The 276,502-nt window shown below is 46.7% G+C and overlaps 5 protein-coding genes and 1 long non-coding RNA gene across 9 annotated transcripts; 2 read left to right on the top strand and 4 right to left on the bottom strand.

The window, feature by feature from the left end:
- Nucleotides 1–59,055: 59,055 nt before the first annotated feature.
- LOC119957329 (inactive carboxypeptidase-like protein X2) lies at nt 59,056–142,762 on the top strand. Its single transcript, XM_038785220.1, has 20 exons — nt 59,056–59,897; nt 61,880–62,380; nt 71,896–71,955; nt 74,070–74,168; nt 76,981–77,055; nt 81,384–81,497; nt 83,153–83,233; nt 93,783–93,854; nt 99,105–99,214; nt 111,389–111,537; nt 119,333–119,417; nt 120,884–121,028; nt 122,263–122,345; nt 123,166–123,289; nt 131,362–131,558; nt 132,100–132,279; nt 133,695–134,052; nt 135,520–135,659; nt 136,245–136,344; nt 140,543–142,762. Exons 1-20 carry the CDS (start codon nt 59,654–59,656, stop codon nt 140,842–140,844), a joined length of 3,219 nt encoding a protein of 1,072 aa, XP_038641148.1. The 5' UTR covers nt 59,056–59,653; the 3' UTR covers nt 140,845–142,762.
- Nucleotides 142,763–154,152: 11,390 nt separating this feature from the next.
- pold2 (polymerase (DNA directed), delta 2, regulatory subunit) lies at nt 154,153–169,919 on the bottom strand. Of its 2 annotated transcripts, XM_038785279.1 has the most exons (11): nt 169,542–169,919; nt 168,314–168,435; nt 166,930–167,053; nt 165,070–165,184; nt 164,061–164,259; nt 162,570–162,650; nt 162,227–162,384; nt 161,896–162,023; nt 161,533–161,634; nt 155,278–155,312; nt 154,957–155,095 (listed from the first exon to the last, which is right to left on the bottom strand). In XM_038785279.1, the coding sequence occupies exons 1-11, from the start codon at nt 169,765–169,767 to the stop codon at nt 155,090–155,092; spliced, it is 1,296 nt and encodes a 431-aa protein (XP_038641207.1). In that variant the 5' UTR covers nt 169,768–169,919; the 3' UTR covers nt 154,957–155,089. The 2 variants fall into 2 exon arrangements, with proteins under 2 accessions (XP_038641206.1, XP_038641207.1); XM_038785278.1 differs by lacking the exon at nt 155,278–155,312 and having other exon boundaries at nt 154,153–155,095; nt 169,542–169,767.
- A 5,904-nt stretch (nt 169,920–175,823) lies between these two features.
- LOC119957419 lies at nt 175,824–178,983 on the top strand. The gene is made up of 3 exons (XR_005458800.1): nt 175,824–175,941; nt 177,496–177,568; nt 178,420–178,983. It is a non-coding gene; the product is annotated as an uncharacterized LOC119957419 (long non-coding RNA).
- On the bottom strand, nt 176,384–193,373 carry myl7 (myosin, light chain 7, regulatory). Of its 2 annotated transcripts, none has more exons than XM_038785470.1 (7): nt 192,702–193,373; nt 186,238–186,345; nt 180,354–180,429; nt 179,961–180,065; nt 179,401–179,479; nt 177,860–177,908; nt 176,384–176,618 (listed from the first exon to the last, which is right to left on the bottom strand). In XM_038785470.1, the coding sequence occupies exons 1-7, from the start codon at nt 192,702–192,704 to the stop codon at nt 176,514–176,516; spliced, it is 525 nt and encodes a 174-aa protein (XP_038641398.1). In that variant the 5' UTR covers nt 192,705–193,373; the 3' UTR covers nt 176,384–176,513. The 2 variants fall into 2 exon arrangements, with proteins under 2 accessions (XP_038641398.1, XP_038641399.1); XM_038785471.1 differs by lacking the exon at nt 192,702–193,373 and adding an exon at nt 190,732–190,745.
- Nucleotides 193,374–193,889: 516 nt separating this feature from the next.
- On the bottom strand, nt 193,890–237,648 carry gck (glucokinase (hexokinase 4)). The gene is made up of 10 exons (XM_038785469.1): nt 237,356–237,648; nt 223,286–223,448; nt 219,296–219,450; nt 211,168–211,287; nt 209,792–209,887; nt 208,982–209,081; nt 205,312–205,495; nt 200,563–200,718; nt 197,943–198,176; nt 193,890–195,002 (listed from the first exon to the last, which is right to left on the bottom strand). The coding sequence occupies exons 1-10, from the start codon at nt 237,362–237,364 to the stop codon at nt 194,870–194,872; spliced, it is 1,350 nt and encodes a 449-aa protein (XP_038641397.1). The 5' UTR covers nt 237,365–237,648; the 3' UTR covers nt 193,890–194,869.
- An 8,601-nt stretch (nt 237,649–246,249) lies between these two features.
- On the bottom strand, nt 246,250–273,530 carry LOC119957324 (V-type proton ATPase subunit B, brain isoform-like). 2 transcript variants are annotated; one of them, XM_038785210.1, is made up of 14 exons: nt 273,374–273,530; nt 270,451–270,506; nt 263,849–263,947; nt 262,706–262,799; nt 258,479–258,556; nt 256,812–256,951; nt 255,988–256,089; nt 254,103–254,200; nt 253,412–253,535; nt 252,120–252,270; nt 250,836–250,918; nt 250,139–250,243; nt 248,491–248,624; nt 246,250–248,060 (listed from the first exon to the last, which is right to left on the bottom strand). In XM_038785210.1, exons 1-14 carry the CDS (start codon nt 273,489–273,491, stop codon nt 247,895–247,897), a joined length of 1,548 nt encoding a protein of 515 aa, XP_038641138.1. In that variant the 5' UTR covers nt 273,492–273,530; the 3' UTR covers nt 246,250–247,894. The 2 variants fall into 2 exon arrangements, with proteins under 2 accessions (XP_038641138.1, XP_038641137.1); XM_038785209.1 differs by having other exon boundaries at nt 246,250–248,037; nt 248,496–248,624.
- Between the last annotated feature and the right edge of the window lie 2,972 nt (nt 273,531–276,502).

The following is a 276,502-nucleotide window of genomic DNA, read 5'->3' as shown; positions in this document are numbered from 1 at the left end:
TCTGTTTTAATAACCTTTGCTCTAGAGTCGCCAGGTATCTTTCTGATACCACCACGAGGTCCAAAGCCAAGTGCTGATCAATAACTCAATACACCAGTCAGTAAGTTTCAAATCAAAACACATTTATAATACACACAGTCAATCACTACTCATACATAAACTCTACTTACTAAACTATCACTGCAACTAAAGACCTATACTTAGCTTTCGAATGGCCCACCAGGTCAGAGGAACAATGGCCTTTGTCCGGTTCTGAATCTGCTGGCTTCAAGCTGGTATGGAATAGTAGCGAGGGGCGTCTATCTCGTAGCGTGTGTTGACTGGAGACTTACTTGGTTGATGCAGCTGCTAGGCAGGTCTCTCCTTGCTGAGAGTCACGGTCAAGAGTTCTTTGAGAGCTGCCAAGAGAGCGATCTGAACTTGGGGACTCTACTTTATAGTCCCCAGGGGTTTCGCGCCCTTTTGGGCGGGCCCGGACTTGGTCCCAATTAATTGGACCATGTCCCAATCGGTTTTATCGATTTCTCCAATACTGGAGTCGTTCCCTGATCGTTGGGCCCTATGTGTCCGTTGGCCTGCCTTTGTCCTAGCTCCCGCTAGTGCCGGGGAGTCTGGTTTGGTCTCGATTGATTCAATGTTTCTGATTGTTTCTGGGGATCTGGGGATCTGTCAGGTCCTACAATCTCATGGTATGTAGATGGCTATTGATTTCGGTTCTGTCTGGGTTCTGCAAATCTTAATACACAGGAAACCTTGCACCTGCTTGTTTTCCCTGTGGCTTGCCAATTTTCCCTGCATTCTTTGCAGGCATCCATTTTGGAATCGGGACGTGGCCACCCCAGGCGGCTACAATATCACAGCCAAAGCATTATTCGAAGTGTGATGACCCTTGTAATGCAGCAGCCAATTTGCATTCAGCAAACTCCCATGAACGCACAACGTTTTAATGACCAGATAATTTGTTTTTTGTGATGCTGATTGATGGGTAAATATTGGTCAGGACAGCAGGAGTAATCCTCTGTGTTTCTTACAGTGGCAAGAAATCATTTACAATTTCACGCACCCGAGCAGACAGATGGTTAAATGTCTCATCCAAGACAGCACCTCCAACACCTCCCTCGGTGCAATGTTAGCCTTGATTTCTGGACTTAAATACTGGGGTGAACATGGAACCCTGTGAGATAAAGGGCAAATATATCACAAACAAAAACACATTCAGCGCTGCAAGTCCACGTTCAAAATCATTGTGATTCTTCTCTGAACCCCTTACCCTCCCATTGTCATTTCGGAGGTAAAGTGTGTACAATGTTCAAAATAGGAGAATGATTTTATTAATATCATATAGTGTTGCTCAAGTTAAGTCAGTTTACATTTAACAAGGACCAGACAATTCACAATACATTCTTCTACTTTAGGCACGCTACTTGAAGCTTGCAGCCCCATTCAGATCATAAAATGCACAGAGCCTAAAGTAATTCAGAATTGTACTTGGTGAAGGAACTTTGCAGCTTAGATTGTGCTTGTCAGGCTACAATTCTGAAGCATTCATCATTTTAAAACTGTTTTACATCTGGAATAAAATAGCACATGTGGGATTTAATATTTACGTGTGCACCAGTCATAATGTTTTTAATATATTCTATAGGCAGTCCCTTGGGATCAACGATGAGTTGCTTCCACTCTGGCTCAGTGCAATATGCTGACTTTGCCACATGTGGGCCGATGGTGCTTGAAGAGTTAGGTAAATGAAGATACATACACTCTCTCCAATGCCTCGATTTTGCCTCTTCATGGGCGGGATTCTCTCAGCCCGGGATCGGGCTGGAGATCCCCATGACCGGCGCGAATCGCGCCATGCCGCCCCGACGCCGGCACGCGGTTCTCCGCCGAGCAGAGAATTGGTGCCGGCGTGTGTCATAATATACATCTATGTATATAATGGAGTGCAGACAGGCAGTGATTGACACACAGGATGACCAGTGAGCACACAGAACACAGCAGCCAATCACCAGACAGGACATGACCACTACAAAGCCAGAGGGCACCAGTTTTCCCGCTCTCTCGGGACCCAGCCTCTGAGACAGTCAGAGCTCGTGAGCATTAGCCAGTGCAAACACCATGTGGTAGCTAGTAAGTCAACCCAACACATCATGGTACCAGGTAGTGATGCTGAAAATTGACGGACCAACCTTGAGTGAATCAGCGTTGACCAGCAAACAGCCATCCGGTGACATAGAAAACACCGCCCTCCTCTGCAGCTCCGCATCGCCGGCAACCTCAGTGCAAATTGCAAACAGAAGTTCCAACTCTATCTCGAAGCCACCGACCTCGAGGCCGCATCGGACGCCAGGAAGATCGCACTATTCCTCTCCACAGCCGGGGACCACGCCGTCCACATCTACAACTCCCTTACATTCGTTGAAGGCGAAAACAAAACAAAATTTAAAACAGTCCTGCTGAAGTTCGACAGCCACTGCGACATTGAGGTGAACGAGAGCTTTGAACGGTACGTTTTCCAGCAGAGGCTTCAGGGTAAGGATGAACCTTTTCAATCCTTTTTGACCCATCTCCGTATCCTCGCGCAGTCATGTAACTATGATTCGACAACTGATTCCATGATCCGGGATCAGATCATTTTCGGGATCCACTGCGATTCCCTTCGGCAGCAGTTCCTGAAAGTCAAGCAGCTCACCCTCACCATCGCCATCGAAACGTGCGTTCTCCACGAACATGTTAACAATCGGTACTCCTACATCAGGGCGACAGAAACGGCAAAGCTAACCTCACACGAGGCAGAACGGGTGCAGGCCATCGCACAAATGCAGGGCCTAAGTATCGATGAGAGTGGCCATTTTGCGCGCTTTTCCCGGGTCCCTGCACATACGCGCCACGACCGAGGGGACGGCGAGGCAGACGACCAGCCTGCACAGGTGCGTACGTCATTCGACCGCACTGCACATGCGCATTGGCGCACGGAACATGCTGACGTTGGCGTCATGACGTGTCCGAATTGTGGCTCCGTCCATTTTAAGCGGCAATGTCCGGCAAAATCATGACGGTATCTGCAGTGTGGCAAGCTTGGCCACTATGCAGCCCTTTGCAGATCTGCTCCACTGCCCAGCATCCAGCGATCCCAGCCATGGCGTAGAAGCGTCCGTTCAATACAGCAGGCCATGCCAGACTCCGACTCCGACAGCCCAACAAATCCTGATGCTGAGTGCCTCAAATCCCCATACCGGGTGGGCATCATTACGAAGCATGCGCTGCCTCTCTCCAAGATAGTGAAGCACCTCCCAATCCTCAGCGTGGATCCCGACGAGTGGTGTGCTGTCCTCACAGTCAACAAGGCTCGCATCCGGTTCAAACTGGACACCAGCGCATCGGCGAACCTCACCTCGAAATCCGATCTCGACACCATCCGCGTCAAACCAAGCATTCTTCCACCGGCCTGATACCACCACAGGGTTTAAAACCATGTACTGATCAATAACTCAATACACCAGTTAGTAATTTCAAAATCAATACACATTTATTATACACACAGTCAATTACTACTCATGCATAAACTCTATTTACTAAACTACAACTGCTACTAAAAGCCTATACTTAGCTTCGAGTGGCCCACCAGATCAGAGGAACAATGGCCTTTGTCCAGTTCTGATACTGCTGGCTTCGAACTGGTACGGAATAATATCTAGGAGCGTCTATCTCATAGCGTGCGTTGACCTTAGACTTACTTGGTTGATGCAGCTGTTAGGCAGGTCTCTCCTCGCTGAGAGCCAAGGCCAAGAGAGCCAACTGAACTTGGAGACGCTATCTTATCGCCCCCAAGAGTTTCGCGCCCTTTTGGGCGGTCCCCGGACTTGGTCCCAATTAATTGGACCATGTCTCAATCGTTCCTATCGATTTTCTCCAATACCGGAGTTGTTCCCTGATCGTTGGGCGGGCCCTAGGTGGTCGTTGGCCTGCCTTTGTTTTAGCTCCCACTGGCGCCGAGGAGTCTGTCTTGGTCCCGATTGTTTCAATGTCTCTTTTTGTCCCTGGAGATAGCTCATTAATATGTTAATGGCTATTGGTTTCAGTTCTGTCTGGGTTCTGAAAATCTTAATACACAGGAAACCTTGCACCTGCTTGTTTTCTCTGGTTTTGTCCGTTTTTCCCTGCACTCCTTGCGAGTGTCCATTTTGAAATCGGGACGTGGCCACCCCAGGTGTCTACAACGCAACACGCCATTTTGGGGGGGGTGGGAGAATCGCGGGGGGTGCTAGGGCGGCGTGGCGTGATTCGCCCGGCCCTCCCGCGATTCTCTCTCCCCCCCCCCCCCCCCCCCCGGCGTGGGGAGCGGAGAATCGCAGCCATGACACTTAATTCAGAAAAGCTTCTTAAATTGATTTTGGGGAGGACTGGTTGTTGAATTGCAAGAAAATAAAATCTCTCTGAGTAACATGTGATAAAGATAAGTTTCAGAGTGAAAATGAACATTCCTGGAGATCATGATATCATTATAGTAATATTGAATGGATTCAATAGAGGGATATGAATCCCGGAAGTACAGAAGATGTCAGTTTAGACAGGCAACGTGATCGGATCAGGCTTGGAGGGCCGATCTGTTCCTGTGCTGTACTGTTCTTTGTTGACATGTAATGGCAAGCTGGTTAAGCTGGTCTGTAACTGAACTACATAGAAAGGAAGGTGCTGTGTTAAATGCTCATCTTTGTGTGTCCCAACTGGATGGAAAGTGGGACTGGTTTCGGGAGTAGAGAATCTCCCAGTGTTCCCATTCTTTGGGCGAAATTCTCTGCGGACCGTCGTAACGCCGATTTCCGGCGAGCAAAATTGGTGTAGATGACTCTGGCGTCGGGGCCTTCTTTTAGGCGGCTATTCTCAGTTCCCGGAGGGGCCAGCAGCGGACTGAAGCGATACGCGTCAGTTTCACCAGCTGCGGAAGTGGTGAGACCCGGCGTTTGGGGGGGGGGGGGGGGGAGGAGGAGAGAGACAGCCCGGCGTTTGGGGGGGGGGGGGAGGAGGAGGAGAGAGACAGACCGGCATTTTGGGGGGGGGGGAGGAGGAGGAGAGAGACAGCCCGGCGTTTGGGGGGGGGGAGGAGGGGAGGAGGAGAGAGACAGACCGGCATTTTGGGGGGGGGGGGGAGGAGGAGAGAGACAGACCGGCATTTTTGGGGGGGGGGGGGGGGGAGAGAGACAGACCCGGCATTTGAGGGGGGAGGAGAGAGACAGACCGGCGTTTGGGGGGGGGGGGGGGGGAGGAGAGAGACAGACCGGCATTTTGGGGGGGGGGGAGGAGGAGAGAGACAGCCCGGCGTTTGGGGGGGGGGGGGGGAGGAGAGGAGGGGAGGAGGAGAGAGACAGACCGGCATTTGGGGGGGGGGGGGGAGGAGAGAGACATACCGGCATTTTGGGGGGGGGGGGAGGAGGAGAGAGACAGACCCGGCATTTGGGGGGGGGGAGGAGAGAGACAGACCCGGCATTGGGGGGGGGGGGGGGGGAGGAGGAGGAGAGAGACAGACTAGGATTTGGGGGGGGGGAGGAGGAGAGAGACAGACCCGGCGTTGGGGGGTTTGCGGCGTTGAGTTGAGAGGAGAGGGGGGGGGTTTGCGGCGTTGAGTTGAGGGGGGGGGTTTGCGGCATTGAGTTGAGAGGGGGGGGTTGCGGTGTTGAGTTGAGAGAGGGGGGCGGTGTTGGAGGGGGGGGCGGCGTTGGAGGGGGGTAGGGGTGGTGAAGGGGGTAGGGGTGGTGAGGGGAGGGTTGGGGTAGGGGCAGCGGCGTGCAGAGGAGGGGGGCGACGGATGCCCGGGGCCAACGCACCGTCGCCCCCCCTCTGCACGCCGCTGCCCCTACCCCAACCCCCTCCCCTCACCACCCCTACCCCCTTCACCACCCCTACCCCACTCCAATGCCGCACCCCCCCCACTAACGCCGCACCCCCCCCCCACTAACGGAGGAAGGAAGGGGGGAGGAGGAAGGAAGGGGGGAGGAGGAAGGAGGGGGGGGAGGAAGGAAGGGGGGGAGGAGGAGAGAGGGGGGGGTGTGGGTACCGGCCTTCAGAGGGAGGGGGACGGGGTGTGGGTACCGGCGTTGAGGAGGGGGGGGGGGGGACCCGGCGTTGAGAGGGGGGGGACCCGGCGTTGAGAGGGGGGGACCCGGCGTTGAGAGGGGGGGGGGACCCGACGTTGAGAGGGGGGGGTTGCGGCGATGAGGGGGGGTTGCGGCGTTGAGGGTGGGCGGTTGTGGCGTTGCGAGAGATGGGGGGGCGGCGTTGGAGGGGGGTAGGGGTGGTGGGGAGCGGGGTAGGGGTGGTGGGAGGGGGGTAGGGGCGTTGGAGGGAGGTAGGGGTGGTGAGGGGGGGGTGGTTGGGGTAGGGGGCAGCGGCGTACAGAGGGGGGGGGGGCGACGGTGCGTTGGCCCCGGGCATCCATCGCCCCCTCTCTCTGCACGCCGCTGCCCCCAAACCCCCCCCCGGATGCCGCAACCCCCACCGATGCCGCAACCCCCCCCCGATGCCGCACCTCCCCCCCCGATGCCGCAACCCCCCCCCGATTGCCGCAACCCCCCCGATGCCTCAACCCCCCCCGATGCCGCAACCCCCCCCGATGCCGGCAACCCCCCCCGATGCCGCAACCCACCCCCCCGATGCCGCAACCCCCCCCGATGCTGCAACCCCCCCGATGCCGCAACCCCCCCCGATGCCGCAACCCCCCCCCCCCCGATGCCGCAACCCACCCCCCCCGATTGCCGCAACCCACCCCCCCCCCCCCCCCCGACACTGAACGGCGCCAACCATCATCAATGGTTGACGCCGTTTTAAAGCAACTGTGATTTTCGCCGACGTGACCCGTGGCCACGTCGGCGGGACTTCGGCCCATCCGGGCCGGAGATTTGTGGAAACAAAAATATAATGAAATCCCGCCGGCGCCAGCTGTTTTCAGAGGCTGCCGGCGGGATTTGCACAGCGCCGGTTTTTGGCCGGTCAGAGAATTAAAAACCCTGCGGGAGCGGGATTAACGCCGCTGCCGGCCGATTCTCCGACCCTGCGTGGGGTCGGAGAATTTCGCCCTTTATGTCAGGTTACTGAACCAGACCCCAACATTTGCTAGGATACCAGATGGGAACCCCAAACACTATTTAAAAACTTGTAAAACTGTGAGGAAAGGACACTTCACTTCAGGAGTGATGACCATTACCAATGCGTACCTTTTATGTTAAAACAAACTTTAACTTAAAGACAGAATTAACCACAACATCAAAGAAATAACTTTACAATTATCAGTTAAACAGTTCCAAAACAAAAGGAAAAACATGAACTTACTTACAGCACCTGCCACAAATTCCAATTAAATAACCCAATACAGTTCAATTGCCACATATAAATAAAGTTAACGTAACAGGTTTACTTGCTTAGCAGACCTTTGGAAAAAAATCCTTTCTAGTGTACATCAGTACACTTCTGCTCAATCTAACAGCATTTGGCAAAACTGCTGTTTAATTTAAAATTTGATAGCAAACCACAAAACAACACAGACCTGATTCCTCCCATAGATTACATCATCTGTACCCACTAGGTTCCATGACCTTCTGAGCAACAACTAAACACCACTCATCCCCATAAATTATCCACACTCCAGGGAATCTACAGCAATCAAAACATGATTCAATTAACCCTTTATCTGTAACTAAGTAAGTGATTGGAATCAATTATGACCTTACCTTTTATGACACCTTAATTGCAGTTTTAGTAGACATACTATCTGTATGTATTTTAAACTAGAGTTTTTTAAGTGCTGCCACAAATATTAAATATAATATATATTAATTTCTACATTCATCACAACGGTGTATTCCCAAAGAACACAAGAAATAGCAGCAGGAATAGACCGTGTGGCCTCTTGAGTTGCTCCATCATTTAATAAGATCATCAACTCCACTTTCCTGCTCTATCCCAATATCCTTTGGTTTCCTTAAAGTCCAAAACATTATTGATCTCAGCCTTGAATATACTGAACTTTGGGTGCTGCAGCCCTTTGAAATTCAGAATTCCAAAGATACAAAATGCTGGGAAGCAGTGACCAACTCCTCATCCTGAGAAAGGGAAGCATTTATCCCATCAAGTCCTCTTAGAATCTTGTGTTTTAATCAAGTCACCTCTTATTCTTTGAAACTCCAGTGAACAGGGGCCCATTCTACTCAGTTAACCCTTGTTGGAAAGTATATGAGCGTTGCCAGTTGAGGACAATTTGAGATTCATCTGTGGTGGTCTCCATGATCAGATAGTCTGCAAGCAATCACTGAATATATCCATGTAAATGATGGGCAACATGGACAAATTACAATCAAGTGTTATGTGCTGGTGGAACTTTATCCCAGGAAGATATCTTGCTGTTGCACCTGTGAGTCAGTTGCTCCTGAGGAGGAGGTTTGTACAGAAGGTAGCATTGGTTAAAGTCACTGAATTATGTTGCAGAGGGCTGAATAGAGTATGGGGCACTGAATCCTCTGCAAGATTCTCAAGGTTAACAGATTTTTTAAACCAAGCAATTCCAATCATGAAATGCCCAGTTAGTAACAGTGGGAACAGAACAGCCTTGAATTTTCTCGTAAAATTTGAAATGTATTGCTGCATTTAACTTACAGGAATTATGACAACATTGGACAATGCCCCTTCAAATTTTCCTAGCTCTGTTCTTAACTAGAATCAAATCCAGTTGTTTTTATTCATTTGAAAGAAAACACAAGTTACAAATTAAAAACTTTTGATGCAGTGCTTTGCTTGACCTTGATTTCTGCTGCAGCCAAAACTGTACAAAATGTCGGCAAGTTCCAGAAGACATATGTTTCCAGATACAGTATGAGCTAACATACAGGAAGGCAAAACAATTACAAAAGAGTTTCATGTGGTTTTCAGTCAAGTACAAAACTATGTTAATTGAAAACAGAAAATGTTGCAATTTGAAACAAGACATTAACTTTTCTTAAGATCGGCAGTAAATCAGCATTAAGAGAATGAGGGAAATGGTATTTTCACAGATCGCTGAGAAATACGTTAAATAATTCTTGTTCATATCACTCACTGTCAGTAAAACCTTTAGACCTGTGTTCCAAAATAAAAACCCCAGTTGTTAAATGGTCACACACTCTGCCATGTTTCTGGCCTGAGCTAAATTGAACCTGTGTTTTTGAAAGGCACTGACCTGACCTGACCTGATAACATACATTTTTTTTTCCAATTAAGGAGCAATTTATCGTGGCCAATCCACCTACTCTGCACATTTTTGGGTTGTGGGGGCGAAACCCACGCAGACACGGGGAGAATGTGCAAACTCCACACAGACAGTGACCCAGAGCCGGGATCGAACCTGGGACCTCAGCGCCGTGAGGCAGTTGTGCTAACCACTAGGCCACTGTGCTGCCCCCTAATAACATACATAACCTTCCATTTACACCTGCATTTTGGGGAGCTGGATGATCAAATGTGACTGAGTTCCTATGACAGCATGGATCATTAAGGCAATCATGAGCTGAGTCAAAGTAGATAATCTCTTGTTCAGTTCCTGGTTTCTGCTGGTCAACTTGAAGTTGGTGTCTGTCACTGGGCGAAAGAAAGGAAATTCAAGCAGGGTTCCTGCTTCTGACTGACATCCAGTGATTCCTGCTGGAAAGAATGCAGGTGTGGGTATCAACCTGAAGGTAAGTTTGGACTCCATTGTGCTGCACATACTGCTCTTGCATCACTATCACACCTGTACTGTCACACATGAAGAATGCAATTCATGGTTCTTGAGGCGACCCCCACTACCATAGCTAAATGCAGCAGAAAGAGTCAGTGCCTTCAGCAAATAATGATGGGAAAACTGGTGGACAAAAATTGAGTCCGAAATTATAAATGCAACCCATTGTTGTTCACCCTTCAAGGCGAAGATGATCATGTGTTCATCGCCTGGGTTGTTTGCAAGGGTTCTGCTGGGTATGTAGGTGACTGCTCAGGCCGATCTGTGCCCAGAATGTTTGACTGCAATTGGATCATGATATCACAGACAATTGAATTTTGAAGGAACTGTTGGCTTGGGATTTCCTCTCAACCTCTGAAAGGCACGCTTTCGAAGGGGACTGCACACTTTGTATTTGGTTATGCCAGGTGCAGTGACCATGGATGAGCTCCCAAGACTCCCTGTTGATATTAAAGCTCCCAAGCAAAGCCTTCAGAGTCTCCTTGTAACCTTTGACCACGATGAGGGTGTATTCCAAACTCGCTTTGGTAGGTGAGTGTCCAGTATTCTCGCTACATTAGCCCAACTCAGTTGTGATCGTCTCAGTCTAATGTGGATGTTTGGCCCTTCAGCTCACGTGAGCACTCAATGTCTGGTATTTTGTCCTGCCAACTGATTGAAAAGATCTTCCAAAGGCAGCTTACCAGAAAGTTTCTTGGCATGATGTTGGTAAAGTAGAGTGGGCAGGACTATTTCTTGATGGACTTATATTTGATAGGCAGACGTACTTCTCTTCGTTCCCACATTGACGTTCAAACTTTGCTGAAGGCTAAACTTGCTTTGGCAATTCTTGCATGTGCTGTGTCATCGTTTTAGACAGATCATCAGAGTGTGCTGTCGAGATAAGTGAACCTTTCTGCTGCAGACAGGTTCTGATATGAACTAAAACTTTGGGTTCAATACAGAGATCCCATGGAGCAGGCTAGTGCATTACTTCACTTTTCTTCATGCTGATCATCAGGCCAAAGTTGCAGCATGCACTTGTAGCCACCTGAGGTGGCCACTTCCCGATTCCAAAATGGAGGCCTGCAAAGAATGCAGGGAAAATCGGCCAGCCACAGGAAAACAAGCAGGTGCAAGGTTTCCTGTGTATTAACATTTGCAAAACCCAGACAGAACCGAAACCAATAGCCATCTACATACTAATGAGCAACCCCCAGAAACAATTAGAAACATTGAAGCAATCGGGACCAAACCAGGCTCCCCGGCGCCAGCGGAGCCAGGACAAAGGCAGGCCAACGGACACATAGGGCCCAACGATCATGGAACAGCTCCAGCATTGGAGAAATCGATAGAACCAATTGGGACATGGTCCAATTAATTGGGACAAGGTCCAGGGTCCGCCCAAAGGGCGCGAAACCCCTGGGGACTATAAAGTAGAGTCCCCAAGTTCAGTTCGCTCTCTTGGCCTTGGTTCTCAGTGAGGAGAGACCTGCCTAACCACTATTGGCAGCTCTCAAAGAACTCTTGACCATGACTCTCAACAAGGAGAGACCTGCCGAGCAGCTGCACCAACCAAGTAAGTCTCCAGTCAACGCACGCTACGAGATAGGCACTCCTAGCTACTATTCCATACCAGCTTGAAACCTGCAGACAGTTCCTCTGACCTGGTGGGCCATTTGAAAGCTAAGTATAGGCCTTTAGTTATAGTGATAGTCTAGTAAGTAGAGTTTATGCATGAGTAGTGATTGACTGTGTATAATAAATGTGTTTTGATTTGAAACTTACTAACTGGTGTATTGAGTTATTGATCAGCACTTGGCTTTGAACCTCGTGGTGGTATCAGAAAGATACCTGGCGACTCTAGAGCAAAGGTTATTAAACAGAACAATTAAGTAAAAGCATAACGAGCAACACACTAGGGAACAAGTCCATGTTCCAGCTCTGACCCAGCAGCTGGTGCACAGTTAACAGCAAACAGGAAATTGTGAAGTATGTCCTTTGGAGGCTGGAGATCAATGATCAAGAATTCTTTCAATCTATTTGGAAGCAAGGAACCATCTGTGAAAATATGAAGATGACTCCTTTGTTCACTTGTATAGGAAATTGCCAATCTTGTGACAATCACAGAGGAATCTCACTCGTCTCTATTGCCAGCAAGATCTTCACCAGAATCATTTTGAACCACTCAGTGCAACATCTTGCTCAAGATCTGCTGCCAGAAACTCAGGGCAGTTTCAGAAAAGGTCAAAGAACTACTGATACGTTTGCAATCAGGCAGTTCCAGGGGAAATGCCAAGAACAGAACAGGGCCCTCTGGACCATATTTGCTGATCTGACCAGATCCTTTGACACAGTCAGCTGTGTTGGCCTTCAGGTAATGGATATTTTTAGCCACCCAGAGAAATTCATCACAATGGTTCAATAGTTCCTTGCAGCATGCTCACAGGCGTCTCAGATGATGGTGAGTCTCCTTGGATTGGATTTGTTTATTGTCACGTGTCCCGAGGTACAGTGAAAAGTATTTTTCTGTGAGCAGCTCAACAGATCATTAAGTACATGAAAGGAAAATAAAAGAAAATACATAATAGGGCAACACAAGGGACAGAATGTAAATACATAGACACTGGCATTTGGTGAAGCATACAAGGATTTCGTGGTAATGAGGTCAGTCCATAAGAGGGTCGTTTAGAAGTCTGGTAAAAGCGGGTAAGAAGCTGTTTTTGAGTCTGTTCGTGCGTGTTCTCAGACTTCTATATCTCTTGCCCAATGGAAGAAGTTGGAAGAGTGAGTAAGCCGGGTGGGAGGGGTTTTTGATTAGGCTGCCCGCTTTTCCCAGGCAGCAGGGGGGTGTAGATGGAGTCAATAGGACGGGAGGCAGATTCGTGTGGTGGACTGGGCTGTGTTCACAACTCTCTGAATTTCTTGCAGGCTTGGGCCGAGCAGTTGCCATACCAGGCTGTGATGCAGCCAGTTAGGATGTTTTCTATGGTGCATCTGTAAAAGTTGGTAAGAGTTAATATGGACATGGCTCCTGACCAATTCCCATTCCCTAGCAAAGCTGCTTGCTAATGCTAACCTATTTCAGCATGTTTTTCTCTGCCATGCTCTCCAATGTCTTTCACGATGTTTATCCTGGCATTGAAATTAGATATCACATGGATGGGAAACTGCTCAATTTGAGACAGCTCCAGGCAAAGACCAAGGTCTCCGAGGACGTACTTTGCCACCCACTGATCGCACTCTGATCATCCTTATGTTTGCTCTAATCGCGATTGCCAGCTCATGTTTTTCTGATTTAAGACAGTAGTGCGTTGTTTTCCATTTTCAGTGCAGTTATTTCAGCACTTTGAGCATCATTTTTCTTTAAATGCATCACACTCTCAAGTCAGTTTGGAAATGAGGATTAGACAAGTTGCAGATTTCTTGGCAACGCTTTCTGTAAAGAATAAAAATTCTAGAGAACCAAAGAAATGAGATGGTTGAAGAAAAAGAGTTACATTTCCAGGGCACTTAATGCAGCAGGGACAATGAAGAAAACTGATCCAGCAGCTTGAAGCCTCATCTTATTCTGTTTTCATAACGTTCTAAGCCCTGTGATACAAGTCCTCAAAGAAAAAATAATTTAAGTTCAATGAATTTAAGTTCAAAGAATTTAAGTTCAATGAATAAACCTTGAACTGAATGATGACCATGAAATTATCATTGATTGTTGTAAAACCCCCATCTAGTTCACTAATGTCCTTTAAAGAAGGAAATCTGCTATCCTTACCCAGTCAGGCCGAGATATGACTGATGAACCACAGCAATGTGGTTGACTGTAAACTACCCTCTGAAACTTCCGAGCAAGACACTTGGCTCAAGTGTAATTCGGGATGGACAAGAAATGATGTCCTGGACTCCAAGGTGTCAAGGGGTATGGGGAGAGAGCGGGACTTTGGTGTTGATATTAAGGATCAGCTATGATCATATTGAATGGTGGAGCAGGTTTGAAGGGTGGAATGGCCTACCCCTGCTCCTATTTTCACTGTTTCCTCCTTCAAGATGCTCCTTTACACCTACTTCCTTGATCAAATCTTTGGTCACCTGTCCCAAGATCACTTTCTGCATCTGGTGTCAAACTTTCTTCAAAAACCTCCTGCGAAGTACCCATATGGGACATTTTACGACACTACATGTATGGAAGTTCTTCTTGAGACTTTTCTTTTCTGGGGAGATTTGGACAAGAAAACCCAACATTAAAATTAGAGCCAAGCCATTCGACAGAGATTAGATTAAACCTTTTCATACAAATGGTGGGGGAAGGCAGCACGGTAGCATGGTGGTTAGCATAAATGCTTCACAGCTCCAGGGTCCCAGGTTCGATTCCCGGCTGGGTCACTGTCTGTGCGGAGTCTGCACGTCCTCCCCGTGTGTGCGTGGGTTTCCTCCGGGTGCTCCGGTTTCCTCCCACAGTCCAAAGATGTGCAGGTTAGGTGGATTGGCCATGCTAAATTGCCCGTAGTGTCCTTAAAAGTAAGGTTGGGGGGGAATGTTGGGTTACGGGTATAGGGTGGATACATGGGTTTGAGTAGGGTGATCATTGCTCGGCACAACATCGAGGGCCGAAGGGCCTGTTCTGTGCTGTACTGGTCTATGTTCTATGTTCTAAGTGTGGTGTCGAAAATCAGTTGATGTGAACTCACTTAATAATTTTAACTCTCAGATTTTTTTTACAAAAGCATAAAAGGATATGGAGCCAGCACAGGTGAATTGAAAGAGTTACAGAGCAGCCCTGATCACACTGAAATTGGTCAGAATGGCTTCATCCTGTTCACTTTTTTAATCATTCAAGACTTGTGGGCATCGCAGGCAAGACCAGAATTTATTACACATCCCTAATTGACCTTAACTGGCTGGTTTACATGGGTAAGTCAGAGAACAGTTAAGTGTCAACCACTGTTACGGGTCTGGAGTCAACCCTAGGCCAAACCAGATGGGGTAGCAGATTTCTTTCTCTGAAGAATTTTAGTGAACAGATGGGTTTTTCAATGGCCACCAAGACTAGATTTTCTTCCAGATTATTTTCTTAATTTAATTTAATTTCCTCAATTCACATAGTGGGATTTGAACTGGTAAAATGTCCAGGCCTCCAGTAATAAAACCGCAGCACCATCATTTCTCATTGTATTGGCTTGGCTGGCTTCCGGGTTTCAAGAATCAGAAAATAAACAGCTACATGTCAATGAAACAAAAGTTTACTAAAAATCACAAAATTCAACAAAAATTACTGGTAATATACTGGAAGCCAGCTCGCAAAACAGCAGACTTCATCTTGCAACGTGTTTAACATCTGAGTTTTACAGAAGCCAGACATTGAACATTATACCTCCTGCAGCAATGCCATGATTTCACCCTAACCTACCCCAAATTAGACTGTGAGAACAGTCAAATCCACAAAAGCCTTGGCTGAAAAACTTTAAAAGGAGCGTTCTATAGACGGGTCAATATACTGATCTCTGCACTGTTATTCATTGTTGCACAGTGAGTTATTCAACTCAAGAGACAGTAACCTGGAAAAATGCTGTAATATCCCACACGGGACTTTGAGAGCTGGATTCCCCAGTCTTCCTTTGATCACAAATCTGGGATTATTGTTGAAAACAGTGAACGTTGCAGGATTTCCTCCCACAAAACTGAGGTATGCATCCTTTCTCAAGAAGATACTTAAATATCTCCTCAGCACCTGCAAATCCTAAGGTTTCTTTCGGACTTAGAGGGAGTAAAACGATATTAACTCCAGTCAATACAGTTTGGGTTCTCAGGTTTATGAGAATAGGGTTCTTTTCAATTTCCAGCCCTGCCTCATCAAATCACCCAGAATGGCAGCTACGTGTGGCACAGGACTCATAAGATTAATATACTTTGCAAGAAACTCTTTCATCTTTACAGTCACCTTTACAGTCTCCCAAACTGAGATATATTTCATGGTAAATAGCAAAATACTGCAGATAATGGAAATGTGACCTGAAAACAGACAATGTTGGAAATTCATAGCAGGTCGGACAGCATTTCTGGAGGTAGGAAGGCAGTTTAATGCTTCAAGGGTCGAATCAAATTATCAGGTGCTGCCAGATATGCTGAATATCTTGAGTGTTTTACGTTTTTGATTCATTTTACTTTTTTTTAAATTTAGAGTACGCAATTCATTTTTTCCAATTAAGGGGCAAATCTGCAATTTGTATAATCCTCATTTCCAAAATGACTTGACAGTGTGGCCAATTCACCTAACCTGCACATCTTTGGGTTGTGGGAGTGAAACCTACGCAGACATAGGGAGAATGTGCAAACTCCCACGGACAGTGACCCAGGTCCGGGATCGAATCTGGGACCTCAGCGCCGTGAGGCAGCAAGGCTAACCCACTGCACCACCATGCTGCCCTTTGATTCATTTGATGGTGCAAAGACAGACAATTTACAACCAGCACAAGGGGCCATAAATATAAAAGAGTCACAAAAAAAACCCAATGCAAATTTCAGACGAAATTGCTTTATTCAGAGAGTGATTAAAATGTTGAACTCACTGCCTGGTGGTACTGTTACTTCTAGGTGTGTCCCAAGGATGCACATCAGAGGTGGAGGCAACCAGCTGCATACCTCGCTATGTGGCCTTCGAAACTCCTGGCGGGCGCCTTCTGGGCCCGGCTCGCTTGTCGGCGGCACAGGAATAGTCATGCCACCCTGTCCAGTGTGCTGGCTGTGAGATGCAGCATCATCAGAAGGGTGGAAGAACTCTGGGGAGCTGATGGCCACTGTCACCACTCCGTGGGACGGGTCCAGGTTGGCATCTGGTGCCCCCCTCCCCCCCTCCCCTCCCGCTCGGTCCCATTGGACCCTGAGATTCACTTTGGGATGGAGTGGCAGCTGGTTCGAGCCCTGGCTGCCCCTGCATCATCTGGCATGCCAGCCCATGATGTTGACACCCTCGGCAATGCTCCTCAGTGATTGGGCCATGCTCTGTAGCACCTCGGCAATGCCCACCTGATGCTGAGCCTCTGGAAGAACATAGAACATAAGAGGTCATCCCGTAGCTGGTGGAGACATTAGGGTGCGGTTGGGACATACAGAGGGAAATGTGGGCAATGCCAACCTGCGACTGGGACAAGTTCCACAGTGCCTCGGCCATTCCTCCGAGAGTGGGACATGTCCCACAGAACCACATCAAGGTCAGCCTGGCACTGGGTGACTTCCCCCAGCGAGTCGGACATTCTGCTGAGACCCTCAACAATGGCTGTCACTAACTGCGCGACACCTCAGACACCTGGACTAATGGTGCTGACATCATGCACCAGGTCACCACCCTAGCTGGCAACATCTCCCGTGCCCGCAGCCTCTGGGATTCCTCCAAGTGGCTATGGACCTCCTGGAGTGTCGCTGACACCTCCCTCTGAATGTCCCAACCGCACCCTAATGTCTCCACCAGCTCCGGAGTGATCTCTTCCAGAGGCTCAGCATCAGGTTAGTGTTGACCTGTTTCAGTCCCAACAGCATCGCCAATACTGTGGATATTTCTATTTATCTTAGTGAACCACACGCCTTCCCTTATATCGATCAAATGACCACACAACCAGTTAGTTAGTTCAAAAGATGGTTTATTTACATACACAAGCGATATCTCAACATGCAAACAAAATATCTACTACGAGTTAAACTACACCTATCAGCTACAATAACCTATACTTAACTTCAGGGCAACCGGCACTGTGCAAATGGATACGGCCTTTATCTGGATTTCACTTGGCTGGTTCGAAGAAAGTGGCTCTGTCTCTGCTGGGCTCATCCGTCAGGTAGCGATCGTTGGTCTTGAACTTAGCTGGCTGTTCTTGCTGCAATTGGGTTGGCACAGGCCGGATCCAAAAGAGGCAGAGCACATGGCTGTGCTCTCTTTTACCCCAATGGGATTTTGCGCTCTTTGGGGCGGTCCTTAACCTTGGACCCAATATTTCGACAGGGCTCTGATCGCTCTCTTCGATTTTGGCCAATAAAGGGGCGGGTGCCTTGGTAGCTGGGCGGATCCTTAGTGGTCATTGACCTTGGCAGTTGTGCTTTCTGAGGAAGGGGGATGGCGCCGATCAGTCTGCGGCTGTACCGGTTGCTTGTTTGGAGTTCTATTGTCCTGGGAAAATGGGCCATTAAAATGCAAACGAGCGGGGATTTCGATCAACTCTTGTTACCGGTGTTTTAGATACACATCGGCTGTCTGAGTGCTGGGTTGGCCATATTTCCCATGGTCCTTTGCACGTGGCCATCTTAGATGGCTACACCAGGACCCACCTGGGCCCTGGGATACAGCAGAACTCCGACTGCCATCTCGCCTGATAGTTCCTGCCTCCACCTGATGTACATCAGCAACTGTGAGGTACTCACCAGAATGCACCCCAGAAGCCTGACCATGAATATTTCCCACCAAGGTGCTTGTACCTGCCCTGTTGGAGGGTGGGATGACAGCTCTGCCGCAACTATTATGGTGGCATCCTTTGAACTTTGCTCCGAGGAGGTTCTCCTGGGAGGCAGGAGAAAGGGCCACCCAGAATGCGCAGGTGCCTTCGGAAGGAGGACCTGCGGGACAGTGGACATGTGGTCAGTGGCAGGGATGGGTCACTCAGGAAGACAATAACAACTTGCATTTGACAGGTCCTCCGGGTAGAGCCCGAAGGTTCCTCACCTCTGCGGCGTCCACCAGCCTCCGCGTTAATGACCATTCTGTCCTCGCCCACCGATCACATCCAGGGCCTGATCCTCGAAGGAGATAAGGATTCTTATGTCCGGCACACCTCCGCCAGACTTGACCCTCTCCAGACAATTGTGGGAGAGCTATTCCTGCGGCAATCTCCCAGGCGGTCTTGATCCATTGCAGTTCGCCGATCGCCACAACTGGTCCACAGCAGATGCTGTCTCTGTGGCCCTACAATCAACACTCGAACACCTCGACAACAAGGAAATCTACATCAGACTGCTGTTCATAGACTACAGGCTGGATTTTCCGATTTACAGATTAAGTGCTGACGCAGGCTTCGGAACAGCGGTGTTTTATGCCAGAAAAAAAACGGCGCAAAAGCTGCACCAATCCTCCATCCTGTGGGGGGCTAGCAGGCGCGCAGTGTAAATCCCCCAGCTTTATTTGCGGATACAGCCGGAGAATGGCCAGGTCCGTGGCCGCGCATGTGCAATGTGCAAATCTGCCTCCCTGTCTCCCCTCCAGTCTCACCAGCCCCCACCCATGGCCAGCGGCATGGCTCCCCCCCCCCCCCCCCCCCCCCCCCCCGCCCCCGACTGACACAGTCACTGTGACACAGTCCGTAGCCGAACACAGGGTCCACGAAAAAAAAAACCATAAGTGTTCCACGCAGTTGGGAATTTGGCCCACCGGGGGAGGGCCTCAGGTGACGTCCTGAGGCCGTCCTGATGGCATGCAGTGTACTCTTTGAGTATGCCATTTTTGAGGGGGCGGAGCATCGCAAAAGCGGTGCCGCCCTCGATTTCGGTGTAAACGGGGATTCTTCGGCCAATCGGCGAACATGATTTCGGTGTCGGCGACCGGAGAATCCCGCCCTGCAGCTCCGTCTTCAACACCATTATCCCGACAAGACTAATAACCAAACTCTGCAATATTGGAATTGACCCCTTCCTGTGCAGCTGGATCCTTGGCTTCCTCACCAATAGACCGCAATCTGTCAGATTACGCAACAGCACCTCCTCCAGAATAGTCCTCAACACTGGGGACCCACAAGGATGTGTGCTCAGTCTTCTACTGTACTCCCAAAACACACATGACTGTGTGCTAACATTTTACTCCAATTCGATCTCTAAGTTTACGGATGATATGACTGTGGTGGGTCATACCTCAAACAATGACGAAACAGACTACACACGGTTGCATGATGTACCGAAAACAACCTCCTCCAAATGTCGTCAAAACCAAGGAACTGATCATCGACTCCAGGAAGTATAGCACAACACAACCCCCGCCTACATCAATGGCACCGTAGTGGAGATGGTCGATAGCTTTAAATTACACCAGGCAATCTACCTGGCTGCAGCTGCTGTTAGGGACACAAGGAGACTGGAGGCACAGGGCTTGATCAGGGAGGACCCTGTGCAAGAGGAACTAGGGTAGCACGGTAGCAGAGTAGTTAGCCCTGTGGCTTCACAGTGCCAGGGTCAAAGGTTCGATTCCCGGCTGGGTCACTGTCTGTGTGGAGTCTGAACATTCTCCCGTGTCTCCGTGGGTTTCCTCCAGATGCTCTGGTTTCCTCCCACTAGTCCCGAAAGACGTGCTGTTAGGTATTTTCGACATTCTGAATTCTCCCTCTGTGTACCCGAACAGGCGCCGGAGTGTGGCGACTAGGGGATTTTCACAGTAACTTCACTGCAATGAAAGCCTACTTGTGACAATAAAGATTATTAAAAAAACAAGAGCAGGGGCCAGCCAGTGAGGCTTGACTGCCGGCCGTCCAACAGGCCAAGGAGGAGGTGCGAAGGAGAGCATGTGTATGCCGTCAGCATCTATTCTTCAAGGAGCTGTGGAGTGTGCCTGCCACTGAAAACGTTGGCTAACCAGGGAGAAGTGCACCACCTGTGCCAAATGGTAGTGCACCTGGCACCGCAGGGGTTTCAAGGAGGGCACCCACTTCCAATGGCCAACAAGGTAACTGTCACCCTGAACGTTTATGCCTCTGGGTCTTTCCAGAGGCTGAATGGGGACCTGTCTTGGATCTCTCAGACATCTGCACCTAGGTGCATCCGCACTGTGATGAATGTCCATGCGTCCGGACCTCAGACTATATAAACTTCAGTCTGGACCAGACACCAGGAAACCGGGCAGCGGAATTTGCCACCATTCCTGGAATGCCTCAGGTCCAGGGAATGATCGATGGAATGCGTGGCACCAGCTGAACACCAGTACCCAGGCAGAATGAACGGCATATACATCCTGACGCACTCTGAGTTCCTGGCACCTTCGAGGCGCTCCCTCAGGTGAGGGGTTGGCTCTTGGTCGACAAGGATTACCTGCTGAAGTTTTCGCTGATGATGCCTCTTCTGAGGCCCCAGACTGACGCGGAGACCCATTATAACGACAAGAGCATCACTGAGTGGTGCATTGGCATCCTCAAGATACGCATCCTGTGCCTGGACCGCTCTGATGGGGCTCTCCAATATAGCCCCAGGAGGATCTCTAACATTGTGATGGCCAGCTGCATCCTGCACATCATTGCGCAGCAGAGGGGATACATGTTGGACGAGGAGGAAGAGCGCCAGGCCTCATTTGAAGACGAGGATGAGGAGGATGTCCAGGAAGAACAGGGTGGGGAGCCCAGGCTTGCAGGGCAGGCCCTCCAATGTGTGTCCCAGGGCTGCCACACACGGGACAACATCATCACCTCCCAATTTGCCAACTAAGAGGCCTAGCCGCCAGCAGCCCCCTTGCTCGAGTCCACCTCCCCAAACCTCCCCTCCACCGTTCCAAGTGGTGCCTACTTCCCCACGGACTCTCACAACCTTCCCTGTTCCTCTGCCTTCACCATACGTTCCTGTCTCACTGTATTTCTCGGGGTGTGCCTTGAGGGCCTTCCAGTCCACTGCAAAAACATAATGGGCTGAATTCTGCACCTCTCGACACCAACAGCTAGATTTGCAATCGGACAGAGAATCGTGCAGAACAGAAAAGGCGTGATTTGCCCCTGGCGCCGATTCTGATGCCATGATCGCCCTACTGGCGGCATTAGTGAGGTTCATGTCCATGCCAGTAAGCCCATGGATTTAACTCTCATTGGTGGGTCGCACACTAATTCCTTGATGCTCCACCCCTCTCAGGCGGAGACATGTCGTGCAAGTGGGGTCTGGGCACGTGGCTGTTGCGGTGGGGAGTAAAAGAAACTCTCAGAAACTCTCAAAACATGTTGGGTTTGCTGGGAGGTGACTGTCTGCGCCGGGGGAGTAGCGGTGAATGCCTTGGTGCCAAGCCTGTACACCCAAGGTGCCCCTCGTGATTGGGGTGGCCTGGCTCGGGCTGCCACTGCTGCAGTATGTGATTTAAATGCAGCGCTCTGGTGCAATTTCCAAGCTCCTGGTTGTTCACACTTCGTTTTTTCTTTTTTTTAAATAAATTTAGAGTACCCAATTAATTTTTTCCAATTAAGGGGCAATTTATCGAGGCCAATCCACCTACCCTGCACATTTTTGGGTTGTGGGGAACAGTGACCCAGATCCGGAATCGAACCTGGGACCTCAGCGCCGTGAGGCAGCAGTGCTAACCACTGTGCCACCGTGCTGCCCTGCTGTTCACACTTTTGACTGGTCACTGTGTCCCATAAATACTCAGAGAGCCTCTGGTTCTGTGTGAAGCTACCCAGGGCACCCTTCTGGAAACCCCTTGTACTCCAGCAGTATCATCAAAGAGATGGGCATGGCTAAGCTAAATCAGTGGCCCAACAGGAGTTGGCACTTCTCAGAAGCACAGCCCCACTGCAGAGGATGCAGGGGATCAGTAGAGCTCACCACAAACAAAGGACACCTGCACCGTGGCCTTTGGAACTCTCCCCAGCACACTCTCCCACTTAGAGTAGAGGCCTCACATGTGACACCCATTCTTCAGGAACACGGGCTGTAACAATGCTGAGGACCCGGGTTCGATCCCAGCCCTGGGTCACTGTCCGTGAGGCGTTTGCACGTTCTCCTCATGTTTGCATAGGTCTCACCCCTCAAACCAAACAAATGTGCAGAATAGGTGAATTCGCCACGCTAAATTGCTAAATTACCCCTTAATTGGAAAAAAAGAATGGGATACTCTAAATTTATTTGTAAAAAAGGATCACAAGCTGTCTCCTCCTGTTGAGGCTGGCAGCTCTGACTACCTCTACCTCCTCCCAGACGCTGCTCAGGAGGGCAGGGTTGAGTCTCCAGCCCACCTTGGGAAGAAGGTGTCCCTCCTCTCCTCCATTGCGCAGTGGGTCCACTTCAGACACCCAAAATCGGGAGGCAGCTCTCCTCTGAGCCATCTTCGTGGCTAGAATGGGTATGTGGTGAGTGGGGGGTTTGGAAGCAGCTCCAGCTTGTCAGGCTCTTTAGCACGGATTCCAGCCTTAGCGGTTCTGCCATCAGCGGGGATGGGAATTGCTTCCAATGCATGCTGGCACAGGTTGGCATTGCCAGGGTGACTGGGTGGCACCAGCAGGGCCAGAGTATCACCCTTCCCAAAGGACATACACCTGGGGCCTCCGATCCCCTGGGAGACCCCAAGTGCCGTTCTGTCTGGTGTGTGTTCGTGGGGTTTCCTCGGGAAACTGCATATTCGAGTGAAATTAGCTGTCTCGCAGATTTGCCAAAAAGTGATCCAGCCCACAATGGGTGGGATTTACATCGCAATATCTCATGAGATCACGTTTGATCTCGTGCAGTGTTACGAGCCGGGTCGATCCCTGCCACGTTGAGCTGCTTTTCGGGCACAGCGTGGCCGTTCGATCACACCCTTGGTCTCCCTTACGTAGAATCCGGCCCGACATCTCTCCTGTTTTCCATCCTTGGTGACATCACAAAACCTGGAAGCCTTTTCTCTTGTATATTGCTTCATTTGCTGTGCTTTCCCTTCCAGCTAAACTTTCCACAGACAGTTTTGGCAGCTCCTGTTGACTGAGCAGCTCCTCAGGAATTTCGGCTGGTTTTAGATGTTCAGGCTATGTCAATGTTGCACTAACCACGTATGTAGCTGGGCCACCTGTTGAGTGGACATCCAGTCATCTGTATGATCTACAGTGGACTACTTGTTGAAATGATCTACATTAGAAACGTTTGTGTGCTGCCTGCCTCAATGGGACTGGGCACTGGGTAATCGTACCGAATGATTGGAGCCTTGAAAAATAGACTGTTTCAAATTCATTCTTCCATCAGGGACATTAGAAGTCAGCGGTCAGAGAAGGATCACCTGTCAAATGACAGACATTGACATATATTCCGCATAGAACTGAGAGGGCCATTGAAAAGAATCCCCAGATACAGGAACTGGATGATAGAGTGTCATGAGACACATGTAACAGTTTGGAACACAAGAAGGAACTAAGTATAGAAAACTTTATGTTATCAGGCACTCTCCCAACCACAATTCCTTACTCTGAATTTTTGATGTTATCCTAATACGAATCATTAATTAACAAACCAGAAGCAACAACACGAACCGGCCTGTACACTATTATTTTATATTTAATTTATCTTTTAATTGTCCTGTTGTAAATTAGAAGTAAAAAAATGCTGTTCTTTACTTGCAGAGTACTTGCATATGAGTTCATCCTGCATGTATTTCACTGTATTCTATTGATAAATGGAACTACTCGTTCCCCAGCAATTTTGATTAAATGGCACCTGCACATGCCGAATAATAAATATTTTACTGCATCTTCATCAATCGAGAAGGGATGGGAGTTCGATTTAATCAGCATCTAGTGAGACCAAGAATATAAATAAAGGAAGAGAGTAGAACATTTAGAGTCTGATGTGCATGTCGAAGAAGGGTGACGTTCAATTTTGTAAGACAAGATAAATTTACACTTCAAAGTGGAAAGAGACAAGATATTATGACTGCATCAAATGATATGGAGCAGATGAAAATGGAAGGAGCCATCTACCGACTGTGTCCTGGCAGAACCAGGGCCAGACGGGCCGGTAGATCCCAGGAGAGGCCTCCCCCAGGATTCCTGACGACTGCTATGCCTCGCGAGACATTGCGATCTGGAACCTGCCCACAATGAGCGAGACCCAATCTTGCACAGTTAGGTAAGTTTAAGAACCCAATTAGCTGTGTTGCTGCCGGATCGATTGGCCACCCGGCATCTACTGGCCTCGCCGGGGAGACCCAACCAAGCACCATTCAGTACAAACGGATACCAGGTGGAACAGTACCTTTCTCCCAGGCGATCAGAGGCCCCGGGGTAGTCAGCCTCTGGGCAGGGGGGCACCCTGGCACTGCTGGTGTCACCTTGGCCCGACCTCTGGTGTAGGCAAAATGCCAGCTTCGCACCCTGGCACTGCCACCCTGGTGTCAGCCTGGCATTGCCAGAGTGCCCAGGTAGCACAGCCAGGCTAGAAGGGGCCCTACCCCATGTGAGGTGGGGTGCTCGGGGCCCAGAGAACCCCCTTATAGGTGTGTTGGGGCACGGGGTGGGGGGGGGGGGGGGGGGGGGTCCAGGGGTCATGTCAGGGGGTCGGACCTCCATTGCTGCACTGAGAAATGAGTGTACCCACTGGGACACTAAAAAGACAGAGTATGTTAAATAACGGGGTCATTCTCGCCGTTACCAGCAGTGGAAAAACCCCGCTAATCCCACCCAGAATTGACTCTAATTTTTTGAGTTAGATCACGCCCGTAGTCAATTACATCTCTGTGCAAGTCTCTGAAGAAAGATTTATTTGAAACAATTTGCATTTGATGAAATTAAGTTATAAATTGAGTCCAAAAGAGCAGTTTAAACACAGCTTTCAAGCTCTTTGGTCTTTTGAAAACTTGGTCTTGCAGCCTGATTATTATTATTAACTCCCTCTGGCTGTCTGAACGCCTTCAGTTTTACTAAGCACTCATAGATTCCTGGCTCCTGGATGGAATTCACATCAGCCACAAATGGGACTTTACTGTAGAATCAAAAGGAACCCCTCGCAGGGGCTGGTTGATTGAAGGCAGGCATTGCACTAACATTCCTGCCACAAAGGTAAAATTAGGGAAATTTGTTTGGTGTTTTAAATTGGTTCAGAACTGTCATTTTATTCTGAAAGTTTGTGAGATTAAACACAATAATGTGAGGTGGGATTTTGTGGAAAAATATAAATCCTCTTTAGCCCACAGATTGTAAAGATTGTTCATGCTAATTCTATTCACCAAAATGCACCAACCACATTCTATTTACTGCAGTCAACAGCATTTAAATCACAGGCAAGACAGGAGCATCTTTCGTTCTTTCACTCAAAATTTGGAAAAGCTCAGAAATGTAATATAATTCTAAGTGCACACTCACATATTACAACTGTGGTACAGAGGAATAATCAAGAGCAAATTCTCATCTATTTTTTGATAACATAATTGATCCCTCCAGCAAGGGGAAAAATTTCTTCCTGTCCACTCTATCTATGCCCCTCATAATTTTAGACATCTCAATCATCGCCCTCCTCAGTCTCCTCGGCTCCAAGGAAGAAAAAAACAGTCTATCCAATCTCTCTTCAGAACTAACCCTCCAGCCCAGGCAATGTCCTGGCAAATCGCCTCTACACCCTTTCCAGTGCAATCACATTCCGCCTATCATGTGGATTCCGAAACTGCACACAATGGGCGGGATTCTCCCGCAACTGGCCGGATGGCCCGATGGCGGCGCGCCAAGAGCGGCGCGAACCACTCCAGCATCGAGCCTCCCGGAAGTTGCAGAATGCTCTACAGTTCCGGGAGTTAGGCCGTTGCCAGAGGGGTTGGAGCTGTGCCAACCGGCCAAAGGGCCGGTGCGAGTTGGCACATGTGCAGAGCTGCCGGAGTCTTCTGGCACATGGCCCGCCCGCAGATCGGTGGGCCCCAATCGCGGTCCAGGCCACCGTGGGGGACCCCTCCCCCCGGGTCCAGAACTCCCCCCCCCCGAGAACTCCGGTAGATGGCCTTCTCGCCTGGTCCCGCCATGATGGACCATATCCATTTCACGTCGGCGCCAGCCCCTGTAGGACGCCGCCATGGCCGTCGATGAGAAGAGAACCCCCCCCGCGCATGCACCAAAATACGCCGGCCAGTCTGCGCATGTGCGGAACCACACCGGCGGTTCCGCGCATGCGTGAGATCACGCTGGCCCTTCTGCTCATGCGCAAACATGCGCCATCCCTTTGGCGCAGGTTGGAGTGCCGCCAACACCTCCGCCGTCCACCTAGTACTGAGAATTCCGGACTTTCGGAGGCTGTTGACGCCGGAGCGGTTGGCGCCGCTCTCATCGACTCGGGTTAGGACCTGACTGAGGACAGAGCACAATGGGCAGCCAGAGATGACAGTCCAAAACCTAAATCATCATCTAAGTTAATTGTATAACCATACCACATTGAAAGACTGGCTGGCTGCTATTTCACAAACTCACTTATTCATCATTACAGAAGGGAAAAGGATCAGCCGAAATTCCAACAGACATTTCAGAATCTATACCGATTCAGCTCATTCCATACTCATAAATTCCTTCCCAAATGGTTAGCATCGAGTAAGCGGAAATCAGAAATGCCACAATATACTCCCACACAGCACATGGTGCATTCATCCACCTTAGGTAATGTCACATCAGCCCATCGACATTGAGCAATATAGGAACAAATTTGCAACAGTCAGTACAACATGGAAGTTGGGCAGCACGGTGGCGCAGTGGTTAGCACTGCTGTCTCACGGCGCCGCGGTCTCAGGTTCAATTCCAGCTCTGGGACACTGTCTGTGTGGAGTTTTGCACATTCTCCCCGTGAATGTTCGCCCCCACAACCCAAAGATGTGCAGGATAGGTGGATTGGCCATGCTAAATTGCCCCTTAATTGGAAAAAATGAATTGGGTACTCTAAATTTATTTTTGAAAAAAGGAACAGGGAAGTAAACTCTTATCTATTCATTGTGGAGTTCCAGACTATTCTTATAGGCTACATGTTGGAAAATTTAGAACAAAAGCAGTCAGGCTATGAGGATATTAGAACAACTATAATGACATCCTTAGTGTCAAGACAGAGAGGGGGTGAGGAATTCCAAGATGCTTGTGACACTCGTGCACAAGTTAGCAATGAATAACTGAACAGCTTGTTTGCAGATTTGTGATTTGCTACTTTACTGTTTGCTTCCCTTTTACTTCCCTCTCTCTCTTTCTATTTGTCTTTCTCTGCTATGTTTGTCACCATTCCATCTTGTCCAAACACCACCACCCCCAGCCCCCACACTCAATGCCTCAGATGTTCGCTGTCTGGGCATGTTGTGCAGAAAGTTTCATTTAACAAATCCTAACACTACTTTTTTAGCTGCTGAAACAGCCTTTCCACACATGTGGCCCTGTGGTCCAGACATGTACTGAGTTGTGTTTTAAAAGTAATGCGGTGGTTCAGACATACACTATTTAACTTATCAGCACTGAAATATGCAGTTGACTTGCTGCTGTGCCTGTGTTGAGCAACACATACTGAAATACAGAGAAATGTCTATCCTTTCCAATATCTCCAAGAGGCAATCTAAACTGGCTCAACCAAATGGAATCTCTGCTGCAATAGATTTAATAGAACTGATAGAATTCATCTTCGAATAGATCTTTCTCAAGCCGATATAATCCCAATCCTATCGGATCTGTCTTGTCTGAGAGAATGAGCATCTTCTTCCTTGGGTTCATTAACATCCAGGCTTCATCAGCTACATCGACTCGATTCATGATTGCTTCTAAAATAGTCTCCAAAATCACAGCAGAATTTGGGGGTAAATTACAGAATCAAATATGTTCTGAAGGACAAGAGTTTGGAAGCTGTGTTCATATGCTTGAGGATTAGTGATATTTGGTCATTTGCATCAGAGCAGGATCACCAAAAATCCTTCTGCAAATTCCAGGGCGGGGCCGAAGAATTGCCCCGGGCCAGCGTAAATCCTGCCCCCGCCATGGCCGGAATTTTCCGCCACCCGGGAATCGGCGGGGGCGGGAATCGCGCCCCGCCAGTCGGCGGGCCCCCCTGCGCCGGTTGGCAGGCCCCCCGCGGCGATTCTCCGGCCCACGATGGGTCAAAGTCCTGCCGCTGTCGGGCCTCTCCCACCGACGTGGTTTAAACCACCTCTGGTGCCGGCGGGAGCAGGCGGCGTGAGCGGGCCCCGTGGTTCTGGGGGGAATGCAGGGCGATCTGACCCCGGGGGGTGCCCCCAAGGTGGCCTGGCCCACCAATCGGCGGACGGGCCTGTGCCGTGGGGGCACACTTTTTCTTCCGCCGCCGCCACGGCCACCACCATGGCGGAGGCGGAAGAGACCCCCTCCCACGCACATGCGCCGGGGTGACAGCAGCAGCCACTGACGCTCCGGCGAATGCACGGACTCACGCCGACCGGCAAAGGCCTTTCGGCCAGCCGTGGCGCTGGTCGGTGGGGCGCCAAAGGCCGTTCACGTTGGTCGGTGGGGCGCCAAAGACCATTCGCGTCTGTCGGCATGGCGCCAACCACTCCGGCACGGGCCGGGGAGGCCCTACGCCGGAGTGGTTCTTGCCACTTCAGTACGCCGGGACCCCCCGCCCAGCCGGGTAGGGGAGAATCCCGGCCCAGGAGTCAATTTGTGATTGCAGAGGATTTGTCTTTCAGAAGCCAACTGTGAACATTCTGTGCAAAGCTTCATATGAGCTCTGACTCCACCAGTGAACCATCGGGAGCTTCAGCAAGATAAGGAACTGCTTCAAAAACAATTTTAAATAATTTTTGTTGGAATTTGGAGTTTGAAAACAGAGTTTTGCATATAAATGTCAACACAACGATAACAAAGATAGAAACAACAAGACATGAGCCCCTCACTGTCACCATAACCATGACTGAGGCTCCAATTTCAATTTACATTTTTACAGTAGCCTTAATTGTAACAGTATTGTGAAGGGTTCCTACTGGGCCTCATAACGCTTGGCGGTCGGAGTTGCACCCAGCTTTACCCACATACGTACAGATATTGTTGGGATCCGTCCCCTCGCTCGCTTGCTGTCTCCGTTTCATTGGTGGGGTTCCGTTTCCCCCCTTGAATTTGGGTTTTCGAGGGAGGGTGGGTCAATTTGTTTCCCTGGTTTCTCCTCGTTTGGGAGGGATTTGGATTCCCTCCTGTGGGTGGCCCTCCTGTCTGTTCTTACTTTGTTCCTCGCGAGCTTCCCTCCCTCTAGATTAACTTGTCAACCCTAGTGAAGAAGAACTTGGGGATGAAGATCAGGAGTGATCGGAATACAAAGAGGAACCAAGGCAGCCAATTCATTTTGACCAGCGAAACCGGGAGCGAATCCTATCTTTGCAGGTCCCTCTTCACCTCCTCCACCAGGCTGGAGAGATTACATTCGTGGAGCCTCTTCCAGGTGTGGGCTACCTGGATCCCCAAGCACCTGAACTTGGTCTTGGTTATTTTAAACAGCAGTCCTTCCAGCTCCGCTCCACCCTCCCCGGGATTTACTAGGAAGATTTTACGCTTTCCCACGTTGAGTTTGTAACCTGAGAAGGCGTCGAACTCGAAGGAGTCCAATTATCTTTCCCATCCTGGCTAGGGGGTTCGAACACATAGAGCAGCACGTCATCCACACAGAGTGAAACTCTCTGCTCTCTGCTCCCGCTCCGAATGTCCGTCCACCAATCCGCCGATCTAAGGGCTCGATTGCCAGCGTAAATCGGGGATAGCGGGCACCCCTGCCTTGTTCCCCTATGCAGCCGGAAGTATTTGGAACTGGTTGTGTTTGTCTGTACGCTAGCCATAGAAGCGCTGTACAGGAATTTCACCCATGTGGTGAACCCCGCTCCGAACCCAAACTATTCAAGCACATCCATGAGGTAGCCCGATGGGATCATTATTACAGTCAGCAGCAGTCTGATGTTTGCTGTTAACAATCTGTCCATAACAAACCCGGTCTGATTTTCTGCAATCACTTCTGGCAGGCAACTCTCCAATTGGTTCACCAGTGCTTCCGTTCAGACTTTTGCGTTAGTATTTAAGAGAGAGAGACGGGTCTGTATGATACACACTCAGTTTGGTCTTTTTCCTTTTTGAAGATCAATGAGATCGAGGTCTAGGCCCCCTTCGACAGTGAGTTATTGAACATTTCCCATGGATGCGGGGCCAGCGCTGCTGAGAATTATTTGTAAATGTGTACCAGGAACCCATCTGGCCCGGCACTTTCCCTGAATGCATGGAGTTTTATCCAGCTCTAGCGGTGCTCCCAGTACTTGTTTCCTGTCCTCCCCCACCCTGGTATATCCAGCCTTTTGAGGAATTGTCCCAGCCCCGAGGCATCCTCCTGGGGCTTGTAGGTGTATAGCCCTTGGTAAACGTTCGCAAAGATTTTATTGACCTCATTTAGGTCCGCTACCATCCTACTGTTACTGTCCCTAACTTGAGGTATCTCTTTTACGGACGTCTGTTTTCTCAACTGGTGTGCCAGCATTCAACTGGCTTTGTCTCCGTGTTCGTAAAAGTCCCCCTATGCCCTGGTGGATGCCTTCCGTGTGGAGAGCAGGTCAAATTTCATCTACAGATGTTTCCTTTCCGCCAGGAGTTCCACAGTTGGTGCAGTGACATATCGCCGATCCATGGAGTCAATCAGCCGGTGCTATGCTGTCCTCGCCTTCCTGTCCCTCAGGGCCCTGGATAATAGGGTAATAGGCTATAATTTCACCCCTGATCACCACCTTCAAAGCCCCCAGAACGTGGAGGGAGAGACCTCAGTCATAATTTTCCTGACAAACTCTGCATCATCCCATTTTGGGGTGTATATAATTACCAAGACTACCGGGACCCCTTTGAGGGAATGCTGACCATTACATAAACCCCCCTGGGTCCGTCACTGTGCCCTTCAACGTAAATGAGATTGTTCTGTTAATTAATATGGCCACCCCACTTGACCTAGTGTTGAAACATGAGCGATACATTTGTCCTTGGCAGCCCTTCCATACCTGCTGTCGGTCCCTCTCTCTCCGGTGAACACTTCAACGACATGGGAAATGTTCTTGTAAAGTATTTCCTGTCGGAAGTCTGCGTCCATCCTCAGACCTTTGAGATGGGCGAGGACTCGATCTCTTCACCAGCCCGTTGAGGCCCCTCACATTCTATGTAACAATCTGGATTGGTGGTGGTGGGGGGGGGGGGCTTCCCCACTCCTGTGGGGTTACCCGGCCCTGTCCGATCAGGCCTACCCTTCCTCTCGGGCAGTTCTAAATGGCCACCATTTGCTTCCTCTTTTTTGCTATCTCCACATGTGGTCTGTCGCAACCATCACTTGATCCTCCCCCTCCCCTTCTTCCCCTCTGTTTTTCTCCCCCTGTATCCTCTTGCCCTTGTGCTTCCCCCCCACCCCCCCAGACCCCACCTCCTCCCTTAGCTTTACTCCCCACCCCACCCTTTTCTCGCTCTTTGTTTCCTCTGAGTTTATTTGCCCTCCCTTCTGCTGGGTTCTCCCTCCCTCCTGGCACATCACATCTGCCTCTGCCTCCCCGCCCTGCCCCCGCTATCTCTGCACCTTTGCCTTTGTTCATCCCTGCCGCTCTCAACTTTTGCATCCCGCGTTCTAGCCCTTGTTTACTATCATTATTTACCCAGACCATTCTTTTGGACAAACTTATTGGCTTCCCCTGGGGCATCAAAATAGTACTCGTTCCCCTAGTACGTGACCCATAGCTTGGCAGGGTAAAGCATGCCAAACCGCACCTTACGTCTGTTTAGGGCAGATTTGGCACTGTTAAATTCAGCCCCGGTGCTTGGCCAGATCTGCTCCAATGTCTCGGTACATGCAGATGGAATATCCTTCCCACTTGCACCCTCTCGCGCCTTTCACCCACCTTAGGATCCGTTCTTTGTCCAGGTACTTGTGAAGCCACAAAATTGTCGCCTGCAGTGCTTCCCCAGCTTTGGGTCGCTGACAAGTGCCCTGTGGGCGCAGTCAACCTCCGGGGACTCCGTGAAGCCCTCCTCGCCGACCAGTTTCCCAAGCATCGCCACTATATACTCCTTGGCGTTCCTCCACTCCATTCCTTCTGGCAGTCCCATAATTTTTAAGTTTTGGCATCGCGGCCTGATCTCCTGGTCGTCAATTATTTCTTTTAGCCCCTTCTGGGTCTTAATCAAGCTTGCCACCTTGGCTTCAAGTACCGCGATCCGGTCCCCTTGCTCCGTGGCGGCCTTCTCGAAGATGCTTCACTCATGGGGGCCATCACAACCTCCACTGCTGTCTCGACGGCTGCCAGGAGGTCTTCCTTCGACTCCTTCCTATGTCTTTGGAGCTCGGAGGTGATACAGCCCACAAGCTTGTCCATCAGATCCTGGGTCTGCAATGAGAACTCTACGGGATCAGCTCTTCCCCTTCTATGCTATCTCTTGTGGCTGTCAGCTCCAAGGCGGACATTTCCCTCCCCTCGTCCTTGCTGGCCTTTCGACTGGGGGGCTGACTTTTCCCATTTTTTTTCTCTTTTCCTTGTCGATGTGGTTTGCGGGGGTTAGGCTGGAGGGGGTTGTAAATCTTTTTGGTGCCCGTTTGCTGGAGTTGAAAAGTCGTAATTGAGGATTTCATGCGAGAGCCACCTTTCGTGTGACCACTCAGCTCATGGGCACCACTGGAAGTCCGACTGCTTCAAAATGAACTCAAAGTAAGGAATCGTTGTCATGCTTTGAGCTCCAAAGATGCCAGTATGCAGCTCAAACACAGATGTTTTAAATGATCTACATTCTATGAGTTAACATTATTAACAATCTTACTTTTGTTTTCTTCAGATGAGTAGCAATTGGGCAATTCTGGATGTTGCGCCAGCATCAACACTGATCAGTTGAAGCCCCATCAAGACAGTGGAACAGGGCTGCCAATATTATTTCAAACTCCAAATGCTGGCACACGTCCGTGTAAACTATTTCACTGAAGATGCCAGCAGTGATATTTTTCAGTTTTAAACTCTCTTTGAAGGCCCTATGGCAACAAAGAAAGAACTCGCAGAGAATAATTCAGAAATAACAGGACACTCTTACTCTCATGCATATATTTCCAGAGATTCTTTCATGTCCTCAGGTCGTCCGAAATTGTTTGCAGCAATTTATCTTTGAAATGCAGACACTCTTGTTATGCAGTTTGAAAGCAGCATTATTCCATTAGCAAAAAAGAGATAAATAACCAGTTAATCTGTTTTGGTGAACATGCCGAAGAGATGAATATTGGCCATGACACAGAAAATATTCTCCTGCTCTTCCTCAATGGATATTTTACATCCAACTGAACAGAGCTGCTGTTGAACATCTCATGCATAAGACTTGCTGGCACTAACTAGGTCTGGCAGCATCAATGTAGATGGCACAACAGAAACTGAACATCCTTCTGCTGCTACAATGCTAAACCTGCAGCAGGCCCCATGTTGAGGAGGACACTGGTGTAGCAGTGCCCAGCATACTACTGAACTGGTGTAATCATTACAGTCCTACACCTGATTTGATGCTCTATTTTCAAAGCAGAACAATGAACGACCATTCAATTAATTCACTGTCATTCGCCAAAGAATATATTGAGTTGAAAGGAGGGCGCTCAGTACTCACATTACCGAAAGGACCAAGCATCTAACTTTCAGCAAGGTTATTTTGAAGAGCGTCTGCGATTGCAAAGTCTCTGAAGGTATTGGGGAGTTTTTTTTTAGTTATTGTGGTGAGCTCCTTCGTTCTCCTATATGCAGTCCCATCAAGGTTCACATCGGAGTACTCTGCAGCAGAACTCATCTGCAAGCTCATCCTCCGAGGAGTTGGCACACAAACAACCGTTCCCCCAGCATTGCTGCAGTTCGCTCAAACAGATCCTAAATATATACTGCCCCAAAGTGAGCACCAGTAACTACACTGCTGGTTGTGAGTGTCAGATCAAGCTGGAGTATCTTCATCAGTGCTGTTGTCCTCTCTCCCCTCCTACTGAGGTTGATGTGGCTGGGCAGACAGCTGAAGCAGGAGGCTGGGGTGAGGGGAGAGGGGGTGGTGTAGAAACCAAGAGGTCCATGGTGTTCCCATCTGCAGTTAGCTCAAGACAATTAGCAGAATGAGAGTAAACTGTTATTAGGAACAGACAAAAAGCAGGAACAAACCATTATCTTCAATCCGCTCATCAATTCCAGATAATATGGGCTCTGTTGCAGCCAACCTCATGCTGCAGATTGCTCTCTCTCTCCTGATATATAATGATGTGGAGATGCCGGCGTTGGACTGGGGTGAGCACAGTAAGAAGTCTTACAACACCAGGTTAAAGTCCAACAGGTTTGTTTCAAACACGAGCTTTCGGAGCACGGCTCCTTCTTCAGGTGAATGGCTATTCACCTGAAGAAGGAGCCGTGCTCCGAAAGCTCGTGTTTGAAACAAACCTGTTGGACTTTAACCTGGTGTTGTAAGACTTCTTACTGATATATAATGGCATGAAATATACCAGCCATTCAGTGTCCCCAAACCCACTTGCCATATATTTATCAGTAAACTACTCTGAAGTTTTCACAATTCTCCAGGTATTCTTTTCCCTCTCTTCTCTCAGTCATGTTGTCCATTTTCCTGTTGGAGGAAATTGAAGTAGCCTTTAGCAAAGGTATTTCTCCAATTTGTTCCTATTCTTATAGCCATGTAATGAATTCCACATAAACAGGTTAGATAGACTCACTACCGTGCAGAACAAGGCCATTCGGCCCATTTCCCCCCGCCCTATCTCCATAACTCCAACTAACCTTTGGAAACTAAGGGACAATTGATCATGGCCAATCCACCTAACCTGCACATCTGTGGGAGGAAATCAGACAACTCGGAAGAAACCCACAAAGACACGGAAGAACGTGCAAGCTCCACACAGTCATCCAAGGTCAGAATCAATGATCAAACTTTGATGATGAATGATCAAACTTTGCTTACTTGATGAAGTAATTTTAATCCAATTAATAATCTATTAATTGACACTACAAAAATACGATGCTGTAATGTTTGCACCCAGAAGCATTTACTCAATGCTTGAGGAGTTCCTCTGCTGCATTCAGCACTTGCTCTCCCCGGGCATCACGGAGTATAGGGATGCTCTTCTTTCCCTCTGTGTTTCGTGGGCTTCTTTTTTCATTTTGGGGTGGAGGTGGGTCAATTTTCACAGTTTGTACGTTTAAGTCAAACCATTCTGCCCTGCAGTGTTTTAACAGAGGAATATTTGAAGGGAGCTGCACATGTCCTGAGTGCCTAGAACAGTTCTCACATCAGATTTCGTGATTTGTCTGCCCCAAGAGGTGCTGCAGCATTACAGGGGCTGACAAATTTCCATTTCCTGAACAGTAGGCTATATGCTGTGAGGCATCCGATTAAGCCCCAGTTTATGTGAGTGTTCTTGTTCAAGTTTAACTTGGCTTGGTTATTATCGTCTCTCCCAGATGGTTACAGTTATCTCATCATAGCTAATGACGCAAAAGAATTTATTAAAATCTAAGATTAACTGAACACGACTACATGAAGGTGCGTTAAACAGTGTTTCAACCAAGTGTTTTTTGCATAGTAAATTAGGTAAAGGGTTGGAGGAACTCATTGAGAATTCACCACTGATGCCTTTAGGGCCCACATAGCTCTATCCAGTACAGTTTTTTTCCTTTGGAATGGAACCATGTACAATATCCAATGTTACTCTGAGAGTACGATCTCAGCTGTATTGCATCCAATGTTATTGTATCACATCCAATGTTACTTTGGGAATACAAATTCCTCTTGCACTTTATCCTGTATTATTCTGGGTGCTCCGGTTTCCTCCTACAATTCCCTCTGTGTACCTGAACAGGTGCCGGAGTGTGGCGACTAGGGGCTTTTCAGGGTAACTTCATTGCAGTGTTAATGTAACCATACTTGTGACAATAAAGATTATTATTATGTTACGATGCAACATAATCTTCCCAAAACAACTTTGAAATTACTCTACAAATGTACCCTCTTTCCCCATAAATCTGCCAATATCCAGTATTTTATTTGTCCAATCATATACACATGTGCACAAATTAAACAGCTTGGAACATCAGACAGTGGGCTGGATTCTCCCGTGCCCCAGCCCCATGTTGCTCGGCGGCATGCCATTCGCTGGCAGTGGGATTTCCCATTGAAGCCACCGCATGCTGTAGCCACCTGGGGTGGCCACATCCCGATTACAAAATGGACACTTGCAGAGAATGAAGGGAAAAATGGACAATGCTGAGAAAGCAAGCAGGTGCAAGGTTTGTCTGTTGATTGGAGTTTGCAGCTCCCAGACAAGACCAATACTGCCAAACCATTAGCATACTAATGAGCCACCTCCGGGGACAAAAGAGAAACATTTAGGTAAACGATACCAAAGCAGACAGAGGAGACAACAACAAAGCAGGCCAACGGCCACCTAGGGCCCACCCAGCAATCAGGGCAGCCACTCCTTTATTGGAGGAAATCGATACCAATGATCAGGATATGGTCCAATTAATTGGGACCAAGTTCAAGGCCCGCCCAAAAGCGCGCGAAGCCCCCTTTGGGTATAAGAAGAAGGCCCCAAGAGAGAATCACTTTTCTTGGCCTTGGCTCTCAGCAATGAGAGGCCTGCCTAGCAGCTGCACCAGAACAAGTCAGTCCAAAGTCAACGCACGCTACGAGTTAGATGCTCCTAGCTACTATTCCGGACCAGCTCTACCCCAGCAGCCTCAGAACCGGACAACGGCCATTGTTCCTCTGACTGAGTGGGCGCCCGAAGCTAAGTATAGGCTTTAGGAGTAGTGATAGTTTAGTTGGTAGAGTTTGTGCATGAGTATAATTGACTGTGTGTGTAAATAAATGAGCATTGATTTTGAACTTACTAACTGGTGTATCGAGTCTTTGATCAGTATTCGGTTTTGAACCTTGTGGCGATATCGAAAGATATCTGACGACTCTTGAACAAACGTAATTAGAATTAAGGAAGGCGACTATATTAACCGCTATAAACAGAGCCAATTAAGGAGAGAACACAACGAGCAACAATGCTACTGGGAAACCCCCAGGCGAGGATGCGCTACTGGCAGGAAAAGGGAATTGCATCGGCTGGAGAATTCCGCCACTGTCTTTTCTGAATAACGGGTTACACAGAAAAACTCTGATGAAAAGTTATACCATAAAAAAGTCCACCATCGGAGTAAAGGTGACCATGAAACCATTATTGTTTGCTGCTAAAACCCATCTGGTTCACTGATGTCCTCCAGGAAAATAAATGTCATCCTTTCCTGACTTGATCTACAGGTGACTTCACACCAACAGCAAAAAGTTGATTCTTAATTGCCCTATGCAATGGCTTAGCAAGTCACTAAGTTCAATGTAATTATTTTTTTTAAATGTTTTTATTCTCCATTTTCACATTTTCCTCCAAAATTTACACCCCACCTTCAAACAGTAAATGGTAACAAATATAAAATAAATCCCCTTAACAATAACAACGATCCCATTCTCCCACCACCCCAAACAACGGCCCACCTGTCAATATATGCATCCAATAAAACAAACCCTCCCACGGTGGAAACAAAAAGCAAAGGAGAAAAATAAAAAAGGAGTCCGGGACCGCCCATGGTCACCAGAGAGTACAACCCCCCCCCCCCCCCCCCCCCCCCCCCCCCCCCCCACCCCCCCCCCCCCCCCCCCCCCCCCCCCCCCCCCACCCCCTCACACACACACACAACGCCGTCCAACTTCTGAAAGAATGCCGTATATGATACCCAAGAGTTGTAAACCCCCCACCCCAACTCCTCCCGTCCACTGCCTCTTGTAAAACTCCTTCCCCCAACCTCGGTTCCTTTCCCCCAACTTTCCACCCTGGCTAGACCACTCGGACCCTGTTCTGCCAGGCTCCGATGGCCGCAGCCCTCCCCCCACCTCACTCCCACTTAGACCGGCCAGCGTGGAGGCCCCCGCCCGGGTCCCTTTCCCCCTTGCCCGACCCTAAAATAAGCCCAAAAATCCCCTTTTAGCACACAAACCCTGCACATCCACCTACACCCCAAAGAGCCCTCACTTTGAGTGAAAGTCCCATCACTTCCCTTGTCCAAATATATACAACACCGGCTCCTTTAGCCCATACACCTGCACACAGTGAAACCAGCAAACAAAAAAAAATTAATACAGTCCTGAGGTTACATCGGCACATGGCCATTTTTCAATTTCTCAATTCTGCCACAGTCCTTCTGCCTTCGCAAACTCCTCCGCTGCTTCCGCTGTTCCAAAATAAAAGTCCTTGAGCTTGTAAGTCACCCTCAGCTTCGCTGGATATACAATGCCACGCTGCACCTTGCTAATGTACAGTGCCCTCTTCACCCGGTTGAAAGCAGCCCGCCTCCTCGCCAGCTCCACCGTAAAGGCCTGGTACACACGTATACCAGCTCCAGCCCACTGCACCACCCACTTCTGCTTGGCCCAGCACAGGACCTTCTCCTTCACACTGTACCTACGGAAGCACAGAGTCACTACCCTTGGCGGCTCATCCGCCTTTGGTACAGGCCTCCACGACCGATGAGCCCGATCCAGTTCATATCGGGAGGGATCCTCCCCCTCCCCCAATAGTTTCGCCAGCATCGCAGCAAAATACTCAGTCGGTCTAGGCCCTTCAACTCCTCGGGCAGCCCCACAATCCTCAAATTCTGTCGCCTGGATCTGTTTTCCATTTTTCCTCGCAGATCCTTATTAATCTCCATAAACCTCCGCATCTCCTTCTCCATCGACGTACGTTGATCACCATGGTGCAATAATGTCTCCTCCACTTCCTTCAGCGCCTCCCCTTGCTCCCGCACCTCTGCCACTGCACTCGCCACCGCCGTCGTCACCGGGGAAATCGCCTCCTCCACCAGCTCAGTCAAAACCTCCCTCATCTCCTTCCTCATTGTCTCCATATATTATGTAAACTGCCTTTCGAATTCCGCATCCATTACCTTAGTTATTTCTTCAGCCGTAAGCAATGCGGCCTCCCCTGGTGTTCCAGCCTCCATTTTCCATGGTGACCCCGCGGTGACCTTTCTACTCCCCAACGAACTTTCAGCTGTTTTCACAGCCGTTTTCTTACTGGACCTCGACATATCCCTTCCCTGTACTTTCTCCTGGCCTTCACCGCCTTCGCTGCCCCTAGGACCGGGCGTCAATCCCCGACAATGCCGTTCCCGAACGGGAGCCCTCCAACGCGCGGCTGCCTCCCGCCCGCCGTCACCGGAAGTCAGCCGTCACCGCTTCCTCAATGGCCTTGGTGAGATCTTTTCACAGTTGTCCCTCTGCTGCTAGAATTCAGCTTTCACAAAGGCCCTCAAGTCAGCTTGAGGCCTTTAAGCTCGCCCTTCCCCCCGCCTGCATGCTGGTAGAGGCCTTTGTCTCTGCTGCAGCTTCAGCCAAATCTTTCACTGTTTCTGCCGGGTCTGGTAACCAAGAAACATACCATTCCTGGGGGAAATTACTCCTCCAACATTCACCTACGCCTTTTCATCAAAATTCCACCCCGTATTGCTTCAAAAAGAGCTCTTTTCTGTAACCTTGGGCAGGAGCTGCCTTGTGTGTGACCGTTTACTCCATGGTGCACACCGGAAACACACGTTCAATGTAATTAAGGATGGGTAACAAACGCATGCATTGAGTGTGACTCCCAAATCCAATGAATGAAAACTGCAAGAATGAATGGCCAGGTAATGTTTTTAAATAACATTGTTTAAGAAGTAACTATTGACCAGCAAATCAGGATAACTGCCCTGCTATTCCACAAAAAACATGATGGGATGGATACATGATATTCAATTGAGAGAGCAGAGGAGGCATTCCTTTATAGATCATAGAATTAACAATGCAGAAGAAAGCCATTCGACCCATCAAGTCTGCACCGGCCCTTGGAAAGAGCCCTTCCTAAGCCCATGCCTCCATACTAGTCACCCCAACTAATCTTTTGGACAATCTTTTGGAGGGGCAATTTAGCCTATCCACCTAACCTGCACATCTTTGAACTGTAGGAGGAAACTTGAGCACCAGGAGGAAACCCACACAGACACATGATTGAAAATATGGAAAGATATGTCATTTGAAACATGGAAGTCTGGTAATACCTGATCTAAGAGTTCATGAGAGAATGTAGGGAAAAATCCCACGAAGGGTTAACAGCAGCTGCAGGAGAGGGCTGTGAAATGCAGATAGCCTTGGTCAAACAGGCTCAGCAAACAAAAGTTAGGTCTTTCAAGTCACAACCGAGTGAATTTTAGTATACAGCTAAAAGCAATGTTTCGCATCTTCTTGAAGTTAGCTATCTAAGTGAGCAGCTGGAAAAGAATGGATGGGGTTTACAGTTGAATTAGGTGCCGAATGTATAGGTGTGAAGTTCTGCTGACATCAGGTAATTTAAAGAAAGCTGGAGACAACGTGTCTACGGGAACACACGTTAGACCCAAATCAAAGTCAAAATGATGAGCTGGGAACACAATTTGATAATAATAAAACTATGGAAATGACAGGAATCAAAAGTCACTTTGAAATCAAAGCATTTTTGAACATAACAAAGGATACAATGTAATCAAAGATCTATGAGATGAGGTCATGCTCAAAATGAATACTTAGTTGTGTTAGAAAAAATTAGATTAAAGATATCTTTTACAATCCAAGTGAAATAAAAGTTACTTTATAATCAAGTCATAAAAACTTAATAACTGTTCGAAAGATATATAAACTCGAAGAAAAGGAATAGCCAGCAGAGCTAGCTCAGAGTCAGCTCTCATAGCTCGGTCATGGGAAACAGACAGAGAATAGCAGCCAAGCAGAACAGTGAATCCATCTGAAAAAGACCTCCAAAAGCTAAAAAGAGGAGGCAGAGTCAGCTCAGAGTCAGAGGGCAGAGTCAGCTCGCTACATGGGAAAGATACAGCATAGCAACCGAGCAGAACAGCAAATACATCTGAGGAAGACCAAAAGCTAAAGAAAAGTGATTGTCAAGGTGGACCTGAAGGTCCCTTCAACCAACCAGAAGGATCCAGAAGCAAGATTTTTTTACTTTTCTGTAAAGATAGTGATTGCATCTTTTAAAAGAAAATATATAATAATAAAATAACTTAAAAGTTTTAACCTCAAACAGTGGTTATTACAAAGTCTACTTTACTTACTTAACAACGCGGGACCCAGGATCGATGCTACTAAGTGGTAAGTAGATTAAATCTTCTGTGAAGGTATTGGTTATACCGGGAGATAACTTGAAAATATAGTTTGACCTGAATAGCACCCACCTAAGCCTGCATAGGAGTCAGGGAGTGAGAATCCCTGTTCACCATTTAGAATGTCGATCCTTTTTGGTTTAGGGGGAATTCTAAGAATAGTGGTGAGTTTTTAACTTCAGGGGAGAATGGGCAATCTGCACACAGACAGTCACCCAAGGCGGGAATTGAACCCAGGGCCCTGGAGCTGTGAGGCAGCAGTGCCACTGTGCCTCCCGATTAATGTTGTACCTGAAAGAAGGAATCTCCAACAGTGCACACTCCCTGCGCACTGCACTGATCAGCTAGGTTATGTTCTAGGAGTAGAAACTGAAGCCACGACCTCCTGACTCAAAGGCAAGAGTCATATTACTCCTCGCTATTGATTATTTTGTATTTTACTCTTGTAAAACACCCCGGAACATTTTTCGACACTAAAGTGTCACAGAAATGCCAGGAGTTGTTGACATGGCTTTGTTATTTCGTTTCCAATCAAGTGATGGTTTCAACTCCATGGTTTACTATTGCTCTAGTCCTCGTGTCATCTGTTAGGATGAGATGTATCAATTTATTTACAGGGAAGGTTAAGTAGCAGCAGGTAAGATTCTCTCAGCTCTGCTGCTGGATAACACTGGTTACAGGGTACAATGGGTACCAGAAAGCAAGAACTTCTCAATCTTGGCAGTTTATAAGCTGCGGGTTCTCAGAATGCTCAAGTTCGTATTCCATCAGTGCTCCTGGCGTTTGTATTCACAATCCCATCCTACTGGACCTGCTGGAGTTTTACTCATCAATCAAACTGGAATTTGATTTCAGGACTGGAATTCTCTGGACGTTGCGGTTTACTTTTCCCGCCAGCAGCACATCCCCGCACGCAGGTTTTTCAAGCGATGAGGGGTGGATTGAAAAGCAGCAGGAGTAGAGAATTCCAATACCAGTGAACAGTGCACTGTCGAGAAACACGTGTCTGGGCGACTAGAGAATCCAGCCACAGATTTCTATTTGTCCTGTAGTGAGAGTTATTGAGTAGGGGGTTTAGAAACTATGAAGTGACATAAATCTGAGTCTTGTTGTTAAATGTTCATTGGGGTGAGTAGTTGGAGAGAACTCCCAGGGTTATCTATCATCTGTTTTGTGCCTAGAAGGATTATTTTTTTAAAATTACATTCAATTTCGAACTCTACCCCAATGTAAAGTCAATTTTAAGAAGTAATTTGCCAAATACTGAAGAAACTAAAGTCTGTTGGACAAACTTGTGCTTTTTTAATGATACTGAACTGCAGCCAAGGAAGGCTGTCACTTTCAACATAACAAGAGACAGATGGATGGGGGCCATCTGCAAGCCACTTCACTCCTATGCTATCATTAGGCAGGATTTTAAGGGACTCCAGGGAGTCCTTGTAGGAAGTTTTCTTAAACAATATCACCTACAAAATTATTACTGTTCATGTCATATAATATGGGCAATTATCTTACTGTCAACCAGAAGAATGTAGAACAGCTTTCAAAACTCACACAGCATTTGAAACAATAATTCCATGAATGCAGCGGAAGTGAAGAATGTACAGTCTAGAACTCTCGAAAAATGCAAACTCATGGTCACTAACCTCCCTGTCTTCAGATTCTTTTGTTTTCCCATCCATCTCACACACTGAAAAATGCCAAATGGACATCACCAGTGTTGGGGAAACAAATCAGGATTCAAGTCTGATTTGTGTGCTTTAATACCACACCTCATTGTGTAATCGCCCACTGATTCCCCGCCACGACTATTGCCATTACAGCCAAATGTCAGAGTGCTATTCAAGACGGCAGTACCTGTAAATCCAGTTATTCTCACAAAGATAATTAGGGTTGAACAAGTCATTTCAGAAAGCCTTCAAAACATACTCAATTTGATGATGGCAACAGGCTAAATTATCAGTGGGGTTGGTTTAGCTCAGTGGGATAGACAGTTGGTTTGTGATGCACAGTGAGGCCAGCAGAGCGGGTTCAATTTCTAAACCAGCTGGGGTTTATTCATATGGGCTACATGGTAGCGCAGTGGTTAGCACAGTTGCCTCACAGCACCACCGATCCAGGTTCAATTCCCGGCTTAGAACATGGAACATACAGTGCCGAAGGCCATTCGGCCCATCGAGTCTGCACCGACCCATTTAAGCCCTCACTTCCACCCTATCCCCGTAACCCAATAACTCCTTCTCACTTTTTTTTGGTGCACAGACAGTGACCCAGCGGGGAATCGAACCTGGGATACTGGCGCTGTGAAGCCACAGTGCTAGCCACATGTGCTACCGTGCGCCCACATCGGCGTGGGTGATTGTCCTTGAGGAGTCTGTATGTTCTCCCCGTGTCTGCGTGGGTTTCCTCCGGTTGCTCCGGTTTCCTCCCACATGTCCAAAGATGTGCAGGTTAGGTGGATTGGCCATGCTAAATTACCCTTAGTGTCCAAAAAAAGGGGAGGTGGGGCTACTGGTAACGGGGATAGGGTGAGGTGTGGGCTCAAATAGGGTACTCTTTCCAAGGCTGGTGCAGACTCAATGGGCCAAATGGCCTCCTTCTGCACTGTAAATTCACTGATTCTATGATCATCTCCAATCTTAATTCAATTATTCTTCCCTCTCTGAAGAATGATCCTTTCTTGTGGTGTATACTTATTTATCCTCTGTAACAGAAATTCATGTTGTTGCACTTTTAACAAAAATCTGTTCAGTTTAGTTAACGTGCGTGGCCTGTCTCCCAACAGCCTCCTGTGGACAACTGTTTGACTTGTCACTCAGTTCCATCCCACTACAAGTAACTGATGGCTAGTCCCTCAAATATCCACATTGTACAAAAGCCTGTCCTATCCCTCAGTACCCACCGTGGAAACTGTTGCCCTGTCCCTTCATTGTTAACTAATTCAGATGGTGAATCATGAAAGCAGATGCCAATCTATTTACTTAACACTAAATTTATTTGCAGAATGCAGCATTACATGTCTCCTCTCTAAACAACACCTCGTGTCCCAGAAGTATATCTTCATAGATTTTCATTGAATTAAATTTCACCATCTGCGATGGTAGCATTCGAACCTGGCTCCCCAGGGCATTACCCTGATTGTGTAGATTACTAGTCCAAAAACCATATCATGACAATGCCACCATCCCTTGACATGGGGGAAGTCTCTCTTTGTCTGTGTTCAAGATACTTAATCAATCAATACACTCCACCTATATTTCCTTAACCGTAACAATACGATTAGCATACCATTAACATCAGTACCAGCCATGGATAAGAGGTGACCCTGTCCCTCAGTGTTCCTACCGATAACTGCCTGGCCTGCAGAAAGAAATCCACATATTAGAATATAGAACATAGAACAGTACAGCACAGAACAGGCCCTTCGGCCCTCGATGTTGTGCCGAGCAATGATCACCCCACTTAAACCCACGTAACCCGTATACCCGTAACCCAACAATCCCCCCCATTAACCTTACACTACGGGCAATTTAGCATGGCCAATCCACCTAACCCGCACATCTTTGGACTGTGGGAGGAAACCGGAGCACCCGGAGGAAACCCACGCACACACAGGGAGGACATGCAGACTCCACACAGACAGTGACCCAGCCGGGAATCGAACCTGGGACCCTGGAGCTGTGAAGCATTGATGCTAACCACCATGCTACCGTGATGATTCCTTCATACACACCCCAGTTTAAAGTCTCCATAACCTATTCTTGAGATAGTGTCATGTACATTTCCCTTTTTGGGTTCTTCCTCAGAACTTTATCAACTTAATTTAACATCTAAAAACACTTTTTTTCCCGATGACACACAGCAGTCCCTCAGGTTAGGCTATGAACCCGATGAGACTTTGTTACCTATTCAATGTCTTAATACAAAGGCTCCCCTTGAGCCAGCAGAGATGGGGCATGATTTAACCAGATCTATGAGAGAACTTCATGCCTTTTCTTTACTCATCCTTTGAAGACTAAAAATAGATGTACATGTGGTTTGTGTATCCGAAGCCTGCCCCAAAGATCATTATCTTTCCTTTGGCACAATATTACTGTGATAACATGCCTGCTTAACATTGTCTGGGGACTAATGACAATCCCACAATCCTGTGGGAGTATGAGCTTCCCCAATGAGGGGGGCGGAGAAATCATTAGCAGACTCCCTGCATAAATAAAGCTGGCCAGTTTGGAACCAGAGAGAGAGAGAGAGAGGCGTTAGCTGCAAGGGAAGTTGCTGCTGTTGTATGTTATTTTAAATAAATGTTATTTCTTTATCCTGAAGACTCGTGCTGGATTCTTCGTGGCCCTCACAAAAATTACAAAGTCCAAACCTGAGAAACATGCGGAAGTCACAGCAGATTTTTTATCAACAACACTGTATGAATTACAGAGAAAAGCATTGCTTTTTCTATGATCTATGCTCAAATATTGAAAAATGTTCCCATATTTTCAAAGAAGTCACCTTACATGCTTGAATTTTTCAGGGTACAATCATGAGCCTTTTATCAAGGATAGATATGTGAATAACAGTTTTTGGAATATTCTGGTTGGTTTGGGTAATTGAAGAAGCGTTAAATATTTACCCAGGCAAAAAGGCCCCTTCAGTGCTGAAACATGAGCAACTATCAGGTCTTCCATGGGGATTGTGTACTCAGCAGAAGAACCACATCAGAAGAGGAGGAGAGAGCCAGAAGAGAGAGAAGGCCGGTTGTCTGAAGGCACGATCCCAGGGTCCATTTTAATCACATGCAGTCTTTAAGGCCACAGGAAGATGCACCAATTAAGCTCAGGATTTCACACCAGTGAGACGCACATAAGCACAACTCTCCACAGTAAAATATGGAATCAGTACTCATCCTGGTAGTGCGCAGGTCATTGAACCTTATCCTGCGTTATATACAGATCCTTCGAACCACACCATGCCTGCTGACCAGAGTTGCCACCTCAGTCCATGCTTTCTTTGTCAAGTCCTGTGGCCTCTTCTCGCTGTGTTGTGGCTGCAGTATCTCCTGTGGCTGCAGTATCTCCTGTGGCTGCAGTATCTCCTGTGGCTGCAGTATCTCCTGTCGTATACTGACAGCCTCCAGTACAACCTGCAGGCACTCACCTTAAAAGCAGAGGTTCAACTGGCTCCAGCCATTTCCATCCGACCTGGCATAGGCTCTGGGGCCAAAAGGCATTCCAGCCACACTTTCCGGCACAGAATCTCTGTGGTGAATCACAGTAGCGTAATTCACACTGTATTACACATGTTGTACTATGTCTCTGTAAGCTCGGCACACGAGCAGTTGCGCTGCTCTGCCACTAGAGGGAAATGCACTGGGAGTGTACGGGAGTTTGTACTGGGCTCCACCCTTGGCTCCACCCATGGCTCCTCCCCCTAACCGGAAGTATAAAGGTTGATGCTGAGAGCCTGCCTGCCAGTTCATCTGGAGTTCATCTTGTCAAAGGCAGGCTCTGTTGTAAGACGATTAAAACCACTGTTCACTTCTAACCGCCTGTCGCGTGAATTGATGGTCTCATTAATCTCAAAATATTATTCTGACCATTGGAAAATTTCAGCAGTTCCCTGAAGCAGCTCCACAATGATTGTCAGCCATCATGGAGCTCTTTTTAAATCTATGACTGACACCCTCATTCATTCCGGTGCGCTAAGCCTGTCTCAGCACGCATTAATTGGCCAGCCAGTGTGAAGTTGAAGTATCGGAAGCTGATGAAGACCAGGAATGGATTTCACATCCGTTTCCAGTCCCACCAATCATGCTCACCCGACGAGCCTAAAATTCAAGTCCAGCACTTGAGCACAGAAATCAAGTCTGACACTCCAGTGGATCACTGAGAAAATTCTACACCGTGTAGCCACCTGGGTTGGCCACTTCCCGACTTTAAAATGGAGATTTGCTAAGAACGCAGGGAAAAATGGACAGGTACAGGGAAGCAAGCAGAATGCAAAGCTTCCTGTATATTAAGACTCGCAGAAAGCAGACAGCACTGAAACTGACGACCATCTGCATATTGATGAGCGATCCCCGGGAACAATAGCAACAATCGAGGCAAAGCCAGACTCCTCGGCGCCAGCAGGAGCCAAAACAAAAGAAGCCAACGGACACTTAAGAACCGCCCAGCGATCAGGGAACAGCCCCAGTATTGGGGAAATCAAACCAATTGATTGGGAGCATGGTCCAATCAATTGGAACCAGGTATGGGGTGTGCCCAAAAGGGCGCAAAGCCCCTGGGGACTATAAATTAGAGTCCCCAAATTTAATTCGGTCTTCTTGGCAGGGTCTCCCAGCAGCTCGAAACAACCCTTGACAGAGACCTGCCTAGCAGCTGCACCAACAAGTAAGTGTCCAGTCAACGCACGCTACGAGATAGGGGCTCCTAACCCTTAGTCCATACCAGCTGGAAGCCTGCAGACTCAGGATCAAACGAGAGGCCAATTGTTCCCCTGACCTACTGGGTCCATTTTCCAAAGCTAAGTATTGGCCTGTTAGTGGTAGAAATAGTCTAGTTCTGTAGTATTTTATGCATGAGTAGCGATTGACTGTGTATATAATAAATGTGTTTTGATTTGAACCTTACTAACTGGTGTATTGAGTTATTGATCAGCACTTGAACTTGAACTTCGTGGTCGTATCATAAAGATACCTGGCAACTCTAGAGCAAGGTTATAAAACAGTCCAATTAAGTGTAAAGCACACTTAGTAAAACAAGCAACAACTGCTGGAGGTGCTGTCTTTCAGATAGGACTTTAAGCCAAGGCTTCATCTGCCCTCTCAAGTGGCCATAAAAGATCCCATGGCATTATTTCAAAGAGAAATTCTCTTATCACATAAGTCGACCTTTGAAACATTGAAGAGTATAAAAATCAACCGCCGATACTGGCTTGGTCACAGAAAGCAGAGGATAGCAGTAGAAGGGTGTGTTTTTCTGAATGGAAGATTGTGACTAGTGGTGTTCCACAGAGATCTGTGCTGGGGCCTCTGTTGTTTCTAGTATACTTAAATGATTTGGAGGAAAATATAGCTGGTCTGATTAGTATGTTCGCTGATGACACCAAGGTTGGTGGAGTGGCAGATAGTGTTGAGGACTGTCACAGGATACAGCAGGACATGGATGGGTTGGAGACTTGTGCAGAGAAATGGCAAATGGAGTTTAATCCGGACAAATGTGAGGTAATGCATTTTGGTAGGTCTAACATAGAGGGGAAATATACAGTAAATGGCAAAACTCTTAGGAATATAGGAAGTCAGAGAGATCTGGGGTGCAGGTCCACAGATCTTTGAAAGTGGCAACACACGTGGACAAGGTAGTCAAGAAAACATATGGAATGTTTGCCTTCATTGGAAGGGGCATTGAATATAAAAACTGGCAAGACATGCTGCAGTTCTTTAGAACCCTGATAAGGCCGTACTTGGAATATTGTGAATTCTGGTCACCACACTACCAGAAGGATGTGGAGGCTTTGAAGATGGTGTAGAGGTTTAACAGGATGTTGCATGGTCTGGAAAGTGTTAGCTATGCAGAGAGGCTGAACAGACCTGGACTGTTTTCATTAGAACAACGGAGGTTGAGGGGTGAACTGATAGAGGTCTACAAGATTATGAGGGACATGGATAGAATGGGTGGGCAGGCACTCTTTCCCAGGATGGAGAGGACAGTCACTAGGAGGCATAGGTTTACGGTCCTTGGGGCAAAGTTTAGAGGAGATGAGTGAGGCAGGTTTTTTTACACAGAGGGTGGTGAGTGCCTGGAACGCTGCCAGGGGAGGTTGTGAAAGCAGATAGATTAACAGCGTTCAAAAGACATCTCGAAAAATCCATGGATAGGATGGGTATAAAGGGATATGGCACTAGGAAGTGCTGATGGTTTTGGCAAGGGTGGTATCATGATGATACAGGCTTGGAGGGCCAAAGGGCCTGTTCCTGTGCTACATTTTCTTTGTTCTTTGATCAGGGTGTGGGTTGTCGCCATTGGCACCCAACATAAAGAGTGGGCATATCTTAAACTCCCACACATGTTCAGAGTATCCAATATTGTCCACTTGATCCCTTGCAACCACTTATAAGGTTTTGGTTAGTAATTTGAGAGTTGAAAAAATTTAGGCTGATTATTAATGTCACAGCAGAAAAGGGGAGTCGATTTAGACACTTAGCATTTGCAAAATCATTTTTAGAGCTGGAAAACTGAGATCGTTTTCTCTGCTGGGTTGATTTATATTCCCTGATTTACGATACCCCTTAATGAACATGACAAAAACAGATTACCTGATCACTAACATAATCTGTGGGACCTCGCTGTGCACATTTTGGCTGCTTTGGGTTTTTTTTTAGTTTAGTGTACTCAATTCATTTTTTCCAATTAAGGGGCAATTTAGAGTGGCCAATTCACCTACCCTGCACATCTTTGGGTTGTGGGGGCGAACCGGGATCGAACCTGGGAGCTCAGCGCCGTGAGGCAACAGGGCTAACCCACTGAGCCACCGTGCTGCCTTATTGGCTGCTTTGTTGACCTCGAGGACAACAGTGATAACAACTCTCAGTGAATCACTTTGGAACATTCTGAGGACATGAAAAAGGCAAAATAGTTGTCAGTTTTTCTTTCCATCACACAAATCAGGAAGCAACTCAATATCACTCGCCTTGAATACGAGAGTTTCCTAAGGGGATCGCACTATCTTCCTGCCATTTTGAACAGACAGCCCGATAGCGAGGTCCTGCAGCAATTCCCCACCACCCCCCCCCTCCCCCCCATCGCATATCAGCCCACTACCCACCCACCCGCATCACCGTAGCCCCCATACCATCCCCTCCATCGCAAATCAGCCCCCCACCCCGGATTTTCTGGGGCACCTTCCCAAGTATGGGGGTGGCCTGACCTGACCAGCCTACCCTCCTAGAGACCCCCTAAAAATACCCCAGAGAACCAAGACCAGAGAATCGCAAGGGCCCAGAAGTTCTGGTGCCGGGCCCGCTAAGTGGATGCAAATGGGTTATTAGGACCTAGGACCCATTTGCATCCATTAGCATCCTCCCGCTGGTGCACGGGCACAAACCCCGATCCCGCTGTCAGTGGGGGGCTGGAGCATAGCGGTCGGTTTGGTGCACAATGCCGGACCCCAATTCGCCACCCAATCACGATCCGCGTTGACGGCACCGTGGGACAGAGAATCCAGCCCAATGTAAACTGATTAGAACCCATGTGAATCTTCACAAGTTCTGCATTATGTTTTGCAAACTTCATTGAACAGAGATGACAAAAATATGACAGAAATTTGGGTCTCACCAAATTTAATGGAATACGTGTGTAGATCTGCACGTTGCACAACAATGTTATTTCAGAACCTGTGACTGCCCATGACTAACACATAATTTAAGCGCATTATTAACCACAAAAACAACTCATACCAGAGCTTTGTGAGATCTGGCCCACCAAAACTACGTCACTTCTATTTCTCAAAATTCCTCAGACACCAGAAGATGTTTCAAAGTTCTGTTCATGTTTTAAAACATGAGCAGAACTAAATAGTGGGTGCCAAGACGAAGCAAAATGGGAAGGATTCAATTGGCAGGACAAAGGAACTTCAGGAAAGAGATTTGCTGAACTGAGAAAAAAAAGAACGAGAGCTAGGAGCTGGAATAGACCAAATGGCTGATTAAGCCTGCTCCACCATTCAATACAATCAGAATTGCTTTTGGGCTTCACTTTGCAATCCGCTTCCCATATACCTTGACTCTACAAGACACATAAATCTGTCTATCCCAGCTTTAAATGTAGTCAATAATGGAAGATTCACAACCCTCTGGGGTAGAGAGTTCCAGAAATTGACAATATTTTGAATGAAGAAGTTCTGCTCATATCAGTCCTAAATGATCGACCCATTCTCCTGAGACAGTGCCCCGCCCCGCCCCCCCTTGTGTAAGGGCACAAAGAGTCCAAACCAAGTTTGGTCGAAAAGAAAAACTTACTTTTTTTTACACTGTACTATTATGTACAGCTCGAGGAGTTCCCTACTGGGTCTTCTCTAGTTGGTGCCTTACTGTCCGATTATTTACACAAGCCAACATTGTTAGGGCCTCTGCCCTCTTATCGGAGGAGCTCATACTCTGCAAGATCCATCAGGTAGTTACTCATCCCTGCTCCTTAAGACCTGTGCAGGTGGTAATATCCCTCCACCCCCAAAGTCCAAAGAATCCTCCGAAGACAGTGGTGAAGGAGGGCAACTGGCATCTGGCTTGGTGTTGAGCACCCAAGGTGCTGGGTCAGGCAGTCCGTATCCTGAAATCGAACACCACTTCTGACACAAACGTCGCGGTGGCTGCCATTCCCGAGGCTGTGGATCCAAGGGTTCCCTGTTGAGAGACCTCCTGTGTTCCCATCTTCAAGTCCGAGTCAATGGCCTCAGTCATCTCGGCATCCTGACCCCTTTGGGGTCCCGCTGAGGCCCGCACAGGCAGCTGATGTGGTTCTAGAAGAGGTTTCCAAAGACAAGATTCTGCCATGGCTTGATTAGGCAATAGATGTGGTTTAAGAAGAAGTTTCCAAGGATGAGGAACTTTCTGGAGAAGCGGTCGCCTGGACCTAATGTGGTCACAGTACTTGTGCTTGCACTAGGTAAGAAACTGGCCCTGTCTCCCGGAGAATACGCCTGAGATCCACTGGGCTCCGTCAGCGAAGTTTCAATCAAACACCGAGTCACCTGGTACAAAGTGCCTGGAATGTCAACATCGTGGGGCAATGCGCTTACTGCTCCTGGTTGGTGCCTCACTGGCTGGCTCTATTTATACAAACCAACATTGTTAAGGATCCCCCACCCCCTTATTGGGGGAGCACATACTCTATAAGATCCACGGGGTAGTTAATCTTTCCTATCCTGTAAGACCCATGAGGGTTATAACCACCCCCCCACCTCATGTTCTAAATTCCCCAGCCAATGGGAAGATTTCTTAGTATTCACCCTGTCAAACCCGTTCAGAATATTATATGTTTCAATGCAATAACCTCTCATTCTTCTAAGCTCAATATAACATGGGCCAAATTTGATCTGCCTCTCAAAAGGCAACAGTCTCATTCCAGGGACCAAACTAGTGAACCTTTACTGTACAGCTTCCAATGCAAGCATTTCCTTCCTTCAATATGGAGACCAAACTACACACTGTACTCTAGGTGCTTTTTATATCTGTACTGCAACTTCTCTAATTTTGTGAGACACACAAAAACATTATATGGATAGAATATTAAAAATAGAATAAACAGAACTGCACAATAAGAACAATGGAAAGCAGTCCTTTCCAATAGGAAATAGCAAGAAGGAACAGAATTTTGTGTCCAGCACACTCAAACCAACATTTAATCATCAGGAGGATGCATCAACAAACCCCAAAGACCCATCAACACATATCCCGAAATCTTCTTTCCCTCACAAATGGGAAGGAACTCCTGCTATTCCCCACACCATTACAGTGGGTCTTCCGGTTTAATATTCTCCGGGATGGTGTTTTCTCATTGATTTTAGGAGGACAATTCACTGACTCCAAACATGTTGCGACAAAGAGGGGAATAAAACCAGCCTGTAAAATTGGGCCTTGAAGGGTCTAACAAGCATAAGTCTAAGTTACTCATAACCATTTATGAAATATTTAAATTATGGACCACAGGCATAGTCTCTGGATCCTGCAGAATACCTGTAGAAATTGCTGCCCTTTATTCCATATCTTCAGCTAAGTCAGTAATGTCATCATGGTGGCACAGTGGTTAGCACTGCTGCCCCACAGCGCCAGGGACCTGGGTTTGATTCCAGCCTTGAGTGATTACCTGTGTGGGGTTTGCACGTTCTCCCATGTCTGTGTAGGTTTCCTTCAGGTGCTCTGGTTTCCTTCCACTGTCCAAAAATGTGCGGGTTAGGTGGATTGGCCATGTTAAATTGGCCCTTAGTGTCCAAACATGTGCAGGTTAAATGGGGTTACGGGATTCCAGGGATAGGGCGGGGGAGTGGGCTAGAGGAGGGTGCTCTTTCGGAGGGGCAGTGCAGACTCAATGAGTCAAATGGATTTTCTATGGATCTTCAAGTCTGGACTATAGTCCTTATTTAACATAGAACATACAATGCAGAAGGAGGCCATTCCGTCCATCGAGTCTGCACCGACCCACTTAAGCCCTCACTTCCACCCTACTCCCGTACCCCAATAACCCCTCCTAACCTTTTTGGACACGAAGAGCAATTTAGAATGTCCAATCCACCTAACCTGCACGTCTTTGGACTGTGGAAGGAAACCGGAGCACCCGGAGGAAACCCACGCAGACACGGAGAGAACGTGCAGACTTCGCACAGTCTGTGGGGACCGGAAAAAATGCTTGATAAATTAAGATTAAACCATAACTCTTCTCCTTATATTTAAACCTAACCTAGACCTCATCCCTACTTAACTCTGCAGCCCAATCCACACCTATAGTCTTATAATGTTTCAGTTCCCCTCTGGTGTCTCATGCATATTCAATTCAATTTACTTTAGCTATTTGGATTCAACTCTCTTGGTTTTCCTCCAGAACCTTTCTGCTTCTCCATGTCGTTCTCCTCCTTTAGAATTCTGCTTAAAATCCACCTCATTGACCAAGCCTCTTGTTTGCCTCTCCCAACCAATTCTTGTTCAGTTTGGCAACCAACGTTTTGTTGCAGAATTAAGAAGCAGTTGAGGATATGTTTCCAGTGTAAGGGTTGCTGCATTATTGTGTCACCTTTTAGATAAGAGATTAAATCAAGGCCTCAGCTACCGGATGAGATAGATGTAAAAGATTGCTTGGCACTGTTCAAGGAATAGCAGGGAGTTCGAAACTGTGCTGGCCAACATTCCTCCCTCAGCAAACATCACCAAAAAGATTCAGATTACTTAATTATTAATTTATGCACTATTTTGGGTCTTGCTGTGTGCAAACTGGCTGCTCTATTTCACCACATAACCACGATGGTTGAACTTCAAATAATAACCCAGTCATTGTGCCGCAATTTGGGATTTCTAAGGATGTAGACAGCAGAAAGAAGAAGAAAGCAGTAGGTCCTAGACCGAATGGTGCCTGTACTTTTCACTGTTGAGATGGCTGGAAAGATGGCTGGCTAGGTCAGAAATTTGAATGATGCCAGACAAAAATTCTTCTGGCTCCCTGTCACGAAGGAATAAAACCAAACTGCTGTTGGTGTTATTTTCTTGACAGCACGTACTCTGGACACTGTGGAAAGATGTCAGTGGCTCTTGCTTAAACAGCATTGCTGCATTTGTCAAGATCAAGAGAAAAAACGTGAGGAAATTAATAGAATTTACAGTGCAGAAGGAGGCCATTCGGCCCATCGAGTCTGCACCGGCTCTTGGAGAGAGCACCCTATCCAAACCCACACCTCCACCCTAGCCCCATAACCCAATAACCCCACCCAACACTAAGGGCAATTTTGGACACTAAGGGCAATTTAGCATGACCAATCCACCTAACCTGCACATCTTTGGACTGAAATATGAAATATGAAAATCATATTTCTGCAGCAATGTTTGGGTGCACATCATTGTTCCACAGTGATGGGGTGTTGGTGTAAAAAGAGCATGTTCATCCAAACTCTATATGCTCCTTTTGTAGCATTTGCAATGTGGATGTCTTTGAATTTTTTATGTTACAGGATTAGTTCCTCTGATTAGGGGGTAGAATCTACATTCCCTAAAACTGCTGCAAATTGTTAAGGAATCATTCACAGAAACATTGAAGATTTTGCGTGCATTGTAACCCAAACCTAAATCTTTTCTTGTCAGTTGTGTGTCATAGATGATGGGCCCCATTCACCACTACTACAAATTAGTCAGCAAACAGCATCTTTCAATATTTTTGTATCTGAAGGGGCACAGCTTAAGCAAAATCTGCAGTAAATATTTTCATTACTGGTTGCTTTTAACTTTTAATGAACCATAGTCAATGTTATGGACCCCAAAATGATCCCTGCAATAATGCTGAATGTCCATGATTCAGAACTAGCCGCGTTTCCGGCCAAGATTTTCCAGAACAGCTACAAAATTGGCATTGGCCAGGTAATGTGGAAAATTGTCACATGTGCAGGAGAAATCTGCTCATCAGCCAACTTGCAATCAACAGAATTGCAAGGGAAGGAGTCATCGTAAGTGCTATAAACCTGCTCACTGATGCTCAGTTTGAGTTTAGCTGGGATCATGGCTCCAGGCTTCATTACAACCTTGATCCAAACTTGAGCAGGAAAGTTGAATTCCAGAAGTGAGAATGATTGACCTTCACATCATGGCAGCATTTGAGCAAGTATGGCACCGAGGATGCCAACCAAACTGAAGCCAATAGCAATTCAGAAGTAAATTTTCCAGTGGGTAGAATCATTCTGAGCACAGAGAAGGTTTGTTGTCGTTGTTAGAGGCCAATCATCTCATTCTCACAATATTGCTGCAGAGGTTCCTCAGGGTAGTTCCCTCTGTCAATGTCTTATTAATTACATTGATGAGATCCAGTGGCAATCACTTTCTTCTATGGTAGTTACATTAATAAACAGGTGATCGGTATTGGTACACCGATAAATGGAAATATTGGGATCTTCCGGTCCTCACGCCAAACAACAGCCGCCAGCCAATGGCAGGCAGCCTCCGCCGTCAAAAAACATGCTGTGGGGCATGTGGAAAATCCTGTCCAACTATCTCCCCATAGCATTCTCATTGCTAACCCCCTAGAACTACATCTTGGGATTACCAATGACCAGAAACCAGCCACACAAGTGCTGAGGCTGCTGGAGCAGCTGAGAGACTTGAAATTCTGTGGTAGGTGGCTCACCTCCTGATTCGCAAAGCCCATCCTCCACCTTCAAGTCAGGATTATCATGGAATACTCTCCAGTTGCCTCAATGGGGGACGCATGTACAACATCCAGCAACTGGCTACCGTCCAGAATAAAACAATTCACTGATATAGCAACTATCCATTGGATGAAATATCCACTCCCTCTACCATGAGCACACTGTAGCTGAAGTGTCTACAATCAACAAAATGCACTGCAGTCACCCAATTTCCTTGGCAGCATCTCCCAAAGTCATACGGTGGAATTCTCTGTTCCTGAGGCTAACTGTTGACGGCGGGGCAGGATTTGTGGACTTCTCCGACAGCAAAACTGGCATCGCACTTGGGCCAAATCAGCAACAGTTGAGGGGCTAGCACCAGCGCCACCATCGATTCCAATGAGAAATGGTGGGGGATTTTCCAGATCCGTGATTGACACTCAGGAGACTGACAAGCTGCAGCCGCATGTACACACTTCACTCTCACACAAACTCATCCCAGCCAACAAGATGGCACAGGTTGTGCTGGAGCGCGCCCATCCCACTGATGGGTTTGCTGGGGTGAGAGAGCACCTAGGTGTGTGTCCTGAGGGGACACCCATACGACCTGGGGTCCTACGGTCATAGTGGGCAGTCAGCAACATGCGCAGCTGCATGGCTGCCTTGCAGGCTATGGCAATGGTGTTCCATGCCTGTCCACCCCAACCCCACAGCGCACTTCCTGGCCATCACCCCACTACTCTGCCCGGCCCTGGCTGAAGCCTCCAACCAGGTGAACAACTGTCAGCAAACTATGGTGATGTTGGACACTTTTCGTATCCTCTCTCGCTCTCCCTCAGTATCCACGGCGCCTGTTTCAGCATTTTTAAAAGCACAAGTGAATCTCACCGTTGAAAATTCACCCCATTGGAGGTGGAGCATTGCGGAGGCCCCGCAGAACACCGGGTCAGGCCTGCTAATGATATGCCAATGGCGTTTACTGTACACGAGGAATAGAACGCATTGACGCTGCTGTTGAGGCACCGGAGAATTGTGATTTGGCGTGAAACCGGCGACCACCACGATTTTGGCGTCAAAACCAATTCTCCGTCCAATCGCGTTTCCCGATTCCAGCGACGGCGACAGAGAATCCCGCCCACAGCCTTCACCACATTGAAGGACAAGAGCAACAGTTGCATAGAAACACCATTGCCTCGAAGTTCCCCTTCAAAACACATACCATTCTCACTTGGACATATAATACCATTCCTTCATTGTTACTGAAACAAAATCCTGGAACTCCCTACCTAACAGTCTTGTGGGAGTACCTTTAACAGAGCAGTTCAGGAAATAGCCTTTACAGGGTATTGAAGGATAACAAATAAAATGCTGGCCTGCCAGTGACGCCCATATCTCATGAATGAATAATACATTCAAAAATTGCAGTTTATGGTTGAATCTGCAAGGTCTGGGACAGCAATTTCTTCTTCCACATTCGGAAGATGAGAAGAACATGCTAGTAAATGGATCAATTTCATTTTCGAATTACAGCCAGTAGGGTTTCTGTAAAACCCCTGGGAACATGGCATCATTGTGTGTATAAAATTGCACTGATTCAGTGGGGGTGAAGACTTTCTTTGAGAAGTCGTCATTGGCAGTGGGAAGCCTGAGAAATGGGGCGATAGATTAATTCTTACGATCCCAATGTTCAGTCAACATTTCAGCAATACATTCCTGGAACTTCAGACTCTTGTTATCATGGAATAAGTGAAGGATGGTAGGAATTTGGACCTCTTTCCACAAATGGCAAATAATCATAGATCGATAGTCACATTTGAACTGAAATTTATATATTTTGTTAATCAAAGGAAATAGGGGGGAAGTGGACATAAGGAGTTAGGTTGGAGATCAGCTGCGACCTCACTGAATGGAAGAATAGGCCTGAGGGGCTAAATGGCCTGCTACTGTTTACGATATTCCAGAAAACAAGGAGTGTCTAACTGTTGCATTCCCCCTGTCACAGCGTTAGGAGATGTAATTAAGTCTGGAGGAACAGAAGATGAATAATGCCTGGAGAGAAATATCTTTAAAATGTCAAGAGGATGAGCACTGCTGCCTCACGGAGGCGAGGATCCGGGTTTGATCCCGGCCCTGGGTCACTATCCATGTGGAGATTGCACATTCTCCCCATGTCTGCATGGGTCCCACTCCCACAACCCAAAGATGTGCAAGATAGGTGAATGGGCCACGCTAAATTGCCCCTTAATTGGGAAAAAAAGAATTGGGTACTCTAAATTTATTTTTTTAAATGTCGGGAGGAAAATGCCTTAAAACGGTACTTTTGTTATTCACACAAGTATAAAATGCACCACTTTCCAACCGCTGGAGAGCTTTAGACAGACAGCACTGGTGTTTATACACCTGATCATTGCCCCTTTGTGTATTGATGGGAGAAATCACAGAAGGCTGTATCATCTCTTTAATGATTAACTCTCAACAATGCGTTCTGGTGCCTGGGGTATCTGCAAATGACTCACTTGCTGCTTTGCAAATTTAATCTCCTTTCTGATTTATGTTGGCTGTTGAATTGGGAGGATTTGTGCCAAGCATTTTCCCTCCCTTTTCGTAATTCAGGCTCTGAGTATGGATTGACCGGGTGGGGGTTTTTAATTTCCTTCCTTGTTTATGACAAAAAAGTACAGCTGCCAAACCCAGTCAGCCAGCAGAGGAGAGCGGCAGACAGACGAGGAGTGAAGGGGACATTTCAAAGCAGCCACAGTTCAGCATCAAAGAGGGAAGTCCAGTCATTGCCCGGGAACTCTGATCTGCAGGCTCCATCCAAGCTCAATTGAAAAATCTCTCAGCACCATTCAAAGGAGTTTTATTACCGCCGATCAATCGTGTTCACCGGGGCCGGAAATTCACCCTGCAGTAACTTTTTTGCACATATGAACGATTTTCAACGTGGCAAGTGTTTGATAAAATTTTGATTTTCAAAACATATCGGGTTGTGTCTGAATTGTGGCTCAAGTGTCCGGGTCAATCTGTTTCGGGAGTAGCGGTGCCGGTTTCGTTTCTGCTCATGCTGCATTGAACAACTGCTTGGCCCGGCAGCCGCTGTCTCGCCGCTGCACCCGGTGGGATTTCCTTCACTCTTTGTAGCTTTGCCCGAGTCTTTCCCGCACCCAGCCGAGATGACAAAGTGCGGTGCCTACCCCCTGACAGTCCTGACCCTCCTCCTGGCTCTGAGCAAGGCTGGTTTCGTTCAGTCTCATCTTCTCCTGCAAGACTCTCATAACCAAGTCAGACCCACCCAGGGGAATGAAGAGAAAGCAGCGGGACTGTCTCCTGATTCTCGCCCTTCCTCCGGAACAGAGAATGCAGCAGGACCCTTAAGGATATTGACACCTGAGAGTGATTCCAATGAAACTTATCCTGGTAAGTGTCAGTCAAATGTGACGAATAGGTATACCGAGAACGTCCAACACACAGGCACGAAACACGAATAAATAAACTAACGTATCCTGGGGCGATACTTGAATTGTCTACGTTCCAGATTGCCTTGAGTGCAGCAGTCATCTTATCTCAGTGCAGTGGTTTCTTCATGTTTCCGCAATATAGACAGCATCATACTTCCCTAGTGGAGGTCGTGTGCACAGTGGGTCGCGTCCCTGCCTTGGGGCCAGTGAACCCCAGGTTCAAGTCCCACGCCAGAACTTGATGGTCAAGGAAGTTGCGTTCACAATATGGCCAATAGGTTGAGGACCAACCTGCAAATCCTTCCAACAGATGGTAGTGACAGTCAGTAAGAGGGGCACGGTGGCACAGTGGTTAGCACTGCTTCCTCACAGTGCCAAAGGCCCAGGTACAATTCCGGCCTTGGGTGACTGTTCGGAGTTTGCACGTTCTCCCCGTGCCTGCGTGGGTTTCCTCCGTGTGCTCCAGTTTCCTCCCACTGTCCAAATATGCGTGGGTTAGGTGGATTGATCATGCCAAAATTGCCCCTTAGTGTCCTTGATATGCAGGTTACATGGGGTTACAGGGATAAGGAGGAGGAGTGGGATTGGATTTGGATTTGTTTTATTGTCATGTGTACCGAGGTACAGTGAAAAGTTCTGCGTACAGTCCAGACAGATCGTTCCACAATGGAAAAAAAACATACGACATACATAAATATACAATGGCAACAGATGAGCATACAGAGTGCAGTACTACTCAGTAGAGAGGGTGTGTGAAGAGGTCAGTTCAGTCCAGAAGAGGGTCATTCAGGAGTCTGGTAGCAGCGGGGAAGAAGCTGTTTTTGAACCTGGGTACAGTGTTCTTTCAGAGGGTCAGTGCAGACTCGATGGGCTGAACGGTCTCCTTCTGCACTGTACGAATTCTATTGTCAGACATGCTTGATGCAGTGTGCCAACCCTCAAACTATAAGCCTCTGACAGGCGAGCAACCTGTTTCAGGAAAAATACATCGGTGCACCACTAAGTGTGTGAATACTTGTCTTGTGTCTTGCACATAGAATGCACATTCAGGCTTTAAGCTGGTCTTTTTAGAAATAACATTCCATTTTTCTGAGAAGAGGAATTCAGGTCTTTTCCGTTGCCTTGATGAGGTATGAGGCTGGGATTTAGAAATAATGCATTAGAATCTAAAGTCATATTGTTGTTGAATAACAGATGGCAACCTGCATCTGAAATAAGATCTGTATGAGAAAGAACTTTGGGTTGATTGAAGAAACACCTGTGCTGGAAGAAGATGGAATTGGTGTCCTGGAAAGATGAAATGAAGTCCAAATGCCATTCAAATTTGTCAGATTCAATGGGGTGAGAACCTGATATGGATGGGGGCAGATGAAGTGCCGTCACTCAAAAGGTCATGGCACTTGCCATGTCCAAAATCTGACACAACATAGTATCTACATGTTGGCAAAAAATATCAACAAATATAAAAGTGTTCTCGTTTGATGGGGATGAACAGTGGAGAAGGAAATTCTCTGCATACTTTAGCAACTTCTGGGAATTTAGGTTAAAATCTACATCTGAATTTTCCGTTTGATTGCAAAACTATTGTTTCCCCTCTGAAGTCTCTCTGCATTCCAGGGACAATGGCAACAGACACAATACGTTTCGCAATTTACAATTTTTCAATGCTGCTCTCCAATCTACGGTTGTGTCCCCATTGTCTCCTCCTGTCCCTTTTCAGTCACATGCTCTGTGCCATAATTTTTTAGAGTAAACCAAACTACTTATTCAGTGTCTCAATCATAATACAGGGAATACTCTTCCCTGTATTGTTCTTAATTATACTTTTACAGTTCTTTGGTTTAGAAACTAACAGACTAATTTAGGTTATGTACCAATCTTCTTCATCTCTGCTGTTGGCTTTTTCTTTCCTCATTACTTCATATTCTTCTCTTTCAACAGAAAGATCCAGGAAGTCCACAGGAAAGATAAAAGACACAGAAAAAACTCTTCCACAAGTAAGAAAGAGGCGTGCAGAATCAGATGTTGTGTCTGTAGTCACAGCTGACAAAATGACAACCCCAACAGGGACACCCAAAAAGGCCAAGAAAGAGAAAAAGCCCAAAGAGAAGTCTCCAAAGCCCAAGAAAGAGAAAAAACCCAAAGTGAAGTCTCCAAAGCCCAAGAAAGAGAAAAAACCCAAAGATAAAAACTTAAAACCAAAAAAGGAGAAAAAGCCGAAAGAAAAGCAGCCAAAACCTAAGAAAGAGAAGAAACCCAAGAAAACAGTTGAAAAACTTGACGAAACCGAGGGTGCTTTGCAGGAAGAGGAAGAGAAGCCTCATCAACCTTTGGAGGAAGAGGAAGAGAAGCCTCATCAACCTTTGGAGGAAGAAGAAGAGAAGCCTCATCAACCTTTAGAGGAAGAGGAAGAAAAGGTCCAGCTAGTGGAAGAATACAAGGGTATGTAAAAAATAGTCTGTTTACAACTGATCAGGGCATTGCGTGAGCATTTCCTTTGATAGGTTTACAGCAAAGAATGTGAGAACCCTGTAATTTCTCAACTGCTTTACTGCAGCTATCTACACTTCAATGACCCCTATCTCATTGACAGTGGATGACAGTTCATTCACCAGGGCTTATCTGTGTAATATAAATTGTACGTTTCATTCTTGCCCAGTTACTTTGCTGACATCAAAACTTGCACAAATATCTGCAGTTCCAAGAAATCTAATTTGCTCAACTGAAAATGAACCAATTTCTTTCAAAAATTAATCATATAATCCAGCTCTGAATTTCCCCCTAATCACCAGTTTCCACATTACTGAAGAAGAACCCGGCAGTGAAAATTGGGAACTTTGGGACAGACCAAATTATTTGTTGTTTTCTTCTTGTTTTCAAACATTTCTCTGGCCAATTAATATGAAAAGACAAAATCTGTATTTTGAAATCCCTTTTTCTTTTTATTTCTCATGAAGAATAAACCTAAACTACCCTGTCAACAGAAAAACTTGGAAACTCTGATGAGATAATTGAAGAAGCATCTCACAGTTCTTGGTTCTTTAAATTCATTAAATCAGATACAGTCATTAAAATTAACCATGTGAAGCTAGAATCTAAGAAAGACTTGGATTTATATAGTCTGTTTTATGATCACAGACATCCTAATCAGCTAGTGAGGCACTTTTGTAGTGCAGCCACTGTTGTATTATGAGAGACACCACCGCCAATTTGCACGAAGCACAGACTCATAAACAGTAATGTGATAATAGCCAAATAATCTGCGGGGTAAAGTTGGTTGAGGGCTAAATATTGACTAGGTTACAGATATGAAGCCATTTCACAGACAATTTATGAAATCTCAGTCCTGCTTCCAACAAAGGTCGAGAGCCAACCTATCCAAAGTGGCTTCAGTGCAATTAAACAAGCTTATAGCAGAGCCTGTTAAGGCTGCTGAAAGATAAAAGCTTTAATGCAGCTGGCTTACGGGGTTCATGTAATATGATACTTGATCTGGCACAGTTTCAACTTTCTGAAGTTTTCCTCTGTTTCATGAAACAAATTATCTCCAACCTTCAGTTACTGTATTACATCACGAGGAAGACCTTAAATATGTCAGGAGTATGTAAAGTTTAAGGGAACTACTTCTTTATTTAATTGTAATATTTCCAAAATATGCTGTTTTTTAAAAAATTGCTTTTTAAGCTATCTTGCAATTTTGGGTCTTATCAGGGCAGCACGGTGTCGGAGTGGGTTAGCCCTGTTGCCTCACGGCGCCGAGGTCCCAGGTTCGATCCCAGCTCTGGATTACTGTCCGTGTGGAGTTTGCACATTCTCACCGTGTTTGCGTGGGTTTCGCCCCCACAACCCAAAGATGTGCAGGGTAGGTGGATTGACCACACTAAATTGCCCCTCAATTCGAAAAAATGAATTGGGTACTCTAAATTTTTTTTTTATTCAAAAATTTAAAAAAATGTGGGTCTTATGTTTGCTGCTTCGTCACTGTCAGACATCACTGACATCTGAAGCAGCTCATTTGATTGCAATGGGATTCCTGACTGGCTCAATTTGTGAACACATCTGGATTTATAGGGTCCAATGAAGCATGGAACAAGTTAGTACTCTGTATATTCCCCACCTGCTTGTTCGTTTCTCCTATGTTTGGATGACTGTTCTTCGGACAGTCAAAAGTGTGAATTCTGTTGCAAAAAATGTAACTGCTCTCAAAGCTTGCCCTTCAGTGTTGCCCAGAGTGCCTCAGCAGGAAGGTGATGTCTGACTTGGAGAGGCAAAAGCAAATTACTGCAGGTGCTGGAAATCTGGAATAAAAACAGAAAATGCTGTAAATACAGGTCAGGCAGAATCTGTGGAGGGAAAAACAGGGTTGACATTTCAGATGAATGATAAGACCATCAGACATAGGAGCAGAATTAAGCCACTCAGCCCATCGAGTCTGCTCCGCCATTCAATCATGGCTGATATTTTTCTCATCTCCATTCTCCTGCCTTCTCCCCATAACCCCTGATTAATCAAGAACCTATCTATTTCTGTCTTAAAGACACTCAGTGATTTGGTCACCACAGCTTTCTGCGGCAGAGTTCCATAGATTCACCACCCTCTGGCTAAAGAAATTCGTCCTTATCTCTGTTTTAAAGGATCGTTCCTATCGTCTGAGATTGTGTTCTCTGGTTCCAGTTTTTCCTACAAGTGGAAATATCCTCTCCATGTCCACTCTATCCAGGCCTCGCAGTCTCCTGTAAGTTTCAATAAGATCCCCCCCTCATCCTTCTAAACTCCAATGAGTACAGACCCAGTGTCCTCAACCGTTCCTCATACAACAAGCTCTTAATTCCAGGGATCATTCTTGTGAACCTCCTCTGGATCCTTTCCGAGGCCAGCACATCCTTCCTTAGATACGGGGCCCACAACTGCTCACAATACTCCAAATGGGGTTCATTACAACTACTAAAATTCAGATGTGTGACAGGTGGGAGAGCTTTTGTTCAAATTAAGCTTTGGGAATACTGGGAGAGATTACTTTTATTTTGTGAAAGGAATCTGGGGTATCAATTAGAACATAGAACATACAGTGCAGAAGGAGGCCATTGAGCCCATCGAGTCTGCACCGCCCATTTAAGCCCTCACTTCCACCGTATCCCCCTAACCCAATAACACCTCCAAAACATTTCGGACACTAAGGGCAATTTATCATGGCCAATCCACCTAACCTGCACATCTTTGGACTGTGGCAGGAAAGCGGAGCTCCCGGAGGAAACACACGCAGACACGGGGAGGTTGTGCAGACTCCGCACAGACAGTGACCCAGTGGGGAATTGAACCTGGGGCCCTGGCTCTGTGAAGCCACAGTGCTAGCCACTTGTGCTACCGTGCTGCCCAGATCCCTTAGATTTTCTTGCCCTTCATTGTATTTTCCTGTCTTGCCAAAATTTACTCTCTTTTAGTGAACATCTTCAAAATCCATGGCAAGCCTTATCGCTGAATTTTTAAAAACAAAGTTAGAAAGACCCAGCACATGATTTGGAGCCCCAGTATGTAGTACTGACCAACTGAACTCAGCCACATTGAGACAGCAAAGTAAAGATCAACAGCAAAACATTCCATCAGAATGGACAGTTGCTCATGGGGAGGCAGCTGCTTCCACAGCAGGATTGGAATCCCTGCTCTCACTGCTGAGATATGACCGTTAGGAGATCCAGTCCGGGATGAGGGGAGCTTGAGAAAAGCACAATGATATTTAATTGCAATATTCAGAGTTAGAATTGTGAATATTCCAGGAAAAATAATATTCTGTTCTCTTGGTACCTTGCCCATGTAGGCATTCATCACATCCTTGACAAGTGTCATCAGATATCCAACAACATACAGCAACATGACATCCACACACATGCACTTTCCAGCAGGAATCATCATATGATGATCAGGAGTGGGAGGCCTCCTTCAGGAGACAAGTGATCCACCAAATGGGCCTCCTGGCCTGTATGAGTCAGCTAATTATTAGATGAACACTGAGTCATTGGAGAAGCACTCTATTCCCTTTCACTTAAGGTGTGTGGAGATGTCATGATGGGCAGCTACAAACAATGCCCTGGCACAGAGGGAATTCTGATTTGATCAGCTGCACTCATGCAGTCCCCATTTTAGCTGTAATGTGAATAGGCACTGAAGGGGGTCATTCAGCATGAAAAATCAGAGACGGAGTCCTTGGTGAGTTGCTTTTGCAATTATTTCTGCAGCTAGACACATGCAGTGAGAAAAAGGAGAGAAAAATGAATAAAATACCTTGGCATTCTGTTCACCAGATCAGTTAGATTATATTTTTTCACACACCCCTGTTGTTTACTGTGCAGAATTTTTGATTTCAATTGTCTGCACAATGTTCCTTCCTCAATCTCTGCTTAAGTCTGGCGCCTTAGACCACTCGGCCATCCTGACAACTTCACAATGTTCCTTTCTGCTGATCTTTAATTGGCAAACTATTTCTTCAGATGCTGTGAGTCTTGTTCCATTCTAGTATACATGTCAAGCTTTTCAACTCTTGTGTGTTGACATTTTTTGCCCTTTTCTTCCCTCTCAAGGCCTCACAGCATGCCAAGGGTCATGCTGCATCATTCTGACTTCACTTACATCCTGCACTCTGATGAATTACAGCATTGCACTGACATTCTTCCACTGAACTTTGCTGCTCATAGCAACAGTGAGGAGACAAAAAGAATTGCAGTGTCCACACTGTGGTAGTGGGGTTTGATATGTCAGCTGGAAATCATCTCCTGTGTGCAACATTCTAAAGATGCACTTTTCACTCAGAATTACTTTACTTCAGATTTCCAATAATTTAATATTTCTGAACAGTATTCTGACACAGTGCTATATGACAAGATTTACTAAATGTGCGTAGATTTCACATTGAACTGTTTCTTTATGTGAGATTAGAAAGATTTAAATTGGATTGTCAAGTTTGAAGAGCTACAGATGGTGGTCTGCTCAGATTGTGAAAGAGCACCGACAAATGAATTATGATGTGTGGAAGAATCCTCAGATGTGGTAGAAATCCCAGGAACATGTGATGAGGGAGAAGTGGGCTGCGCCCAGCACTGGAAGTGAGGGAGTATCTCTCAGGATATTTTGGATTTCTTTGACTAGGATCAGCTGTTTTATCATTTATTCACAATAAATAATTCATGCACGGAGCATAACTCCTCGAGGCAGTTACAAAGCCTGCTAAGACCATAAGACATAGGAGCAGAATTAGGCCACTTGGCCCATCGAGTCTGCGCCGCCATTCAATCATGGCTGATATTTTCTCATCCCCATTCTCCTGCCTTCTCCCCATAACCTTTGATCCCCTTATTAATCAAGAACCTATCTATCTCTGTCTCAAAAACACTTGGTGAATTGGCCTCCACAGCCTTCTGCGGCAAAGAGTTCCACAGATTCACCACCCTCTGGCTGAAGACATTCCTCCTCATCTCTGTTTTAAAGAATCGTCCCTTCAATCTGCGAGGGTGTCCTCTGGTTCTAGTTTTTCCTACAAGTGGAAACATCCTCTCCACGTCCACTCCATCCAGGCCTCGCAGTATCTTGTACGTTTCAATAAGATCCCCTCTCATCCTTCTAAATTCCAACGAGTACAGACCCAGAGTTCTCAAACGTTCCTCATACGACAAGTTCTTCATTCCAGGGATCATTCTTGTGAACCTCCTCCGGACCCTTTCCAAAGCCAGCACATCCATCCTTAGATATGGGGCCCAAAACTGCTCACAATACTCCAAATGGGGTCTGACCAGAGCCTTATCTCGCCTCAGTAGTACATTCCTGGTCTTGTATTCTAGCCCTCTTGACATGAATGCCAACATTGCATTTGCCTTCTTAACTGCCGACTGAACCTGCACATTAACCTTAAGAGAATCATGAACAAGGACTCCCAAGTCCCTTTGTGCTTCTGCTTTCCAAAGCATTTCCCCACTAAGAAAATAGTCTTTGCCTGGATTCCTCCTTCGAAAGTGCATAACCTCACACTTTTTCACATTTTATTTAATTTGCCACTTAATTGCCCACTCTCCTAGCTTGTCCAAGTCCTTCTGCAGCCCCCTTGCTTCCTCAATACTACCTGTCCCTGTACAGATCTTTGTATCATTTGCAAACTTCGCAGATGATATGCTAACATGTCGGCCTTTCAACCCCTGCAGACAATGGATATTGGAATTCAACCAGCAATGGTTGCCTTCCTGATAGTCGCCACAGCCCTGGGGGATGCTCTGCGGCTGTACGAGTGGGCGCTGCTCGAGGAGGAGGAGGAACCTGCGGCAGCTGAGCGCGCAGCAGTGGAGTGTGCCGCAGAGGGACAGGTGGCAGCCGCCCAATTTAGAGAACCGGCTGCCCAACAGGCCGAGGAAGAGGAGGTGCCAAGGAGACGCCACATTGGGGTCTCGTGTGCACTGGCACCTCCTGTCATTCGAGGACCTGCTGGACTGGGAATGCCGCCGAAGACAGTGCGACATATCTACCAGATGATGGCACATCTGGGACCGCGGGAGAGGACACCCGCTCCTGGTGGCCGTGAAGGTGATGGTCGCCCTGAATTTCTATGCAACGGTCGCCCTGAACTTCCAGGCGCCAAGTGGTGACCTGTCCAGATTCTCACAGAACTTGGTGCACAGTTGCATCTGCGCCATCATGGTAGCCCTGTATGCCCAGGCAGTTCAATACATTCAATTCAATGTGGACCGAGCCCACCAGGATTCCCAGGCAGCGGGGTTCGCAGCCATCGCCGGGATGTCCCAGATCTCGAGGGTGATCGATGGGATGCAAGTCCTCCGACGAGCACCTGCAGATGACAGGCCGCTGAACGCAAACCGAAGGGGTTCCACTCAATGACCGTGCAGCTGATCTGTGACCATCAACTGCGCATCATACATATCTGCGCCTGATACCCAGTGTGCATGATGTCTTCATCCTGGTACACTCGACGATTCTGGTCATGTTCGAGATGCCCCCCACAAGCCGGGAGATCACTCCCGGGCGACAGAGGTTATCCAATGCGGTCATGGCTGATGACGCGTATCCAGAGGGCACAGATCGATGCAGGGACCTGCTACAACCAAGCCCATGCAGCGATCAGGAGCGTGATCGGCTGGTGTTTCAGCCTTTTGAAGATGCGATCCAGGTGCCTGGACGGGGGCCCCTCCAATATGATGCTGAGGGGGTCGCCCGCATTGTGGCGGCCTGTTGCGTCCTCCACAACATCGCACAGCAGAGAGGTGATGTGTTGGAGGGGAAGGTGAAACGGAAGGCCTCATCCGATGAGGAGGATTGGGGGAGGGGTAAGGTGGGTAGGACATGGGACCCAGGCAGGCACGGGTGGGGGGGGGGGGGGGGGGGGGGGGGGGTTGGGCCTCACAACAGTATGCGCCAGGGCCAAAGCGCATGGGACGCTCTGATCACTTCCAGGTTCACCAACTGGGGGAGGTGAGGAAGTGGAGGAGGGGTGTGGCGGGGGTAACTGGCCAGGGGCACGGACTCCGCATCCCACCATCACGCCCCCCCCTGGGCCAACCCATGCCTGAAACTCCCTCCGTGCTACACTACGTGATGCGGGCCCTGGGTTGGCAGTAACAGCGCATCTGGTCCATGGGATGGAGGATGATGACAATCTGCTCTACGATAAGCACCGGTGCTCTGCATCGTATGGCAATGTCTGACTCCTGCCCATGGTAGCACTTTCCACTGTCCACCTGGGTGATCCTTGCAGGTGAGTTGACCATTCCATCTGATCCTTGGGATGGTGGTGGTGGGGATGGTCAGGGGTGGGGAGGGAGGGGGAGGAGAGGAGGGAAGCACAGGCCACCCACAGGGTCCACCCATTTCCTCCAACTGCACCTGCAGGTCCTGGATGCTCGCCGTCAATCCCTCATGTAGTCCCTGGCTCTCCGACTGCATCACCACTGTAGATGGGACTGTTTGTTCCAGAAGCTTGAGACCTGTCTGGACGGCAACTAGTTCCCTGGGTTGGCCTGCCCTCCGACCGTCTGCCCCCTCGGGTGTTCCTACCTCCACCTGCTATACCGGGTCAACTGTGTGGTGCGCACCAGATAGTGTCCCAGGAGCCTCTTCACTAACATGCCCAACCGAGGAGAGTGTCTCTGGGATGGTGGAGGGTTTTGGAGGCAGCCGTGAAGGAAAATTACTGCCATCCTCTGACCCGAGCTCGGGGCCTCCTGAGTCTGGGGGGGAGGGCTGGTGTCCGAGCTGCCATCCCCATCACTGCTTGGCTCACTGGGGGGGGGGGGGGGGGGGGGGGCTGTGCCACTGGCTGGGGTGGAGGACGCCTGATGGACCAGCCCCATCCCAGTGCTGACTATTCACCCTGGGTGCCCTTTCAGCACAGCTGGCCGATGTTGCCCACGGCGCTCATGGCCTCTGCCACCTGCACCCAGGCACGACAAACGGCAGCTGCTGGCAGCCTCCTTCCCAGGCCGGGGTACAGGGTCATCCTCTTCTCCACCGCATCCCAGAGAGTGTCCAGCTTGGCATCGGTAAACCTCGGGGCTGCTCCCCTCGCTGCCATCTGTTGGCTCAGATGGTGTGCGTGTGGGGAGTGCAGTGTGTATGTGTGGCTGCAGCTTGTCAGCCTCCTTAGTGTCAATCGTCAAACTGGCAAATCCGGCACCGTTTCTCATTAGAATCGATTGTGTTCCATGTGGCACCATTGCTAGCCCCTCAACAGTAGCAGAATCGGTCCAGGTGTGGTGACAGTTTTTCTGTCATGAAAGTGCACAAATTCTGCATTGGCGTCAACACTTAGTCTCAGAAACGGAGAATCTCGCCGCTACTTTTTGCTTTTCCTCCTCTGAAAAAGCCAAGTGAAAAAAATGCAGATTAAAAAATGTGTCTTGTGAATTAATTTCGCTCCCGAAGGTATGTCTTTCTGCATTCTGAACAGAACTGAACATTAATAAGCAAAAACTATAATCAGGATGATGCTTGTATTAATGCTGTGGCAGGTAAGAATTTGCAGGCTTTGTTTTTATTCAAAGTAAACAGCTGCTGACAAAAGGGGGAAAATAATTTCTGCCCAATATAAGGTGAGAGTTTTTGCTGTGAGGCTTCGTCATGTTTCTGAGGTACAGTTTACGGTGGTATGCCTGTGTATAGTTTTGAATGTAGTTAGTAATGCGACCTGCAACCAGCTGGCAGCGTCAGACATCCATTATCATAGAATTTACAGTGCAGAAGGAGGCCATTCGGCCCATCGAGTCTGCACCGTACCCAAGGTCAACACCTCCACCCTATCCCCATAACCCAGTAACCCCACCCAACATTAAGGGCAATTTTGGACACTAAGGGCAATTTATCATGGCCAAACCTTCTAACCTGCACATCTTTGGACTGTGGGAGGAAACCGGAGCACCCGGAGGAAACCCAAGTACACACGGGGAGGATGTGCAGACTCTGCACAGACAGTGACCCAAGCCAGAATCGAACCTGGGACCCTGGAGCTGTGAAGCAATTGTGCTATCCACAGTGCTACCGTGCTGCCCTACATTATGTGACGCAGTTGGTCGTAAGATGTACCACAGGGTAGTCTACACTTAGAATAGCTCCAGGAGAGTTCACCGAACTCAGTGAGTAACTTTGTCTGGATAGTAATCTGTTAGTTATCTTTCCACGTGTTTGCTAATAAATCATCATTCTAGTTAAACAACTAGATGTACATCATTACAACGGTGAAATCACAGAACACAACACAGTTGGCATCAAACATGTGAGAATAAAGTGCCTCCATGGTTTCCCAAGATGAGAAACAGGCACAAAGAGCCAAATAACCTTTGCTATATAATTCACGTGAATGACTACACTTTCAGTTTTAACTATTAGCTTAAAAAAAAACATATATTATAAGATCTTTCTTTAAACAAAAGTGTTGGTTTAAAAGATTTTTGGTTATTTCTGATTTACAGAAATCCCAACTGAGCCTGTCACAGAAATGCTGGAAGAAATTATCACAGGCCTGGAAATATGTAAGTATAATCAGGATCAAACAGAATCATGTTTAATAATTATTATTATAATAGTTGCTTATTGTCACAAGTAGGCTTCAATAAAGTTTCTGTGAAAAGCCCCGAGTCGCCACATTCTGGCGCCTGTTCGGGGAGGCCGGTATGGGAATTGAACCAGCGCTGCTAGCCTTGTTCTGTGTTACAAGCCAGCTGTTTAGACCACTGTGCTAAAGGTGGAGGTAGGAAGATTCAGTATAGTTCCAGTGCTAATCCTAATGCTGCCAAACAAAATACCTGTGTTTTTTCTATCACAAAACAATACAAAATCAAGCAGCCAATCCTAGACTGTTGCCAGTAAAACACAGCTGTTCTGAGGGCTGCCGTATTAGTCCCTTGAAATTATTGGTTTGACCTCGCAAGCCAATGATCATGCTCCTCTGTCTGCTAGTTGTAAATTAGACCAAAAGTTGGTATTTTGTTGGTACGATTTATTGATCACCAGATTATCAATGACTACTAAATACATATAAATGGGAATGGAGGAAGCAGAAATAGGGCCAACGGAAGTGAGAGCACTTTTTATTTAAAGTGATTTTAATGGCTTTACAGTCTACCTTTTTGAATCTTTATGTTCCTTCCGCCCCTGCAGAGTACTGCACATACTCATGTAAAGTTTCTGAGACAAAGTTTTTAGCTCAAAGGTAAGGGGTCGACTTTTACACGAGTAATAGTTCTGAGGGCTAAAATCCACCCTCTCCCATCTTCTCAGTGGAACAGAGTTGCCAGTTGGGGACTGTTGCCTCCACCCCTGCCATCAAAAGGAGATAAAAAATATTTTTATTGCTGACATGCATAGACACGAGGACTGAACAGATATGCTCAATGATGTGCTATTTTATGATTCGATCAATGAGTTGGTAGAGCAAGCTTGACTTCAGCGGCAAGTGGGTGGCAAGCAGGAGTTTGGAATATTTGGCTGAAAGCTGGGGTCGATTTACCCACAAAAGTTATGAAGAATTAATTTTTTTATGGCCAAAAGCCAGGGCTTGACTTTTACATGAGATCTACTGTTACTCAAGTATATATGGTATATTGACTTTTGCTGATGTACTGTTCGACATGTTGACAGTTACTTGCCCCATACCTGCCCCATATTACAGAGACAGTGAGTGCAGACAGATTATACGTCTGTAAGAGAAATCACCTCTGAATCGGAGCCGATCTTCGCACTGGCATCCACAGCCAAGCTATCAGTGAGGAGCTTATAGACATGTTCTATGTCGGGTTAGCATTACAGCGATACTGCAGACATTTCTTCTTCTGATGACTTGTTTCAGCCTCACTGTGTGTAAGATTAAAGTCTTTTTTGAAAAAAGTGGTCAGGCTAGAGCAGCTGGAATTCACTGAGGCTGCTGGCAGCCTAAAGGTTAACTCTCAGAGAATGAATTGGACAAGAACGCAATTTTCTAGCAACGTGAATTTCCATTACAAAAAGTACCAAATGTAATAAATCTGCACTGAAGAATTATCCAATTCCAACATTCCATTTGCCAGTGTCAGCTCAACATTTTTTATCAGATGTTTGTCAGTTCCTGCAGTTAGCTCTTTGCATCAGATCATCCAGGTCAAATAGAATCAACATGACTATTGTTCAGGTTACTTGAAGGTATTCAGAGTTCCATTCTCTCGTGGTCCCATTGCAAAATGGAATGAATGCCTTACTCCCTCACTGCAACCAATGGGGAAAAGGAAACAAAACATCACTGGAAATATCTATACAAATTCAGATCTGAACAGGTTCCAGCTCTCTTTATGTAATCCTATGGGTTGTTCCATATATTTAAAAAAATCAATTGAATGCAGATGTAGCAACCAGACTGAGAACCCACAGAAAGACCTGAAGCTGACATTCTAAAGAAGGAGGAAACCCTGGCGTCTCCTCGGGGGAAGGAAACAGATGGGCTTGTATTCACCAATTTAAGATGCAATTTATTAGGCACACTACATCAGAAAATATAAAGGTAAATTCAAGTCTTGCTGGATCTTGATGTTTACCTGGGGACCTGGGAGATTGGAATTCCTGAGTACTGCTGGTGTAAATGAATGATAACCAAAACCTGCTTTTCTTTTCCCAGTTGATTATGACTTGTGGCCAACTGAACCTCCCACCGAGCCATTCAGTGCATCTCCTTACAACACTGGGGAAATGGAAATCACTGAAGGGGAGAAAATGGGTAGGTTCATTACACTGCCCTTGCCATTCAGAACAGAACGATTGAGAGAATATCAGCTGAACACCTATTGATGGAGTCAGTTCCAGGTGGAGTCAGGCATCACAGTGCTCTAATGTTCCAAGTGCCTTAGGTGGGGTTGCAACAAGGAGGGGCATTCTTTACAATGCTTAGAGCACAGGGTCCTACGCTTCTCTTCATTCATTTGTCCATTGGAGAGAAGGAGATTTTTCCCACTGTGATTGAGTGAGGATGTGTGGCAATATCAGAAAGCTGAGCCAATCCACCCTTGCATTATAAGTGTGTTTTCAATCAACCAAAAGGTCTTTTGCTTTCTTTCTGTAGTTTTAACTGAGAAAGATGGGGCACGATCCAATGGCTACGCTGCGCCCAAATGGCAGCTCACCGTGGTGCAGCGTGGCCGACAAAAGATGGGAGACCCCTCTCCCGGAATGTACCCAACCCACAATGCCTCACGAGATCTAATGCGATCTCACAAGACGTTGCGATGTAAATCCCGCCCATTGTGGGCAAGATCGCTTTTTGAAAATCTGCACATTAAAGCGAGACAGCTAGTCTCAGTTTAACGTGTAGATTCCCGATGCACTCGGGATGTTGGGATTTATCACCTTCACCTCGGAGACCTCGGGCGAGCACCATGAAGCACTGGCCCCACAAAATGGAATCAGATGCGCCCAGGTGCATGCCCTTTGGGCAGAGTGGTACCCTGACATTGTTGGTGCCGCCTGAGCACCCTAGCATTGTGAGCCTGGCACTCTGGCAGCACCATCTGGCACTCCCAAGGTGTCAGGCTGGCATGTTTTGTATACTGGCAATCAGACCGGGAGGGGTAAACCTCCACGTTGCATTGGGGCTTGCGGGGGGGGTTGGTGATCACAGCAGGGGTCTCAGAGATTGGTACACCCTTTAAAAACGGCATCCCGATCTCTCGGTCTACTGAGAAGCTCCGGTGAACAGAGCTCCTCAGTGTAGGAAACGGGGATATGTGTGGCCTTGGCCGCTCGCTTCCCGCTGAGGCCTCTCACTTAATGCGAGTGGTGTATAGCCATGTTTCTCGCCGCTGCGAGTGTCCGGAAACACGCGGCTAAACCCACTCGCTATGGGATTTTATTCCCATTTAGTTGAATCGCGCCCATGTTGTGGTTAGATAAAGATAGCTAGGGACTGGAACAAAACTAATGAGAAAGGAGATCTGACAAACAGTGCAGATATAATTAGGGCACTGGTTCTCAAGATAATGTAAAAGTGCTCATGTAGGCAGCCAGAGGCAGGCTTGGCATGATTCGAGAGACGGAAGTGGAGTGTGGCTGCCACATGTGCAATGTAGCTGATTGTTTTCAAGAGGAGGGGAGTCTGCATGAAAGAATGTTAAAAACAGCAGGGAGATGGCTGTATCTGAATGTAATCTGCAAGTAAAAATAATTGGAAGGAATTATCTGTTTACTTAAAAGTATTATCAAAACTTTGTTTCCATGCAGCGCTTGCAATTATGAGCAATTTGTTGTATCATTGATTGAGACGGATTACTTTTTCATTTGAAAAGAGGTCCTTTGAGGAAAACATTATGAGAACTACTGAATTGGGGCAATAAATAGAAAAGAGGGTAAAATCTAACTTTAGGAGGAAGCACAAAACAGGTGGAATTCTCCAACCCCCCGGGGGTCTGAGAATCGCCCAGGGCCGCCGTCAATCTCGCCCTCGCAGTGGCCCGAATTCTCCGCCACCCGGGAATCGGCGGGGGCGGCAATTGAGCCGCGCCGGTCAGCGGGCCCCCCGCGGCAATTCTCCGGCCCACCATGGGCCGAAGTCCCGCCGCTGACAAGCCTTTCCCGCCGGCGGGAATCAAAGCACGTCTGGTGCTGGCGGGATTGGCGGTGCGGCGGGCACCGGGGTCCTGGGGGGGGGGGGGGGGGGGGGGGGGCGCAGGGCGATCTGGCCCCGGGGGATGCCCCATGGTGGCCTGGCCCGCGATCAGGGTCCACCGATCGGCGGGCGGGCCTGTACCGTGAGGGCACTCTTTTTCTTCCGCCTCCGTCACGGTCTCCACCATGGTGGAGATGGAAGAGACCCCCTCCCCCGCGCATGCGCCGGGATGACGTCAGCAGCCGCCGGCCGGCGGAGCAGAAACCACTCCGGCACGGGCCTAGTCCCTAAAGGTGCGGAGAATTCCGGAGTGGTTCTCGCCACTCCACAACGCCGGGACCCCCCGTCCCGCCTGGTAGGGGAGAATCCCGGCCCAGATGACAGTAAATGAGTCACTATTATAAACCTGATTCCAGTGGAAAAGAAAATTGGAAGGGGTACACAATGGGCAGTTGCCTCATTCTTGCCCCAAAGTGAATTTCACCCTCAATTGAATGAGAACCATTATGAGCATGAGCTGTGATGTGACTCCACAGCCCAGTACTGCTCAACAAAATTGGAAGTAGAGGTGAAATTAAAGCAATCGTGGGAAGCAATCAACAGTACATTCAAACTGACAGCAGGCATGAGCTAAGAGGAATATATTTATCACGACTTTGGCAACTGGAGTCCTCTTCATTCTAAGGTCTAACTCATAATAGCACATAGTTAAAATGAAACATAAATTGCACGTAGCAAGGAGAAGAGAGAGGAGTGTTGGCAGTTTTTAAGGATCAGCACAGGCATTATGGGCTGAATAGCCGCTCTGTGACCATTTGTGAAATTTATTGGTGTATATAAGGCTCTTTTCATCTTGCTATGTTCCGTGTACCTCAGTTAATTCCATTCTTGGATGTGAAGAATTCAATAAAAAAATTTCTTCTTTTTACAGCTGAACCGACAGAAATTCCAACTGAGTCGTATGGAGAGAATTATGATTATGGAATAGATGAAGACGTGGACGAATGTGTGTTTAAAACATTTTCTTCCCTTGCAAAAGCAAAAATAAGTGCAGAGTTACAAAATGGAAACCTCTGTACACATTAGTACTTTTGACTAATGACAGTGGATACAAGTGAAATGTCACATGCACGCATTGTTGAGTGGACATAGTGGGCATGATTTTCCCACCCCGTTGCCCCCGCCGCCCCCCTCACTGGGGGTGATCCAGATGATCATAATTAAATGAGCCATGAGCAGGGGGGAGCTCACCTGGGTGGTCAGAGCAGGGCAGTGCCAGGTTAGCACTGACAGGATGTTTGGGTGTGGGGCTGGGTCACGCTCATGCCTGGATGGTATGAGGGGTCACGCAGACTTTTAGTGATGGGATGGAGATTGACCTCCAGGGTCACGGGTTGGGACTGTTGCCCATGATGTGGGGGGTTGTAATGTCCATAGGTGGGGGATGTGGAGAACCCTCAACCTCACTTTGAGATCTGGGCACCCTTTAAAAATGGCATCCTGTTCTCTCTTTAGTTTGCCACTGCAGAAAAAAATTTGAGATTGTTATTGTCGTAATTTACAGCACATGAGGCCTTTCAGCCTATTGTGTCTGCACCGGTTTCCAAAACAGCAACCTTGCTAGTCCCATTCTCCAGTCCTATCACTCTGCGTCATCCTCACAATTCCCTAGCTTAGTATTATCTGCAATTTTCGAGATTTTGCCCTCAATGCCCACTTCTAAATAATTTATATCAATCAGATACAGCAAGGGTCCCAACACTGAGCCCTGAGGATCACCTCTTTCAACTTGTCTCCAGTCTGAGAAATTTCCATCTATGCCTACCCTCTATTTCCTATCTCTTAGCCAACTTCTAATCCATGCTGCCAAGGACCTATCAATCCCAAACATTTCTAATTTGCTACCCAACCTGCCATTTGGCACTGTATCAAATGCTTTCTGAAAGTCAAAATATGCAACATCCACGGCACTACCCTCATCCACATCACCCTGGCAAAGAACTCAATTAAATTTGTCAGACATGACCTGCATGTTGACTTTCTGGTATTAACTTATTTTTCTCAAAGTGTATCTTTACCTCATCCCATAATATGGCCTCCATCTGTTTTACCATTGTTGATGTCAAGCTACAGGTCTGTGGGAAGTGTGGGATTTACCAGTGAGAAGCTCGCTGAACTCCAAAGAAAATGATTACGATTGTCCCCCAGCCGCGTCTTTCTGGGCAGCGCGCCATCACTGGTAGTAGGATTCTCCATTCCCGCCACTGGATAATGGGATTTCCCATTGTAGGCACCTCACGCCGCTGGGAAACCTGTGGATGGAGTCTTCTTCCGGCGGAATGGAGAATTCCGCTGGCAGAGAATTCACCCCAATGACTAAATGTGGGAGAATACCGGTCTGGATCGCACCAAAGCACCTGGCGCGAATCACCTGGCTAAACCTGCCTAAAATGACACTTGGGGCTGGATTCTACTACCCGCCGCAAGATTGCCATGGGTGAGCCGCGTACAATGGAGAACTCCATTGACTTCGGGTGGGATTCTCCAGTCGCCGGGCGAACACAGCCAGAGAATCCCGCCCTCGGTCATTTCTTGGGGGAGAATCATGCACAGTGTCTCCTTGAGAGGAGAGCTAACATTGAAGGGGTTAATCAAAATCTATGGGGAAAAATGGCAGGAAGTCATTTCGCAAAAACGGTCTCAATTATGGTGTCTGAACATCAGCCAGCACTGTTACGCAAGTTCCAGAAAACCTCCTGCAGGATGAATCATTCTTTGTGTTCCAAAATCAGAGACTTAAAAAAATAACATTATTAGTCTCTTTAACAGTTTGAGTGCAGCCATTTTTTGATTAACAGAGGCTATATTTCAAGAAATTTAAGAGACACAGCCTCTCAGCACATTCCAGCTTCAAAGTCCTGCTTTATATGTATATTTATTCTTGGTTCCCAGAAAATTAGTGGGTGAAGTATCAATATTTTAACTGAAACTAAATGCCTTAATTTTTAAATATGAAAACATACTAAGTAGGTATAAAGAAAAGCCATAACAACTGAGACTTTTTCTACTGAAACAGGAATGATTGAGAGATTTTTTACAAAGCTTTTCAAATTATGAACCGTTATAGAGACTAAACAGTGGAAGATTGGGTTTCATAGGTTAGCAAACCCAGAACAGAAGCGCATACGCTCCCGGGTCCTCAGCGCCATAGTCCCAGTGCCATTCCTGTTCCATGTTTATAGCATAGCTGTAAACTCATTTTCTGGTTCGATATCTCCACTGGTATCAGTTTGGGGAATTTGAGACCTATTTTCCGGGTTTGTGTGACCTTGTCAAAGATCTGCGCCTAGTGATGTAAGAATGGTGATTCTCCAGCCCGAGATGGGCCGAGTGGCCGCCCGTTTTCAGCGGGTCCCGCTGGCATATGTTACACCAGGTATTTGCCGGCGGGACCTGCTCCGGGGTCCTCGGGAGGGGGGGGGGGGGGGGGGGGGGGGGGGGAGGGGTATCTGGCCCCGGGGGGGGTGTGCCCCCACAGTGGCCTGGCCTGCGATCGGGGCCCACCGATCTGCGGGCGGGCCTGTGCCGTGGGGGCACTCTATTCTTCCGCAACGGATACTGTGGTCCTCCGCCATGGCCGACGCGGAGATGAACCTCCCCTGCGCATGCGCTGGGATGACGCCAGCACACGCTGGCGCTCCCACGCATGCGCCAACTCACGCTGGCCAGGGGAGGCCCTTCGGCGCCAGTTGGCGTGGCACCAAGCCCCTTCCCCGGCGGCCGGCGTGGCAAAAACCACTCCCGCGCCAGCCTAGCCCCTGAAGGTGCTGAGAATTCCGCACCTGTGGGGCGGCCTGACACCGGAATGGGTCATGCCACTCCTCGGCGCCAGGACCCTCCCGCCCCGCCGGGTAGGGAAGAATCCCGCCCCTGATGTTAACCAGAGTGGCGGTAGTATGTTACAGTTCTTTCGAATAGTCCAGATTGCTATGGGAACTTGCACATTTAAGATGCAGCACGGTAGCATGGTGGTTAGCATAAATGCTTCACAGCTCCAGGGTCCCAGGTTCGATTCCCGGCTGGGTCACTGTCTGTGCGGAGTCTGCACATCCTCCCCGTGTGTGCGTGGGTTTCCTCCGGGTGCTCCGGTTTCCTCCCACAGTCCAAAGACATGCGGATTAGGTGGATTGGCCATGATAAATTGCCCGTAGTGTCCTAAAAAGTAAGGTTAAGGGGGGGGGGGGTTGTTGGGTTACGGGTATAGGGTGGATATGTGGGTTTGAGTAGGGTGATCATTGCTCGGCACAACATCGAGGGCCGAAGGGCCTGTTCTGTGCTGTACTGTTCTATGTTCTATCTGTACCTATCTTTTTAAAAATAAATTGAGAGTACCCAATTCTTTTTTTTTCCAATTAAGGGGTAATTTAGCTTGGCCAATCCATCTACCCTGCACATCTTTGGATTGTGGAGGTGAGACCCATGCAGAAACGGAGAGAATGTGCAAACTCCACATGGACAGTGAATCGGGGCCGGGATCGAACCCGGGTCCTCGGCACCGTGAGGTAGTATTGCTAACCACTGCGTCACTGTCCCACCCTATCTGGACCTATCTTTAGTGATGGTAAAGGCTACAATGTTCTTTCCATCACATAGCTGACCAGGAATCTCTCCCACTGCCGTTGGTGTGTGCTGGATGTTCAGGCTGACAGTCAAACTGTTTGGGCACATTGTATTGTGAATCTTGAATCACAGAGATAGATCCCCTAATTTGTTCTTCGGCTAATTGAGAAAAGACTGATGTTCTTCATTAATTTGATGGTTGAGTGAATCCCAAATAAAATACATTACTGTCCACTGCTTATCCAAAACAATAAGTTATATGAGCACCCATATACCATCATTTCTCCGGGAAAAGGTGGGAACTGCAGCCCCACTGGGGAAATTCAAAGATTCTGTTTTTTTCCAATGAAGAGGCAATTTAGCGTGGCCAATCCACCGACCCTGCACATCTTTGGGTTGTGGGGGTGAGACCCTCGCAGACACAGGGAGAATGTGCAAACTCCACATGGACAGTGACCCGGGGCCGGGATCAAACCCGGGTCCTCAGCGCTGTGAGGCAATTCAACAATTCTTACAATGCTCCCTCCTTTATTTCTAGTCTGTCTTTTCAAATAACTAATACTGCCCTTGTTCAGTATAGTTACGTAAGTGTATTGCCATCTCTTTTATTTAACTAAGCAACAGCTATGACTTTTTCCATAAGTTTTGAGAATCAGCATGTGAGAAATGGAAAGTGAAGGTCCCATTCTAACCAAATTTTGTTCTTTAATACAGATGGGTGGAGCATACCAGAGGAAAAACCAGAAGAACCATACGACACAGCACTTGAGAAGGAACTAGAATTTGAGTTGGAGATTGAAGAGGTTGAACCAGATGAATATGGAGAGTGTAAGTTAGCTACTGTGTGCCTCTGTCTATCAGTCTGGCACATAAGTGCTATATGCACTTCATAACAGGTGGGATTTACTGGCTGTTAATGCTGGTGGGATATTCCAGTCCCACGCCGTGACAGAGGCTATACATGTCTCGGGTGTAAAGTCTGTGTAATGGTATGTAAGTGACTCCAACCGCCCTGCGCCCACGATGGTGCTGCCCCTGCCAAATGCTCGTCGATCTTAGCCCTCCGTGCTTTACTGCTACGTCTGGGTCTGTCCCCAGGATACACATCAGAGATGGCGGTAGCCTGCTGCTTTCCACACCCTGTGGCCTTTGATGCTCTTGCCTCGCCGTGGCATTGCCACGTTGATTCTGAGACATGCTATTGTCGGTGGAGTGGACTCGGGAGAGCCATCTCTCTGTAAGGGGGCTCCAGGACGGCCTTCAGCACTACCTCCTCCCTGGAGTCACATTGGGACGGAGGGGCAGCTGGATTGAACCCTGGATGGGCCAGCACCATTGTCAGCATCATCCTGACATGAACAACTCACATGTGACAGATCATGTGGGCGGAGGCCGGTGGATCTTCACCTCCATAATGGTGGCCAATCTCGATGTCTCCTCGGTCACCCCCGCTAACTCCATACCTCCAAACCCGTTCCTCGAAAGTGGTGGGGACCCTGAGGTCCGACACCCCAACGCCCGTCTGGGCACTCTCGTCAGTTGTCGGCCAACTTCTACTGCGGAGACAGAGAGAGGGCATCATAAGCTGCATGTTCATGCATGCATGTGATGCGGGGAGGGGTGGGTGCATGATGGGGGAACTACTGCTGGTCATGCATGTACTGCGGTGTGCTGTCGGATGTCAGCATGGGCTAGGGCTCGTGGCTAGCAGGTGGAACCAATGCCAAGGGGCTGATGCCAACTCACCATGCGGTCCAGTGGAGGTCCTTGAGCTTCTTACGGCACTGTATGGTGGTCTCCTGGTCATACTCCCCAAGCTGACGACCCCCCCCCCCCCCCCCCCCCCCAGCCACTGCCTCCCAAGCCACACTGACTGCCCTGCGGATGATCCTCCGACCCCCTTGGAGGAACAGGGTGTCCCACCTTGACTCCACCACATCCATGAGCCTGGCCAGGTTGGCATCTCCAAATCGTGGAACCAGTCTGCGCACTGGCATGGCTGCGAGATGTCTGTGGTTTGCTCTGTGGAATCTGTTCAAGTGTTGCTCCCCCTCGTTAGTGGTGAGCTGCTGAGCGTGGTCCCGGCGAATCAGCTGGCGGGACAGTCATTCGTAGCGTCAAGCCCGTGGGGCTCCATTAAGTGGTCTAATTAATATTAAGACACCAGTGCCGGCCACGCCGGGTCGGCTGTCGGGAAACCTCCGGCATTTCCTGCTTCTACACTTACAACAAATTTGGTTAGATGGCATCAATGGTGAAAGTGGGATGCCGGTAAAGATCCTAGACAAAATGAGTTTGCAGTCTTCCACTTGCTTGTGGGCTTTCACAATTCCAAAACAATGCACAATATTCACCAAGACAAATTGTCAAGCTGTGAACAGCAACGAATGGAACTGAGGTATATCACCTTGGATCCAGAAGTATTCCTGGCTCTATGGCAAATACTGATTAATGCAACATAAAATGGATTGTGTGTTTTTCAGTGCAACCTAAAGAGCCCGAACCTGATGAAATAGACAACTATGAAGATCTATGGGAGGAATACCCTTGGTTCGAAGATAACTGTAGGTATCTTTTATGATGATGATACATGTTGTTGCTTTCTGTCTGTGATATTTCACGGGATCGTTGATGGTGCCATATGTCACAAGCTGTTAAATGACTACATTTTATTTCATTTCCCAGCCAAAATATTTTCAAGCAATCCGACAACACAGATGATCTTTCTAATTTCTTCAATTACCACTTAAAATCAAAAACAATGTGATGTCAGAATGGTGACTGTCTTGTCACTGCTTCCATACACTCGGAGTGAAAGCAACAAGATGTTTCTCCCTGTGCTGCGTTTCACTCAACATTCGAATCAAAGTCATTCATTCCTTGCATGGCTAAACCCTGACATGGAGCCAGGTCTAGTACAGTCACTCCTGCTGTCTTCAAACTCCTTTGACAGGCTTCTGAAATAGTTAGTCTTGGGTATTTCATTCAATATCTTATAGGTACACTGAAATAAAAAGTTTCGGAGAACTGCATCGCTCACAAATAAATTGGATCAACATGCACTCACAGGCTATCAGTTTTATGAAATATTTCTCCATTTAAATATATTTGCCAAAACGATAAATTTCAAAGACAGCTTTCAGTCTGTACCTAAAATGTCAAACTAACCAAGACCACCAGGAATTCAGGTGTGCCACAGATATATTCTTGGTTAGTTGCTCCCATAAGTAATCTTGTCAATTGTTTGCTATTTTGTCTGATGTGCAGCAAGAATTGCGAGCATACAGAGATCCGAACTGGATCCTGTGCTTTGGTACACATGGTACTCATTTTAAAAAAAAAAATTTTTTATTCAAATTTTCACAAAATATCAATAACAGAAAATACTAAGAACAGAAAGAACAAACCCGCCCCCCCCCCCCCACCCCCCTTGTATACAAAAAAGAAGAAATAAATTAACGCCCGACATTAGAAAAAAACAAATATACACGTCCCTTCAGCTCAAAACGAAGGGACGCTCCCCCCCCCCCCCCCCCCCCCCCCCCCCAACCCGGGTTGCTGCTGCTGCCGGCCTTATTTCTACCGTTCTGCCAGGAAATCTCGGAACGGTTGCCACCTCCTGAAGAACCCCTGCACTGATCCCCTTAGGCCAAATTTCACCCTCTCCAATTTAATAAACCCCGCCATATCGTTGATCCAGGCCTCCACGCTTGGGGGTCTCGCATCCTTCCACTGAAGAAGTATCCTCCGCCGGGCTACTAGGGACACAAAGGCCAGAATGCCGGCCTCTTTCGCTTCCTGCACTGCCGGCTCCTCTGCAACCCCAAATATTGCGAGACCCAGGCCCGGTTGGACCCTGGATCCTACTACCCTCGACACCGTCCTTGCTACGCCCTTCCAAAATTCCCCTAGCGCTGGGCATGCCCAAAACATATGGGCATGGTTTGCTGGGCTCCCTGAGCACCTAATACACCTGTCCTCGCTCCCAAAGAACCGGCTCATCCTTGTCCCGGTCATGTGAGCCCTATGCAGCACCTTAAACTGTATGAGGCTAAGCCTCGCATAAGAAGAGGAGGAGTTCACCCTTCCTAGGGCGTCCGCCCACGTCCCCTCCTCGATCTCCTCACCCAGCTCCTCCTCCCATTTACCCTTCAGCTCCTCCACCGAGGCCTCGTCTACCTCCTGCATCACTTGGTACGCTGCCGAGATCCTCCCCTCTCCAACCCACACACCTGTCCTGGACCCCACGCGGCGGCAACAGAGGGAACTCCGCCACCTGCCGCCTGACAAATGCCCTTACCTGCATGTACCTAAAGGTGTTCCCCGGAGGGAGCCCGAACTTCCCTTCCAACTCACCCAGGCTCGCAAACTTCCCGTCTATAAACAGGTCCCTCAACCGCCTAACACCTGCCCTGTGCCAACTCAGGAACCCGCCATCAATTCTCCCCGGGACAACCGGTGGTTCCGCCGTATCGTACCCATGTTGGTGCGCCCACAGCTACCTAGCCCCACCCCCCTCCCCGTTGCCCTCAGTGATCCTCAATGTGCTTGGCCCTCCTAGCTCTACCCCTACGTCTCCCCCGGATGCACAACTGAAGTGGAGGCAGTCAGCAGCTTACCCTGTCCTGTGGCTTCCGATACCCCTGACGGCCGTCCTCTGGAGGCTCTGGGGTCGGAGGGCCCCGGCTCACTTGTTGATGGCACATGCACAGCCGTACAGCCCTGTCCTGTGTGCTAACTTTGAGACGCGACCTCATCCGAGGGGCGCTGAGTGCCAATGCTGACCCGTCCCATGGAGTGCGACAGTGGCCACCAGCTCCCCCTCCTTCCGTTCAGTGCCATCGAGCCCTGGGGTTCACCTTAGGACGGAGGGGCAGCCAGTTTGAGCTCAGCTGCCCCTGCATTATCTGGCCCTGCCAGCCCTGGCATTGCCTGCACCATTGTGTCGACGCCATCAGCGATGCTCCTCAGAGGTTGGGCCAGGCTCTGCAGTGCCTCGGCAATGCCCACCTGCGACTGGGACAATCTCCGCAGTGCCTCGGTCATGCTCATCCGAGAGTGGGACATGTCCCGCAGAACCTCATCAAGGTCAGCCTGGTACTGGTGACATTCCCCAGCGATTCGGACATTCTGTTGAGACCCTCAGCCATGGCCATCACAGACTGCGCGACCTTCATTAATGGTGCTCCAGGCTTTCCACTGAGGTCTCCAGCCCAGTAGTGTTGCCCTCGGTGCCACGCATTGCCGGTGGCACCTACTCCCATAGCCCCTGGGACACCTCCAAGCAGCTATGGATCTGCTGGAGTGTTGCCGACATCCCCCACTGAATGTCCCGGCTGCCCCCTATCATCTCCAGCAGCTCCGGATAACTCTGTTCCACAGGCTCAGCATCAGGCTGGGACCCAGCTGGTCTTAGTGAAATGAGGATTGGGTATGAATGAAGAGAGAATGGAAAGTGGAGGAACATTCACAATGATCTTTTTGGAGTTAAACCAGAAAAATTGAGTTGAGCCATCATAGCTGTATCAATAAAACAATAAGGCTATGAAAAAGAAGGGATGATTGGAGGTGATGTAAGTATACCTAGATAGATAACATGCTTCTAGTCAAGAGTCCGAGACAGGCGTTAGATGTCTTAGCACATTTGGGCGCAATCTATACGTGTTGAACACATTGTTATAGAGTTCTACTGTATAGAGGAGGAAGGAGATGTATGCCATGAAGGTGCCATGATGGAGCTGTGTAAAATCACTGAGTTGATGTTGAAAGAAACAAGATGATGATTACTTTCAGTATAAATAGAGCTATCTGAAAGTATCTTCAAATACCCTGAAATATCTTAGATGGACAACCGCGTGGTGCTAAGATGTTTTAAGTAATAATAACAGTCTTCATTAGCGTCACAAGTAGGCTTACATTAACACTGCAATGAAGTCTTGCAAGGATTACTTCAAGTCAACAAGAATTTCCATAAGTTGAGAAGGAACTTTATGTAAGCACAAAGGAATCAGGTTAGTTGGGGACAAGGTAACAATTTTCAACGAGAAAATAAATAAGAGTGAATGAGTAAATGGTGTGGAACAAGAAAAGGTCCACAGGTACAAAACTTTCGCCCAACAGAAACATGTCATCTGAGGGCAGCACGGTAGCGTGGTGGTTAGCATAAATGCTTCACAGCTCCAGGGTCCCAGGTTCGGTTCCCGGCTGGGTCACTGTCTGTGTGGAGTCTGCACATCCTCCCCGTGTGTGCGTGGGTTTCCTCCGGGTGCTCCGGTTTCCTCCCACAGTCCAAAGATGTGCGGGTTAGGTGGATTGGCCATGCTAAATTGCCCGTAGTGTCCTAAAAAGTAAGGTTAAGGGGTGGGGGGTTGTTGGGTTACGGGTATAGGGTGGATACCTGGGTTTGAGTAGGGTGATCATGGCTCGGCACAACATCGAGGGCCGAAGGGCCTGTTCTGTGCTGTACTGTTCTAAATCTAAATAAACTGGAAGCCTTATTACTGTCCAGAAAGCCATGGATCTGATACAAATGGCACATATAAAAATACTGATAGAGCAATATAGGAGCAGTAGAGAATGGTTCTTTTCCCAGATCAACTGTAGAGTTTGAAAGGAAAAGTGAGTCTAAAATGTCATTGATGAGATTAACAAGGAGAATTAGAACATAGAACATAGAACGATACAGCGCAGTACAGGCCCTTCGGCCCTCGATGTTGCACCGACATGGAAAAAAACTAAAGGCCATCTAACCTACACTATGCCCTTATCATCCATATGCTTATCCAATAAACTTTTAAATGCCCTCAATGTTGGCGAGTTCACTACTGTTGCAGGTAGGGCATTCCACGGCCTCACCACTCTTTGCGTAAAAAACCCACCTCTGACCTCTGTCCTATATCTATTACCCCTCAATTTAAGGCTATGTCCCCTCGTGCTAGCCACCTCCATCCGCGGGAGAAGGCTCTCGCTGTCCACCCTATCTAACCCTCTGATCATTTTGTATGCCTCTATTAAGTCACCTCTTAACCTTCTTCTCTCTAACGAAAACAACCTCAAGTCCATCAGCCTTTCCTCATAAGATTTTCCCTCCATACCAGGCAACATCCTGGTAAATCTCCTCTGCACCCGTTCCAAGGCTTCCACGTCCTTCCTATAATGAGGCGACCAGAACTGTACGCAATACTCCAAATGGGGCCGTACTAGAGTTTTGTACAACTGCAACATGACCTCATGGCTCCGGAACTCAATCCCTCTACCAATGAAGGCCAACACACCATAGGCCTTCTTCACAACCCTATCAACCTGGGTGGCAACTTTCAGGGATCTATGTACATGGACACCGAGATCCCTCTGCTCATCCACACTACCAAGAATTTTACCATTAGCCAAATATTCCGCATTCCTGTTATTCTTTCCAAAGTGAATCACCTCACACTTCTCTACATTAAACTCCATTTGCCACCTCTCAGCCCAGCTCTGCAGCTTATCTATGTCACTCTGTAACCTGCAACATCCTTCCGCACTGTCTACAACTCCACCGACTTTAGTGTCGTCTGCAAATTTGCTCACCCATCCTTCTGCGCCCTCCTCTAGGTCATTTATAAAAATGACAAACAGCAACGGCCCCAGAACAGATCCTTGTGGTACGCCACTCGTAACTGAACTCCATTCTGAACATTTCCCATCAACTACCACTCTCTGTCTTCTTTCAACTAGCCAATTTCTGATCCACATCTCTAAATCACCCTCAATCCCCAGCCTCCGTATTTTCTGCAATAGCCGACCGTGGGGAACCTTATCAAACGCTTTACTGAAATCCATATACACCACATCAACTGCTCTACCCTCGTCTACCTGTTCAGTCACCTACTCAAAGAACTCGATAAGGTTTGTGAGGCATGACCTACCCTTCACAAAACCATGCTGACTATCCCTAATCATATTATTCCTATCTAGATGATTATAAATCGTATCTTTTATAATCCTCTCCAAGACCTTACCCACCACAGACGTTAGGCTCACCGGCCTATAGTTACCGGGGTTATCACTACTCCCCTTCTTGAACAAAGGGACAACATTTGCTATCCTCCAGTCCTCTGGCACTATTCCTGTAGCCAATGATGACCTAAAAATCAAAGCCAAAGGCTCAGCAATCTCTTCCCTGGCTTCCCAGAGAATCCGAGGATAAATCCCATCCGGCCCCGGGGACTTATCTATTTTCACCTTGTCCAGAATTGCCAACACTTCTTCCCTACGCACCTCAATGCCATCTATTCTAATAGCCTGGGTCTCAGCATTCTCCTCCTCAATATTATCTTTTTCTTGAGTGAATACTGACGAAAAGTATTCATTTAGTATCTCGCTTATCTCCTCAGCCTCCACACACAACTTCCCACCACTGTCCTTGACTGGCCCTACTCTTACCCTAGTCATTCTTTTATTCCTGACATACCTATAGAAAGCTTTTGGGTTTTCCTTGATCCTACCTGCCAAAGACTTCTCATGTCCCCTCCTTGCTCGTCTCAGCTCTCTCTTTAGATCCTTCCTCGCTTCCTTGTAACTATCAGACGCCCCAACTGAAACTTCATGCCTCATCTTCACATAGGCCTCCTTCTTCCTCTTAACAAGAGATTCCACTTCTTTGGTAAACCACGGTTCCCTCGCTCGACCCCTTCCTCCCTGCCTGACTGGTACGTACTAATCAAGAACATGCAATAGCTGTTCCTTGAACAAGCTCCACATATCCAGTGTGCCCAACCCTTGCAGCCTACTTCTCCAACCAACACATCCTAAGTCATGTCTAATGGCATCATAATTGCCCTTCCCCCAGCTATAACTCTTGCCCTGCGGGGTATACTTATCCCTTTCCATCACTAACGTAAAGGTCACCGAATTGTGGTCACTGTTTCCAAAGTGCTCACCTACCTCCAGATCTAACACCTGGCCTGGTTCATTACCCAAAACCAAATCCAATGTGGCCTCGCCTCTTGTTGGCCTGTCAACATATTGTGTCAGGAACCCCTCCTGCACACATTGTACAAAGAATGACCCATCTAATGTACTCGAACTATATATTTTCCAGTCAATATTTGGAAAGTTAAAGTCTCCCATAACAACTACCCTGTTACTTTCGCTCTTTTCCAGAATCATCTTCGCCATCCTTTCCTCTACATCCCTAGAACTATTAGGTGGCCTATAGAAAACTCCCAACAGGGTGACCTCTCCTTTCCTGTTTCTAACCTCAGCCCATACTACCTCAGAAGAAGAGTCCCCATCTAGCATCCTTTCCGCCACCGTAATACTGTCCTTGACTAGCAGCGCCACACCTCCCCCTCTTTTGCCCCCTTCTCTGAGCTTACTAAAACACCTAAACCCCGGAACCTGCAACAACCATTCCTGTCCCTGCTCTATCCATGTCTCTGAAATGGCCACAACATCGAAGTCCCAGGTACCAACCCATGCTGCCAGTTCCCCTACCTTATTTCGTATACTCCTGGCATTGAAGTAGACACACTTCAAACCACCTACCTGAACACTGGCACCCTCTTGCGAAGTCAAATCTGTGCTCCTGACCTCTATACTCTCAATCTCCCGTACCCCAAAACTACAATCCAGGTTCCCATGCCCCTGCTGAATTAGTTTAAACCCCCCCAAAGAGCACTAACAAATCTCCCCCCCAGGATATTGGTGCCCCTCAGGTTCAGATGTAGACCATCCTGTCTATAGAGGTCCCACCTTCCCCAGAAAGAGCCCCAGTTATCCAAAAATCTGAATCCCTCCCGCCTGCACCATCCCTGTAGCCACGTGTTTAATTGCTCTCTCTCCCTATTCCTCATCTCACTATCACGTGGCACGGGCAACAACCCAGAGATAACAACTCTGTTTGTTCTCGCTCTGAGCTTCCATCCTAGCTCCCTAAAGACCTGCCTGACATCCTTGTCCCCTTTCCTACCTATGTCGTTAGTGCCAATGTGGACTACGACTTGGGGCTGCTCCCCCTCCCCCTTAAGGACCCGGAAAACACGATCCGAGACATCACTTACCCTTGCACCTGGGAGGCAACATACCAAACGTGAGTCTCTCTCGCTCCCACAAAATCTCCTATCTGTGCCCCTGACTATTGAGTCCCCAATTACTAGTGTTCTACTCCTTTCCCCCCTTCCCTTCTGAGCAACAGGGACAGACTCCGTGCCAGAGGCCCGTACCCCATGGCTTACCCCTGGTAAGTCGTCCCCCCCACAAGTATCCAAAACGGTATACTTGTTACTCAGGGGAACGACCGCAGGGGGTCCCTGCACTGACTGCTTCTTCCCAGTCCCTCTTACAGTTACCCATCTATCTCCAGTCTTTGGTGTAACTACTTCCCTGAAGCTCCTATCTATGACCCCCTCTGCCTCCCGAATGATCCGAAGTTCATCCAGCTCAAGCTCCAGGTCCCTAACACGGTTTTTGAGGAGCTGGAGTTGGGTGCACTTCCCACAGATGAAATCAGCAGGGACACTTACGGCGTCCCTCACCTCAAACATTCTGCAGGAATTCATCTTTCAAGTAACAAGGAGAATTCATGTTTGGGCAACACGGTATCACAAGTGGATAGCACTGTGGCTTCACAGCGCAAGGGTCCCAGGTTCGGGTCACTGTCTGTGTGGTGTTTGCATGTTCTCCCAGTGTCTGTGGGGGTTTCCTCCGGATGCTCTGGTTTCCTCCCACAATCCAAAGATGTGCAGATTAGGTGGATTGTTCATGAAAAATTGCCCTTAGTGGCCAAAAAGGTTAGGAGGAGTTATTGGGTTACAGGGATAGGGTGGAAGTGAGGGCTTAAGTGGGTCGATGCAGACTCGATGGGCCGAATGGCCTCCTTCTGCACTGTATGTTCTATGTTCTAAGTATTACAGACAGGAGAATTAATGTAACAGCTCTGATTTCTCCTCTCACCACCTGTCCATAAAAAAGGTGTTTTGATTTTTGATTTCCCTCTTATTAGTGGCAATGTAATTTCCCCAAATCTTCAGTTTTGGCATGATCCAATCCTCTATTAATAACCAAACTTGAGTTAAGATAAATTAAGAGGGTTAGTTTATTTTGCACACACTCAAAATGCAGAAAAGGGGTAGGCAATATGCCCCTTTGCATGCATACAATAAAAGAGGGATATAAGCAAAATAAATAGGTACAGGGAAAAAAAAACTTACCAAATAAGAATGATTATTTCAAGTGAGTCCAGAGGCCAGAATCAAAAGGTGTGTTCCTTCAGAGAGTTTATCTGGCTGAAACTGATGCAGGGTGACCCGCCTTTCCAGTTACGCTGACTTCCGCAATGGGAGAAGCACAGAGAGATGAGCGAGTTTTGTGGGAGGCAGTGGGAGAGAAGTTCAGACATTCCAGGAGAAAACAATGTAGATGAGGGCCTGAACTTGGAGAGAGATTGGGTTCTGTTGCTGCTTTCAATGGTAGATGGCAGGCGGAGCCTGGAGTTCTGCTTCATTTGAGGTCAAACAGCGACTGACAACAGAATCCAAAAGCTGTATAATTAAAGCAATTCAAAGAGCTTAATTCTTGATCATATGACATGATGGTTTCAGTTCGAGCTATTTAGCTTGATAAAACCCATTGTGGTTTGAGCAGTCACTGTAGAACCATTAGCACAACTTTGGAGATGAGGAGTCCCAGTGATTATGCCTTTGTCCATAATTGGCTGGTAGAGAAGTCTCTTCTAATCCATTCTGTTGACATGGTTGGAAAGTTTATACAATTAAAGGGGTGTTACATTCCAGGAGTTGAGTGAGTCCATCATGCGAAACTGCCAGAATTATCATCATGTGGTCAGCTGTAGACAATTTATCAGTAAAGCTATTTGTCCTTTCTTAAAAAAACAGAATTTAAAGACAAGAATATGGAAGTGAAACAATTTTTTTCTTCTTCATGCCTTCTCAGCGGGACACAAGAGACAGCCTTAGCAAATTGTCAGAAGTGACCAGAGGAGAGAGATAGAAGACAATAGTTGACACTTCTGTCAACGAAGTTATTTGAGCAGTGATGGAATTTTTCAGACATTGTTAGCAGAGATAGAACGCAAACTACTGACTGTAAGCACCCTTCTACATTTCAGCACATTGTGGGAATTTATAGCTGCAATGATGGATTTATTGTCCTCTTTTCCTTGAGTATTGCCTTCAGTGACTCAGGTCAGAAACATTCCATGATCTTCGTTGCAGTTTGTTCCAACAAGAGAACAGATGCTGCAGGGGATTCCAAATTATATTAAATAAGTAAATTGCAATGTTTGAAATAATTAAGTTATAAAAGGTATATCTGACTTTGAATCCGTGTCAGGTTAAATGTTCTATAAATTGAATAGTGATAATGAGGGAGTCCCACCTGTTATGGGTCAAAATCATAGAGATTAGGAGATCCAAGATTTAATCGTCAATCTAACAGTATTTGGAAAAGTATATTCGTCCCCAACATCACTGATCACAATTCATTGACACCAGCTGAAAAAGCATGCATGTGTGAATATCAAATGAGGACAGAATTAGACTACCTGTGCTCACCTCCATCAAATTGGATGCCAACATCAATCTTGAACACTCACACCTAAATAATGGTTGCTTGGGTGGCATTCTTCTGGACCATGGGTTTCCACAGACCAGAAAACTGTTTTCCACAGTCATTGCTTTCAACAGGGAAAAGAAAGGTTTACTGAGTGCTCAGAGATTTAAGGTCTGGACTCTAGAATTTAGGGTTAGGATATGGACTGGACAAGCTTAGACTGAGGGTAAGAATACGGACTGGACAATTTAGGTGGTGAGGTTGCAAAATGGATTGACACATAATTCAAATGGTCAAGATGATGGCGCCGGAGCGAGGCGACTCTCTGCAAGCTCTCCCCAGTTCTCATGTATTTTCTTGAATTCTGTTTAATTCCCTTTTCTTCCCATGTACTGAATGATCTGTTGAGCTGCTTGCAGAAAAATACTTTTTACTGTACCTCGGTACACGTGACAATAAACAAATCCAATCCAATCCAAAAGCACTGTACACTTGTGATTCAGATGATTACGGGTGCATAAAAAGAATGGCTGCAGTGACATATTGTTCTATATTTTGCAGTGGAACCCAAGAAACCAGATAAGACTTCTGAAGAGATAGACCCAGATGAATATTTGCCACCACTTGGAAAAAGTGAGAGAAATTATTTTGATTGTTTGTTTGGACTTTATTGTTAATATTTATCCCCATTCATTTGTCCAGTTCGCATTGTCCTTTATTCAGTTCAGTGGTACAGGCCAGCTACACTCACTGTCCAGCCAGAAGATATGTTCAAGGGTCAACAGGGTTGAGTGGAGTCAAATCAGGAAGCACTATTTTCCTTCAGAGACGAGTAATAGTCTGCAACTCTTTTATCCAGAAGGCTGTCGTACCTGGGACATAAACATTTTCAAAACTTGGACCTTTTGAAATTCGGTCAAGCATTCATGACTGGTTCCACTATAACAACAGTCCTTGGAAAATGTCAACAATGAACTTCAGATTTGACATTTAAACTGACCATCCTTCAAGATATATATCCTCCTTCATATATTCATGATTCCTCCTGCAGGATACGGCCCTTGGAACAGCAAAAATAGTTTATTTTAAAACTCAGCACTATTTGCAACTGCCCAGTTGTGTTCAGGTTTCCTGCTGTGTGATTCAAGCCAGTATCGTCTGCCATCAAAAATGGTAGCGGCCGGAAATGGTTCTGGGACTTCTGCATCCAGATCCGACCTACCATTTTTAATGGTATCAGAAGTCGTCCTAACTCTATAGAAATCTGGCCCACAGTCTCACTCTTTTTTTGTTTATTTAAAGTGCCTAATACATTTTTTCCAATTAAGCGGAAGTTTTTTACATTTTTGTTTTTTTTTTTGAAAATAAATTTAGAGGACCCAATTCATTTTTTCCAATTAAGGGGCAATTTAGCATGGCCAATCCACCTACCCTGCACATCTTGGGTTGTGGGGCGAAACCCACGCAGACACGGGGAGAATGTGCAAACTCCACACGGACAGTGATCCAGAGCCGGGATCAAACCTGGGACCTCGGCGCCGTAAGGCAGCAGCACTAACCACTGTGCCACCGTGCTGCCCCTCCAGTCTCACACTCTTATGAGATATTAGGGATTCCACTCGATTCTGCAACCACTTGCTTTAATATCAGCTGACAAAATTGTGCAGACAGATTGTTGTATTCATTTGGCTGCTGTTTTAACATCTCCAGAAGAAAAAAAACGATCATGGAGTCAAAGTGTCTCCAAGTTAAGTCTAAAGTCCGAGATCTGTACACCCTCTATTCAAAGACTTCCATTGATGTGGTGTGTGTAGCAGCAGCCCAAATTTTCACATTTCTTACAGAAGATGACATGTATTCCCTCAGGCATAGTATGTTTAGAATGACTGCCACTAACTCTAATCTGATTTTGTTCCTAAATACCGTTATGGTATTAACCTCACCCAAAGTCAATATTTCTTGGAGATTTTAGAAAGTGTTGCGTTATTGTTGGCATTAATGCCCACCTCTTCATTGAACTGCCACATACGTCACCAACTCTAAGCCAAAGTCAGACCAGACACAATACAGCACCATTGTACCCGCAAGAAGTACATGGATAATATATAGAATTTAGAATAGAATCATAGAATTTACAGTGCAGAAGGAGCCCATTCAGCCCATCGAGTCTATACCAGCCCTTGGAAACAGCACCCTACTTAAGCCCCACACCTCCACCCTATCCCCCTTTATCCCCGGAACCCAGTAACCCCACCTAACCTTTTTTTGGACACTAAGGGCAATTTAGAATAGCCAATCCACCTAACCTGCACATCTATGGACTGTGGGAGGAAACGGGAGCACCCGGAGGAAACGACAGCACCCGGAGGAAACCCACAAACACACAGGGAGAATGTGCAGACTCCACACAGATAGTGACCCAAGCCCGGAATCGAACCTTGGACCCTGGAGCTGTGAAGCAATTGTGCTAGCCACTATGCTACCATGTTATATAGGGATTTTAACTCTCCCATGGTTCCAGACGGGCCTGCTGTGACAGGATTGTCCTAATTCCCCTTCAGTGAACCTGGTAGCTTCTGGATACTGACTGAGTGCAGGGTGCTGGTGGTCCTAACAACAGAAAAATAAAATTCCGAACATGACATTTCATGTCAAAAACTTAATTGCAATTGACAAAGTGAAAACCCATTGTGCTTTGGATGACTGCAGACTGCATGGGGTTAACCATTTCAAAGCTTTAAATTTGTTGTAACTGAATATTATTCCCTTCCTCCATTCATATAAATTATAGTTGTTTTCTTTCATACAACTAGACACATACAGTGGTACCACTGGTCAAGAAGCTCTGGGTTCAGGTCCCTCTCTGGAACACTGGTGCATTCATAACGTGGTCAAACAGGTTGATTTAGAAACCTGTAAATCCTTCCAATATACCTGTTGGCGAGTGGGACTATTCCTGGTCAGCCATACATGGAATATAGAACAAACAGTGCAGAAGGAGGCCATTCGTCCCATCGAGTCTGCACCGACCCACTTAAGCCCTCAGTTCCACCCTAACCCCTTAACCCAATAACCCCTCCTAACCTTTTTGGTCACTAAGGGCAATTTATCATTGTCATTCCACCTACCTGTACGCCTTTGGACTGTGGGAGGAAACCGGAGCACCCGGAGACACGGGGAGAATGTGCAGACTCCACACAGCGGGGAATCGAACCTGGGTCCCTGGCGCTGTGAAGCCACAGTGCTATCCACTTGTGCTACCCTGCTGCCCTTAAAGCAATGGAAAACCATTGCAGTATTTTGCCAAGCCTAATCCTGGACCAATCCAATGAAAGACAATGGTCAGCAACACCATCTTAGGCCATTGTACCTGAAGGAGGAGGCACACAACAATGACAAAGAACACAATGCTACCTGCTCTAAAAGATTACCAAATATCATAATCTCAAATAACATATAGTCGAAAAGGCCTCAGCTTAACATGAAAAATATCGAAAAAAATTTATCCTTTTACAACATCTGCACATAGCTACTTAAAGAATGTAATCGAAATTTGTGACAAAAATGACAAGTTATTAACAAATATGGAGATAATAAATGGATACACTGATATCAGTAACAATAATCAAAAGAGCTGTTGAGTTTTGATACAAATAACACAAGGCCCTATTCAAGGTAGCAAGGCTCTGCCCAAGGCTATCTGCAGTTCTTTTCCTTCAGGTGCCACATTTTGTAATATCGGTGATTGGTTCTCTAACTTTTACAGTCCTTGGTAATGGCCAACATCTTGCTGTTTTTCTTATTTACCACCTTATTGCTCTGCTGCCCTCAATTTCACCAGTTGCTGCCAGATTTTCTAGTTTCTCTCTCCTAAGTATGTGCCCAAGGGATTGCAGTTGGAATTAAGTCTGGAACTAAGCACCCATTAAAAGTATATCAGACCCTCAGTTTAACTTGCCAATGACCAGTAAGATATTTCAGATTCCCTGAGATACTCCAAATCTGCTCCCAGGAGAAATTCAATGCTTCGATGACCTGTCACCTGAACCAATGATGGCAACCAAGAAGGCGACCAGGAGATCTGAGTAATAATCCAGTGCTGTGGTGCTAATTATTGCCCCTGAACAACAGTCCAGTCTCTCCTGCCACTTATTGCACTGGAATAGTAATCCAAACTGCTCCTACTAGTTCTTGTCCCTGAAGAGCAAACCAGTTCTGTAGTGCTCATTGCTATCATTGAAGTACTGTGTTGTTACAGATCACAAATAGCATTTTATCATTATTGCTAGTTATTACCCCTAAATAGCAATTTTGTACTCTATTGCTAGTTATTGTTGCTGAAAAGCAGTTCTGACCAATGTCATGTATCTCAGTATTGCACTAGTTAGTAGTATGGTGCTCTACTGTCATTTCTGTTGATCTTACTCTCATCCTAACACCACAGTTGTTTCCAGTTTCCTGTTTTTAATCCAGTTTCCTGGATTTTACTAGACAGTTCTACTGGTTAGCTGGCCAAGCACAAAGATTGTGCGAGTAATGGTTTCAAGACATGGCTCTCTGGAGGATACACTGCATTCATTAATTAGATAAAGAATTCAAAAGTTATTTTTTAGCACTGTTTAATCTATGTAGTATGTTAGATTCCAATTTCAGAACTAACACGAGTAAACAATTTCTTCTCAAAGTGCCCACTGGCAGACTTTGTGTTCCTCTCGTGACTTAGGTTAAATGATCAAAAAATTAAACTGTTCCTTGTGTTGTTTGCTCAATTTTGATTTCAAGGTTTTTTTCTCCAGTAATTTACATTCATGTTCTGGACAAGTATAGCTTTGTAGGCAATAGGCTACCATGATGGAGCCAGGGTGAGTGGGCACTAGATTGTCTTGACTGAGCAGGGAGATGGAGGTACTAGGTCACAGAAATGCTAGAGTGCAGAGGGAGGCCATTCAGCCCATTGAATCTGCCCTGACCCTTCAAAAGAGCACCCTACTTGGGCCCAATATTTCACCCTATCCCCGTAACCCAACCTAACCTGTACATCTTTGGATCCTAAGGGGCAATTTAGCATGGCCAATCCACCTAACCTGTACATGTTTGGGAGAAACCCACGCAGATACGGGAGACTGTGTAAACTCCACATTGATCCGAGATGGGGCGGCACAGTGGTTAGCACTGTGCCTCACGGTGCCGAGGACCTGGGTTCGATCCCGGCCCTGGGTCACTGTCGGTGTGGAGTTTGCATATTCTCCCTGTGTCTGTGTGGGTCCTGTCCCCGCAACGCAAAGATGTGCAGAGTAGGTAGATTGACCACGCTAAATTGCACCTCAATTGGAAAAAAAAAATGAATTGGGTATTCTACATTTATTTTTTAAAAGACAGTCCCGGGACCATGTCACTGTGAGGTAGCAGTGCTAACCACTGTGCCTCCCCAGATGGTCCTGACAGAGCATGAATATGCAAACACTAGATTCATAGCAAAGCACTTGTATGCAGTGCTAATGTCCCCTTGCATAGTTTTCATGTGCATCTTCTGTGCGGTGTATAAATGTGGAAGCACTGAATTATGTACCCATTGCCAAGCTGCAGGAGCATTTGGTATATTTGGTTTGTGGAATATTGGCTGGTCACCAGCTATTTCTTTTAGATGTAAAGAAAGATTTAATTTGGAAATATCCTTTCCAATGGCTGCAATGATTAAAAGGAGACTAGTTCAGTGAAACCAGCACATTTGCAATCTTACAAAAGAGCCATTTCTGTGTTCAGACATCACCAAAGAGAGAGTTCTGTCGTCAGACAATCTCCTGTGTGAATTGTACACATTTGTATTAAAATCCAATTCTCCCCCTCTTTAGTTCATCACCTAACTCCCTCTCTCATTTTCAGAATGTCCTCCCCTGGGTCTCGAGTCCCATGAAGTTGTTGATGAACAATTAACAGCATCTTCCTTTCTGCGATATGGACTTGGCCCTCATCGTATTCGACTTAACATGCAGGTGAGGGGGCTCAGATTTCTAGCACACATCCACTTCAACACACAATCAAAGTTGCCATTAAAAGTTGTATTTTAAAATTTCTTCCAAAGACTAACTGCACAGCACAACATTCAAGGAACAAGATGATACAGTAGCTACAACAAAGCATTGTGCATCCCCGGATTTGAGAGCATACCTAGACATTGCTGATCTTCAAACATTCAACCATTCAGACAAACAAATCCACAAGCTCAGCAAACCCAATAAAATTGGTATTTTACACACCAATGCAGCAACAGGCAATACTGTACTGTAGTATAGAACTATGATAATGTTTACCAAAGCCACCTCACAACATTCAATTAACATCTTCAGTGCTGTGATGAAGTCTTTCACACTACACTGGGCTATAGAACGTTAACAGGGAACTTAAACACAAAGATAAACAGCTTTGTATCCAAGGTGGAATATATCATAGCTGTACAGTCAGTGCAAATTTATCAAGCATGGCCATGTGCCAGCTCCCACCTGGAAAACCTGCGAAAACTTGAAGTAGCAGTATCAGAACAAAGCTCCTGAGATCCTACCAGTTTCACTGACTGTGGTGAATCACAATCTTAGTAATTCACACTGTGTTATATTGTATGTGTTGTGTCTATGTAAGCTCGGTATACGAGCAGTTGCACGGCTCTGCCCATAGGGGGAGATGAGGAGTTTGTACTGGGCTCCACCCTTGGCTCCGCCCATGGCTTCTCCCACTAACCGGAAGTATAAAGATCTGCAGTTGTGAGCCTGCTGCCAGTTCATCTCGTCGCAGGCAGGCTCAGTTGTAAGACTATTAAAACCACTGTTCACTTCCAACCACGTGTCTTGTGAATTGATGGTCACATCAATTTAATAGTCTTAGGAAACTTGAAGAAAAAGACTATGGAATCAGCCCTCAAACCTAATCGACTAGAACTCGACCCGCAGGCTGCAGAGGCGAAAGAAATCTTTCTACACTGGCTCAGATGTTTCAAGGCCTACCTGGCTGAATCAAGCACAGTAGAAACTACAGAGGAGCAGAAACTCAGCCTACTGCAGGCAAGGGTGAGCCACCGTATCTCTACTCAACTTAACAGTACTACCTCGTATAAGGAGGCCCTAGCTAGATCGAATGTACGTGAGGCCGATCAACGAGGTCTACGCGCGCCACATTTTTACGACCCGATGCCAGCGCCCCGCGGAGTCATTGGATGAATTTCTGCGTGATTTAAAAGCTTTAGCTCGGGACTGTAATTATCAAGCTGTATCAGCCGAACAGCATATGGAGCTCGCTGTCCAAGATGTGTACGTGGCAGGTCTCAGGTCGAACTATGTGCGCCAGCGGTTACTCGAAAAAGGGGCCCAGAACTTAGAGGAAACGGTAGAATTGGCTACCACCATGGAGATCTCGTTCCGCAGCCTCACCTCGTTCCCCGCGGACCAAGCGACCCCATCCTGGGCCCCCGACCAGCAACTGCCCCAGGCCTGCGCCGCGCGGCCACCCACCCGCTACGCAGCCCCAGTGTGCCATTTTTGCGGACAGCCCCAGCACCCACGGCTGCACTGCCCGGCCCGCAACGCGACCTGCAGCAGCTGCGGTCGCAAAGGACGCTGTGCCCGGGTCTGCCTGGCGAAGAAATCCCCCTCTCCAAACTCTCCCGCAGCCCAGAGCACTCGTTTCCAAAACTCACAGGCCCGCAGGCCCCGAAATGCTGCAGCATGTACTCCGACTCCGCCCCCACCCGATACGTGCGACTCATGGGGCCGCCATCTTGGCAACCCCCTCCACGCGGCCGGCCACGTGCAACTCATGGGGGCCGTCATCTTGGGCGCCATCTTCCTCGCCGCCCGCCACGTGCGATTCATGGGGGCGGCCATCTTGGGATCCATCCTCTTCAAACTCTGAAACACACCTCGAAGACTACGACCTCAGCGGATAGTCATCACGGGGCAACTTCAGCACAGCTGATCTAGCCGCCGACTACCCACAACTCAGCGCGGTCACGTTGGACCAGTCGCGTCCGAAATTCCTCCGCAACTCAATGATGACTGTTAAAATCAACGGGTACAAGACACCGTGCCTCTTTGACTCCGGGAGCACCGAGAGCTTCGTACACCCAGATCTGGTAAGACGATATTGGCTCCCTATCTTCCCTGCACGGCAAACGATCTCTCTCGCTTCGGGCTCACTCTCTGTTCACCTCCAAGGGCGCACCGTAGCAAGCCTAACGATTCAGGACACTAGCTACTCGAACTTCCAACTATATGTACTCCCCGAACTCTGCGTCCCACTCTTACTGGGACTCGACTTCCAGTGCAACCTCAAATGCCTCACACTCAGCTTCGGCGGGCCCCTGCCCCCACTCACTATCGACAGTCTAGCGACGCTAAAAATCGACCCCCCTCCACTCTTTGCTAACCTCACTCCGGACTGCAAACTTGTAGCCACTCGCAGCAGGCGGTACAGCCTGCAGGACAGGGTGTTTATCAGAACCGAGATCCATAGGCTTCTACGTGAGGCGATCATAGAGGCCAGTAATAGCCCCTGGAGTGCTCAGGTGGTGGTCGTCAAGACCGGGTAAAAATTCCAAATGGTAGTGGACTATAGCCAGACCATTAATCGATTCACGCTCCTCGATGCGTACCCCCTCCCCAGGATTGCAGACATGGTGAATCAGATCGGCCATTATCGCATTTTCTCCACGGTGGATCTGAAGTCTGCATACCACCAGCTCCCAATCCGCCCGGAGGACCGCCACTACACGGCGTTCGAGGCCGACGGCCGCCTCTTCCACTTCCTCCGGGTTCCCTTTGGTGTCACGAATAGGGTCTCGGTGTTTCAACGAGCAATGGACCAAATGGTGGACCAGTACGGGCTGCGGGCCACGTTTCCGTACTTGGACAATGTCACCATCTGCGGCCATGATCAGCAGGACCACGACGCTAACCTCCATTGATTTCTCCAGACTGCCCAGAAACTCAACCTCACGTATAACACGGAGAAATGCGTTTTCCGCACGACCAGGCTAGCCATCCTCGGCTATGTCGTGGAAAACGGAGTCCGGGGCCCCGACCCGGACCGTATGTGCCCCCTCTTACAACTCCCTCTCCTTCATTGTCTGAGGGCCCTCTAAAGGTGCCTGGGATTTTTCTCATATTATGCCCAGTGGGTCCCTCAGTATGCAGACAAAGCCCGCCCACTATTTAAGGCCACTCTCTTTCCTCTATCAGATGAGGCTCGCCAGGCCTTCACCTGCATCAAGGAGGGCATCGCCAAAGCAGCCATGCGGGCGATGGATGAATCCGTCCCTTTTCAGGTAGAGAGTGATGCCTCAGAGGTCGCTCTAGCAGCCACACTAAATCAGGCAGGGAGCCTTTTTCTCCCGAACCCTCTCCGCTTCGGAACTTCGACACTCCTCGGTCGAAAAGGAAGCACAAGCCATCGTGGAAGCTATACGTCACTGGAGGCACTACCTCGCAGGCAGGAGGTTCACCCTCATCACCGACCAAAGATCGGTTGCCTTTATGTTTGACAACTCACAAAGGGGCAAAATTAAAAACGATAAGATCCTGCGGTGGAGGATCGAACTCTCCACCTACAAGTACGATATCATGTACCGACCGGGGAAGCTCAACGAGCCCCCAGATGCCTTGTCCCGCGGCACGTGCGCCAGCGCGCAAGAAGACCGCCTGAAAGCTATCTACAATGACCTCTGTCACCCGGGGGGTCACCCGGCTCGCCCACTACGTCAAAGCCCGAAATCTGCCTTTCTCCACTGAGGAGGTAAAAGCCATCACCAGGGACTGCCCGATCTGTGCGGAGTGCAAGCCGCACTTCTACAGACCAGACAGGGCCCACCTGGTAAAGGCCTCCCAGCCCTTTGAACGCCTGAGCATCGATTTCAAAGGGCCATTCCCCTCGACCAATCGGAATGTGTACTTCCTAAACGTCATAGATGAATTCTCCCGCTTCCCCTTTGCTATCCCGTGCTCCGATATGTCCTCCCACACAGTCATTAGGGCCCTGCACAGCATCTTCACCCTGTTTGGTTTCCCCAGCTACGTACACAGCGATAGGGGTTCGTCCTTTATGAGCGACGAGCTGCGTCAGTATCTGCTCGACAAGGGCATCGCTTCGAGCAGGACTACCAGCTACAACCCCAGGGGCAACGGGCAGGTGGAGAGGGAGAACGCGACGGTCTGGAAGACCGTCCTACTGACCCTCCGGTCCAGGAAGCTCCCGACCCCCATTGGCAGGAGGTCCTCCCCGATGTGCTCCATGCTATTAGGTCCCTCCTATGCACAGCCACCAACCAGACCCCTCACGAGCAGCTATTTGTTTTTTCCAGGGGCACTACCACGCGGTTTTCGCTCCCAGCATGGTTGAAGACACCAGGCCTGGTTCTCCTCCGGAAGCACGTCCGGGCACACAAAACTGACCCACTCGTAGAAAGAGTGCTCCTACTCCACTCGAACCCCCAATACGCGTTCATCGAATACCCTGACGGCTGTCAGGACACTGTTTCCCTCCAGGACCTGGCGCCTGCAGGATCCAACCCCAACAGTACTACCGCCGAGGTACCCCTCATACTACACCCCACCCAACCCCCCGCGCCCGGCACCCCCCACGCCTGCAGGTTCACTGCCTCTGCTCCACGCCTATGGGTTTCCGACGCTCCCCGTCACCAGTCGAACCGGGTACGAAGCTCAGACCAAATCACCCCCGGAGTCTGCCATCGTACCCTCGCCGACCGCCACCACCCAGCCACCAGAAGAGGCTGCAACCCCGGCGCTTCGTCGATCTGAGGACGACTCGACTGCCGGACCGACTCAATTTGTCGACCCATCACCCCTGCTGTACTTGATTTTTTTATAGGAGGTGAATGTCGTGAATCACAATCCTAGTAATTCACACTGTGTTATATTGTATGTGTTGTGTCTATGTAAGCTCGGTATACGAGCAGTTGCGCGGTTCTGCCCATAGGGGGAGATGAGGAGTTTGTACTGGGCTCCACCCTTGGCTCCGCCCATGGTTCCGCCTATGGCTCCTCCCACTAACAGGAAGTATAAAGATCTGCAGTTGTGAGCCTGCTGCCAGTTCATCTCGTCGCAGGCAGGCTCAGTTGTAAGACTATTAAAACCACTGTTCATTTCCAACCACGTGTTTTGTGAATTGATGGTCACATCACTGACGTTATTGTTTTCCAATAATTGGAGGTGAAATTAGATATTAGCATGGATGCAAAACAGGCGGCATTATCGACAGTCGTCAGTGATACATATGACCCACCCAATATTCAGTCCAACTGACTTCAACAGTATGGTATATATATGAATGGTCAAATAACAGAGCTAAATGCAATACTACTCATTTTGTACTTCTGTCAAATAAATGTATGCCCTATTTTGTGGAGTAAAAATTGGTAAACTGTTCTGGATCTATACAGAGCTTTTCATGACTTCATGGCATCCCAACCACTCGAGAGCCAATGAAGTACTTTTGAAGTTTAGCTGCTGTAGCAGTGTAGGAAATACGCAGCCAATGCGTGCATAGCAGGCTTCCACAAACAGCAGTGCAATAATGAGGAAATAATCAGCACACCCCCACCCGTGGGTTTTCTGGCGGCGTGGGGTAACTATAATGGAAAATCCCATTGACCAACGACGGCCACCAAGAAACATCGCCAGGATTCTCCGACCCTACATTGGGTCAGAGAAACCCCGGGGAGAGGCGCGAATCCCGCCCCGCTGCCGGCTTCCCTATTCTCTGGCGCCGTTTTTTGGGCGCCGGCAGGACTCCCGCTGCTCCGGTCGGGAGCTGTTGCCAGTGCCCCCCCCCCCCCCCCCCCCCCCCCCAGCTATTCTCTGGGCCCCAATGGGCCGTGTGGTCGACAAGTTTTGACGAGTCCAGCCGGTGTGAGTTACTCACTTCACACACAGCGGGACCTGGAAGGTAAGTGTGTGGGGGCCATCCGCGGGGGGTGGGGGGGGGGGGGGGGGGGGCACGGTGGCCTTGCCCCAGATCGGGACCCACCGATCGGCCGCCAGGTTGGTTCTGTGGGGGCCTACTTTACTCCGCGCCGGGCCCGTATACAGCTCCGCATATTGCTTGGGGGCCGGCGCGGATAAGGGAAACCCTGCGCATGCGCGGAAATACACCAGCAGTTCCGCGCATGTGCGAACTTACGCGGGCCGTTCGGTGCTGGCTGGAGCTGTGGGAACCACTTCACCACCAACCTAGCCCCTTGAAAAGGGGAGAATTCCTCACTTTCAGGGGCCGTTGACAATGGAGTGGTTGCCGCCGGTTTTCACGCGGCATAGGGACATAGCACCATTATTGGAGAATCCCGCCCCACGTGTCTGGGGAGACAGAGAATTCATCCCAGTCCTTCAGATAATGCAGCACTGTCAGTGTCGACCTAAAGTGTTGTGCTCAACTCACAGGAGTGGGATTTGAATGCACAATATTCTGTCACAAAGTTACTCCTCTCAACATCATTCTTTAATGTTCAGTAATATGCTGATGCGTATAGCATATAATCTCCATTTGTTCTCGGTTTGGGACAGTGACAGTAGTGCAGTCTAGAACTGATAAATCCCAGGTAGAAAGTAGTTTATGTAAAGGAATAGGAATGCTATTTTTTCCTTCTGAGCACAGATGATGTCATCATTATCTTACCTCCCATCAACTGCTAATATGTCTTCTAGATAAGCATTTTTAACTCTGGGCAGTTTTCATCCCAAACATTCTTTCCAGCAATTAAGCCGATGCCAACAAAGTGCAGTAAATTATCTTTAAAACTTCAGAAACACTGTATTAAACTGACTCAATAGTAGAGTTTTGGTGGGCAGGCTGAAAACCACGGTACAATCTGTTAAAAAGCTGAGCTCATTGTTTATTTTGATCTGCGCAGCAAGAAACATTCCAATATGGTTTTATTCGCTTGGAACTAACTAAAGTTTTTACAGCAGCAGACTGAATGGGCTAAATTTTGACTTGCAGGGGTGAGTGCATTTGGGAGCAGATGGGGATTAAACCCCAGGAAATTTACAGCACTTCAGACAGGCTTCTCTAACACCCATTATCTTTCCTATTTAACTGCAGCACATTAGGCTACCTGCGAACAACTTTGGGAGGGTGCGTTAGCAATTTTGCTTTGTTAATTGCTCAATTACAGTGACAGTAACATAGGCTGTGTTCGTTCCTTGGGTTTCCTGGAATCTGCTTGTGAAAGCAAATCAAAAGCACAGCAGCAATTTAGGGGGCTGAAGATATGTTGGGAAAATGTGCCAATAAGTACTGAAATTTCACCTGCTTATTGCCTGACTGTGTGAAAGGCTTTGTTCACAGTAGTTGTGCTGAGTGGTTACTTAAAAAACTTCAGAAGTTACTTTCACAACTTTGGAGGCTTGAATATGAGGTCTGCACTTTGGAGCTCTGATTCGTCAGATCTGCATGACTACTGCTTGTGCTGTGTGCTTGGAACCTCGGATGAGGACCAAGGTGACCAGCAGGACAACATCACCAGTTCACAACATCAACCGCTGCCCACAAAAGGGAGGAGATGAACAGAGATGTAGCTCTCAAGGAGCTGTATGCATAATACATAATGCAGACGGAAGATCAACTTCCTTGATATGTTGGAACACCAGTGTCTCAGAAGATTGAGGTCGCAGGTCAGGTGGTGGCAGGTACTTTCAGCATGCTGGAGCAAGGTTTGTTGCCAAGTAAACCTGGCAGCCACACTTTACAGTGGCAGTCAAAGTTACCACCTCCCTCAGCTTCTTTGCCTCTGCTTCCTTTTCAGCCTCTGCCAGAAACACATGCAGGATCTTGCAGTCAGCAACCAACAAATTAATTAGAGAGATGACTAATGAATTGTTTCCCACCAATGATGCCAGTCAGAGTGAGTGGGTGCTTAGGTTGAGGCTCTATCTGGACTCTCACAGGTGCATGTATGTGGAAATTAAGGTACCCCCAGATCACCCAGGAGTTTTTGTCCACAACACGGGCTTCTATTCCATCAATACGTTGATGCAGGTGATCGCAAAAGTTCTGGGCAGCAGCTCTGATACTTGCATCCTGTGACAGCTCGGTCTCCTTAAACTCTTTACGTCGTGAAGCAGACTTACCGGCTGGCTACTTGCTGACAATGGCTGATAGCACGCATAAAGAACCCAATCACTGAGGTTCAGGATCGACAATAAAATCCACATAACCAGATGAAAAATGAAAATCGCTTATTGTCACGAGTAGGCTTCAATGAAGTTACTGTGAAAAGCCCCTAGTCGCCACATTCCGGCGCCTGTCCGGGGAGGCTGGTACGGGAATCGAACCGTGCTACTGGCCTGCTTGGTCTGCTTTAAAAGCCAGCGATTTAGCTTTGTGAGCTAAACCAGCCCCTGAGTCACTGAGCAAGCCATTTAGCTTTAGGTGCCTGAGACAAAGGTGAGGGCGTCCTTCAGTATGCACCAGACAGAGTCTCCGGGTGGATCGCAGTGTGCTGAACAGAGCACAGTAATGAAACTTGGACCTGCAGGAGGAACAAGGCACAGAGCACCAAGACTCCTCAGACAGTCCTGAGGAGGAGATGTGGTATGGCCAGACCAGCATGTTACACGCACTGCAGCCTGACTCGCTGCCCTGACGTCTGCTTAGATTTCACCAGTCCATTTCCTATGACAGGCACAAACAAAGGTCACAATCTGTTCCCTTCCCCACAAAACAACCAAGCTTCCTCATTGCTCAGTATAATGGCCCAAGAGAGATGAAAGATTTACTTAAGGTTATTGTAAATCTGAGGTTAAGACCATTACCACAGCAAACAACAATAGAATCCCAGTCCCAGAGAGTATTTAAAGGGCTAAGTAACGAGAAAAAACTGGATAGAACTCCGCTCACTAGCGTGGAAGCTTGTATTCTATGAGTCCCATGGGGAGATCTATCAGTGAATCCCCGTAGGCCTCGTGAGGATTACCACATCCCTCCCCACCAAAGTCTGAATGTTTCCCCTCAGCGTCATGCTGATGGGGCCTTCTCCACCGTGTTGCACATGGCCACGTATCTTCCAGCGGCAGGTCAGGGGGTGTGTAGTGATTTGGTGATCGTCTTTTCTGCCCAGAGTTTGCAAGGGCCACTGTTGGGGGCTCATCTTCCACCATGATGTCCCCTGGGAGTTCTGTCATCTCTGTCAGTACAGCAGTCTGAGTCTTCGTTGTCCTTGAACGTTGGTGCCTGGCAGGCTGTGCCTCTGGACTGTAGGACGGCATGAAGGAGTGTGAGCGTACCGATTTACCTGACGTGGTTTGTTCAAAGGTAGGTTTCCTTGCACCTGAGGTGGTCCACGTGTTTTCGTATGATTTTTCCCCTGGTCTTGATCTTGTACGAGACCGACCCCGTTTACTCCGCAATAATAATTATCTTTATTATTGTCACAAGTAGGCTTACATTAACACTGCAATGAAATTACTGTGAAAATCTCCGATTATCCCCGAGTCGCCTGTTCGGGTATATTGAGGGAGAATTTAGAATGTCCAGTTCACCGAACAAGCACATCTTTCAGGACATGTAGGAAGAATCCGGAGCGCCCGGAGAAAAGCCACGCAGACACGGGGAGAATGTGCGGACTCCACACATACAGTGGCCCAAGCTGGGAATCGAACCCGGGTCCCCGGTGCTGTGAAGAAACAGTGCTAACCACTGTGCTACCGTGCAGCCCTGAGACAGAGACTCCACCATTTTATCTCTAGTAGATCACCGAGAGGCTTCAGAGTCAGTCGACAAGTTTCGGACCAATTTTGGCTCTGTCTCAGATATGAGAGAATTCTACACAACAAATTTCAGGATTTTCCCCAAAAATGAAAGATCCGTGATACCAGCAAAAAGGGTAAGAAGTCAGCTTTCCAGTGGGAGCCACCTAATAATAATAATCTTTATTGTCATAAGTAGTCCTACATGGTCAGCATGGTAGCATAGTGGTTAGCACTATGGCTTCACAGCGCCAGGATCCCAGGTTCGATTCCCGACTTGGGTGACTGTGCGGAGTCTGCACGTTCTCCCGTGTCTGCATGGGTTTCCTCCGGGTGCTCCGGTTTCCTCCCTCAAGTACCATTAGGTAATTTGGACATTCTGAATTCTCCCTCTGTGTACCCGAACAGGCGTTGGAGTTTGGAGACTAGAGGCTTTTCACAGTAAATTCATTGCAGTGTTAATTTAAGTTATTATTATTAACACTGCAATGAATTTACTGTGAAAATCCCCTAGTCGCCACACTCCAGCGCCTGTTCGGGTACATTGAGGGGCTATTCAGAAAGTCCAATTCCCCTAACAAGCACGTCTTTTGGGAGTAGTGGGAGGAAACCAGAGTATCCAGAGGAAACCTACGCAGACATGGGAAAACATGCAGTCTCCACACAGACAGTGACCCAAGTTGAGAATCGAACCTGGGACCCTGGAACTGTGAAGCAACAGTGTCAATCTCTGTGCTACCGTGCCACCCAATCTCATTGTTGAATTATTTCCCGCATCCAACTGTAAAAAACTAAATCAGATGAAAGAGCGGCACGATAATGCTGATTTTATTGCCACCTTCGTAGCTGTGTTCTTTGAATATCAGGGAACAATGTCAATGATTTTTGTGTTGCTAATTGTGAATCAGCTGGTTCTATTCAAAGGCATCAAGAGCAACCTGACCTTTTGCTGCAACAAACTATGTTCGGGCAGATTGCGAACTCCTTGGGAAAATAATTTATCCTTATAAGAACCTCAGAAACCTGTCCAACAGCCTTTAATTTTAGCAAACTCTTGACTCTGATGTCTTGCATAAAATTAATTAATTCCAGCAAATTCACTGAATAATGCGGTCCACATCCGTTAAGGATAACTGAGAAGTTTGCAACTGCTAACACAGTTCTGGACGTTTTGTTTAAAAATGTTCACGTACTACATATTTAAAGAACTGTGGGATTAAAAAGAAGCAGAGAAACAGCCCAGTGTCTGAACTAACCTCCATGAAGAGATTTACAAAGTATTTGTTTTGTGACTGCCATTTATTTGTTCTTCACCTGAATTTTACCTGTCTCTGGCTCTAAGTAGTCCACATTTGCTTTCTACTGTCAGAAGGTTATGCCCCTTTATTTTTGAAATATGACCTTTCAACTGATTGGAAATTTCACAGTTTCAACTGAGACAGCAAACCCGTTTAAAATGCAAGGCCACATTCCAAGGTGAAGGTGAGAAACAAACAAATAACTCTCAAGGGTGTGTTAAGAGAGATACGTTTCCTATAATCCAGGCACCCATCAAAAATCGAAGCAACATTAAAAATGCAAATGACTGCATATTGAAACAATAGCTGCCACAGACAGATACACCCATAGCATCGTGGAAATACACAATGGATGGAGTAATTTAAGGTAAGGCTGCCCAGCGGATAGAAAAGGATTGCAAGTGATGCAGTCAGTGTCAAAAAAAGTCTCAAGCGGAGTAAACAGGCTGAAGGCTGCTCTCTCTTGCTCTCTCTTTTGGAAAAAGATTGCTGCCTGACTCAAGAAGCCAACTCTACCAAAGACCTGCCAGCAAATCGGATTAATTGCAAAATTTTCTACATCTGACGACATCCAAGAAACCAGCTAACCCAAATCAGTAACAGCATTTAAAATCTACATCTCAAGGACAATCAAAGGACACTTAACCATATTTCTTTTATCTTTCTTTTATTGGACTCTAACTCGGCTTATTTCTGATAGGTGTGTGTGTGGGGTGGGGGTGTCCGAATGACTGCATGAGGTCCAAATGCTTGACGTTGCATTTTTATTATTTTTCTCGGGTTTAGTTTTCGCTCTTTCTTTGACTCAAAAAAAAACATTTTTGATTGTCTCCTCATTGCTCACAGCTTAAAGAGTTAACTAACTTCTGATCTGGAAAAGGCATATCCTCTTGAAAAAGCAACTTATGCTTTGTTGTGACCTGCCAAGGAGGTTGAATAGAGGAGAGCCTATTTGCCCCTTCTCACGATTTACGTACCATTAGAAACACTTAAAACGTGGTTTTATGTGTCCTGTTCATCTACTCTCATGTTCTCTTTTTCCCTTTCCTTCTCAATTTCCTCCTCCTCTGATGAAATGTAAAATCCTCCCAATCCTTAATTAAATTGCTTCTGATATTTATAGGCAGGTGCTGAGGATGAGGACGAAGAGGATTATTTTGATGGGGCCTGGTGCGCTCAGACAGAGGACCAGTCACAGTGGATTGAATTGGATGCCAGAAAACTGATTGAATTCAGTGGAGTGATCACCCAGGGCCGGGACTCATTGCTGCAGTATGTTGATTAAACCATTTCTCCTGTTTACTAATGGCTAAGTTTATCGCCTCATTGTCTATCCTTTAGCTCTAATGATTGTTGCAATGTTATCTTGGCAAAATTAAACGATTCTGTGTCTGAGATGTGAAATCTTTACAGGAACATGATTTCTAAATTGGCAAGAAAAGTGTCCGTCATGCTGGCATGCTGAAAACCTTAATCTTAATAGATTGTTAATCTGAACACTCAAGGTAGTTTCCATGCCTTTAGAAAGTACTAGTGTGGACTTCCGGTGGCGGCGATGACGTAGGAAGCCGCACATTGGGGAGCTCCCGATTCAAACGGACTTTTCGGCTCTTTTTAGAGCCCAAAACGGAATTTTTTCGACGTCTCCCGGTGGGAGAAGGTGTGCTGATCGACTTTCTCCACATTTCATGACTCGAACTCGGAGTGGAAAGGGGGAAAAAACGGCAGCAGCTCCCCAGAAAAAACGGGGGAAGGATTCCAAGATGGTGGCCGGCAGAGCACCAGAGGAGTGGAGGCTGTGGGCGCAGGAGCAGCAAGCTGCTCTCCTGCGCTGTTTTGCAGATTTTAAGGCTGAGGTGCTGAGCTCTCTGCAGGAAACGAATAAAAAGCTTTCGGCGATTCAGACGACCCAGGGTGCTGCCATCCAGGCGTTGCAGGCGCAGGCCGCTGAACGACAGGAGGAGGCCGTGGTCCTCGTGAGTAAGGTGGAGGGGCACGAGGCACTCCATAAGAAGTGGCAAAACCGCTTCGAGGAGCTTGATCACCGCATGAGGCGGAAGAATCTGAGGATCTTGGGCCTTGCGGAGGGGCTGGAGGGGTCGGATCTGACAACCTACGTGGCCATAATGCTGAACTCGCTAGTGGGGGCAGGACCTTTCCATTTGCCCCTGGAGCTGGAGGGAGCCCACAGAGTACTCACCAGAAGGCCTAAGGAGAACGAACCCCCGCGTCCGGTGCTGGTGAGGTTCCACCGGTTCAGTGATCGGGAGTGTGTGCTGCGCCGGGCCAAGAGGGTGAAGAGCAGCAATTGGGAGAATGGGGTAGTACGGATCTACCAGGATTGGAGTGCGGAGGTGGCTAAGCGGCGGTCCGGATTTAATCGGACGAAGGAGGTGCTCCATAAGAAGAAAATTAAGTTTGGAATTTTGCAGCCTGCGCGCTTGTTGGTAACTTATTTGGAGCGGCATTATTATTTTGATTCCCCGGAGGAGGCGTGGGCCTTCGTGCGGACGGAGAAGCTGGACTCGAACTAGGGGTTGGGGGTTGCGGGGTCGGTTGTAATGCTTTATTGCTGGTTTCTGCTGTTGCTGTGCTTTTTCTGTACTTTTGTAATTTTGATATGGTTATTTATTGGGGTGTTGTTCTGTTTTTTGTTGGGGGGCATTGTTTGAGTTTTGTATTTTATTGGGGGGGGTTTGTTGTATTCTGTATAGGGTTGGGGGTATGAAGTGGGGCTGGTATTTGGGAGCTGCGTCAGAAGGGTGTGGTGGGGCAGTGCGAAAGCGCGGGCTTTCCTCTGGTTTCCCGCGTTGCGGGGCTGGGGGGTGGAGATGATGACGGATGGGGGGGGGGGGGGAGCCTTAACTGGTTCCTCCCCGCGCTGGAGCGGTGCCTTGAGGAGTGACAGGATGGGGGATGATCCCACTCTGGGAGGGGTCGGGTTATTGGCGGGAGTTTCCGGGGTCAGCAGAAGTTAGCTGACCCACGGGAGTACAATGGAGGACGGTTCGCGGCTAGGAGGGTTCCTAGCCTGGGGGGGAGGGAGGGGGGGGAAGGGGAATACCGGGTTGCAGCTGGTAGGGTCAGGAAGGAGCTGGTGTGGGCCGGGGGGACAGAGGTGAGGTGTTGTCGCTGTGGGGACTGGGTCGGGCAGGGGGTGCTGGCCTGGGGCTGGCAGTCGACGGGCTATGGCTAGTCGACGGGGGAGGGGGGCGGGACGTCCTCTGATCTGGTTGGTCACCTGGAATGCGAGAGGACTGAATGGGCCGGTGAAGCGGTCTAGGGTACTTGCTCATCTGAGGGGGCTAAAGGCAGATGTGGCAATGCTTCAGGAGACCCACCTGAAGGTGGCGGACCAGGTCCGTCTGAGGAAGGGGTGGGTGGGGCAGGTTTTCCACTCCGGGTTGGATGTGAAGAACCGGGGAGTGGCGATTCTGGTGGGGAAAAATGTGTCGTTTGAGGCATCTGAGGTGGTGGCGGGTAAGGGGGGTAGGTTTGTGATGGTAAGGGGCAGGCTACAGGGAGAGAAGGTGGTACTTGCTAGTGTGTATGCCCCAAATTGGGATGATGCGGGCTTTATGAGGCGTATGCTGGGACGTGTCCTGGATCTAGAGGCGGGAGGTCTGATTATGGGGGGGGGGACTTCAATACGGTGTTGGATCCTTCACTGGATCGGTCCAGTTCAAGGACGGGTAGGAGGCCGGCAGCGGCCAAGATGCTGAGGGGGTTTATGGACCAGATGGGAGGGGTGGACCCATGGAGGTTTGTGAGTCTGAGGGCACGGGAGTACTCTTTCTTCTCCCATGTACATAGGGTTTATTCTCGGATAGACTTCTTCGTGGTGAGTAGGGGACTGATTCCGAGAGTGGAGGAGGCCGAATATTCGGCCATTGCAATCTCCGACCACGCTCCGCATTGGATGGAGTTGGAGATGGGGGAGGTGCGGGACCAGCGCCCTTGTGGCGGTTGGATGTGGGGTTGTTGGCGGAGGAGGAGGTGAAGTATTGAGGGGTACCTCGAGGTGAATGATACGGGGGAGGTCCGGGTGGGGATGGTCTGGGAAGCCCTGAAGGCAGTGATTCGTGGGGAGCTGATATCCATCCGGGCACACAGGGAGAGGAGCGAGAGGAGTGAGAGGGATAGACTGGTGGGGAAGATGCTGGAGGTAGATAGGAGGTAAACGGAGGCACCAGAGGAGGGATTGTTGGGGGAGAGGCGCAGCCTACAGGCTAAATTTGATTTGTTGACCACTAGAAAGGCAGACGCACAGTGGAGGAAGGCACAAGGGGCAGTGTACGAACATGGTGAAAAGGCGAGTAGGATGCTGGCTCATCAGCTCCGCAAGCGGGATGCGGCTAGGGAAATTGCTGGAGTGAGAGATAAGAGTGGGAATGTGGTGCGGAAGGGGGTAGAGGTGAAAGAGGTCTTCAAGGACTTTTACGGGGAACTGTACAGGTCAGAGCCAACGGTGGAGAGGAGGGGAATGGAGAGGTTCCTCGACGGGCTATCTTTCCCGAAGGTGCAGGAGGAGCAGGTGGAGGGGTTGGGGGCGCCGATTGAGCTGGAGGAGCTGGTTAAGGGGATCGGGCAGATGCAGTCAGGGAAGGCGCCGGGGCCGGATGGGTTCCCGGTGGAGTTTTATAAAAAGTTTGTGGACCTAGTGGGCCCCTTGCTGGTGCGGACACTTAATGAGGCGTGGGAAGGGGGGACTTTGCCCCCGACGATGTCGCGGGCACTGATTTCTTTCATCTTAAAGAGGGACAAGGACCCCCAGCAGTGTGCTTCATACAGGCCCATATCTCTCCTTAATGTGGATGCCAAGGTGCTGGCAAAGATCCTGGCCACCAGGATAGAGGACTGTGTGCCAGGGGTTGTACACGAGGACCAGACAGGTTTTGTTAAGGGAAGGCAGCTGAACACGAATGTGCGGAGGTTGTTGAATGTCATCATGATGCCGGCGATTGAGGGGGAGGCTGAGATAGTGGTGGCACTGGATGCGGAGAAGGCCTTCGATAGAGTGGAGTGCGGGTACTTATGGGAGGTGTTGGGGAGGTTTGGATTTGGTGAAGGGTTTATTAGATGGGTGAGGCTGCGATATGAGGCCCCGATGGCGTGTGTGGCCACGAATGGGAGGAGGTCAGAGTACTTCCGGCTTTACCGAGGGACCAGGCAGGGTTGCCCCCTGTCCCCCTTGTTGTTTGCATTGGCAATCGAACCGTTGGCAATGACGTTGAGGGATTCAGGGAGGTGGAGGGGTTTGGTGCGGGGTGGGGAGGAACATAGGGTGTCGTTATATACCGATGACCTGTTACTGTATGTGGCGGACCCGGTGGGAGGGATGCCGGGGGTGATGGAGCTGCTAGCTGAGTTTGGGACGTTTTCAGGCTCTAAACTAAATCTAGGCAAGAGTGAGGTGTTTGTGGTGCACCCTGGGGACCAGGAGGAGGGAATTGGTTGGCACCCGCTTAGGAGGGCAGGGGAGAGTTTTAGGTACCTGGGGGTGCAGGTGGCCAGGGACTGGGGGACTCTTCACAAGCATAATTTCACCAGGTTTGTGGATCAGATGGAGGAGGAGTTCAAGAGGTGGGACATGCTGCCATTGTCGTTGGTGGGGAGGGTGCAGTCCGTCAAAATGACGGTGCTTCCGAGGTTCTTGTTCCTCTTTCAGTGCCTTCCCATCTTTATCCCCAGGGCCTTCTTTAGGAGGGTGAATAGCAATATCTTGAGCATTGTGCGGGCACATGGGACTCCGAGAGTGAAGAGGGTTTTCCTGGAGCGAGGGAGGGATAGAGGCGGGCTGGCGCTGCCCAACCTTTTGGGGTACTATTGGGCAGCCAATGTGTCAATGGGTGATGGAGGGTGGAGGGGCGGCGTGGAAAAGAATGGAGATGGCGTCATGTAGAGGTACGAGCCTGGATGCCCTGGTAACGGCCCCGTTGCCGCTCTCTCCTAAGAGGTTTACCACGAGCCCGGTGGTGGCGGCGACCCTAAGAATCTGGGGACAGTGGAGACGGCATAGGGGGGAAACAGGGGGCTCGATGGAGGCTCCATTAGGTGGAAACCATCGGTTCATCCCGGGGAACACTGATGGGAGATTTAGGGGGTGGCAAAGGGTGGGCATCAGTAAATTGAGGGACCTGTTTACTGGCGGGAGGTTTGCGGGCCTGGGGGAACTGGAAGATAAATTTGGGCTCCCCCAAGGGAACATGTTCAGATACTTGCAGGTAAAGGCGTTTGCTAGGCGACAGGTAGAGGGATTCCCTTTGCTGCCCTCGCGGAGGGCGATGAACAGAGTGCTTTCGGGGTGTGGGTCGGAGAGGGGAAGGTGTCTGACATTTATAAGGTAATGCAGGAGGTGGAGGAGTCGTCAGTGGAGGAGCTGAAGGCTAAATGGGAGGGGGAACTAGGGGAGTAGATAGAGGATGGGACTTGGGCGGATGCCTTGGAGAGGGTCAACTCTTCCTCTTCATGTGCGAGGCTTAGTCTCATCCAATTTAAGGTGCTGCATTGGGCCCATATGTCAGTAACTCAGATGAGTAGGTTCTTTGGGGGTGAGGACAGGTGCACCAGGTGTTCGGGGAGCCCAGCAAATCATGCCCATATGTTCTGGGCATGCCCAGCACTGGAAGGGTTCTGGAAGGGGGTGGCGGGGACGGTGTCGAGAGTGGTTGGATCCAGGGTCAAACCCGGTTGGGGACTCGCGATTTTTGGAGTTGCGGCGGAGCCAGGAGTGCAGGAGGCGAAAGAGGCCGGTGTTTTGGCCTTTGCGTCCCTAGTAGCCCGGCGGAGGATTTTGATGCAGTGGAAAGATGTGAGGCCCCCAAGTGTGGAGACCTGGATCAGTGACATGGCGGGATTTATAAAATTGGAAAGGGTCAAATTTGCCCTGAGAGGATCAGTACAAGGGTTCTATAAACGGTGGCAGCCTTTTCTGGACTTTCTGGCTCAAAGATAGGTATCTTGGTCAATAGCAGCAGCAACCCCGGGGGGGGGGGGGGGGGGGGTGTTCTTTATTATTGTTTTTATTTTTTCTATGGATATTTAACTTAATATTGTGTTAATTTAAGTTGTTGTTAATATGTTTTGTTGTTCATTGAGGATGGGCGAATGTTTATGACTGTTATCATTATTGTTATTGTTGGTATTTTATTGCGGTTCGTTGTTGTCATTTAAATACAAAAATTTTCAATAAAAATTATTTTTAAAAAAAAGAAAGTACTAGTGTGAAGGAAACAAGCAAATTTATGAAGGTATTTGACATCACCTTTCTTTGGATTAGAAATGGCAAGTCTCCAAGAAAAGGAAAAAAGTAATGGGGGATGATGAGAATGTCTAATTCAGAGCTGAGTTTGGAGGCATGTATCTTGAGGATAATAGAAAGGATAAGATACCATGAAAAGGTCATTGATAATCCATCACCTTTAAAGTTTTGATCTAATTCTTAATTGTCAGCTGGTTTTGGGCATAGCCAATCCACTGGTGACTTTTTTGTTTGTATTACTTAACTTTGAACCAATAGTTTGGCAGTAGTTACGTTTGACCGTTTTACAACTTTCAACAAATACTATTTGATGAGCTTTCACTTGAGCTCCATTCACGGCAATCCAGTTTCTGTCAAATCACATGCTCAAAACGGTGGATAGTTTGCCCCCTATTAGATCCTTCAGGCTCGGGCAAATAAGGCTCGAATAAAAGCTAGTGACACCAAAGTGCAGTCTTAACTGTTACTCTTAAGAGAATGTGTAATCTATTGTTACCATTACCATCTTATTGACATCAGATCACTCACACGTCATCCAATTATATCCAACCGTGTGTTTATGATTTCATTTTCAATTAGTTTCCTTTCAAGTTTATGGCCTCAAGGTTCAAGACCTATGCAGTGGCTGAATCATATGTAATTGATATGAATTGTCTTCTAAAGGACAATTACATTTTTGCGTTTTGATACTTGAAACACAGTTTTTACATACCCTTCACAAGTCTAACCACGAGCACGCTTAATTTTCAGAATGCTCCCCTGTGACATCTGCCACCGAGAGGGACTGCAGCAATATCATGATGTCACCATCACTTCTGAATTCCTCTCAAGCCATACACCATTTTGTTATTGCCACTGGGTCAATATCTGTAAATTCCTCCCAAGCACTGTTGTGGACAATCCCATCAGTTCATGGTTTGCAGTGCTTGTGAAAAAGCCCTTTTCCACATTCTCACGGGAGTGACATTTAGCATCAATGTACCCTTGACAGTGCTGCTCACATCCTGAGAACAACATTAATGCCCTTGTCTGGTGGTTGACATTTGTGGCCTTAATTTTTCTCCCGATCTCAGATGGGATTTCTACATCTTATGCAAGGCTATAAGTGTCAAAAAGTAGTTTCCTTTGCTGTTTTATGCCAAATGCTTCTTTTACACTCAATAATTCTTCACTCAGGTTGAAGTCAGTCCGAAATTTGGAATAATGGCCCAGTACTCTCTCACAGTGGTGCTGTGAAAACGCTTTGTCATCCTATAGAATAGATATTTATTTTTTCATCTCTATCTTTCAATATCTTTTTCCTCAATGTAACTTTTCTTGTCAATTTCAATTTCATCAAGAAAATTACTGTTTTTCTCTGCTGTTTCAAAGCTCTAAATGTATATCTATATATATTGTATATCATATATACATACATTCCTCCTTTCTGTAAAACTTATCAGAATGTCACAAAAACCCCTTCTTTCATCAGGGCATCAAAGTTCTGGCTTCTTAATTTCCCTTTCCTGACAATCTTCAAACTTCTAAAGCCCTTGCTTGGATCAACTAATCACGACATCCTGGTCAACTTATCTTTCTTTCGATCTAGATAATTTCTTGTATTTTTGACCTTGTCATTGATTCTGGTTTCCTCAGTTAAGAAATATATGCTTAACCTTTTCATTGTCAATTGTATGTTCTTCAAAAATACCTAACAGTCAAATCATACCAGAAATAAATTCATGTTCTCATTGACTATAAAGAATTTGAAAACCAGTGATCACATAAATCTCTTTGGAGCTAACAATCAGATCTTTTTATTGACAGCAATGACTGGGTGAACTCATTCTATGTGCAGTTCAGCAATGACAGCCGTGGATGGATAACATACTCAGATGGATATTACGATTGGGTATGTGTCTAAAAATCTGATAGACATAACTGAAAATGTATCTGAAATATTCCACAACATACTGACAGATGTGACTGGGTACATAATCACACACTGATTGGTATAAATGGTCACATACCACATACAATGACCAATGTGATTAAGTATGAGGTACGCTATAAACAGCAGTAATTGGATATATAGTGCGGGCGATTCTCCGAGCCCCGCGACGGACCGGAGTATCGCCGCAACCGCGCCACGACGCCCCAACGCCGGGGCGCGATTCTCCGAGGTGCGGAGAATCGGCGCCTTTTGCGCCAGCGCGTTTGCCACGGGCCAGCCGCGGGAATCGGTGGGGCCTCCCCTTCTCCAGCCCGGATGGGCCGAGCGGATACGACAGATTCCCACCGGCGCCCGTTCACCCCGTCAGCGGGAACTCTGTGCGAACGGTCGAAGGGCAGCCTGTGGGAGGGGGGAGGGGGGTGGCTCCGTCCTTGAGGGGGGCCTCCAATGGGGTCTGGCTGGTGATCGGGGCCCACCAATTGGCGGGCCAGCCCCCCCCCCCCCCCCCCCCCCCCCCCACCCACGCCACTTTTCTGCGCGGCCGGCCCCTGAACACCGACACCATGTTGAGTCAGGGCCGGCGCGCTAAAAAAGTCCCACGCACATGCGCGGGTTGGCGAAGTGCCCATTTGGCGCCAGGAAAGGAGGCTGGAGCGGCATGAGCCCATTTTGCCCCATTGCGGCGCGAACACTTGGGCTCAATTTTGGAGAATCGCTCCCATAGTGTGTGGGAATCACCTGCTGACAGGTTTTATTAGCTATGCATCAGACAAGTTGACAATCCTGACTATCCAGAAGTTGAGAGGTAACATAGGTGAAGTATCACATAGATAAGGGCTATTTAAGATGACCGATATGTATCACACAAGGCAACTGTTAAGGCTGACTCACTGACATGTATGGTTTGTTCATGGATGAATTTTATATCCAGATATTTTTCCTATCATTGTTACGTGGATCACAATAAACTGCTGCAGAAGTTCATGTGGCTTTAATACATAAAACAAGGTTACAGGACTCTCCAAAGACTCTGCTGAATGTGGAACAAAGCCACATGGGGATCAAGAAAATTCTGGGTTCAATCTCCAATCTGAGTTGAGTTAAATGATCTCAGCCAGGGCAAGAAATTGAGAAGATAGAATCAGATTTGTCACTCTTGCAGTCACAAATGACATCACCTCACAAATGAAAAATAGCCCAGATACCTAACCCCAGGACTAATAAAGTCTGATTTGTGCCTGAAAACAGCAGTTTAAGCCCCATGGCACCTGTGTGTTCTCGACTGGAATTCTCACATATCCTGGAGGATACAGAGATTTGTATAAGTGATATTTCCTCACCGCATGTTTACTACAAAGAATATTTAAAAGACAATAACCATGGCTGTTAACAGGTAGTTTACTGATTCTTTTCAATTTCTGTAGCTATTTTATGGGAATGTGGATACTGACACACCAGTTCTGAATGAATTCCCAGAAACGGTTGTTGCTCGCTACATCCGAATTAATCCACAAACCTGGAATGGTAGCCTGTGTATGAGAATGGAGATACTCGGTTGTCCAGTGTCAGGTAATAACTTCCTCTGACTCAAATCAGCAAAAATCTGTCTACCTGCAATGTTTACTTCATCATTTAGGTACAAGTTGAGGCAAATTTTCCTTGTGTACTGTAGGAAACACAACAGTATGTGGGTATATACTGTGTGCACTAAATATTTACACACAATACACAAGTTTACTCTGTGCTTTGAAATACATAATGATAAATGTATCAATGTTTATTGATTCTACAATTTACCTTCATATTTCAGTATCAGCATTTGTTACTATGCAAGTCCACTGGAGTCTTGTTACAACACTCGGGCCATTTGCATTTAAATTAACATTTGATCCTTCGAACAGTTCCAACCTAGTGACTGCACTGCCAGTTTGGATCCTCAAAATTATCTTGTCTTCATTTTCATAATGTGGAGATGCCGGCGTTGGACTGGGGTGAGCACAGTAAGAAATCTTACAACACCAGGTTAAAGTCCAACAGGTTTGTTTCAGTATGAAAGATAGACCAGATGAGCCAAGTGGCTTGGTTCTCTGTTTTAGACTTGTGATGGGTTCAAGATTGAATCTGCAGGCCATGAAGGTTAAACCATAACATAGAGCTTTATTTAGAAGATGTTAACGCTGCAGGCTATGATTTTAGACTCCCCATTATTTTCACCGCAAATGGCCGATGACGTCACGCAATCATTCTCTTAAAGTGCCCCATTTCAGCTCCAAGGCTGCTTGTGAGGAAACCCTAAAAACACTATGTATACGCAACAAGATGATGTCTCTCACTCACCTCTTGGAGAAAGCATTCTATGTGAAGACACTTTTTGTAATCTCCCCCTTATTACTTACAATAGTAATTTTCATCTATCCACAATGGCAATTTGCCAACTAACAAAATAATGTTTTGCATGGCGGCACGCTGGCACAGTGGTTACCACTGCAGCCTACAGCGCTGAGGACCCAGGTTCGATCCCAGGCCTGGGCCACTGTCCATGTGGAGTTTGCACATTCTCCCCGTGTCTGCGTGGGTCTCACCCCCACGGCTCAAAGATGTGCAGGGTAGGTGGATTGGCCACGCTAAATTACCACTTAATTGGAAAAAATATAATTGGGTACTCAATTTATTTTTAAAAAAATAATGCTTCACTATTTTGCCTTTCAGTATTTCTTAATTTTGAAAACAGCAGATCTGATCAACTGATTACAACAATCATATAAAACTTGAAACCATAAAACTTTCTCTGCCTCTCTCACAGCCTCCAATCAATATGAACCCAATGAACTGACTGCAGAAGAAGGTCTTGACTTCAGGCATCACAACTACAAGGATATGCGACAGGTACAGTCAGACCAATGTGTATCAGGTTTTGGGCATGCAATCATATTCCTGTACGTTGGGCTCAAGAGCTCATTTAACAGCAGTGAACTTTAGTTGTCAAGACAAATAATTGTATCACATACTAATTAACATTTTTATGCACTGTGAAAATGAAATGAATGAAATGAAATGAAAATTGCTTATTGTCACAAGTAGGCTTCAAATGAAGTTACTGTGAAAAGCCCCTAGTCGCCACATTCCAGCACCTGTTTGGGGAGGCTGGTACGGGAATTGAACCGTGCTGCTGGCCTGCTTTAAAAGCCAGTTATTTAGCCCTGTGCTAAACCAGCCCCTGTACGTAAGTGCCCACTTTTGAAATTGTCTACATTTAGCTCTTAATTTCCACCTCAGTTTTCTGTACTCCCTTATTTGTTTCTGCCAGCAAATGTTGACAATAATCCCTCAATGTCGATGCTTAAATATTTGACAGCTGCAGGTAAATGGGAGGGAATTTACCTTTATCTTCTGGCCCCGCCGCTGTCAATGGGATTTCCCATTGACTCCACCCACCGCTGTCGGGAAACCAGTAGCTGGGGTTTGCCGCCAACAGGACAGGAAGATCCCACTGGCGAGAACCACTGGAAAATCCCCCCCATGATATCTTCTGCCTATTCCTTCATAGTTTTCCACAGTCAATGGACATTTGACAGCATGTTATCTTCTCAAATGTTTTCCCTGTTGTTTCTTCACTCAATTAGTCAAATAAATGTGCCTTGTTGAGAAGATCAATATTTTATTTGGACAAATGAAAAAAAAACTTTAATTTTAATTCTCTCTTTAGCTGATGAAGGTTGTGAATGAGCAGTGTCCAAATATTACCAGGATTTATAACATTGGAAAAACTTCCCAAGGACTGAAGATCTACGCCATGGAGTTGTCAGATAACCCAGGAGAGCACGAACCTGGTAATATCCCTCAGTATTTATTATACTCTCACTGATCCAAATTAGGGTAACAAATTGTAGATTTATGTATGTTGCAGGAATGGTTTAACGACAATTTAATCAGTGCTGGTGACTGCATCTGCCCTCAGATAACTATGGCTCATGTTACAGTTCACTGTCTTGGCCGAAAGCTGCCAGGTTGACAAGTGAGGATTTTTAAGCCCTCTCACAAAAGCTGAACCGAATCCTAAAAGAAATGTTGAAAATCGGTTTGTCAACATTAATTTCTAGTATTCTGTCACTCCGTGGGCCGAATTACGAAGTCCCACTGAAGTCAATGAACATTAGAGTGGCCTACCTCCTCTGTGACAGCAAAATTCTGCCTCGTAACTCTTCTCCCAGAGTCTGGACGTAAAAACTCATTGACAGGGTCTCAATGTTTGAGCTGTTGGCTCCGCATCTTAGCTGTGTTTAGTTCTGGTTTTGGTCATTCATCAGAAGGCTAGTTTACTGGACAAGTCTCTCTCACCTGGGAGAGAAAAATTATATCTTAATTCTGTTTATCCTAGGCGAATTTGTGATCATTTCTTTGGTGCTGAATCTATGCTTAGCTGGGTTTTATTAAATAACACTTTCATATATTTTCACTCATAGCGCATTTTTGGTGAGTCATCTTTTATTCTAAAATAATATTAGCACTTTAGTGCCCTCCAGCTGCTCACTATTAAACTTTCTTCATATGGGAGCTAAATATCTTTAATTTTTGCTTTGAAAAATATTTTTAAGGGTGGCACGTTAGTCCAGTGGTTAACACCGCTCCTCACGGTGCAGAGGACCTAGATTCAAACCCAGCCCCGGGTTACTGTCCGTGTGGCATTTGTACATTCTCCCCGTGTCTGCGTGGGTCTCACCCCCACAGCCCAAAAGATGTGCAGGTTAGGTGGATTGGCCACGCTAAATTGCCCTTAATTGGAAAAAGATAATTGGGTACTCTAAATTTATTAAAATATTTTTTTTTTAATGGGTTTTTAACACTTTATATTAGAAGTTACAGAGTAAGACAGACCCCTCACATGCATCAACCCCAATTACAACAACATCTGTAGTTTTTATTATCATACATAGAGAAAGATACAAAAGAAAAAAGAATTTACAGAAAAAACGGCTGCTGATGCGCCCTCTGGGTCACATGAGACCGATAGCTTCCTGTGCTCCCCTGAGAGGGAGCTTTCATTTAGTTTTTATTTGGAGGGGGTTCCCTGTTTACTGTGCGGCCTTGTCCCCGCCTTGGTTTCTTCCTGGCATTGGGCTGTGCTTGGTGATGGTGGGGGAGGGGGGGCATGAAGGGGCTACTCACACTTTGGTTGTTTTTGCCTACTGCTCTTTGTCTCTTCCAGTTCCCTCCTTCTGCTTGCCCTGCATTTCCTGTGGTTTCTTTCCCCACCCCCACATGCCCCTCCCTGATTCATTGTTTCACGCCCTGCTCTGGTGTGTGTGTGTCCCTTCCCTACTTTATTGGTTGCTGGTTCCAAACAGTTCTTGGAACAAGTTGGTGAACAACCTCCACGTTTTGTGGAAGCCTTCCCTTGATCTTCTAATGGCATATTTTATTTTATTTTTAAAAAAAATATTTTTATTCTCCTTTTTCACAATTTTTCTCCCGAATTTACACCCAACAACAATCAATAACCACCAACAAATATCTCAAACCCCATAACAGTAACAACGATCCCATCCTCCCACCATGCCCAGACATCAGCCCGCACGTTAACACAAATGACAAAGAAAAAAAAGGAACCAGGGATTACCCATAGCCATCTTCAACATACACAGCCCCCCACCCCCCCAACTAATGTTCGATGTTATCCAGTTCTTGAAAGTGCATAATAAATAGTACCCATGACTTGTAGAACCTCTCCGAGCTTCCCCTCAGTTCGAACTTAACCTTCTCAAGGGTCAAGTATTCCAACAGGTCCCCTCGCCACGCCAGGGCACAGGGTGGAGAGGCCACTCTCCATCCCAGCAGGATCCGCCTTCGGGCGATCAATGAGGCGAAGGCTACAACATCTGCCTCCGCACCCGTTTCCAACCCTGGCTGGTCCGACACCCCGAATATGGCCTCCCGGGGACCCTGGTCCAGCTTCACGTGCTTTGGACAGGACCAAAACATATGAACGTGATTAGCGCCCCCCCCCCCCCCCCCCCCCCCCCCCGGCAATGTTCACACACATCTTCTGCCCCTTCAAAGAATCGGCTTATCCTTGCCCTCGTGAGGTGTGCCCTGTACTACTACTGGGTGTGCCCTTCAGCTGTATCAGCCCCAACCTCGCACACGAGGTGGAAGCATTCACTCTCCGGTGCACCTCACACCAGATCCCCTCCTCTATAACCTCTCCCAACTCTTCCTCCCACTTCGCTTTGATCCCTTCCAGTGGTGCCTTATCCTTTTCCAGCATAGCTCCGTATACCGCTGACACTGTCCCCTTCTCCAGTCCACTTGCAGCCAGCACCTCCTCCAACAACGTGGAGGCCCGAACCTGCATATACCTAAACACTTCTCCCTGCTCCAGCCCATACCTCGCTTCCAGCTCCCTCAATCCTGCAAATCGACCCCGAGGAATCCCCTTGTCTTCCCATTTCCGAAAGCTTCCATCCACCTCCCTGGCTCAAATCTGTGGTTCTCCAGGATCGGCATTTCCTTCGACCCTGCCCCCAACCTGAAGTGTTGGCGAAACTGCCTCCAGATTTTCAATGAGGCCATTACTACCGGACTCCCTGAATATTTCCCTGGAGCTATTGGGAGCGGGGCCGTTGCTAGTGCCTTCAGCCCCGACCCCCTGCACAAACTCTCCTCCATTCTGACCCACTGGGAATCAACCCCCCTGACCCAGCTCCGTACCTTCTCCACATTCGCCGCCCAGTAGTAGTACATCAGGTTCGGGAGACCCAAAACCCCTGCCTGCCTTCCCCTCCCTGGCAGCACCTTCCTCACTCTGGCCACCTTCCCTCCCCATATAAATGAGGTAATCCTCCCCTCAATCTCCCTGAAAAAGGACTTTGGCAGGAAAATCGGTAGGCATTGAAAAATAAACAGAAATCACGGCAACACATTCATTTTAACCGCCTGCACCCGACCCGCCAAACTAGTGATGTTGTATCTGCGAAGCCTCCCCCACTCCCGGGCAACCTGCACCCCCAAATACCTAAAGTGAGTCCCTGCCCTACGGAATGGCAGCCCCACCACCCCAGCCCCCACCCCCAGTTGAGACACCACGAAATACTCACTCTTGTCCAAGTTCAGCTTGTACCCAGAGAAAGACCCAAATACCTGCAGCAACTCCAATATTCCTCCTATCGACGCACTCGGCTCTGACACATACAGCAGCAAGTCGTCGGCATACAAGGACACCCTATGCTCTATCCCCGCCTCACTATTCCATTCCATGCTCCCGAACTTCTTAATGCGATGGCCAACGGCTCAATCGCAAGCGTAAGTAGCAGGGGGGACATAGGACATCCCTGCCTTGTCCCACGGTGGAGAGAGAAGTATCTCAAACTGATATTGTTCATGCGGACACTCGCCTTCGGCTCCTTATATAATAACTTTACCCGGTTCACAAATCTTGGTCCAATCCCAAACCGTTCCAGCACTGCCATCAGGTACCCCCATTCCACCCGATCAAACGCCTTCTCGGCGTCCAGTGCCACCACTACCTCTGTTTCCTTCCCTTCCGCCGGTGCCATAACGACGTTCAAGACCCTCCTAATATTCGAAAACAGCTGACTCCCTTTCACGAACCCTGTCTGATCCTCACCTATCATCTTCTGGAGGCACCCCTCCAGCCTTAATGGGCCTATACGACCACAATCCGTCGGATCCTTATCCTTTTTAAGCAACAGTGAAATCGATGCCTGCCCCAAGGTTTGCGGCAGCACTCCCTTCCCTATCGTCTCTTCAAACACCCCTACAATCAGGGGTGCCAACTTATCCTTAAATTTTTTATAATCTTCCACCGGAAACCCATCTGGGGCTGCCACCTTTCCCGACTGCATCCTCCCAATCGCGTCTTTTATCTCCTGCTCCAGTACTGCTCCGTCTAATGTAGCCCTCTCCCCCTCCCCTAGCCTCGGGTACTCCAACCCATCTAGAAATTCCAGCATCTCACGGTCTCTCCCAGGTGGCTCTGACCTGTACAACCTCTCGTAAAACTCCTCAAAAACCTTGTGAGTCAGCTCCGGAGCCACCACCAACTTCCCGGCCCTATCCCTTACCTGAAGAATTTCCCTTGCTGCTGCCTCCCTCTGGAGCTGGCCTGCTAACATACATGCCTTGTCTCCATGCTCATAAACTGCACCCCTCGCTTGACTCAGTTGGCGCACCACCTTCCTGGTGGATAGTCGGTCGAAGTTCGCCTGTAGTTCCTTCCTCTTTCCCAGCATCGTTGTGACCCCATCCTCCGCATAACTCCTATCTACCTCCAACATCTCATCTATTAGCCGCTGACGCTCCTACCTCTCCTCTTTGTCCACCCTGGCCTTAAACAAAATTACCTCACCCCTCACTACCGCCTTTAGAGCCTCCCAGACGACTGCCATTGACATCTCACCCGTACAGTTGAATCTTACATATTCCTTAATTATCTTTTCAATTTTTTCACAGAATACTTGGTTCCCCAAAAGCCCCACATCCAGTTTCCAACCCGGCCTCTGCACTACCCCCTTCTCCAGCACCATATCCACCCAATGTGGAGCGTGATCTGACACAGCAATTGCAGAGTATTCCGACCCCTTGACTCCAGCCAGCAAAGCCTTTCCCACCACAAAAAAGTCAATGTGCGAGTATAGGGGCAGCAGGGTAGCATGGTGGTTAGCATAAATGCTTCACAGCTCCAGGGTCCCAGGTTCGATTCCCGGCTGGGTCACTGTCTGTGTGGAGTCTGCACGTCCTCCCCCTGTGTGCGTGGGTTTCCTCCGGGTGCTCCGGTTTCCTCCCACAGTCCAAAGATGTGCGGGTTAGGTGGATTGGCCATGCTAAATTGCCCATAGTGTCCTAATAAAAGTAAGATTAAGGGGTGGGGGGTTGTTGGGTTACGGGTATAGGGTGGATACGTGGGTTTGAGTAGGGTGATCATGGCTCGGCACAACATTGAGGGCCGAAGGGCCTGTTCTGTGCTGTACTGTTCTATGTTCTATGTTCTATACCCTAAGGACTGCTGAGAAAAACGAATACTCCCGTTCCCCTGGGTGCAGGAACCTCCAATGATCCACCCCTCCCATTTCCACCATTAGCCCAGCTAGTGCCTTATCCCCCCCTGATGGGACCAGCGAGCGCAGTGATCTATCCAACCTTGGCTCCTGCACCAGGTTCCAATCCCCCCCCACAATCAGCTCGTCTGTGTCCAAGTCAGGAATGGCTCCAAACACCTTCCTCGCAAATCCCGCATCGTCCCTGTTGGGACCGTACACACTTACCAGCGCCACTAATCTCCCGTCCAGCGCCCCGGCCACAATCACATATCTACCCCCCTGATCTGCCACTACCTTCTCCATCTGGAAGGGTACCCTTTTGCTGACCAACACTACTACCCCTCGAGCCCTTCCATCAAATCCAGAGTGAAACACTTGGCTAACCCAACCCTTTTTAAGTCTCACCTGGTCCTTCACCCTCAAGTGAGTCTCCTGCAGCATTGCCACATCGGTTTTCAAACTTTTAAGATGTGCAAGCACCCTTGACCTCTTGACCGGACCTCCTAGCCCTCTCATGTTCCACGTAACTATCCTTACTGGGGGTCTCTCACCCCCCCCCCACCTTTCTTATCCACCATCAATACACTGCCGGGCCCTGCCCTATAAGCCTGACCCGCCCCTATCCATTGTTAACATCGAATCCCTTCCCCCCCCTCCCGAAAACCCCCCCTACCTTTCCCCCAAAAACAACAACCCCAGCATCCAATCCTTCCTTCCCCCCCCTCCCCCATCTCGCTCGCCTCCGTAGGCCCATTGACGCCTGCTATCCAGGCTCCATGTCCGCAGCCCTCCTCTCCTCTCATCTCCATTCACTAACTGACTGACCTTAGCTAGCTAGTACGGGTGGCTCCCCCCCGTCAAGACATATCCTCCCCTTCCACCCAGTCCCAGAGAACAAAAAAACAAACCCAACAATCCAACCCATACAATTCACTGACATAACATGTAACCGTCGCAACACAGAGCGCCCATCAACCCACCATTAACTTAAACTCTATAACAATACAAAGAGAAATAGATTACCATACAAATCCGTAAAAAGAAAGTTATAACATTTATACATTTTCCGGCTGTTCAAACACAGTCCACAGTCTCTCTTCCAGCTCCGCTCTTCATGTCTGCCCCAAGCCTTCTGCCTTCACCAACGCCTCAGCCGCATCCGCTGTCTCAAAATAAAATTCTTTGCCGTTATACGTACCCCTCAACCGCGCTGGGTACACCATACCAAACCGTACCCCCTTCTTATACAACGTCGCCTTCACTCGCCCAAATGCCACTCGTCTTTTTGCCAACTCCACCGTCAAGTCCTGGTAGATCCGGATCATAGTACCATCCCATCGTATCTCCCGCTTCTGCTTCGCCCAGTTTAACACCTTCTCCTTCATGCAAAAGTTATGGAAGCAGATAATTACTGCCCTTGGCGGCTCGTTCACTTTGGGCTTCGGCCTTAATGACCGATGGGCTCGGTCTAGCTCGTACTGGGAGGGGCTCTCACCCATCAGCTCCGCCATCTTCTTAGCAAAATATTGTGTTGGCCTTGGGCCCTCTGTCCCTTCGGGCAAGCCTCCAATTCTCAAATTGTGCCACCTTGAGCGGTTTACCAAGTCTTCCAGCTTTGCTCGGAGACCTCTATTAATCTCCACAGCCCTCCGCAACGCATCTCCCACCGAGGTGACCTGGTCGCTGTGTCGTGACATGGCTTCCTCCACTTCTTTCATCTTCTCGCCCTGCTCTCTCACCTCAGGCAATGCCTTTGTCACCGCCACCTTCAATGGGACAACTAGCGGGGCGATTGCCTCCTCCACCAGTAACTTCAATGCGGCCGCTGTCTCCTTTTTCCAAGCCTCCATGTGCCTCGCAAACTGTTTTTCCAGCTCCCCCACCATCACCTCGGTCATCTTCTCCACCGTAAATAGTGCGGCCCCACTTTGCAGTTCGGCTTCCGCCATCCTATCACCACTTTTATTCGTCTTCTCCTTCAGCGGCAACCCCGCGTTTCCTCCTTTCTTCTACGCTGCTTTTCGCATCCTTTAGCAGCTTATTGTTTTTCACTTTCTTTCTCTTCTCCTCTCTCTCCCTCCACCCTTCTGTCCTTCATCAATCGGAATTATTCTTTTTTTTTAAAGACAAAGGGGAGGGAAAAAAACTTCACCAAACTTCTTTAAATCTTCCAGCTCTCTTCCTTTCCCCTCTGTACTCATCCAGAACTCCCCTGGGACCAGGTTCCAACCTTCTTTCTTCCTCCTAGGTGGGAGCCATCCGTTGTGGGACACCGCTCTCACATGGTGCCCTGGACTCGGGCCTGCGTCCTCGGTCTCCTCGTAGCTCCGCCCCCGACGCCGCACTATTTCCTTTAGCTTGAGAAATTCCAGCAGGTCGGACAGCCTGTCTGCAGCCTTGGGTGGCCTCCAGGTGCTCCGGTTTCCTACCACAGTCCGAAGATATTTGGGATCGGTGGCTTGCCCAGGCTAAATTGCCCCTTAGTGTCCAACGGTCAGGTGGTATTATGGGGCGAGGGTAGGGGATTGGGCCTCGGAAAGGGTGCTCTTTTGGACGTTGATGCACTCAATGGGCCGAACGGCCTCCTTTTGCATTGTAGGAATGGAATTCTATGATTAAAAGTGCTCCCAACAACTGACTGTACAGCTCACAGAAGCTGTTTGAGAGGATTTGTTGAAACTGTCCAGCATAAATTATCAGCACAGCCAGAGGAGGAATGGAAATAAATAAGTCAAATTAATTATTCACTAAAATTCTTTTGGATGCAATCATTACCTTTGAGATTAGTTACTATTTTAACACTGTTCTCATGCTCAACCTAATTGTGATAAATTGATGTTTTGCAGGGGAGCCTGAATTTCATTACACAGCTGGGATGCATGGCAACGAAGTTTTAGGCCGCGAGTTACTGCTGCTACTGATGCAATTCCTGTGTATGGAATACACCTATGGAAACCCCCGGATCACACATTTAATCGACAGCACAAGAATACACCTTGTACCCTCTCTCAATCCAGATGGTTACGAACTGGCATCTGAAATAGTGAGCACCTGATTGGGAATACAGTCCAAGAGTCTTTTAACGAGTCGATGGGGCTTAAAATGTAGATTTGGAAAATGTACTATGATTGATTAAATGTGCATTGTTCAACATCTTTGTTTCCACGGCAGTGAATACTTGCCTTGTTGGAAATGACTGTCAATCTAAAAATTCATCTTGCATGCATGGGCATCCATGTTGCAATTTTAATGAGACTAGATTGGCAGTGTCCAAAAATGAAAAATGAAATGAAAATCGATTATTGTCACAAGGAGGCTTCCACTGACGTTACTGTGAAAAGCCCCTAGTCGCCACATTCCGGCGCCTGTTCAGGGAGGCTGGTACGGGAATTGAACCCGTGCTGCTGACCTGCCTTGGTCTGCTTTGCAAGCCAGCTGTTTAGCCCACTGTGCTAAACCAGCCCCATGAATGAATAAAATGAGTAAAAACTTGTTATTTTGGTGAAAAACCAAAAGTTGTTGGTCTCAAAAATTGGAAGAAACCACAAGAAAGAAAATAATCAAATATTTTCATTCTACCACAGGGACCAGAACTCAGCAGCTGGGCACTAGGGTACTGGACAGAAGAAGGATATGACCTCAGTGACAATTTTCCTGACCTGACTTCAATGATCTGGGGTGCAAAAGACCAAAGAAGAGGTCATCAAAAAGTCCCCAATCACCACATTCCTATACCAGAGGAATATCAATCAGAAGAAAGTGCAGTGAGTTAGCAGCAGTTACATGTCAACAGTATGGAATATTTGTTACAAAGGGGTTGTTTTGTCTGAATCCTATTTATTCAGCCGACAGCTTGGATGAATAAAATTACAATATATCTATTATGACCGTTTGTGGGCACAGAAAGTGATGGTGTGGTCTGGCTGAGCTCGAGGAGTGAAAGTAGACTCTCATACAAAAGCAAAGTACTGCGGCTGCTGTGAATCTGTTTAAATAAACAGAAAATTTCAGAGGTACTCAGTAAGTCTGGCAGCATCTACAGGAAGAGAAACAAAGTTGATGGGCACAATCTAGTGGAAACGTTTTGAAGTGCCATTTGTGGCGGGTTTTTCTGGGAGTATCCCGCCAGCTCTGTCAGCAAGTTCCCCACTGGTATACAACTTCTTTGGGCCCTGAGGAGCTTCTCACCAGTTTAACCCACACTGAACCTGCTGGCTCCCCAGAGATCAGGATGCCATTTTGAAAGAGCGCCCCTATCTCCAAGTAAAGTTCAGGGCCCCCCCACCCACAGGCAATGTCACCCCCTTCACACATGGGCCCACGTAATGGGGATGTCACTGAGTGCCACCTCAGTCGTTCCACTACTTCCAATGTGATGGCACCACAAACACTTTCTCCTGTCCCCTTTCAGCATTTGGAGTCAAAACAAGTTCAACAATTCCAGCTGATAACCAGGTGTTGCAATTATTTGAAAAACAGGTCTTTGGTTACCATTTACAGCTCACAAGATTCTAGTTTTTGTACTTGTCCCATTACATTTCATTACCACCGCTTTTGCACTAATAGCACTTTTGAAAAAGCAAGGTGTGGAAATCGGAGATAGCAACTTGTCCAAAACTCAAATCATCATCCGTATTCTGTCCGCTGCAGCAGAACCTTCCTGGTGCAGATCTGCTTTAGTAGTCACCTATCGAAACCTATCATGTACTCCAGATGATGAACATAGTCACCTCCGCCTTGAAGGATAAACAAGATGATCACTTTTGTCAATGAATCACTCTTGCCTTCCACCCTGTTAAATTCCTCAACTTTGTTCACCCTCTCCTCCTCCATTTTTACTTGACTAAAATCTGCCATATTTCAAATATTTTCTCATCCTCGTGAAAAATCATCAACGTGTGTGTGTGTGTGTCTGTGTCTCGATCTCAATCTCACGCTCTCTCCACACATATGCGGCCTGACCTGCTGAGTATTTCCAGCATTTTATGTTTTTAATTTGAGGAAATCTCACAAAGTGAATGACCTTAAAGAATGCAGGGTGTGGGAACAGTGTCCTGTGGATTTACTGTGGGTAAACTACGAAAAGATAAGTGAACTGTGGAAAAAGTAGTTTAATTTCACACTGTGAAAACAGTGTTTGTGAACAACCTTTTCACTCAAACGTTTCAAATTTTTTCAGGTTGCTATGGAAACACGTGCTATTATAGCATGGTTAGAAAAAATACCTTTTGTGCTAGGAGCCAATTTCCTTGGAGGCGAACAAGTGGTGACATTTCCATACAACATGGGCAGATCTCAGGAGGAGGAGGAAGAGATAATGCGAAGACCACAGAGGGTAGATGATTATGAAGAAGATGCAGGTGAACAGTTACGTTACATGGAAACACCAGATGACGCAATATTCCAGTGGCTGGCTATTTCTTATGCTTCTGCGCATCTTACAATGACAGAAACATATCGAGGCAAATGTCATACTGATGATTTTACTAATGGTTTTGGAATCATCAATGGTGGTGCATGGCATCCATCTAGTGGTAGTAAGTATGAATTACTTCACTATGTACACATAGGAATATAACCGACAATGTTACAGGAATTCAATCCTCTGTGGACAGTGAATACTCCTTTTCCAGAGAGTAAACAGAGAAGTTATCTAATACATCTCATCCATCCTGAATAAAGAGGGAGACATTGCAAATATTATCTATTTCACATAAATTAGTTTCGATTCCCATTTGCTGTGTACAAATTGGCTGCCACATTCCCTTCGTTGCATCAATGACTACGCTACCAAAACAGAGCGTTTGCAGACATCCGGTGGTCGGGAAAGTCTTGCAGCTTAGCTTGTAGCAGGTGACAGTAAGTGATGAGAGTTGTGTCGAGTTAATTTGCAGAAACTGAGGGGCTGCAATCATGTCCCACAAAGGATGAGAGATTTGGCTCGGTGCAGGCTCTCCACACTGCTGGAATAATGGTGCGCTTGCCCTCTAGTGGTTATAAGTGCTAATAAATCTAACTAGCCAGAAACCATCCTGAAGCAGAACCACAGCACAAAGTGGCAATCTCACACAGAGGTCTTATCACACTCCTAATAAAGCACAACGTTTCTCAGAGAATATTTAGTGTCAAAATTATGAATGGCATTTAGAGTATCCACTGCTTTTGGAAAAACTTACTGAGGAGGGTGAAACAGAATTATAAAAAGGCCTCAAGAATACACTTAGATTCTGTTTCAGGATTCAGCAGTGAAAGCATCAGATATTTAATCTCATTGAAAGTTATAAGATTTTGAGGGAGCTTGACAGTACAGATGCGGAACGTTCTTTGTCTCTCAGAGTTTCGTTAATCTTGGCATTCTCAACGAGAGAGAGAGAGCAAAGCTGGGTTCAGGGCTGTTAGATTCATAGAAGGCCCATCGGGTCTGCACTGACCCTTTGAAGACTACCATACCTGAGCCGGCTCCCTCGCCCCAGGTTCTTGACCCGACCGAACCTGCACATCCCTGAACACGAACAGGCAATTTAGCATGGCTAATCCACCTAAATCTGCACATCTGTGGATTGTGGGAAGAAACTGGAGCATTCAGCGGAAACCCACACAGGGAGAGAGCATACAAACTCCACATATTCACCCAAGGTTGGAATCGAACCTTGGTCCCTGGCACTGTGAGGCAGTAGTGCTAACCACTGTCCTTCCGTGCAGCCTAATTGTTCAACAAGTGATTCAAGGAATAGGGAGGCAGGCAAGAAAATTGAGTGAAAGCCACAGGCAAACCAGCCATGATCTTATCAAATGGTGGAACAGACTCAATGGGCCAGATGGCCTGCTATTCCTGCTCCTATTCTTATTAATTAATTATCTCACGCTTACTCCATTCCATCTTGAAGTATTCTCAGAGTGGAACAATATTCTGCTGAGAATAGAGGAAATCTTGAAAGTTCTTTGAAATAAGTCTGTTGCTTCAGTTGCTTCTCGCTTCCTGAAAATTGTTGTCTTCTCTGCAGCTATCAATGATTTCAGCTACCTGCACACCAACTGCTTCCAGCTCTCCATTTATGTTGGGTGTGACAAATTCCCTCATGAAAGTGAGCTGGCAAAGGAATGGGAGAACAGCCAGGAGGCAATGCTCTTTTTTATGGAACAGGTATTGGACTGCCGCACAATGTTAATATTCAAGTCCATAGTCATGAGTGAAGTTACATATTGGGCATCAGGCAGCACCTGTAGAATCATGGAGAGGAAAGGAGAAAATACAGTGATCAAAGTTTCAGGTCACACATTAAAAGAGTAAAATGGAGAATGATATTATTTTAATTGGGAAAAGAAAATCAAATGTCAAATTCACTCATAGTTTTATAAATAATGTGGAGGGAGGCATTCATGCCAAATTAAGTCAAAGGGACAAACTGGAGGGTCTAATTATCAGGAAAACAAGCCAAAAGGTTAAAAGTGCACAAAATGATTTCTTGTTTAGAACCATTAACTACTCAAGTAATATTTTGCCATGTGCTGCAATACACCATTCAAAAAAGCTCAAGATCTGGTTCAGAAGGGATTGAATTTACAGGCAAAATTCAAAATGATCAATTTGAAGCCTGATGGTACTGTATTGTTTGTTTTACTGGCCGTGTCTTATTAACAATTTCTTGGAAGCAGGATCTGAAAATCAGGAATGCTATTACCAAGTATGCTGAATGGAAGGACCTTTAGCTCATGTATTTTGTTTCAGGTCCATCGTGGAATCAAAGGATTTGTTCGTGATTTGGAGGGAAATGCAATTGCAAATGCCACAGTGTCAACTGAAGGGATAAACCATAACGTGCTGACAGGTAATCAAATCCCTTCAGAATTGCAACAGATGCAATTTATGAAATGAAATGAAATGAAAATCGCTTATTGTCACGAGTAGGCTTCAATGAAGTTACTGTGAAAAGCCCCTAGTCGCCACATTCCGGCGCCTGTCCGGGGAGGCTGGTACGGGAATCGAACCGTGCTGCTGGCCTGCCTTGGTCTGCTTTAAAAGCCAGCGATTTAGCTTTGTGAGCTAAACCAGCCCCTCCACAATTTATCCACACCAAGAGGAAGAGCAAAGCAGGACACTGAGGCAGAAAAAGAGTAGATACACAGATTATGCAGTTATTAATAAAATGATACCAGGCTTGGGTTTGAAAAACACGATGTAAGAAATGAAGACTAAGACACATAACATATAAAAGAGCTACAGCAAGAGACAAATTGGCCACTGTACCCACTCGTACTGCAGTGTATTATTGTCCTGGTTTTATAAAAGTTAACAATTCCTGAACACTTCAAAGGAAGGTTCAGATTAAAGCTGATGCACCTTGAATTGGTTGATTAATTTGGAGATCAGTCAAGTTCAGAGAATTTGTGGCTAAGAGAATTTTAACATTGAGTTAAGAAAGATTGAGTAACCGGTACAGTGGCGCAATGGTTAGCATTGCTGCCTCACAGCGCCGAGGGCCGGGTTCAATCCCAGCCCTGGGTCACTGTCCGTGTAGAGTTTGCACATTCTCCCCGTGTCTGTGTGGGTCTCACCCCCACAATCCAAAGATGTGCAGGGTAGGGGGTTGGCCACGCTAAATTGCCCCTTAATTGGAAAATAAATTTAAAGATTGAGAGGGAGAGGAACAAGGCAGCATGGACCGAATTGAAAACATGGGGATTAATTTAATCCTAACATGCGAGCTAATTTATAACGGGATAGAAAAAAATGGGCATTTTGTCACAACCAAGTGAGATGGGGGGGTCAGAAGAATGACTCCCTAATTTACCGCTCCAGGTCAGACCACGACAGGTTTGTTTGTAAATTTAGGATGTTTTGTTTTTAAATATTTGTTTTATTTTATAAATTTTGAGTACCCAATTCTTCTTTTCCAATTAAGAAAAATCTTAGTTTTTCTTGAAGTCCTTTTGATGGATTCACCATCTCGGTTGTGGTCAGTATTTTTTAGACTGCGGAGATAGAGTTTTAAGAAGAGTGAGAGAAGGGGCTTCTTTACAGCTCCATTGGCAGCTTCTCCAGACTACTGTCACTTCTGAGCTTAGTCGCTGTTTTAAAGTAATTTCAAAATGGTGACTCCACATGACCTTTACTTCCCACAAGGGATTCAGAAGGGATTTGATCTGGATGTCTGAATCTGGCTTTTGTTCCATGACTCATATTATCCCGGTCATGAATTCCTTAAGGAGTCACTATCAATTGCGATGACCCATTTCCAGATAGCTATTGTCCTCATAGATCTGTGGTCTCCGCTGGAAGATGCAAACGCGGTACTCCATTCATTTCTGTAGTTCCATTACATCTGTGACATCCTTAGGTGTGAAATTCCAACATGTCAGGGCATGTCTGCAGTGCAATCCGTTGTGGACCTTTTTGAGAAAAGTGGTCAACATACACGACCAGACATAAGGTGCCTTGTCGTAGCCATCTTTGGTCAGTATTTTTTTTTTTCTTGTCTTTCAAAGGTTCTATTTAAACAGTTCAGCATATGTTTGGTTCACTGGTGAAATTACAAGTTCATATCACTCCTTCACAATTCCTAATATTGAAACAACGTTTTCACAAAAGGGAGTGGAAATATTGAATTATTTTCCCTAAAGCACAGCAGACCGACCCCCTCCAACCCCCTGCCCCTAAGCTCTTAAAGTCCCCTCTTCCCTTTAGCCATAACCCTATTGCCTCCCACCCTCATCTGCCCAACCAGTATGGTGGCTCCCTCCAGGAGCAACTCTTTTCACTTTTGGCCCATTTGTTTTCTCGGTTTCCCCCACTCAAATTTTGTAAGCCCACTCTCCCCTCCCTCAGATCGTGTAGGCCCTCTCTACCCTCCCTCTCCCACATTGTGTAGATTTTTAAGGGAACAAAAAGAAGGTTTAAAGTTTCTGATTGTCCCTTATTTTTGCCCTCCGAGTCCGTTCGTTCAGATGAACTCTTTCGCTTCCTCCGGCGTGTTAAAGTAATGTTCTTTACTGATGAGCATAACCTATAGTCTCGCCGGGTCCACCCCACACCTTTCTTTTAAAAAAAGGTGCTTTGGCCCCATTAAACTCTAGGCCAGGTCGACTCAAAATGTCCTGGCAGATGTGGATTGTTTGTCCTTTCCAGCAACACGATTGTGTGCTTCTCACCCACTTAAGCACCCGCTCTTTATCTTGAAACTTGTGCAGTTACGCAATTATCAGTGATCTCCTGGCTTGGGCTTCTGCCGGATTGACCTGTGGATCTGGTCAACCTCTGAGGATTTGGCAGAGCCTTCTCTCCGACCAGTTTCCCAAGCAACCTGGCGACGTATTCTGTTGGGTTGCTTCCCTCTGGTCGCCCGGCAATTCTCAGGTTCTGCCAGCGGGACCGATTCTACTGATCACCAACTTTCCTCTTGACCTCTTTCAAAATTGTTAACAACTGTGCTACCTCGGCCTCGAGCGAGGCGACCCGCTTGCCCTGGATGGACACCGTTGCTTCCTTCTCTCTCCACAGATGCTGTCAAACCTGCTGAGATGTCCAATGTTTTCTGATTTTGTTTCAGATTCCAGCATCCACAGCAATTTCCCTCACTTTTCACCCCACCAGCCCCTGCATTCAAAGAATCATCCTCCGCCTGTTCCGCCAACTCAGCATGATGCCATCAGCATTCCACAGTAACGGTTTGCACTGGTCAACTCCTCCATCACCCCCAACACCTCACCCTCTTCCCACAGCACTATCCCATGCAATCGCAGAAGTTGTCGTACCCGCCTCTATTCCTACTCCCTGCTCACCATCCAAAGGCCTAACCACTCTTTTCAGGTGAGGCAGCGCTTCATGTGCACCTCCTTCAATCTGACTATTGAATTTGCTGCTTACAATACGGCCTACTCTACAGTGGAGAAACTAATTGCAGATTGGGTAACCACTTTGTAGAACATATTGGTCCTTCCGCAAGCACGACCCAGACCTTTTTGTTGCTTGCCATTTCAACTCTCCATTCTGCTCCCATGTATACATGTCTATCATTGGCTTGCTGCAATGTTCCAGTGAATCCCCGTGCAAATTGAAGGAACAGCACCTCATTTTCCAATTGGGCAGGTTTGGGACATGGTTCCTGACCTTTACAGTGTCCTGCTCCTTTTGACACCTTCGGAATTGTACTGCTCTTCCAGGTCACCTGACCTTGTCACGCTGTTTCACTTTCTTCCTTGGAGGTGTGCAATACCAGTTTCCAGCTAAGGAAATTCAGAAATAACCTGAGCATGTGCACAGGGCGATTTCCCAGTCTAGAAATGAGAAAACGCAGCAACTTCAGGTGCGGCCATTTTCCAGCTGGTGAATTCGCAGGAAATGTGAAAATGGAAAAGAAACACAAACTGCTCATATGCGGCCATACTCCAGACAGCAACAGCAGAGCCCTCTGAGGCTCACTGGGAATTATAGTTCCCAAACTCTGGAGATCCCGATCTCAGATTTTAAAGGAAAGGTTTTTTTTCTCCTTTTTGTTTGTGTTTAATCACATTAATAATAATAATCTTTATTAGTGTCACAAGTAGGCTTACATTAACACTGCAATGAAGTTAGTGTGAAAATTCCCTCGTCGCCACACTTCGGGTACACGGAGGGAGAATTCAGAATGTCCAATTCACCTATCAAGAACGTCTTTCGGGACTTGTGGGAGGAAACTGGAGCACCCGGAGGAAACCCACACAGACATGGGGAGAACATGCAGACTCCGCAGATAGTGACCCAAGCCGGGAATCGAACCCGGGTCCCTGGCGCTGTGAAGCAACAGTACTAACCACTGTGCTACCGTGAGGATTAGTTGAGATGAAAGTTTCATTCTTTTCATGTTTGTAAACTGATGCTGAGATAGAGAAAGTTGATAAACGTTTTAACAAAAGCAAATTAATAACCAGTTCTGATACAAGATAATTCGCCTGAACTGCCAACTATTTCACCCTCCACAGATACGGTTCGACTAGCTAAATGGTTCCAGCAAATCATGTGATTAATATTTTATTTATTGCATCTTACAGCAAGTGATGGGGACTACTGGCGAATACTAAACCCTGGCGACTATCGAGTGACTGTGAAAGCACAGGGTTATGCAACCAGTACACGAATATGCCATGTGGGTTACGAGAATGAGGCCACACAGTGCAATTTCAATTTACGCAAATCCAATTGGCACAGAATTCAGCAAATAATGGAAGAATTTGGACGTAAGCCCATCAATGTGCTCCTGACGCGAGGAAGGAGAGTAAAGAAGATCCGCAGGGTTCGGGTGCGTGCAGGACATCGGACGCATCACCATAATCAGACTCGGAGTTCAGAATAGAGGACTCACATATTTGCAGATTCATGGATTTATTTAGAGGAACTTGGATTAATGTCTTCGTATCTAAAAGCTCAGATGTAGCTGAAGGACTATTAATTGTAAAACCACGCTTCTCAAAAATCCGTGCACCTAACAGTCATTTCAATGTTATGAATTTGTCAAATCTTTCCTTCGGGTTTACATGCCATCTGGAATTTTTATGTCTCAGTGCAAACAGATTCCATTTTGGGAAACTGCTTATTATTAGCACTCATTTGATATGATCTCTCAACATTAGCAGTATTAATAATAAAACAGAACACTCACATAATTATATCGGAGAGGGGAACACCAAGAGAATGTGCCTCAAAACAAAGATCAACCCTGATCCATCAGGGTTACTTAGATCTCTCAAACCCGTTTTCTGTGAAATCCTGTTGTTGCAAACATTGGAACCAAAGTGTACCTAGGCAACCAACTACTCAGGCACAGGTACAGTGGAACCACAATCTGCACTTGCTTCTTACATATTAACCAATATTTCAAGTTCAGGTCTTCAGAAAGATTATTCCACCAAACCATGCAAGGCTATTTTCTGAGACAAAGCTCAAAACAGGTACAGATTTTTAAATAAATGTGCTTGATGGAGAGAATAAGGCTGTTTAGAGCAGAAATTTTAAATATCATGCCTAATCTATGCAAAGTGTGCCATTTTTTCTGAGATCAGTCATAGGCTGCACAACATTTCAGAGCACCTGCTTCACATGGGAAGCCACAGCTCAACACCCATTGACCCATGGCACAACAAGGCTGATTGCTTTAGAGTCAAGTGCGACTGAGATGGTACAATTAAACATTGCAATAATCACGGCATGGCTGTGGCCTACAAAACTGATTAACGGTCAACCAACTCGGGAGTTTCAACAGATTTACAAACTATCGTCCCTCTGAATAAACAGGTATTATCCCTACACCCACATATCTGTCTAATGCATGCCAGGGTTCAACAGATACTAGCCAACCACCACTGAGCAGTCTAGCCTCCAGCTATACTCGGCAGACTGAAATATGCAGTGAACAAAATGCTGGTGGACATCTGATCAGAATAGTTTCTTCTAAAACATCCATCAGATTACAAAACAAAACTGGCCACACAAAGTCTCCCAGTATCAAAAGAATGTGGAAGCATTTTGTTTGTACAGTAAAGAATTTAGATATTCATTCCAGCCTGTATATTTGTATCCTGTCTTTGATATCAAACTTTTCCAGCTGCAAGTTTATATATGAGCCCTGGCAAGGATTACGTATTTATGTTTGCAGCAAAATAACAAAAGAATTATATATCTAACAAGGTTTTCCTACCACTACAAGAGTGTTTTAAGATAATTGTGAAACATTGCAAATACAAACACCAGTCAGATTTATGTGGGCAGCTATGAATATGTACAAGTTGAAGAAAACTCCACAGTAAACTTCTGTGGTGGAAAATCAAAATATTAGTTCTAGTTTGAATGTCTACTGCTTGGAATTGGCTGTTTACTTAGCAATTTCAGCTTTGCATCAGTCAAACAACTTTCAATACTGGTTATTGAAAAGCAGATGTTTGGAGGAATGTTTGATTTGAGAGTGAAATGGAGCTCCATTCAGCGATGAACATGATGGAAGCTATAAAGTCATGGACAGTGTTAAAACTTATTTTACTGTGGAATTTTGGGTAATAAGCAGATTTGCTCTGTATTTAATATTACAGCTATAACTTGTTTTCTTGTGCAAATGTTATATTATAGAAAACATTTATTTTGAAAGGATTGGAAATGCAATTTTCTAAAGGGTTGTTATGCCCTTTCCGTGAACAAGAGTTCCTTTATGTCTTAAAATATATTCACAACTTATTTTTCCAGAATAAACAATAGCAAATAATGAAATGCTATTTTGAATATGAGCTTAATTTTCATGACTATAGTTAGTACACTTTGCTGCATCAGAATGCTATTCAATTAAGGTGTTGGACAGAACAATAATTTTCTAAAAAATATTTTCTGTTTATTTATGTAAACAAACACAACAAATAAGAGTGGAAGCAAAATTGTACAACATAATTAATAACCATCACCCACATCCCCCGCCCCGCCCTTCCCCTCCTCCCGTCCTGCCTTCCCATTTTAACCCTTGTCATCACCATCCTCCGCCACCGCCTTTTTTGCCCTCTGCTGACACCTCAATTCTCCGGAAAAGTCAATGAACGTTTCCACCTCCGGGCGAACCCATCAACTTACCCTCTCAAGATGAAACTGATCTTTTCCAACCTCAGGAATTCTGCCAGGTCACTTACCCACATCCCCGCTTTCAGCATCTCCGTGTCCCTCCACCCAAGCAAAATCCATCACCAGGTTTTCAGGGAGGCAAAGGCTAAAACATCATCCTCTCTCATCCCCGATTCCCTGGTCTTCCGACACTCCAAATATCGCTACCTCTGGGCCACCTTTGCCCCCAACAACTCGGACATTATGTATGCAAACTCCTGCCACAACCCCAAACATGTGGACATCATTCGCAGGCCTCCCACGCACGGCCCACACCTTCTGCTCCTTCAAAGAACCTACTCATCCTTGCCACCGCCATATGCGCCCTGTGAACTACTTTAAATTAAGTTGAATGAGCCTTGCACACGACAAGGACGTATTCATCCTCCGCAGGGCCTCTTCCCACGTCCCGTCCTCCATCTCCCCCTAGCGTCTCCTCCCACTTTCGTTTAACATCTCCTATTGGGGCTCCCTCCCAGTCCATCAGTTCCCTATAAACTTCAGACACCTTCACCTCCCCTACCCCCTCCCTCGACAGCGCCTTATCCCAGCGCTCATCAAAGTCGGGGGCGCAGGTGGGTGTCGGGAGGGTCGCGGAGCCGTTGTCCGCGGTGCTCCCAATCGCGCAAATCCCCGCTCACAACGCCGGCTGCAAGCGGCCTTTAAAATGGCCACGATCATGTCAAAAAAGTTTGGCTGCAGTGCTCATGCACGATCATCGGCGTGCATGAGCAGTGCAGCCGCTATTTTTTAGCTTAATCGCTCACTCGGGCATGCACAATTCATAATTTCACTTCATTGTTCCTTGATTACCTGGAGTAATTTTAAAAGGTGCAATGAAGTAAGTAGTTTATGTGTGTAATGTTCCTGTCTCCATCTATATTGGAAGAAAAGGAATGCAAATCATGATTAGTCATACTCATTCTTGCATTACCTTTTTCACAATGGTATGTCCATGCTCATCTGTGTACTGTTCCTCAGTAACCGTTTTTTAATTCACTTATTTTTATTTTTTTCATTTTATTTTTTTTACAAGTTTTGGGGGGGTTTATTCATTTATTTTATTAATTTAATTTTTATACTTTTCATTTCTTTTATTCATTTTATTTTATTTTTTCCAAGTTCAGGGGGGTTTTTATTTAATAAAACTTTACGGAAGAAATGCAAAACTTTGGACAGATGGAAACTCCGTACTTTCCGACACCGGAAGGCTTCACCTTCATCCAACAGGTTCCATTGGTGTACGAGCGTGTACGAGGGCCAAAGGGACCCAAAACCATTTCCTCCATTTTTATCACCAGCAAACAAGGTAGGAGAACATGGTGGGTCGCGAAGGTCGGCCGGTTGGGTCCCGAAGGTTGGCCGGTTGGTAAAAATGGGTACCCGAAAAAAAGTTTGAAGAAGCCTTATCCAGCAGCTCGAAGGGCAACCCTTCCTTAGAAGAAGGAGGCACCTCCCTCCTTACAAAATCCCTGACCTGCAAGTACCTAATACCATTCCCCTTGGGCAGCTTATATTCTTCTTCCAGGTCCTGGAAGCTCGCAAAGCTGCTCCCTACGAACAGATAACAGCTCAATCAGCCGCCGCCCCCGAAACCTCGTGTCCAGCGGCTCGCCCACATGTGGCCTCCTCATCAGCGCCCTGTGCATTCGGTCGAGCTCCATGGGCCGCTTGGAGGCCCCCACCCTCATCAGCTTTTCCAACATCTTGGCCGCATACATGCCGGCAAACGCTCCTCAATGCCTTCAGGCAATCCCACGATCCGTACGTTTTGTCTTCTGGAGTGGTTCTCCAGATCCTCCACCTTCAGCCGCTTTTGGATCTCGCGCACCACTCCAATCTCGGCCACCGAGATGAGCTGTTCCTTGTGCTCCCCCACAGTCTCCTCCACTTTCTGGATCTCCAGCCTCTGCTCCACCCGGTCAATTACTGCTTAAAGCGGTTCTACCAACCGAGCTAGGCCTCCTGAGCTTCCCTCCTCTGCTGGGTGAATTTCTCATTTAAGAAGTCCACCAGCTGTTCCGCTGACCACTGGGCGGGCAGAATATCTTGACTTGTGGCGCACGAAGATTCGACTGCTCCACCAGTTTCTTTCTTCTCGACCCACTTGTGGTCCATGGATCCAACCACCAGCCACGCCTGTGGAGTCTCACTTTCTCCTGACACTCCACCACCTTTTTTCACCCAGACGTCCACCCTACAAACAAGGAAAGATCCCACAAAAATCAACTTTGAGCGGGAGCTACCAAATGTGCGGCCGCTCGCTCCAGGGCCGCCACCGAACAATAATTTGCGCACCATCATTTCACTTCTGATCAAAGATATGTTGGCCATTCCCCCCCCACCTTTGCACACTAACCAACATGGACCTCAGCTTAAGAATTCTCATCCTTGGCCTGAAATCCTGGAAACTATAGGCCGGTGAGCCTCACGTCAGTAGTGCGTAAGTTATTGGAGAGAATTCTCAGGGACAGGATTGATACCCATTTGGAAACAAATGTACTCATAAGCGATAGACAGCATGGTTTTGTGAAGGGGAGGTCGTGCCTCACTAACTTGATTGAGTTTTTTGAGGTAACAAGGATGATTGATGATGGGAGGGCGGTGGTTTACATGGACTTCAGTAAAGCCTTTGACAAGGTGCCTCATGGCAGACTGTTGCAAAAGGTGAAGTCACACAGGATCAGAGGTGAAGTGGTAATATGGATACAGAACTGCCTCGGTCACAGAAGGCAAAGGGTAGCAGTAGAAGGTGTTTTGCTGAATGGAAGGGTGTGACTAGTGGTGTCCACAGGGATCGGTGCTTGGGCCTCTGTTGTTTGTGGTGTCCATAAACAATTTGGAGGGAAATGTAGCCAGTCTGATTAGTAAGTTCGCAGATGGCACCAAGGTTGGTGGACTGGCAGGTAGTGTTGAGGTTTGTCAGAAAATACAACAGGATGTAGATAGGTTGGCGACTTGGGCAGAAAAATGGCAAATGGAGATAAACTGTACAAATGTAAGGAAATGCATTTTAGTAGCTCCACCATAGAAGAGAAATACACAGTAAATGGAAAAATTCTTAGGAATATAGGTCAGAGATCTGGGCGTTCAGGTCCACAGATCTTTGAACGTGGCAACACAAGTGGACAAGGTAGTCAAGAAAGCACATGAATGCTTGCCTTCATTGGACAGGGCATAGAGTATAAAAACTGTCAAGTTATGCTACAGTTGTATAGAAGGCCGCACTTGGAATATTTCGCACAATTCTGGTCGCCACACTACCAGAAGGATGTGGAGGCTTTGGAGAGGGGGCAGAGGAGGTTTACCAGGATGTTGTCTGGTATGGAGGGTGTTAGCTATGTGGAGAGGCTGAATACTCTCAGACTGTTTTCATTAGAAAGATGCAGGTGGAGGGGTGACCTGATAAGAGGTCTACAAGGTTATGAGGGGCATGGATAGACTGGATGTGCAGGCACTCTTTCCCAGGGAGGTAGGGCTCAGTCACCAAGGGGACATAGGTTTAAGGTCCATGGGGCAAAGTTTAGAGGAGATATGAGAGGCAGGTTTTTTTACGCAGAGGGTGAGGTGTGCCTAGAACACTTTGCCAGGGGAGGCTGTGGAAGCAGATACATGAACTGCGTTCAAAAGGCATCTTGACAAACACATAGGTAGGATGGAGATAGAGGGATACAGCACGAGGAAGTGCTGAGGGTTTTGGCAAAGGCTGATATCATGGCCGGTTTGGTTGTTAAGCTATTAAAAGGAGTAGAACAAGGAGGGGTGGGTATCATGATTGGGACAGGCTTGGAGTGCTAACCACTGTGCCGCCCCATCTCGGATCAATGTGGAGTTTACACATTCTCCCGTATCTGCGTGGGTTTCTCCCAAACATGTACAGGTTAGGTGGATTGGCCATGCTAAATTGCCCCTTAGGATCCAAAGATGTACAGGTTAGGTTGGGTTACGGGGATAGGGTGAAATATTGGGCCCAAGTAGGGTGCTCTTTTGAAGGGTCAGGGCAGATTCAATGGGCTGAATGGCCTCCCTCTGCACTCTAGCATTTCTGTGATCTAGTACCTCCATCTCCCTGCTCAGTCAAGACAATCTAGTGCCCACTCACCCTGGCTCCATCATGGCAGCCTATTACCTACAAAGCTATACTTGTCCAGAACATGAATGTAAATTACTGGAGAAAAAAACCTTGAAATCAAAATTGAGCAAACAACACAAGGAACAGTTTAATTTTTTGATCATTTAACCTAAGTCACGAGAGGAACACAAAGTCTGCCAGTGGGCACTTTGAGAAGAAATTGTTTACTCGTGTTAGTTCTAAAATTGGAATCTAACATACTACATAGATTAAACAGTGCTAAAAAATAACTTTTGAATTCTTTATCTAATTAATGAATGCAGTGTATCCTCCAGAGAGCCATGTCTTGAAACCATTACTCGCACAATCTTTGTGCTTGGCCAGCTAACCAGTAGAACTGTCTAGTAAAATCCAGGAACTGGATTAAAAACAGGAAACTGGAAACAACTGTGGTGTTAGGGTGAGAGTAAGATCAACAGAAATGACAGTACAGCACCATACTACTAACTAGTGCAATACTGAGATACATGACATTGGTCAGAACTGCTTTTCAGCAACAATAACTAGCAATAGAATACAAAATTGCTATTTAGGGGTAATAACTAGCAATAATGATAAAATGCTATTTGTGATCTGTAACAACACAGTACTTCAATGATAGCAATGAGCACTACAGAACTGGTTTGCTCTTCAGGGACAAGAACTAGTAGGAGCAGTTTGGATTACTATTCCAGTGCAATAAGTGGCAGGAGAGACTGGACTGTTGTTCAGGGGCAATAATTAGCACCACAGCACTGGATTATTACTCAGATCTCCTGGTCGCCTTCTTGGTTGCCATCATTGGTTCAGGTGACAGGTCATCGAAGCATTGAATTTCTCCTGGGAGCAGATTTGGAGTATCTCAGGGAATCTGAAATATCTTACTGGTCATTGGCAAGTTAAACTGAGGGTCTGATATACTTTTAATGGGTGCTTAGTTCCAGACTTAATTCCAACTGCAATCCCTTGGGCACATACTTAGGAGAGAGAAACTAGAAAATCTGGTAGCAACTGGTGAAATTGAGGGCAGCAGAGCAATAAGGTGGTAAATAAGAAAACAGCAAGATGTTGGCCATTACCAAGGACTGTGAAAGTTAGAGAACCAATCACCGATATTACAAAATGTGGCACCTGAAGGAAAAGAACTGCAGATAGCCTTGGGCAGAGCCTTGCTACCTTGAATAGGGCCTTGTTATTTGTATCAAAACTCAACAGCTCTTTTGATTATTGTTACTGATATCAGTGTATCCATTTATTATCTCCATATGTTAATAACTTGTCATTTTTGTCACAAATTTCGATTACATTCTTTAAGTAGCTATGTGCCAATGTTGTAAAAGGATACATTTTTTTCGATATTTTTCATGTTAAGCTGAGGCCTTTTCGACTATATGTTATTTGAGATTATGATATTTGGTAATCTTTTAGAGCAGGTAGCATTGTGTTCTTTGTCATTGTTGTGTGCCTCCTCCTTCAGGTACAATGGCCTAAGATGGTGTTGCTGACCATTGTCTTTCATTGGATTGGTCCAGGATTAGGCTTGGCAAAATACTGCAATGGTTTTCCATTGCTTTAAGGGCAGCAGGGTAGCACAAGTGGATAGCACTGTGGCTTCACAGCGCCAGGGACCCAGGTTCGATTCCCCGCTGTGTGGAGTCTGCACATTCTCCCCGTGTCTCCGGTTTCCTCCCACAGTCCAAAGGCGTGAAGGTAGGTGGAATGACAATGATAAATTGCCCTTAGTGACCAAAAAGGTTAGGAGGGGTTATTGGGTTAAGGGGTTAGGGTGGAACTGAGGGCTTAAGTGGGTCGGTGCAGACTCGATGGGACGAATGGCCTCCTTCTGCACTGTTTGTTCTATATTCTATGTATGTTCTATGTATGGCTGACCAGGAATAGTTCCATTCGCCAACAGGTATATCGGAAGGATTTACAGGTTTCTAAATCAACCTGTTTGACCACGTTATGAATGCACCAGTGTTCCAGAGAGGGACCTGAACCCAGAGCTTCTTGACCAGTGGTACCACTGTATGTGCCTAGTTGTATGAAAGAAAACAAATGTAATTTATATGAATGGAGGAAGGGAATAATATTCAGTTACAACAAATTTAAAGCTTTGAAATGGTTAACCCCATGCAGTCTGCAGTAATCCAAAGCACAATGGGTTTTCACTTTGTCAATTGCAATTAATTTTTTGACATGAAATGTCATGTTCGGAATTTTATTTTTCTGTTGTTAGGACCACCAGCACCCTGCACTCAGTCAGTATCCAGAAGCTACCAGGTTCACTGAAGGGGAATTAGGACAATCCTGTCACAGCAGGCCAGTCTGGAACCATGGGAGAGTTAAAATCCCTTATATAACATGGTAGCATAGTGGTTAGCACAATTGCTTCACAGCTCCAGGGTCCCAGGTTCGATTCCGGGCTTGGGTCACTATCTGTGTGGAGTCTACACATTCTCCCTGTGTGTTTGTGGGTTTCCTCCGGGTGCTGCCGTTTCCTCCGGGTGCTGCCGTTTCCTCCCACAGTCCATAGATGTGCAGGTTAGGTGGATTGGCTATTCTAAATTGCCTTAGTGTCCAAAAAAAGGTTAGGTGGGGTTACTGGGTGCCGGGGATAAAGGGAGATAGGGTGGAGGTTTGGGGCTTAAGTAGGGTGCTGTTTCCAAGGGCTGGTATAAACTCGATGGGCTGAATGGACTCCTTCTGCACTGTACATTCTATGATTCTATTCTAAATTCTATATATTATCCATGTACTTCTTGCGGGTACAATGGTGCTGTATTGTGTCTGGTCTGACTTTGGCTTAGAGTTGGTGACGTATGTGGCAGTTCAATGAAGAGGTGGGCATTAATGCCAACAATAACGCAACACTTTCTAAAATCTCCAAGAAATATTGACTTTGGGTGAGGTTAATACCATAACGGTATTTAGGAACAAAATCAGATTAGAGTTAGTGGCAGTCATTATAAACATACTATGCCTGAGGGAATACATGTCATGTCCTGTAAGAAATGTGAAAATTTAGGCTGCTGCTACACACACTACATCAATGGAAGTCTCTGAATAGAGGGTGTACAGATCTCGGACTTTAGACTTAACTTGTATTGTTCTTTGTATTCCGAATATGTGCAATGGCCTCAAACTTTACAAGTTCAAGATCACTGCATTCCTCTAACTCTAGCCTCTTAGACATTCCTGATTTTAATCGCTCCATCATTGATTGCCATGTGCTCAGATGCCTCCACTCTAAACTTTGGACTTTTCTCTGATCCTCCTCATTCTACTCTGTTTTTCTAGTTCAACAACCAAACTTTTGTCCATCTGCCCTAATATATCTCCTTTTGTGGCTTAGTGTTGTTAAATGTTACAATCCACACGGTCTGAAAACTTTTCAAAGAGCTATAAAATTCCCAGTGGCCAATGGAAAAAGAGCATCGAAGATTTCACATTTTAAGGCTTTATCAAACTAATTTCAAAGTAACCTAAACATTACTTAATAGGTAATTTGCATATCAAATTGCAGAAAAGGCACTTTCCCATTAACTAATTGACAACTGAGATACTTTATACCTGTTTGCATGTTACACCATGCTTAGCATGGGCGCAACCTTGTCGTTTCAAGTGCAAACTCCTCCCACCTGCTCCAGCAGACTCTCATCTCCAGTTCTCTTTGAAAGTCACTTCACTGAGTTATCAGTGTATCCAACGGCGTCCAGCAGTAAGGCAAACTCTGACAACTCCTTGGTTCTGAAATCCCAGCACATTATGTTTCTTTGAACAGGATACAAGTTCCCCTTGATAGTCTGTCCAGCGATTAATAGAAAAACAGCCACTTCCTGTTTTAGACACAGGGAGTCAGGCCTGTGCCCCTCTCTAGGTCGGTGTGTCTGTCCAGAAAGACCTACTGCCTCTTTTGGCTCAGGTGCTGTTACAAGCATGAAGTTGGGGCAGTCTCTCAAATTTAGGGTAAAATGTAGTCAGGTGACCTGGATTCTGCCTCAATACAAACCAAGGTTGCTTATTGGCCACAGTTAGCTGTTTGGAATGAAGGTTTTTCTTTAATTTATTGCTTTTGTTTCAGATTCCAGCACCGGCAGCATTTTGATGAAGTCTTCTCTCGAAGACTCTCACCACGATTGCCCAAAATGTATCATTAAGTGGATTATAAATGCATCCCACAAGATGTTTCAAGTATTGGCAGATCGCATGACATTGTTTAGAGTCTGGAGGGTAGATGAGGTGTTGATAAGTTATGTTAGAGAAGTGCACTATATGCAAAACTTTTCACTGCACTGTATGGAGGCAGGTTTAAATGTATCCATGTTTAGGAAGGCAGAAATGAAAATTGCTTATTGTCACAAGTAGGCTTCAAATGAAGTTACTGTGAAAAGCCCCTAGTTGCCACATCCCGGCACCTGTTCGGGGAGGCTGGTCGGGAACTGAACCGTGCTGCTGGCCTGCTTTCAAAGCCAGAAATTTAGCATTCTGGCCAAAGTTTGGCTCATGCTGCATACAAATGCAAGAGGGAGACACAGCAAGTCATTTCAAGTCTTATGAGGTAATCGACTGATTAAAGTCAATTATTCAAGAAAAGACTACTGAAAATTCCAAACTCTCACACAACCAGTGGAAGAAACAGCATAATTGAATGTCACAGGCTTCATTAGCCAAATTAATGTCAGCAGTGCACAGACTGGGGAACCACTGCTGCTTTAATTCCAAGTTCAACAGAGGCAATGTGGCAACAAGTAGCCTGCCCTGACCCAAACAAAATTCAAGTAAACAAATGTATATGTAGAACTGTGTGGCAAGAGGTAGCACGGTTTTGTGAAGGGGAGGTTGTGTCTCACTAACTTCATAAGAGTTTTTCGAAGAGGTCACAATGATGATTGATCCATTGGGGCAGTGGATGTTGTCTATATGGACTTCAGTAAGGCCTCTGACAAGGTCCCTCATGGCAGACTGGTACAAAAGGCAAGATCACATGGGATCAGAGGTGAGCTGACAAGATGGATATAGAACTGGCTAGGTCGTAGAAGGCTGAGAGTAGCAATGGAAGGGTGCTTTTCTGATTGTAGGGCTGTGATTAGTGGTGTTCCGCAGGGAGCAGTGCTGGGACCTTTGCTGTTCTTGGTATATATAAATGATTTGAAGGAAAATGTAACTGGTCTGATTAGTAAGTTTGCGGATGACACAAAGGTTTGTGGAATTGCAGATAGCGATGAGGACTGTCAGAGGATATAGCAGGATTTAGATCATCTGGAGACTTGGGCAGAGAGATGGCAGATGGAGTTTAATCCGGACAAAAGTGAGGTAATGCATTTTGGAAGGTCTAATACAGGTAGGGAATATACAGTGAATGGTAGAACCCTCAAGAGTATTGACAGTCAGAGAGATCTAGGTGTACAAGTCCACAAGTCACTGAAAGGGGCAACACAGGTGGAGAAGGTAGTCAAGAAGGCATACGGCATGCTTGCCTACATTGGCCGGGGCATTGAGTATAAAAATGGGCAAGTCATGTTGCAGCTGTATAGAACTTTAGTTAGGCCACACTTGGTGTAGTCTTCAATTCTGGTCGCCACACTACCAGAAGGATGTGGAGGCTTTAGAGAGGGTGCAGAAGAGATTTACCAGGATGTTGCCTGGTATGAAGGGCATTAGCTATGAGGAGAGGTTGAATAAATTCAGTTTGTTCTCACTGGGACGATGGAGGTTGAGGGGTGACCTGATACAGATCTACAAATTTATGAGGGGCATAGACAGGGTGGATAGTCGAGACTTTTTCCTAGGGTAGATGCGTCAATTACTAGGGGGCATAGGTTTAAGTGCAAAGGGCAAGGTTGAGAGGCGATGAACGAGGCAAGTTGTTTTTCTTTTTTTTTTACACAGAGGGCAGTGGGTGCCTTGGAGCTCGCTGCCAGTGGAGGTGGTGGAAGCAGGGACGATAGTGACGTTTCAGGGGCATCTTGACAAATACATGAATAGGATAAGAACAGGGGGATACAGACCCCAGAAGTGAAGATTTTAGTTTAAAAAGGCAGCATGGTCAACACAGGCTTGGAGGGCCAAAGCCAAAGGGCCTGCTCCTGTGCTGTGCTTTTCTTTGTAACACTGATGTTTCATTGTTTCAGCTGTTCCCCAGAACCTGCAGCTGCTAAGGTAAAGTTCCTGTTTGAATAAGACTGGTTCCTCAACTCCACTTTACACCATCTATCATCCATATACTAACTCCATATTCTCTGCTTTCTGTCTTGCAGCCAGCTGGCTGTTCATTCTCTTGTCCTGAATTCACATGCTATAAGCTTACTCATTTGTTCATTGTGATACCTTATCAAAGCCTTTTGGAAGTATGTGTTTGCTCCTTCACTCTTTAACTACTTTCTCTTACTTCTTCAAAAGGATTTATCTTTCTGCTTAAATGTTTTATTAGTATATTCAGCAGTCATACATTACCTTGTCTCCCAAGATGGTTTAGCTCAGTGGGCTAGACCGCTGGTTTGTGATGCAGAACAAGGCCAGCATCATGGGTTCAATTCCTGTACCAATTGAGAATTCTGAATTCTCCCTGTATACAGGCGAGGGAATGTGGTGAAAAGGGGATTTTCACAGTAACTTCATTGCAGTGAATGTAAGCCTACTAGCGACAATAATAAAGATTATTAAACTTACATGTGTCCCAATGAAATCCAGTAATCTCAGCTCAACTAAAAGTTTTGGAATTTAAGATTGAAATCTAATTCCAACAGTTCAAAACTTCCATGGCTCACAAATGGCACAGCTCCAGAACCGAGTATACAGTGACGTATTGCACTGAAGTTCTCCTCGCCTTTTCCCAAGATATTAGATGGGTCAACTTCGCCAAACAGCAGACTGCGCAGGATCAGAACAAAAGACAAGCCAGGAGGACACATGTAAATTTGTATTTCTTCAGGAAGAAGTTAGGCCCGATGAAAGGCATTTTTCTTTTAATTGTACATCCAGTTATACACATGATAGATCAACATTTACAGTAGTTAAAAAATAATTCCGTCAAATGCTTCACATCATAAAAATTGTTCAAAAAAAAAGGTCCAGACGTAGGATACGCAACACACACCAGACACTGCCTTCTATTCTAGGTAATCATGTATGGAGATCTATGCAGTTCCTGCTATTTTCTGAAGTGAGGGTACTAGTGAAGGATTGGTGCTTCTAACTTTCATCAAAACAGCAAAATATTAAGAGACTAAGAAACCCCAATGAGAAATAAAAGCACATCACAGATTGCTGGCTTCGAGTACAGGGTTTTATTCTTGTTCCACGAACTAGCTTAAGAGGTTTCAGGCACCATAACCCTCAGGGATCAAGTCTGAGAATTTCAGCATGTTTCCATGAAATAAACATGCTGCCAACAACATATTTTGCATTTTGCAAAACAAACCTTTGACAAGATACAAAACATCAGCCTCGCGTGTATTATTCCAGTCTAGCTTCTCGGGGAGTTAAGAACTCAAATGAAAATGATCAAACAGCACATTTCTCCCACATCCCTGCCTTGAGTACCAACAGCAGCAGTGTTGCAAAAGATGTGCAGCACTCCAGTTTGCGCACTCTGAAGTGCACCATGGGCATTTTCTTCCTTGGTTGCTGCAACAGACTGAGAGGCAACAGTCTCACGAGGAAAAGAAGTCTCAGGAAACCATTTAAAAGCATCTGCGTGCTCAGTGACTGACATCCATCTCAACATCATCCTGCTCAGAGAAAGCAGAGAAACTGATTGGTTGACACTCAAGAGTCCGCAGGTTCACCAGACAAGCCTTCTGTGTTGTAGAAAATTCTGGGACAGCAACCAACAGCACCTGTTGTCCATCTACACCTGAGAACAGAGAGTATTTTCCTCAATTACTCCACAAATCTGACAACAAATATATGAACAAAATTGAAGTGTAGCGCAAAACATCCAGCTGTTTGTTTCTTTTTGTTGTTTCTGATTTATTTTCTTCTCTATCGCCAGCAGAAATATAACGAAGGGATAAACATTGCAGCCCAGAAACTTACATCTTTTCCACTGATGAAAACAGAGGCTCCCTTCCCTGCAGAGGCTCAAGATGAATGGCAGCAAGATGGAATCACAAAGCAACATTAAAACTGGTTACACATTAGAGGTTTCTTCAGAAAACCAATGCAGGTTTTTGAAGCTGAACAATTTTCACATGCTTTGGCATTCCTGTAACAGTTTTCTCAAATAGTGACCATTTTGAAAGTGAATACATCCATTGGCTGCTCACAGACTCAAGAAGTTCAATAACTCTGTCTGTTGAGTGGATCCCTTCAACTATTGCAGAGGTGTTGCTCCAAAGCTATGAGCTCTTGTGTATTCAGCAATTAAATAATACAGTAGAAAAACAAAATATGGTAGATGAAGATCAGAAAATCTTCTGAAAGCATGCCAAGAGGCAACAAAAAAACAGAAAAGGGAAATAAATACACAGATGATGAAAACGTGATGTGATTAGATGAAGAATTGTTTACATGGCAGAGGTGATATCAGCAAGAGACAAAGGGATGGATTTAATGTTTGATCTGAAAGCAAGAAACAAGACAAATAGCTCCAAGGGGTCAAAAGCAAAAAATGAAAAACCAGCACTGTGCAGAAAGCTTAAGTGCTCCGATGGGAGATAAAATTATGCAGACTGGTGGGATGCAGACCTCCCACAATAATGTTTCAACACAAGAATACCCCCACAATCTCCTAGCTCCTCTCTTTGCATACCCAGGTAAGCCAGAACAGCCATCTCACAAAAGGGCTCTTTCTCAAAGTTCCACACTGAAAGCAGTGGGTGGACACTAACTTGAAAACCAAAACCATGAGAATGATCAATCCAAAAAAATGCTTTCTTTTCAAGTTTCATATTTCACTACTTCATATATCATTCCTTCTGTATCCTTAAAATAATAGTCTCTACAGCTACAAACTACATTTTACAGTCGGCAGCAATGCGCCTATTGCCAACTTCCAATTCAAATACTTTTCACAATCTTGTAATTGCTTACCAGTTGCCTGATCTCTTAGAGTCAACAAGGCTAAATCTGTGAAAGGACTTCCTCAACCTTGTGCTTTGGATTAGCCAATCAATACAAAAATAAATGTTGATCAATTGAACAAGACTTTCATCATTGGTTAAGCTTTTCCAGGCCTTCTAGATTTGTGTTTTGAACTGGCTGATTAAGTCACTTAATTAATTGTGATATATGCTTTCTACATGTCCAAACATGTGCCGGTTAGGTGGACTGGCCTTGCTAAATTGCCCTTGGTTTCCAAAAAGATAGGTTGGGTTGTGGGGCTGAGTCTGGGTAGGGTTCTCTTTTAGCGGGTGGGTGCAGACGCAATGGGCCGACTGGCCACCTTCTGCATTGTAAGGATTATATGATTCGTTGAGTCATCGTCAGCTCTGAAGATTGATACTTTCCAGTGTCAGAGCAAGCAATTGGAGGTCACTTCAATGGTTCATTTTTGGTGAGCGAATTGCACAGAGACAGTTCATGTCTTTTAAGTAGAGCAACGCAAGAAAAATAAGTGATCAATTCTTGGGAACTACCTCAATTTGTCTCAAGGGAAATGGTGCGGATATATATTCATTGAATAATTCGAATCATCACAGGCGCTATTACGTAGCTGAAGAGAATAGGGTTCAGAAACTTGACATTCAGAATAATTGAACCAAAAACCAGTAAAACATCTCAAACAGGAGACATCCCTGGCCTTGATGCTTCTCCATCCTGACAGAAATTGATTTCTTGTCAAGCTGTCACAATGTTACATCCCCAAAGAATTCCTTACTGTACATACTCTTGAATACTGTAAGCAGTAGCACACAGTACCTTTCCTTGGATTGCCTCTTTGCTGTGGTGGAGAGGCTTGAAAGTTGTATTAATCCCGAGAGCAATGCAGTCAGGAGTCTTAAACTCCTGGCAGGGTCACCCATGCCGCTAAGATCGGTGGGGAGGAACCCGATAGAGTGTTATTGGCCAAGGTTCAGAGAACCCCAAAGTGTATCATGGAGCTCAACTAACTCACAACTTTTAATAGATTGTGGTATGGGGAACACACAACCCACTCTACAGGTGTGGTACAGCAGAAATCAAAAAGTATTTTTTAAAGCAAAACAATGTTTATTCTATGAACTCAAGTTAACCTTTTTAAAAACATAGTGAACAGCTTAGCAACCATTAATTCAAATACAACCCCCAAAGAATACATCACTAAGTAATCCTTAATAACTTCCCAAACAACATCCAGCAGACAGAAGAAACACCTTTCATAAGAAGCATATTCATATTCACGACTGAGAACATTTAGAATTCACCAAATGATCAAGAGATAGTCTTTTGATGGCAGAGAGAACAGCAGTACACCTGCTTGGTCTGGCTTCAGCTCCAACACTGAAAATGAAACTAAAACACACCCTGCAGCCTGCTCAAAACCAAAAGTAAAATGCTGACAGATAGGCCAGCTCCACCCACACTCTGACATCACTGATAATACCCATTTCTTAAAGGTACATTTCTTAAACACCCATTTCTTAAAGGTACTCTCACATGACAAGAGCAATCCAAAACATGTCCTCAACGGTGGATCAGGCAGGAGATACTCATATTGTATTCACAGCTGCAATGGCGGTTGAAGGCTGCAGCAGGAGGGAGATTCCTCCAGTCGTTGAAGTTCCCTTGCCACTGGAACTGGATTAACTCTACCGAGAGGTGACAGGGACAGGATCGTGAGATCTGGAAGCTCTTAACTTCAGACCATCACATAGGCGATGGAGTTTGATTCAGCGGTCTGACTCTTGGAAGAGGAACAGGGGAGCATTTCGGCAGCTTTCCCCACAACGGAGCATCCCTTTTCAGGATCCACTCTGCTCACCCCGTATGGATAAGGGCTATAAAATGTGCCCTAAAAATTCCGTTGCATTCCCAACCTGGCTGGAAACCATATCTAGCAAGCTCATCTATCTGTGGTCAGAAAGTCAAAAGTTTATCTGAATTTCTGAATTGGAATCTACGAACCCTTAGGGATAATGAGCAAAATAAATTGACCGGAATGGAGAACTGCTCTTGTTAGCCATCAACTCATGTCACTGCCCTGCAGGAGACCCGAGGAGCTGGCCAAGTGCAGTTGAGGGAAGATGGTAGTGGTTGCACCTTCTTATAGAGAGACCAGAGGATCAGCCCAGGATGCATGAAATTGGTTTGTCCTCAAGGACAAACTCCTGAACCAAATCGCAGAGCTCCGTCGGCATCAATGAGCACCCCATGACCCTTGGTCTACAACTTGCCAAGAACCAGCAAGCAACAGTAGTGATTATCTCCGCTCCAACCAATGATGCCAATGATGAATCCAAAGAAGGCTTCTTATCCACCCTAGACACCATACTCACCTCCTTGGAGATGACAATGCCAGGGTCGGAAAGGACTGCCAACTCTGGAAAGGAACCATTGTAAAAGGAAGGAGTTGGGAATTGCAGCTCAAATGGGCTCTCCTTCTCGTCAAATGAACAGAACTCCAGCTTGTCATCGTGAACATACTGTTCTGCCAAAAAGGCACGGTCAAGACTTCTTGGAGACAATCATGATCAAAGCACTGGCACATGATAGACTTTGTCATTGTTCAATCCCGAGACCAAAAGAATGCCGTCATTACCAAAGCGATGACCAGTGCAGATGACTGCTGCAGTGACCACCAGCTCACCCGCTCCTCCATGTCCATCAAACTCCAGAAGCAGCAGAGGATGGAGGAATAGCTCAGAAAAAGGATCAACGTTGAGTGGCTTCAAGAGCCAGGCATGTTAGTGAACTTCCAACAATATCTTCTACAAAATATCCACGGTGTCAACTCTCACGGAGTGGTGGGAAACTGAAAAGACTGAAGATGGCCATCACAAACTATGATAAAACCATCGGCTACACCAAGAAACACCAAGACTGGTTTGATCACACCATCCAAGACCTTATCGACAAGAGGAAAGCTCTTTGTTCCTGACAAAACGGCATAACCAGTAAAAGCAAAGAGAATTCATCAATTAGCCACGGCAGAAATACAAAGAACAACTTGGAAAATCAATAATCAATGGTGGACTGAGAAAGAAGCCAAGGACACCCGGGGCTTGCAGTGCCACTGAGGAATTGAACAAACAAATGTGATATAAAATAGTTAGTTAAAATATTAGTTACAATAATGTAGATGTGAGCCAGTCTGATAGTAGTGAGTTCACAAAGGACAAAGGGATTCAGAAAGCAAGGCAAGGAAGGGGGGAGGGGTGCCTCGTGTTGGATGGGGAAAAGGATGCTGGGTAACAAGAGGCCCAGGGTTGAGGAATGCCAAGTGAGCCAATCAGGATATATGGCCAGGTCAGGAGGTGTATAGGATGACCTATGGGAATCTTGTATGTGAAACTTGATGCCGTTTGAATGATATTTGCAGAGATTTCTTGGTCTCCGATTTCACTCGGTTCTGGAGCTTCAGAAGACCGCCTGTGTGTTCTGAATCTCTGTGGAGCAAGTCAGCCTTGCAAGTTGGTTAAAAATAAATAATACTATACCTACAAATCCATCTGGAGTTTTATCGAGGCCAGGCTGACGGTAAAGAACTCAATATTGTCACCACGAAAGCAATATATGGACCCAATACCCTAGGTCTCAAACCGGTGCAGAGTAAGGACAGAACCCTCTTGAGAGACAGAGATAGCATCAATATTGGATGGAAAGAACACTTTAAAAGAACTCTTGTGATCAATGTAGGAATTTCAAATATATTGTCTCAAATGTAATTGGTTCAGTCAGGGTTAAAAGCCTCGGTTTGTCTGTGACTGCTGCAGTAACGTTTTTTTAAATCCTTCTTTGAAAGATAGTCAGAATCTTATCAGTTTTAATAAGAAAAAAAGTTGAATGCATCATTAAAGAGTCGTAAAAGTTGGGCGAATCGAATTGTTTAAAAAAACGGTTTCCTGGGGAGTAGATACTTAGAGACATGGGGCGGAATTCTCCGCTCCTGGGAAAAACCGGGAGAGCCGTCGTGAACTCGGCCGAGTTTCACAACGGCCTCGGAGGCCGCTCTTCGCCCCCTATTCTCCCCTCCCGGCGGGGCTAAGAGCGGCGCTCCGTAACCGTCGTGAAACAGCCGCGAACGGCAGGCCGCTCTGCCCATCCGGGTCGGAGAATCGCCATTTGCCGTGAAAAACAGCGAGTGGCGATTATTCCAAGCGGGGGAGGCGGGGGACGTGAAATTTGTCGGGGGGCCCTCCCGCGATTCTCTCACCCGGCGTGGGGAGCGGAGAATCGCGCCCATGGTTTTTCACTTTCAGAAGATGATAACCTTAATGGAAGGAGCCAGGGGCTGAAGCAGTCAGGTGTTGAGTTTCAGGTGCGTTTTTTTGGGCACGTGAACAGACAAGCAGCTTTTTTGCCAAACGCTGGCAAGTAAAATGTAGTTGGACAGGGGCAAGAATCTGGTTTGTTCAAGACATCTCCCTCCAGCAAGTATTTCCTGTGTTGCCTAATGATATTTAAAAGTGCATTCTGGACTGAGATGGCTTTTGCTCACGTGGAAATAAAAGATACCAGTTCATTTCATTGTCGGTGACCTTTTTTAGTCCCTACTGCAAAAGCAAATCTTCTTTGCGCAGCTCAAGGAAGGCTTCTGAACAAAAGGAGGCCAAAACACCTTGAAGGCTTACCTTAAGAAATGCAACATAGATATCAACACATGGCAGACCCTTGCTCAGAAGAAACCTACTTGGAGAAACTTCCTGGCTGAAGGGACAGAATTAATCAAGAACACCCGATGGCAATCGGCGGTCTGGAAAAGGAACCTGAGAAAGGAATACCAGGGATCAAGAGTCCAAGAACCGATCCTATTTCCCAGAAACAACTGCCAAGCAAGCAGTTGAAGATGCAGCTCTAGGATTGGGTTTACCAGCAATGCAAGAACCACAAAACCCATGACCAGTAACAGAGTTTCGAAGGCAGTCAATCATATTCGTTAACAGATGATCACCGAAGAAGGAAAGGAAAACATTAACTGCTTAAAATCATTTGTACTTTCGCAGTCCTACCAATCCTGCAACTCAACATTCTTCATCTCCTTCCGAAACAAAATAATGTTTCCAGTTTGACAGTGAACATTACAGTTTCTAGAGTAATTTCTCTCGCAATGTGGTTGTCTCTCAAGTGCCATCAGGGATGGGCAATAAATACTAGCCCAGCCAGCCAAGCCTACATCCCATGAACGAACAAAAAAATAAAGCAGGTCCTCACCTTTCACAATTTTTGATTTGAATGATGGCGCACTGCCACAGAAGTAAACATGTGGACACTCTTCCAAAATGAATGGGTCATTCATGTAGAACGGGTAACATCCTGGAAATTAACAGAAAGAAAATAAGCCAATTTCCTAGCTGCAACATTGTCAAGTCATCAGAATAGTAAATATGATATAGACAATTTTAGGACATTATGTTCTGGGAAAGTGCACATCAGATCAACATCATAGAGTAGATACCATCTATTTTTAAAAACTGCCTTTCAGCCGAACATTACACTCAGAATTTTCTTCACAAAATGCCTCAAGTGGTTGAGTGCAATATTTATAAATATGAGGAGAAAAGAAGAGATATTTACCAAGGGTATCAGGTGCAGTGGGACTCATATGGCCAATCTGTAAAGTCCACTCTAAGATCTCAAGGTGATCCTCCATACTGCTATAACAGAAAATGTCCTTGACATTCTGCCCAGCTGTTCCGAGGAACCTAAAGACAAGGATTCCAAATTTAGATCTTCAAAGTTGGATTCAAAAATATATCACCATATATATTTTGCTTCACTTTCTAGAATTGAGATTTTAACTTTATATCCCATGTCCACAATACAAGAGCCATGTTTGACAAAACCCTAAACTATTTAATCTCGAAACAACCCAATTCTGATACTCCCTTGTTCCCAGTATCCATACCTAACTCCATCAATGTCTGCCTCATAAGGGTTGGTGACGAGCTGCATTGTGGGATAGGTAATAGACTGCGGAAACATACAGTGGTGGAGCGGCTGCTGTGGCAAGGTGTAATTCGTCGGGTCAAATTCTCCAGGCATACAATCGACAGGAACCGAAGCCTGCAGTGAGAAAAGAAAAATAAAATTTCTGCCTTTGAGTAAATTAATTAACCTACACCCATGTGGGTAACCCTGATATGTCAAGCTTTACACGCAGTTTAAACAAAGCACACAAAGATCCACTATCCCCCCCAACTAGTTAATAGTTCTCTGCTGCTGCAAATAAAGCCAAGTCAAAAACGTACACTCAGCTGCACCAGGATCTCATCCAGCATTCTGATGGCTTCCACACTGGCTGCCTGCGTCTTCTTTGTTAGGTACTTGGCCTAAAACACAAAATTCTGGGTTCAACTTTTCATGTCAGCATGAGAAAAGGAGATGAAAAAAATACAACAGCTGTGAGGACTGGACCTGCCTGGCACGTATCTCAATGCTCTTCACACTAGCCACAGCATTGAAACCATTCCAATGATTGACATTGAACATAAATATGAAACACAGTCGCTTGGGAGTACAGAACTTTGGTGCTGAAAAAAGAGACACACTAGGTCAAAACTTTGCCTTGCAACAATCAAGACAGAATTCCAGAATTCAAATCTCAAAGGGAACAACAATTTATACTTCATGAGAACAGGTGATTATTTGGTAAAGTGGGGTTTTGGCAAAGGTTGGTAGATTGACCAGTACAGGCTTGGAGGGCCAAAGGGCCTGTTCCTGTGCTGTTTTATTCTTTGTTCTTTGATTGATAACAGCATTTCCATAGAGAATGCGTTACCATGGCGAAGCTTTTGTTTAAATCCAAACCTGGAAAGTAGGTTCTGATTTCTCAAGGCACTACCATGGGCAATTAACAAGGGAATGGACATCCCCAGGCAATTCTTTAATTTGAAAAAGGTGTAATGTGTGGACCTGTTCAATGCCGACCCATCAGCACCTTCTTGTCACACAGTTTAAATTATTATTCTCTTTGAGATTTGAACATCTTGCATTTCTTCTTTTTTTTTAAATATAAATTTAGTGTACCCAATTCATTTTTTCCAATTAAGGGGCAATTTAGTGTGGCCAATCCACCTAGCCTGCACATTTTTGGGTTGTGGGGGCATAACCCACGCAAACACGGGGAGAATGTGCAAACTCCACACGAACAGTGACCCAGAGCCGGGATCGAACCTGGGACCTCGGCGCCGTGAGGCTGCAGGGCTAACCCATTGTGCCACCGTGCTGCCCTAACATCTTGCATTTCTGTCTTGATGAGTGCAGGACAAAAAAGCTTTGGTGGAGTGTCTCATTTTTTCAGCAATACCCAAATATGAAAAAAAGTTAAAAGCACAATTGATGGGCCAAGTGGCCTTCTCTTTCTCCTATTACTTATGTTATGTTCCTTGGTTATAGAGACATTAACATAATAATCTGATGAAGAAATCAACCCAAGTCACAGATGCCTATGAATAGCATTTAAGAGACAAATTAAATTCTATTTTTCTCAATACCTCGACAATCTAATTCTCTGTGGAAAATTAGACTTAGTATCAACCCTTCAAACTGAAAAGTGCAATACTAATCAACTCTTCTGAGTAATGATAAAGTTATATATAAAGTCTGCCTATTTCTGACCATTTGTGAACTTTTAAGGTTTGCATTGTTGATTTCCGTTCGCAGGTTACGAAATTTGCTCGGTAATGCCTTGTGTTCATTTAGCAATATGGAGAACATTTGCTGAAACTCTAGCTGTTTACCTTGATGAAGGAGTCTTTGTTCTGGGTATTCCGACTGAGAAGATTTCCTGCTAAAATCACACGGGAAATTTTTGCAGCACTGCTCTGCTCACCCTCATCTCCCAATTGACCAGTGACCATGTCAACCAGAAGTTGCATGCCAAGAAGACTGTCAGCATTCTTTCCACCCAGGCCAAGACCAGAGGCTAATAAAACATATCTCCAAAACAACAAAATAATGCCAAATTAATTTTCATTTGTCAAACTTCGAACGACATATCAAAATTGCAAGTAAAGGAAAACAAGTTGCTCAAAGTCTTCAAATTGAGAGGTTAGACATAAAGGGCAGTCAACCAGAAACTTTTCAGTCAAAAATTTACCATAAGAATGCTGAAATGACTATTCTCCATCAAAAAGCTAATGAGGAGAAGAGAAAGAATTTCCGAAGGAAAGTAAGGAAGGGACAGAAAGATACAGCTGATAAAAAATGTTCTGAGCTTTTCCACTTCTACATTAAAGAATAGAGACATTTGAATTATACGGAATAACGCATGTAACTAATTGGCATCTGTTGAAATTAATAGAAACATAGAAAGGGGGAGGCTATTCTGCCCTTCGAGCCTGCTTCGCTATTCATTCTGATCATGATTGATCATCAAGTTCTATACCTTGATCCTGCCGTTTCCCCCCCCCCCCCCCCCCCCCCCCCAAGATCCCATGACCCCTTTAGCCCCAAGAGCTGTATCTAATTCCTTCTTGAAATTACATGTTTTGGCCTCAACTACTTCGTGGTAGCGAATTCCAGAGATTCACCACTCTCTGGATGAAGAAATTTCTCCTCACCTCAGTCCTAAAACGTTTACCCCTTATCCTCAAATTATGACCCCTAGTTCTGGACTCCCCACCATAGGGAACATTCTTTCTGAATGACCCTGTCTAATCCTGTTGGAATTTTCTAAGTTTCTATGAGATCCCTCTCACTCTTTCAAACTCCAATAAATTCCTTTTTCAAAATTAGTGATGCCCTCACCGGTCAGTATCGGGTCCTGCCACATGCCGCTGTGGTGGAAGGTCAACAGTGCAAAGCTCTTCTACAAAGAATTTTCCATCACTCTGTTCAGTGCCAAATAATGCAACAACTGCTCCTAGAAAACAATCCACAAGGAAATGTTAGATTCAGGTTATCAGCTCTTTGTGACACCAACTGCGATGAGTCACAATAATTACCACAACGATTTCAAACAATAGTCTCACATGAATTGCTGAGAGGCAGGATCAACACAGCAAGTCTTCACATTAAAAAATAAACATTAGGTGGAGTGTTTCACAATACAAAATGCGGGAAATATTGAGCAGATAAGACACCATGTGTGGCGAGAAATAGTGAACATTACAGGTTGACCCGTGTATGTATTATTTAACAAAGATCATTTAACAAATCTGCTTCAATCAATAACAATGATGAAATTCCATCAGGACAAAAAGAGCATCCAAACCACAACCATGCCAAGATACAACTAGATATACTTTTCAAAAGCTGTCCCTACGATTTTTCTATCCAGCAAACTGACGGGAATATTCATCGGCCATGTTCCACACAGACCCTTCTATGCAATCCATACACTCTCCAGAGTTGTGGAGCTTTCAGACTTTTTGTGGAGATTCCCGAAAATAAACCAGTGTACTCCCAAAACACAAAACTGAATTTGAAATCTTAACCCCTTTTAGGAACATACGAATTAGGAGCGTAAATCGGCAAATCTGTCCTTCAAATCTGTTCTGACATTCCATCAGATCTCAAATTCACCTACCCACTTCTTCCCCACATCCCTTTAACCCTTTCTTTTTTTTTATAAATTTAGATTACCCAATTATTTTTTCCAATTAGGGGCAATTTAGCGTGGCCAATCCACCTACTCTGCACATTTTTGGTGTGTGGGGGCGAAACCCACGCAGACACGGGGAGAATGTGCAAACTCCACACGGACAGTGACCCAGAGCCGGGATCGAACCTGGGACCTCAGTGCCGTGAGGCGGTTGTGCTAACCACTAGGCCACCGTGCTGCCCTTAACCCTTTCTTTATCAGAAATATATCTCTCCTTGAAACTATTTAACGACTCCGATTTCACCGCACTATGGGCAGCAGGTTCGACTTCAAATGTCTCCAAAGGCCATCAGGTCAGGTAATTTCTCTCCAAATCAACATAAATGTCACTCAACTATCAATATACAGTCAATCTTTCAAAGGAAAAGGGTGCATATTCGAGGTCTTGTGTCTTAAAGGGCAAATCAAACCCATAACCTTCCGCACACAAGAACCACACACATTTCAGCCCAGGTCGTTACCAGGACAGAGAATTCTAAACCCCAATTTGTTTTATTCAACAGGTGAATCTTAAGGCAGAAGGGCAGGTTCATAGGGTGGTGAAAAAGGGTCAGTTACGAGGGGATACAAGTTCAAGATGAGGGGCAGGAGACTTAAGGGGGAATTTGAGGAAAAGCATTTTTACCCAGAGGGTGGTGACAATCTGGAATGTGCTGCCTGGGAAGGTGGGAGAGGCGGGTTGCCTCACATCCTCTAAAATGCACTTGGCACATCATAACATTCAAGGCTGTGGGCAAAGTGCTGGCAAATGGGATTAGGTAGGTAGGCAGGTCAGGTGTTTTTCATGCGTTGGTGCAGACGCGATGGGCTGAAGGGCATCTTCTGTGCTGTATTAGAAGTGTCGCCAGTTCTGCAACTCCCTTAATGCACAATCACCATAGGGCAGCACGGTTAGCTCTGCTGCCCCAAGGACCTCCACATCATTTTACTTGCCCAGAAGTCATCATGGCACCTATAAAAGGGGAAGCCTTTCTCTTGAAGAGACTTGCATTGTTCAACCATACCTGTAACAAATTTCTGGATATTTATCTCTCCCTCCAATTTGATTCGCTGCAACTCGTCCTCCAGAATAAGCTCATCTAGTTCGTCTGTGTATTTTGTCCGTACTGGTTGCGGCAAAAGGTTGTGCTAAAACAAAAAGACAGGATTTAGCATTTTGGGAGACACAACTAATCTTCCTAATTTAGTGTCACGGAATGTTAACATGCCACAAGAAATACCAACAAGCTGGGCCCAAAGGAATAAGTGCTGCTCCAATCGGTTTTCAATACAAAGCCACATGAAACCATCAAAAGTAACGGCCAGTATCAGAGAACATCAGAAGAGTCATAATTGAACAGTTGAGTACAAGGAGCAAAATAATGAACTGTGCACCTAATCTCCCAGCTCCAGGGGTAATAAGACATCAAACGAAGAAAGGAGATAGTACAAAAAAGGAAAACTTTACTCACTTTATTCCTGAAATATAGAGAAATATCTTTATTGATCTGATTAAGTTGAATCTAAACTGGGGGGTGGCAGTGTAGCAGCGGTCAGCACAACCGCCTCACGGCTCATGGCGCTGAGGACCCAGGTCACTGTCTGTGTGGGGTTTGCACATTCTCCCAGTGTTTTTGTGTGGGTCTCAGCCCCACAACCCAAAGGTGTGCAGCGTAGGTGAATTGGCAAAGTTAAATTGCCCCTTAATTGGAAAAAAAGAATTGTGTACTCTAAATTCATTTTTTTAAACTTTGAATCTAAACTTGCGAACTTCAGCTATCTATCTGCTCTGAATGACAATTAAATTAATAGGACCTTTCTAGTCACCCATATAATCTGAGTATTACCACAGTAATCACGATACTCTAATCGGAGATACTTGACAGCAGATAGGAACAGACGGTTTGATGCTCAGTAAAAGTTTCCTGGTCTTCACTTGATGGCCAATGAAAAGGATTATTAGTAAAGGCTGAGGTGCTTAATCAAGGAGATTTTATGGAATCATTCTCCACAAGGTCATAGAATCATAGAATTTACAGTGCAGAAGGAGGCCATTCGGCCCATCGAGTCTGCACCGGCTCTTGGAAAGAGCACCCTACCCAAGGTTAACACCTCCACCCTATCCCCATAACCCAGTCACCCCACCCAACACTAAGGGCAATTTTGGACACTAAGGGCAATTTATCATGGCCAATCCACCTAACCTGCACATCTTTGGACTGTGGGAGGAAACCGGAGCACCCGGAAGAAACCCACGCACACACGGGGAGGATGTGCAGACTCCGCACAGACAGTGACCCAAGCCGGAATCGAACCTGGTACCCTGGAGCTGTGAAGTGATTGTGCTATCCACAATGCTACCGTGCTGCCGTGGTCAGTGTGGTTGGTGTCCCAAAGACATGTTCCTACCTCCTCACTTATTTCTCTCAGGATGGATGGTTTTAATTCCATGTGTTTGAAGAGTGTCCCAACCACACAACATTTTTCCCCCAACTGCAGCTCACACAGCTTCTTCAGTGCCACGTCTGCTCCTGTAAAACATAACGCATAAGGAAGGATCTAGAGGCACACTGTTTTTGACAGGTTCAACGTCACATTACACGAGTGTACATAGGGGTTTCATTTCGGGCATCGTTCACAAGACGCCAAGATATGAACTGGCTCCGATCATGTGACGAACACCAACCCAGATCAATCAATGAGCACAAGTTCTCTGGCAGCAGCTAACTATAGATGGAGCCGCTTTGAAAGCCTATGATAATCTTAAATCACCTATCGAAATTCAGCAGTAAATTCAATCCCTGGACTACATATATATCATTTCACCGTGCTTCCAGAAGACAGTGACAGGGTCAAACAATGGGCAAGTCAAAAGATGCAGCAGAATCTCTCATTATATCCATGTATAAATTGTTATGCAGTGTACACATGGTACATTATTCATATTATTACATATTACATCACTGGTTAAGGACAGGTTAACCTGTTACAGGCTCAGATTCTATATTTCAGTGTGTAGATATATGATGTGGAGATGCTGATGTTGGACTGGGGTGGGCACAGTAAGAACGGGCAGCACGGTAGTTAGCATAAATGCTTCACAGCTCCAGGGTCCCAGGTTCGGTTCCCGGCTGGGTCACTGTCTGTGCGGAGTCTGCACGTCCTCCCCCTGTGTGCGTGGGTTTCCTCCGGGTGCTCTGGTTTCCTCCCACAGTCCAAAGATGTGCGCGTTAGGTGGATTGGCCACGCTAAATTGCCCGTAGTGTCCTTAAAAGTAAGGTTAAGGGGAGGGGGGGTTGTTGGGTTACAGGTATAGGGTGGATACGTGGGGTTGAGTAGGGTGATCATTGCTCGGCACAACATCGAGGGCCGAAGGGCCTGTTCTGTGCTGTACTGTTCTATGTTCTTAGACTACAGCAGGTTAAAGTCCATCAGGTTTGTTTGGAGTCACTGGCTTTCGGAGCACTGCTCCTTCATTAGCAGAGTTACATATTATACATGAGGCATTGCATAAATGATAGACAGAGGCACATATTATTACTGCTGCATTACTGTGATTCGGGTAAACAACAGAGGGACAATGATCTGAGTGACAGGCCCTTCCCCCTCCACCCGGCCTGTTGCCCTCCTCACTCACCCCACTTCCTCCTGGCAGTCTGCTCCAGCAGCGGCCGCATCTGCAGGAGGCGGGCGGCGTAGATGTGGGCGTACTGGCGGTGGAAGCTGCGCTCGCCCATCTTGAAGCGGCCGGAGCGGTTGGCGTACGAGGAGGTGGCGACCCGCTGGAAGGTGGGGCCCGGCTGCTCCGGGAGAGGGGCCGACAGCAGGGTGGGCCCCTTCTGGGCCGCCCGCTCAGAAAACATGACTGCGCGGGGACAGGGCGTTGGGGGGGGGGGGGGGGGGGGGGCCGGTGTTGTTTGTGGATTCTCCTCCTTTGCACCGACCGATTCGCTTCCCTGTTTTTCCAGTCACGCCGAGAATCGGACGGCTTTCCGTTGGGAGATTCGCCCGCGCGCGGTCGCACGTGACCAGCGCTGTCGCCGCCCCTCCCCCTCTTCTGCCATTGGCCGGCCGGCCGGCCGGCCGCCATCTTGTTGCGGGGCAGAACCAAGCGGAGAGCCGCCATGTCACTGAGGGGCAGGCTCTCGTCAGGCGACAGGATCCGCGGCGCCCACCCCTTCCCGCCCTTTTCCCAGCTTGTGGTCCACACCCAGATAAAAGCAAAATTCTGCGGATGCTGGAAGAGACATAGGGACGCGAAACGTTCACTCTCGTTCTCTCTCCCTGCCCTGCTGAGTCCAACCTGAATTTCCTGGTTGGGCCCGATCTAATGGAAAAGTTTCTAAGTGTCCTTTGTGGCGGGTTTTGGTGGGTTTTCCCGGGCTGTGTGGGCGAATTCCCAACACTACCCAACCACACTTTTCTGGTTCCTGGGACATTTTGCTCCAGGGTGGACCACACTTAGAATTATTTTCATCTAACACTGCTGCCTCGCAGCGCAGAGGACTCGGGTTTCATCCCAGCCCCGGGTCACTGTCTGTGTGGAGTTTGCACATTCTTCCCGTGTATTCGTGGGTTTCATCCCCACAACCCGAAGATGTGCACGGGAGGTGGATTGGCCACGCTAAATTTCCCCTTAATTGGAAAAAAAGAATTGGGTACTCTAAATTTATTTTAAAAAAATAATTTCAATCACTGCAGAGCTGAACTTACTGGCCAGACCGACTCCCCAGAGAATGGGCCTCCATGTTGAAACGGTGCACTGATCTCGTAAGTGGGCTTGAGGGTCCCCCCAACACACACATGGGCATTACCCCCCCCCTCCCCCGCCCCCAGCCAAATAATGACACCCAGTTCACCCAGTTATCGGGTCGCTGAGGGCTCCCTTAACTTTAGGGCTCCCACCCCCTTGCCAGGACTCCCACCCTTCTGGAGACCCCTTCATACCTGCACCGCCCCCATCCTTCATACCCCCTCCACCCTCCTTTCATGGGCATGCCCACCCCTCAGGCCCCAAATCTTGGACTGGGCACCCTCGCAGTGCCACCTGGGTATCTTGGCAATGCCAGGGTGGCAGTGCCAAGGTGCTCATGTTCAAGTGGGAGGGCCAGGGGCAGTGCTGAAAAACGCCATGCTATCTACTGGGACTCTGATTCTGTTTGGGGCCTCAGCAGAGGACACCCCACTGAGGCTGCACTTGGCCCAGTTTCCTGCACTGAGGAACTCTGCTCGCCTGAACTCCTCAATGGTGTCCCAATCTCCCTGAAATCCCCCCAAAGCCGCAACTCAGCTATAAGGGGGTCCTGGAAGCCCCCTGCACCCCACCACACCTACTCACATCCGATCCCCATTGTGGGAAAAATGCCAGCTTGGCACCTTAACACTGCCAGAATTGCAAAGTAGTGATCCCGCCCACAGTGGTTGAGACTCAGATCGCAATGTCTTGCAAGAGGAATGGCGAGCCGGTTGTATCCCAAAGAACCCGTACCAGCCTCCCCAGACAGGCGCCGGAATGTGGCGACTAGGGGCTTTTCACTAACTTAATTGAAGCCTACTCGTGACAATAAGCGATTTTAATTTTCATTTCATTTTCAACCATCTACCGGCCGCACCACACTGCCTTTCGGGCGCAACGCGGCTAGTAGATGGTGCCTTGTGGTTTTGAGACAATTCAGAATTTTACTGCAGAAATGGTTTGACAACATAAGAAAGCAACAACAATGTGAAACTTGTACACAGTACAAATTGCAGGTTAGGTGGATTGGCCATGCTAAATTGCCCGTAGTGTCCTAAAAAAGTAAGGTTAGGGGGGGGGGGGTTGTTGGGTTACGGGTATAGGGTGGATACGTGGGTTTGAGTAGGGTGATCATTGCTCGGCACAACATCGAGGGCTGAAGGGCCTGTTCTGTGCTGTACTGTTCTATGTTCTATGTTCTATGCAGTGTATTGCTGTACAGGTACTGTACTTGAGAGTGGAAAGTATGATCCCATCACTGGTAGAGGTGTCAACATCAACCAGGATTTACAGGAGGGGGTGTAAGCAACCTTCCAGCGCCTGTACATACAGCTGAAGGTGTACCACCGCCTTCAGGTGCAGGAGATGTTGCTGACAATATGCAGTTCCCAGGCGAACACTGAACCGGTGGCATCCACAGTGGAAGGCCTGGGACAAGAAGTCAGAGCCATGGGCCAAGATGTCCAAGGCTTGTTGCACATTATGCAATCGATGGCTGAGGCGCAAGACTGGGGAGCCCAGTCAGAGGTAGACATGACCCGGGCCCACATGGACATTGCTGTGGCACTTCAGAGCTTGGTCCATTCACAATGTACCAGTCTCAGTGATTCATGGTTGAGGGCACTAATATCATGGCTCAAACGAGGACTGGCAGCACCAGGTGACTGTGGAGCATCCGGAGCTCATTCAGACCCCACCGTTGTCCCATTGAGTAGCCCGGGAGCCATCGAGCACCCCGAGGGAGGAGGAAGTGATGGGGCTCATGCCAATGCCTACTGCAGGGAGATGCTAGTACACCTCAGCCCTTACAAAACCTTCCCCCACCCCACCTGACACTGGTGAATGTCATGGGCAGCGGACAGGACAGAGTGGCAAATGCTCTCCTCTGACACCCGAAAGTCAGCCTGACCCATCCAGACACAAGCCCTCCAGAGGTCAGAGGGCGAGATGCGCCACCTCTACTTCTGATCGGGTTACACTGAGAAGGAGTGGTGGACCACGTAAGATTAAAAAGTTAGATAACACTTGAGTTAACATGGATGTGGCATGTGAGAGTTAGGGGTTAGAGCACAATAATGTATACTCCATTTTGCACCAACAGTCTGACCTGCCTCTAACCTCTGCCTGATGGGTGTTAGGGATTGGCTGGGCTCGGGTGTAGACGATGTGCCGGGTAGGGGTGGGCATAGAGGTGGGAGCAGCCGGCTGGAGCAGGGCTCCCAAGGCAGATGAACATCCCACATGGTGTCGACCTCAGCGAGAAGTGGCAGGGATTGAGGCCTAAAGTGTGAGCCTGCCTTGCATGACAGCACCCCCAGTGAGTGAGCCCGAACCCTTCACCATCTCCTGGAGTGCCCCCTGCCCCCTCAACCCCCCCCCCCCCCCCCCCTCCCAAAGAATGAATGGGCCCGTGAGATGGATTGGCCAGCAAACATGCAGGGATCACCTGGGCGGTTAGTGGAATCATGGAATTTACAGTGCAGAAGGAAGCCGTTCGGCCCATCGAGTCTGCACTGGCCCTGGGAAAGAGCACCCTACTTAAGCCTACACCTTCACCATATCCCCGTAACCCTACCTAACCCTTTGCACACTAAGGGCAATTCCGCATGGCCAATCCACCTAACCTGCACCTGTTCCTAAATGCAGAAGCCAGACTTTGTCAAATGATGAGGAGCACAAGGTCATCTCATGGTGAGTCGTCATCACCCTCCATCCCATGGAAAAGACCCACTGACACTGCCAACCCAGGACAAGCACCTTGTGGTGATGCTGGGAGGATATTCGGAGGAGGGAGCGGAAAGGAGTGGAAGGCTAGGGGGAAGAAGGAGTGATGGACTGAGGGAGGGGGAAGGTAGAATGAAGGATTTAGGGAGAGGGAAAGTGGAGTGAAGCACTGAAGAAAGGGGTGAGCGGTTATTGGAAAGGGGGTTTCATTTTATAGTGAAAGGGAGCTTGGAGAAATGGGACATGGTGCTGGGGTTGCTGGTGGCCTGGCCTTTTAGTTGGAAAATCAGGAGGTGATGAGGTTGTCCCTAGTGTGGCGTCCCTGGATCACATGTTGAGTGTTCGGCCTTGCCAGCTCGGGTTCCACGCCCGGATTGTCCTGGACACCCTCCTCATCAAAGAAGGCCTGCTGTTTTTCCTCCTCCTCTAGCATGTTGCCCCTCTGCAGCGCAATGTTGTGCAGGGCCCACAGGTCAGCATGATGCTTGAGACCTTCCTGCGACTATATTGGAGAGCCCACCAGAGCGGTTCAGGTATTGGTAGCGCAACTTTAGGATGCCAATGCACCGGTCAATGACGCTCCTGTTGCTGCATGAGCATCATTATAAACGTCAATCTGGGGCCTCTGCATAGGTGTCATCAACCATGACTTTAGCAGGTAACCTTTGTCACCCAAGGGAGCACCGCAAATGTGCCGGGAACCTCGGAGTGTACCAACATGTAAGTGACGTGCACGCTGCCTAAGTATCGGGCACAGAAGTGCAGCTAGTGGTCGCACACCAACTGCACATTCATCCCCCTCATGAACCAGTCCAGGGATGTCACACATTCCATTGATCACCCCCTGGATCTGGGGCAGGTCAGCAAATCCAGCTGCCCGGGTATCCTGGGCGGCCTGGGTATAAATGCCAACTGACCAAAAGATTTGCAGAAGGCTGACACAAGCCCAAAAATGTTGAGATTCAATAACATGCCCGGCAGGTTGGGTTTCTAAATTCAGCAGTGTATGTACATAACTTATATATGCTTCGCTTGGTAGGTAAAAAATGTTATACTGGAAAAATCTGAAGGGGTTATGCAAATTATCCAAGCACAAACAGAGCTTTGTCTTCCCAATAACTGGCACAGCAGTCATACTCCCACATTCACCTTGGTGGAATTTCAATGGTGGAATTTCATGCTGTTTGTTCCCTGTTTCTTCCCTTATTTCCCCTTTCTTTTATTTTTGCCGTTCCATTTTTGATCAATGGATGATTTATGGATACGTGTCTTTAAGGCAGCCTGTGCCTTTAATTCAAGCAGAAGGAAGCAATGGCCTGTGCCTTTAATTCAAATAGCAGAATACAAAACTCTGTGCTGTTTTAGACTGGTAGTTGCAGATTGTTCGGTGTCAGTGATGACTTGGTTTGATTGATTTGGCTGGTGGCCAATGAATTGGCCCAAAAGGCTGTGCTCGGTCGTTATTGGATCCGATACCACTGGAATGTTTTCACAGGTTCCAGTTTGGTTCACTTTTGACTTTGCAACCTGGATGGAGGGATCTAACTGACTTTCTCCAAAAAAAGGTCTCACTAAACCTCTACAAACGGCTACTGTGGGGGCTGACTCTCTCTCCAGCAAGTCTGGTGTCATTCTCTGGAGACTGCAAAGGCCTGAAGTCAAACCACAAACTGAAATCAAGGTTTGATGTAATGATGCAAAGTAAAGTGTACAGAAATATATATGCCTGAATGTGAACCTCGGGCTGAAGGCCCAGATTGATGAGAAATAAACCTTCTCTCCTGAAAGCCTGCTGCCTGTGAACATCGTGTTTTCTCGCCCGTGGGGCCTCTGAATAAATGACTCTGCAAAGAAGACCATTACCAGCTTTAAACCAGAGGCTTTGTTCAACCAGCGTGCTGTGAGGAAAACATGTTAAAGAACCACCATTTGAAGCAAAGACTCATATCTTTTGACCTTCATCCTTTTATTTTTACCCCTTTCCACTCTGTGTTTGTCTTGTGTGTGTAGATAGAGAGTGGGACAGCTAAAAGGGGGTAGTGGGTCTTAGCCTGTTGTTATCCAGTCATGTTTACTGCATATTTCATGATATTTCCTGGTATAAAGCATGGAATTTCCAGCATTTCCTCTTTTCAGATTCCAGCATCCGCAGTAATTTGCTTTTATTATATAAACAGCAATTGTGTTTCAACTTACAAACCTGGTAACTGTAATTATTAGGCAGCTAAATGCCAAAGACTGGGTATTTTTATAAGAATTATTGGTTAATTCACTTGTGTTGTGACTGAGGAATATGGGGCTGGAATTGACAGCGCACTTGCCCAGGGTGGCGTAACAATACCATTCTACATAATAAAGATACCAATGAGCATTCCTCTGAGAGTTGGTTGTCCAAGACAACAACAAAAAGCATTTGCACACATGGAGACAACCCCGTTAACTGGAGAGAAGATGCTGAGATGAATTGACTTTATTGCTGAATTTCTTTAGATTTACAGTAATGCCACACCGCTTAATAGAAATGCAGAAACAGCATGAGGGACCTGAAACTGCAAAACAAGTGGAAGTTGTCACTGAGGTAAGATTGTCTGATCACGATTAAGCCATCAAAAAATATATATTTGCTTGCCGAACGGTATAGAGTGTTTATTCAGTCAGTCATTGAGTGGCATAGTGTTTGAAGACTTCAATAGCTGCCTCTGCTGAATAGCATTCACACTGCAGAGTTCAGAAAGGAAAGATCAGACAGGCCTCTTCTCCTCAATACTATCCAGTGTCTTCCAAATAAAGTGTGCACGTGTGTGTGAATAGGATCACTCCTCAGTTACAGAATATCCAGTCAGCAGCTTCAATCTTGGCTGACACAGGAATCATGGACAAAAACCCAGAAATATTGACTCAACTAAGCACATTCCAGTGAGGAGACAACATCTTCAGAAGAGGGAAGGAGGCAAAATAGCATGAACAAAAAGAATAATGGTGGCCATACCTGGAAAACAGAGCTCGCGTAAGCAGTCGTAATTAGCTGACATCGAAGGATAAGTTGTCCACAGAGAGAAGCCATGTTTAATTTAATGCTGAATCATACAATCATTATCGCTAATGTTTTAATTGATGACAACAAATCCCTGCTTTCAAACTGCTTTCTAATTATGCCTCTTCCTTCTCATCGCCATGTGTGATGATGTAACAGAGAGACTTATAGTCGATGTTTCCTGCAACATCAATAGGAGTCACAGCAAACATCTGCTGCACCTGTGGGTAGAAAGGACCAAGAGGGACAGAGATATTATTTAAGCTGAAATGGTCGCACACATTTTTTGAGAAGGATTTGTTCAGTTTTACAAGCCCTTTACTGCATTACATTTGTTTTGATGATGCAGAATGAATAAACAACAGTCCCATCATACTGTGCATGTTCCAACCCCACTCCCTTAGTTTCTTTCCATATCAATAAATTTTAAATTCCCAACTAAAAACCCGAACATTGAAGGTTCATTCCTCACTGGTTGAGGACCATCCATTGGAAGGTCGGTCCTCACTGACGTTTCAGCTCATAATGTAACAAGAACCGCCCAGAATCACAGAACGGTTACAGACCAGAAGGAGACCGTTTGGCCCATCATTTCTGCGCAGGCCCTCTGAAGGAGCAATTTACCTCCTGCCACACCCTCTTTTACTTCCCAGAACCCTGCACATTTTTCCTTTTCTGATAATAATCCAGTTCCCTCTTAAATGCCTGTTGTGCACTCTATGGCAGTGCATTCCAGAACCCATTTACCTGCTGCGTGAGAACGCTTTTCCTCATGTCTCCATTGCTTCTTTTGCCAATTACCTGAATTCTCGAGCTTGCCAAAAATGGGAAGTTGTTCCTTCTTTCCTCCGTCCCTCATGATCCTCTCAAATCTCCGCTCAACCTCTTTTCCCAGGAAAACAGTCCCAACCATTCTCATCTATCGCTGATGTTCCTCATTCCTGGAGCTATTTTGTGAATCGTTTCTGCACTCTCTCTAATGCCTTCACATCTGTCCTGAAGTGTGGTGACCAGAACCTGACAGTTCAGTTGAGGCTGAACCAGTGTTCTACACAAGTTTAACACTCTTTTGCATTCTATCAAAATTATTTCCCACAGGTGAAACACCCATTGATGGTTCATCATTCCTGTGCTGAGCACCAACCAGTATTGCTGGGCATAGTTCCACCAGGTGAGTGGTCAGTCAGAACTGTACACTGCAAATAGGCAATTAAACTCATTTCAGAGAACTCAGTTACCCAGGAGTGAATTTTACTCAGTAAAGCCATCAGTCATCTTTGATACAGTCTTACTTTGCAGCCCCATGGTTAATATTCTCTGGGCATAATCCCTGAATTGTTTAGTTCCACCCCAGATTCAACTGCTACAGGTTTGGTCTGGTTCCACTTCAGTGCACTGGCAAAACTTGTTGAATATCAGCAATCTCACACATAATATAGTTTTTTTCAGAGTAAAACCTTACCTCCTCTGCACTGAATTTATCAGCCTGTGACATCAGTAGTGTCTTAAATCTATGAAAGCAACAAAAAATATGCAACCTGTTAAATTGCGGCTGAGCAGGATTTTAATGTTTTGCCAAATTGAATCATAAATGGTTTGGACTGGACGGCATGGACTGATCTTCAGTGAATCCATAATTAGTTAAACTGCACTAAATTCAATCAGCCTGAACTTTATTTTCTGTTGGTGAACAAAGAAAGAAATAACTAGTATTTAAAGAGCACCTTCCATACCTTCAGTAAAGTACATTGTTTGGGATTTTACGACAATCTTGTAGTTGCATAGTCATCAATGACAGTGCCTTCCCAATTGCAGTGTGAATGTTTTTTAATGTCAATTACATAGTTAAAGGAAACAGGTCATGGATATTTGAACATATATATATTGTCAGGTGGGTGTACCTTTAAGAAATGGATGTTTTTCAAATAGCTGCAGTGATGTCAGTGGGTGGAGCTGGTCTGTCTGTCTTTTACTTTTGTTTTTGAGCTGGCAGCTGCAGTGTGTTTTTGGTTTCGTTTTCAGAATTGGAGAGCTGCATTCACAGCAAGAAGATGTTAGGATCCCTCTCTGCAATCTAAAGATCACTTGATTTCAAAGTAACACCTTTTTCTGTAGAGAATGTAAACCTGCTGTCTTTATTTTAAAAGGGTTTAACTTGTGGATGTTGTTTGGAAAGTCATCAAGGGTTATCTATAGAGTACTGTATCTTTTGGGGGGTGGTCAGGATTGGTCGTTGATAAACTGTTTACTGTATGTTTATAAAATGTTAGCTGGATTCATAGAATAAACATTGTTTTGTTTTAAACATACTTTAGCTCTCTGCTGCATCACACCTGTAAAGTGGGCCCTTGTGCTCCCCATAACCAAAATCTATTTAAAGTTGTGGGTCAGGTGAACTCCATGATATACTTTGGGGTTCTCTAAACCCTGGCCCATAATAATATATAAACATATGTAGGAGATAGCTGAAACACTGGGTGAGGGTGAGGACTATTGATACCATACGAAGTGAATAAACCCGCTCAAGGAAAGGTCCTGTGTTTTAGTTTTTACTTCACCAACCGGCGTGGATCCTGTTAACAATCAATACTGATGCTGATGTTTTATTTCCAATTTTTAAAATAAGTTAACTGAAGTTAAATTCCCCAACTGTCATGATGGATCTCAGATCTCGAGATCATCAATGCAGATGTCTGAATTACCAGTAATATTACTTCTATGCGACCATGCTTCAAAGCACCTGCATCCCAAACCGCGACACAGCAAGTGTAATCATGAACCCTGTTGGGGCCGTGTCTCCGCACAAGTCAGTTCCTTCCGCTGAAGAATGGGAAGGTGTAAGACAACCAAGAGAAAGAAGCAACTATGATGATTGGATTAAGAACACTATCAGTAAATGTCCTATATGAAGCTAATTCACACACTATTTCGGGAGCAGCTATCAGCTGCATATCCACCTGAAAGGCTTTCTCGACTTCCTGTTTCAATGGCTTTGTTACTCACTCATCCTTGTTGACATGCCCTGTTCCTTGGGGATCAAACAATTTGAAGGCATTCAAAATGGTTTCTTCTGGGTCGGATCCTGCAGTAGAGATAAAATAAGCTGCAAATTGATTGCTCTGGCTTGCAACAGCACTTATTAGCACATCTGTTGTAAGGTGTGATATTGAAAAATAAAAACTTGCATTTACACACCAAAGGACATGCCCAAAATATTTTACAGCCAATGAAGTGCTTTTGATGTGTAGTCACTGCAATGGAATATGGGAAATGTGACAGCCAATTTGCAGACGGCAAGATCCCACAAACCATCATGTAGTAATGACCAGGTTATCTGTCTCAGTGATGCTGGTTGAGGGACTCAGAGGCAAGAGCACCTACCAACTATGAGCCTCATGATAGTACAGCAACCATCACCACTGTGCAAAGCGGATACAAAACAAGCAGTAAGAAATCTTTCCACTATTATAAGAGGAAAGCAGTTCTGAGAATTGGGATCCATTAACAATGTAAATAAGGTAAATGAATGACCAGCCGTTGTAAGATTGTTGCCATGTTCTTACCATTCAGTTTTTCTCCAAAGAGACTAAGGAACACTGTGAAATTCATGGGCCCCTTCCCTTCTTTCAACATTTCCTCCAATTCTTCATCCTTCGTATTCAATTTACCTACAAATATATTTGTACAGATTAATATTCATATAATCTCCCTATTTTTATATATTTTTTAAATGGCTGAGTGTCTACCTTGAGCAATCTAATTGGTCTATGGAGGCAGAAACCAATTAACACCAGTCATACAGACCAATTCCAACATTCCTTTCCAAAGGTAGCCTTTCCGATCCTACTGTTAAATGCCAGGCATAGCCGATCTCAGTAAATGCTTTGATACTGAAATTATATGGATTGTCAATATCTGGAAACTACCAGCAAGAATTAACAGACCTGTTCACTTACCCAGCTGCACATAGGTCTCCTTCAGGTCCTGTTTACTAATTATTCCATCACGGTTCTGATCAATGCAACCGAAGGCCTGTAAATCCATGACAAGAGTTTTAATCATTAATTGCACGAGCTGATTTGGTGTTCTTCACCACTCATCAGATTACCTTCCCAATGCAGTCGACACTGCAGAGGTTAGTGTTACTCTTGTGTGCGTATGTGCCTCCAAAATTAATTCTTCTGGAAATGCAGTTCATCCTTACTCTGCTGATAAAACAGCGAGTCCAAACTCTTCCATTGTGAGTAATCTTCGCCCTCGTAACTTCCGGCTTCACCCTTGCTGAGCTCATTGTGAGAAGTTATGGCTCCAGTATTATCTCCAAGTCAGTTTTCGGCAGATGTCAACCAGGGAAGAAAGCATGAATACTGTCCATTTTGTTTGGAGAAGCCTCCAAGGAATATGTTTTTTTTTCATATGTAGGTAAAATCTGATTATGAAAATTGGCCATTTCTGCCTGCTGTCACCCACAGATAAGAAGTAATTTGCATGCTGTTTGTCAACCTCCTGACCAAAACAGCCATGATGTCAGCTGCAAGTAGCTGCCTGGACACGAAAATCATGCTGGCCGGAGGCTACAATCAGAAACCAGAGGGAACAGGAGGCAGATATGGATACATCAGGGTGGGGATCCTGGAACAGCAAAGGCCAAAGGTTTCTTGTCGGGTCCCAATAGTGGCACGATACAATAGCCATGGATTTGTTGACTGTAAACTCAAGCCAGACATGATTCCACTGATGGAGAGCTTTGAAACAGGTTCAAAATCACCATTTGGTCCCAGGCTTGCTGCACTTATCACGTGTCATGTCGTAAATTAATTAAATATTGTACCCCAAAGTGCTGTTTTCTGAAGGAAATGTATTTAGATAGAATTTACAGTGCAGAAGGAGGCCATTCGGCCCATCGAGTCTGCACCGGCTCTTGGAAAGAGCATCCTACCCAAGGTCAACACCTCCACCCTCTCCCCATAATGCAGTAACCCCACCCAACACTAAGGGCAATTTTGGACACGAAGAGCAATTTATCATGGCCAATCCACCTAACCTGCACATCTTTGGACTGTGGGAGGAAACCGGAGCACCCAGAGGAAACCCACGCACACACGGGGAGGGTGTGCAGACTCCGCACAGACAGTGACCCAAGCTGGAATCAAACCTGGGACCCTGGAGCTGTGAAGCGATTGTGCTACCCACTGTGCTACCCTGCTGCCCAAATGTGCATTTGAACACATCAATGGTAATTACTTTCACCATATCCTGTACAATTTGCCTACCACTCACTGAAATAATGGCTCCAATATTTACAGAGAGATGAGGATTATTGGGACAGTGGACAGTTTAGCGGTCCCAAAGTCAGCACCTTGTTACTATTTTTGATCCATTTCCCAACAAGGTTTCCTAACAAGGTTTCCGTAGGTGAACCTGTGGTGGGATCATTATCATGCCAAGCTGAGAGGCAATAAGGTGAGTAGGCCTGCAGCAGTATGCCACAGCTAGGAAGCATTCCAAAGAAGAAAGATCGCAGGGAGGCTGAAGAGATCTGGGAGAGGGGACACCCTTCAGAAGGTCATGGAAACAAGTCTGGAAGCGGGATTTGATCAAACAGCAGGGTGCAAGGTAAGTATCTTCATCTCCTCACTTCCACCCAATTAATTCCAGGGAGAGACAGCTCATGGATGCTTATTGTGACCACCTGAGTGGGGAATGAATCCCCACTTCGGAGACTCATCTGCACAGCATTATTTTTTGTATGTCTTATGTTTGTCATGTCTGGAACAATCTGCCTGTACTGTACGCAGAACAATACTTTTCACTGTACCTCGGTACACGTGATAATAAACCCAAATCAAAATCCAGCATTTGCCATTGGGGACCGACAGGAAACCCTGTCGATTTGCTTGCAGCCTTCCAGTTGGGTCCCAGTCACTCAAGTGCCTGATTGAGGGACCCAGCGTCAGTAAAGATGGGGAGGGGGGCCTGCTGAAAACCACCCCCTGCCTTTCTTCCAACCCCCTCGCCCCCACCAGCTGGTCACCCTCTCTCTGAGATCCCCATCCTCCCCTCATTCATCAGTGGTCTGGGTTCCTCAGCAATCCAAAGCCTCTCCCTTGGGCTTTGACAGGCCACTACCATTTGTGCTGCTGACAATGGAGGGCTGCTGGGTTGTGATCATCAGTCACCACAGTGCAGGAGGAGACCATTCAACCCATTGAGTCTGCAGACCCTCCGAAAGAGCACCCTTCCCAGGCTCACACTGATTAAGCTGTTGGTCATTTGACCTTCAATTTCCTCATGTGGCTCAATATTATATTTTGGTCTGCAATGCTTCTTTGAAATGTTTTTGGTATTGTCATTATATTTGTAAGATACACAGGCAAATGGCATAAGTACTTGATCACAGAAAAATAGTGGACAGCTGGGACACTGGCTGTGTGATAAAAGAGCTGGAGGACGAACAATGTCATTAAACTCTCACAGTGAAGAAAAGCTCTGTGTCTTGGTTTTAATTTTGTCAACTGCCTTGAACTCTATCAACACAAAGCACCTTAGGATGTTTTATTACAAAGGTGCTCTATAAATATATGTTTTGTGAGAACATTCCCAATTTTCATAAATGCTATTACTCTATCTCAATCATTCAGGTTGCTCTCCTGTATATTTCTCAACAGCTGTTGTATCCTACCTGTCTTATGGTAACCACAATTTAGTAATCGGAGTGCAATTGCACCCTGATCTATAATTTTATTTTTTTAAAACAGTTTATTGAAGGCATTTGCAACATAAACATTACTAGAAGTACACAAGCCAACCACGGCAGCAGGAAATAAACCCCTCCCTTCCTGCATACCCTGCAACAATAAGAATAATAATCTTTATTATTGTCACAAATAGACTTACATTAACACTTCATTGAAGTTACTGTGAAAATGCCCTAGTCGCCACACTATGGCGCCTGTTAGGGAATTCACCTAACAAGGACGTCTTCCGGGACTTGTGGCAGGAAACCGGAGCACCCGGAGGAAACCCACACGGACATGGGGAGAACGTGCAGACTCTCACAGGCAAGCCGAGAATCGAACCCGGATTCATGGCGCAGTGAAGGAACAGTGGTAACCACGGTGCTAAGTACATCCTAAGCACATTCAAATCTTTATTTTTGTGTTGATCATCTCCTATTAAGTTGATTTTTCCCCAATTTTAAACAAGCTATTTGTAGCTAAAGCACATGTCTCTTGTGCGTTTGAAATGAAGCAATAGTGTGATAGCCATTTGAGTGTTCCTGAATTTTTGTCCAAACTGCCAAAAATTAATTTTAAGACTGGGCAAAGGCAATTTTGATTTCTGACAAAAGTGCAAAGCACATGATTTTTGCTTGAACACCTGTAAACATATCTTCTAACTTCACTGAGAATAAAGATTGGCAAAGGTGTTTAATGGGTGTCTGAACCAATTTTGTGCTGTCTGAAGTCAAAATTAACCACAATCAGTTTAATTGTTTTTTTTTAAAGGGGCAATTCAGCATGGCCAATCCACCTAATCTGCACATCTTTGTACTGTGGCAGGAAACCCATGCAGACACGGGGAGAATGTACAAAATCCACACAGACAGTCACTCAAGGCCGTGCTGTACTGTTCTATGTTAAGGCCGGAATTGAACCGGGGCCCAGGAGCTGTGAGGCAGCAGTGCCAACCACTGCACCACCGTGCTGCCTCGTTTAACGGTTGTTAATACAGACGGCAAACATGATTTCATTTTGGTTTCTTAAGCATAAATTGGATGTAAACATTAAGATATACAAAGTGGGACTTCCGGTGACTGCGGGCGGGAGGCAGCCGCGTAACGGAGGGCTCCCGCTCGGGAACGGCATTTTCGAGGCTTTAGGCCCGCTCCCAGGCTCCACAGTCGCATAAAAAGCAGGCAGAAGGCACGTAGAAGCCACACAGGAGGCACAGCAGAAGAGGATGTCCAGGATCAGCAAGAAGACGGCCATTAAAAAGACAGCTGAGGGTCCGCCGGGGAATGGAGAGGTCACCACGGGGTCACCAAGGAAAAAGGATGCTGGAGCACCAGGAGGCCGCATTGCCTACAGCTGAAGAGATAACCAAGGTGATGGCTGCAGAATTCGAAAGGCAGTTTACAAACCACTTGGAGGCGATGAGGAAGGAGATGAGGGAGGTTTTGACTGAGCTGGTGGAGGAGGCGATTTCCCCGGTGACGACGGCGGTGGCGAGTGCAGTGGCGGAGGTGCGGGCGCAAGGGGAGGCGCTGAAGGTAGAACATAGAACATAGAACAGTACAGCACAGAACAGGCCCTTCGGCCCTCAATGTTGTGCCGAGCCATGATCACCCTACTCAAACCCACGTATCCACCCTATACCCGTAACCCAACAACCCCCCCTTAACCTTACTTTTTGTACGACACTACGGGCAATTTAGCATGGCCAATCCACCTAACCCGCACATCTTTGGACTGTGGGAGGAAACCGGAGCACCCGGAGGAAACCCACGCACACAGGGGGAGGACGTGCAGACTCCACACAGACAGTGACCCAGCCGGGAATCGAACCTGGGACCCTGGAGCTGTGAAGCATTTATGCTAACCACCATGCTACCCTGCTGCCCCTAAGTAGTGGAGGAGATGGTGGCGCAGCACGGTGATCAACTTACCTCGATGGGGAAGGAGATGCGGAAGGTGATGGAGGTGTACAGGGATCTACGAGAGAAAATGGAAGACCTGGAAAACCGGTCCAGGCGACAGAATTTGAGGATTGTGGGGCTGCCCGAAGGAGTTGAAGGGCCGAGACCGACTGAGTATTTTCCTGCGATGCTGGCGAAACTATTGGGGGATGGGGAGGATCCCTCCCGATATGAACTGGATCGGGCTCATCGGTCGTGGAGGCCTGTACCAAAGGCGGATGAGCCGCCAAGGGTAGTGACTCTGTGGGTACAGTGTGAAGGAGAAGGTCCTGTGCTGGGCCAAGCAGAAGTGGGTGGTGCAGTGGGCTGGAGCTGGTATACGTGTGGACTCTATGGTGACCATGGGCGGTCCCGGACGCCTTTTACTGTTGGTGGGTGGGGGTATCTACGCTACCTCTCATGCGTAGATCCAACATCTTATCAAATCCACGAGAGCCTCATTCAGACATCTACGGTCAAGAGTCTTTGATGACCCCAACATTCATGCTGACACCAAGATCCTCGTGTACAAGGCAGTCGGCCTCCCAACTTTTCAATACGGCTTGGACTAGACGCCAGCTCAAGGCCCTGGAGAGGTACCATCAACGCTGTCTGAGATTGATTCTCCACATCAGCTGGGAGGACAAGCGTATTAACATCAGCGTTATTGAAGGAACTAAGAGCACCGGCATCAAAACCACAATCATCCGAAACCAACTCCACTAGGCCAGCCATAGGCTTAAGATGTCAGAGTCCCAAGTGCCAAAGCAAATCTTCTTCACCCAGCTCAAGGAAGGCTCCGAACAAGAGGACAAGGGAAGTTCTTCAAAGACACCCTCAAGAAATGCAACATGGGCGTCAATGCCTGGGGACCCTTGATACCTACCTGATCGAAGGGACACAATTCTTCGAGAACATCTGACGTCAAAAGGGGACCCAGAAAAGGAGCCGGAGAAAGGAATACCAGTGATCTATAGTCCAAGGACCAAACCCACCTCTCGGAAATACCTGCCAAGTGTGGGGCCAAAGATATGGCTCTCGGATCAGGTTCATCAGCCACTCAAGGACCCACAGAACTCATTAGCAAGTGATCGCCGAAGGAGTTCCTGGCTCTTTATCAAAAGATCACAAAATAATAATATAACATTGTATGGCCTCCTCACCTCTTTGAACTCCTGAATTTGGGATTGTTCAAACATGGAGAAGACATTGGATGAGCTTCTTTGGTTCTGTTTGGATGAAGCTTTCCCTCTGGCTGCTTTCCTGCTTGCCTAAAATAACAAAAAAGACATGAAATGTGACAGGAGCCAGTCTACCATAAAGCAGCAAACCCAGACCTGTAACAACACTGTTGTAGTCACTTTGTCAAGCAATAATGTGAAAATTGTAAAGGAGCTCATTGTTTTGCGAGAAGAAAAATCTAAATATATTATTGATGCGACCATCAATTCATTTAAAGACACAAGTGAAGTAAACCGTGGCTTTAATCGGCTTACAACTGAGCCTGCCTGCTACTAAACTGAACTGAGGGCGGACTCATAGGACCGCAGCACTTTATACTTCCTGCTGGGGGCGGAGCCCTGTACATGCTCCTCATCTCCCCCTGTGGGCAGAGCCGCGCAACGGCTCACAGATGGAGCCCACAGGGACACAGTAATGTACAGTGTGAATTTATAGTGGTTACATATTCACAACATTTATGAGAAAAGCTAAAATATTAAGATCAGTTCCATCTGCTGCTGTCTGAATTTAAACAAAAATTGGATCAAGAAAATCCAACTCTCTTCTTTGCCCATGTATAATTCACTTGACCGCAAACTATTCAGCTAATAAAATCTTGAGAGAAAAATCTGCAGAAATACTGTAGAAAAAGCAAACCACAGAATATCGATCCCTCCACTTTTCCACAATGTAACCTTGATTCGCTGTCCACCATAACCAACGTTTCCTGACTTGCATTACAGATGTCACCATGTTCTTCGGCATTTCCAATGCTTTAAAAAACTTGTATAACATTCCAAAACTGTCCTCACCAGTGACCTTCATGAAGTTACAGTAACCTTTTCAACTTCTGGTTTAATTCCCTCAGGAGGCCAACTGCATTCAATGAGCATTATTGTTCATGGCTTCATATTGACTGACAAATTTCACAATAAGATGAATAATATCCTTTCATTGTACATGCAACTGTTGTTTTCTGTCCCAATATACATTACGCTACACTTGCATCTAAACAGAACCAACAAAGCTCATGCACCATCTTTTCCTTGTTTGAACAGTTTCTCTATCATTCCGTAGCCCAGCTGCTGGGCTTGTTCAGGTGTCCTCAAATGTTGTTTCCCTCTCTTAAATCTGTCAACTGCTCACAGAATTTGGTATGATTACCAAACATTCCTTTCTTTCATTCACATACGATCGGTGTCAGAACACCTGGAGTTTTCCACCACCGATGTGGAATTCATTGTCGGTAACTCACGGTTAGTCTTTGTAATCATGCATAAATCTCTGCCAACCCACTCTTATCCTGTCTGTCAGTTATGACCAGCATTACATCAGACAACAAACAATCTTAGCAGCATTGAAAAAATGATAACATTCTCAAACCTGATATCATCCAAAGCCCTGCAAGAGATTGCTATTTGATATTCATTCCCAGACATTGATTATTTTGTACATACTGATTTACTTCCAAATGATTTTTTTGATGGATAACATTCTTTCTGCCTCTTAAACCATGTTCCATCCTCCTGAGTGGAAATACGCTGTTAACATTACACCTGAAAAAATTCTCAGTAGCCATGTGAGTCAGAGAAGACAATTTCAAACATTTTAGGACAAACCAATACCACATTTTGTTCTTAAAAACATATAAAATATATATTCCAGTTTATTAAGGTAAAAAAGGTATTGCAATTTGTTGTACAGATACAAATAATGTGACTCTCTAGATGACCAAACTATTGTCACACTTGCATTCATACAGCGCCCTTCATTTCGATAAATATCCCACAATGCTTCAACGGAGTTTGACATAAGGGAATGTGAGAATAGATGACCACACAGTAAAGAAGCATCTTAAAGGACAAGTAGAAAAGTGGAAAGGCTCAGTGGAGAAGGACCCTGGCAGCTGACGGCATCCACCAATGGAGGTGCTTTTTAAGTCAGGTATGCACAAGAGGCCAGAGTTAGAGGTTTGCCATAATCTGGAAAGGTTGTCGGGGGCACACACACTGCTGTTAACATAATTTCGACACCATAAAGATTCGTTGCAGCTTCCACTTCCCTTCACGGACATCACCAAATGTTTTGAAGAAGGGGGTAAATTCAGACATGATAGAACATTTAATAATAGATTTGAAGGCTGAAAATCTCATCCTCTCTACCCACTGGGGGCTGTGGAGAGATTTAATAATGCCTCAAAGCAATAAAAGAGAGCATTAAAAAATGTAGAGTAAATTAAAATTAAAGATATACTGTGTACTGGGGAAGCTTGACACAAACAAGATACGCAGTTTCTGGCACATTTGAGAAGCCTGGAAAACACATAATCAGTATCTGGGCTCCAATCGGCAATAACCATCGGTTTGTACCGGGAAGGTTGGATGGGGGGGTTTCGGAGATGGCAGAGAGCAGGGTTTGAGAGGCTGGGGGATCTATTTATAGATGGGAGCTTCCTCTGTTTTAAGGATTTAGAGGATAAATTTGAACTGCCAGCAGAAAATGGATTCAGATATCTGCAGGTCTGGGATATTTTGCGAAGGCAGGTTTCGACCTTTCCGCTCCTACCGCCACGGGGGATACAGGGCAGGGTAGTTTCCAGAACTGGGGTGGGAGAGGGGAACATTTTGTATATTTATAAAGAACTCATAGAGTCGGAGGAAACGCAGACAGAGGAGCTAAAGCGCAAATGGGAAGATGAGCTGGGGGGAGGGGGAGATAGAGGCTTTGGGCGAGTGCCTTCAGCAGAGTCAACACGTCCACATCATGTGCCAGGCTCAGCCTGATTCAGTTTAAGGGCATTCGCCGGGCAGACATGACAGTAACCCGGATGAGCAAGTTTTTTGGGATAGAGGACAGGTATATGAGATGTGCGGGAGGGCCAGCAAATCGTGTCAATATGTTTTGGACATGTCCGAAGCTTAGGGGATTTTGGCAAGGTTTTACAGATGTCATGTCCAAGGTGTTAAAAACAAGGGTGGTGCCGAGTCCAGAGGTGACGATTTTCGGAGTGTCGGAAGATCCGGGAGTCCAGGGGGTGAGAGAGGCTGACGTTTTGGTCTTTGCCTCCTTGATAGCCTGGAGACGGATATTGTTAGCATGGAGGGACTCAAAGCCCCCCAAATCTGAGATCTGGCTTAGTGACATGGTTTCTCAGACTTGAGAAAATAAAGTTTGCCCTAAGAGGGTCAATGCTAGGGTTCGTCCAGAGGTGGCAGCCGTTTGTCGATTTCTTTGGAGAAAACTGTCAGCAGAGGTGGGGGGAGTTAGATTATTGTTTAGAAGAGGTGGGACTTGTGAAGGAGGGAGGAGATATTTGCACTGTTTATATTTGTATTTGTACTGTTTACTGTTATTCTTATAAAATTATAAATGCCTTAATAAAATGTTTTTTTTTTAAATAGTGATCAGATTGTTAACTGTGATCAGCGAGGGCAGCACGGTGGTACAGTGGGTTAGCCCTGCTGCCTCACGGCGCCGAGATCCCAGGTTCGATCCCGGCTCTGGGTCACTGTCCGTGTGGAGTTTGTACATTCTCCCAGTGGTTGCATGGGTTTCGCCCTCACAACCCAAAAATATGCAGAGTAGGTGGCTTGGCCATGCTAAATTGCCCCTTAATTGGAAAAAATGAACTGGGTACACTAAATTTATATATTAAAAAAATTGTGATCAGTGAAACACAATTCTGTCATTCCAATGGACAAATGAACCCACCACAAGGGGATGTTTGCAGTAAATATTTGAAATAATATAAAGAGAGTTCATTACATTTCCAGGTAATTAACTGAAAATATGTATCACTAGATTTGCACTGATGACGTTAAAATTTATAATCCGTCAGTGTGAATATTATTATCCTTTAACAATATAGCAGGTAGCCAGCTGATCCTGGGGCAGAAAAAAACTAACTAAATCATGTGCAAAATGAGAAGATTATTATTTTTTATTTTTTAAACAAGTGATCCTCTGGAGTAATTATGCTCAGTGAACTCACTGTTCCAATACTTTGTTTCAACTACTTATACAATTTATGACATTGTCTAAAGTGATAAAAGGCCATTCTAAAACCATTCCAATTAAAAATACTTTATTGCATTTAAATCAGGTGCAAACAATACAGTACTGTACTGTAAAAATATGAACAACTTTAGAGCTCATCACTGATGCTAAATTTTGCTTACAGCTTATTCAGCTTTTAACCGATATACTTCAGTGAAGGTCAAGCTGAGTTCATCAAAGTTGAAGAGTGAGAGTTGCACCTTTGTGGAAAATTCCCACCAGCCCAAAAAGCAGCAGAAATAAATGATACGAAAAGGGAAATATACTCGGTAATCACTTTCAAAAGATGTAACTTTGTTTGACCATCACAATTTGTACCACACTGAGAAAACAATGGATTTACACAGGCATCGAGTACAACAAAATGTTTTATCACTCACCATTTTGTGTTCCTGCTTTGGATACAAATGTCAATTGACCAGGTCATACCCAGTCTATATAGTCCTCTTTATCTCCTTTAATTCTAAAAATGGATACGCACTGACAGATAAACCTTACATGGAAAATATGCAGGCCAGTGTCAAAGTGTCACAGGATTGTGATAAAACAAATTTCTTCTCTGCAGTCCAGATTGTGTGAAGAGGGCTGAACATTCCAAAGTAATTTAACCCTTTCAGCCAACAGAATTCATTTTGTACACTATTCACATGGAACACCCATCCAGTTGGGGCTCCATTTACATTGTGAGGAACCATTTAATTGGTGCCCTCATTAAATCAAAAGTTAACTATTGGTGTAAATTTGAGCCCTTTTGAGGTCTTTCCTATCCTAAAGGACATAATGATGAATGATAAGATAGCACAAGAGGAACAACAGCTTAAATGTTCCTCCCACCTTCACCAGGTTCTTATGAGTAGATTTGGGGGTCCAAGCCCTGCTTCAGGCCAAAAGGACAGAATTTAAGGTTAAAGTCCAGTGCAGAAATGAATGAATGTTGCATTGTTGGAGGTGTCACACTTTTGGATCAGATGTGAAACATCAGTCCTCACTATCTGCTCAGATGAACATTCAGGTTCCTGTGGCACTGCTTCAGAAATCTATATTCGTCCACCTCCCCGCTCCCCGCCAATCACCATGGATAGTTATTTTAAAATTACTCTGAAGGTTCAAATTTCGAAGAGAGACTTGCGATAAAATTCAGGACTTTATTTCTATGCTATATTTTCAAAACCATCGTTTGTACTGAGGAGTGTAGCATCTCAATACTGTGCTGACTTCTTTCTGCATTGCTAGCTGTAGCAGATGTTTTCTTTGATCGCGTTTTAGCCTTATTCAAGACAGCGCAAATTCAGTGTTACAAAGAGCAAGGTTAGGACAAGGAAGGAATTCTTACTGACTGGAACATCCATTAGCCAAAATGAATGGTGAGAAAGAAGTCGGAATAAGAAGGCGAATGGAGTTTGTCCTTCATTGCTAGAGGGATGGGGTTTAAGACTAGGGAGGTTGTGCTGCAACTGTATAAAGTATTAGTGAGGCCGCACCTGGAGTATTGTGTTCAGTTTTGGTCTCCTTACCTGAGAAAGAATGTACTGGCGCTGGAGGGTGTGCAGAGGAGATTCACAAAGGAGAGGTTAATCCCAGAGTTGAGGGGGTTGGATTACGAGGAGAGGTTGAGTAGACTGGGACTGTACTCGTTGGAATTTAGAAGGATGTGGGGGGGATCTTACAGAAACATTTAAAATTATGAAAGGAATAGATAGGATAGATGCGGGCAGGTTGTTTCCACTGGCGGGTAAAAGCAGAACTAGGGGCATAGCCTCAAAATAAGGGGAAGTAGATTTAGGACTGAGTTTAGGAAGAACTTCACCCAAAGGGTTGTGAATCTATGGAATTCCCTGCCCAGTGAAGCAGTTGAGACCCTTTCATTAAATGTTTTCAAGATAAAAATACATAGTTTTTTGAAGAATAAAGGATTCTGGTGTCCAGGCGGGAAAGTGGAGCTGAGTCCACAAAAGATCAGCCATGATCTCATTGAATGGCGGAGCAGGCTCGAAGGGCCAGAAACCCAGCATGATGCAAAAAAGAAAAACCCAAAGCATTGTTTCCAGCTATATTATAAATTTGGTACTGACAAAGTAAGAAATGTTGAACTTAAAGTAACTTCCTCTTACAATACTAGAGACTTGCTGATAAACCTTTTTCAATGTTCAACCAGAGGAGAGATTCTGCTCCCCCTGGGGGTTGTTCCATTATTCCTGTAGTGCAAGATGGCAACTGGAGACAAACCATATTTGCCAGAAAATACAAAACTCCCATCACAGGAAGAAATTAAGTCAGACAAAAAACACTTTGATTAAGTGAGTATTTATTCTTAATTTTTAACACAGTAACATCAAATTATTTTACTCACCATCTATCTGCAGTTGATTCATACAGTACTCCAGGATATCAATCATAGAATGTCTCAAGATATCATAATTCACAATATTTACACTGTTTGGCTGTTGTTGCACAGACTGTTACAATAGTTACAAAATACAGCAAGGAATGTTCTCATTTGCACTCATCACGAAATTTGTAGTAACGATTGGTTTGCATCAGGAAGAATTTGAATTAAGAGTGAAACTTTGGTCATGGTGACACTGTATATTGTACATTAATAAACCTTTCCACAAAAGATCAGAATGATTCACCTTAAAATAACCTCTTAAATTTTATCAAAACTGTGAGAGCCTGAAAAATCTCAGGTAGAATAAATGAATATAAAATGCTGTTTCGCTGCAGTATTTTACTCAAGGTATGGAGTTTATGCTCCTTAGATGGGCTTCTTTTTCGAACAAATTAATTGCCTACTCACAGGTCCTGTCTATGAATCACTTGGGGTGAGGAACTCGACAACAAATGTCTTTATAGTTGCTGTAAATTTAGTCTTGTTCCTGATATCATCAGCGATGATATCACTTAAAACTGAATAGTTAGCATGCCACTAGAGTAGTTTTAGTTAAGTTATTTTATTCAGGATTGAGATGAATTATAGGACTGAGTAATCATTATTAACCATTAAACATGTATTTTTAGGACATAGCAGTAATAGGTAATCAAATGGGATTTAGGATAGCTAACTTGTCCGGAAGGACATTACTTCTGACATCTTGGGCGGGATTCTCCGACCCCCCGCCGGGTCGGAGAATCGCCGGGGGCTGGCATCAATCCCGCCCCTGCCGTGTCCCGAATTCTCCAGCACCGGGTCGAAGTCCCGCCGCTGTCAAGCCACTCCCACCGGCGTGGGATCAAACCACCTACCTTACCGGCAGGAGCAGGTGGCGCGGGTGGGCTCTGGGATCCGGGGGGGGGGGGGAGGAGAGACGGAAGTGACCCCCTCCCCTGCGCAGGGATGACGTCAGCAGCCGCTGACACTCCGGCGCATGCGCAGACTTCCGCCAGCCGGCGAAGTCCCTTCGGCCCCGGCTGGCATGGCGCCAAAGGCCGTCCATGCCAGCCGACGGAGCGCCAACCACTCCGGCGCAGGCCTAGCCCTCAATGTGAGGGCTTGGCCCCTAAAGGTGCGGAGACCTCCGCACCTTTGTGGCAGCCCAACGCCGGAGTAGTTCACGGCTCTCCATCACGCCGGGACCCCCCCACCCCGCCGGGTGTCTTTGTAAAACAATCCAGGGTGCTGGTTCTGTTTCTCACAAACAGTCAGCACAGGCTGCTGAGATTGTACATAGCTGTCAGGATGAAGATCAATCGTATGCTGCTTGCGATTCTATTGGGTGAGGTTTAAACACTGCTTGCAATTCTATTGGATAAGTTTAAAAGTAGCAGCTTCAGGGATTAGATCGCGTCCGACTGGGGTGGGCAATTGATTTTTGAACGTTGTATAAGTACTGTGTCTGGTCTTTGTTCGGCAGAACAGGTCTTGGCAGATATCCAGTCTGTTCTCCGTGAACAGGTAACAAGCTTGATTAAATAAGCCATCTTGTCTAGGTTGTCATGTTTGTTCCTCTCTGTACTGAGTTGAGCCACAGGGAATAACCCCACGTGGAAGCTGACTCAATACACAGGTCTTGGTGTATTTCATGGTGTCCAAAGCAGGATTAATCACATATCATCGCCATCAATGCAAGTATGAGTGTAGCTTGGTGCTCTAACATGACTTCCAATGGTTAAGCTGGCATTGGTTCAACCAAGGCTTTGAGGAAAAAGGAGGCTTCAGCAAAAATAAATTAATTCCAATTCATTTACCAACAGAATTATTTGTCATATTTCTTCACAAAACATGATTTTTACTCAACCTATGAAGAATTTGTGCGATATTTTTTACAGAGATTCAAACATGCCAGGTAATTAATAATCTGGCATTTCACTTTCCACCTGCATCTTATAGCCAGTCTTTCACTGGACATTAAGTGCGATGCTTTAATCATAAACGGATTGGCTGAATTATTTTCACCAGTAATCCTTAAGAAAGTCATTATCTTCAGCCCATCTCAAAATACTGCAGAACTGACCGAAGGGATTCTGTAGTTTGTTGCTTATTTTTCAGCTCAGTTACTGGTTTGCAACGTTACCGGTCAATCAGCTGGCCATTTTGCTTGCCACTGCGGAGATTAAGGCTGCACCCCGGCCGCTGCCTTCATCAGACTGGAGGAAAGTAATGTCACAGCGAGGTGCAAGTTCTCGAACCATTGAGTGAAACCTATGTTTGAAGCTATGGAACCAAAGTGAGAGAAGAAAGTGAGGTTAACAGTGTGGGGAGAAGGAAACCCTCAGCATTAACATGCAAACTTGACTCTTGCTGGGAAACTGCTGGCTCACACACACACTTTTACTTTGTGTGACTTTGCATTCAGCCAGACAGAAAGGATGAAGCTCTATTCTCTCTCAGGAAGACTGAATTCTACAAGGTGTTGAGTTCAAATCCATTCTAGACAGGGAGGGAGAAAATCTTTTGTGAGTTAGACACTGTCCTTTTTTGCCTATGGGACCTGAGCTCATGATAGGGTTGATTTTGTCCAGTCCTTTCTTTGAACATACCAATACACCTTTGTAGTTGAGGGCATACTGCTTCTCTCCATTTCCTTCTGACATAGGAGCCAACCACACCTGGAGTTAGCTACTCCCACCTTACAACTCTGTGAATGTGTGCAACTCAAATCCAGTATCATTCATTGCTAAGAAAGGCATATATTTGCTGTGAAAGTCAAATTCAGGAACGCAGGTTTCTGTACTCATGCCGATGCATTCCACTCTGTTAATTTTGGGTTTTGGCAGAGTGAATGGCAGAAACCTATGAGTAAAGAGTGGAGATCAGCAGCATAAGAACAGAAACCCCGCTACCTTTAAAAGGTTTTGTCCTTCTGTTGGTGCTACGTTCAGCCCTAAAATCTCTGACATAGTCCTCGCAAAGGATTCCCAAAACTCTACCGATTTCGGACAGGTTTAAAACATACGTGTGTGGTCTGCCGACCCTCCAGAGCATCATCCACATTTATCCACCACCTCCGGACAAAACTGACTCATGTGCACTCTATACACCACCTCAAATTGGAGGAAGTTGAATTTATCCTCCTCAGGGCCTCACTCCAAATCCATCCTTCAAATGCCCACCTATCTGCTCCTCCCAGTTCCTCATTATCTGCTCCAACAAGGCCTTCGCGCTTTCCATTACCTGTCCATAAATGCCCCCCCCCCCCCAATCTCGTCTTCAGACACAATCTATTCGATCAGGGACGGGGGGGTGGAAACTCCGGAAACATAGCTAACTCTTTTTTTCAGAGAGTCACTGATCTGCAAGTGCTGGAACCCATTCCCCCTTGGCATTTGAAATTTCTCCACTTGCTCCCCCAATTCTGCGAATCTCCCTTCCATGAAAAGATCTCTGAACCACTCTATCCCTTCTCACCCCCACACCCTGTACATTGAGTCCAGCCCTGCTGGGATAACTCTATGATTATCACAGATCGGTGCCCACAACAACATGCCCTCGTTCTTAACAGTTGCCTGAGCTGGTTTCAGATCCTCAAGATGGCAGCCACCATGGACTTGTGGAGTATTTCAGTGGCGAGAACGAAAGAGACACCAACACCAGAGTTTTCAGACCTGCCCTCCTGCATGAAGTCTCTTCCAACCATCCCCATGCCGATCCTTCCCCTATGACCTACTTCCGAACCTCCTTCACATTTGCTGTCCAGTCATAATTCAGCAAATTCAGTAATGCCAAACCAGCTGACCAAACCAGCACACTGTGTGGGTTTCCTCCGGGTGCTCCGGTTTCCTTCCACAAGTCCCAAACGACGCGCTGTTAGGTAATTTGTAAATTCTGAATTCTCCCTCTGTGTACTCCAACAAGTGCCGGAATGTGGTGACGAGGGTTTTTTTTCACAGTAACTTAATTGCAGTGTTAATGTAAGCCTACTTGTGACAATAAAGATTATTATTATAAGTGTGGGCATTGGAGTTCAATGCTTGGGGCCAACGCTTCCAAAGCATTAAGAACTGGGCTCCAATCAGTGATAATGATGTTTAACTCTCCAGATTTCACTGGCACAATTAACTGATCAAAGACGGGTGAGGTAGCATTTCAGGAAAATGACTGCCTCTTGTGGCAGGCAAGGCACAGCTGATTAGAGTGAAGCCTGCAATTAGCATGACAAGCGTGTCCTAGACAGCACCCTCATTTTACCGGGTCACAAGGGATGCAGAGTCGACAAACCTTCTATCAGCCACAGTCATCCACCCGTGCACTAAATCCTAACAGTCAAACTTCCCTGACAAGTGTATTTGAACTTCCAAGGTGAACACAAGGTAACATATCATATTTTTACAATAGTTTTGTCTTTAATGGAGATAAAGCTATAACATGAAACAGATTTATTTCAATAATGTTCAGGAAAAAGCCTGTTTATCTCCTGCCTTGTTCTCAAAAGCCTTTCTCAATACAGGAGATAAGGAAAGCATTTGAAACACAGGAGATGCCTTGGGTACATACCTCAGAGGATTGATAAGAGCAGGGCGATCGTTGATGGGAACAGTAAATACTGAAACAGTTTGGCATGAAAAGGATATGAGGCCTCTCATCTCCAGCAGACTATGTGAAACAAATCAGTGCTTGTAAAAGATTGGGCAGGAAGAAAACATTCAACAAAAGGGTAAGAAACAGATGCCATGTTTATTTAGAAATGAGGAATGAAAGGTTCAGTTGAGAGCATTGGGTGGGAACAGGTTGAGGGGATTTAGCAGTAAATGTGTGCATCGTAAATTTGTGCATCAGAGCTAACATGTGCTATAATGTACAGTGGACTTGGATGATAAATGAAGCGAATTATCAAATATATTGCTTTCTCCCTTATTTCAAAAAATAAATAAGGAACGATGAAACACAATATTATTGAATAACTTTCAAACTGTGGACAATGCAAAGAGAAGTATTAATGCCTAAGCTGTCAATAGGTTCTATTGTGGGAAACTAATACTTTGTGATAATGATAAATCAGACTTTTGGAAGACCTGGGCTATACATTCCCAATTCCCCCATACCTGATCTGCATAAGCACAATACTGGATGTGCTTCCAGCACAGTCAATGCACCCTGAAGAGCAGAGTTTGCAACCGCTCCAAAAGATCACCATTCTCTCAGACGAACACTTACTGAGGGTGTAACTTGTAAACCGATCCATCAATTCCGACTGTAATCTTCATCGTTTCTTTGCACTTGTTCTCCCACATTCGATTTATAACACCTGCCAATCCAGCAGCACATAGATGTGCTGCCCGTGTCGACACACTCTCACACACCAAATGGACAATATCGCAATCTGCTTCGGATGGCAACACACCTAATTTTGTCAGAACTTTATAGATCTGCTTTTTGTCCCCTGTGTCACTTGAAGAAAATAACAGAGATAAGTCAATATAAAACTGTTTTAACTTGCTTGAATGTGGGTAACTGGTCCTGTAAAATAGTGCACAGTGGAATGCCAGACTGATTTCATGGCAAACGGCCCTGAAAGATGAGCAAATTCCTGCTATAACTCTGGCCTAGACTCAGAGGCACAGGATGGCCAAAAGCCCACGTCTTCAGGATGCCTCGGTGTGTGGGGCATTGTTTCTTGCAAAGCCATCAACTCTGGATATATATTTATGTAGAATCAGAAAATTTTACACACGCTGGGAGGCCCTTTATCCCATCAAGGCCAAAATATTACCCACTAATTTCTACTATTCTGCCATTATCCAGTGTGCTTTCTCTTTTTGTTTTTTGGATTATTTATCCAACTCCCTTTTGCAGGCTCTGGGAAATTCTGCTTCCATCAATGGTTCTGTTTGGACATTTTATATTCTTCTAACATTCTGCATAACAGTAATGTATCCAGGATCTCTCTTTGGGTGACAGTCCTACAATTACCAAGCCGCTGAAAATGAAAATAGTCTTTTCCTACAAATTGCGTACAATTTCTTACTGATATTAAAAGAAATGCAGCTTTTATCTTCCTTTCAACGGAGGATCTTGCATTGAAAAGCATTCACATCAAATATACTTTGACTTCATGCAAGCAAAAATATACTTTATGAAGTTACCTCAATAAAAGATTGGGGAAATTAGAACAAAAATGCTTCATGGCAGATTAAGTAGGTACATTATATCTGTGTACTCTTTTCAAGTGTTTCAGTAATTTTCAACTGTTATCATATTTGAGATGCAGCTCAGGGGTGGAACGGTAGCACAGTTGCTTCGCAATGCCAGGGACCTGGGTTTGATTCCCGGATTGGGTCACTGTCTGTGCAGTCTGTACGTTCTCCACATGTCTGCGTGGGTTTCCTCCGGGTTCTCCAGTTTCCTCCCACAAGTCCCAAAAGACATGCTTGTTACGTGAATTGGACATTCTGAATTCTCCCTCCGTGCACAGGCGCTGGAGTGAAGCGACTGAGGGATTTTCACAGTAACTTCATTGCAGTGTCAATGTAAGCCTACTTCTCACACTAATAAGGATTATCATTTTTTTTTTTAAAGTTGGTAAATATCAGAAACCGCATTTCAGGTTCGCGAGAAATGAAACACATGTTTTAAAATAATGCATCAAGGACTTCCAGGAATAGATCCCAGCTGGATTGTGATTTCATGTGTCATTGACACACTTAGGAAGTGATCAACACCAAAGAATTGGTTAAATTGGTCCTTTTATATCACCAGTACATTAAATCCATGAGCAGCATAAAGTCACGGCCAGTGACACTCTCCTCTAATTTAACTAAATGTTATCTGCAATGGGGTAACTGAATAGGAGCAAAGAATATGTAAAAGAAAAACCAAATTCTGGAAACCTGGAACAGAAAATGTTGGAAATAATGCAGCATCAGGTAAAAGATAAGTTAACATTTTCTGTATAAGTCTTAAATCTATTCGGACAAATGCTGATCTGTTTTTCCTCCTGATATAAGTTGACAGACATGCTGCTGCAGATTATCTGTTTCTGCCACTGAAAATAAATTCTTACTAGCTGCAGAATGAGACAGGTACAGGTCATGTACATTTCATTCTTGTGGTAGAAGTTAGGTAGTCTTTATGGGAATCAGTCAAACAATTCCAGATACAGAAGTATGAAAGCAGAACACAAGAACAAAGAAATGGAAAGAGCAGTACACCGTACGACCTTCTGCACCTCCTCCAACATTCAACGCCATCATGGCTGATCTCAGGCTTCAACTCCACTTTGCTACCCGGTCCCCTGACACCCTGGCAGACCAGAAATCTGTCTACCTCAGCCTCAAATGTATTCAATAATGAAACATTCAGAATTCTTTGGAATAAAGAATTTCAAAGATTCACAATGCTTTCAGTGCAATCACTTCTTCTGATCTCTGTCAAAATGATTGGACCCTTATCTTGGGGTTGTGGCCCAAGGCCTGAGATTCCTAATCAACAGAAGCAACCTCTTAGCATCTGCCCTGTATCGTCCCTTCAGAATCTTGTATGTTTCAACAAGATTGCTTCTCATTCTTCTAAACTCCAAAGAATATATGCCCAACTTACTCAGCTTCTCACCATTGGACAACCCAGTGACCACGTTAGTGAATCTTCACTGTACTGCCTCCAATGCAAGGATATCCTTTCTTAATTACAAAGATCAAAACTGCACACAGTATTCCAGAAGTCTATGTGTGCCTTTCCAGAACTTGCTGTGTTTAAAGTGAATTATACTCTGAAAATGGTAGGAGAGTGGAAACTCAAACCTCTCCAATTGATCACAAACAACTCAGTTTCTTTGTACCTTTCTATTTGTGTGAGGAATCTTGTTTCAAAGCTGCCTTGTGTTTTCAGCAGTTGGGATGCCTCTCCATTGAAGAGCAGGTTTTGATTTACCAGTTTCAGCAGCACAAGTCGTGTTAGTTCACCCATGTATTTCCCACCAATAATCTTTTCGTATCTGGATAAGAAAGAGGACATGAATCAAATGCACTGACTTCTTTGTCCATCCCAAGCTCCAATTGCATCTTATGGCATTTTGTTCAGAAAAATATATAGACTTCAATAATAGCCCAAAATTAAATTACCTTCATATTCTCTTATGCTTCGTTCTGAAAAGTCTATTTTGTTGTTCTACTCTATCAAGGTTGCACTTCCAAAGTGCCATTTTCTGATGCCTCTCATGTTTTATCCTTGTCAAGCAAAGCTTGACCGGGCATATCTCCACAGTGATTGGTTCACCTGCTGTTTGTGCTGTTTCCAAGAACCATTACTTTTCTTCCCCCTCACTACCCCAGTGTAAATAATGCCAACTCCAGATACACTCCAATCAAAATACTTTAGCTATGAGCAGAGACTAGAGAAACTGGGTCGATTTTCAATTGAGTAAACAAGATTTAAAAGAGATTAAAATTACAAGGAGTTTTGATCAGGTAAATAAAGAAAAAATATTTATACTCGTCAGTGATTCACTAACATGGGGACGATTATTACCAAGGAAACAAAGATTCAGAATTTGTATTTTGTCAAGAACACAGACAGTTGACAGAACAGGGACTGTTTCACCAGAAACAGTGGGAAACATGAATTCACAATAGCTTTTAAAAAGGACTTTGGGAAAATTGAATATGTTGATCCAAATGGTCACTTGTTTGATGTTGAATTCTATGACCTCTCTGGCTGAGTGAGATCCGTTAACTCTGGCAACCACTGGAAAGGGATCCACAAATGGAACCTCACCAGCCTGACGGAGGAAGTTAAAAAGGACCTGCAAAGATGGAACACACTCCCGCTCTCCCTCGCGGGGAGAGTTCAGACGATCAAAATGAACGTACTGCCCAGGTTCCTCTTCCTGTTTAGATCCATTCCGATCTACATCCCCAAGGCCTTTTTCAAAGCGCTGGACAAACTCATCATGGCGTTCGTATGGGGGGGTAAAAATGCTAGGATCCCAAAGAAGGTCTTACAAAAAACAAAAACCAGGGGAGGGCTAGCCCTCCCGAATCTACAATTCTACCACTGGGCAGCAACAGCCGAGCGAGTAAGGGGATGGATCCAGGAGCCAGAGGCTGAGTGGGTGCGTGCGGAGGAGGCCTCCTGCATGGGAACCTCCCTCCGGGCCCTCGCCACGGCAGCACTCCCATCCCCACCCAAAAAACACTCCAGCAGCCCAGTGGTGACAGCCACCCTCCAATCCTGGAACCAACTGCGGCAGCAACTTGGCCTGACCAAAATGTCGAACAGGGCTCCCATCTGCAACAACCATAGGTTCACACCAGCACTGACTGACGCCACCTTCAAAAGGTGGAGGCAGGACGGGGGGACACTGACAGTCAGGGACCTATACACGGACGACAGGATCGCAACACTGGACGAACTGACAGAGAAGTTTCAGCTAGCTGGGGGGAACGAGCTACGGTACCTGCAGCTCAAAAACTTCCTACGAAAGGAGACAAGGACGTACCCACAACCGCCACGACAGACACTACTGGAAGACCTACTGGACGCAAGTATCCTAGAGAAAGGGAACTGTAGTGACATGTATGACCGACTGGTAGATAGGGACGACACCGTACTGGACGCAACAAGAAGGAAATGGGAGGACGACCTGGGGATGGAGATAGGGTGGGGACTCTGGAGCGAAGCACTGCATAGGGTCAACTCCACCTCCACGTGCGCAAGGCTCAGCCTGACGCAACTAAAAGTGGTACATAGAGCCCACTTAACAAGAACCCGTATGAGTAGGTTCTTCCCGGAGGTGGAAGACAGATGTGAACGGTGCCAAAGAGGCCCGGCCAACCACGCCCACATGTTCTGGTCTTGCCCCAGACTCGTGGAGTACTGGACAGCCTTCTTCGAGGTTATGTCCAAAGTGGTGGGAGTGAGGGTGGAGCCATGCCCGATAGTGGCGGTCTTCGGGGTTTCAGAACAGCCAGATCTATTCCTGGGGAGGAGGGCGGACGCCCTTGCCTTTGCCTCCCTGATCGCCCGCCGTAGAATCCTGTTTGGCTGGCGGTCAGCAGCACCGCCCAGAGCTGCGGACTGGCTGTCCGACCTCTCGGAATCTCTCCAAATGGAGAAAATCAAATTTGCCATCCGAGGGTCGGACGACGGCTTCCACAGAACGTGGGAGCCATTCATGCAACTGTTCCGGGACCTATTTGTGGCCAATGTACAAGAGGAAGAATAGTCGGGGGAAGGTAGCGGGAGGGGGGGGGGGGGGGGGCTACAGGTTCGGTACGGGGGTTCGATGGCTAGCTAAGGCCCAAAACCAAACTAAATAAACATGTTGAGGGGGGGGGGGGGGGGGGGGGGGGGGGGGGCGGGCGCAGTTACTACTACGAAGATGCTTACCTGTAAATATGTATGTTAATTTTTGCGTGTTTGTTTGTTGTTTTTTTTTTTGTTCTTTTTCTCTCCTAACAATTTGTAATTTGTTCAATATAAAATATGAAAACTGAATAAAAACATTTATAAAAAAAAAACTCTGGCAACTAAATCTGAGACCCTCAATTGTTCAAATCCCAATCCCATAATTGCTGTACTTTCCTCATCCTGGAGCCTGGGGTGTATGATGATGCCATTTAACTGAGTGCAGAAATCTTCTTCTGCTGAGAAGCACTTTAAACCTAACCTTTCTGAGCATCACTACATTAACTAATAGGTTGAGTAATGCTTTGCATCAGCACAAATTCAATCTCTGCCTGCTGCATCCACCATACAGGTTACGGTAAAATGCAGCAATTAGACTTTGACCAACTTTAAACTGCTGAGGCTGCGACGAGGTTCTACCAGCTGTTCTGATTTCAAAGCTGCGGCTCGAAGCCACTGAAGTACCTCAAACAGGTGATGAACTTTGACTCCATAACTGCAGCAATACTGATCAAAATTGTAAACACTTCAATTCAGGTTCTATTCATCTCATGAGGCCGAAACGGCCATTAGCTGAGTTGGTAATTGTAGTTGCTACAGGCCAATTTGGGCTGATGAGTCTGAGCTGCGTAATGGGACATCATTACTCTCATACAGTTAAGATTTATTGTTGAATTATGGAACAGTGCATACTGGAAATACCAGAAAAACAACTGAAAGCATTAATGCAGAGAATAAGGGCGGGTGTTGTTTTGAAAATAACTGCTTGGCTTAAATATTAGAGTAACTGCTAAAACTAGGTCAAAACATTACAATCAAGAATGAAAGCAGGGCCATTTGAAATGGTCAATTTACAGTAAAGGAGGAATAACCCAAATTACTTTTGAAAATAATGTTTACTGAACCTGTGTGATTTTACAAACAATGGTGTGGGAACATCCGGCGCGATTCTCCCAGAGAGGGAGAAATCGTAAGGCTGGCGTCAAATCCGGGCGGGTTTGACGCCAGCCTCCCCCTCCCCGACCGGGAACCGATTCTGGTCCCCGGTCGGGGCTAGCATGCCGCCGCCGTAAACTCCGGCATCGCGGGCTTAACGAATTTCGTTAAGCCCGCTTGCCAGAGTTTGCGCCGGCTGACGCGTCACATGACATCAGCCGCGCATGAGCGGATTGGAAGACTCCAACCCGCGCATGCGCGGATGACGTCATCCCGCATTTGCGCGAAACCCGCGCATGCGCGGGCCGGGATGCCCCTCAGCCGCCCCGCGAATGGATACAGCGGGGCGGCGGAAGGACAAAGAGTGCGCGGGTATCGGACCCGCTGCGCACCGATCGCGGGCCCATGGCACCCTTGGCACGGCCGTGGTACTGCCGTGCCAATCGGTGCCATGGTTTTAAAAATCGGCACTTTACGGCCGTTTTTACGAACGGCCAGACCAGGTGTGTTTGCCGTTCGTAAAAACAGCCGTAAAGGGCTTGGAACTCGGCCCATCGGCCAGCTGAGAATCGCTGCTGGCCGTAAAAAAACGGCGGCAGCAATTCGTATCGGGAGTCGGGCGTGGGGGGGGGGGGGGGGGGGGGGGGGGGGGGGGAGAATAGCGGGAGGGCGTCGGACTAGCGTGGCCGTAAAATTTTACGAACCCCGCTATTCTCCGCACCGTCGTGAGTGCGGAGAATTGCGCCCATCATGTCTAACAAGTTCCCCTGCATGTCATATACTATTCTCACTTGGACATACACTTTGCTGAATCAAAGACCTGGAATTGGTGATAGCATTGTGCGTATATCTTACCCACAGTTCTGCAGCAGTTCAAGAAGGATCACCACTACCTTCTCAGTACAAGGCATAGGCAACAAACAGGAACTCTCAAAGGGAAAGGGAAATTTCAATCCAAGCACCGCCTATCATTCTAATTTTTTAATATGTTGATGTGCTCCATAATCACACAAACTCTTCACTCATACAGGTACTTTGCGGCACTGCTACAACCTTCAATAACAGAAATTTTAACTCTAGGTATAATTTTTTTTTTATAAATTCAGATTACCCAATTATTTTTTCCAATTAAGGGGCAATTTAGTGTGGCCAATCCACCTACTCTGCACATTTTTGGGTTGTGGGGGCGAAACCCACGCAGACACAGGGAGAATGTGAACTCTAGGTATAATGCAGTTTTACTTACAGCTGATACCCTGGATTGTTAGATGTCTCATCAACCCGACAATCGTATTCCAGTCGGAACTCCTCGAGCTCACCCGTGTCTCCGAACCCTCCCCATTCGGTATTTACGCACATTCTTCCTTCTTCACCTTCCACCAACTCCACATTTCTCATTTCCTCCATGTAACAGGCATTACAGCCAGTACCTGGAAACATAAACATTTGATGTAAAATGTAGTTGCAAACAAAAGATTAAAAGCAAATGTTTATTCTATTTGAGGACATTTTTTGGAGAGCATGGCCATGGTCCAATAAAGCCAAGAACCAAATCTTCTTGTGTCAGCCAGCTTTACTGTTCTTCCACCGTATGAACGATTCTTTATTATTCTGCCCACAGCTTAGTTCTGCCTTGACTCACTTTTTCTAGTTTTTAATGAAACCTCTTTGCTTGTTTTATCAACATTGGTGAGTGCAATTATTTCATCACAGCACAGTAAGTATAACATGCATCCCTATTCTCAAAGCAACAAATACAATTTAAAGACATTCATTGGAGCTTTCTTGTTACTCCATATTTCTGTTACAACTCTCTCAATTCGTGTTGCTTACAGTCATCAGACTACAACAAGGCTGGGAATTGTTCAGAAATGAGCTTTAGTGCATGAAGGACCACAAGCATCTTTCACTATTACAGTGAGACAACTGGTGGTATACCTTGAGAGACGCCACTCCACATTAAACATGTGGCAAGGGAAGGTGGCAGGCCTCAATGAACTACCACAGCCTTTATGGTGTTGCTGTCGAGCTGTTGGTGTCACGCTAGCCATCTCATCAACGGACCCCCACAAAAAGATGGGGTTTTGCATATCACAACTGGATATTCCCCCACTATGATAAGTCCATTGAAATCTTTAATATCTACCAACAGTGCCTGGAGTTAGAGCCCTAAACAAAGGATGACAATACAACACTCTATCAGAAATATATTTCTGTGTCAATCGAGACTAACATTTAATATCTGAATAAAGGCAAAGCTCACAATTTTTTGACTTTTTAAAAATAAATTTAGACTACCCAATTATTTTTTTTTCCAATTAAGGGCAATTTAGCGTGGCCAATGCACCTCCCGTGCACATCTTTTGTGATGTGGGGGCGAAACCCACGCAAACATGGGGAGAATGTGCAAACTCCACACGGGCAGTGACCCAGAGCTGGGATCGAACCTGGGACCTCAGCGTCGTGAGGCCGCAGTGCTAACCTACTGCGCCACTGTGCTGCCCACTCAATTTTTTGACTTTGAGTTAAGCATATTCCCGCATGTGGGGAGTGAGGGGTAATGAATACAACTTGTGCAGGCATGCCAATATTATAACATGATATAGAAAGTATTCCACTGATCATGTGCTGGATTCTCTGTTTGGGAGACTACGGGCGTGATTTGATGGCCACACAGCGTGGCTGATAGAAGCCAGGAGACCTCTTTCCCAGGATCTACCCAGCTCGCAACACCTCGCGAGATCTAATGTGATCTTGAAAGATGTTGAGATGTAAATCCCGCCCATTGTGGGCAGGATCTTTTTTTTAGCAAATCTGCACATTAAAGCGAGACAGCTAGTTTCACTTTAATGTGCAAATTCCCGAGTTACCCAAGATGTGGAGATGCCGGTGTTGGACTGGGGAGAACACCAGCTTAAAGTCCAACAGGTTTGTTTCAAATCACATGCTTTCGGAGCACTGCTCCTTGGCAGTGCACCTGAAGAAGGAGCTGTGTTCCTTAATCTAGTGATTTGAAAAAAACCTGTTGGACTTTAACCTGGTGTTTGTTGTAAGACTTCTTACCAAGTTACTCATGGCATGGGATCAATCTCCTTCGCCTCGGAGATCTTGGGCGAATGCCATTCATTGCTGGTCTCCAGATACGGGAACCTGACGGAACGGCCCTCATGGATATCTTCCAGGAGATCAGAGGCCCCCAGTGCATGCTCCAGTTTTGTGCACTGAGGAGCTCCCATTGCCGGAATTCCTCAGTGCAGCAGGAGATCCTGATCTCCAAGGCCCCAAATCGGACCCCCTGAACCCCCAATTCACCGGGTCCCCTCGCACTCCCCCCAACACCCGCACAAATACCAGCGCACAAATAATGATAGCTTGGCACCTTGGCAGTGTCAATATGTCACCCTGTCAATGCGTTGAGGTCCCAGGTTCGATCCCAGCTCTGGGTCACTGTCCGTGTGAAGTTTGCACATTCTTACCCGTTTTTGCGTGGGTTTCGCCCCCACAACCCAAAAGATGTGCTGGCAGGATGGTACCCTGGCACTGCTGGGGTCTGTGTGACACTGTGAGCTGGAAGGGCATTGCCAGGGTGACATATTGACACTGCCAAAGTGCCAAGCTATCATTATTTGTGTGCATGTTGGGGGGAGAGCGAGGGGACCCGGGGAATTGGGGGTTCAGGGGGTCGGGTTTGGGGCCTTGGAGATCAGGATCACCTGCTGCACGAGGAATTCCGGTAATGGGAGCTCCTCAGTGCACAAAACAGGGCTATGTGCCGGTTGGCAGAAGATTGGAAGGGGCATCCCAGACCTGCGGGTCCACACCCTTACGGAGGAAATGGCCATGCAACTTGTAGGCAAGACCAAGGAAAGGGCAGTGGCGGACATGGAGGTTGGCATCTGAGAGCCCCATTCCACACTGATGTCCCTATAGTGAGTCACCCCTTAACTACAGACCACTCCTTCCCAAGATCTTACTCCATGTTTTTTGTCTTGCAAGATTACCATCGGACGAGGTCAGGCCGCAAGGGGTCACTGCCCCTCAGCCATATCCCAATCACACCCTGGGTCACCACTCCAGAGAAGACGCCAACTGTCTGTTACTGCTGTCACCTGCACCTTCTAGCATCACAGAGACAATCAGCTTGGTGAGGCATGTTAGTGAAGAGGCTCCTGGGTCACGTTCCAGTGCGCACTACACAACTACTGCAGCTTATCAGGTGGAGGTAGAGACTCATGAGGGATGGGAGGTCAGAACGCTGCCCGACCCCAGGGAACAGCTGACGGACAGAGAGGTATGCAGCACCACAGAGATCAGGGCGCCATCTTTAAAGGGTATCCCAATCAGTGCTGCAGCCTCACGGACCAGACCCCATCACGGAGCTTTAGAGGACACTAACCAGGATCTTCCCCCAACCCCCCGACAATCCTTGCCAGCATTGGAACCCCCTCTAACACTGCAGAAGTATAGCCAGCACTCTAACGTCCTCCCTCCCACCACACCAGCTCTCCACCCATCAGGCACCCTCCTCCACCATTGGGCTTACCCCGGCACTGCCCCCTGGCACGGATTGACAGTGCCAGGTTGGCACCATGCCTGGGCATGTCCTCCCCCCCACGGGTATATACTTATCTCTGCGCCCCTGGAGGTATCTCCTCGACTGCCTTAAGTCTGGCCAAACCGGTTATAAACCTCGCTGACGTGATGTATGAATATTTAGTGTGGAGGGGTATGTGTGCCAATAACATGTAAATTGATGTAAATGTATTAAAATAAGGATCGTGCCCATTTTGGACGCAAACTATGTGGCATTACCAGTGAGGGATGGGGAAAATCGAGAAATATGGGGCAGGATTCTCCATCCCAGCCGACTGGTTTTCTGCCGCAACGGGTAACTGGGTGCTGCAAGTTCTCCTTACCGACTATCATGCCGACCTCACAGCTGTGGTCTTCATAATAACATGAGATCATTGTTGCAACAGTGTCATTCACCATGGCGACCACATCCATTTCAAAATCCTGAAACATTAGAGACGCATTTGGAAAACACAGTTCATGACTCCTGTCTTAATTTAATTGAAACATATAAGAGAAAATTACCATAAAACAGAAAACAGACAATGAAAGCTTCTCCAACTGTATGGAATGAAAAAGAGTCACTGAAGCTAAAAGGTGAGACTGGGGAATTAATAATGAGAAATGAAGGAAATAGCATGGATTGTGATGGGGAGGGATTTTGTCCACAAGACGATCAGTTGTCTTTGGGGTTCTTTCACAAAGAGCAATGATGCTTGGTTATTGAATATATTCAAGGTTGAGTAAGGCAATTTTTTGATTGACAAAAGAGTGAAGAGACAGTGGGGAGGCAGGCAGGAAAGTCGAGTTAAGGCCACAATCAGATCAGCCAAGATCTTATTGAATGACATAGTAGACTCGAAGGACCAAATAGCTTCCTCCAGCTCTTCTGTCCTATGTTCCTATGTCTGATGGGCTGAATGACCTACTTCTGCTCCTATTATTTATGATCTTCAATGCTCATTTCCATGGGAATAGAGGAGCTAGTATCAGAAGACTGCTGTCGCAGCACTAACAGTGCTTTTGTGGGCATAATTTCTGGTGATTTTTGAGACCATTAAGAATGAGAGATATTTCACATTTAAGTTTCATTTAATTATAAATGTTAAATGTCTACATATCCTGTAGTGAGATGTTCTGAATTCAAGACTCACCCCTCTCCTTTTAATGGCATCACGAAGAAGTCCTACCACATTGTTCCCCTCAGCTCCTGATGCTTTAAACCCTTTAGTCCAGTTCAAAAGGATCCCCTGTGAAGAAAGTTCATTGTGGTTAGACAAACTGCATTATTGTGCAGGAAGGAACTGGTGACAAGAGGTGCGATCGAATGGCCGCGTTGCACCTGACTCGGGACATGATGCAGCTAGGAAATTTTACAAGAGGCCTCTCATGAGTTTTATCTGGCTTGCCATGCCTCACAAGATCCAATGGGATCTGTCTCCCGCCCACAATGGGTGGGTCCTAAACTTGCATATTTAAGTGTGTAGTTAGGCACACTTAAATATGTTGCCGCCACACCTAACCAGCAACCGCGATCAAACAGCCTTGTCAAGCAGACCCGAGCTGGGTGCTGTTTAACACTAGTCTCCATAATCAGGACCAGGCGGAACAGCACTTTGGAAAAGTGGGCGTTTCCCAGTCACTCGAGGGCCCCCCGAGTAGTTGGCTTCTGTGCAGGGTGGCACAATGACACTGCTGATGGCACCTTGCAACTGCCAGCCTAGCATCCTGGCAGTGCCTCCTGGGTGCCGCTCTGGAGCAGAACTCCTCACTGCAGCAAGGATGGCACAGTGGTTAGCATTGCTGACTCACAGCACCAGGGAACTGGCCTTGGGTAACTGTCTGTGTGAAGTTTTCACTTTCTCCCCATGTCTGCGTGCGTTTCCTCCAGGTGCTCCGGTTTATTCCCACAGTCCAAAGGTATGCAGGTTAGCTGAATTGGCCATGCTAAATTGTCCCATGGTGTCCAAAAATATGTGTTGGTTAGATTAAGGAGTGAATGGGATTGGGCGGGGAAGTGAGCTTGAGTGAAGTACCCTATTAGCAGGGTCAGTCCAAGTTCAATGGGCAAAATGTTTCAATGAATTAAAGGTAAATGCGGCCTTGGCGGAGAGGTCCGAACAAATAAAGACAGAGTTCAATAGTGGGGGGGGGCCCAGCCCTACAGGAGCCAGGAAACATCAGCTAAACCTGCCCACAACAGGCTCTTTTTTTTTCATTAAATCACACCCAAGTAATATGTTTGTTGAATATGGTAACCTCTTCTTGTGAGAGTGCAGAAATAGTGCAACTGGTGGTGAATCATAACTACATTCATTGCTCTAGGTCCAAACTGAACTGAAAAAGTTGTAGCCCCAAGAACCTTCTCAGCCAACAGAGATGAAATGATGATTTTAGGAAAAACAGAGCTTTGCAAATATAGGAAGGTACTTTTGGTTACAATGACAGTTGAGATGTTAGTGTATTTATCCTACTGTTTAAGCCACAGAACTGAGAAACAGTTCCTGATGACTCTCGTTAGCTTTCTCACCTTATCAATGTCCTCATGGCGGACAGGAAATGAGAATGTGAAACCCAATGGCAGTTTCTTATCCTTCATGTCGTACCCATCCAAGAAGTTGGAGATACACAGAGCAATGTAATCAAAGAGCTAGAAAGAAAGAAGCAAATAAAGTTAGAAAGAGTGATTATAATCACAGATATCAAGGGCATGATTCTCTGGAAAAAGTTTGAAGTTCATTTGTGGCGGGTGTTGTGTTATGCTGCTTCGGAGAACACAGGCTGCTACTTGATGCAGTCTTAACTAAAGGATGCTCCAGACTCTGAAATGAGTTCAACGTGTTTATTAAAGTATTAACACGGTTCTCAAATGAGTTCGACTCTCTGCTAATCTAACTGTAGTAACACAGTCTAACTGTACCAGCTTGCTCTGAGCCACGTGCTGGGTGTGATGCTGCTGATCAACCCTGTCTAACTCTCTAGATGTCTGTCTGTGGAAAGAGGCAGGGTGTGAGTACCTCATCCCTTTTCTAGTGTTTATGTCATGCCCCCTTGTGGTGATGCTGTAGAAGTGGATTTCATTTGGAACTTCGCTGATAGGGTTAATATAACAGTTCTGAAAAGCTCTGTGAAAGAGATGTCAACAGGTCAAGGGATGAAATAAAGGGAGTGTGTCTGACCGTATCTGTAAAAGCAAAGATGTCAGAAGGTTATGGGATGGAATATAGGGAGTGTGGCATTGGTACTAATTAATGTTCTGACCCGTATCTGTAAAAGCAGAGAGGTCAAAAAGGCAAAGAATGGAATGAATGGGAACCGTTACTTTATTGCAGAGATAAACATAATTAAGCTCGTTTGACCAGTTGGAACAATTAAACATTGAAATGTAAGGGGGACTGTCTTTGGAGTGAGTTGAGCCATATGGCCATGGGATACAAAAACCTTTGTATTAATATTGATAGTGACTTGTGCTAATGATTATGTCAAAAATAACCTCCCGACCTCGAAGAATAATTCCATATATGTACATGTTCTGGATCCTTGCAAAATCATAGGTGTATCTAGGAATTTACAGGGACCACCTCTAAACTGTGATTGTATAAAGAGACAGTCCATATTTTGGACTTGGGCACTTCTCGAAGGTGGTTACCCGACTGCTTAGAGATTTGTCCCGGCCGTAAATAAACGAATATTCGTTACTGACGTGTTCGAGTGTTTTACTTCTGGACTGACGATCAGATACGTGAAAGCGCAATTCACATTTGGTGGCCCGTACGGGGATCTCCAGAGGGGTCTGCGCAACTAACCGGCGTAATCGACTGAGCTCGTTCAAAGTAGAGGACGAATTTGGCCCCCAACGTGAGTAAAAATTTGTTTTCCACCTTGGTATTCGCCTACTACCAGTTTGATCGTTGCTCAGCCTTGCCGTTGGTTTGTCGAGAAGCCTCTGCGAGATCCAGGTCAGTCCAGCGAACCCGTTTTAAAGAGGGTAAGTGAGTGAACCCTGTGGTTATCGTCTCTAGGGGCAGCCTGGGACTGCCGCCGTGATTCCAGGCAGCGTTCGCTGGAGTTACGGGCGGGGTTGCCAGGACTGCTGGGGGCAGCCTGAGGAGCCGCCGTGATTCCAGGCAGCGTTCGCTGGAGTTACGGGCGGGGTTCTCAGGATTGCTAGGGGACGGTTAACGGGCTGTGGGCAGCCTGGGACTGCCGCCGTGATTCCAGGCAGCGTTCGCTGGAGTTACGGGCGGGGTTGCCAGGACTGCTAGAGGCAGCCTGGGGAGCCGCCGTGATTCCAGGCAGCGTTCGCTGGAGTTACGGGCGGGGTTCTCAGGATTGCTAGGGGACGGTTAACGGGCTGTGGGCTCTGGACGGGACTGCCGCCGTGATTCCAGGCAGCGTTCTCTGGAAGTTACGGGCGGGGTTCTCGGAGCCTATCCCCCGGTGTAACCCATACCTTCACTGAAGAATTTTACCTACTTACCCCTTAATAGCATTGGTGTCCTGGGTCCTGTGTTATTAAGGAAGTAAAGTAAGCTAATAACCACTTAAAATCTGGTCTTCTTGAGTTGAATTAGCTGTTTAAACTCGGCTGCTTTCCTTGTCTTTCTCCAGCAGGCTGTGTCTCTCTCTCTCTCTCTCTCTCTCTCTCGTTGCTGTTGCAGAGTGCTGGTGCTTCTGCTCCCTGGGTTTATATTCTCTTTCGAAGAGTTATTAAGTTTTAACGACTGTATTGTATATGGGCTTGTTTCACTTTGATAGTTTAAAAGTATCTTTGATGTAAACATCTTACTACAACTCGTTATTCATTTCAGGCATATCGTCTCCTCACAGATTTGATTTAAAAAATGCTTTTGTTTCAATAGTTAACTTTTATTTCTGTGATTTCAAATCGTTTAATTTTCCAATTGTCCCCAGTTCATAACTTTGCCTTTGATTTTGACTTAAATGATGTTTCTCGTAGCCAGGTCATCTCCAATTTTCTTTTAATTAACTTGATGTTCGTAGAATTTTACCCCTTAAATTGATACTAAATTCGACTGAGCATCTTCCATTCTTTCCAGCTGTTTACTAAGAGAGTTTATTTCAGTTAAGGTGTGAAACTTTGCTCTTAGCTGTATGCTAAAATTTAACTTGGTTGTGACTTGAAAGACTTGCCTGTTTTAAACATTCGTCACTTAATGCAATTGAAACTCTCATCCATGCTTTTTCAGATGCTTTCTGAGATAGTTACATTCCACGAAGGTGTGAGCCATTGTTTTAGCTTACCATATGAAGCCTGTGTGTCTGCTGAGGCCTGCTTGTGAGCAAGTATCTGCATTTTATAACCCTGCTCTTTGCAGCTTCTATTAACCTTTTGTGGGATCTTTCCCTGTACCCTCTCAAACCAGATATTGCCAGACTTTCATGTTTCAAATGACACATTTTTCTGTATTATCAAGAACCCACCGCAAAGAAATTAATTGCCTTGTGGAGGGAATACTGTCAGTTAATGAAAGATGCATCTATACTGGCTAGCTGGCAGGCAAATGCCTCAAAATTGGGTATTGGCCTCACTGAAGGGGGAATTGCTAAAACAGTAGAGGTCTTAAAAAGGGAATGTAAACAATATAAGAAACCTGGCGCCGGTCAGCAATGCGAAGCAAGGTTGGGAGGAGGGGGATGATGGGGATGAGGAACATCTGTTCAATTGCGGGGGACGTCAGAAGCCTCCACAGCCCCAACAGCCACCTCCGCCACCGCCCCTGGAATGTGATCAGTATTATGAGTAACTCAGTATGTTCAGAACTACATTGGTCTCAGAATAAACAGATAAAGGATTTGTGCTGGGCAGTTTCGAAACTGCTGCGTTGAAATTGACACTGCATGGCTCCGCAGGGTCCTAGTGCCCGCTGATCACAAACAGTCACTAGCAGAACCACACAGCCGGCAATCGGCTGCTAATATTACCCTCCAACAAGATATCACTGTCTATAGTTCCCATTCTGTTACGGCCCTTTTGGGACGGCTACAGACTCAGCATCTCACGATGGCTCGTCAGAATAGATATGAGATTGCTCTCCTTAATAACCCAAAGGTCCAGTTTGCCCACTGCACCACTATCAACCCTGCTGACTTTTTGACGCATCCTCCCACAGACATGCTCGACCCAACTCATGACTGTCTGCAACTGTTGCAGGAAGTCTCCTCGGTTCGAGACGACCTCTCCGATATACCCATCCCGAGTGCAGATTGTTCCTTTTTCACCGATGGAAGTTCTTCCGTCGGCGAAAGGGGGGATAGACAATCTGGCTATGCAATCATCAATCAAGACGGTGACGTAGTAGAAGCAGCAGCATTTGAAGTTCCCTTTTCTGCCCAACAGGCAGAATTGTTTGCGTTAATACGAGCATGCATATTGGCACAGGGGAGGAAGGTTAATATTTATACAGATTCCCGATACGCCTTCGGGGTAGTACATGATTTCGGGCAATTATGGAAAAACAGAGGATTTCTAACCTCCGCTGGTACACCCATCTCACACCAGCAGTTAGTAACCCAGTTATTGCAGGCCCTTATGCTCCCAGACAAGATAGCGGTGATAAAATGCGCAGCGCATACAAAAGGCACAGGACTGGTGGAAACGGGCAACAGGAGAGCGGACGAGAAGGCAAAAGAAATTTCTAAATCTGGCAAACTAATGGTGCCTAGAATGATGAGGCAGACTAAAACCCCCCCGGAAAAGTCTCCCTCTGAAAAACCTATGCCAACCATTGCTGACATAATCCAAATGCAGGAGGACGCTCCTGCAACTGCTGTAAATATGTGGAAAAACTTAGGATGTATATATGATATCGAAAATAAGCTGTGGGTCACCCCGGTAGGACAAACATGTATGACCGATGCATTAGCAGCCTGGGTGACCGAATGTGTACACTTTGCAACTCACTGTGGAGCTCGTGCCACAGGGGACATATTGTTAAAAAGCTGGTGGCACCCACGACTGCAAGAGATGGCCCAACAAATTAGCAGTCGGTGTCTAATCTGTCAACAGCACAACCCCGGTAAGGCCGTCCCCTGTGATCCTGGCACAACCCCCTTACCTGAGGGTCCATTTGAGACCCTGCAAATGGATTACATTGAGTTGGAAAGATGTCAATGCTATAAATATGTGTTAGTCATTGTGGACACTTTTAGCAAATGGATCGAGGCCTACCCGACTACGGATAACAAGGCCTCGACAGTAGTTAAGGTGTTAATGCGAGAAATAGTTCCGCGATTTGGAATTCCAGCCCGGCTGAGCTCTGACAATGGTCCCCACTTCATAGGTCAAATCAATAAGGAATTCTGTGCTCTGCTAGGAATAAAGCAACAGTTTCATTGTGCCTACAGACCACAAGCCGCTGGAGTGGTGGAAAGGGCTAATCAGACTCTAAAGACTAAACTCGCTAAACTACAAGCAGACACTGGGGCCACTTGGCTCAAACTCCTGCCTTTAGCACTCTTCCAGCTACGTGCCACTCCCGCAGGAAAAACTCGCCTAAGCCCAGCGGAAATACTATATGGCAGACCCTTTCGAACGCCTTGGGACAGCAGTGTTCCACGGAATGTTCAATTCCATTACATGACTACCGAGATGGCTAATTATATATTAACACTAACTAGAATTTTGAAAGGATTACACTCCCGAGTTCGTGCCACCCAGGAAGAAGTCCCCTCCATTACTCATGACGTCTCCATCAACCCTGGGGATTATGTCCTAATTCGAAATTGGACACGTAAGGGTTTGGAACCTCGATGGGAGGGTCCCCTACAGGTTCTACTCACTACCCCCACTGCAGTAAAAGTGGAGGGCCGGAACGCATGGGTACATATGCACCATTGTAAGTTAATTAAGTATCCATGATGTTCTAAACTTTTCCTTTAAGTCCTAGGAACACGAGTACCAGGATGAAGTCCCTCTTCACCGTCACAATACTCACCACCCTGCTCTCTCTCGCTGCATCCGGAAGAAGGAGATGCCCGTATGGAAGCCGACGTCCACCCCTGTGCCGAGAAGGAACCCCACGATGTGGAACAACGACAGATCTCCGATGGATCACCACGGCTATCAAAACCTGCCCAACCACCGTTCATCCCGACGACCAGAAGCCCCGATTCCGGACTACGTACATGGTTCTGATCTACGATCGCCGCACATGCCGGTGGAACCACCGGTGCATTGATAAGGACAGGGTACAAATTTTACCATCAAGGACTACTCACCCCTACTCGCCTTCCAGAAGGAAGCGGGCAACGCACCATGTAACGGCAAATTCTTTTCTGTTTATGTCCTATGTCTATGCTAAGAAAGTGGGTGTCTCCTCTTGCTGGGTATGTACACAGGTCCCGACCCATGCCCATGGAGGCATTCCCTTGATATCTGTTCCTTTCTCGATCGAACAGACGGCTGCATGGGTTATATTCCAGACAGTTCAGAGAATATCACGCGTCTGGTAACCCATATCAGAGATGGAGTACAGCGCTTGCGACTCGCCGGTCAGGCTGACTGGTGGAGCTGGATGTGGTCCAATTCTTGGGCCACTTACCTATTCCATGGGCTCATTATCTTCGTTACCATCTGTTTGTTGCTCTGTATCATAGCTACTGGTGTGAAATGCCTATGCAACCGTTTGGGTGCCACTGCATTACCACAGATGCTTCAGAGATCTGCCCTAGACGAAAAAGAAACACTGGTTCCACCTACCCCTGACCTATATGAGGAAGTGGCATCCTGCCGGAGCCTAGTAGAGGAGGAGTACCTCCGCCTCGCTCTCATTTCCATCTAAAGTATCCTGAGTGTTATGTGATCAAGGAATGATCAAAGGGGGGAATGTAGAAGTGGATTTCATTTGGAACTTCGCTGATAGGGTTAATATAACAGTTCTGAAAAGCTCTGTGAAAGAGATGTCAACAGGTCAAGGGATGAAATAAAGGGAGTGTGTCTGACCGTATCTGTAAAAGCAAAGATGTCAGAAGGTTATGGGATGGAATATAGGGAGTGTGGCATTGGTACTAATTAATGTTCTGACCCGTATCTGTAAAAGCAGAGAGGTCAAAAAGGCAAAGAATGGAATGAATGGGAACCGTTACTTTATTGCAGAGATAAACATAATTAAGCTCGTTTGACCAGTTGGAACAATTAAACATTGAAATGTAAGGGGGACTGTCTTTGGAGTGAGTTGAGCCATATGGCCATGGGATACAAAAACCTTTGTATTAATATTGATAGTGACTTGTGCTAATGATTATGTCAAAAATAACCTCCCGACCTCGAAGAATAATTCCATATATGTACATGTTCTGGATCCTTGCAAAATCATAGGTGTATCTAGGAATTTACAGGGACCACCTCTAAACTGTGATTGTATAAAGAGACAGTCAATATTTTGGACTTGGGCACTTCTCGAAGGTGGTTACCCGACTGCTTAGAGATTTGTCCCGGCCGTAAATAAACGAATATTCGTTACTGACGTGTTCGAGTGTTTTACTTCTGGACTGACGATCAGATACGTGAAAGCGCAATTCACAATGCCACCTCTGAGTGTCCTGACTGCCGATTGGTTGTGTCCTATTCTGAGTGTTCATTGGTTGCATGTTTGCATATCCTGACAGTGGGTTTTTCAGGGAGTTCCCGCTGGCTCTCGCGACAAGTTCCACACTGCTATTCAATGACACTTGGTAACTTTTTTGAGTTTCTCATCAGTTTAGCCCACACTTAGGGTGCGATCCTCCAGCCATGCCGAGCTTAAAAAGCATCTCACCATGGCGTAGTGTGGTCGTCAAAATCCGGGATCTACCTGGCTCGCAACGCATTTTGAGGTTCAATGCAATCTCGCGAGACATTGCAAGGGGAATCCAGCCCACAATGGGCAGGATCGTTTTTTAGCAAATCTGCATATTAGAGCAGGCACTGTCAAACTCGGGGGCGCGACCAGCTGGTGGGTGGCGGGCGGATGTTGGGAGGGTCGCGAAGCCGTCTGTCGCAGTGCTCCCGATCGCGCAAATCCACAGGCAGCCGGCTTTTAGCTATGCCTGCTGCAACCAGCCTTTAAAATGGCAAAACTATGCGCATGTGCACCGATATTCGGGCAAGCAAGCGTAGTGCGGCCGCATTTTTTTCTACAGTCGCAGCCTTTTTTTTACAAGTTTGGGGGGGTCAAAGGGACCATAGGGGTCAAAGGGAGCCAATACCATTTCCTCCATTTTTGTCAGCAACAAACAAGGTAAGAGAAGATGGTGGGTCGCGCAGGTCAGCCGGCGTGGGTCGCAAAGGTTGGCCGGTTGGTAAAAATGGGTCCCCAGAAAAAAGTTTGAAAAACACTGTATTCGAGCCTTGCTCTAATGTGAGATTCCGGAGGGTATTCAATCCCTTCGCCTCGGAGACCTCGGGCGAGCGTTGTTTGGTACTGGTCCCCACAAACGGGGACCTGATGGAACAGCACTCGTGGGAGTCTCCAAGGGGATCGGAGGCCCCCAGGGAATCGATCGGATCACATGACCCTTCCAATGCTCGCCCCCTTAAAGGGGCTAGCTACTATACTGATTGCTGTAGAATAAATATGCAGAAATAAAATCAAGATCAATCACACAAACAGATCACTTCATTTAAATCAGATGACTGAAACACTGGGCAAACTTACCATTTCTGCTGTGCCAGTCATGACAGCGAATGGGATGGAGTACCTCTGGTTACTGGTTACAATTTTCCAACCCTTCTTCTCAACTGCACCTACTTTCACCAGCATCACACGGAAATTCGTACCTCCCAGGTCCAGTGCCAGAAAATCTCCAACCTCTGAGTGGAGAGGACAAGGGAACAATGAGTCACCCAAGTTATATACATGTATATGAATACACACACATAAAACTCAGTTCCAACAGAAATGTCAAAGAGACTCAGAAACAGCCAAATACTTTTTAAATAAAAAGAGAATTCAGGAAATACTCAGCAGCTCTGGTATATCTCCGAAAACAGAAATAGAGTTAATGGGCGCGATCTTCCAGCCTCGTTACACTCGTGCTCAAGCGAAACGAGGCTGGTGAATAGCGAGAGGCCAAAAACGAGAACCGTGCCAGATGCCAAACAATTTGCGATGTAACCAGCCTGCTAGCTTAGGCAAAGTCGGGATTTCGCTGTATACACTGGCCTCCTGTCATTCAGCGGCCTCTCCAGAATATGGTCACGCTGCCGCAGATTAGGCCTCCTTTTTAAAAACATGAACCTGGTGGAAGGGCTTCTGTGGGGAGCTGAGAAGGTGAGTGGCCATCTTTGTTCACAGGCAAAAAGCCCAGGATCACTGCCTTGCTGCCCCTGTGCTCGGCTGGGACGGAGTGACCCTTAACAGGGATGGACTGCCATGGGAGGGTGGGCAGGATTGCTGGGGGGGGGGAACTGCTCGCGGCACCAACATGCCAACCTGTGCATCGTGTGTACCTGTTCAGGGGGCAACCCTTGTCACTGCGAGCGAGTGTCTGGGGTACAGGGTCTGGGGCCCGGTGAGGAGGGGGGCCTGTGGCCGGGAGTGTATGGCCATGGTGTTCCGGGTGGGGGGGAAATCAGTGGGGGAATGTATTGTCTGGGGTGGGAGCCACCACTGTTTGTCAGTCTAACACCCTCCCCTAATGCCTTACAGATATTATATGCGATGGCAGGGATGATGGACGGCGAGGTTGCCCTCGTGGTGCTGGTGCTACGCGATGCAGCCAGACGCCGGAGAAGGCAGCAGCAGGTCTGTAGATGCTCGAGACAGCAGCCCATGTGATGGACCCAGCCCCACGTCAGGCCAGGAAGGGACCCAGAGGGGATGGCCCTCGATGATCCAGGGTTTACAGGTGCAGCTGGTCCTTTGAACAAATGACGGACAGCGCGTGCCGCAGGAGACTCTGCCTCAACAAGGTGACAGTTGACACCTATGCCATGTTCTCGTGGACTTGGCACCACATGGATGAGGAGGACACCGGCTCCCAGGGGCCATCAAAGTTACTGCAGCCCTGAATTTCTACGCTACGGGATCATTCCAGGGCTCAAGCAGGGACCTGGAGGTGCCTCATGTTAACAGAAAGTGATTCCACTCCTTGAACATAGAACCCGTCTGCAACCACCAGTTGAAGATAACGCACGCTTCCCGGGGTGTGTGCATGACAACTACATCCTGGGGCAGTCTGTCATCCCTGCCCTTTTCGAGGAGCACCCCAGGATGGCCGGCTGACTCTTGGAGGATGAGGGGTATCTACTGAGGACCTAGCTCATAATAATAATAACTTATTGTCACAAGTAGGCTTCAATGAAGTTACTGTGAACAGCTCATGGTACGGAGGCCGGAGACCGAAGTAGAGACCTGGAGCAACGAGGCCCATGCAGCCACCCGGGCTCTCATTGAGCGGTGCATCGGATTCCTCAAGATGCGGTTCCGATGCCTCGACCACTCCGGTGGTGCACTCCAGTACACCGCCCGGATTGTCGTCCACCTTGTTGTCGTCTGCTGTGTCCTCCACAAGCTGGCACAGCAGTGGGCTACGAGCTTGAGGTTGGTGACGAGGAACATGTGGCCACTTCCGAGAAGAGGGACAAGGAGAATGAGGATGATGAGGAAGCACCCCCCCCCCCCATTCCCTCTCCCCGGTACCCTCACTGACCCTCGATGTGCTTGGCCCTCCTATGTCTCGGTGTCTCCCCAGGATGCACAACTGAGGTGAAGGCAGCCAGCTGCTTACCTCGTCCAGTGGCCTTCGATGCCCGTGGCGCAGTCTCTCGGGCCAGAAGGCTCTGGCTCATCTGTTGACGGCAGGTGCACAGCCGTGCTGCCCTGTCCCGTGTGCTGACCCCGAGATGCAGCCTCATCAGAGGGGGGAGAGCTGGTGGCCACTGTCGCCGCTCCATGGGACGGGTCCGGATTGGCACCCAGTGCCTCCTCCTCGGTGCCCAAAGGGCCCTGCGGTCCGCCTTGGGACAGAGAGGAAGCTGGTTCGAGCCCCGGCTGCCCTGCATCATCTGGCTCTGCCAGCCCTGATGGTTCCCAATGTCTGCACCATTGCGCCGACGCCCTCAGCGATGCTCCTCCGTGAATGGGAAATGTTCCGCAGCACCTTGGCCAAGCCCAGCTGAGAGTGGGACATGTCCCGCAGAACCTCATCAAGGTCAGCCTGGTACTGGGTGACAACCCCAGTGAGGCAGCTATTCTGTCGAGACCCCCAGCCATGGCCATCACCGACTGCAAGGCGCCTTGTACACCTTCACTATTGGTGCTGATATCGTGCACCAGGCTCTTCACCGCGGTCGCTACCCTAGCAGTGTTGGCCTCTGTGCTGCTCATGGCCAGCGCCATCTCCTGCACCTGGAGCCTCTGGGATTCCTCCAAGCTGCGATGGATCTGCTGGAGCAATACTGACATCTCCCTCTGAATGTCCAGGCCACTCCATCAGCTCCAGATAACCCTGTTCCAGAGGCTCAGCACCAAGCTGGAACCCAGCTGGGTCCAGGGATCCAGCAGCCCTGCTACTGCTTGCTCACCTCGGAGTTCCTGCCTCCATTAGATGTACATCATCAGCGGTGTGGTGCTCACCACATTGTGCTCCAGAAACCTGTCTAACCGAGGTGTGTGTATCTGCGCTGATGGAGGGTGGGAAATCGCAACTGTGCCTCGAGTTGCATCCTCGGAGCTCTCCTCGGGGTCAGGAAAGGGCGCTGCCCGCGATGGCAAACGCCATTGAATGGAGGACCTCCAGGAGAATGGACATGTGGTCTGGGAGTGATGGGTCCAAGAGCCGTCTCAGGGCAGCATCCCCAAATCTTGGGCTATCTAGCTATCTTTTTGAAGAATAAAGGGATTAAGGGTTATGGTGTTCGGGCCGGAAAGTGGAGCTGAGTCCACAAAAGATCAGCCATGATCTAATTGAATGGCGGAGCAGGCTCGAGGGGCCAGATGGCCTACTCCTAGTTCTTATGTTCAACACTGAAAACAAAACTAAAACACACGCTGCAGCCTGCTCAATAATGAAAGTAAAATTCTGACAGACAGACCAGCTCCACCCACTCTTAGACATCACTGCAGTAGTAAACACTCATTTCTTAAAGGTACACTCACTACAGATATTTATATACACACCCATTTATAAACCATTTGAAGCTGAAGCCAGACTAAGCAGGTGTACTGCTGTTCTCTCTGCCATAAAAAGACTATCTCTTGATCATTTGGTGCATTCAGAATTATAAATGTTTTCAGTAGTGACTTTAATCTGATGTGCTGCTGTTAAAGGTTTTGTTTTTAAGTCGTATGGATGTTAAAAAGGAAAGCTTAAAGGTTTACTTAGTGTTGTATTCTTTGGGGGTTGGATTTGAATTAATGGTTGCTAAGATATTCACTTTATGTTTAAAATACTTTTCCATTTCTGCTGTACTGTGTGCTCCCCATTCAACAATCTATTAAAAGTTGTGGGTCAGGTGAACTCCATGATACACTTTGGGGTTCTCTAAACCCTGGCCCATAACACAAGAGACAGATGCAGAGTCAAGTCATTTATGGGAAATCTACTACTGTATTTTCTGTCTTAATTTGTCTCATTATAATAATTTTGTTGTTAGTTTATCGCATGCGGTGGAACAATGATACTCAGCAGATTAGTTTATCTACCTGAGCCATCTGGTGTTGAACGTACGTAAGTGGGCAGCATCTTAACACTGGCTGTTTTGTGGGTCTCCAACCGCAGGCCCCTCTCCATTTCCCGCTGTATTCTCCGCATCACTTCCAGTAGCTCCCGTTTCTCAAGTTGAAATTCTGACAAAATTTGCTGTACCTATTAGGGAGCAAAGGACCACACAACAGATGGAAGATGAATAAATCATATATATATTTTTCTCGAAAAATCATACGCTTCATATGTCAGGCAAACATGGTACGCAGATATGGAACAACAACTTTCATTTATATAGAGTCTTTGATGTAGAAAAGTGCCCCAAGACGCTAAACAAGAAGGATATCAATAAAAACATTTGACACCAAGTCACAGATGGATATCAAGACAGCTGATCAAAAACTTGTTCAAAGAGGTAGATTTTAAGGAGCATATTAAAGGAAGGGAAATGGAAAAACAAAAGGAGAGAACTCCAGAGCTGAGGGGTGAGACAGCTGAAAGACTATTTGCCAATGGCAGAGTGATTAAAATTGGACAGCTGCATGGAGCCAGAATTGAAGGAGAACAGAGATCACAAAGTTATGTAAAACCAGTGAAATCTGCAGCCAAGACATCAGTACAATCCAAAACTAATCTCATTATTCTGGTTCTTTCGTCAGAGCTCCATATTTTTCTTTGCTTCAAACGTTTATCAACTCTCCCGTATAAGATGCAATGATCCCTGCCTCAACCACTTTGCATGGTAAACGGTTGCATGCTTATATGGTGTGCACAAGACTGATGCAGGCTAATAACTAATTGTGAGATAAGGTATGTTATAGGTTGGTGCTGAATATAGTATGTATAATACTTCTACAGGATATGTGTACTGCAGGCTTGCTGAGCATTATATGGACAAGAGATGGGATATACATGATTAGAATGGGACACTTGCTGTGGATAGCACAAACTTTTAAAATCCTGGGTATGTTATGTGGTAGAAATATGTCAGGTATGGGAGATGTGCTTCAGATGTGGCATTGCACTTGATTGTGTTTGGACTCCATGTTGAGGTGAAGTTCTCTGACAGCCCAATATTACCATAAACCTTGTCAGGTCTCTGCTCAACAATAATTGCCAGGACTGCAGAGCAGGTAGGTGTGTCAGTCTTCATGACAGTGAGGCACATTGACAACTCTTGATCGCATTACGTCAGTGTAAACCTCAACTCTTTGGAAGGGTACACAGCATTCTTACTCAACTAGTAGGTTTCTGAGCGAGTAAAACTATTCTAGAATATTTTAATAAGCATCTTTGTATTGGACTATGTGTGTGGGTTCCCTTCACAAAAGTGTGCATGAACATGTGACGTTATGGGGAGCGCATACTGAGGCGGGTTTTCAGTTTAGCCACAAGGAGCTTGTGTATAGTTGCTGCTGGTGTCTGAAACCAAACTGTATTATTACCTCAATGTTTTCTGAAGTAAAGAAGATTTAACTTATCCAACGTGTTCGACTACCATGGTCTTTCTGGTTATAAGGATTAAAAAGGACAAGAAAAAAAAAATTGAGGTGCAGCAGTGGCAACACAAATTTTTGAACAGTGAGTAGCTAGTTCACAACATGGCCTGCGGCAATGGCTATGTCCAGGACTACCAGCGAGTTTGTGGAGGGGCACAAGGACTGGGCTGAGTATGTGGAAAGGCTGGGACATTTTTTCCCAGCAAATGGAATTCTAGGTGAGGTTAAAAGACGCTCAATTCTCCCAAGTCTGTCTGGGGCAAAGACTTACAAGCTAATGAGGAATTTAGCAACACCCGCAAAATCCCACATCAGAGATTATTGTGCAAAATTCAAGCGCATGGGATGGGGGAAATGTATTGAGGTGGATAGAAAACTGATCGGCAGAGAGGAAACAAAGAGTAGGAATTAATGGCTCCTTTTCAAATTGGCAGGCAGTAACTAGTGGGGTACCACAGGAATTGGTGCTGGGACCCCAGCTATTCACAATATCTATCAATGATTTGGATGAGGTAACAAAATGTAACATCTCAAAGTTTGCAGATGATGCTAAGTTAGGTGGGAGGGTGAACTGTGACGAGGATTCAGGGAGCCGACAGCAAGATCTGGACAGGTTGGGCGAGTGGGCAAATCACTGGCAGATGCAGTATAATTTGGATAAGTGTGAGGTTATTCATTTTGGAAGCAAAACAGCAAGGCAGATTACTACCGAAATGGTTGTAAATTGGGAGGGGAGCATGCAGCAGGATCTGGGTGTCCTTGTGCACCAGTCGCTGAAGGTAAGCATGCAGATGCAGCAGGCAGTAAAGAAGGCTAATGGTACCGCAGCCTTCTTTGCAAGAGGTTTTGAGTATAGAAGCAAGGATGTGTTGCTGCAATTATACAGTGCCTTGGTGAGGCCACACCTGGACTATTGTGTGCAGTTTTGGTCTCCTTCTCTGAGGAAGGATGTTCTTGCTCTCGTGGGAGTGCAGCAAAGGTTTACCAGACTGATTCCGGGGATGGCGAGACTGTCATATATGAGGAGAAATTGACTAGGTTGGGATTGTTCTCGCTGGAGTTCAGAAGAATGAAGGGGATCTCATAGAGACTTATAAAATTCTAACAGGGTAGACAGGGTAGATGTTACCAATGATTGGTATGTCCAGAACCAGGGGGTCACAGTCTGAGGATTCAGGATAAACCATTTTGGACAGAGATGAGGAGACATTTCTTCACCCAAAGAGTGGTGTGCCTGTGGAATTCATTACCACAAGAAGTAGTTGATGCTAAATCATTGAATATATTCAAGAGGCGGCTAGATAAAGCACTTGTGGAGAATGGGATCAAAGCTATGGGGAGAAAGCAGGATTAGGCTATTGAGTTGGATGATCAGCCATGATCGTGATGTATCTATGTGCTCTGCGTGCTCACCCAGGGACTCTATCGGGGCCCGTCGCTTTCCACAGATTCACTTTCAAGAAGGCAGCTCTTACCTCTGAGGCTGTAATAGTGGGTATGGGTGTGTCCAGGTCTGTTGGGGCGGCTGGCACTGATGCATTGGCTGACTGCTCAATGCGGGCAGAGAATGTTTTCAGATCATCAGGTAGGGATGCTCCAGCCCCAGATATTCCGCTTGGCCTTGCTTTGTAGCCTTTGATCTTGTGTAGGCCCTGCCATAGTCGTCGTGGGTTAGTGTCGTTGGCCTGGGACTCTAGTTTGATGCGGTATTGTCTTTTTGCATCCCTGATTGCTTTCCGTATGACATACCTGGATTTCTTATATAGGTCAGGGTCGTCAGATTTCAACGCCTCCTTTGGAACTTCAGCAGGGCGTGAACCCTTTGGTTGAGCCAGGGTTGCCGATTGGGGAATACCCGTATTGTATTCTTTGGGACACAGTCCTCGACACACTTACTGATGAAGTCTGTAACGGTGGTTGCGTACTCAGCTGCTCTTGTATGGCAGGGCTGGCTTTGTGTAAGGTAAGTGATTACGTTCGGAGGAGTCGTGGATGATGGTGGCGGTGTCGGGGTTACTGGAGGGAGTTGTGCGTGGGCCGGTCTAGTCTTGTGGGGTGGTGAGATTGGGTTCACCTTCCGGTGGGTTCAGGCAGGCACCTATCGCTCCGGGGTTGGCTTGGGCATTCCCGCTTCGCTGTCGAGGCCTCGCACCCCCACGGTCGAATCACGCTGAGATTGGCCTTAGAAAGGCCCCGTCTTTTACCATTTCTTCCCCTGGGTACCTCAGGATGATGGACAGGCTGAACACCATGTAGTTAAGTCAGATCACATGGTCAGAGTCTGGAGGGAGAAGCCACGTGGTCAGACTCCGGTGTGGGCCTAGTCGGTACTACACCGGGGAAAGGATGCAGCAGATGTGTGTCAAGCCGATTACTGGGAGCCCAATGTTAATATGCCTCATATCTGTATGTATGTTTCCTATACCTGTTTATTTTTTTCCTTTTTTCTTTCTTTCTTCTTTGTTCCTTGCAATTCTGATAATTCCGAGCAAAAGCCAATAAAAATATATATTTTTTCAAATTCTTGTAAATCTGTGCGTCCACTTCCTACCAAGAAACTACACTTACACGTGAGCTTCTTGACACATTATGCTGCAAAGTGATATAGTTAATCAGTAACTTCTCACTAAACAGGACAGTAAATGAAAGGTACATGTTGTCAGCATGATCGATTTTTCACAATATTACTACAGCAGAGATGGTGACTGAAAGATTTCCGCTGATTAATGATAGCAACAATTTAAATCTCGCAGCACAGATTTTCCTTATGTCCATATAATTAGCTGGATAATATGGTGATAGGTTCACAATGTGGAAAACAGCAATTCCATATTACTGAACCAGTATTTATCATATATATGTATATACAGATAATATCAGAACCATATTAACTGGCCCACCACAGTGAGATAACAGTCGCATATTATTACACCAGAAATATCATTAGTACCTTAATATATCACTGCCAGAGGACTGGAGAATTACAAATTTTACGCCCTTGTTCAAAAAAGGTTGTGAGGAATTAGAGGCCAGTTAGCTAAATGTCAGTGGTGAGCAAGCTTCTGGAAACAATTATTTGGGATAGAATTAGTAGTCACATGGAAAAAAATGGGTTGATTAGGAAAAGCCAGCATGGATTTCTAAAGAGGAAATTTTGTTTAACTAACTGAGAATCATACGAAACTGACAGTGTAGAAGGAGGCCATTCGGCCCATCGATTCTGCACCGACTCTGCAAAGGAGCACCCAATGCAGGCCCACTCTCCCATCCATCCCTCTAAACCCACATAACCGTTGGACACTAAGGGGCAATTCAGCATGGCCAATCCACCTAACCTGCACATCTTGAGACAGTGGGAGGAAACTGGAACACCCAATGGAAACCCACTCAGACACATGAGGACGTGCAGACTCCACACAGTCACCTAAGGTCAGAATCGAACCTGGGTCCAAAAATCTTCAGGAAAGGGTGGTACAGTGGTTAGCACTGTGGCTTCACAGCGCAAGGGTCCCAGGTTCGATCCCCTGGGTCATTGTCTGTGCGGAGTCTGCACCTTCTCCCCGTGTCTGCGTGGGTTTCCTCCGGGTGTTCCGGTTCCCACCCACAGTCCAAAGATGTGCAGGTTAGGTGGATTGGCCATGATAAATTGCCCTTAGTGTCCAAAAGGTTAGGAGGAGTTATGGGGATAACTCTATGTCTATGTATACAAGACATGGGTCAGACCTCAGCTGGAGTATTATGTACCATTCTGGGGCCACACTATAGCGAAGATGTGAACGCACTAGAAAGAGTGCAGAAGAGGTTTACAAGAGCGATTCTAGGAAGCGCAGCACGGTGACACAGTGGTTAGCACTGCTGCCTACAGAGCTGAGGACCCGGGTTCGACTCCCGGCCCTGGGTCACTGTCCATGTGGAGTTTTCACATTCTCCTTGTGTCTGCATGAGTTTCACCCCCACAACCCAAAGATGTGCAGGTTAGGTGGAATGGCCATGCTAAAGTTGCCCCTGAATTGGAAAAATAAATAATTGGGTACTCTTGAATCATGAAGGGGCTGGACAGGGAGAAACTGTTTCTGCTCGGCAAAGGATGATGAATGAGAGGGTACAGTTTCAAAAGAAGCAACTGTAATGAGAAAATGCCTTTTCACGCAGCGGGTGGTTTGGGTCTGGAATGCTCTACCTGGTGGAGGCCTTGAAGGGCTTGGACTTGTGTCTGGGCTTGTTGGTGGGTGTTTTTTCAGGGTGAAGTTGGGGTTATATATTGTACTGTTGGAGATTCTTTTGGGGGGGGTTGGGTGCTAATTTTCCTCTATTGTTCTGTAAAGTTTGGTGTGGATGGAGGAGCTGTTCGTTGATGTACTGTTTAGTTGACATTGATTTCTACACTGCAATTTAGCGTGGCCCATTCACCTAATCTGCACATCTTTGGGTTGTGGGGGATGAAACCCACGCAGACATGGGGAGAAAGTGCAAATTTAACACAGACAGTGACCCTGCGCCAGTTACGAACCCAGGTCTAATTAGCAACAGTGCTAATCACCATGCCGCCATGGGGTGTTTCTTTTTTGTTTGTTTTTTAAGGTATGAGCTTAAGCTTTTAATTTCTGTTCTGTTTGGGTTTCAGGACAGGGAAAGGGGCCTTTTATTCTTTTGTTGGTTGTTTGTTTGGTTCTCAGGTTAGGGTAGGGCTGGGAAGGGGGAGGAAGGGGCGAGGTTCCTTTATTTTTGGACTGGCCTTGATGGGGGAAGTGGTGGCCATCTTGGGTGTGCCCAGAGCTGGTGCAGTTTGGGGCACTGCTGGATTTCCTCACAAGATGAATATGACTGATTCTGAGTTGGGCGGAGGATGGTGGGGGGGGTTGGTGGTTTAGAGGTCCTCATGAGGACATGGAACATGAGAGGGTTAAATGGCCCAGTAAAAAGGAATTTGGTCTGGCCCAACTTGAACGGCAGCTTCCCCAGCTCTGATTCATGCCCCCCCCCCCCCCCCCCCCCCCCCGCCCTTGCGGGTTAACAAGGAAGATTTCACGCTTGCTCAGGTTGAGTTTGTAACTTGTGAAGGCTCTGAACTCCCTTCGGAGTTACAGTATTCCTTCCATGCTGGCTAGGGGGTTTGAGACATGGAGGAGCAGAACGTCCTCATAGAGTGAGACTCTCTGTGCTCCATCTCTTCCCTCTGGATGCCTCAACCCCTTGGTTGATCTAAGAGCGACAGCCAGTGGCTCAAAAGCCGGGGCAAATAGCAGCGGGGAACAGGGCATCCCAGCTTGTGCATCTGTGCAGCCAGAATTCACAGCTGGTCGTGTTTGTCCGTACACTACACCAGCTTCGCCCATGAGGTGAACCCTGGCCCGAACCCAAACCATTCCAGTACCTCCATGAGCACACCTGAGAAGTTTGAAGGCAGATGTGGAGACCCATCTGCAAATCAAAGATCAAATAAGGTGGCAGATGGTGTGGGTGGGGCAAACTCAGGTTTTGATTGTAGGACACAGGGGGGGCAACTGTGTTGATTAATAAGAGGTTGTTTTTTTCTGCAGTTAATATATTAGCAGACCCAGGTAGGTATGTAACCATCAGGGGGTCGTTTTCTTTTGTTTTTTTTAAACGCATTTTATTCAAACTTGTATCAAAGTAGTTACAGCAAATAAAAACCCCGGGAAACATTCTTCCCAACAATCGACTATACGGGTTGTACAGATTTTCCTCCTTTTTCACCCCTCCTCTCCCCCCACCTTTTCTCAAACTCCCCTGCTGAGCCCCTTAACTCATACTTTATGTTCTCTAACAGCAGGAAGTCATACAGGTCACCAGCCATGCTGCTACCCCGGTGGCGATGCCGACCGACACTCCAGCAAAATTCGTCGTCGTGCAATCAGAGAGGCGAAGGCCAAGACATCGGCCTCCCTCCTCTCCACGAGCTCCGGCTTCTCTGAAACCCCAAATATCCCCACCAAAGGGTCGGGGCTCCACTCCCTCCTCCACTGTCCTGGCTGAGACCCCGAAGACTCCCGCCCAGAATCTTACCAATTTTTCACAACCCCAAAACATGTGCGCATCATTCGCTGGGCCCCGCCCACACCTCTCACACTCATCTGTTGCCCCCTGAAATAACCCACTCATTCTCGCCTGAGTCATATGCACCCTGTCACCACCTTAAACTGTATCAAGCTCATCCTTGCAAAAGGATCCCATTTAACCTTCGCAGTGCCTCACTCCATACTCTCCAATTGATCTCCATTCCCAACTCCGCTTCCCATTTCTTCTTGCCTCCCTGCTCCCCCAGCCACTTATATATATCCCCAATTCTTCCCTCGCCTTCCACATCCGGAAGCAGCAGTCGCTCCAGCAGGGTGTATCGGGCGATCTAGGGAACCTCTTCGTGCAAAGTCTCTAACCTCTAGATACCTGAACTCACTACTCCTTGGCAGCTCTACTCTCTCCCGTAGCTCCTTCAGACTGGTGAACCCTTCCTCCAAATACAAATTCCTCAACCTGGCCGCCGCACTTCCCTCCACCTCCTGTATACTATCCATCTCCCCTGGCTCAAACTCATGATTCTCGCACAGCGGCGTTAGACCGACATCCCTTCCACCCTAAAATGCCTCCTCAGCTGATTCCAAATCTTCACCGTGGACTGCACCACTGGGCTCCCTGAATACCTACTCGGAGCCATTGGCAATGCTGCCATCACCATAGCCCTCAAACTAGACCCCTTACAAGATTCCTTCTCCATCCGAACCCACTCTGCCGTTTCTCCTTCCAACCACCTTGTCCACATTCGCCGCCCAATAATAATGAAGCAAGTTTGGCAACGCCAACCCCCCCTGCTGCCTCTGTAGCAGGGTCCTCCCCACCCTCGGCACCTTCCCCGCCCATACAAAGTCAGAGATGATTGTGTCCACTTTCTGAAAAAAGGCCTTTGGTATAACGATCAGGAGAGCCTGAAAGATAAACAAGAACCTCGGCAGAATATTCATTTTCACCACTTGGACCCTCCCCACCAACGTTAAGTGCAGTGCATCAGTGGGTCATTGGCGGACACCATGGTGGTGTTGATTGATGTGAATAATAATAATAATAATCTTTACTGTCAAACGTGGGCTTACATTAACACTGCAATGAAGTTACTGTGAAAATCCCCGAGCCGCCACATTCCGGCACCTGTTCGAGTACACAGAGGGAGAATTCAGAATGTTCAAATTATCGAACAGCATATCTTTTTCAGGACTTGTGGGGGGAAACCGGAGCACCCGGAAGAAACCCACAGACACGGGGGGAACGTGCAGACTCCGCACAGAATGACCCAAGCCGGGAATCGAACCTGGGATCCTGGAGCTGTGAAGCAACAGTGCTAACCACTTTGCTACCGTGCTGCCCATTGGGATATTGGTGTTCATGCAACAGATGAGGGGAACAGACACGTGGAGATTCAGGTTTCCAAGGGATAAGGAGTTTACTTTTTTTTCCCACGTCCATCGTCCTCCCGGATTGACTTCTTTCTGGTGGGTAGATCTCTTCTCCCTGGGGTAAAGGGCGGGCGGGCGGGGGGGGGGGGGGGGGGGGGGGGGGGGTTGCTCACAGCGAAGAGTTTTTGTAAGCTTGTATCTCTGACATTGTTGTCTGTTGAGTTCAAAAGGAATGAGGCCGTCTCACCTTCCACACTCTGGAGCACCCAGAAGGGAGCTATTAGTGGGGAGATAATCTCTGCACATAGGGATCTAGGAAGGTGGCGAGGCAGAGGTTGGTGGACTCCATTCTCCAGGTGGACTGCCAGTACTCAAAATCCCCGACACCAGAGTTATTAGCGAAAAGAAAGAAATTGCAAATGAATTTTGAGTTGTCAACAGGTAAGGCGGTGAGCCAGCTGCGTTGCTTGAGGGAGACTTGTTATGATTGTTGAGAGAAAGCCAATTGTCGGTTGGCTCACTAGCTGATACAGCAGGTTGCCTCCTGGGAGATAATGCAGATCAGGGACTCTGGTGGTGGGTTGGTTTCTGCCCCAGAGAAGGTTAGAGGTGTTTGAGGCCTTCTACCATGGGTTGTATGAATCAGAGACCCTCGAGAAAGGTTCCTCAATGAAACAATTTTTGGATAGGTTGACCTTTCCAGAGGTGGAGCAGGAGAGAAGGCAGAGGTTGGAGACGCCTATATGGAAGAGATCATGACCTGTACTTGTTCAATACCGACAGATAAAGCACCGAGTTTGGATGTGTTCCCCATTGAATTTTACAAAGTTTGCTGGTCAGTTGGTCCCACTTTTGCTGGATACGTTTCATGATTCCATGTCCTGGGGGGGAGAGGGGTGTTGCTGGTCACCCTGGCAGTGGCATCAATTTCCTTGATCCTGAAGAAGGACAAGGATCACATGGAATGTGGGTTGTCTCGGCCTATTTTGTTGCTCAAGACGAACACTAAGTTATTGGCTAAGGTGTTGGCGATGCATTTGGAGTCCTGCCTACCTGGGGTGATTTTGGAGGAACAGACTGGATTTGTGAAGAATTGGCAGTTGTCGGTCAATATTAGCAGATTGTTGAATGTTGTATTATCGCCCTCCTTCGAGACCAAGCCAGAGGAAAATATTTTGATGGATTCGGAGAAGGCGCTCGAGAGGGTTGAGTGGGGATACCTCCTTGAGAATCTGGGAAGGTTCAGCTTCGGGCCAAAATTTATCTCATGGATTAGGCCTTTGAACAGTGTCCCCACTGTGAGTGCACGTACGAATTCCCTGAGCTCGGGTTATTTGCAATCACCAGGGGTACAAGACAGGGGCTTTTGTTTGCCTTAGTAATCGAGCCATTGTGCTCATCAAACAGATGGAGGTGGATAGAGTGTGGGGGAAGAGTGCATCGGGTGTCCTTTTATGCAGACGATGGAGTTGCTCAGGAGGTTTGGCTCCTGTTCAGGGTACAAGCTGAATCTGAGCAAGAGTGAATATTTTCCCATGAACCCCCCCAGGGAGGGGAGCTGATCTGGGTAGGCTGCCGTTGCGTCTGGCCAAGACTAGCTTCTGGTATCTGGGAATCCAGGTGGCCCTTGACTCCACAAACTTAATTTTTCTAGTCTGGTGGATGGGATGAAAGCCGATTTGATAAAGTAGTATGCCTCCCTCTGGCCTTCACGGGAAAGGTACCGATGGTGAAGATGAATATTCTCCCGAGGTTTTTGGTTTTGTCCCAGTTTTTCTTTTGCAGTGTTGATAAATTGATATCTGCCTTTGTTTGTAGGACATTTTTGTAAAAAGATAGGCAGTCGGGGGGGGATTACCTAATCTGTTATGTTAATCCTGGGTGGCAAATATTGATGAGGTGTGTGGGTGGTTCAAGGATCCAGGCTATATGGGGGGACGCATGGAGGAAATTTCATGCATAGCGTTGAGTCTGAGGGCCCTGGTTACTGCATCACTCCCATTTTTCCCTGCTTGATCCTCTTTGAGCTCAGTGTTGATAGCCACTTTGAGGATTTGGAATCAGTTTAGGCAGTTGTCAGTCAATATTAGGAGATTGTTAAATGTTGTATTATTGCCCTCCTTCAGGACTGAGCCAGAGATGATTATTTCATTGGACTCAAAACTGGGTTCCATGTCATCGTTGGCTCCAATCTGCAGGAACCATAGGTTTATGCCACCTGGCTCAGATTCATTGTTTAAGGCATGGGAGAGGGTGGGGGTTGGAGAAGTTTAAGGACATGTTTCTGGAGGACAGGTTCGCTGGCCGAGAAGAGTTGCTAGAGAAGTTCCAGCTCCCGAGAGGTAATGTATTCAGGTACTATCAGGTGCACGGGTTTTTACGCAAGGTGTTTCCTTCATTTCCGCTTCACTTATGGACAGGGTCCTGTCCTTATCCAAGGGGATGGTAAGATTTTGAATGTCCATGAACAGCTGTTGGCGACAGAGCAAGCATCATTGAAAGAAGTAATGAAGAAGTGGGAGAGTGAGCTGGGTTTGATCTTTGAAGGGGTGTGTGTGGAGTGAGGCTCTTCATGTGCGAGGTTAAGCCTGATATAATTCAAGGTGGTGCACAAGGTGCACCTGACTAGAATGTGTATGAATGGGTTCTCGGGGGGTGAAGCACAGGTGTGAGAAGTGTTCTGGGGGGCTGGCCAATTACATGCAGATGTTTTGGTCTAGCCCCAAGTTAGTTTTTGGGTGAGCTTTTTTGAAATGATGTTGGGGATTTTGGGCTTTCAGCTTGAGCCGTGCCTATTGGTGGCCATTTTGGGAGTATCGGACTCATGGTGCTGCAGACGAGGATGAGCACAGATGTCCTAGCCTTCGCCTCACTAATAGCCCAGAAGTGAGTTCTGCTTGGGTGCAGGTCCCCTGTGCCGCCTAAGGCCTTGGCTTCCTTGGGGGACCTGATAGAATTTATGCACCTTGAGAAGATCAAGTGTACCATGAGGTCGATGGAAGGGTTCTCCATGAGGTGGCAGCCTATCATCTCCTTTTTCAGGGATCTGATTACCGTCAGCTGTTAAGCGGGAGGAGGTCCATTGCCCATGTTTTATTGGTTTTTAAAATATTTTTTATTATCGTTCTGTTTTCTATGTTCTCTATGTGGGTGAGGGGAGAGGGGGACTGCGGGATTGGGTGGGTGTACTTTTGGTATTGTACGGAATTGGGATTTATTGTATTTTTTTTATATAATGAAAATCTTGTTCGAATAAAAATATTTTTTTAAAAAAGAACCATGACCCATTTATGACAAAGCAACCTGCTATCAATCACCTTCAACATTTATTCCTGGCACCACCAGCACACACATCCTGTGGTATGCTACATTATGAACTGCAACAACTTGTCATAGTTTCGTCAACAGCTCCCTCCAAGCATGTAATCTTTATTGTCAAGAACAGTAGTAGACACAACAGAACACCGCCTTCAACAAGTTGCGCTCCGTCACAGACCATCCTGACTTGGATTGTCACTGGATCAAAAATCTGGAACACCCTACCTGACAGAAAGGACCTACATGACATGGACTAGAGTGAACGAATATCGAAAAGATTCCAAGCAGGCTTGCCAGATTTGATGCTGAGATTGTTCTCCCTGGTATGCGCTGGTTGGAGAGTCTTGAACTGAACAGTACCGTCTCAGGATAAGGAGGCGACTAATTTGGACTGAGAGGAGCAGCCAGTATATCTTGCCTTACACCACATTATGTTCATCCATTGCCCATGTTTTATTGGTTGCCAGTCGAAATTCATTCAAGGGCTCATTGTTCCTCATCTATGCATATCCTGCTGCCATACAACCCTCTGACAAATCTGTGTCGCTCCAATTCTGTGTATGCATCTCCGCTTTATTTCCCCCACAATTGCTGCCTGCTTCTACCTGAACTTTTCCCTTAATAGCAGTTACATATTAGCAGCATTACCATGATATATTATGAAGCTTCGGCCCTTGTAAAGCAAAAGAAAGGAAAACATGCAAGTTCTGTTGAAAGTCGGCGATCCACTCCATCAGATTGTTGCACAAGCAGCAAAGAAAATCTAACCTTGTGTGGTGAACAGAAGAACTAGGAGCAGGAGTAGGCCCTCTGGCTCCTCAAGCCTACTCCGCCATTCAATAAGATCGGGGCTGATCTTTTTGTGGACTCGGCTCCACTTACCCACCTTCTCACCATAACCCTTAATTCCTTTACTGTTCAAAAATCTATCTATCTTTACCTTAAAAGCATTCAACGAGGTAGCCTCAACTGCTTCACTGGGCAGGGAATTCCACAGATGTACAACCCTTTAGATGAAAAAGTTCCTCCTTAACTCAGCCCAAAATCTGTTCTACCTACGTTGTACTCCATCTGCCAGACCCTTGCCCGCTACCAGGACCCCTCTGCAGACTTTCAGTGTCCTCTGCACACTTTACCACTCATTTTGGTATCATCTGCAAACAATGACACATTACACTTGGTTCTCAACTCCAACTCATAAATGCAAATTGTAAACAATTGCGATCCCATAACTGATCCCCGAGCACACCACAAAGCACTGATTGCCAACCAGAAAAATACCCATTTACCCCACTCTTTGCTGTCTGTTAGTTAACCAATCCTCTACCCATGCTAATGCATCACCCGCAACGCCAACGCCGTGCACTCTGATCTCATGCAATGGCCTTCTGTGCGGCACCTTGTCGAATGGTGTTTGGTGGTCTGCCACTGGTTGTTCTGAAACCCAATTTCTAAACTTGGATGTGTTTGGAACAAACTGGCGCGATTGGTGATCGTCAATCACCTGGAATTCAAAGTGCAGCAACAACTTTGCAAACAGCTTTCCAGAGTTACTAACGTGGAGCAACAACGTCTCGGGGTGCCTGGCAGAGGATGAACGAAGGGGAAGCCCCGATTTTCACGCCCTTCAAAACAGGCGGGAGAGAAACACGACCTGGTTTCAACGAAGCTGGCTGGGGAGGACGGAATGGCGGCACGCAGCTGGCTGGGAAAGTAAGACCAACACTTGCCACAAACATTGCAAAGGGTCGCCTGACCAAATAAAAAACACATCAGCTTCGCCTCGGCTGGTCTTTGTACGGGCGGACACATGAGGAGGGTTAAATATAAATGGCACTGTTACCTTCTGCATCCTGCTGTCCTGGATGTGCCGCTCGGCATGAAGGCAGTGCTGGGCCGGCTTCTCTCCCTCCCTCTGGTAACTTTCAATCTGATCCTCTCTCTCCTGGGGTTTTTTTTCCCTGCGGGTGTGGGGAGAGCGGGAGGATCGCCCTGACTGACTCTCGCCTCGCTCCCTGTCTTTCTGCCCCCCGCTGCTGCCGCTGCTTAAAGTCTCCGCGAGCGCCCCGTCACCATGGAGACCGGGCCTGCCCCCTGCCAACCGAGCCTACTCCCAGGGACAGGCGGGCTTGAGGGTGGCTGACAGCCTGGTGGTGGGGTGGTGGGGGGCGGGGGCTGGTCCTGCACCAAGCAGATGGCGGGGGAGGTGCGAATTAAAACAATTAACACTGCAATGAAGCTGCTGTGAAAATCCCTCAGCCGCCACCTGTTTGGATACACAGGGAGAATTCAGAATGTCCAATTTACCCAACAAGCACCACTTGCGGGAGGAAACCGGAGGAAACCCACGCAGACACGGGGAGAACGTGCAGTCTCCGCACATTCAGTGACCCAAGCCGGGAATTGCGCGGGGTGGGGTGGGGAAGAGATGCACTGATTGAAGGTCGGGGGCAGGAGGTTGAGAGAGGCTCTGAGGAAAAACCTTATCACCCAGAGGGCGGCGGGAATCTGGAATTCACTGCCTGAAAGGGTGGTGGAGACGGGAACCCTTGCAGTGTACAAGAAGCATTTGGACGAGCATTTGAAACGCCCACAACCACGGACCAATCGCCGGAAAGTGGGGTTAGAATGGGTTATGGCCGTGCTGTGAAAACCTGAGAGTCTAAAGGGACCACCGTCTCCCAACAGCTTCAGTCGTCGGGGGGGGGGGGAAATTACAGCATCCTCCCACAACTCCCCCCCCCCCCCCCACCACACACACACACACCCCCACATTGTCAAATATCGGTAACCACATTCAGCAAGCAGCGCCGCCACGTCGCCATTCCATCCATACCGACTGGTCCTCCAGTAAAATCATCAACCCTTCAATTGCCAGTGAGACATGTTGCCAACCTACAACAAATAGATCGACCCATGGTCCACTTCCACAACCCTGTTTCTTCTAGCCACATTGCCAAAGGGGGGCAAAGTGCACCTCGACTACCAGATGCAACCACGGGACATAGATTCAAGATAAGTAGTTGAGGGGACATGAGGAAGAACCTATTACGCAGAGGGTAGTGGGAGTCTGGAATTTGCTGCCTGAGTTGATGGTGGAAACAGAGAACCTAAACTCCTTTAAAAAGTAACTGGATCGGCACCTTAAGTGCTGTAAGCTACAGGGCTACGGACCGAGTGCAGGAAGGTGGGATTAGAAAGGGCACCCATGGACGGCCCAATGGTTAGCACTGCCTCATGGCACCGAGGACCCGGGTTTGATCACGGCCCTGGGTCACTATCCGTGTGGAGTTTGCACATTCACCCCGGGTGTGCGTGGATCTCACCCCAACCCAAGGATCTACAGGGTAGGTAGATTGACTATGCTAAATTGCACCTTAATTTGAAATTTTTTTTAAAGGACACGCTGGCATAGACAGGATTTGCCGAATGACCTCCTTCTGTGCTGTAATTTTCCTGTGATCCTATGTTGTAGAATCGCTCCTTCCAAATATTTGGAGTGAACTTTGAATTTTCATGTGATATTTCTGAGACATCACTATAAAGTCATACAATAATGAAAAATGGATGATGCCAATTTTATTTTCAGTTTAAACAAAATTAAGCAAATACCGGATAGAGGAATGGCCAGTGAATGATACCTCATACAGACAAGAACCGATAAGTGTATACAGGTACATAAATTACAGAACCTGTTGATAAAGACCAGGTGGACAAACACCACTGAATTTGCCAACACACTCTTTTGTAACTGTTTAATTACTTCGAAAACCTAATAATAAGACCCATTGGTGTGAGCAGGTAAGTGCTATATTATATTATTATTTTTTATTTGTTTTATATTTGTTTACCAGAACTTGGTTGAAATTAAGTGGGATGGCAGGGAAGGTAGTGCAATGTTCCTCCTGCAGGATGTTTGAGGTGAGGGATGCCGTTAGTGTCCCTGCTGATTTTACCTGCAGGAAGTGCAGCCAGCTCCAGCTCCTACAAGACCGAGTTATGGTACTGGAGCTGGGGTTGGATGAACTTCGGATAATTCGGGAGGCAGAGGTGGTCATAGACAGGAGCTTCAGGGAAGTAGTTACACCAAAGACTGGAGATAGATGGGTAACTGTAAGAGGGACTGGGAAGAAGCAGTCAGTGCAGGGACCCCCTGCGGTCGTTCCCCTGAGTAACAAGTATACCGTTTTGGGTACTTGTGGGGGGGACGACTTACCAGGGGTAAGCCATGGGGTACGGGACTCTAGCACGGAGTCTGTCCCTGTTGCTCAGAAGGGAAGGGGGAGAGGAGCAGAGCATTAGTAATTGGGGACTCAATAGTCAGGGGCACAGATAGGAGATTTTGTGGGAGCGAGAGAGACTCACGTTTGGTATGTTGCCTCCCAGGTGCAAGGGTAAGTGATGTCTCGGATCGTGTTTTTCGGGTCCTTAAGGGGGAAGGGGAGCAGCCCCAAGTCGTAGTCCACATTGGCACTAACGACATAGGTAGGAAAGGGGACAAGGATGTCAGGCAGGCCTTTAGGGAGCTAGGATGGAAGCTCAGAGTGAGAACAAACAGAGTTGTTATCTCTGGGTTGTTGCCCGTGCCACGTGATAGTGAGACGAGGAATAGGGAGAGAGAGCAAATAAACACGTGGCTACAGGGATGGTGCAGGCGGGAGGGATTCAGATTTCTGGATAACTGGGGCTCTTTCTGGGGAAGGTGGGACCTCTATAGACAGGATGGTCTACATCTGAACCTAAGGGGCACCAATATCCTGGGGGGGAGATTTGTTAGTACTCTTTGGGGGGGGTTTAAACTAATTCAGCAGGGGCATGGGAACCTGGATTGTAGTTTTGGGGTACGGGAGATTGAGAGTAGAGAGGTCAGGAGCACAGATTTGACTTCACAGGAGGGCGCCAGTGTTCAGGTCGGTGGTTTGAAGTGTGTCTATTTCAATGCCAGGAGTATACGAAATAAGGTAGGGGAACTGGCAGCATGGGTTGGTACCTGGGACTTCGATGTTGTGGCCATTTCAGAGACATGGATAGAGCAGGGACAGGAATGGTTGTTGCAGGTTCCGGGGTTTAGGTGTTTTAGTAAGGTCAGAGAAGGGGGCAAAAGAGGGGGAGGTGTGGCGCTGCTAGTCAAGGATAGTATTACGGTGGCAGAAAGGATGCAAGATGGGGACTCTTCTTCCGAAGTAGTATGGGCTGAGGTTAGAAACAGGAAAGGAGAGGTCACACTGCTGGGAGTTTTCTATAGGCCACCTAATAGTTCTAGAGATGTAGAGGAAAGGATGGCGAAGATGATTCTGGAAAAGAGCGAAAGTAACAGGGTAGTTGTTATGGGAGACTTTAACTTTCCTAATATTGACTGGAAAAGATATAGTTCGAGTACATTGGATGGGTCGTTCTTTGTACAATGTGTGCAGGAGGGTTTTCTGACACAATATGTTGACAGGCCAACAAGAGGTGAGGCCACTTTGGATTTGGTTTTGGGTAATGAACCAGGCCAGTGTTAGATCTGGAGGTAGGTGAACACTTTGGAGACAGTGACCACAATTCGGTGACCTTTACATTAGTGATGGAAAGGGATAAGTATAACCCGCAGGGCAAGAGTTATAGCTGGGGGAAGGGCAATTATGATGCCATTAGACATGACTTAGGATGTGTAGGTTGGAGAAGTAGGCTGCAAGGGTTGGGCACACTGGATATGTGGAGCTTGTTCAAGGAACAGCTATTGCGTGTTCTTGATCAGTACGTACTAGTCAGGCAGGGAGGAAGGGGTCGAGCGAGGGAACCGTGGTTTACCAAAGTAGTGGAATCTCTTGTTAAGAGGAAAAAGGAGGCCTATGTGAAGATGAGGCGTGAAGTTTCAGTTGGGGCACTTGATAGTTACAGGGAAGCGAGGAAGGATCTAAAGAGAGAGCTGAGACGAGCAAGGAGGGGACATGAGAAGTCTTTGGCAGGTAGGATCAAGGAAAACCCAAAAGCTTTCTATAGGTATGTCAGGAATAAAAGAATGACTAGGGTGAGAGTAGGGCCAGTCAAGGACAGTGGTGGGAAGTTGTGTGTGGAGGCTGAGGAGATAAGCGAGATACTAAATGAATACTTTTCGTCAGTATTCACTCAGGAAAAAGATAATATTGTGGAGGAGAATGCTGAGATCCAGGCTATTAGAATAGATGGCATTGAGGTGCGTAGGGAAGAAGTGTTGGCAATTCTGGACAAGGTGAAAATAGATAAGTCCCCGGGGCCTGACGGGATTTATCCTAGGATTCTCTGGGAAGCCAGGGAAGAGATTGCTGAGCCTTTGGCTTTGATTTTTAGGTCATCATTGGCTACAGGAATAGTGCCAGAGGACTGGAGGATAGCAAATGTGGTCCCTTTGTTCAAGAAGGGGAGTAGAGATAACCCCGGTAACTATAGGCCGTTGAGCCTAACGTCTGTGCTGGGTAAAGTCTTGGAGAGGATTATAAAAGATACGATTTATAATCATCTAGATAGGAATAATATTAGGGATAGTCAGCATGGTTTTGTGAAGGGTAGGTCATGCCTCACAAACCTTATCGAGTTCTTTGAGAAGGTGACTGAACAGGTAGACGAGGGTAGAGCAGTTGATGTGGTGTATATGGATTTCAGTAAAGCGTTTGATAAGGTTCCCCACCGTCGTCTATTGCAGAAAATACGGAGGCTGGGGATTGAGGGTGATTTAGAGATGTGGATCAGAAATTGGCTAATTGAAAGAAGACAGAGGGTGGTGGTTGATGGGAAATGTTCAGAATGGAGTTCAGTTACGAGTGGCGTACCACAAGGATCTGTTCTGGGGCCGTTGCTGTTTGTCATTTTTATAAATGACCTAGAGGAGGGCGCAGAAGGATGGGTGAGTAAATTTGCAGACGACACTAAAGTCGGTGGAGTTGTAGACAGTGCGGAAGGATGTTGCAGGTTACAGAGGGACATAGATAAGCTGCAGAGCTGGGCTGAGAGGTGGCAAATGGAGTTTAATGTGGAGAAGTGTGAGGTGATTCACTTTAGAAAGAATAACAGGAATGAGGAATATTTGGCTAATGGTAAAATTCTTGGTAGTGTGGATGAGCAGAGGGATCTCGGTGTCCATGTACATAGATCCCTGAAAGTTGCCACCCAGGTTGATAGGGTTGTGAAGAAGGCCTATGGTGTGATGGCCTTTATTGGTAGAGGGATTGAGTTCCGGAGCCATGAGGTCATGTTGCAGTTGTACAAAACTCTAGTACGGCCGCATTTGGAGTATTGCGTACAGTTCTGGTCGCCTCATTATAGGAAGGACGTGGAAGCTTTGGAACGGGTGCAGAGGAGATTTACCAGGATGTTGCCTGGTATGGAGGGAAAATCTTATGAGGAAAGGCTGATGGACTCGAGGTTGTTTTCGTTAGAGAGAAGGTGGTTTAGAGGTGACCTAATAGAGGCATACAAAATGATCAGAGGGTTAGATAGGGTGGACAGCGAGAGCCTTCTCCCGCGGATGGAGGTGGCTAGCACGAGGGGACATAGCCTTAAATTGAGGGGTAATAGATATAGGACAGAGGTCAGAGGTGGGTTTTTTACGCAAAGAGTGGTGAGGCCGTGGAATGCCCTACCTGCAACAGTAGTGAACTCGCCAACATTGAGGGCATTTAAAAGTTTATTGGATAAGCGTATGGATGATAAGGGCATAGTGTAGGTTAGATGGCCTTTAGTTTTTTTTCCATGTCGGTGCAACATCGAGGGCCGAAGGGCCTGTACTGCGCTGTATCGTTCTATGAAAACAAAACTTCTCCCAAGCTGTTTTTTGATCCCTTCAGGGTATACGATAATCCAAGGAAGGTTTCAACAGAATTTTTTTTTAATTATTCAATAAAACTGCTCACTTTCCTGTTCATCCTCTTCAAGCACTCAGTCATCATTTTCCAGTATTACCTCCTTTCCAAGGGATAATATATCAGCTTTGTTTTTGTCAACCAGGCATCAGTAATGTCTCATATTTATATAAAAATGCAGCAAATGCAACAAATGTTCTGGGGCAGTTCAAGGCAGCACACCACCATCTTCTCAAGTGCAATTAGGAATAAGCAATAATGCTGCCCACATCCCAAGATATACAAGTAATAACCTGTTTTTGTTTTGACGGACATATGTTGAATAGGAACCTTCTTACAGTTATTTAAAACAGTGTTTTTCAAACTTTTTTGCCCGGGACCGATTTTTACCAACCAGGCAACTTTTGTGACCCACACTGGCCGATCATCGCGAACCATGCTGGCCTACCTTTGTGACCTATGCTGACCGAACTTCGTGGCTGACATTTTTGCTTACTTTTAATGCAACAGTTGAGCCTGTTTTGTCCTCAAGATCTCACTTGCTTTCTCATTCAATGTTATATTTCTGCTAACGGCTTCAGCGAATGATTTAATTTTTCGCTGCATCCTTGGAAACAAATCAAGAGGTTTGTCCTCAAACTCGCCATGCTTAGTTTTGAAATACTTCTGAAGTTTTAAATGTTTAATCTTTCATTTGTCAGTACTTCCTTGCACATAACGCACATGGACATTGTAGTCTGATTTGCATTGGGACAATTAATAAAGCCATAGCTCAGAAAATCATCTTTGTCCTGCTTTGTTTCTGATTTCAGCTTTTTTTTTCTTCTTTATAAATTTAGAGTACCCAATTAATTTTTTCCAATAAGGGGCAATTTAGCGTGGCCAATGCACCTATCCTGCACATTTTGCATTGTGGGGGCGAAACCCACATAAACACGGGGAGAATGTGAAAACTCCACACAGTGACCCAGAGCCGGGATCAAACCTGGGACCTCGGCGCTGTGAGGCAACCGTGCTAGCCACTGTGCTACCCCTTCAGCTTCTTTTTGATGGATTTCTTCAGCAAAAGCCCTGGAGCTCACACCAGACTGCTTTGTCCTGCCGTGGAGTCTCCTGAGAAGCTCTCTGTCGCAGATTCAGTTGTGAGTTCCTGAACTGTTTGTGTCTCCGATCCTCTCTTCCTTATTACAAACTGACCCATCTTCAGTTCTTCACAGTCCTGCTGCTTGATGGCTGGCAGCTACAAAACGGAGGAATCTCTCCTTCAGGATTTTGCGGCCAAAGCCCGGATCGCGTGACATCAGTGTACATGCTCTTTTGACCTGCTCTCTCCCACCACTTCTGGTGTGAAGACCCTGCCGTTTTTAGTAAGAAATTTGGTCCTGCACATGGGTGTCCCACAAATTTTATTTCTGAAGACTGATAACTTACAATACACCATTATAAGTGTTATTATAGTGACACGATTGCCGAGGTTTCAAACATTTATACAGATTTCACATGCTGGTGCTTAAATTCCATTTGCCCTGCCTCAGAGGAGAAACACACATAATTCATTTTCTGTTATTGCTGCTGGTGCCTTCTTCTTGGATCTCAATTTGAAGAACAAATTGCTGCAATCCCCTGTTCATGCAGCAATAATATAATTCATTTTCCTTGTGATGGTGTAGGCTTTGATGTACTTGTGGAAGCTAGTGAACTAGTGCTGACTGCCAGCGCAGTAACCCGTCATTTATATCCCTCACTCAGACTTCACTCAGCCTCTCTCGGTGTCCTTCACAGGGCCCGGACTCCAATAATCCCAAAACCAGAAATACCACCCCGCCTCCTCCTGTTGGTCAGCCAAACAAGTGGACAGGTGATGCCAGGAAAACTAATCACCCATTGGATAATCTGGATGCCAATCAGATGGAACAAGGCATAATGCTGTGGCTGCTGGCAGACGCAGCCGGCATTCTCAATCTAAAAGCCCATCCCGGCTGTTGGGTGTTGCTCCGGCGATCGGGAGCGCCATAACTGATTGCTTCACGACCCTCTCAACACCCGCCCATGACCCACCTGCGGGTCGAGACCCTGGGCGGAATTATCCGCAACGGCCAACATCGGAGGCCGCTCCTCGCCCCCTATTCCCCCCCTCCCCCCCCGGGGGGGCTAGGAGCGGCGTTGCGTGAAACTCGGCCACCGGGCCTTGACGCTGGCGTCAAGGCAGCGCGCCGAGAATGACGCGGCTGGCGGCGCCTAATGACGTCACCGCGCATGCGCAGGTTGGCCGGCTCCAACCCGCGCATGCGCGGTTGCCTTCTTCCCCTCCGCTGCCCCGCAAGACGTGGAGGCTTGATCTTGCGGGGCGGCGGCGGAGGGGAAAGAGTGCGTCTCTTGGAGACGCCGGCCCGACGGTCGGTGGGCACCGATCGCGGGCCAGTCCCCTCCCGAGCACGGCCGTGGTGCTCAATCCCCTCTCCGCCCCCAAACTCACCTTTCGCCACTGTTCACGCCGGCAGCGACCAGGTGTGGTTGCCACCGGCGTGAACAGGTTGGGAATGGCAGGCCGCTCGGCCCATTGGGGCCGGAGAATCGCCGGTCGCCGTGACAAATGGCGACCCGCGATTCTCCGAGCTGCGTGTCTCAAAACGCGACACGCCATTTGGGGGGGGGGGTTGGAGAATCGCAGGGGGTGCCAGAGCGGCCCTCCCGCGATTCTCCCACCCGGCCTGGGGAGCAGAGAATTGCACCCCGAGTTTGAAAAACCCCAATTTAAAGCAGTTGTGTTTACTGCAACAAACTTTATTGGCAAGGTTGTTTCACTGCAACCTTGATGAAATAATAAAAGCTGGACAGCTGGTTTGGAATAAATGGCTTGAGCATTCAAAGCTTTAACAGATTGGGTATCTAAAAATATTAAAAGTCAACTCTCGTCATTGTTCTATTAACATTTATTTATACATTGTGAACATTTAAGATCTTCCAGCATTTTCAGTTTCAAACCAATGGATTCTTTATACACATATCAGGATTGGTGGAATGCTTGAAATATACAATTTATCAAAAGTAAGCTTACAATATAACATCTAACAACTAAACAATTTGTACATTTCATGAAGCCAATGCAGAGGAAATACAATGAAAAAAAGCTGCATGAGAGTCAGGTACAACCAGAACTACCCTCTTCAGTACTCAGAAGGGCTTTAATGTAAAGAACTTTGCAGTCGACAGACAGGCAGTAATGAGTATAAGAAAAAAATCAACTAAAAGAAAAGTAATCAATCATGACAAGGTAGAAAGATTACTGTTCTTACATTACACATTGAAAAAAGTGCTCACAGGTTTCATGCAGAATGCAATACAAAAGGCTTGTACTTTCCACACCAATTACTAATACAAGAAGATAAATATATTACTGATAGATCACACTACATTCCAATTAGGTCGATCCATCTGCAACTGACTATGGTCTGAACACAACAGAACCTGACATAGACCTGATCCAGAGAAAGGATTAGACTAAACCTCCAGGTGGAATGAAAAACCTTTGTCCTCAAGCAACAGAACACTTTACAAAACCTGTCATTATCCAAATGAGAAACAAATATGTAAACTTCCAAAAGCTCAAAGGGATAGCGCAACTCCAAACTTTAAGTGCTTACGAGTCTGTTCTGTATTTGCTAACAATAACATTGGCTTAAGCTATCATGTTGAGGATAATATTCAAAAATACTAGCTGCACATACATGCTGGCTGGCCCAACATAATCAACAAGCAGGTACTACTTGACGACAGCAATCTCAGCAACACACCAATGGTGTCCTGAGAAGAGCAGCAGCTGAAATACTCCATAACCTTGTCAGGTGTAAATTCAGAAGAACAGGTCAATTCTCAAAAGACCTCTTGCACTCTTCGGTTAACTAGAGAATTGTCTCAGCTCCGCTGCAAAATTGAGTCAAGTCATTCCACAGCAAGTCTTTTTCTATTTATGCTCAACTTCACAGAAAAAAATGAAAAAGTTTCTTGTAAATTAAACAGTTAACCCACCTTAAAATAACCATGAAGTAATTTGAGCAACAGCCTCAGAGACTAATGAGCAGGTTGGGAGATGCCATATTTCTGAGCACACGGAAATTGAATTCTCATTTGAGAATGTTATGTTGTGAAACAGCATGTTTTCAATATTTCTATTGTCACTGGATATCATGATACACATGAATTACCAATTGATAGTCATCAACTGTCTATGGCACATGGGCAATCAGTTAAGCATCTTTCACATACTTGAAAGAACAATGGCAATGGTCAATTGCTTGCAAGAAAACCTTTCTCAATCGTCACAAACCCCAATTTGTGCTGTGCACAGGATGCAAGCCTGCCGGTGTCAAAGGTCTGCAAGACCAGCAGACACCGATAAGACAGGTACTTTGAATCCTACTCAGGCTGAAAGACCTCAAAATAAACACCAGCAGTCACAAATCTTCGCTTTGTTTAAATACAACTTCCCAAGAAGTTTAACCACTGAAAATAAATAGGTTACATGACAAAATATAGAACACACAAATAAAGACGGTGAGAAGTTAATGCTTTGCGCCAGAGTCCCTTGGGTAGAACTCAGCCAGAGTGCTCTGTGGGATTCGCTTCAGCATTTCCTTCGGGAAGATACGCAATAACTGCCAGCCGATGTCTAGGGTCTCGTACACAGTGCGGTTTTCGTAAGCTCCTAAAGAAATAAAAGTTACAAAGCTAAACAATCCCCGCTAAGAAAACAAGAGTTTCACAGTCTTGGGGTACACAGCTCAAGGTTCAAAAAATATTTGCAGTAAGTTTAGATGGTACAATCCAGCCTTGTGTTTCTGGGATCTTATGAAATGTGAGAACTTTGGCCAGATGGGCTAGATATCAAATTGTTACTCCAGCAGAGGTTAGGTCACTGTTCACTGTTCTCCATAACCATCCATAGAAGGTACTAGGCGGTGTGAAGTACCCACATCTTAAATTTAACAGCCATGCGGCTCAACAGCTGAGGCGGAGATTTGAGTATCAACAGGACTGGGCTTCCCAGCTGCTTCAGTTTATTGAAACCCAAAGTAGTCATTTCAGACAATGCTTTCTGAGTAGAGCAATGCAACAATGACAGGAAGAGCTATTAAAATTCTGGTGCGGGAAAAGAAACCTTACCCTGAGCAATGAATTCTTCTCAAATTTCTGTAGGAACTCCAGAAACAGTAGGTCATCAGCAGTAAGAGCTTCCTCTCCAACCACAGCTTTCATAGCCTGGACATCCTTACCAATGGCGTAGCACGCATACTGCAGTAAGAAAAAACACAGGTAAAAAGATCTTCAGAAGACCCAGGTGGCATTTTGGATGTTATTTCTTTTATCTAAAAGCACCTATTAAAACTCCAAAACCTTTGACTTGGCTCCTGCCTCTGCACTGGATTCTCGGTTTTCTGACCCATGGACCACAATCAGCAAGGATAAACAACAACACCACCACCACGATAGTCCTCAATACTGGGGCCTCGCAAGGCTGCATAATTAGCCCCCTACTATATCCCGATACACACAACTAAGTTGCAAAATTTGGCTCCCCTCCATCTACATGTTTGCTGATGACACGACCGTAGTGGGTCGGATCTTGAAGAATGATGAGTCAGAGTACAGGACGGAGATAGAGAACCTAGTGGTGTGGTGGAACAACAATCTCTCCCTTAACGTCAGAGCTGATCATTGACTTCAGGAAGCAAAGTATCGTACACACCCATGTCTGCATCAATGGTGTTGAGGTGAAGATGGTTGACAGCTTCAAATTCCCAGGCGTACCCATCACCAACAATCTGTCCTGGACCACCCACATCAGCACTACGACCAAGAAAGCACAACAGTGTCTATACTTTCTCTGGAAACTAAGGAAATTCAGCGTGTCCACATTGACTCTTAGCAATTTTTACAGATGCACCATAGAAAGCATCCTATCTGGCTGCATCACAGCCTGGTATGGCAACTGCTTGGCCCAAGACCGCAAGAAACTACAGAGTCGTGAACACAGCCCAGTTCATCATGTGAACCTGCTTCCTATCCATTGACTCTCTGCAGAACAATACATTTCATTGTACATTGGTACACCTAACAATAAATCCAATTCAAATACTTCGGGAATGAAAGCCCACATCCAGTCTATTTTTTTGTTCTCTAAAATTTAGAGTACCCAATTATTTTTTCCAATTAAGGGCAATTTAGCATGACCAATCCACCTAACCTGCACATCTTTTGGGTTGTGGGGGTGAAACCCACGCAGACACGGGGAGAATGTGCAAACTCCACACAGACAGTGACCCAGGGCCGGGATTCGAACCCGGGTCCTCAGCGCCATAGGCAGCAATGCTAACCACTGTGCCACCGTGCTGCCCCCATCCAGTCTATTATTAAAGCTGCTGACCTCCACCTCCAAATTAACACTGGCACCGAGACCTGGGTTTGATCCCCGGCTTGGGTCACTGTGCAGAGTGTGCGCATTCTCCCTGTGTCTGCGTGGGTTTCCTCCTGGTTCTCCGGTTTCCTTCCCCAGTCCAAAGATGTGCGGGTTAGGTTGATTGGTCACACTCAAGTTACCCCATAGTGTCCAAACGTTAGGTGGTGTTACTAGGTTACGGAGATAGGGTGGAGGTGTGGGCTGAGTGATCATTCAGGGGCTGGTGGAGACCATGGGTTGAATGGCCTCCTTCTGCACTGTAAATTCTAAGCACAAATCAGCCAAAATAGAAGAATAGCAGTACAGATTTGAGGACTGAATGGCGTACTCATGTTTCTCTGTTCCTTACCAGCTGGTTGGAAACATCTGCATGGTCCTTGCGTGTCATACCCTCTCCAATAGCCGACTTCATCAATCGTGAAAGGGAAGGAAGCACATTAATTGGAGGATAGATCTGTGGGGCAGAAGCACAAAATAAAACAAAGGAATCAAATTAACACCTGAAAATTCTCACACCAAGCATTTTTCTTCTCAAAAGGCAAAGAACTAAAATTCAGAAACCTGAAATTTGGTGATAAAATTAAGTTGTCAGTTACATATCTATATTGTTTTTATTCTCCCAATCACTCCTTTTGATGGAGTTGGCGCAGGGCCTTTGTCAGCAACATTTAATTTAGCTCTCAAATTGTTTGATCAGAGTGGAAATTCTATTTTTAAAAACTTTTTATTAAGTTTTTAAAATTTTATACATGGGAAAACAACTAAACACACACCCCACCTCCACAGCAAAAATAGTACCAAAAAAAACAGCCCTGCGTACTCCATACCCATCCCACCAGACCATGCTCCCCTCCTTAATAGCTAACGGTCACCAACTCTTTAAAGTACAGGATGAACGTGCGCCATCTTTTGCAGAACCCAAACGAAATGCGCCCCCCTCCAACTAATCCCCAGTGGGGAGACCAAGGAACACCCTCTCTTCTCCAAATTCAGTTGGGAATGCTATATTGGGTGCATAGCATCAAACAAAAGCTGGAAAGACTTACCTGTCTGTTGTGCAACTGTCGATCAACATAAATCTGCCCTTCAGTGATGTAGCCAGTCAGATCAGGAATGGGATGAGTGATGTCTATGTTTCACATACAAAACACCAAGCAAAAAAGATGGATCAGCCACATGAAAAGCCACCAACATCAGTATCATATGTCATATAGGCATAGTCTACCAGTCTGTGAAAGAATTCCCATTTTACTACACTGGGAATAAATCTGGGACCATTTCCTTTAAGGTAATCAGTCTAGTTAAAACCTGATGAATAGATTTCTTGCCTGCAGCATGGGGGCTACAGTTTTAGAGCAGCATGCAATCAATTTTAGGAGGATGAGTGTCCCTCTGCCTCGTCACAAAGGGGCAAACATATGTCTTGTTCTGAAACTGACCCTTGGCTTGAGTTCACAAAGTACATAACATAAATGCTAATCCTGGACATACTTCTCCACAAAAAGACACACATAATTCCCAAGGCCCTGAATCATGAGAAACTTGGTCCAGTTTTGGAAAGCATAATTTCACTATGAGCACAAACAGCATTTTTATGATAAAAGTCCATCAGTGGCATAAAAATAATGAGAATTTTTCCGAGAGTTAAGCAAATCTCGTGTCTAGTCCATTCCTAACCATAATTGCTTCACCAATGTTGGTGGTGGTGCCTTCTGCTGCCTAGGCCCCAGCTCTGGAATTCCCTCCCTACGCCCTCGCCTGAACACTCACTTACTTCCTTCAAGGCACTTCTTAAAACCTACCTCTTTGATCACACTTTTGGTCATCTGACTTAAAATCTCCTTATGTGACGCAGCATTCATAACCCTCCTGTGGAACAGCCGTGGGATGTTTCATTACATTACAGGCACTATATAAAATATGTGTTGTCATTTAACAGCGAGCAACTTGTTAGGTCACAACTTCCTGAGGATGCCAATAGAAAAAGATTATGGGACAGTCCACGATAACCCGTTTGTGAACTGCCAGAAGGTTTTTGATGATGTTCAACATAAAAAAAATTACAGGAAATCTCTTTGTACCTTAAAAATCTACCTCATAGTTCATTACCCTAGCGATGAAAACATTCTACCTGACTTTTTTTTTTTACTTTGCCCACAGTTAACAATTTGTCGGGATTAACTTTCTTCCTTTCAGAGTAATTTACGGGGTCCCTAAAGTCCAGTAAACTTTTATACTCCATGTAACCTTTGTTAAATTTCAATATATGGCAAGTGACACCCATGGTAAATGTCCACTGAAGCATGTTCATCCTCACTGATAATGCTTACCATCATTAGGCATGGTTAGGATGGGGATCTGTGTGATGGAGCCATTTCTGCCCTCCACACGCCCAGCTCTCTCATAAATGGTGGCCAAATCAGTATACATGTAACCAGGAAAACCACGACGACCAGGCACTTCCTCTCGAGCTGCTGAGACCTACCATGATTCAACAATAGCACAAAATATTCTGAGCTAGTTACATACCAATACAGTGAGCAGTTGTGCACTGACCCGATCAGCCAGGTTTACTGCAGGAAAATGAAAATGAAATGAAAATCGCTTATTGTCACGAGTAGGCTTCAATTAAGTTACTGTGAAAAGCCCCTAGTCGCCACATTCCGCTAACAGGAGAGATGTGGCAGGTCTGTTCATGATTCTTCCATTTTAAACATCCCTTCAATTCATCCTTATGAGGGGCTGGTTTAGCTCACAAGGCTAAATCGCAGGCTTATAAAGCAGACCAAGGCAGGCCAGCAGCACGGTTCGATTCCCGTACCAGCCTCCCCAGACAGGCGCCGGAATGTGGTGACTAGGGGCTTTTCACAGTAACTTCATTGAAGCCTACTCGTAACAATAAGCGATTTTCATTTCATTTTCATTTCCTTGCGGTATAAGGAGTCATGTATTTATAAGTGTAATTTGACTCATGCAAATTAGACACAAAAATGGGTTCAGCAATATCCTATTCAAAAATAAACACACCATGGAAAATCCAAAGAATATGTTCTTAATCTGGAAAACTCCATGGCCAGCATTTTATAGCCCCACCATGTTTTGTCTCCCGCTAGTGGATGCAGTGGGGCCATTTAAATTGCCTTTCCTTCGGTGGAAATGTAATATCCAGTCGGATGAGAGGGATTATAAATTGTTGTCCCATTTCTCGACATATTTGAAATGAAATGAAATGAAATGAAAATCGCTTATTGTCACGAGTAGGCTTCAATGAAGTTACTGTGAAAAGCCCCTAGTCGCCACATTCCGGCACCTGTCCGGGGAGGCTGGTATGGGAATTGAACCGTGCTGCTGGCCTGCTTTAAAAGCTAGCGATTTAGCCCAGTGAGCTAAACCAGCCCCTTATTTCCAACTACTACCTAAAATTTATCAGATTTCATCAAGAGCTGTTTATATGCAAAAAACCGCAACTGGAAATGCAGCAATGTATTTCAGTACGGGAAGGATCCACAAACATTATTCTGCCAGTCCCACATCCTATGTAATACATGGAACAAGGTTTTTCCATTTAACAATTGTGCAACATTTTTTGAAAAGTTTATTTCCATTTCTTTTCCAGATTTACCTCTCGAAGTGCCTCTGCATATGAGCTCATGTCAGTCAGGATAACCAGCACATGCTTCTCACATTGGTATGCAAGGAACTCAGCGGTCGTTAGTGCAAGGCGAGGAGTGATAATACGCTCAATGCTGTGGGAGACAAGTCAACATTTAATTCAGAAATAAGCCTGCTTCTAGAAATAGAAGCACTCTTTTGGACCAAGAAACCAGCACCTCTTTCAGAAATGAACTATAAATTCCACAATTATATTTGTCTTTCGAAGAACTTCAAATTGCCCTCAGAAACAATTTATGACCAACTTCCAAACTGACAATTTGCGTTCTCTGTTATTTAAACCTGAACAATTCACAAGGTTTTTTGAACTTCAATCCAGTGATCCCAAGTCTCTGCTTTAGCGAAGAGCACTCGCCCAGCTTCCTTCACCCTTACACATACCTTAGAATCCTGAAACTGGGTCACATTCATTGTCATTTCTTGTTCAATCTGTTTAAATTAATCTGTGTAAACAGCATTCAACTTAGTGCACAAGGGTCAGCTCAAATACACATCAGAGTTCTCCGATATTATGCAATGCATCGCAGGGCCTACATCAATAATATTCCAAAACAATCAGGCCGCTGGGGTCCTCACATTCATTTGGTTGTAAAAGAACATACACAGTTCCCCCAAGCTCCCCTGCGGAAAAACTAACTTACGTTGGGTCATTGGCCAGATTCAGGAACAGACACACGTTATCCATCGAACCATTCTCCTCAAAGTCCGACTTGAAGAATCTGGCAGTCTCCATGTTCACCTTGAATGAGTAGGGTTTTGTCAGAACTTTGAATTTTCTTAGTTGCTCTCCAAACATTAAAATTTTTTTACACATATCTGTTCGGGTGATGGCACCTTCGAAAATGGTGCTTCTGACATGTCTGCTTATTTCCTTAACTGAGTTTTCCCACCACCACTGGTTGACAGGGCACTCGGACGGGTTCAACCCATTTCCTGCCGCTATGACCTCATCTTTCCTCTCCCTCCCACAACCATGACAGAGTCCCCTCCACTCCTTTGTCCGCACTTTACACTCCACCAACCACCACATTGAGGATAATCTTCTGCCAGCTACAGCCTGATGCATGCCCCAAACACATCTGTCTCTCAGTCATCAGTCAGCATCCTGCCGGGACCACTCACTCCATGACACCCTCGTCTTCCTCCATCACGCCCAACTCCCCATCCCATGGCACCTTCCCTTGCAATTGCCCCTTTACCACCTCACCATTCAAGTCCCCAAACACTCCCTTCAGGTTAAGCAGCGTTTCCCCTGTATTTCTTTCAATTTGGTCCATTGTACTCATTGCTCCCAATGGGGAGACTAACGCAGACTGGGCGACCAATTTGTGGAACATCTTCGCTCAGTTCGTAAGCATGACCTCAACCTTTCTGTTGTTTGCCATTTCAACTCACCATCTTGCTCTCATACCCACATGTCTGTCCTTGCCTGCTGCAGTGCTCCAGTGAAGCCAAACTTGAACTAGATGAGCAGCATCTCATCTTCGGATTAGGCATGTTAAAACCCTCAGGACTCAAAACTGAGTTCAACAACTTCAGATTGTGACCTTACTCCTCCATCTTAAACTCTTTTAAAAATAAATATCCTATACATGTGTTGCCTCAATGCAAACATCACCCATCACTCCCTGTCCAAAACTAGGCCATAAGTCTTTCGTTCTTAAAATTGCTACATCTTGGTGCAATCTCTCACAGCTACAGTTTAATATCCAACACATGGATCCCTCTCGAGTTCTGATAAAGAGCCCAAAATATTAACTCTGCTCCTGACAGGGAAAGGCAATACTTCTCTACGTTTCTCTTATACCTTACTCAATTCACACAATGTGGAGGTACGCCAGATAGTCAGAGTACAGATGCTGACTGGGACATGATCATGTTGACCAGATAATCATAAGAAAATTGGTCTTTGGAAGATGTCCCTTTGCCCATTGACCTCAGTGGGCCAGAAACAGAGGTTACATTTCCAAGAGCTCAACTTGCTTCATCCTCCGGAACATCAAATTTCTTCAAGCCACGTATCTCTCAAAGCTCCTCCTGATTGGGTGGATGTTCCTCTTGCTGCCACCTGTTGGATTCACTATAGCTAGCAAGGTCCAGGTAACTACCACATATGCAACCCACTCCTAGTAACAGCAATTTGAGAAGACGACTCTCATCTTGACACCTGATGCTTGCCACATTCTTAAGGAAGTTGCAATTTTACGCCAACAATTCTGTATTTCTTCGGCTTCCAGAGATCCCTTTATTTAAGCAGATAAAAACTGGCAGGAGATTTTCAACCAAGAGAAACTGAATAGATCAAAGAGTCTGGATAGTGTTCGACCTCAGGTCACAAGTTCCCTACACACGGTAGATGCAAACCATGCAGATCAAGGTCTCTTTGAACAGTCTTGATAAGTTTCTGCTATCCTCCTTCATAGGCTGCAACCAACACAACTTTCTCTACACAGCCTCACTTCCAGGCTAGATTCAAGCACATAATTGGATTGTCTTAGGGAAAGAGATAGTTCATTGGATACTTACACCCATTGCAGCAAACACAATGGCAAAGTTCTCTTCAGTGTAATCCAGAACATCTTTGCTTTTCCTTACGAGACCAGCCTGTCGACAAATCTGGGCAGCAATCTATCACAAGACGACAGATCAGGATGACACCGATTGTTAAATATTCTATAGTCAGTAGAAAAAAATAATTGGTTCACCACTGCTTTGCTGGCATCTGTTTTGCGCCATTTCTGCAGACTTTTGTGCCTCCCATTCCTGGAATTTTTGAGCTTTGCATGCTGCATTTAAAATAAATCCCAACCTTCACAGTATGTACTTTTCTTTGTTCTTTGTACACACGATTCACACAGTGCCCAAATTGCATCACTCTGAAGGGTTGATGGCTACCAAGCAAATTGGACCAATGCTATTCTGGCTCCTTTATATTGTATCTCTGTCACGACAAGCATATTACAGCTTCATTTAAATGGGAGCTACAAAGAGTGACCATGAATTTTATGTGAATACTGCCCATTATTTTTGTGTATGTTCTTACATCTTCCTCAGGGCTACAAGACAGCACCCATGACCCACTCCCATGGATAATGTGAGAGCTAGCTTCTGCTTGACCCAACAGGAGATACTTGAGCAAAACGGAACAGAACCCACTATGAGTATATGTTACAATTAAGACGGTCAAACTCTCCCCTCACTGAAGGTCCCAATTCAAACCATTACTCATCTATCCATTATTGTAAGTGCACTACAGAAAGGTTCACTGAAGTATATAAGCAGAATTTTGATAGCGCCTTCTGATATCCTCAACTGTTGCTTTGCGGAGGCTGAACGGGCCCCTCATTTACCTCATTGTGTGGTAACCCAGCTGCTGAGAAGATGGGAATTTTCTGTCCTCGAGCGATGCTATTCATGCCATCAATGGCAGATATCCCGGTCTGAATCATCTCCTCAGGATAAATGCGACATTGAGGATTTATGGGTTGACCTGAGAAATCCCATTAACAGAGAAACACAATTGAAAGAAAACTAACCAGTGAGCAAGGTTTAAGCAGATTTTACTGAAATGGATCTTGCTGTGTGCCAGTTCAGACTTTTTTCTTCAACATTCAAAAATGCTGTCCCTGGCAAATAGCTAGAAGTGCAAACTATTACTAGCATGGCAAGGAATCTCGGACCTCAGTGAGCAATGGGATGAATAGTATATTCTGTTAAACATTTTAAGGTTCGGGGAAAACAAAAAAACGACAGAGGTAAATGAAGCCCATGACAGTGCAATCAGGTACAGAAAGAGAAATAAAGAGAAGGAAACAAAGATCAGATTGAGAGAGAAAAGGGAGACATAAAAGCAAAAGAAAAAGTCCAAAACTTATTTTGAAAAACTCTGACAACAACTTACTACCTATAGGAATCAGATTTCAATTTAACCTGATTCTTTTCTGGCCAAGAAAGGTTGAGAGAACAATTGCAGGGACATGGATCTAGATATTAAAAAGGTATTTGCACTGTTCAGTTCCACGTTTCATTTTCTGCAGTGAGTTTAATTGGTTGAGAGTGAGCTGTCACTTTCATGAGGATAATGGCAGCGCAAATCATGCAGCAACTTCTGGAGACTCTCAGCCACAGGGTATCTCTTCCTCACCACAAGTTCCTGCACAGTAATAGTCCATGCATTAGTCCATGCATTAAACTCACCGTTATTTAAGCAGCAAAATCAGCGCAATAGATTTACAGTTTGTCATTTTGTATCAAATGTCCTGAAGTTCTTCCCATCAATCACTTCGGTACAATATTTAAGAAACAATCAGAGATATTACACATCAAGATGCCACAAGTATCAATGAGAAGAGCAATTGATATGTTTTTGGTGACGTTAGTTGAGGAAAGGATGTTGGCTGGGCCATGGAGATAACTCGCTGTCTTCTGTGAATTGTGCCGTGGGATTGCTCACATGCACCTTAGCAAACAAGCCTTTGCTTCATACTTCAATCAAAAGGTGGAATCTCAGACACTACACAATTCCCTCAAAATCAGATTGAAGTAACTTTTAGATGTTTTTACCTCAAAGCCGTCACATTTAGGGTAGGAATGTGACTCTAAAACAAGGTTTGGAAGAAATTCTCCGTCAAATAACTCCAACATTGTTTCACAGTGAGCACAAATTTTTGAGGTTAAAATGTTTCAGCACATTTAGCCACATTGCTCCTGGGTTTGAGAGGAGATTACAGATTTAGAGTTCCTGTTCTGGATCATGACCTGTTGCACACTGAATGTAGTGCGTGAACATCAATTGTGAATGTGAGAATCAATTATGGCACACCATGCAATGAAATATGCTAAGTATTCATGATCTAATTAATGCCGGTAGTAAAGTACAAGGTATATCTAAGCACAGATCAATAGTCCCAAATCAGAGTTAGAGGATTTGGCTGGATCGACTTCAGAGTAAAAATTAGTTTAATTTCCCTGCAGTATTCAGCAAGAAAAAGATCAGCAAAAGAAGTATCCTCCATACCCATAATGTCCAAGTAGTCCTCAGCAAGGACAGTGGGACCTCTGTCTATTGGCTTTCCAGATCCATTGAATACACGACCTGGAAAAGAAATTACACTTTGAACAAAATTTTGGCAACTATTTTTTTATTGAAGCCGAGGATCCTGGTTTGATCCCGGCTCCGGGTCACTCTCCATGTGGAGTTTGCACATTTCCCCGTTTCTGCGTGGGTCTCACACCCACAACTCAAAAGATATGCAGGGTATGTGGATTGGCCATGCTAAATTGCCTGCACCGATAATCTGAAAAGCACTCCACCTCAGCACACTCTCACCCTGGGCGAAATTCTCCGACCCCACGCAGGGTCGGAGAATCGGCCGGCAGCGGCGTTATTCCCGCTCCCGCAGGGTTTTTAAATCTCTGACCGGCCAAAAACCGGCGCTGTGCAAATCCCGCCGGCAGCCTCTGAAAACAGCTGGTGCCGGCGGGATTTCATTTTTTTTTTAGTTTCCACAAATCTCCGGCCCGAATGGGCCGAAGTCCCGCCGACGTGGCCACGGGTCCCGTCGGCGAAAATCACAGTTGCTTTAAAACGGCGTCAACCATTGATGATGGTTGACGCCGTTCAGTGTCGGGGGGTGGGTTGCGGCATCGGGGGGTGGGGTGGGTTGCGGCATGGGGGGGGGGGGTGGGTTGCGGCATCGGGGGGGTGGGTTGTGGCATCGGGGGGTGGGTTGCGGTATCGGGGGGGTGGGTTGCGGCATCGGGGGGGTGGGTTGCGGCATCGGGGAGGGTTTGCGGCATCGGGGGGGGTTTGCGGCATCGGGGGGGGTTTGCGGCATCGGGGGGGGTTTGCGGCATCGGGGGGGGGGATTGCGGCATCGGGGGGGTGGGGATTGTGGCATCGGGGGGGGGGATTGTGGCATCGGGGGGGGGATTGCGGCATCGGGGGGGGTTGCGGCATCGGGGGGGGGGGTTTGCGGCATCGGGGGGGGGGGGGGTTTGCGGCATCGGGGGGGGTTGCAGCATCCGGGGGGGGTTGCAGCATCGGGGGGGGTTGCAGCATCCGGGGGGGTTGCAGCATCCGGGGGGGTTGCGGCATCGGGGGGGGTTGCGGCATCGGGGGGAGGTTTGGGGGCAGCGGCGTGCAGAGAGGGGGGGCGACGGATGCCCGGGGCCAACGCACCGTCGCCCCCCCCCCTCTGTACGCCGCTGCCCCCTACCCCAACCACCCCCCCTCACCACCCCTACCCCCCTCCCCACCACCCCACCCCCCTCCCCACCACCCCTACCCCCCTCCCCACCACCCCTACCCCCCTCCCCACCACCCCTACCCCCCTCCAACGCCGCCCCCCCCATCTCTCGCAACGCCGCAACCCCCCACCCTCAACGCCGCAACCCCCCCTCATCGCCGCAACCCCCCCCTCTCAACGCCGGGTCCCCCCCCTCTCAACGCCGGGTTCCCCCCCCCCCTCAACGCCGGGTCCCCCCCCTCAACGCCGGTACCCACACCCCGTCCCCCTCCCTCTGAAGGCCGGTACCCACACACCCCCCCTCTCTCCTCCTCCCCCCTTCCTTCCTCCTCCCCCCTCCTTCCTCCTCCCCCTTCCTTCCTCCTCCCCCTTCCTTCCTCCTCCCCCTTCCTTCCTCCTCCCCCCCCTTCCTTCCTCCCCCCCCTTCCTTCCTCCCCCCCCTTCCTTCCTCCCCCCCTTCCTTCCTCCCCCCCTCCTTCCTCCGTTAGTGGGGGGGGGGTGCGGCGTTAGTGGGGGGTGGGGGGGGGTGCGGCGTTGGAGGGGGGTAGGGGTGGTGAAGGGGGTAGGGGTGGTGAAAGGGGTAGGGGTGGTGAAAGGGGTAGGGGTGGTGAGGGGAGGGGGTTGGGGTAGGGGCAGCGGCGTGCAGAGGAGGGGGGCGACGGATGCCCGGGGCCAACGCACCGTCGCCCCCCCCTCTGCACGCAGCTGCCCCTACCCCAACCCCCTCCCCTCACCACCCCTACCCCCTTCACCACCCCTACCCCCCTCCAACGCTGCACCCCCCCCACCCCTCACCCCCCACTAACGCCGCACCCCCCCCCCACTAACGGAGGAAGGGGGGGAGGAAGAAGGGGGGGAGGAGGAAGGAAGGGGGGAGGAGGAAGGAAGGGGGGAGGAGGAAGGAAGGGGGGAGGAGAGAGGGGGGGGGTGTGGGTACCGGCCTTCAGAGGGAGGGGGACGGGGTGTGGGTACCGGCGTTGAGGGAGGGGGGGACCCGGCGTTGAGGGGGGGGGGGGGGGGTTACGGCATTGCAAGAGATGGGGGGGCGGCGTTGGAGGGGGGTAGGGATGGTGGGGAGGGGGGTAGGGGTGGTGGGGAGGGGGGTAGGGGTGGTGGGGAGGGGGGTAGGGGTGGTGGGGAGGGGGGTAGGGGCGGTGGGGAGGGAGGTAGGGGCGGTGGGGAGGGGGGTAGGGGTGGTGAGGGGGGGGTGGTTGGGGTAGGGGGCAGCGGCGTACGGAGGGGGGGGGCGACGGTGCGTTGGCCCCGGGCATCCGTCGCCCCCCCTCTCTGCACGCCGCTGCCCCCAAACCCCCCACCCCGATGCCGCAACCCCCCCCCGATGCCGCAACCCCCCCCCCGATGCCGCAACCCCCCCCCCGATGCCGCAACCCCCCCCCGATGCCGCAACCCCCCCCCCGATGCCGCAACCCCCCCCCCCCCCCCCCCCCCCCCCCGATGCCGCAACAACCCCCCCCCCCCCCCCCCCCAAAACGCCGGGTCAGTCTCTCTCCTCCTCCTCCTCCAAAAAACGCCGGGTCTCACCACTTCCGCAGCTGGTGAAACTGACGCGTATCGCGTCAGTCAGCTGCTGGCCCCTCCGGGAACGGCGAATCGCCGCCTAAAAGGCCCCCACGCCGGAGTCATCTACTCCAATTTTGCTCGCCGGAAATCGACGTTACGACGGTCTGCAGAGAATTTCGCCCCCTGTAACCTAACCTAACCTAGGGGCTTTCCACAGTAACTTCACTGAAGCCTACTTGTGACAGTAAGTGATTATTATTATTATTGTTATTATTATTATCCAGCAAATCCCTGGATACTAGGGGGCATTTGTTTTGTTTGCATGGCCAATCCACCTAACCTGCACATCTTTGGACCATGGCAGGAACCTGGAGCACCTGGAGGAAACCCACGGGGAGAACGTGCAAACTCCAGACCGACAGTCACCCAAGGCTAAAATTGAACCTGCGTCCCTGGCGCTGTGAGGCAGCAATGCAACCCCAATGTAAATGTCGCCACAGTCCCAGAGGATCATGGGCTGCGCTCCCCTTTGAGAGCTGACTGGTGGTGATTAAACTTAAAGGTCATTACACCTCAGACGAAGGGGCAGGTTGAAAAGGCAGGGCCTTCTTGAATAACCTCAGCCAATACGGGAATTGAACCCACGCTGTTGGCATTGCTCTGCATCACGAACCAGCCATCCAGCCAACTGAGCTAACCGGCACCAGAAGAGAGGCTGGATAGACTGGGGTTGTTTCCTGAGAACAGAGAAGGTTGGGGAGGGGGGGAGGGGGGGGAAACACTTCATTGAGGTGTACAAAATTATATGGGATAGAGATAGGGCAGATGGGGAGAACCTTTTCCCTTTGGTGGAGGGGTCAATAACCAGGGGACACAGATTTAAGATAAGGCCCAGAGATTTGAGGAAAAGCTTTTTCACCTTGAAAATGAAATGAAAATGAAAATCGCTTATTGTCACGAGTAGGCTTCAATGAAGTTACTGTGAAAAGCCCCTAGTCGCCACATTCCGGCGCCTGTTCGGGGAGGCTGGTACGGGAATGGTGGTGGGCATCTGGAACTCACTGCCTGAAAAGATGGCAGAGGTGGGAGCCCTCAACATTTAAGAAGCATTTAGATGAGCACTTGAAATGCCTGTGCATACAAAGCTACGGACCAAGTACTGGAAAATGGAATTAGAACAGATAAATATTTAAAGGCTGGCGCAAACATGATGGGCCGTAGGGCTTCTTTCTGCGTTGTAAAATTCACGACTCTATTGAATTGCAGTACTGCACAGTCAGGGAGCCATGCAGAACTGCACATATGAGTACAAAGTGCAGGCACATTTTAGCACTGCATTTGGCCCTTGTCCATGATCACATATATACTCTCACTCACTTCCTGCTGTGATTAAATATAACAGATTATAAAATGTGATCTTGAGAATCACAATTTTCATGACATTGCACTGCGGCCATGGCACCCAAAACATTTACCAAGCATATCTTCAGATACTGGGGTGCGCAGGATGTCTCCAGTGAATTCACAGCTTGTTTTCTTTGCATCAATACCAGATGTTCCTTCAAACACCTGTTAAAGGAGGATAAAAAGGAAAATGTGTTATATTCGATTCTACACCGGCCCTTGGAAAGAGCACCCTACCCAAGTTCAACACCTCCACCCTATCCCAATAACCCCACCCAACACTAAGGGCAATTTTCGACACTAAGGGCAATTTATCATGGCCAATCCACCTAACCTGCACATCTTTGGACTGTGGGAGGAAACCGGAGCACCCGGAGGAAACCCACGCACACACGGGGAGGATGTGCAGACTCCGCACAGACAATGACCCAAGCCGGATTCGAACCTGGGACCCTGGAGCTGTGAAGCCATTGTGCTATCCACAATGCTACCGTGCTGCCATAATTCTTCAAGATGTAAATAGCAGAGTTGATGAGGGGGAGGCAGGGGATGTGGCTTATATGGACTTTCATTCAGAAGGCTTTCAACAGAGTCCCACGTATGAGATTAGCATGTAAAACTGAAGCAAATGGGATTGGGGTAACTAAAGAGAGATGGATGGAAAACTGGTTGGTGGACAGGAAACAAAGAGTCGGAATAACTGGGACAGGCAACAAGTGGCAGGCATTGACTAGTGCGGTACCACAAGGATCAGTGCTCAGACCCCAGCTATTGATATATATTAATGATTTAGATGAGGGAATAAAAGGTAATATCTTCAAATTTGCAGATGATACAAAGTCAGGTGGGAGGGTGAGCTGTGAGAAGGATGCAAAGATGCTTCAGCGTGATTTGGACAAGTTGAGTGAGTAGTCAAATGCACGGCAGATGCAGTGCAATGTGGATAAATGTGAGGTTATCCACTTTGGTAGCAAAAACAGGAAGACGCTAGATTGAGAGAGGGGAATGTGCAACGAGACCTGGGTGCCCTTAAACACCAGTCACTGTTCCCAATGGTGAGTTTTCCCAGCACTAAAAACATGACACACGTGACATATTGTGGAACTCCACCATCTAACAACATTCACAGCATAAAGTCAACCCCCTGTCCACAGCAGAGAGGTTATCAAACAGCAGGTATCTATCTGGAGTGACAATTGTACCAGACATCATACCTGAACCACTGCCTTCGAGCCACTGACTTCCAGTACCTGTCCACTGCGCTTTGTGCCATCTGGGAGCGTCAGGTGCACAATCTCAGCATACCTGGGAAACTGGAGGTAAAATATTTTACAGTTAGTTGATTCCATAAGCGGCAGACATTGAAAAGATCAACATTTTAAATGAAAGCATTTTACAACCTCATCCGGTTACAGCAGCATCCAAATTTCACTGGTTGTCTGAAGGATGACCATTGTTTTACATGACGACAGATGTTTTGCGACCTCAACTATAGGGTTGCCAACTCTCCTGGTTCAACTGGGAGTCTATTGAAATCGGCACCCAACTCTTATTGGTTATTGAAAGCAATCTGAGAGATGTCAAAATATATTTGAAGCAGAAATTTCAGACAATGCGTAGAAGCTCAGCATTAATTGAAAAACAGTGATCTGATTGCTTACGTGGCAGGGTGATAAAATAAAACGTAACTCAGCACTACCATGCATGGGTACTTCCAACCCACAGCTGCACCAACAAAAACTATCCTGGACTGACAGTGATGGATTGTGGAAACGCCTTTTACAGGGGATCAGAAGGGATGGATTAACACACAGGAAACATAAACCAAGAGAAATGTTTTATTCCTGGACTGAGGGAGATTCCTTTTCTATGGGACATTGGAAGAGCGGAATTTGAAGGAAATTCAGGAGTTATAGGTTATAGGAGGGGTTACGGTGATAGGGTGGAAGTGAGGGCTTAAGTGGGTCGGTGCAGACTCGATGGGCCGAATGGTCTCCTTCTGCACTGTATGTTTTATTTTATTTATGAAACAAGTGAACAGGAGCAATCGCCAAGAAGGAGAAGAAACGCAAACTCCCATCATGAGGCATTGCCACACATGGGGTCTGGTCGGTACGGTAACAATATGTATCCCCAAGTCTCTCTGCTCTTCCATCCCCTTGAAATATTAGGCTGGATTCTTCTGAACCCCAGCCACGGTCACTGGCAGTGAGATTCTCTCTTCCCACCGCTTTTCATTGAAGCCACTCCCATGCCACCGGAAAATCCGCAAGCAGGGGTGCGCTGCCAGTGGGAAAAGAAAACCCAATGGCCAGAGAATTCTGGCCGTTATCATTTCAATTTTTTTTTCCATTTTATTAAGGGGAATTTTAGCATGACCAATTCACCTATCCTGCACATCTTTGGGTTGTGGTGGTGAGGCCCAATCAGACACGGGAAGAATGTGCAAACTCAACATGGATAGTGAGCCGGGGCCATTATCAAACCTGGATCCTCGGCGCCATAAGGCAGCAGTGCTAGTGTCATTTATGTGATATGCATCTCCATCTCATTCTTCCCAAAATGCACCACTTCACCCTTGACTGCCATTTGTCTGCTCATTTCACCAGGCTATTTCTGTACTCTTGAAGTCTGCTGTGCGCGATAAGCGTGGCTAACAATCCTTGTTTAATTATGCATTGATAAGGACAGCAAGAGCATGAATGGAGAAATAGGAATAAAATTCCAAAAATTTGTGCATGCCTCCTTCCTCAAGCTGTTTGTATGATCACAGGGGAAAAGGCATTCACAGATTTAATTTTGTGCAACAAAATAGATCAGCTAGGTGAGACAAATGCTGCCTCAGCATCTCAAAAGTATCAACTATGATACAACATGATTTCAGGTCAAAATAAAAAGTTAATACAGAAGTACGGTTGGAAAAGAGCAGATTTGATAAAGGTGATCCCGAAACTCACTGGGATGGAAAGAGAAGTAACACACTTAAGATGGATGGTCAATGGAGACTTCCGGTGACGGCGGGCGGGAGGCAGCCACATAATGGAGGGCTCCTGCTCGGGAACTGCATTTTCGATGTCTAACGCCTGGTCCCAGGGGTAACAGAGGCAGCAAAAGCAGGGAGAAGGCACAGTGAAGGAAGATGTCTAGAACAAGTAAAAAAAAACGGCCGTAAAAAAAGCAGCTGAAAGTCCGCCGGGGAGTGGAAAGGTCACCGCGGGGACGGCAAGAAAAATGGAGGCTGGGGCACCAGGGGAGGCCGCATTGCCCACGGCTGAAGAAATGACTACGGTGATGGCCACGGAACTCAAAAGGCAGTTCACAAAACACATGGAGGCGCTGAGGAAGGAGGTGGGCGCGGTATTGAAAGTGCTGGTGCAGGAGGCGATTGCCCCGGTGAGGGCGGCGGTATTGAGCGCAGTGGCGGAGGTACGGGAGCAAGGCGAGGCGCTGAAGGAAGTGGAAGAGACATTGTTGCAGCACAGCGATCAACTTACCTCGATGGGAAGGAGATGTGCAAGGTGAGAGATCAACGAGGGTCTGCGAGCCAAAATGGAAGTCTTGGAAAACAGATCCAGGCGACAGAATCTGAAGATTGTGGGTCTTCCCGAAGGAGTGGAAGGCCCGAGGCCGACTGAGTATTTTGCCACTATGTTGGCAAAGCTATTTGGGGAGGGTGTTAATCCCTCCCGATGTGAACTGGATTGAGCTCATCAATCGTGGAGGCCTGTACCAAAGGCGAGTGAGCCACCAAGAGTAGTGATTCTGTGTTTTCATAGGTACAGTGTGAAGGAGAAGGTCCGGTGCTGGGCAAAGCAGAAGCAAGTGGTGCAGTGGACTGGAGCTGGGATACGCATATATCAGGACTTTAAGGTGGAGCTGGCGAGGAGGCGGGCTGCCTTCAGCCGGGTTAAGAATGCGGGGTACATCAGTAAGCTGCAGTGCGGCATAGTATACCCAGCTAAGTTGAGGGTGACCTACAAATCCAAGGATTTTTATTTCGGGATGGAGGAAGCAGCGGAGGAGTTTGCGAAGGCAGAAGGACTGTGGCTGAATTGAAAAGTGGTCATGTACAGATGTAGCCTCATGTAGCTGTATTTTTCACTGCGGCGTGTGTGTGTGCTAAATGAGCCAACGTTGTATATCCTTGGACAAGGGAAGAGAGGGGACTTTCACTTGCAATGATGGTTCTTTGGAGCTTGGTGTGTATGCGGGGTTTATGTGCTAAAGGGGATTTCTTGGTTTTCCTGGGGCCGGGCAACGGGGAAGAGACCCAGGCGGGGGCTTCCATGCTGGCCGGTTTAAGCCAACCAGTGAAAGGGAGTGAGGTGGGGGGAGAGGCTGCGGCCATCGGAGCCTGGCAGAATAGGGCCTGATGAGTCCAGCCAGGGTGCAAAGATGGGGGGAAGGAACAGAGGTTGTGGGGAGGATTTTTGTAAGAGGAAGTGGAGGGGAGGAGCCGGGGCAGGGGGGGCTTGCAATGCATGGGTGTCATCTACAGTACTCTTTCGGGGATTGGATGGCATTGAATGTTGGTGTGGGTGGGGGGTGGGGTGGCAGGGAGGGACTCTATGGGTTAATGGTGACCATAGGCGATTCCTAATTCCTTTCTCTTTATTTCTCCTTTGTCCCACCATGGGAGGGTTTGTTCTATTTAAGACCATAAGAGCCTCACGGTAGCATGGTGGTTAGCATCAATGCTTCACAGCTCCAGGGTCCCAGGTTCGATTCCCCGCTGGGTCACTGTCTGTGTGGAGTCTGCACGTCCTCCCCGTGTGTGCGTGGGTTTCCTCCGGGTGCTCCGGTTTCCTCCCACAGTCCAAAGATATGCAGGTTAGGTGGATTGGCCATGCTAAATTGCCCGTAGTGTAAGGTTAATGGGGGGATTGTTGGGTTACGGGTATATGGGTTTAAGTAGGGTGATCATTGCTCGGCACAACATCGAGGGCCGAAGGGCCTGTTCTGTGCTGTACTGTTCTATGTTCTAAGACCATAAGACATAGGAGTGGAAGTAAGGCCATTCGGCCCATCGAGTCCACTCCACCATTCAATCATGGTTGATTTCAACTCCATTTACCCGCTCTCTCCCCATAGCCCTTAATTCCTCGAGAAATCAAGAATTTATCAATTTCTGTCTTAAAGACACTCAATGTCCCGGCCTCCACCGCCCTCTGTGGCAATGAATTCCACAGACCTACCACTCTCTGGCTGAAGAAATTTCTCCTCATCTCTGTTCTAAAGTGACTCCCTTTTATTCTAAGGCTGTGCCCCCACGTCCTAGTCTCCCCTGCTAATGGAAACAACTTCCCTACGTCCATCCTATCCAAGCCATTCATTATCTTGTACGTTTCTATTAGATCTCCCCTCAACCTCCTAAACTCCAATGAATATAATCCCACGATCCTCAGACGTTCATCGTATGTTAGGCCTACCATTCCTGGGATCATCCGTGTGAATCTCCGCTGGACCCGCTCCAGTGCCAGTATGTCCTTCCTGAGGTATGGGGCCCAAAATTGCTCACAGTATTCTAAATGGGGCCTAACTAGTGCTTTATAAAGCCTCAGAAGTACATCCCTGCTTTTATATTCCAAGCCTCTTGAGATAAATGACAACATTACATTTGCTTTCTTAATTACAGACTCAACCTGCAAGTTTACCTTTAGAGAATCCTGGACTAGGACTCCCAAGTCCCTTTGCACTTTAGCATTATGAATTTTGTCACCGTTTAGAAAATAGTCCATGCCTCTATTCTTTTTTCCAAAGTGCAAGACCTCGCACTTGCCCACGTTGAATTTTATCAGCCACTTCTTGGACCATTCTCCTAAACTGTTTAAATCTTTCTGCAGCCTCCCCACCTCCTCAATACTATCTGCCCCTCCACCTATCTTTGTATCATCGGCAAACTTGGCCAGAATGCCCCCAGTCCCGTCATCTAGATCGTTAATATATAAAGAGAACAGCTGTGGCCCCAACACTGAACCCTGCGGGACACCACTTGTCACCGGTTGCCATTCCGAAAAAGAACCTTTTATCCCAACTCTCTGCCTTCTGTCTGACAGCCAATCGTCAATCCATGTTAGTACCTTGCCTCGAATACCATGGGCCCTTATTTTACTCAGCAGTCTCCCGTGAGGCACCTTGTCAAAGGCCTTTTGGAAGTCAAGATAGATAACATCCATTGGCTCTCCTTGGTCTAACCTATTTGTTATCTCTTCAAAGAACTCTAACAGGTTTGTCAGGCACGACCTCCCCTTACTAAATCCATGCTGACTTGTCCTAATCCGACTCTGCACTTCCAAGAATTTAGAAATCTCATCCTTAACGATGGATTCTAGAATTTTGCCAACAACCGAGGTTAGGCTAATTGGCCTATAATTTTCCATCTTTTTTCTTGTTCCCTTCTTGAACAAAATTTGATGCTTATATTGTCAGGTGGGTCGTTGCTTGGGGTGGTGGGAGGATGGGATGGTTGTTGTTGATAAGGAAATTGACTTTGTATTTGTTACCATTTACTGCTTGTGGGTGGGGTGGAAATTCTGGAGAAAATGTGAAAATGGGGAATAAAAATATTTTACAAACAAAAAGATTCATGGTCAATGATAACATTTTTTAAAAGTAGCTTACAAAGTTTTATTAATTTGTTCCTGAGGTGTGGGTGTCACTGGCAAGACCAGCATTTATTGCCCACCCCAAACTGCCCGTTAAAAGGTGGTGATGGTGAATCACCGTCTTTAACTACTGCAAGCAGTGTTGGTACAACCACAGTGCCATTTTGACAGTGACAACAAAACAACAACCATGTTTTCAAGCCCAAATAAAGCCAAGTAAATAAAGTTGTGGTAAAATGTTTATGCGTGATACTCTGAAAAAACAAGATTATTTTAAATTTCAGGGTGACTTTCATCTCTTTCTTTATTGATGGCAAATTAAATTTGTCAGCAACTCAAGTGCTGCCGCAGTGTTTGGAACTGGGACTACGGCGCTGAGGACCTGGGTTCGAATCCCGGCTCTGGGTCACTGTCCGCGTGGAGTTTGCACATTCTCCTCGTGTCTGCGTGGGTTTCACCTCCACAACCCAAAGATGTGCAAGGGTTAGGTGGGTTGGCCATGCTAAATTGTCCCTTAATTAAAAAAAATAATAATTGGGTAGTCTAAATTTATAAAACCAACTTAAGTGCTACACCTTGGTTAAAAAGTAACGGTGACATTTGCGATTAAGGATGGCTGGTGCTGTAGAAATGCTCCAATTCACAATATGTGACAAAGAACTCTTCAAATGGAGTTTTATGACAAGAGGTAGAAAGTATAAAATTAAAATGGTGAATCTATATTAAATCTTAGCAAGGCCAATGGTGGGTTCCTCTGGACTCAATACTATTGGAAGCACACTGGAGCAAAATCAGCTCAGGGACATATTCCAGATATGAGGGGAACAAAATAACTTGCAAAATTGGAGTCATTTTATGACAGAAGAATGATTCAACATATAAAATTATGAAGGGAGGGACAGAGTAGTTTTGGTCTGCTTCCAGAGATTGTGTGGACCAAGAAAGATATAAGATTAAAAGATTTTGGATAAAGTGATGGGGAAACAGTTTTTGAAAAATGACACAAGCTACTTATCGGTTTTGCAGTGATGAGCAGAGACAAGTGAACATTTTAAGACAGAGAAACAGAGGAAGGGATAGTTATGGCAACAGGGGCATTTGCCTGGGATTAGAATTACAGCTACAATGAAGGATAAACACCAAAGATTGGATGCACTGAACTTGTCCATTGGAATTATATGCAACGCCACTGAGAACATGGAGGTCTGTACCTTTACTTGGTCCAGGATTACCAATGGTCCATTAACACCAGACACAGTCTTGTAAGCTGCAAAGCAAAACGCCACATTAGCTCATTTATTTCCAAGCTACTCAACCCAGAACTTCTTTACTGGGCTGCAAAATACATTTTCTTGAATTTTAAATATATGCTTGTCAAATGTAAACAAAATGTGTTGGTTACAGTGCACCCACGTGTTTCAAATGGGCAGCACGGTGGCGCAGTGGGTTAGCCCTGCAGCCCCAGGTTCGATCCCGGCTCTGGGTCACTGTCAGTGTGGAGTTTGCACATTCTCCCCGTGTTTGCGTGGGTTTCGCCCCCACAACCCAAAAATGTGCAGGATGTGTATAGGCCACTCTAAATTTCCCTTTAATTGGAAAAATATTAATTGGGTACACTAAATTTATTTTAAAAAACATCTGTTTCAAATGATCAGGAGGGACTGGTTTTAGGTTTTGTGATCTGTATCAGACGTGTTGGATCATTTGCCTGACATGACATTTCATATCAATGCGATCCAAGTCAAGTCCAGTTGTCACAATGATGACAATTAAAGGGTACAGGTTCAATCGGCTTATACAAGGCTCCAGTGGAACCGGATCAAATTTTATCAACTGTATCAATGCAATAATAATTACTATTTAAAGAACATATGAAGCTGTGTCAAACTCCAGCATAGATAGCACACTGAAAAACTAGTTCTTGAATATTGTCATTATAAAATAGAAACAGAGTAGGGAAGAAAAATAGATATAAAGAGAAAAGGTAGGTCATTCACTTCTAACGTGAGGAAGACGACAAGATATCACAGTACTTAGTACTGTTGCTTCACAGTCCCAGGTACCAAGGTTCGATTCCTGGCTTGGGTCACTATCTTTGCAGTCTCCACATTCTCCTCATGAGTTTCCTCCGGGTGCTCCGGTTTCCTCCCACAGCCGAAAGATGTGCGCATTAGGTGGATTGGCCATGCTAAATTGCCCGTAGTATCCAAAAGTTAGGTGGGGTTACTGGGTTGTGGGTGGAGGTGTGGGCTTACGTCAGCTGATCTTTCAAGGGTCTGTGTAGACTCGATAAGCCAAATGGCCTCCTTTGGTACTGTAAATTCTATGATTCTATGATAAGACAAATCAGAATGAGAGATTCAGAGGTGTGGGAGAGCAAAGGGATTTAGGTTCCAGGTACAAAAATCATTCAAGACTCATCTTCAAATATAAAAATTGTCCAAAAGGTCAACAAGATGTTGGTCCTTTTCTGAAAGGGGCTGTGAGGCAAAAGGGAGGAAGATGTGCTTAAATTGGACTTCTGGAACCATCTGGAATTCTCAGCCACCATATTGGCTGTTCAGTACTAGTAATCAAGTGTTTTGTATGTAATTTTCCTGCAATGGCATAATGAAAATAATTAGTTGAACATCATGTAGCCACTGCGGGATTCCTTTACATGAAAGCATGACACAGATTAGCAAAGCAGAACGGAGATCACATCCGAGGAGAACTCTTGCAGAATTGTCAAATTAAAGAATATTCTATCAGATTCCCTGCATGTCACTGAAAACCTGCTTCTCTGTAAAAATATGTAAAAATGTGACTGCTGAACACTGCTGTGGGCTATCTGTACTGTTTCACCTCCCCACCAGATCTACAGGTATGTGAGTAATAGATTGGCTGGGTGGACGGAGAGGTGGGGTGAGGAACTGAAACACCCAATGGAAACTTAAAAGTTTTGAAAATGTGTTTCACATTTAAATCAATTATACTGATGTGGCTTTCAGGAGGATGTTGGTGTAGGTGGGTAACTCTGAATGCAAATATGAACGTCAATCTAACAGTTGCTCCTGGCTAGGCTAAGGGCTGTGAGTTGGAGCAGCTCAGATGGAAGGAACAGAGTGGTGAGTAAGACCTTTATGAAGTACATGAAAAAGATAAAATTTCACAGTTATGCAATGTAATTTTTTAAATTTAAAGTGCACAAGTATTTTTTTTCCAATTAAGGGGCAGTCTAGCATGGCCAATGCACCTCCCATGCACATCTTTGGGTTGCGAGGGTGAAACCCACGCAGACACGGAGAGAATGTGCAAACTCCACACGGACAGAGACCCGGGGCCGGGATCGGACCCAAGTCCTCAGCGCCGTGAGGCAGCAGTGCTAACCACTGCACCACTGTGATGTCATGCAAAATGATCAGAGGGTTAGATAGGGTGGACAGCGAGAGCCTTCTCCCGCGGATGGAGGTGGCTAGCACGAGGGGACATAGCCTTAAATTGAGGGGTAATAGATATAGGACAGAGGTCAGAGGTGGGTTTTTTACGCAAAGAGTGGTGAGGCCGTGGAATGCCCTACCTGCAACAGTAGTGAACTCGCCAACATTGAGGGCATTTAAAAGTTAATTGGATAAGCATATGGATGATAAGGGCATAGTGTAGGTTAGATGGCCTTTAGTTTTTTTCCATGTCGGTGCAACATCGAGGGCCGAAGGGCCTGTACTGCGCTGTATCGTTCTATGTTCTATGTTGATAACACAAATTTTAAACATCCGTTTAGTAATGCGATGCTGCTTTACTGTTGTTCATCAGTGTCTGGTGTGACGTTGGTTTTCCCAAGTGTTAACATGGGGTTATACTGGGAAACAACCCCAGCCCACCCAATTATTCCTCATCTCTAAAATTCCTCAGTCCTGACAACTTCCTCACAGTGACACCCTGAATATTTTATTTTGTATTTGGACATGCCTCTTCCCCTCTCCCGCGGTTTTGCGATCGGTGTCCTCCTTCCACCAGGACTGTGATTTCCGATCCGTCCCCTCTCACCGACTCCTGCAAACAGGGCCTCACTCTGTCTGCTCATCCCCAATCCTCTCCCCCCCTCCTCCCCCCCCCCCCCTCCCCTCCCCCCCCCCCCCCCCCGCAAACACTCACTCAGCCTTGGCTGCGACATGTAGTCCCTGCTGACCGCCTGGACGTGCTGGCGGCTCCCCGAGCCCGTTATGTCGCCCATGGCTCCATTCACCATCCTGCCGACCCCCTTCATCGCCATCTTGTCTCTCTGACAATCGAAGGGACAGACTGCGCATGCTCCTTCGCCCCCTCCCCTCCCCACCCGGGTGGGCAACAGGCCGACCACGCAGGCGCGCCATGCGGGTACAGCAGCTGGCTGGAGCTGTGCGCACGCGCGTATTGCTGTCCTTGGTACTGGAAAGGATCCCTGAGAGTTGATTTGGCTTCAGGGCCTGTTCCCTGGTCTGGGAAATGCTCTGAACTTGGGGGTGGGGGGGATAATCAAGTTACATTGTCTTCAGCCTTGCTCAATGTAAAAGTCAACATTTTATTGCAACTGGTCTTCAGGTCATGGGTCGTGAAGGTCGAACATCAAGGGGCGGCATGTGGCTCAGTGGTTAGCACTGTGACTACGGCTTTGAGGACCCGGGTTCGAATCCCGGCTCTGGGTCACTGTCCGTGTGGAGTTTGCACATTCTCACCATGTCTGCATGGGTTTCACCCCCACAATCCAAAGGTGTGCTCGTTAGGTGGATTGGCCACGCTAAATTACACCTTAATTGGAAAAATAATAATTGGCTGCTCTAAAATTTTAAAAGGTCGAACACCAAGTTCTAAGACATTATGTGGAGAGGTCCTAATCCAATTGGCTACCAAACAAAATCTTCTTTGAAATTAAACCTATCACGAGAAATTATTTTCTGGTTAATTTGTATTTGTGCGGCAGTGAGCAGCGCCATTCTTCAGCAGGCAACAATGATTTCCTGTGGGGAGGGAAGCTGGGTGGAGAGGCATTGACAAAAGATTGCAAAGGTGTCTTCGAAGGTGAAGTGAGGAAGCACTTATAGACCCACAAAGCCATGATGTGGGGATGCCGGTCAAACAAACCTATTGGACTTTAACCTGGTGCTGTAAGACTTCTTATTATACCCACAAAGGTTTACAAAGTTTGGAAGTCACTTCCACAAATAGCGGTTGATGCTGAGTCAATTGTTAATTTAGAGATTTGAGATATGTGTCTGTAAACCAAATGTATTTAGAGCGACAGCATAATGGAGAGTGAATTGAGTTAGGTCTATCAGTCCTAATCTCATTGAATGGCAGGCAAAGTTGAAGGGGTTCAATTGGCTACTCCTCTCCCAATGTTCTGAGGAACACAGCAAACCTTTTCAAAATTAATCTGAAATTCAGGTCAGTAGTTCATGTTTTCAAAATTAAGCAGCCGTTGGCTGAATAACTGGCTAGTCCTGGGGCTTATATTTATTTCCAACTCAGCAGCAGGATTTGGTTACATTTCCCAGATGCAGGCAACCAGATAAAGAGGCTGGCTGGTGGCTGTTTGGAGGGCAGGCCTTCGGGACCAGACAGCAGTGGGGTTGGGATGGGGTGAGAGGGGGAGAGGAGGGAGAGAGAAATGAAAAAGGCGAGAGCAAGGGAAAAGATCAGAGGCCAGAATGGTCGTAGGCCAGGGTCATAGAAGATTCAAGGCCAGAGGAAAGAGGATATTGGAGACCAGGAGGCAGATTGGAGGCCTGGGGAGGGAGTGAGGAAGATTCACTCTCCCACAAAAGCAGCAGAAAAAAAATATCTCTGCACGTTTTTCTTTTCTCCCTTCAGGGTTGTGAGACTTTGGAATTCTCTTCCTCAAAAAGTGGTTGACAAAGTCTTTGAATATCTTTAAGGCAGAAATAGATAGATTCTTGATAAGCAAAGGGCTGAAACATTATTGGGGACAGCAAGACAAAGTTGAGGTTAAAATTCGATCAACCATGCGTCTCTTCTCTCGGAGGGTAGTGAAACTGTGGAATTCTTTACCACAGACGCCTGGAGAGGTAGGGTCATTAACTATGTCTAAGGCTGAGACAGACAGGTTTTTTTAATCAGAAAGGTAATCAAGGGTTATGGGGATGTGGTGGGAAAGTGGAGTTGAGGATTATATCAGATCAGCCATGATCCCACTAAATGACGGAACATACTCGATAGGCCAAATGGCCTTCTTCTGATCCTACGTCTTATGGTCTTGTGATCTTACTGAATGGCGGAGCAAGTTTAAGGGGCCAAATGGCCTACACCTGCTCCTAATTTGTCTGTTCGCATTGGGTACTGTACTACAACAATGAGGAACAAAATTTATCTATAATTGATGTTGGTCAACACTTTTCCAATTCAAAAGCAAAAATTACAACGCACAAAAACGTACAGTAATGAATTTTAAATTAAATGAAGACGCATCAAATGATTATTCCTTTCAATGTCTCTGGGTGAAGTAGATGAAAGGTGTGATTTTGATCTGAGCAGCAAAGAGTGTGGATACAAATGCCAACAAGATTACAAACCGGAATGATGTGAAGAACACACTTGTTTATTTTAAATGTTACACATTTCAGCCATCAGTTAATCACCAACAGAGCCCATTGGTAAAATTTCTACTTCTGCAATCTGCCTTATTCGTTTTCTATTTGTTACGATTTTAACCCACTCATAGATTACAATGTGGCAGCCATTGATCTCACAAGACATGGCCTAATCAGAAAAATGGCTCAGTTACGTTGTAAAGCTGCAATGCGGCGAAGGCTGAATTCTCAGGCAGCAGTCCTTGCAACAGGTGGCGCAGTCAGAAATCACAGGGTCATAAGATTAAGCCCGCAGTTTTGTCCCTGAAAGGGTTCAAATTCATACAGGTTTTGAAGCACTGAGCAAGGCCAACTCCATCTCCTCCTCCGCAATGCATGCTAAGCCTCATGCAGTTTAAAGAGGTGCACAGAGCACACCTAACGAGAACGCGTATAAACAGGTTCTTCCTGGAGGTGAAGGATGTTATGTTCTGTGTTGTGGCCATGGTAAAGATGCAGACAGAGATGAATAAGATAGTTTATTGACAAAATGTAGAAAGGTAACTAATGAACTATAACACAAATGGTAACGCATGAGTGAATTCTTCTGGAGGTACTTCTAATGCGACTGTCCTCTAGTATGAATCATCAAATTTTACAGTGCAGAAGGAGGCCATTCGGCCCATCAACTCTGCACCAGCCCTTGGAAAGAGCACCC

This window comes from Scyliorhinus canicula, chromosome 26 (assembly GCF_902713615.1).
Source record: "Scyliorhinus canicula chromosome 26, sScyCan1.1, whole genome shotgun sequence".
Lineage (NCBI taxonomy): Eukaryota > Metazoa > Chordata > Chondrichthyes > Carcharhiniformes > Scyliorhinidae > Scyliorhinus > Scyliorhinus canicula.
This window is presented reverse-complemented; position numbering and strand designations above follow the sequence as displayed.

Excerpts from the sequence above, each read along its gene's own strand:
- myl7 (XM_038785470.1), bottom strand. Across the intron at positions 180,066-180,353 it reads GGAGACCTATGTGCAGCTGG|GTAAATTGAATACGAAGGAT; the intron begins GTAAGTGAACAG and ends ATATATTTGTAG. Across the intron at positions 177,909-179,400 it reads GGGCATGTCAACAAGGATGA|ATTTAAGACACTACTGATGT; the intron begins GTGAGTAACAAA and ends TTGCTTTCATAG.
- LOC119957329 (XM_038785220.1), top strand. The coding sequence starts at position 59,654 with ATGACAAAGTGCGGTGCCTACCCCCTGACAGTCCTGACCCTCCTCCTG. Across the intron at positions 119,418-120,883 it reads CAGATGGATATTACGATTGG|CTATTTTATGGGAATGTGGA; the intron begins GTATGTGTCTAA and ends CAATTTCTGTAG. Across the intron at positions 123,290-131,361 it reads CCCAGGAGAGCACGAACCTG|GGGAGCCTGAATTTCATTAC; the intron begins GTAATATCCCTC and ends GATGTTTTGCAG.
- LOC119957324 (XM_038785210.1), bottom strand. The coding sequence starts at position 273,491 with ATGGCGATGAAGGGGGTCGGCAGGATGGTGAATGGAGCCATGGGCGAC. Across the intron at positions 250,919-252,119 it reads CCTAACCATGCCTAATGATG|ACATCACTCATCCCATTCCT; the intron begins GTAAGCATTATC and ends TGTGAAACATAG. Across the intron at positions 250,244-250,835 it reads GACAGTTGCACAACAGACAG|ATCTATCCTCCAATTAATGT; the intron begins GTAAGTCTTTCC and ends TCTGCCCCACAG.
- gck (XM_038785469.1), bottom strand. Across the intron at positions 205,496-208,981 it reads TGAGGTCGGCATGATAGTCG|GTACTGGCTGTAATGCCTGT; the intron begins GTAAGGAGAACT and ends TTATGTTTCCAG. Across the intron at positions 200,719-205,311 it reads AACAATCCAGGGTATCAGCT|ATACGAAAAGATTATTGGTG; the intron begins GTAAGTAAAACT and ends TTTCTTATCCAG.
- pold2 (XM_038785278.1), bottom strand. The coding sequence starts at position 169,767 with ATGTTTTCTGAGCGGGCGGCCCAGAAGGGGCCCACCCTGCTGTCGGCC. Across the intron at positions 167,054-168,313 it reads TGAGAGAAATAAGTGAGGAG|CACAACCTTTTGCCGCAACC; the intron begins GTAGGAACATGT and ends TTTTTGTTTTAG. Across the intron at positions 164,260-165,069 it reads GCAGGACCCGATACTGACCG|ATATGTTTTATTAGCCTCTG; the intron begins GTGAGGGCATCA and ends GTTGTTTTGGAG.